The sequence below is a fragment of the Capricornis sumatraensis genome, chromosome 2 (assembly GCF_032405125.1).
Source record: "Capricornis sumatraensis isolate serow.1 chromosome 2, serow.2, whole genome shotgun sequence".
In the NCBI taxonomy this organism is placed as follows: domain Eukaryota; kingdom Metazoa; phylum Chordata; class Mammalia; order Artiodactyla; family Bovidae; genus Capricornis; species Capricornis sumatraensis.
The window spans coordinates 145466135-145754492 of record NC_091070.1 but is presented as its reverse complement, the minus strand read 5'-3'; the positions used below and the strand labels follow the sequence as shown (position 1 = coordinate 145754492).

The 288358-nt window shown below is 38.0% G+C and overlaps 1 protein-coding gene, 1 non-coding gene and 1 pseudogene across 3 annotated transcripts; 2 read left to right on the top strand and 1 right to left on the bottom strand.

The window, feature by feature from the left end:
• Positions 1-25714: 25714 nt before the first annotated feature.
• Positions 25715-25787, top strand: TRNAC-GCA (transfer RNA cysteine (anticodon GCA)). Its single transcript has one exon. It is a non-coding gene; the product is annotated as a tRNA-Cys (tRNA).
• Positions 25788-64038: 38251 nt separating this feature from the next.
• On the top strand, positions 64039-191357 carry SNX7 (sorting nexin 7). Of its 2 annotated transcripts, XM_068965293.1 has the most exons (9): positions 64039-64218; positions 104766-104948; positions 111880-111990; positions 112335-112499; positions 114696-114894; positions 119410-119609; positions 122799-122885; positions 170028-170180; positions 190988-191357. In XM_068965293.1, exons 1-9 carry the CDS (start codon positions 64039-64041, stop codon positions 191063-191065), a joined length of 1356 nt encoding a protein of 451 aa, XP_068821394.1. In that variant the 3' UTR covers positions 191066-191357. The 2 variants fall into 2 exon arrangements, with proteins under 2 accessions (XP_068821394.1, XP_068821395.1); XM_068965294.1 differs by lacking the exon at positions 112335-112499.
• Positions 191358-228084: 36727 nt separating this feature from the next.
• On the bottom strand, positions 228085-228956 carry LOC138095894 (CBY1-interacting BAR domain-containing protein 1 pseudogene; annotated as a pseudogene).
• Positions 228957-288358: the final 59402 nt, after the last annotated feature.

Below are 288358 nucleotides of genomic sequence, written 5' to 3'. Positions count from 1 at the left end.
GAAAGTGAAGAGGAACTAAAGAGTCTCATGATGAAAGTGAAAGAGGAGAGTGAAAAAGCTGGCTTGAAACTCAACATTCAAAAAATGAAGATCATGGCATCGGGTCCCACCACTTCACAGCAAATAGATGGGAAACAATAGAAACAGTGAGAGACTATTTTCTTGGCCTCCAAAATCACTACAGATGGTGACTGCAGCCATGAAATTAAAAGATGCTTGTAACTTGAAAGAAAAGCTATGACAAACCTAGAGAGCATATTAAAAAGCAGAGATATTACTTTGCTGACAAAAGTCCGTATAGTTAAAGGTATGGTTTTTCCAGCAGTCATGTATAGATGTGACAGTTGAACCATAAACAAAGCTGAGTGCCAAAGAACTGATGCTTTTGAAATGTGGTGTTGGAGAAGACTCTTGAGATTCCTTGGACTGCAAGGAGATCCAAACAGTTCATCTTAAAGGAGATCAGTCCTGAATATTCATTGGAAGAACTGATGCTAAAGCTGAAACTCCAAAACTTTGGCCATCTGATGTGAAGAGCTGATTCATTAGAAAAGACCCTGATGCTAGGAAAGATTGAAGGTGGAAGAAGAAGGGGATGACAGAGGATCAGATGGTTGGATGGCATTACCAACTTGATGGACATGAGTTTGACCAAGTTCCGGGAGTTGGTTACGGACAGGGAAGCCTGATTGCAGCAGTCCATGGGGTCGCAAAGAGTCAAATACAACTGAGCAACTGAACTGAACTGAAATATAATCTAGCTTTATAACTGTTCTCTATGTGACATATTTACTTTAATACTGCTTTCATTTCCCAAAACTTTTCAAATATCTTCTATATTTTATTCTAAAATGTTTTAATAGTCTTATATTTCAGTTTAAAAATTTTCAACTAAGGAAAATTTGCTTTTGTATGATATGATGTAGAATTCTCTTTTAACATGGAATGCTAAAACTCTCCAAGTGCATGGTACTTCATTTTCTATAGAAGGCAATCAAATAAATCTGTGGGGAATTAGAATAGTATTTCCTTTGATCCTTGCATTTTTTGTATTTTAACGCCATCATTTACAATTTAAGTAAAAACATATTGGCAAGTGTCCACTCCTGATTCTCTAGGTACCATTGTCTTAATGTTTATCAACATAAGTAAATAAATGGATGATAATATTTATAATATAGAAACAGAAACATATCAATACCTAATGCAGAAAATTTTTTCAGTTTTACTGCCCAAAAGTCACCCAATAATCTCCATCCTCAAATTCATCATATAAACCAGACCACAAAAGTTTTTCCCATGTGCTTAAAAGAATCCCAACAAGGAAAACCAATGAGTAAATGCATTCATAAGTTATAATTGAAGATCATTAAGAACTTGGAAAGAAGTAGAGGAAGTAAAAGAGAGTAACTGAAATTGCTGACATGACCAGTGTTCTTTATAAAACCCATTTACTAAAAGCTTATGCTTACTATTTTACTTTTGGATGACAATATAAAAGAAAAGTTTGATATATAATAGATCAGAGTGGGTTCAGCTGTCAGTCAGTTACATTAAACTAATACTTGATTATAATATGAGAAAAATAATTGATCTTTTGCACTTACCATCACTTTTTTAATATGAAAAGATGAGCTGGAATATAATTTAGGTAATTTTTAAAAATCTTATTTTAAGAAGTACTTTATATGCAATACATCAGTGATTTTCATTGTGTCTGATATATATAAAAGATTAATGGAATTGTTCATGGAATATTCAAGGTTTGAGGGAACACAGCTTTATAATGAAAGTATAAACTCCATACTCTTAATGGATTATTTATTGTTTTGAGCTTGTCATAGCATTTATGTAAGTTACATGTTTAAGGAACTATGCAATTATTTCTAAATTTGCTCATCACTTGCTAATAATCTAGCTCAATATTTTCATCTCCATTTAATATGAGGAAATGTGAGGTTGGAGATTGAAATACTTCTCACACAAAATTAGAAGATGTGGTAGGTTTATTATTTTTAGATTTCATAAGCTAAGAACTTCTTTCACTGAATTATAATTTACTAAAGTATAATGTGCTCTTCCTACTGAAGTCTGAGTGTTTCTAATGTTGGCATAGCATAGTCTCAAAAAAAATGCATTTTAGGAAGAAATGTTAATAAGTGAAGACCAAATTATGCCTTTAAATTTTTATATGTGATTTCAATCCCTAGGTCAGGAAGATTCCCTGGAGGAGGACATGGCAACCCATGCCAGTATTCTTGCCTGGTAAATCCCATGGGCAGAGTCTGTGCATGTGTTTGCATATGTGTGTATTACATCAACTATCCATTCCCAAGGATTCTTCCTCTTATAGCTCCATCAATACCACTCTTCTAATAAGACTGCATGTCCCAGAACACAATGCAGAACAACCCTTCTAGTACTTCCAGCATTGTATCCTGGAAATCATACTCTCCAAATATATGGACAAATATAGTGGATACTAGTGCAGATGTTGATGTGGTAAAGGGGTAAAGGTTAGGGAAGGAAACATTTATGTATGAAGTATCATCTGATGTTTTGATCAAAATGACCTTTGCAACCAAATGTTAAATGCTGCCTCTAGAAGTCATTCAAAGTCGTTATATCTTCTTTTGGCCCCTAACACTTCTCTGGTTCAGAAGATAGAGCATACATACTACTAGCTTATTCTTACAAAAACAAAATCCACAATGAAATGCTGCTAGTAAAAAAAATTTCCCAGGAAGGTCTGTTTTCACTCTTTCTTTTCCAGCATACATGCAGGATTCCTGTGTGTGTATGCATGCATGTGTATGTCTGTATGTTTTCTGAAGCCCATTCCTCTGAAAAGTCAAGGAAAAGTGTTATAGGTCCCTTAGTCTGCTGCTTAAATAGTCCTTGTCCTACATATGTTAAAATTGGAAATTTAGCTAAGGCTGAATATCAGCCTAATTTCTGGGACTAGATCTAAGGTGAAGTGTGCCAGTGAACAAGTGGAATATAAGGAGTTACCTTGTCTGACAGCAAATTGAAGGACCTGCATGGATCTCTTCCTTTTGAAAATGAATAATGAGGAAACAACAGAAAAACAATAACAATATGGAGTCTTTGAAAAGCATTTTGATGCCAAGAGAAAGGAAAAATTGTTTAAAACCTCCCAAGTCTGAAAGTGACTAAAAACAGACGAAAATTTTTGAAATCTGTCTTATATCTTCTATAAGCTTGAATAGGCATCTTCACAAGGCCTAGAGGAGATATCCCACATTGAAGGTCAGGAATGGTGGCGGTAAGGAGATATCCCTTGTCCAAGGTAAGGAGCAGCCACTGTGCTTTGCTGAAGCAGCCGTGAAGAGATACCCCACGCCAAGGTAAGAGAAACCCAAGTAAGATGGTAAGTGTTGCAAGAGGGCATCAGAGGGAAGACACACTGAAACCATACTCACAGAAAACTAGTCAATCTTATCACACTAGGACCACAGCCTTGTCTAACTCAATGAAACCAAGCCATGTCTATGGGGCAACCCAAGACGGGCGGGTCATGGTGGAGAGGCCTGACAGAATGTGGTCCACTGGAGAAGGGAATGGCAAGCCACTTCAGTATTCTTGCCTTGAGAACCCCATGAACAGTATGAAAAGGCAAAATGATAGGATACCAAAAGAGGAACTCCCCAGGTTATTAGGTGCCCAATATGCTACTGTCGATCAGTGGAGAAATGACTCCAGAAAGAATGAAGGGATGGAGCCAAAGCAAAAACAATACCCAGCTGTGGATGTGACTGGTGATAGAAGCAAGATCCGATGCTGTAAAGAGCAATATTGCATAGGAACCTGGAATGTCAGGTCCATGAATCAAGGCAAATTGGAAGTGGTCAAACAAGAGATGGCAAGGGTGAACGTCAACATTCTAGGAATCAGCGAACTAAAATGGACTGGAATGGGTGACTTTAACTCAGATGACCATTATATCTACTACTGCGGGCAGGAATCCCTCAGAAGAAATGGAGTAGCCATCATGGTCCACAAAAGAGTTCAAAATGCAGTACTTGGATGCGGTCTCAAAAACGACAGAATGATCTCTGTTCGTCTCCAAGGCAAACCATTCAATATCACAGTTATCCAAGTCTATGCCCCAACCAGTAACACTGAAGACACTGAAGTTGAATGGTTTTATGAAGACCTACAAGATCTTTTAGAACTAACACCCAAAAAAGATGTCCTTTTCATTATAGGGGACTGGAATGCAAAAGTAGGAAGTCAAGAAACACCTGGAGTAACAGGCAGATTTGGCCTTGGAATGCGGAATAAAGCAGGGCAAAGACTAACAGAGTTTTGCCAAGAAAATGCACTGGTCATAGCAAACACTCGCTTCCAATGCCATTCTCCCATATCATCCTGCCCTCGCTCTCTCCCACAGAGTCCAAAGAACTGTTCTATACATGTGTGTCTCTTTTAGCTGTCTCACATACAGGGTTATTGTTGCCTTCTTTCTAAATTACATATATATGCATTAGTATACTGTATTGGTGTTTTTCTTTCTGGCTTACTTCACTCTGTATAATCGGCTCCAGTTTCATCCACCTCATTAGAACTGATTCAAATGTACTCTTTTTAATGGCTGAGTAATATTCCATTGTATATATGTACCGCAGCTTTCTTATCCATTCATCTGTGGATGGGCATCTAGGTTGCTTCCATGTCCTGGCTATTATAAACAGTGCTGCGATGAACATTGGGGTACACGTGTCTCTTTCAATTCTGGTTTCCTTGGTGTTTATGCCCAGCAGTGGGATTGCTGGGTCATATGGCAGTTCTATTTCCAGGGTTTTAAGGAACCTCCATACTGTTCTCCATAGTGGCTATATTAGTTTGCATTCCCACCAACAGTGTAAGAGGTTTCCCTTTTCTCCACACCCTCTCCAGCATTTATTGCTTGTAGACTTTTGGATAGCAGCCATTCTGACTGGTGTGAAATGGTACCTTATTGTGGTTTTGATTTGCATTTCTTTGATAATGAGTGACATTGATCATCTTTTCAAATGTTTGTTAGCCATCTGTACGTCTTCTTTGGAGAAATGTCTGTTTAGTTCTTTGGCCCATTTTTTTTATTGGGTCATTTATTTTTCTGGAATTGAGCTGCAGGAGTTGCTTGTATATGTTTGAGATTAATTCTTTGTCAATTGCTACGTTTGCTATTATTTTCTCCCATTCTGAAGGCTGTCTTTTCACCTTGCTTATAGTTTCCTTTGTTGTGCAGAAGCTTTTAATTAGGTCCCATTTATTTATTTTTGCTTTTATTTCCAATATTCTGTGAAGTAGGTCATAGAGGATCCTGATGTGGTTTTTGTCAGAGAGTGTTTTGCCTGTTTTCTTCTAAGAGTTTTATAGTTTCTGGTCTTACATTTAGATCTTTAATCCATTTTGAGTTTATTTTTGTGTATAGTGTTAGAAAGTGATCTAGTTTCATTCTTTTACAAGTGGTTGACCAGTTTTCACAGCACCACTTGTTAAAGAGATTGTCTTTTCTCCATTGTATATTCCTGCCTCCTTTGTCAAAGATAATGTGTCCATAAGTGCGTGGATTTATTTCTGGGCTTTCTATTTTTTCCATTGATCTATATTTCGGTCTTTGTGCCAGTACTGTACTGTCTTGATGACTGTGGCTTTGTAGTAGAGCCTGAAGTCAGGCAGGTTGATTCCTCCAGCTCCATTCTTCTTTCTCAAGATTGCTTTGGCTATTTAGGTTTTTTGTATTTCCATACAAATTGTGAGATTATTTGTTCTGGTTCTGTGAAAAATACCGTTGGTAGCTTGATAGGGATTGCACTGAATCATAGATTGCTTTGGGTAGTATACTCATTTTCACTATATTGATTCTTCCGATCCATGAACACGGTATATTTCTCCATCTATTAGTGTCCTCTTTGATTTCTTTCACCAGTGTTTCATAGTTTTCTATATATACGTCTGTTATTTCTTTAGGTAGATATATTCCTAAGTATTTTATCCTTTTTGTTGCAATGGTGAATGGAATAGTTTCCTTAATTTCTCTTTCTCATTTCTCATTGTTAGTGTATAGGAATGCAAGGGATTTCTGTGTGTTGATTTTATATCCTGCAACTTTACTATATTCATTGATTAGCTCTAGTAATTTTCTAGTGGAGTCTTTAGGGTTTTCTATGTAGAGGATCATGTCATCTGCAAACAGCGAGAGTTTTACTTCTTCTTTTCCAATCTGGATTCCTTTTATTTCTTTTTCTGCTCTGATTGCTGTACCCAAAACTTCCAAAACTATGTTGAATAGTAGTGGTGAAAGTGGGGACCCTTGTCTTGTTCCTGACTTTAGGGAAATGCTTTCAATTTTTCACCATTGAGGATAATGTTTGCTGTGGGTTTGTCATATATAGCTTTTATTATGTTGAGGTATGTTCCTTCTACTCCTGCTTTCTGGAGGGTTTTTATCATAAATGGATGTTGAATTTTGTCAAAAGCTTTCTCTGCATCTATTGAGATAATCATATGGTTTTTATTTTTCAATTTGTTAATGTGGTATATTACATTCATTGATTTGTGGATATTGAAGAACCCTTGCATCCCTGGGATAAAGCTCGCTTGGTTATGATGTATGATCTGTTTAAATTGTTGGATTCTGTTTGCTAGAATTTTGTTAAGGATTTTTGCATCTATAGTCATCAGTGATATTGGCCTGTAGATTTCTTTTTTGTGGCATCTTTGTCAGGTTTTGGTATTAGAGTGATGGTGGCCTCATAGACTGAGTTTAGAAGTTTATCTTCCCTTGATATTTTCTGGAAGAATTTGAGTAGTATAGGCGTTAGCTCCTCTCTAAATTTTTGGTAGAATTCAGCTGTGAAGCCGTCTGGACCTGGGCTTTTGTTTGTTGGAAGATTTCTGATTACAGTTTCAATTTCTGTGCTTGTGATAGGTCTGTTAAGATTTTCTATTTCTTCCTGGTTCAGTTTTGGAAAGTTGTACTTTTCTAAGAATTTGTCCATTTCTTCCAATTTGTCCATTTTATTGGAATATAATTGCTGATAATAGTCTCTTATGATCCTTTGTATTTCTGTGTTATCTGTTGTGATCTCTCCATTTTCATTTCTAATTTTGTTGATTTGATTTTTCTCTCTTTGTTTCTTGATGAGACTGGCTAATGGTTTATCAATTTTATTTAACATCTCAGAGAAACAGCTTTTGGCTTTGTTGATTTTTGCTATGGTCTCTTTTGTTTCTTTTGCATTTATTTCTTCCCTAATTTTTAAGATTTCTTTCCTTCTACTAACCCTGGGGTTCTTCATTTCTTCCTTTTCTAGTTGCTTTAGGTGGAGTTAGGTTATTTATTTAACTTTTTTCTTGTTTCTTGAGGTAAGCCTGTATTGCTATGAACCTTCCCCTTAGCACTGCTTTTACAGTGTCCCACAGGTTTTGGGTTGTTGTGTTTTCATTTTCATTTATTTCTATGCATATTTTAAAATCTTTTTTAATTTCTTCTGTGATTTGTTGGTTATTCAGCAGCATATTGTTCAGCCTCCATATGTTGGAATTTTTAATAGTTTTTCTCCTGTAATTGACATCTAATCTTACTGCATTGTGGTCAGAAAAGATGCTTGGAATGATTTCATTTTCTTTGAATTTACCAAGGCTAGATTTCTGGCCTAGGATGTGATCTATCCTGGAGAAGGTTCCATGTGAACTTGAGGAAAAGGTGAAATTCATTGTTTTGGGGTGAAATGTCCTATAGATATCAATTAGGTCTAACTGGTCTACTGTATCATTTAAAGTTTGTGTTTCCTTGTTACTTTTCTGTTTAGTTTATCTATCTATATTATCTATTTATCTATAGGTGTGTGGGGGGTATTAGAGTCTCTCACTATTATTGTGTTATTGTTAATTTCCCCTTTCATACTTGTTAGCATTTGTCTTATATATTGCAGTGCTCCTATGTTGGGTGTATATATATTTATAATTGTTATATCTTCTTCTTGGATTGATCCCTTGATCATTATGTAGTGTCCATCTTTGTCTCTTTTCACAACCTTTGTTTTAAAGTCTATTTATCTGATATGAGTATTGCTACTCCTGCTTTCTTTTGGTCTCTATTTGTGTGGAGTGTCTTTTTCCAGCCTTTCACTTTCAGTCTGTATGTGTCCCTTGTTTTGAGATGGGTCTCTTGTAGACAACATATATAGGGGTCTTGTTTTTGTATCCATTCAGCCAGTCTTTGTCTTTTGCTTGGGGCATTCAACCTATTTACATTTAGGTAATTATTGATAAGTATGATCCCATTGCCATTTACTTTATTGTTTGGGGTTCGAGTTTATACACCCTTTCTGTGTTTCCTGTCTAGAGAAGATCCTTTAGCATTTGTTGGAGAGCTGGTATTGTGGTGCTGAATTCTCTCAGCTTTTGCTTGTCTGTAAAGCTTTTGATTTCTCCTTCATATTTGAATGAGATCCTTGCTAGGTATAGTAATCTGGCTGTAGGTTATTTTCTTTCATTACTGTAAGTATGTCCTGCCATTCCCTTCTGGCCTGAATGTTTCTATTGAAAGATCAGCTCTTCTCCTTATGGGAATCCCCTTTACCTGCACCTTCTTAAAGGAAACAAAAGCTGAAGACCAAATTTTTTCACACAAAAAAAACTGCTGTGCCAGACTTCCTTGTGAGTTAGAACTCCATCAAATAGGAAGGGAAAATGCTCTCTTTTGTTATTGTTCAACCCAGGTTAGCACAGTAAATGTAAGGACCAACAATCCAGTTGGATATCAATGCAAAAAATTCTAAATAAAGTAGTAGCAAACAGAATTAAACGTATATATTTTCCAGAATAAGTTCTTGCTAAGAATAGATGATTTAATATAAAGTGATCTATTATTATGATTTACTGTTTGATATATGCAAGGGGAAGAGAAATGATTATCTTCATAAAACTAAAAGGTATTAGATAAAATTCAAAACAATCATTTAAAAGATGCCCATTAGGGCTTCCCTGATAGTAGTAAAGAAGCTGCCTGCCAATGCAGGAAGCATGGGTTCAATCCCTGGTCTGGGAAGATCCCACATGCCATGGAGCAACAAAGCCCATGTGCCACAACTATTGAGCCTCTGCTCTAGAGCCCGGGAACTGCAACCATTAAGCCCACATTCCCTAACTACTGAATCCTGCATGCCTTGAGTTGCTCTGCAACAATAGAAGCCACCATAGAGAGAAGCCTGCACATTGCAAAGAAGAGAAGTCCCTACTCCCCACAACTAGAGAACAGCCTGCAAAGCAATGAAGATCCAACTCAGCCAAAAATAAATAAATAAAATTATATAAAAATATTCTTATTAAAATAGAAACAGAGAAATTCCTCCTTATTATGGTGAATAAATATACACAACTATTTGTATGCATAATGTAAATCATTAACATGAATGTATATTATTGTCTACATGCATTAATCCAAAAGCTAATCTCAGATTGAATGCTTCAGCAATAGAAGCATTCATATTAAAACCAGAAAGAAGCAAAATGCTTATTATTGCTGCTATCATTAATTAGTCTGGCAGATCTAGCCAAGATAACTAGCAAGAGAAAGAAACATAAGGCATAAACATTTAAAAGGAGAATGCAATATTTTCATTAAAGCAGATAACTGTTATTTTGCCCTAAAATTTTGAGAATAATTTGTTCAGTTACTAGATACAGAGAGAGGACTCAGTAAGTATGCTGGATTTATATGCTTCCCTGGTGGCTCAGAGGTTAAAGCATCTGCCTGGAATGTGGGAGACCTGGGTTCGATCCCTGAGTTGGGAAGATTATATCTATATGTAAGCAATAGTCTGTTATGAAATACAATGGAAATAAAAGTCAAATTTTAAAAATACCTTATATATGAGAAACTAACCTTAATGAGAAAAGTAGTACATTTATATAACAAAAAGGAATTTAATGTTACTAAAGGATATCAAAAAGATTTGTATAAATGCCAAGATTTATTATATTCCTGGGTAAGATAACAATGTAAATATGGCAATTTTTAAAATTTGAAAGCTATGCAAGCTAATTCTAAAGTTTATATGGAAAAAATAATTTAGTGAGAATAGACTTAATTTTGAAATATCAATATTTTGAAATAACATTGATTTAATAAATATTAAACCCCCCAAAATTCTAAATTAAATATGGGAATATTTTCCCCCAGTGATCTTAGAAATAAATGTTTTAAATACACAAAAGAGCCTTGGTAGCTCAGACAGTAAAGAATCTGCCAGCACTGCAGGAGAAGTGGGTTCTATCCATGAGTCAGGAAGATCCCCTGGAGAAGGAAATGGCACCCCACTCCAGTATTCTTGCCTGGAGAATTCCATGGACAGAGGAGCCTGGAGGGCTACAGTCCATGGGGTCACAAAGAGTCAGACATGACTGAGCTGCTAAAATTTTAAATACATAAAGCTCAAAAACCATGAGAGAAAGATTAATAAATTTGTCTGAAAATTAAAATATCCACATAAAAACATAAAGTCAAAGAACAATTTCAAAAAAAAATCAACATATCTGACAAATTAACTTTCATGTTTGTAGAGGCATTTCAAATCTATAAGGAAAACATCAGCAATTTAAAAAATGGTAGAGGACAGTTCTCAGAAAATGAAAAATTTTGTTTTTAAATATTTTTAAAAGTTCCTTTATCTTGATTATAGAGATATCTAAATAAAAATTAAGATATCACCTATTATTTTAAGAAATGAAAAAACCTTTGGAAGCTCACCTTATCAGAGTGGGTATGGAATAAAAGGCATCTTTGGACACAATCAATGGGAGCATACATTACATAAACCATGTAGAGACTGATTTTGCAATATCTATTAAAATTACAAAAGCACACAATCTTTTACCAGGTAGTCCCACTAAGTAATACCTGCAAGTATACTTTATGTTCTTGGGCTCCAAAATCACCATGGACTGGAATGATGCTGAGGCTAAAGCTCCAATACTTTGGCCACTTGTTGGGAAGAACTGACTCATTGGAAAAGACCCTGATACCAATTCATAGGTTGAAGCCTTAATCACCAGTGTGATGGTATTTGGAAGTGGAGTCTTTGGGAGGTATTTAAATTTGGGTGATGTCATGGAATTGGAGGTAAAGCCTCCAAGATGGGACTGGTGCCCTTATAAAAGGATACAGAGACCTGAATTCTGTAGCTGTCTCTGCCAAGTAAGAAAACCAGAAAGAGCACCATCATCAAAACCTGACCATGCTGGCACCTTTAAACTTCTCAGCCTCCAGAACAGTGAGAAATACATATTTGTTGTTTAAAACACTCAATAAATGGCATTTGGCTTATAACAATCTGAGCTAAGAAATCATTCATGATTTAGCTATTAAAAACAATACTTCAAAAATAAACATAAATATATCATTAGAAAATATTACCAATATTGTTGTTTAGTCGCTCAGTTGGTTTCAACTCTTTGCAACCCCATAGACTGCAGCACACCGGATTTCCCTGTTCTTCACCATTTTCTGAGCTTGCTAAAACTCATGGCCATTGAGTTCATGAAGTCACGCAACCATCTTGACCTCTGTCATCCCCTTCTCCTGCCTTCAATCTTTCCCAGCATTAAGGTCTTTTCCAATGAGTCAGCTCTTTGCATCAGGTGGCCAAAGTATTGGAGTCACCTCCAGTGAATATTCAGGACTGATTTCCTTTAGGACTGACTGGTTTGAGCTCCTTGGACTTCAAGGAGCTCCCAAAAGACTTCTCCAACACCACAGTTCAAAAGCATCAAGTCTTCGGTGCTCAGCCTTCTTTATGGTCCAACTCTTGCATCCATACATGACTCCTGGAAAAACGATAGCTTTGACTATATGGACCTTTGTCAGCCAAGAAATGTCTCTGCTTTTTAATATACTGTTAGGTTGGTCATAGCTTTTCATCCAAGGAGCAGCATCTTTTAATTTCATGGCTGCAGTCACCATCTGCAGTGATTTTGGAGCCCAAGAAAATAAAGTCTCTCACTGTTTCCATTGTTTCCCCATCTATTTGCCATGAAGTGATGGAACTGGGTGCCATGATTTTAGCATTTTGAATGCTGAGTTTTATGCCAACTTTTCCACTCTCTTCTTTCACTTTCATCAAGAGACACTTTAGTTCCTCTTTGCTTTCTGCCATAAGGTTGGTGTGATCTGTGTATCTGAGGTTATTGATACTTCTGGCAATCTTTATTCCAGCTGGTGCTTCATCAAGCCCAGCATTTCACATGATGTACTCTTCTGCTCCAGGAGATGGTAAAGGACAGGGAAGCCTGGCATGCTGCATGCAGTCCATGGGATTGCAAAGAGTTGGACACCACCGAATGATTGAACAACACTTTGAATATAAGTTAAATATATTTAACTTATATTATATATATAATATATATTTATAATATATTTACTAACATATATACTTATAATATATTTAATATTATAACAGAGTGACAATATACAGCCTTGACATACTCCTTTCCCAGTTTAAACCAGTTCGTTGTTCTATGTCCAGTTCTAACTGTTGCTTCTTTACCTGCATACAAGTTTCACAGGAAGCAGATGAGGGGATCTGGTATTCCCATCTCTTTAAGAATTGTGTACAGTTTGCTGTGATCCACACAGTCAAAGGCTTTAGCATAGTCAGTGAAACAGAAATAGATGTTTTTCTGGAATTCTCTTGCCTTTTCTACGATCCAATGGATGTTGACTATTTGATATCTGGTTCCTCTGTCTTTTCTAAATTCAGCTTGAACATCTGGAAGTTCTTGATTCATGTGCTGTTTAAGCCTAGCTTGCTCAGGAATTTGAGCATTACTTTACTATCATGTGAAATGAGTGCAATTGTGTGGTAGTTTGAATATTCTTTGGCATTGCCCTTCATTGGGATTGGAATGAAAACTGACCTTTTCCAGTCCATGGCCACTGCTGACTTTTTCAAATTTGCTGGCATATTGAGCGCAACACTTTCTCAGCATCATCTTTTAGGATTTGAGATAGCTCAGCTGGAATTCCATCACCTCCAGTAGCTTTATTCTTAGTGATGCTTCCTAAGGCCCACTTGACTTCACACTCCAAAATATCTGGCTCTAGGTGAATGATCACACCATTTTGGGGTTTGTCACAATTCTTGAATCTATCAGTGATGACTCTGATTTTCAATTTCTAAAATTCTTAGCCCTTATCTCTTTCTTTCCTCTATTTGGAGACTTTAAATACAAATATCTTAGGTTTTAAAAAATATTATTTCCCCTGTCTTTTAGACTCTTTTATGAATTTACAACCTTGTTTGTCCTCTCCATGTTTCAGCCCAGATATTTTCTATTAACCTTTCACTCAGTTTACTAATGTTATCTTCACATGTCTTTAATATACTGTTAAATCAATCTATTGATTTCTATTTGAATTATTTTATTTATGCATTCTAGATTATCCATTTTGTTCTTTTTATGGATTTTAGTTCTACTATAAGTATCTACTTTATCATTTTTTAAAAATATATTAATCAGAGTTATTTTCAGTGCTAGTCTAATAACTTCAAAGTATTTGTTACCTGTCGTTCTGTTCATCCTGCCTATTTTCTCTTGCTTTCAGTTATTTAATACTGTGTCCTACCATAGAGGAATTTTGTTTTGTTTTTAATGCCAGCATGTACACACACATTGAAGCTTACATGAGTTTCTTTGAAGTTACATGACATCTTCTTTTTTCAGATTTACATTTGTTTCTGGCTGTCAGCCTGCTATGGATCACCTTAATCTTGTATGGACTGAGCTGTTGAAAAACTGAATTTCAGTCTTTTGTGAGACATGATCAATTTCCTTTTTTTATTATTCCTAGGATGTAACATTTCAGGAATCCCAACTATAACTTCTAAAGGTTTCATCCTTGGCAGAACCTGAACTGAATTTTGTCCTCCTCACACCATGAGTGTTGACATTCTGCTAGGCTTCTCAGCATTTTATTTGCTGCTTTCTGCTTGACTTCTTACTCTTAGCTATCATTTACAAACAATAAACACTTCAAGGGAAATAGTGACACCAAATGTTAGACTAAGCTCAATGCATAATTTTTTTCCCTTAGGGATCCTGGTCTCTCAGTTTCTGAACATCTTGGTTATTCTCTAATGCTTATGAATAGTTTTAAATTTTTATCTATAAAGCTTTTTCATTCACTGTGAGAATATTGATTTGACACAAGTAGAATCTTGATAGCCAAAAGTAGAATTTTGAATTAGGTCCTTCTAAGGAATGATGCTAAAGCTGAAACTCCAGTACTTTGGCCACCTCATGCGAAGAATTGACTCGTTGGAAAAGACTCTGATGATGGGAGGGATTGGGGGCAGGAGGAGAAGCGGATGACAGAGGATGAGATGGCTGGATGGCATCACTGACTCGATGGACGTGAGTCTGAGTGAACTCCGGGAGTTGTTGATGGACAGGGAGGCCTGGCGTGCTGCGATTCATGGGGTCACAAAGAGTCAGACACGACTAAGCGACTGAACTGAACTGAAGGTGTTAAAATTTGGGTAACTTTTTATTTTTCCTGTAATCACACACAAAAAAACCCAATAAATTCCACTTATTTCATGGAAATAAGTATGTCCCTAGAGAAATACATTTGCAGGTGACTAAAAAGGAATAGTTGGATGGACAGAGGTAAAACCGAGAGAATGTGTGATAATGGAAGTCAAGAGATTATTCAAGACTGTAGAAAATACTAATGCTTTGGCCAATACGGTGAAGTTAAAATAAAGGTTAAGATAAGAAAAAGGGAAATGGGTAAGGATAGATATGTTTATTCCAGATATTGATATTAAGCATTAAATCACAATATTACAAGTGAGGTATAGGTGTCAGATATATCAGCTGAATAAAATAAAAAAGCTCATAAACACAAAAGCTACATAACTATGAATGTCATTATTTTGTCATAAATGTGGTCTTTGGAGTCAGTGAAGAAAGAAAGATTGATTGAATAAATAGCATTGAAATCTTCAAGTACTCTTAGTGGGGATAATAGTTAGATTCTAATTCACACATCATATCAAAACAAATTTTAGACAGATCAAAGACAGAAATCATATAATATATCATATAATGTAGAGATAAAGAGACTTCAATTATTTTCTTATTTAATAAAGAAAATATTAATAAATATATATTTATGAAGATGGCATTTTAATTTTTAAAAGACTCTAGGGAAAATAATTTAAAAATAAGTTATTTATAATATACATATTAAAACTAGAAATCAGGAAAACATTAGAATTACTAACTCTAGAAAACAAGTATACTGAGAAGACTTAAATAGATAAATCTAATTACAAAGAGAAAGAGAAATGAAACATAGCATGAAAAATCTAGTAAGTTAACAATAGTTGTTTTAATTTAAAAGAATATATATATATATACATATATATCTAAACTAATATATCTCAATGGAATAGATGTTTTTGCAGAAATGTTTAAAGTGCCATAATTGACACTACTAGTTAAACAATTTATATAAAAGAATTTGGGGGAAATCTTGTATATTTATAAATATCACTGCTCAAAAAGTTCTGTGCCACATAGGTTTGTGGATGTGGGCTTTCAATATTTTAAAGAATAGTTATTTCTAATCCTAGCATAATTTATTTCAGGCCAATAAAAATGAAAATGAGCTGCCCAATTAATTTTATGTGTCTAGTATCATTCTAAACTGAAATCAACAAAGGATGAAGAAAAGAATTATGTAGACAATTTTATTTAAATAAAGATTCAGACATTTTAAATACATTGTTTTTTAAAACAAATTCACCAATTTATTTTAAAAATAATTTTCTATAATCAATAACTTTTATTTAATTGGAGGGAAATTGCTTTACGATGTTATGTTGGTTTTTGCTGTACAATAACTATTGGATATGCATCCATGCTCAGTCGTTTCAGTCGTTTCTGACTTTTTACAGCCCTGTGGGCTGTAACCCCCCAGGCTTCTCTGTCCATGGAATTCTCCAGGCAAGAATTCTGGAGTAGGTTACCATTTTCTACTCCAGAGGATCTTCCTAACCATGGCATCAAATCCACGTCTCTTACAACTCCTGAATTGGCAGGTGGGATTTTTACCACTAGCACCACCTGGGAAGCCATAAGTCATAATTATTTATATATATACACATTGCTTTTTGCTTAAGTAGGTATTCAATATCATTCAAAAGCCATTTCTTATTTTGAAAATGGTTTTAAGAAGTACTAAATGTGTTCTTAAAAATGAGGAAAATCGTTCACCAGTGGTAAAATCTTTTTTGAATAATTTTAATTGTTTCTGCCATTTATTGGGTATTTATTTATATTAAACATTTTAAGAATACTAGAAGGTGAGTTATTGTCCAGATTTTAAAGAAGCTTTTACTTTATACAGATAGTAAGTGGGATAGGAAGACTCTTAACCATTATAGTGAATAGTAAGGGCATTCCCATCCATTGTGGGCATAACAATGATTTGCTTCATAAACAATAAAATTTCATGCCAGAGAACACCAAAAACAAAAATGAAAGGTCAATGCATTCTTGGAAAGATATTTGCAACTCATCTGGTAGAAAATGGGTTAATTCATTAATATAAAGTCAGGAAGTTTTTTTTTTTAATTTAATATATTTTTTAAAAGGGTCATCAACTTACATCTTTACTTCTTTATTATAACCATTTTTCCCTTGATAATGATTATAGCTTTCTGTCCTTTCTTAAGTTTATTGCCTTTTCTGGAAAGGGAGACAGAATAAGCATTAGAGAAATTCTTCATAAAAATTACTCTGTATTTAACTTCCATGAAAATGCATTATCTTTGATAATTCAATCTGCTTTGACTTACAACTACTTTAAAAATATTCATGGAATTCATAGTAAGATACTATCATATTTGCATTTTTTGACTCTTCAAAACAAGCAATTAAATTTTCTCACTTTCATATATTGATTTCATTCTTAGCCTGAATATATCCTAATTATGTATTTCAGGAGATTCTGACTTTAGTCATTGAGGAAATTTAATTCCCTTTGATCAGCTAACCAGGTTAAACAGTTTCATCAGGAGACAAAATTTTAATTAATAGGAAATGCTTTGGAACTAAAAGTAAAAGTTGCTAAAACAAACTGAATCCAAAATGTTATCCAGTTTTACTCATTTGTGATAAAAATACTAGCTGACTACTTATGAGGTAGGAAGCATTAACTACTTCTTATTTTTCCCAGTCTTTGCTTCACTTATTTTAAATATGACAAATAGTTGGCCAGAGAATTAAAATATACTTAATTTTTAAAGGAGACATTCTTAAAATTATTTTCATTCTTATTTTCATGGAAGTTACGTATGAAATAACAAAATACAAGCAGGTCTTTATCAGGGTTTCATAGGCTGTATAACTCCTCTGTTCTCTCAGCTCTTTAGATGCAGGCACCTGTGGTTGGCTGTCAATCCAGTAGCATCATTCCCTGGCTCCACCTACAACCTCAAACAAACTTGGAGCCGATATTAAAAGAACATTTCTTACATTCTTGTATAGTTTGCTATCATATTTATCCTTCCTATCCTGGACACTTGAATTTAATGTCAAATCACCATCCAAAAATATTTGGTGTCTGGAAATTGGTCATAGGCATCTCTTATACATTTTATTTATGAGAAGAACATCTGTCATATGAGACTGTGAAGTTTATGTTTGGGGTTCCACCACTACATCATTAGCTGTCTGCCTCCCTAGGTGTTTAATAGTAAACTATAATCCCATAGTCTCTCACAGTGTATCTATATATTACACTGTGTTCTTCATGATACCTCATTTGTTCCATTGTTCATCAAGTATTAATTTATTTATTTTTAATTAATTTATTTTTAATTGAAGGATAATTGCTTTACAGAATTTTGTTGTTTTCTATCAAATCTCAGTATGAATCAGCCATAGGTATACATGTATTCTCTCCCTTTTGATCCTTCTTCCCATCTCCCTTCCCATTCCACCCCTCTAGGTTGATACAGAGGCCCTATATGAATTTCCTGAAATATACAGCAAATTCCCATAGGGTATCTATTTTGCATAAGGTAATGTAACTTTCCATGTTACTTTCCCACACATCTCACCCTCTCCTCTCCTCTCCTCTCTCCATGTCCATAAGTCTATTCTCTATGTCTGTTTCTCCATTGCTGCCCTGAAAATAAATTCTTCAGTACCATTTTTCTTGATTCCGTATATATACATTAGAATATGCTATTTATCTTTCTCTTTCTGACTTGCTTCACTCTCTATAATAGGCTCTAGAACTGATTCAACTGACTCAACACCTCATTAGAACTGACTCAAGTGCATTTCTTTTTGTGGCTGAATAATATTCCATTGTGTATATGTACCAAATCTTCTTTATCCATTCGTCTGTCCATGGACATCTGGGTTACTTCCATGTTCTAGCTATGGTAAATAGTGCTGCAGTGAACAATGGGATACATGTGTCTCTTTCAGTTTTGGTTTCCTCAGGGTATAGGCCTAAGAGTGGGATTGCTGGATTATATGGTGCTTTTATTCCTAGTTTTTAAAGGAATCTCCATATCGTCTTCCATTGTGGCTGTGTAAATTTACATTCCCACCAACAGTGCAAGAGGGTTCCCTTTTCTCCACACCCTCTGCAGCATTTATTGTTTGTAGGCTTTTTGATGATGGCCATTCTGATCTGTTTGAGGTGATATCTCAATGTAGTTTTGACTGCATTTCTCTAATAATGAGCGATGATGAGCACCTTTTCATGTGTTTGTTAGCCATCTGAATGTCTTCTTTGGATAAATGTCTATTTAGGTCTTTTTTCCACTTTTTGATTGGGTTGTTTGTTTTTCTGGTATTGAGTTGTATGAGCTGCTTGTATATTTTGGAAATTAATCTTTTGTCAGTTGTTTCATTTGCTATTATTTTCTTCCATTCTGAGGATTGTCTTTTCACCTTGCTTATAGTTTACTTTGCTGTGCAAAAGCTTCTAAGTTTAATCAGGTCCCACTTGTTTACTTTTGTTGTTATTTGCATTACTCTAGGAGGTGGGTCATAGAGGATCTTGCTTTGATTTATGTCATTGAGTGTTCTGCCTATGTTTTCCACCAAGAGTTTTATACTTTCTGGTCTTACATTTAGGTCTTTAATCCATTTTGTGTTTGTCTTTGTGTGTGGTGTTAGGAAGCGTTCTAATTTCATTCTTTTACATGTAGCTGTCCAGTTTTCCCAGCACCATTTATTGAAGAGGCTGTCTTTGCCCCATTGTATATTCTTGCCTCATTTGTCAAAAATAGGGCTGCTGCTGCTGCTAAGTCGCTTCAGTCGTGTCCAACTCTGTGCAACCCCAGAGACGACAGCCCACCAGGCTCCCCTGTCCCTGTGATTCTCCAGGCAAGAACACTGGAGTGGGTTGCCATTTCCTTCTCCAATCAAAAATAGGGCACCCATGGGTAAATAGGTTTATTTATGGGCTTTCTATCTTGTTCCCTTGGTCTATATTTCTGGTTTTGTGCCAATACAATACTGTCTTGATGACTATATCTTTGTAGTATAATCTGAAGTCAGGAAGGCTGATTCCTCCAGCTCCATTCTTCTTTCTCAAGACTGCTTTGGCTCTTCAGGGTCTTTTGTGTTTCCATATGAACTGTAAAAGTTTTTTTCCAGTTCTGTGAAAAATGCCATTGTTAATTTGATAGGGATTGTTTTGAATCAGTAGATTGCATTTGGTAGTATAGTCATTTTCACAATATTGATTCTTCCTACCCAGGAACATGGAATATCTCTTTATCTGGTTATGTCATCTTTGATTTCTTTCATCAGTGTCTTTTAATTTTCTGTGTACTGTTCTTTTGTCTCCTTAGGTAAGTTTATTCCTAGATATTTTATTCTTTTTGTTGCAGTGGTGAATGGGATTGATTCCTTAATTTCTCCTTCTGATTTTTGATTGTTATTATATAGAAATGCAAGTGATTCCTGTGTATTGATTTTGTACCCTGAAACTTTGCTAAATTCATTGACTAGCTCTAGTAATTTTCTGTTACTATCTTTAGGATTATCTATGTACAGTATCATGTCATCTACAAACAGTGAGAGTTTTACTTCTTGTTTTCTGATCTAGATTCCTTTTGTTTCTTTTTATTCTCTGATTGCTATAGCTAGACTTCCAAAACTATGTTGAATAATAGTGGTAAGAGTGGACACCCTTGTCTTATTCCTGATAATGGGGGAAATGCTTTCAGTTTTTCACCACTGAGGATAATATTTGCTGTAGGCTTATCATATGTGGCCTTTATTATATGGAGGTAGGTTCCTTCTATGCCCATTTTTTAAAAGAGTTTTAATCATAAATGGGTGCTGATTTTGTCAAAGGCTTTTTCTGCATCTATTGAGATTATCATATGGTTTTTATCTTTCAATTTGTTAATATGGTGTATCACATTGATTTATTTCCCTATATTGAAAAATCCTTGCATCCCTGGAATAAACCCAACTTGATAAAGGTATGTGAGCTTTTTGATGTGTTGCTGAATTCTGTTTGCTAAAATTGTGTTGAGAATTTTTGCATCTATGTTCATCAGTGATATTGGCCTGTAGCTTTCTTTTTCTGTGTTGTCTTTGTCTGGTTTTGGTGATGGTGGCCTCTTGGAATGAGTTTGGATGTGTTCTCTCTTCTGAAATTTTTTAAAAGAGTTTTGCAAGCATAGGTATTAGCTCTTCTCTAGATGTTTGATAGAATTCTCCTGTGAAGCCATCTGGTCCAAGACTTTTGTTTTAGGGTAGATTTTTTTTTTAAATCACAGTTTCAATTTCAGTGTTTGTAATTGGGTTGTCCATAATTTCTATTTCTTCCTGATTCAGTGTTGGAAGATTGAACTTTCTAAGAATCTGTCCATTTCTTCCAGGTTATCCATTTTTTTACATACAGTTTTTCATAATAGTCTCTTTGTATTTCTGCTTTGTCTGTTGTAACCTCTCCTTTTTCATTTCTAATTTTGTTGATTTGATCCTTCTCTCTTTTTTCTAGATGAGTCTGGCTAAGGGTTTGTCAATTTCATTTCTCTTCTCAAAGAACCAGCTTATAGTTTTATTTATCTTTACTACTGTTTCTTTCATTTCTATTTCATTGATTTCTGCTCGGATCTTTATGATTTCTTTCCTTCTACTAATTTGGGTTTTCTTTTGTTTTTCTTTTCCAGTTGTTTTAGGTGTAAAGTTAGCTTGTCTATTCAATGTCTTTCTTGTTTCTTACTTAGGACTGTGTTGTTGTAAACCTCCCTCTTAGAACTGCTTTTGCTGCATCCCATTGGTTTTGAGTCATGTTTTCATTGTCATTTGTTTCTAGAAATTCTTTTAGTTCCCTTTTAATTTCTTCAGTAACCTGTTGGTTATTAGAAATGTATTGCTTAATCTCCAAGTGTTTCTGTTTTTTACAGTTTTTTTTTTCTTGTAATTGATATCTAGTCCCATAGCATTGTGGTTGGAGAATATGCTTGATACAATTTCAATTATCTTAAATTTACTGAGGTTTGATTTGTGACCTAAGATATGGTCTATCCTGGAGAACGTTCCATGTGTCCAAAGAAGAAGGTGTATTCTTTTACATTTGGATCAGTTCAGTTCAGTCACTCAGTCATGTCTGACTCATTGCGACACCATGACCCTCAGAACGCCAGACCTCCCTGTCCATCACCAACTCCTGGAGTCCACACAAACCCATGTCCATTGAGTCGGTGATGCCATCCAGCCATCTCATCCTCTGTCATTCCCTTCTCCTCCTGCCCTTAATCTTTCCCAGCATCAGGGTCTTCTCAAATGAGTCAGTTCTTTGCATCAGGTGGCCAAAGTACTGGAGTTTCAGTTTCAACAACAGTCCTTCCAATGAACACCGAGGATGGATCTCCTTTAGGATAGACTGGTTGGATCTCCTCGCAGTCCAAGGGACTCTCAAGAGTCTTCTCCAAGACCACAATTCAAAAGCATCAATTCTTCGGCGCTCAGCTTTCTTTATAGTCCAACTCTCACATCCATACATGACTACTGGAAAAACCATAGCCTTGACTAGATGGACCTTTGTTGGCAAAGCAATGTCTCTGCTTTTTAATATACTATCTAGGTTGGTCATAATTTTTTTTTACAAGCAGTAAGCGTCTTTAAATTTCATGGCTGCAATCTCCATCTGCAGTGATTTTGGAGCCCAGAAAAATAAAGTCAGCCAATGTTTACAATGTTTTCCCATCCATTTGCCATGAAGTGATGGGAATGGATGCCATGATCTTAAGTATTCTGAATGTTGAGCTTTAAGCCAAAATTTTCACTCTCCTCTTTCACCTTCATCAAGAGGCTCTTTACTTCTTCTTCACTTTCTGCATTAAGGGTGGTGTCATCTGCATATCTGAGGTTATTGATATTTCTCCCAGCAATCTTGATTCCAGCTTGTGCTTCTTCCAGCCCAGGGTTTCTCATGATGTACTTTGCATATAAGTTAAATAAGCAGGGTGACATTATACAACCTTGATGTACTCCTTTTCCTATTTGGAACCAGTCTGTTGTTCCATGTCCAGTTCTAACTGTTGCCTCCTGATCTGTATATAGGTTTCTCAAGAGGCAGGTCAGGTGGTCTGGTAGTCCCATCTCTTTCAGAATTCTCCACAGTTTATTGTAATCCACACAGTCAAAGGCTTTCGCATAGTCAATAAAGCAGAAATAGACGTTTTTCTGGAACTCTCTCGCTTTTTCCATGATCCAGCGGATGTTGGCAATTTGATCCCTGGTTCCTCTGCTTTTTCTGAAACCAGCTTGAACATCAGGAATTTCACGGTTCGCATATTGCTGAAGCCTGGCTTGGAGAATTTTAAGCATTACTTTGCTAGCGTGTGAGATGAGTGCAATTGTGCAGTAGTTTGAGTATTCTTTGGCATTGCCTTTCTTTGGGATTGGAATGAAAACTGACCTTTTCCAGTCCTGTGGCCACTGCTGAGTTTTCCAAATTTGCTGGCATATTGAGTGCAGCACTTTCACAGCATCATCTTTCAGGACTTGAATGAGTTCAACTGGAATTCCATCACCTGCACTAGCTTTGTTCATAGTGATGCTTCCTAAAGCCCACTTGAGTTCACATTCCAGGATGTCTGGCTCTAGGTGAGTGATCACACCATCGTGATTATCTGAGTTGTGAAGATCTTTTTTGTACAGTTCTTCTGTGTATTCTTGCTACCTCTTCTTAATATCTTCTGCTTCTGTTAAGTCCATACCATTTCTGTCCTTTATCGAGCCCATCTTTGCATGAAATGTTCCCTTGGTATCTCTAATTTTCTTGAAGAGATCAGTAGTCTTTCCCATTTTGTTGTTTTCCTCTATTTCTTTGCATTGATCACTGAAGAAGTCTTTCTTATCTCTCCTTGCTATTCTTGGAACTCTGCATTCACATGTGTATATCTTTCCTTTCTCCTTTGCTTTTCACTTCCTTTCTTTCCACAGCTATTTGTAAGACCTCCTCAGACAGCCATTTTGCTTTTTTGCATTTCCTTTTCTTGTGGATGGCCTCGATTCCTGTTTCCTGCACAATGTCATGAACCTCCGTCCATAGTTCAGCAGGCACTCTGTCTATCAGATCTAGTCTCTTAAATCTATTTCTCACTTCCACTATACAATCATAAGGGATTTGATTTAGGTCATACCTGAATGGTCTAGTGGTTTTCTCTACTTTCTTCATTTTCAGTCTCTATTTGGCAATAAGGAGTTCATGATCTGAGCCACAGTCAGCTCCCAGTCTTGTTTTTGCTGACTGTATAGAGCTTCTCCATCTTTGGCTGCAAAGAATATAATCAATCTGATTTTGGTGTCAACCATCTGGTTATGTCCACGTGTAGAGTCTTCTCTTGTGTTGTTGGAAGAAGGTGTTTGCTGTGACCAGTGCGTTCTCTTGGCAGAACTCTATCAGCCTTTGCCCTGCTTCATTCTGTACTCGAAGGCCAAATTTGCCTGTTACTCCAGGTGTTTCTTGACTTCCTACTTTTGCATTCCAGTCCCCTATAATGAAAAGGACAAGTCATTTGGGTGTTAGTTCTAGAAGGTCTTATAGGTCTTCATAGAACTGTTCAACTTCAGCTTCTTCAGCGTTACTGATGGGGCATAGACTTGGATAACTGTGATATTGAATGGTTTGCCTTGGAAATGAACAAAAGATCATTCTGTAAGTTTTGAGATTGCATCCAAGTACTGCATTTCAGGCTCTTTTGTTGGCTATGATGGCTACTCCATTTCTTCTAAGGGATTCCTGCCCACAGTAGTAGATATAATGGTCATCTGAGTTAAATTCAGCCATTCCAGTCCATCTTAGTTCACTGATTCCTAGAATGTCGACATTCACTCTTGCCATCTCCTGTTTGACCACTTCGAATTTGCCTTCATTCATGGACCTAACATTCCAGGTTTCTATGCAATATTGATCTTTACAGCTTCGAACCGTGCTTCCATTACCAGTCCCATTCACAATTGGGTGTTGTTTTTGCTTTGGCTCCATACCTTCATTTTTTTCTGGAGTCATTTCTCTACTGATCTCCAGTAGCATATTGGGCACCTACTGACCTGGGGAGTTCATCTTTCAGTGTCCTATCTTTTTTCCTTTTCATACTGTTCATGGGGTTCTCAAGGCAAGAATACTGAAGTAGTTTGCCATTCCCTCCTCCAGTGGACCACATTCTGTCAGACCTCTCCACCATGACCCAGCCTTCTGGGTGGCCATACACGGCATGGCTTAGTTTCATTTTGTTAGACAAGGCTGTGGTCCATGTGATCAGACGGGCTAGTTGTCTGTGATTGTAGTTTCAGTCTGTCTGCCCTCTGATTATCTCTCTCAGCGCCTACCATCTTACTTGGGTTTCTCTTACCTTGGACACGGGGTATCTCTTCACGGCTGCTCCAAAAAAGCACAGCTGCTGCTCCTTACCTCAGGTACAGGGTAGCTCCTCTCAGCCACCGCCCCTGCCCTTGGGCGTGGGTAGGTCCTCTCAGCCTTGCTTGTGCATTTTGATGAAATGTCCTAAAGATATCAATGAGATCCATCTCATCTAACGTATCATTTAAGATTTGTGTTTCCTTATTACTTTTCTGTTTTGATGATTTGTCCATTTATGTGAATGGGGTGTTAAAGTCTCCTACTATTATTGTGTTACTATCAGTTTCTCCTTTTAAATCTGTTAGTGTTTGTCTTATGTATTGAGGTGCTCCTATGTTGAATGCATAGATATTTACAATTGTTATGTCTTCCTCTTGGATTGAGCCCTTGATCATTATGTAGTGTCCTTTTTTATCTCTTGTAATATTCTTTATTTTAAGGTCTATTTTGTCTTATATGAGGATTGCTACTCCAGCTTTCTTTTGCTTCCCATTTGCATGGAATATATTTGTCCATCCTCTCACTTTCAGTCTATATGTGTCTTGAGGTCTGAAGTGGGTTTCTTATAGACAGCATATATATGGGTCTTGTTTCTGAATCCATTCAGCCAGTCTGTGCCTTTTGGTTGCAGCATTTAATCTGTTTACATTTAAATAATTATTGGTATATATGTTTCTATTGCCATTCTCTTAATTGTTAGGGGTTTGATTTTGTAGATCTGTTTTCTTCTCTTGTATTTCTTGACTATATAAGTCCATTTAACATTTGTTGTGGGCTTCCCTGGTGGCTCAGAGGTTAAAGTGTCTGCCTGCAATGCAGGAGACCCAGGTTCGATCCCTGGATCAGGGAAGATCCTCTGAAGAAGGAAATGGCAACCCGCTCCAGTATTCTTGTCCAGAATCCCATGGACAGAGGAGCCTGGTAGGCTACAGTCCACGGGGTCGCAATAAAGCTGGTTTGGTGTTACTGAATTCTCTTAAGTTTTGCTTGTCTGAAAAGCTTTTTGTTTCTCCATCAATTTGAATGAGATCCTTGTCAGATAGAGTAATCTTGGTTCTAGCTTTTCCCCTTTCAGTACTTTAAATATATCCTGCCATTCCCTTCTGGCCTGCAGAGTTCCTGCTGAAAGATCAGCTGTTAAACATATGGAATTTCCATTGTATGTTACTTGTTGCTTTTCTCTTGCAGCTTTTAATATTCATTGTGTTTAGTCTTTGTTAGTTTGATTAGTATGTGTTTTGGCATATTTCTCCTTGGGTTTATCCTGTATGGGACAGTTTGAGCCTTTTGGACTTGATTTCTTTTTCCATGTTGGGGAAATTTTCAGCTATAATTTCTTCAAAAATTTCCTCATACCCTTTCTTTCTTTCTTCTTCTGGGACCCCTATAATTCGAATGTTGGTGCGTTTGATATTGTTCCAGAGGTCTCTGAGAATATCCTCAGTTCTTTTCATTACTTTTCCTTTATTCTGCTCTTCAGAAGTTATTTCCACCATTTTATCTTCCCACTCACTGATTCGTTCTTCTACTTCAAATATTCTGCTATTGATTCCTCCTAGAGTATTTTTAATTTCAGTAATTGTTTGTCTCTATATGCTTATTGTTTTATTCTTCTATGTCTTTGTTAATTTATTCTTGCATTTTCTCCATTCTGTTTTCAGTGTTTTTGATCATCTTTACTATCATTATTCTAAATTGTTTTTCAGGGAGTTTGCCTATATCCTCTTCATTTATTTGGACTTCTGTGGTTCTAGTTTGTTCTTTCATTTGTGTAGTATTTCTCTGTCTTTTCATTATTTTTTTTAACTTATTGTGTTTGAGGTCTCCTTTTCCCAGGCTTCAAGGTTGAATTCTTTCCTCCTTTTGGTTTCTGCCCTCCTAAGGTTGGTCCAGTGGTTTGTGTAAGCTTTGTATAGGATGAGATTTGTGATGAGTTGTTTGTTCTTTTTTTTTTCCATTTGTTATTCCTCTGATGGGCAAGGTTGAGTGAGGTGGTAATCCTGTCTGCTGATGATTGGGTTTGCATTTTTGTTTTGTTTGTTGTTTAGATGAGGCATCTTATACTGGTGGTCAGGTGATGCTAGGTCTCATATTCAAGTGGTTTCTTTTGTGTGAGTTGTCACTATCTGATATTTCCTAGGGTTAGTTCTCTGGTAGTCTATGGTCTTGGAGTCAGTGCTCCCACTCCGAAGGCTCGGGGCTTGATCTCTGGTCAAGAATGAAGATTCCAGAAGTGGTTTGTTATGGCATTAAGTGAGATTAACACAAATATCCAAAAATGAGAAACCAAAGATGAACCCCATACAAATGGCAGTTACAAAATCTGGCAAATAATAATTGAAATAGTGAAATATATACATATACATACACACCCATAAGCAAAATCAAAACAGTCCAACAAAAATAAAATACAATAGAATGACGTGGCAAGAAAGGAAACCAAAAATTATATCTATCAGTTAAGAACAAAACTAACTAAAGCACAAACTGGAAAACAAAACTAAAGCAAGGTACCATGTGGGGAATAAAGCAATGAAAACAAAACTAACAAATATGTTAAGAGGAAAGGAAAGAAAGAATAGATATGCAAAGTTAAATAGAGGTAGATAAACAAGATTTTTATACATTAAAGATTAACTGCAAGGGGAAAAGAACAGAAGGAAAAGCAAGCAAAGGAATAAATATAGACAAAATAGTAATACGTTTTTTAAAAATTAAAAATTAAGATTAAAAAAAGAAAAAAAATACAGGAAGAAGAAAGAAAAAGGAAAAAAGGAAATCTCATAGAAACTGCAAAAGCCCAACATAGAGGCAGGGGTTTATAACAGCAATAAAAAGTGTGATTGGAAAAAAAAAAACCCTCAAAAGCTTAATTAGATTTCATAGTGCCAATAAAATCAACAACTACAGCAGCGGGGGTTGTAAGGGAGGAAAGAAAAGAAAAACAAAATAGAGACAAATCCAAAAGAATCTACAGAACAAGTCAAAACAAAAGAATAATAAATGTTTTTCTTGAGTCACTGCTGTCAGAGTCCTTTCCCTCGCTGGGGGTCACATTCCACCTCACCTCCGTAGGATGCCCTCCAACACTGTGCTGGTCTCTGGACCTACTGTGGGGGCAGCTCAGATTCTATTCTGGTCTTACTCCTGTGTGTTCTTGCCTCCATTATCTACAGCTATCAGAACTAGTGCATTTTCTTTTGTGGGAGCTCTCAATGTCCTTTTATATAGTCCATAGACACAGAGTCTGGCTAGTTGATCATGTGGATTTTATCTGCAGCTTATACAGCTAGTGGGAAGGTTTTGGGTCTTATTCCTTAGCCACACTGCTCCTGGGTTTCAATTGTGGTTTTATTTCCACCTCTGCATGTGGGTCATCCACTGGGGTTTGCTCCTGAGGCTGCCCTGGTGGACATGGGTTTGCCCCTGTGAGGGCCAGGTGTGGAGGTGGTGCAGCTGCTTGCATTGCAGGGGTTCTGGCAGCACCAGGTACTCAGGGGAGCTGGTGGTTAAGGCAGAAGGAAATATAGTGGTCTAGGAGAGTATGACAACCAGTATTGGCCAATATGTTCCAGTATTCTTGCCTGGAGAAACCCCTGACAGAGAAGCCTGGCAGGCCACAGTTCACAGGGTTACAAAGAGTTGGACATGACCAAAGCAACCCTGCATGTTTAGATGCAAGCCTTTTTTTTTGCCTGTGGCAGCTCTGCTCCAGTGAGGGCTGAGTGTGAAGGTGGCACAGCTGCTTGGATTTCAGGGACCCTGGTGGTGCCAAGTGTTCAGGGACACAGACTGCCTCAGCCACAGGAGTTATGGCCCTATAAGAGTCTTTTTTCAAGCTTCTTGTAGCTGGCAATCAGAAGACCTCTTTGGCCAGTCTTTTTCCATAATTCCGCCCATTCAGGCACTTAGAGAGCTCCCTTGCCTGGGGTCCTACTCTGTAGTTTAGTGCAACCGGCATTTGATGGGCCAGCCTCTCTGTTGTTCAGGTGCCAATGCTGGCATTTGGGGAGAGAGAGGCTATGGTGATGGCTCCACCTCCTACACATGACTCAGCAGTATCGCCTTGCTTCCATAGCTGCCTGGCTTTCCTCCACAGGCATTTCCCACCACAATCTTCTTCTTTGTATCCACTTGATTCATCTCTCTGCAGTCAACAGTTGCCCTCACCCTGGGATTGCTCACAATCCCTAGACTCAAGCTCCCAACCACTGTGTCTTCTAGAGGACCTGCGTCCCTGTCCAGGGTATACATGCTGTGGCAAGGACTGTCTGATGCTTATTCCATTTGGCTGCCACAGATCTGCTGTTTCACTCTCAGCCTTAAATGTTTCTCCTCTGACTCAGACAATTGCCCCAATGTGGGGGTTGGACCCATGCTTCAGTTCCCCCCACCTGCTGAGAGGAGGTCCAGTCCTTCTAACACTCCTGTTTTCCCCCTAGTTCCTTCGTCCTACCGAGTTTTGGATGGTTCTATGTGTTCTGTTCTACTGGTCAGGTACTCCTGTCCACTCTCAGTTGGTGTTGCGCATGCACTTCTGTGTCTGAAGGTGTATTCCTGATGTCTAAGTGGAGAGAGATGTACTCCACGTCCACCCACTACTCCCCATGTTGTCTGTCCAAGTATTTATTGAGTGTTTAAACATGTATCTGACATCACACAAATGATTGGAGTTATATGTAGAAATAAGGCACAATCCCCTGTCTATATCTCTAGTCTTCTCATTCCTTAGGTTACAGTTTATGGTCTAATAAAACTAATTGCCCAGGCCATCACCTCTGCACTTGTCCTCATCTGTCAAGATTAAACTCAACTTCCATTCGAGCGTCCTTTTCTCATGTCTTTTTTAAAAATTATTCTTTCCTGCCAGAGACTTGACAAATTGTTCCTCTTCTGGGCCTATCAGTAGCCAGGTAATCATTGTGTTCGTATTTCGTTGCACTGAAATCATCAGGTTACAGACCCAGTTTATAAGAACAAAATTGCATCATAGTCACCTTTATAACATCAACATCTGACTGGTTAGAAATAACAGTCACTCTATGAGTGTTCATTGTACTCATATCAACTGTACTTAACTGAGTCTCGTGGATGAGTGACATCTCCAAATATAATAGAAACATAATCTGTCACAGTAGCAAATATAAACAAGGTATTGCAAAACCAGAATGTAAAGAAGGAAAAGGTAACTAATTCTGTGTGCACATTGTTTAGCTGTTATCTCTTAGCTACAGATTCACTCTTTCATACCTTCTCTCTAACTCAGCCTGGAACTGTATTTCATCTGAAGAAGAAGACAAGAGGAGAGGCAGGAGGAGACAAGGGACTTCCTCCTTTGTGTGTTTCTTGCTGAGCTTGGCAGTGTTTCTTAGCAATGGAGTGTTGCCACAGCAGCAGGAATTGGTTTCAGCTTCTAGCTATTGTCAAAACTCCCACACCATATTCATCTTGGTCCTTCATAAGAGCCATTAGCAGCCAGATGGGTTCCATCCATAGGACTCAAGCTCATTTCCATAGATCCATACATCTATGCTTTTGTTCTGAATACTCCTACTTTGTCTCTGTTTTCCCAGTTTTTGTGGGGGAGCTTCTTTCTGAAGATACTATTTCTTGATAACCCATATTCTGCGGTTTTCATGTGTTGGCCTTATAATACCTACATAACTATTTCTTTCTATTACATTCCCTTTATGATACTGCTTGGTTGGGGTTTTGGTTTGTTTTACTCCACTGGACCCCAAGACTAATAAATTTTGTTAGATGCTTTCTTCTTACAGAAAATATAGTACTAGAGCTGATTTATAAAGAATATGTCAGAAAGCTAGAGAAAACTTTAGAGACCTCAAAAAGCAAAAAATGAGCTAAATCAGTCTACTTCAATCAAGTTACTAATGTCTTAGGGTGATCTAAGTCAAGCTGGAGCTTCGTAAAAATTCATTTGAATGGGGAATTCCTCAGCTTAAAAAAAAATAAAGTTAGAAATATTGCCCTAATCCAAAGATGTAAATCTGACTGGAAACAATTATATTCAATCCTATTGATACATATATGAACCTATGTGGTTCGTGTATATGACCCACTTTGATCTTTTCAGTAAAATAAACTGTGTAGCTATTTTAGATAGGTTTTCTAAAGTCACACAGTTTGTAAGAGACAGATTCCAATGTATTATAAAATCCAGTATATTGTTCACTCTACCATGTGGCCTTTAATTGAAGACAAAAGCTGTTTGGAGGCAGAGAGTTTTTTAGTCCTGTCATGTTCCCATGGAGTCCTCTAAACATAGGCATGGCATTCTTTCCATAGTAATAACTAGTATTCATTTGGTACTTACTATTTGCAAGGCATTTTCCTAAGTGTTTCTCATAGGTTATTTCATTCAATTCTTCCAACTGTTATTATTTCCACTTTAGAGATGAGAAAACTAGAGCTTGAAGATGTTAAGTAATTAGCACATAGTTGGGAAGGGACAAAGTCAGAATTTTATAGCAGGCATGCTGAATCCAGAACCCACATACTTAATCACAACACTCTAATATCCCCTGCTGCTGCTGCTTGGTCACTTCAGTTGTGTCCAACTCTGTATGACCCTATGGACTGTAGCCTGTCAGGCTCCCCTATCCATGGGAAGAGTTGCTGGAGTGAGTTGACATGCCCTTTTCTGGAGAATCTTCCCGACCCAGGGATCGAACTCAGGTCTCCTGCATTGCAGGCAGATTCTTTGCTGCTGAGCCACCAGGGAAGCCTCTAATGTCCCCTATAAGGAGGTATTGTTAAGCATTATTGTGGTGAAGGGTGTTTTCATCCTAAGGGTCCGAATGAATAAAAACGTTTATATGTTATGGGTTAAAAAGAATTGGTATAGTCATTTCCATGTCACTGTTTAAGTTGGAAACAAATTGGTTATAATAGAACATTTTTAAAGTTGGAAGAAACAATTGAATTCTTACACTAAACTGAAATTGCTTTATTTTTCTAAAGTTTTACTGAAACAAACTAACACTGGAAAATTGGAATTACCTATATATTAATTACTTAACTGAATGCATAAATGTTCATAATTATTCGAATGATTATTTTGTTTTGTGAATTTAAAACATGATACCATGTGAAAAAGTTAATTCTGTTGAAAAGATTGCTATTATTTTTCAAAAGATTTTGACTTTATTATATACTCATATACTAGAGTTTGTACCACCTTCAGATTCTATTTTTCTTTTTCCATTTGTAGATACTAATGAAAGGCAAATGCCACTTCACTTTCTCTCACATGATCTGTCCATAATATTTCAATTCCTAAAGCACTAACATCAATTACTTTTTAAAAGCTACTCAATAGTCAACTGAACTGACAAATAATATCAAAATAAAATATGAGTCACTGCTTTTGTAGTCTAAATTGATTTTTAACACTAATAAAGAAAACCTTTATAGAAAATTGCTTTTTGAAATACAAATGAATGCCCAGTAATTGCATCAAATAACAATGTAAGTCATGAAAATGTTTTTGATAGCAGTTTTTTTTGTAGTCACAAGTGGAAATTGTCATATTTGGAGTATGTTGATGTGAAAAACTTTAACAATTAGTCTTACAGAGCATGAGGATAAAAGGCACTCATTTTATCTGCCTGGTATATTGACTTTTATTTATTTTTAAAATAATTGTATTTATTTATTTTTGGCTGTACTGGGTCTTTGTTGCTATCCAGGGCTTTTTTCTAGTTGTGATGAGTAGGAGCAACTCGGAAGTTGTGGTGCTTGGGCTTTTCATTGTGGTGGCTTCTCTTGTTAAGGGGCACGGGTTCTAGGGTGCCCTGGCTTCAGGAGTTGCAGTTCCCAGCCACTAGAGCACAGGCTTGGTTGCTCTGCGGCATATGGGATCTTCCCAGACCAAGGATCAAACCCATGTCTCCTGCAATCGTAGGCAGATTCTTTCCCATTGAGCCACCAGGGAAGCCTAGTATGTTGGCTTTTAGATCAAACCATATTCAGTGCTATCAGCTACCTTTTCTTCTCCTAAGCTCAGTGGCAGTGAAGCTGCTCAGCCTAATAGAATTAGCCCCATAAACCAGCAGGTTTTGGAAATTGACATCACTGTTCCTGGGCAAGAGTCTAAAGCTCAAGCAGCTAAATCTGGCAGTTTCTTCCCAAACTCCTACAGAACAGCTGGGGTTTTTTGCCGAGGGTTCTTAGATGTTTCATTTTGCCATCTTTATCAGGAATATAGGATTTCCCTGGTGGCTCAGGCAGTAAAGAGTCTGCCTGCAATGTAGGAGACCCGAGTTTGATTACTGGGTTGGAAAGATCCCCTGGAGATGGGAATGACAACCTACTCCAGTATTCTTGCCTGGAGAATCCCATGGACAGAGGAGCCTACTGAGTTTAAAATCCATGGGGTTGCACAGAGTCAGACACAACTGAGTGACTACCAACTTTCCCCTTTTCACCAGGATTATAGGAGAAGCTCTTCCTCAGCCTCCAGTTCTCTGAATTCATGTTCTTCATGCTAAACCTTGCTTCTTTTCTTAGTCTTCTGTGGGGACAGAATTTCTAGAATGACATCCCCAGTTCTGTATCTGACACACTTACAAGCTGTATTCAGCAACTGACACATGTAACAATGTCTTCTTATACAGCTTTTTTCATTGGTAGCTATTTAGTTAAGTTTTTAGGTCATAGTGTCTGCTAGTTGTGTATATTTTTGCCTTTTTGGTTTTCTTTGGCATTCTCTTGTAAACATTGATCATTTATATTTTGCCAGGAGCTATCTATTTTCTGCAGTTTTTCAAATGTGCGGCCATAAAGTTCATGCAATATTCTTTTATAATTATCTTAACCTCCTGTGTTAAGATATAACCTCCTGGTTATTCCTGTCATTCTTAATCTTGTGTATCTGGTTTTCTCTCTTTTTTACCATTCCAGTGAGGAGAGTATCTGTTTTCCTTAGTCTTTCACAAAAGTAGCCTTTGTATTTACTTTGACTTTATCCTATTGTTTTGCTTTTAACAATTTTAGATTTTATTATATACTTTCTTAATATTATTTTTTATTGTGTACTCAACTTTTAAAAAATATTTAATTGGAGGATAAATTGCTTTACAATGTTGTGTTCGTTTCTGCCAAAGAACATGAATCAACTGTAATATACATGCATTCCCTCCTTGAGCTTCCTCCCACCCTACCTCCCTCCCACCCATGTCGTCCAACTGTCTTAACGAGTGTATTCAATTATTTTGTTCTGTTCTCTAGTTTTCCTCTCTTCTTTACTTATAAAGGTAAACAAAGCCAAACATTTCCTCATGAATACCGACTTCCCTGGGTCTGCAGATTTTGGTGTAATGTCTTCTTTCATTGCTGTCTTAGTCAGTTTGAGACAATATAGCAAACATACCATAGACTGTTGCTTAGTTGCTAAGTTGTGTCCAAGTCTTTTGTGACCCCAGGGACTGCAGCATGCCAGGATCCTCTGTCCACCCAGGCAAGAATACTGACTGGTGTGGGTTGCCATTTCCTTCTCCAGGGGATCTTCCTGACCCAGGCATTGAACCCACATCTCTGCATTGCAGGTGGATTCTTTACCAACGAGCCACCAGGGAAGCCCATACCATAGACTGTGTGGCTTAAACAACAAACATTTATCCTCATAGTTCTGATGCTGGGAGGCTCTTCATTTCTCTTCTTAAGACAAAAATCCCATTTATGAAGATTTCCCTTCCATGACCTAATCACGTCCCAATGGCCCATCTATTACCATCAAATTGGGGTTTAGAATTTCAACGCACAAATTTTGGGAGTACACAAACATTCAATCCATAGCAATAGCTCTCTAGATAGTTTGCTGTTTTCTTTTAAGTCTCATTTATCAAAATATTGTAGAGTGTTCTATGTTGTAAGCAATTACGGTTTTTGTATACTTCTTTTATATCTAGTTTTATTCATTCCATCAAAAATGTTTACTGTGTAGCTATTATATGACCAGAAAGAATTGTGATGCCAGAAATTCATCAGTGAACAGATTCACTATGCAATCCCACTACTGTTTATCCTATAATCATTTTGAAATCTCTCACGCTTTGTTTCTAGGTCTGTTCCAAAATTTGAAGAACAATATATGATATTTACATACTAGGGCCATAGAAATGTGATTCACCTCAAAGAAAGCTCGTATGCTGAAACCATCAAAATTCCAATATAAAAAGACACTCCAGACCAAAAGGATTTTCTTTACTCATACATTGTTCATTTTCAAATACTTTACTATATTTTACTTTTCTGCGTATCTGTACCATAAGTACCTTATACAGTTTTACATTTTTTTCTTGTGTTTCTTCTTATTGGGAGAAAAAATATATGCCTTACTGTTCATAACATCTGTACCTAAAGTTTTACTTATGCTCTATGTTTCTTGCTATCTACTTCACTGTTCTTCCAGGTCACCTTAAAACAAATTTTTTTTAATCCAGTGATTTTCTAATCTAATTATGGCAGGTACTTCATGAAAGTGCCATCTCTGGGACCCTTTTTACTGGATTCTTGGGTTAGTTTCATCATTCATTTCAGTGAGTATTTTCCTTTTCTTGTCTTTCTGCCTTCTTTTGTTCAGACTAATCCCCAAATAGTTAATTGATTCTTGCATTTCAGGGAAGACATAATTTGCCTACTTTTTTAATTAATAGTTTGGGTATAGAATTCATGATTAAAAATAATTTTAATTAAAAATTTGGGAGATCTGCTTTTTTGCCTTCTAGAATTTAATTTTGCTGATGAGATATCAGATGTCAGTGTAAATCACATTCTTGTATAGCTGGCACTTTTTCTTCCTCTCTGCTACCTGTTAACACTATTTCTTCATCCTTGGTGCTCTGAAATTTCATGATAGCATGTCTGTCTCTGGATCTTTCTTTTTTTATTATGTTCACTATGAACATCTTAACATGAAGATCCATGATTCTTTTCTACCCTGCAAACTTTGCTTCCATTTTTCCTGAAAATTTATTCCTCTCTATTTTCCCTCTCTCTCATTTTGGAATTTACAAGACTTAGAACCACCTGCATTTATCTATGTCTGATTACTTTCTCTAAATGTCTTTGTTATTTTCTCTATGTTAAGAAATAATGACTTAACATAGGCATTTTTAACATACTTTCAAAGTAAGCATTTTTAAAATTATTCAATTACATGTTTACTTTCTGAGAGCTTTTTATTTTTCTCTGATTAATCTATTTTGAAGATTTTTTGATAAAATACCTTCTCAAATATTTTCAAGTCAGTTAGAGTAGTCTTGTTTTTATTTTATATTTTTCTTATTTTTCTCTGGGTTATCTGGATATTTTTCATAAGTAATTTGCTTTGCTAGTATGTCTTCTCTTTTAAGCTATTATATTACTTCATTCTTTAAGCCATTATATTACTTCAGTGTACAGTTTTAAATGAAGGACTTGTTTTTTCTTTTTCATTTTTTGATGCATAATTGACATAGGACTTCCAAGGCGGCTCAGTGATAAAGAACCCACCTGCCAATGCAGAGGATGCATGTTTGATCCCTGGGTGGGGAAGATCCTGAAGAGAAGAAAATGGCAACCCACTCCAGCATTCTTGCCTGGGAAATCCCATGGACAGAGGAGCCAGGTGGGTTACAGCCCATGGGGTTACAAGAGAGTCGGACACAGTTAGTAACTAAACAACAACAACAAAATAATTGGCATACAGCATTCTATTAGTTTCAAGGGTACAATATTATAACTCACCATTTGTATATTTGGCAAAACTCAGCTGACTTTTCTGGATAGCTGATATGGGCTACGTTTGCAGGCTTGCTCTTTCCTCTCAGGTCCCTCTGTTGAGGGGTCCCTAAAGACACATTCAGTTCAGCTCAGTTCAGTCACTCAGTCGTGTCTGACTCTTGGTGACCTCATGAATCACACAGCACGCCAGGCCTCCCTGTCCATCACCAACTGCTGGAGTCCACTCACACCCATGTCCATTGGGTCAGTGATGCCATACATCCATCTCCTCCTCTGTCATCCCCTTCTCCTCCTGCCTTCAATCTTTCCCAGCATCAGGGTCTTTTCAAATGAGTCAGCTCTTCACATCAGGTGGCCAAAGTGTTGGCATTTCAGCTTCAACATCAGTCCTTCCAATGAACACCCAGGACTGATCTCCTTGAGGATGGACTGGTTGGATCTCCTTGGAGTCCAAGGGACTTTCAAGAGTCTTCGCCAACACCACAGTTCAAAAGCATCAATTCTTTGGTGCTCAGCTTTCTTTATAGTCCAACTCTTACATCTGTACATGACTACTGGAAAAACCATAGCCTTGACTAGACAGACCTTTGTTGACAAAGTAATACATTCAGGTTTGGTAATTCAATAGAGTTAATCACAGAATTTAGCATGTGGCCATATTCACAGTTACAGCTCAATACAGTAAAAAGATACAGAGCAAAATCAGAAAAGGGAAAAGGCACATGGGGAGATGTCTAGAAGAAATCAGACACAAACTTGTAAGAGGAGAGTCACATGACAGTTAATTTTTCCAAAAATGATTTGAGACAACATTTTCAAAATCTCTCAGGGAAGCTCAATAGAGACTTAGCACCCTAAATTTTTATTGGAATATGGTCACATAGCATACTCTGCTAACTGTTCCACAATTCCAGACTCTCAGGGGAAAAGACAGACAGCATAAACTGCATTGTTCATGAAGTCTAGGCACAGTGAACCACCCTTATCAGGTACCTATTGACTGAAAACACTCTGAGAGCCAATTTCCCAGATGCCAGTAAAGGGCCACCCTTGCTATCAGGCTTTTCTAATAATGACAGTCCCAGGCCTTCTAAGTTAATTCTTTACCACACATTCTCTCTTGTGAATATGATGTCTGCTTCAGAACTCTGTAAGCTGGGCTGTTAACATTCACATTATGACAAGTAGGTAGGGAATTGGCCTGAGGTCAGGGAAAGTGGATACACATGCTAGAAAGAGGGGCAGGTTGCAATACACTAAAGCATTGGCATTCATCTTAGTACTGACATTTATCCTCAGCAGTTCTTTATATCTTTGGAGAAGAGCCCTATATCAGACCCATAGCTCCCAAGAGGTCTCTGCACTTTCAAATCCCTCTAAGAGCTTGGTTTTGTTTTTGTTCTGCCTAGATGCTAGAGCCCCACTTCTTCACTTAGAAATGTCCCTCACGTTTAGTTGTTATTGTTTAGTCACTAAATCATGTCCAACTCTTTTGCCATCCCATGGACTGTAGCCCACCAGACTCCTCTGTCAATGGGATTTTCCAGGTAAGAACACTGGATGGGTTGCCATTTCCTTCTCCAGGGGATCTTCCTTACCCAGGAATTGAACCTGCATCTCCTGTATTGCAGGCAAATTCTTTACCACTGAGCCACCAGGGAAGGCCCCTTGTGTTTAAGAACTAGCTATTAATAATACCTCCACTAGAACTTTCTCCATTTCCACTAGTCAGAATTATTTCTTACTTAAAGGATTCAACAAAAATGTTCTGAATGCCAGGTAGTACACTAGGAGACGAGACTTATTTGAAAAGTCTCAAAGCATCAAAGTTGCTTCACCCACAGAAGTTATAAGTGCTGTAATTTTATTACTAACGTGTTTGCATCATGCTACAGATCCAAATGTTTTCCTCAATAATAGTGTTTCCTTTGACTTTCTGTTATTTATCTATTTTTGTGTCTACTGTAGCAAAGAATGCACTCACACAATAGATAACAAATGTAAAACATTTTTGACAAAGGCAAATACAGGTCAATACAGTTCAATAAGTGTATTGGGATACTTAGAATATTTCAATCTGCTATGTATATATTTGGCTGTGTGTATTAACTTTGAAACTGAAAAAAAAAAGATAACACATTGAAGGAATGTGAATAGAGCGGATGGCAGTGTGTTCACATCTGGGTGTATATTACATTAACTCTGAAACTTAAGAGAAGATGAGAATTCTGCCCAGCACTCAGAAAAAAACCTTTTTCTAGCTCCAACATCAAAACAGCCAAAGTCTACTTTCATTTTCTGGGATGAAATGTTTCTAATGTTTTATCTTTGAATGAAAGACATCTTTGTAAGTGACAATCCAAACCAAATTGGTTTTGTACAAGGTTGCAATTATGGTTTCTTTGTTGTTTCCACTATCATTCTGATAATAATTTCTAGGTGAAATCAGAATTGAAAAACCTGAGAACCTGGAATTGCTCATAAACATTTCCTTGGTGGATATATTGAGCAGAAAAGTTAAAGAAAATCAAGTTTCTTTCAGGAAGCGGAAATGTGGAAGTCCTTGTTGACTTTATTTTAATATTGGGTTGTCTGATTTTACATTTATTTTGTTTTGGACTTCATTTTAGACTTTGAGACTTCTATTTTATTTTAGTGTTAGTTTAAAAGACATTCAAATTTGCCTTAAAGCTACTTCACATATTTTATTAACTTATCCAAAGCAATCAGCTTATTTTTGCTTTTATAGAAGCAAATATGCATATATAGGATAGACTTTTTCCTTTTATGAAACTAAAATATTTGTTATTCTACTGACTCTAATATTGAATATTGCATAATTTTAACATAGAGATTCGTTATCCTCACAGTGTATATCCATGTTTGAAAAATGGTAAACTTTGAAAAATTATTACCATTTAATTCACCAGTTGCTCTTTCTTTTTTTTGTTGGTTCTCCTTCATCTCCCCAAACTAAACATTGGAGTACCACAGATTCAATTTTCAGATATCTTTTATTTTACACATTTGGCAAGCTCATTAAATCTTAGAGGTTTAAATGCCATCCTTATACTTGTGACTCACATTTTTTAATCTCCTGCCTAGACTTTCCTTGAAATTTTAGCCACAATATCTAACTGCCTACTCAACATTCCCACTGTGATATCTAATAATTCTCTCAAATTTAACATGTCAAAATTTGAACTCCTGATTTCTACCCTTCCTCAAACATACTTATTACATATTTTCTCATCTCAGTAAATAGCAACCCCATTCCTCCAACTATAGTGAGTGAAGTCACTCAGTCGTGTCTGACTTTTTGTGACCCCATGGACTGTAGCCTACCAGGCTCCTCTGTCCATGGGATTTTCCAGGCAGTAGTCCTGGAGTGGATTGCCATTTCTTTCTCCAGCAGATCTTCCCAACCCAGGGATCGAATCCGGGTCTCCTGCAATATAGACAGACACTTTACCATCTGAGCCACCAGGGATGTCTAGCCCCAAAACTTTTACAGCCAGCTTTTTCTTGGGCATGAATCCATGGCCCAGTCAATTGTATTCTAGGAAGAAGGACCACATGACCCAGGTCCTAAGATCTAACTGGATGGGAAATCCAGTTGGTTAAATCTTCAGGATTTACTCAGCAACCCACCACGTCTTCACTGTTCTCAGCAACCATCATCTTTTGCCTGTGTGTGTGTGTGTGTGTGTGTGCACACGCGCATGCACACTCAGCCTTGTTTGACTCTTTGTGACCACATGGACTGTAGCACACTGGGCTCCTCTGTCTATGGAATTCTCCAGGCAAGAATACTGACACAGGTTTCCATTTCCTATTCCAGGGAATCTTCCTTACCCAGGGATCGAACCAGGGTCTCCTGTGTCTCCTACATTGGCAGGTGGACTCTTTACCACTGCAAAAGTCTCCTTTCTGGTGTTTCAGCTTCCACCTTCACCCTCCTACAGTCTTCTCTTCACACAGTAGTCACAGTGATTCTTCAAAATGTAACAGATTCTTTTGCTCAAATCAGTCTCTTGATATTTTTCCATCCTCCCCAGATTAAAAACCAAAAGCCTAGGTGATCTGATTCCTGGCCACTTCTCTAATCTTATATTTATCAATCTTCCCCTTACTTACCTCCATGACATTGCCTAGAACTAAGCTGCCACAGGTCTCCATATAACTGTTCCTTCCACCTGGAATGCTATTCTCCAAGTGTGTCATTCCTCCTGTCTTTAAGGTCTCTGCTCAAATATTACTTTATCAGAAAGGCCTTCCCTGATTATCCTATAAAAGAATAAATTCCTCAACATTAATTCCCTCATCAAGTTTCACTTTTCTTCTTGTACATACAAGCACTTAATATACTTTGTATTTATTCTTTTTTAATTATTTGATTCCATCTACTGGAATGGAAGCTGCAAAAAGGTAGAGCGTTTATGTCTCTGTTTTGTCTGCTGCAGTAATCCCAGCACTAAAACTTCAGTCTGTCAAGTTGTAGATGCTCAACAAGTAATTGTTAAAATTGCAATAATTTAAAAGTAAGTAAGATTGATTTTATTTTTAATATATGTTAATATAATGAATGCTATCAGCTGCTTCCCAGTGTGGCTCAGACAATAAAGAATCTGCCTATGATGCAGGAGACCCAGATTTGATCCCTGTGTTGGCAAGCTCCCCTAGAGAAGGGAATGATAATCCAACACCAGTATTCTTGCCTGGAGATTTCTATGGATAGAGGAGCCTAGTGAGCTACAGTCCATGGGGTCACAAAAAGTCATATGTGACTTCACACTCATAAACATCAATGATGAAAACTTTAAAACATATATAAAATAGTTATAGTATTAACAAGAAAACTATTCTTAGGCTTCAGTTCAGTTCAGTTCAGTCACTCAGTCATGTCCGATTCTTTGAGACACCATGAATCGCAGCACGTCAGGCCTCCCTGTCCATCACCAACTCCCAGAGTTCACTCAGACTCGCGTCCATCGAGTCAGTGATGCCATCCAGCCATCTCATCCTCTGTCATCCCCTTCTCCTCCTGCCCCCAATCCCTCCCAGCATCAGAGTCTTTTCCAATGAGTCAACTCTTCGCATGAGGTGGCCAAAGTACTGGAGTTTCAGCTTGAGCATCATTTCCTCGAAAGAAATCCCAGGGCTGATCTCCTTCAGAATGGACTGGTTGGATCTCCTTGCAGTCCAAGGGACTCTCAAGAGTCTTTTCCAACACCACAGTTCAAAAGCATCAATTCTTCGGTCCTCAGCTTTCTTCACAGTCCAACTCTCACGTCCATACATGACCACTGGGAAAACCATAGCCTTGACTAGATGGACCTTTGTTGGCAAAGTAATGTCTCTGCTTTTCAATATGCTATCTAGGTTGGTCATAACTTTCCTTCCAAGGAGTAAGCGTCTTTTAATTTCATGGCTGCAGTCACCATCTGCAGTGATTTGGGAGCCCCCAAAATAAATTCTGACACTGTTTCCACTGTTTCCCCATCTATTTCCCATGAAGTGATGGGACCAGATGCCATGATATTCATTTTCTGAATGTTGAGCTTTACGCCAACTTTTTCACTCTCCTCTTTCACTTTCATCAAGAGGCTTTTTAGTTCCTCTTCACTTTCTGCCATAAGGGTGATGTCATCTGCATATCTGAGGTTATTGAGATTTCTCCCAGCAATCTTGATTCCAGCTTGTGCTTCTTCCAGCCCAGCATTTCTCATGATGTACTCTGCATAGAAGTTAAATAAGCAAGGTGACAATATACAGCCTTGATGCACTCCTTTTCCTATTTGGAACCAGTTTGTTCCATGTCCAGTTCTAACTGTTGCTTCCTGACCTGCATATAGGTTTCTCAAGAGGCAGGTCAGGTGGTCGGGTATTCCCATCTCTCTCAGAATTTTCCACAGTTTATTGTGATCCACACTGTCAAAGACTTTGGCATAGTCAATAAAGCAGAAATAGACGTTTTACTGGAACTCTCTTCTTTTTCGATGATCCAGCAGATGTTGGCAATTTGATCTCTGGTTCCTCTTTTCTAAAACCAGCTTGAACATCAGGGAGTTCACGGTTCACGTATTGCTGAAGCCTGGCTTGGAGAATTTTAAGCATTACTTTGCTAGCGTGTGAGATGAGTGCAATTGTGTGGTAGTTTCAGCATTCTTTGTCATTGCCTTTCTTTGGGATTAGAATGAAAACTGACCTTTTCCAGTCCTACTAAATATTTCATGAATCATAAATGTCTCCTAAGCCTAGAATTCTCTTCTGAAGGAAACAACCACAAGCCACTCTTTCCAAATAAATGTGCCAAGCCTTGGGTCATGGGATTTTCTCTCCCGGGCCACAACTAATAGGGTTGGAGATTCTGCTGAAGGTAAACAGTGAATAAAGGAGAAACAGGGTTGACATTAAGAAGGTTATCAGGAAACTATGTCTTGATACTCAGAAACTGGCAAATCATCCCAAACAAATCTTTTTTGGAAATTCTGAAATTGATATTCACTTTGAGTGAACAGTAGGTAACAAACATGCACACTTCACAGAGTCTAGAAGAAGATAATGGTCAGAGGTATTGAGCTAATAAAGCTCCTGTCATCTCCAGGATGATTGAGGACACCTGATACAACTCTTCCTGAGGCTGACTGTATTCTGACCTGGAAGTATTGGGACCTACATACTGAGATGGTCTTCTTTGTTTATTAATCTCTCCAAGTGCATTTATAACAGTAATATTTTCAAATTAAACATGTTAACAAGCATCACAAACTGTTTAGTGACCAAATTTACTGAGGATAATTCTAGGCTTTTCTAGAATTTTCTTTACCATCAAATGAGAATTATAAAATATATTTCTTTACCATCAAATAAGAAGTATAGCACATTAGTTAAAAGCAGGGATTTTTGATGCATTCTGCCCTGGAATGAATCCTGACTCTGCTGCTTACTAGCTGGGTAATCTTGGGGAGTTAATCAATCATATAGTCCTCAAGTTACTCATCTGTAAAATGGAGATAATAGTATTACTTACCTCATAGGGCTGTTGCTAGAATTAAATAAGTTAATATGTGTGAAGTTTTTAGAGATGTGTCTGTCACAGAGTTGTATGCCATACGTACTAGATACTGTGATATATTACCTCATGCAATGCTTATAATTCCATGATGTCCATTCTGTTTGTGTAGGAGAAAATGAAACCTGGAGATGGTGAGCAATATGTCTCTGTTTGAGCTAGAATTTCAACCCAAGTGTTCTCTGACACCTATGTGGCTAAACACTCCATACTCCCAAGAATGCATTTGACTATGAATTTCTTTCCCTCAAGACCTTGCAAGAAACTCATACTCTGTGGAATACAGTGGACAGTGCTAACTTAAGGTAAATAGCCTTTGGGAATATAGAGTTTGGGGGTCTTCCTCAGAAACATTTTAATATGGTTAGAGTTAACAATTTGGCATATTTTTTACTCACTGTGTTTCACAGCCATCAGAACTACTATACTTTTCAGTTAAGAGAACTAATAAATCCCCCTTTTTATTCATCAATATTTGTTGGGTTCTTTCTTATCTTCAACTGAAAACACACTAAGTGCTACCCTAGAGATATTTTGAAATGTTGTCTTTCCTTGCTACCACCTTGAACAAAGCCTAAAACAGTATTTCTACATTTTAAATTTGCCTTCTTATCAAGGGAAAAAAATCAGTTTTTTAATAACTTCCCAAATTTTAATTTAATAAAATTTCAATATTAGAATATTAGAATTCTGCTCAGAATTGTTAATCATCAGTAATTAAATTAAGTAATTCTAGGAATTCTCATAAGTGCACATGAAAACAGATTAATCACAGGCAAAAATTGAATATGCTTTGGTTATTCAACTCCAGATTTGGAATTCAATACTTGAATAGAAATTACTTTTGATTCAATAAATAATATAATTATAGTAAGGAAATTCTTTTAAATAAATAACTATACTCAAATCATTTGTTCTTTAGCTAACTTCTCATTTTTTTATTCCCTCAACACAGACAAGCAAAAATTATATTGATTCCTGAGAGACAGCCCATCCTTGAGAGATTATGGCAGCTCTTCCTTTTGTTTTGTCCTGTCATCCCACCAGATTCCCCCTGGGGCCCAATATACACATAATCTGTTTCTCAATCCGCACTCTGCAGGAAGAATGTTTTCAAAGAAGTAAACAAGGCCCAGAACCATGTCCTTGAGAACTAACACTAAACTATTTCATGGCCAACTTGAGATGAAGACTGTGACAGAGAATGAGAAACAAAGAGAAAGAGGAATGAGAGGACCAGGCAAGTCAGGTGTTGATCCAGTTATGCTTTCCATTAGAAGGTGAAAACCTAACAAGCAGTGGTGAGTTTGACTAACTCTCTTGAGTAAAAGTCCTGATTTACAGAAAGCTTCAGGCATGATTCTATCAGGATTCTCATTCTGTTTCTTGGAGATTCTCTCATGGTAGTGTTTCCACAGGATTGTTTCACTTCTATGGTAAATGAAGCTCAGCAGAACACAGACTGTGTCCTTCTCCATTTACTTCTGAGGGAGAGAGACCACTTATAGGGATCACTCTTCAGTGTGACCATGTGGATGTCACTATGGGCATAGGTCTCAAATCCATAGCCAGTATTGAATAAATTACTGTGGCAAGAGCAAGGAGACTAATACATACCCACTCCTAAAACTGGGTAGGTTTAGTCCTACCTAAACTTCACCTATGCTATATGATGAGAGAGGGATGGAGTGGATACCATACAACCAAAATGTCTTTTGCAGTTGCTATGGGTATCAGGGTAGGTAACTGTATCAAGAATGAAGGAGTTATCAACTATATTTACTTTTATGGAGTTGGATGGGCAGAAATCTTACTGGAGAGGACAGAGGTGTGAAGTGTGGTACAGAAAAAGGATGGTGTGTACAGGTGATTATACTAACATGGCTTGGATGGGAGCACAGCAATGCAACTGTAGTTGTAATAGGGTATGGGATCAATGGATGGTTTTTTTTAGACTAGCAAGCTTTACGCACGTTTTACACTTTGGGGAATGATCTAGTTATGAGAGAAAAAGAAAATAAAAAACCACCTGATAAAGCTGAAAGAAAAGACCATAACTGATTGTTATGGTCCAAATTCATATGCTGAACTCAACCCCAGAACCTCAGAATAAAACCATACTTGGGGTTAAGGTCTTTAGAGAGGTCATTAAGTTATAATGAGAAAATTAGGATGGGCCCTAATCTAATATGACTGATATCCTTATAAGAAAAAATTATGATACAGGTACAGAGGAAAGACCATGTAAAGACAAAGAGAGATGAGGACCATCTATAAGAGAAAGAGAGAGGTCTCAAACCTTGCTCATATCCTATCTAAGATGTCTTGCCTCTAGAACTGTGAGAAAATAAGTTTCTATTGTTTAAGCCACCTAATCTGTGGTATTTATTATGGCAGCCCTCACAAGCTAATCCAATGTTAAATTAAAGCCAGTGAGACAGTGAGAAGGCTGGGAGACAGAAGCATATGAGGAGGAACTTGCTCTCTATAAGAGGAAGGCTGCTTCTTCACAACATATGGCATCATGCACCTGCCAGTGGAGGATGGTTAAATTTCCATCAGATAGGTTCCATTTTTTTAATAAAATATGATACCAGTTAGGTTTTTGTTGTTGTTGTTTCTGTTAAGGGTAGGCTGTCAGCACTAGAGGTTTCAAAAGAAAAGGGAAAACATGAAATAATTGCTTCGATGAGTGAGAAATCAAGAAGGGTCATTACCTGACAATTTAACTGAATACTTGTTTTTGGAAAATAACCACGCCTCACTTTAGTTCTTACGTAATATATGCTTTTTAAAAATTTTAATTTAAAAATAGAAAAAAGGGAAAAGCCCAAATCCGTAACAAGTAGCCACAATTTATTAAGCGTTGGTATTTATATAACTATAATGTCAGGATTTAAAATGATACTTTTTTTAAAGAAAACTTTTAAAAGTTAAAAAATTCTAATCTTTTGGTAATGAGGAAAACATATTCCTTTAAGAATGGAATTGTTCATTTCACAATTCATGGTCAATTGCAATCATGTTAAACGTCCTCCTTGTCAGCAATGCTACATATTGGTCGAAGAGATGGGTCAGCTGTATTAAAAAAATATCTGAGTGAGAGAAACAAATATTAGTTATGACTATCCAAGTACTTTCTAGGGAATATAGAGTCTCAGCTATTAATCTTTGAGTATGTTAAATTTCAATGGTGAACTAACCTTGTTGAGACAATGTATCAAGTTATAGTTAAAGACTTCAAACTTTTCAGTTGCCTGGGAAACACCACCTTATTACAAACTGAATATATTAGAGTGTCTTTCTTAGCCTAATGCTATTAAACAAATTATTTCTAACTTCCTTTAATCCAATTTTGACTTCAAAACTCACTTTCTCATATCGGTATTGGTCTGCCAACATGGACAGACTCCACTGCTATGAGAGACAGATCTTATAGTAAATCAATACGGTTGCGTCTTATTGTAATTTGGGATCTTCTGCTGCTTCACTTCAAGGAGAGAATGTGCTGACCATGGTAAAATGTGTATTTTAGGACAGTGTCCAAATATATTTAAGGATAGAATCAATTGACTCTTTTGGTACACTGGATGATGGGATGGGAGGAAAGAAAGGGCACTGCATCTGGGTTTCTGATTTGTGTAGTGTGATGGTCATGCCATTTCCTGTGATAAGGAAACCAGAAAAAAACATAGTGGAGAAGATAACAAATTAAATTTCAAAGTTAACATAAAGCATGGGAAAATATTTTAGTAAGATGCAATCTTTATTTATGGGCAATATTCAGAAGGTAAAGAAAATTCCTTTATTACCTCTTATTAAGAGCAGAACAATCATCTAAGAAAATTTTGTCATTTTCACAGAGAGAAAACCAAATTCTAGTTTTATATCAACATAATAACATAGTAAAATTTCTTTTTAAAATCTTATAAATAAGCCCATAATCTTAGCCAGGTTTTTACCACAGAAATAAAATTCCTTTCCCATAAGCTTTCTAACTTTCCATATTCATTCAGACTTTATCCGGCCCTCTCTTATTCCTCATTCTGAAGCAACTAATAATTTTACTTTAGTGTAAAATTACCCTTTTTTTTAAAACAGAAAGACAGCCTACATATTTTGCATAATTAATTTAGCATAAAACTAGGGTTTTAAGTTACCCAAAGACCTTAGAAACTACCTTCAAGTTGACACACTACATGTAGAAACTAATTACTGTTGAAATAAAGTTTTTTCCAGAATAAGTTCAGTTTCATTAATTTCTGAGAAAATCAGAAACATGAAAACGTGTTAAAAAGGAAGAATGAGGAACAGGGATGATTGCTTAGATAAGCCAGTTTGAAGGTTGTCAAGTTCTCCCAAGAGGCAACTAAAGTTCGAAACAGCCTTTGGGGAAATTTGGCTCTTTCTTAAGATATTAGACTGAATCACCACTGGAGTAGAAAGCATGTAGTCTCATGGTGTCAACAGAGATTAAGAAGAAAAAAATGGGCCTTATAGAATGATAGTTATACATGGTATTAACAGAGGAACAGAGTTTGAGGGAACCCTCACCCCCAGCACACACACACACGCACACACACACACACACACACACACACACACACACACACACACAATCTTCTTGGTTCTGAGAGCTGAGGAAATTCCCACATTCCAATCCCAGTTTAGAGGATCCAAAGGAAAATAAAAGAAGCTCCCAAAAAGGGGCAAAGAAAAATCTGTTTGACAAAAAGATTAAAATAACTCTTTAATACCATGCTACAACAAACAAATTTCCTGAGCACTGGATTGGAATAGGAGTTGTGATTCTTCACCAGGGATCCTGATATCTCTAACTAGAAAAGGACACAGAGGGGCTGAGAAGCCACTAGGAATACCAGGATGAAGACAAGGGGGTCCAAAGAGCAGTCAACAATAGATCCGAAGCATGGCACCATTAACTGCCAAATGATATACAACTCTTTAGTAAAGAGAGATTTTATTTAAAAGGATGATTACAAGGTAGTGGAAATGACTACTGCAATACAGGGAACGGGAATTTTGTAATAGGGAAAATTCTTTGACTTGAGATCTGTTAAGTATCTCTAAATTCAACTTTAGATATGCTACCTTTGAGGATTCTGAAAGAGAAGGCATGAGAGGAAGTCATCAAGAGGACATGACTTCCTGTTGACCCTAGAACTGGACCCGGACAATCAGAGACTCTTTACTCCTCTCCTGTACTTGGAATGTACAGTCTGCCCACCATTCTCACTGTGGGAACTGTTTTTAAGGATGTAGCCTTGAGAAAACAATGTGTTGTTGAGACAATCTGGACAGTACATGGGACTGAACCCAGTGAAGACCTCTATATACACTTTTAAGATTGTGTTGGTACAGAGATCTACTCATTTTGCAGCTGCCCAAGACAAACCTCCTTACTTATTAAACCTGCCATTACCAATCTGGAGTGACTGCCTCTTTCTTGGGTCTCTCCTTCCTCTCTGTATTTAGGGCCCATTTAGGTTTCACCCAGGAAATTTTCAAGGTTTTAAAACAGAAAGGTGTCCTACAAACAACTTAGATTTATTCATCTGAAGCTTAGAAGAAAGAAATCTGCAACCATAAGGTTTAATAATTATTGATATATGAAAGAAATTGAAGCACTTTGACTGAATAATGTGACCTAGGAAGAGTGTATAAACAGAGTAAAGATAAAATTCTGAATAGTACTAACACATAACAATGAGCTGAGAAAGTGCCTCAAAGAGAATAGAAAGGATCACCAGAAAGTGAAGGGAAAATCAGGAGCACAGTCCACAAAATCCAGGCAAATAGGCCCTTTCATGAAGGAAACAGAGATGGAAACTTGTGGGATCAGTTCACTCACTTGGTCATGTCTGACTCTTTGCGACCCCATGGATTGCAGCATGCCAGGCTTCCCTGTCCATCACCAACACCTGGAGCTTCCTCAGACTCCTGTCCATCGAACCGGTGATGCCATCCAACCATCTCATCCCCTGTCGTTCCCTTCTCCTCTTGCCTTCAATCTTTCCCAGCATCAGGGTCTTTTCCAATGAGTCATTTCTTCGCATCAGGTGGGCAAAGTATTGGAGTCTCAGCTTCAGCATCAATCCTTCCAATGAATATTCAGGACTGATTTTCTTTAGGATGGACTGGTTGGATCTCCTGGCAGTTCAAGAGACTCTCAAGAGTCTTCTCCAACACCACAGTTCAAAAGCATCAATTTTTTGGTGGGATAAGAAGGTTGAATAAGACTGCAATGCAGATCATGGATACTCATGAATAAACCAAATATTTTTCTAAAGCAAAGAAAACAAACAAAATACTGCAATGGACTGGAATGCAACAAAAGGGGAGAATGACTGTAGCCATGATCAACCAGCCATGATCCTAGTTACCAACCATGATCCCATCTACCAGCCATGATCACACCATCTACCTGGTGAATATTTAATAAATTAATGAATGAGCTGCCCCCATCCTTATTCCCTGTCACCCTGCACCCTAGTGTAGGTCCCCTACACTACCTGCAAAATGTGATTCATGATGGATCAGACAGTGTCTACCAGGAATTTTAAACTTGAGTGAACTAGAAGCTTCATCTTTCTGGTTGAATTGCTTTTTATGGATGATTATTTCTTGCCACTCAGTAATACAAGTTATCTTGAGATCAGTTTGTTATAACACTATGTTTGCTATAATATAGCCTATACCAAGGGAGCCCTCAAATACTTAGCCTTACCCAATGAGTAAGGTCCACTCCATCCTTTCTCTGGATATCACATTTCCCCTGTTTTTCTAAAACTAACATATTTGCAGTGTTCTCTGAAGAAATTTTCAACAATCATTGGCTTAAGGAATCATATGGTGGGTATGGAGAACACTCCTAGTGTTCATTCACTATCTTGCCAACCAACCCAGATGTTTCCAGATTAACAGCTAAAATTCTCAGACTACTCTGCAGCTAGGGATGACCTTGTGACACTGATCTAGCTAACGATGTGTAAGTTGATGGCTGCTTGTTGGGGCTTCCAAAAATACTATGTCTTTCCCTGATTAAAATAGAAAAGATAGACTGATGACATTCACAGTTTATTCTTTGTCTTTATTACTTCTTTCTCGCTGGAATGTAGACTCAATGCACAGAAGTAAAGTTGCCATTATGAAACAATGAAAACAGAAGCTACGTGATAAGACTGCCAAGCAGACAGAAGAATCTTCTTATCTAGACAACTAAAATTTGGAATGCCTCCATGGACTTCTTATAATCTAAAAACATTAATAATAATAGTAACTCCTTATTTGTTAAGGTTACTCTAGACACTATACAACCACTATAGACAATAAACACCCCAAATACAATTTAACAGACAAAATATTCAAGATACTCTCATGGAAGTGGTATCTGTTGTCATGACATGAACTTGACTAACATGACTTTCTAGCTTTTTCTCTCATTATCTCTATATCCCCAAATTTCTGGAGAATGCTACTCTTTATTTCCATGCCTTTGCAAATTCAATCTCCTCTTCCTAGAACTCACTCCTCAGCTCTGCATCACAGTTACCTCACCTAGGAAATCTCTGCTTTCTACAGAACTTTCTACTTAGATACTACTTTGTCCAGGAAGCCTTCCCAGAACTAACATATCTAGGATGGGCGCCTCCTTTACACGTTCCCTGGGTACCTTCTACCTACCCTCTACCATCCTGATCACACTATATTGTCATCACTTGCTTACTTTTCTGCCACCCTGTCTAGATGGTAAACTCTTCAAGGGAAGTCCTCCTGTCAGTTTTGTTTACCTTTGTATCCCCCAAACCAAGTATATTATATGGCTTATAGTATATACTAAACACTGTTCATGGAGTGAATGAATGGAAATATATAAACATATTAATATATACATACATACATACTCACATACAAACAACAAATGGTGCCTTGGGAAGTTTCCGTCTTTAAAGAACTATTGTGTCTTAAATTTCAAATATACTGAAAGATATGTGAAATAGTAAAGGAGACATTTTGTAATTATAGCTGGGTCTACACTTCAGATTTTATCACTCATAACCCTGTGACTTGGGGGAATTTACCTATTTATTTTGAGCATCTATATATTAATTAGTATAATGATTTAAAACTATCTTGTGGGTTATTTGTGAGTACACAAAGGGATGATATATGCAATGCCTACCACAGTAGACTCTCAAGAATGTTAGTCCTCTTCCTTTCCTAACATGCAGCCTCTCCATCAGTTATCTGGTCACACATTCATTTAAAGGATTCAACTTTATACTGAATTCAACATGCTCCTCTATATGTGAGCCCTTGTCATTCCTTCACTTAACCAATCACAAAATTAATACAATTGTTAAAGTACATAGAAAAGAAGAAGGTAAAAGGGATTAAACAAAACTAATTTTGTTTAACATTATTCACAAATGTAATAAAGTTAAAGAATATATACATAAGAAGAAAGTATTATGGTTTCAAGCCAAAATTTGTGAGTCTAGGTTTTATACATGACAAATGGCTACCAACTAACTATTCTGATGGAAATATTCTGTATCATGATTTTGGTTGGGATTATACAGCCGTATATAACTACAAAAACTCATCTATTTGTATATTTAAATTTGGTGAAATTTATTGACTGTTAATTATACCTCAGTAAGGCTTTCCATGTGGCACTAGTGGTAAAGAATTCACCTGCTAATGCAGGAGACATAGAAGATGTGGGTTTGATCCCTGGGTCAGGAAGATCCTCTGGAAAAGGAAATGGCAACCACTCCAGTGTTCTTGTCCATGGAGAAGTCCATGGACAGAGGAGCCTCGTGGGCTACAGTCCATGGGTCACAAAGAGTTGTACAAAAGTGTCCTGCATAGCAGGTGGATTCTTTATCACTGAGCCACCAAGGAAGCCCAAGATTCCTAATAAAAGGAAGAAGAACTGCATGCAGGCAGAGGTGAGTGGGTCTGTGTTTGGCAACTGGAAGCTTTTGTTTCTTTTTTTATTTGTAAACTAAGAGATAAAGTCATCTGTTGAAAGTGAGGAAGGAGTTTATGCAAGCTGGGTTCAGAATCTTCTCTGAACTTTTAAGCGACATCTGACTTTTGAAATAACCATTGCAGTAAGAAGGAAAACAGAATAAAGAAACAGTAGAATAACTGAGCGTTGGTGAGAACACAGTTGAGATGGGTAATTATGAAGTCACTAAAACATGTTCAATATTTCTCTTTCAATAGTACTCAGTACTCAGGTGTGAATACTGAGAAAATAACCAGTTGTAATTGTCACATTGAGGGTATTAATGTCTGTGCATGCTAAGTCACTTCAGTCATGTCTGACTCTTTGCGACCCTCTGGACTGTAGCCTGCCAGGCTCCTCTGTCCATGGAATTCTCCAGGCAAGAATACTGGAGTGGGTTGCCATGCCCTCCTCCAGGGGATCCTCCCAACCCAAGGATGAAACCCTTCTCTCCTGTGTCTCCTGCTTTGTTTGTGCTGTGCTGTGCTTAGTCGCTCAGTTGTGTCCGACTCTTTGTGACTCCCGGGACTGTAGCCCCCCAGGATCCTCTGTCCATGGGGATTCTCTAGGCAAGAATACTGGAGTGGGGTTGCCGTGTCTTGCTCCAGAGGATCTTCCCAAACCAGGGATGGAACCCAGGTCTCCCGCATTGCAAGCAGATTCTTTACCATCTGAGCCACCAGAGAAGCAGCAGGGGGGTTCTTTGTCACTAGCGTCACCTGGTGAAGGTGTAAGTTGTTAAGTCGCTCAGTCGTGTCTGACTCTGTGACGCCATGGACTGCAGCGCTCCAGGTTGTATTAGAGGCACATACAAAAGAAGAAAAAGGGGACAAGAGGACAGATTGCTAGAATAACAGAAATAAAGGATCAGGAAATCTAAGCTGAATGATGATATATGAGAGAGAAGTAAAGAGATGACTATCCTGATGGTTCAGTGAGACATAATAATGGTCATGAGATAGTAGAAAGAATAAGCTAGAATAATAGAAGATTGTATTCGGGAAGCACAATGTTTAAAGCACAGTGTTTTCGGTAGCAGAGAAGCTTTTTAAAAAATTAAATATTTTAGGGGAAAGGAGAAAGGGAAAAATTGGGAGTTTGGGATTAAGAGATACACGTTTCTATACATAAAATAAGTAACCAACAAGGATTTATTGTATAGCACAGGGAACTACATTAAATATCTTGTAATAACCTATAATGGAAAAAAAGAATCTGTAAAAGGTTTTATATATACATATAGATATATCTATATATACATCTAAATTACTTTGTTGTATACCTGACACTAACATAGCATTGTAAATCAACTATACTTCAATCATGTTACTTGTTTTGAAAAAATTAATTCTTTATAAAGCATGAAAACATGAAGTCATTCTGCTTTAAATTTTGGAGAAAAGCCTAAATTCTTACATGCATTTAAATAAAGGTTAAATCACCTTTGGCCACTCACATCCTCTCCTCCTCTCCAGAAAGGTGAATCATGATCTTGGTTTCATGTTTATTTCACATACATACATAAGTACCCATACAACATATATTGACTTGTGTATATCTATATAGATTTACTACTAAAAAGCATGAGAGTTCCAGAAAAATATCTACTTCTGCTTTATTGACTATGCCAAAGCCTTTGACTGTGTAGATCACACTAAACTGTGGAAAATTCTTCAAGAGATGGGAATACCAGAACACCTGACCTGCCTCTTGAGAAATCTATATGCAGGTCAGGAAGCAACAGATAGAACTGGACATGGAACAGCAGACTGGTTCTAAATAGGAAAAGGAGTACGTCAAGACTGTATATTGTCACCCTGCTTATTTAACTTACATGCACAGTACATCATGAGAAACTCTGGGCTGGATGAAGCACAAGCTGGAATCAAGATTGCCGGGAGAAACAGCAATAAGCTCAGATATGCAGATGATACCACCCTTGTGGCAGAAAGTGAAGAACTAAAGAGCCTCTTGACGAAAGTGAAAGAGGAGAGTGAAAATGTTGGCTTAAAGTTCAACATTCAGAAAACTAAGATCATGGCATCCAGTCCCACCACTTCATGGCAAATAGATGGGTAAACAGTGGAAACAGTGAGAGACTTTATTTTGGGGGGCTCCCAAATCACTGCAGATGGTGACTGCAGCCATGAAATTAGAAGATGCTTGCTCCTTGGAAGGAAAGTTATGACCAACATAGACAGAATATTAAATAACAGAGACATCACTTCGTCAGCAAAGGTCCATCTAGTCAAGGCTATGGTTTTTCCAGCAGTCATGTATGGATGTGAGAGTTGGACTGTAAAGAAAGCTGAGCACATAAGAATTGATGCTTTTGAACTGTGGTGTTGGAGAAGACTCCTGAGAGTCCCTTGGACTGCAAGGAGATCCAACCAGTCCATCCTAAAGGAAATCAGTCCTGAATATTCATCGGAAGGACTGATGCTGAAGGTGAAACTCCAGTACTCTGGCCACCTGATGTGAAGAGCTGACTCAGTTGAAAATACTCTGATGCTGGGAAAGATTGAGGGCAGGAGGAGAAGGGGATGACAGAGGATGAGATGGTTGGATGGCATGACCAACTCAATGGACATGAGTTTGGGTAGGCTTCGGGGGTTGGTGATGGACAGGGAGGCCTGGTGTGCTGTGGTTCATGGGGTTGCAAAGAGTAGGACACGACAGAGTGACTAAACTGTTGTTTGTACTGCTACTTGCTGTTTTCATTTGATGTTTTATTTAACTGTCATATCTGACTTTGTTGATAAATGAAGCTGCTGTTCATTCCTTTAACTACTGTAGATCATTTAATTACATGAATATATCATAATTTATTGAATCATTTCCTTATTGGATGTGCATCAGTCAGGGTTCAGTACAGGAGACAAATAGCTATATGTATATTAAGCATGTACAAATAACATACAGGGAATCGGGGCTTACAAAACTATTAGAAAAGCGAAAAAGAGAAAGTTCTCATCAGGTATTTCAGAAATGTTTTCCAAAACAATATGAAATTGACCAACTAAGGTAGACACTGCCTTGAGACCACTTCTGAAGCTGTACCAAAATCAGTTTGCCAACACGGTTTCTACTGCTTCCACCCCAGCTTTCTCAACACCCAGGAAGCCAGGGAATGGATCCTGAAATAATACTGCTGTAGGGACAGTCAGTCAAACAACAACAGCAAAGCCCAAAACCTGTACATTTTCACTGCCTCACTTCCTTTTAGAAATTACCAAGTAAAAGCAGAAAGATGGTGTCCACCTCACTTCCAAACCCCATGTGAACACATCTAAGTAATGAACCCAATTTGCACTCAAAGCTCTAGCTGCAGTAGTGTCTAGTTAGCTTTCTGATTTCAAAGAATAGGAGGTAAACAAAATGTGAGTGAGCTGATCCATAATATACAACACAGAAGAAGGTTACTCAGATTACTTCCAATTCTTTTCAATTATAAAAATTATATAATGAGCATACCTGTATGTGTCTCTGTGTTTTTATCTAAAGAAAAGACTTAACTGGAATTTCTGGGTCAAAATGTATCGCATTAATCATCTCAGCCTGCTATAGCAAAATACCACAGACTGGATGACTTAAATATCAGATTTGTATTTTCTCGTGGTTCTAAGGCCAGAAGTCCAAGATAAAGGTGCTGTCAGGGCAAGCTTCTTATTAGATCTCTGTGCCCAGATTACAGAGAGCCATCTTTTCATTGTACTCAAACAAGGTCTTTCCTCTGTGCACAGGAGGACACAGACAATCATTTGGGGTCTCTTTACTATAAGGACTTTTATTATAAGGACATCAGTCTTATAGGATTAGGGCCCTACCCTTGTGACCTCATTTAACCTATATTAGTTCTTGATAGGCTCTATTTCCAAATATTGTCATACTGGGGATTTGGGCTTCAATGTATGGATTTTTGGAGAAAGGCAATTCAGCTCATATTATATACGTAAAATTTTTATTTGCCAATTATTTCTAGGTTTCTTTTTTCTAATTACTATCAAATTGAGCCAAAACTCTCTAAACAACAAAGTTTGAAAAATTAAAAAAACCTTCAAGATCTTAGATAATTACATAGATTAAAAATGAACTTTATCTATTTTTTAAATTATTATGTTGTCTTTTTAAATACTTAAAGTCCATTCATATATATATATATATACATTTTTCTGACAAAATAATTGAGTTGAAATGGTCAGAAAATCTTCAGTGTTATAGAAGATAGAGAACTTAGAAATAATCATGAAGAACACATTCGCTCAGGATGACTATAGGATTTTGAATATAAGGAAAAACTGTAGACCTAAAGCCAAAATCATTATGTCTTTAGGGAAGAGATAGAGAGCTAAGTGGACGGCATCACCAAGAATGGGAGGAGTACGCTCTATTCCCATGCCCTATGCCTCAACGGCTTTTGATATGCAGGTTCACCCAGCCAACAAATACTCTCTAGATTCATATGAAAGACTATGTGCCGAGGTTTCTGCCTTCAGAGAGTATGTGGTTAGAGCATTCACCAGTATTGTCACTATTAAATCATTTTTTTGATACAACCATTCAAAAGAGAAATATTCTTATCTGAGACTTCTACACATAAAATTCTTCTTATCTTTAAAAAAAAAATAGTTCTACCACATAAGATCAAACATTTATATAACATATTTAAAGCAATATTCAGTCTCATGATAATAACTGCAATTTTTTTTCAAAAAGATAAGGTCAAGGTTAAAATTGTTGTTTAACACTTATAAATATTCAATACTGTTGCTTCTGTTCTCAAAGAATATTAATAATTCACTGCAATTTTTTCTCTTTTTCCTAGAGCTATTAAATGTGAGAGTTTTCGTGTATTTATTTATTTATCCCTGTTTTATGCATTTATTTGACATCATCATTTTTCACAGCCCAGGTATATTAAAGAGTTAATTTTTCAAACACTCTTTAATTTTCAGAAACTGTATCTAATGTAGATCATTTAAAAATATTTCCCCAAGCCAAAGTGTTGATACTAAGTTCTGATGCTAAGGAAATTTCTTGACAAGTTCTTTTTGAAACAAAAATGCAATTTTAAGAAAAATAAATGAAAGATTTCCCTGGGATCATGCCACATTACAAAAATTGTATCTTTCAAACTCAGCATCATAATGAAAGGAAGTAAAAACTGCTGTAGCTCTGAGCAATTTTCTAGATGGTTTTTATTTACAAAAAGTGAGCATTAGCAACAACTTCCAGAACGGCTACATGAGGAGCTCCATAGACCTGATTCTCAGAAGAACAACGATCGAGCCTGTGCGTTGATTCCATCTCTGCCACCACAATCACTTAGTTCATGGGCCCATTAAACAAGGGATGTGACAGCTAGCAGGAAAGGATGACTGACATCCCCAGAGTTGATCATTTTGTTCACCTGATCACTAAGAACCTCCTCTGCAGTACTGGTCCTCTGGCGGACATTTCACATTCACTAATACCTCCACAGTCTGTGCCCATTCTAAAGTCCATCCATGTACTTATTCTTCCCTAAGCTTACTTTCCATCAGTTTTCCAATATTGGTCCTTCCAAATCCCTGACCAGTCCAACCAAACCATTTGCAACTACCCATAAATTAATACATACCTGTCTGCAAACCAGGCTCAGGGGTTTTCTTCTTTCTAAGAAGAAATTCGGAATGCCATCTTTGCAGGTTATTTTTCTTTTTTTCCTCTGGAATCATTCTTGCATTGTTCGGTGTCCAGTAAGGAAATAACACCATAGAGTCATTTGAACAGGGAAAATTTAACATAAAGCTTTATAAACAGGGGATTGGAGTAAGGAGGAATTGGCTACTGAGAGTTAAAAAGAATTCTAAAGAATCTAGGAATAGCAGATATAAGACGTGGTCTCTACACCTATGGCTGAAATAAGTACCTAAGAAAAAGCCTTGTTGCTGTGGTTGAGATGCAGATGTCATCAGAAAGAATACCATCTTGGTTTCCTGAATGGTAAGTCAGTGAATTCATTCATTAGTGGAACCTGTTGGAAGTCCAGCCTCTGGGAGGTGCTGAGCCTCAGAACTTGTTAGGCACCAGGAAAAACTACTAGACACTGTCAGCCAGGGGCTTGTAGGTCCCGGTCTCCTGGAGGTAAATGCACTTCCATGTACAGCACGGACTGGGTCAGTTCCGGGCTGGCTGTGCAGAACAAAGGTTAGGGAATGGCTGACCTCCAGTGCACCTGATGCGCATCCATGGCTGGGACTACGGAGGGGATATGGGGTGTAGCAATCTGGGCTGAGACTGCCACAGTATCTGGATTTCTAGACTCTGCCTCTGCAGCTGCATGCATCTGAGCAAACACAGTGAAACTGTGTCCTGCAGGAACTTCACATTCTAGAAACTATGCAGGGGCTGAACAAAGGAGGAAAAAAGCTTTCTGCAGGACACTAGCTAAGAGAGCGCACCCAAAACAGGAAAGGAAAACACTTTCTCCTCTAGTGTCCTTCCAAGCCCTCTACTGACAAAGCTTAACATTATGCTAGGGTGCAAAGTAGAGATATTTGTAAGGCCCAACACCATTATTATGGGGGCTTCCCAGGTGGCGTTAGTGGTAAAGAAAGTAAAAGTGAAAGTCGCTCAGTTGTTTCCAACTTTTTGTGACCCCATGGACTACACTGTCCATGGAATTCTCTGGGCCAGAATAGTGGAGTAGGTAGCCTTTCCCTTCTCCAGAAGATCTTCCCAACCCAGGGATTGAACCCAGGTCTCCTCCATTGCAGGAGGATTCTTTACCAACTGAGCTTTCAAGAAGCCACCCACCAATGCAGGAGACATAAGAGACACAAGTTCAATCCCAGGTTCTGGAAGATCTCCTGGAGGAGGGCATGGCAACTCACTCCAGCATTCTTGCTTGGAGAATCCTATGGACTGAAGAGTCTGGTGGGCTATAGTCCCTGGGGTCACAAGGAGTCGGACGTAACTGAAGCAACTCAGCACGCACACACCATTATTACAAAGCAGGCAACAAGAGTCAGTTTGAAGTGAACAGGCAAAGAAATCAACCATCAGTTCATGGTAATTGTTTTTCATTCTTGGATTTTTAGTTTTTTTTGGTAGCATCCTGTAGTTATTTTTATTCTTTTTATTTATTCTATTTATTTATTTTTGGTGTATTGTTTAAAGTTCTTTGGGGCTCTAATCCTTTAATTATTTTAATGGGTGTATGTGCTCAGTGCTCAGTCCCATCTAACTTTTTGTGACTCCATAGACTGTAACCCTCCAGGCTCCTCTGTCCATGGAACTTTCTGGACAAGACTACTGGAGCAGGTTGCTATTTCCTACTCCAGAGGATCTTTCTGACCCAGGGATCGAACCCATATCTTTTGTATCTCCTACACTGGCAAGTGGATTCTTCACCATTGTGCCACCTGGGAAGCTCTAATCCTGTTTTGTATGGTAACCCTGGTCATGGTAGATCACTTCCTTCCATGTATTTCATTTGGATTATGGTCTAATCTGCAGTATTGCTTTTCTGAAGTGGCTCTGCCAGAAGTGAACTGAAAAGAGATTTTGCATTTGATTGTGCCAGAGATCCCAGGGATATATTACTCAACCAGCCTTTCTTGTAGTTTTTGAACTGTGGCTTCCTGAACCATAGTCAGGATTTTGAGGGGAGAGGTCTCTCCCACTGTGAGCCTAGGTTGATCCAGAAGAGTTTTGTTATTGAGAGAATACTTCACAAATTTCCATTTCCATTATTCTCTCATGACAATTCAGACTCATACTTTTAGATTCTTTAGGCCAGTCCTACCACTCCACCCTTGGGAGCTGGCAGAGTATCATTCAAATGTTTAGTCTCATTCTCTACTTCAGCTTTCTTTGTTTCTCCATGCTAGAAGTCAATTACTTCCTTGAAAGCTCATCCGTGCATTTAAAAAGGTTCTTGTTATAGTTTGTCAGGATATTTAGCGGAAGGATTGTAGAGTTATATATTTTGCTACAATCCAAGTACCAACAGTCCCCTAATATCCTTATAAGTCCTCTCCTTTATTTTTTAAGGCAACATGCATAACACTTTCTTTCAGCGAGTCTTATTTACCAGTTGTTATTTACCTTGGGTAAGTTATTAAACCTCAACTTGCCATGGCAGCTACTACTCCTGGTCCTCCTGATGCCCCAAGATCTAGCAGAACGCATTATTTGTCCTTTGTGGAAAAGATACACTGGGTTTGCTTCTCCTGCTTTTCTCCCAACACAGTCATCCATGAACTTACTGACTGGTTTATTTCCCATCAGATTTTGCATATCACATTTTTTCCTGATCAATTAAATCACCTCCAGCAAAACAAGCAATGATCATGGGGTGACCTGTCTTATCATGGGTCTCATTATCAGAAACAGCTGACTTTATGAATGGTTGAATGGCATATTAACAGGCAATTATGGTCTCAGGAGAGCCTACCTGGAAAATATGAGAAAGAGGGAACTTTCTGACAAGATGTATGTTCTCAGAACCAAAAATTAATATATATTAACCAGAATAAGAGTCCCAAAACCAAGGGACAAAACTGGGTAGGACATCTCTTAATACTATATCTGTATTTAAGGTTTTGTATTATAGTGATTGAGAGAATTTAGTACCCAACTAAGAACTCTTCCATTAAAGGACTTAGTGATGACCCTATTTAATGGGAAATTGGGACTGCTATGTGGCAATTTAGCATTTTTCATACCATTGAATACATAAGCATGGCATGTTGGTAATTAAACTCTGAAATGTAGTTCATCAAGTACAAAATATCAACAGTTACAGCAGAACCACAGGAGAAAAAGATATGTTAGAAGCATGTGTGTGTGTGTGTGTGTGTGTGTGTGTGTGTGTGTGCGCGCACGCGCGCGCTCAGTGGTGTCCAACTCTTTGTGACTCCATGGACTTTAAACCACCCGACTCCTCTTTCCTTGGGATTTTCCAGCAAGAATACTGGAGTGAGTTGGCATTTCCTTCTCCAGGACCTCTTCCCTACCCAGGGATCAAACCTTGTGTTTCCTGCATTGGCAGGTGGATTCTTTACCACTGCGCCACCTGGGAAGCCCTTTAGACTTAGAGCTACCCCAGATGTGAGCAGGTTTGGATTTTCCTCCTTTGGGGAGCCGGGGACTATATTCCCAGGAGTTTGAAGCATAGCTGAAGTATAGTTAGAAGAAATTGGGGGAAAAATAAAGTATGTGAGGAATTGTGATTTTACTGTTGGGTGGCCAAAGGAATGAGTTACAGTAGGGATTTTTTTTCTGTTCTTCTTTCTTTTCTTCTTCTTTTTTTTTTTTTTTTGGCTGACCAGTATCAATCTGGACTTAATATGCTTAGCAACCTAATTAGTCTTTTAAATGTCTAATTTGTCTTTTAACCCCCTTTCGGGGTTTTGAAAGTAGAATAATTAACAGAGAAACAGGACTTTCTGTTAAACAGAAACTTTGGGCACTTTTGTGGTGTAACAGCAAAGGAAGTTCGCAGAGACAGCTGTGGTACTGATGTGGGATCAGCACCTGGAGCTCAGTGATATCACTGTCAGTGGCAGTATGCGGAGGGGGTGTGATATCTGATGCTCAGTACTGGTGGTGGCAATGTCTGCTCTATTAGTTCCATGGTATGAGTTTGGCTGTGATACAAGCTTGGTTTGTGTGTCCATTTTCTGAGCTTGTTTCTATGCTTTCTGGCAATTCTCAGAGTCTCAGTATCCTTAAGAATTTCCTGGTTCAGACTGCAATTTGAAAAACTTGAATCTTTCTCACTAGCCAGTGTGAACTTAGAGAGGAAAAGGTCTTTTAATAACTTGTATCCTTTGTATTCTCTTAGCAGAGAGCCATTTTGAATGAGTACATCTGCTACTGTGATTTATTAATAAATAATGTGATCTCTAATCTTAAAATGATATAATTTAATAAAGAATGTAAGACATTTACATGAAATAAATGCAATCTATTACATGAAATAAAAGTAAATGCTAAATTGGGAACAGACTGTGTCAATCAGAAAATCTTCCTCAAAGACATGGGATTACAGTTAACTCCTGAAGGATGGGCAGGAGATGGCATTTTGGGTACAGGAACCATAAAGCATAGGAAGGAGCTTGGATATTCAACCAGCAGGGAGACATGCTTGATTGAATTAGTGTGTTTGTGAACTGAAACCAATATGACTGGTTAAGAGGCACATATTACTAAGGGCTTGTCTTCTAATCAGAAAGAAATTCTCTTACACATCTAAATTTTTTTCTGAAGTGAAACATGTTAAACATTAGGCTGAACATTTTGCCGCAGACATTTTAGAAACCAAGTTTGAATTAGCCTCTGCTCTATGTGCAAACTTCTTAGCTATTCTTTCCTGGCTGATGGGAGAAAAGATTTGGGCGGAGGTAAGTAATAAAACCTGAAAATAGTTCCAAATATATCGATTTACTTTCAATTTTCCTTTATTTTTGGAATTTCTTTTTAAAATTACTTTTAATATTAATACTAAGTAGCGAACAACTAAACAGTTACAGCTTTGCATCGGCAGTGTAAAGACTGAAGACTATTTCTCAATGGCAACGTCCAGTCATGCTTGCTGTCCTTGACCCTTAGTAACATTCTTGCTCACTGATTTCAGAAAGACTTCCAGGAGTAAAGATACATTTGAAAGTGGCTGAAAATAGTTTTAAAATCCAACTTCCCTGGCTTGATAGTGAAATGACCACACTGTCTGGTCACTGGGTCAAAAATCAATTACAAAACAGAAGAGTTTTTGCATTAGCCTTAGTAAAAGACGGACTCGAAAACCACAACCGGGGGAAAAAAAGCAACCATTAAACTACAGGAAATACACTATTGGTTTTTTCCTCTTGGCGAGATGGGTCGACTGCTTTCCAGCCCCGCTGTGGATCCTCTGAAGTTCACGGTTCGCTCTGTCGCTTCTGCCCAGACCCCCGTCCCCATAGAAGCCTTCGCAGGGTAGCCCTGCAGCCAGGTCCCACTCCCTACCTTCAGGGGACCGCGTGCCAGGCCCCACCCTAGCCAGAGCCCCAGAGTCCCACTCCATCGCCTCCGGCAGGCCCCAAGCCAGGTGGGGGACGAGCCCAGGCCGGGCGTTAGCTCCCAGTTCCGCGTCTGCGCAGCGGACGTGGGGCTGGAGCGGGGCCGGCCGGGGAGGCGCAGGATGCGCGGGAGCCAATGGGCAAGCTCGGGGAAGCCGGGCTGGCGGCGACGGCCGGACCGGCGCGCACTCGCGGGATGGAGGGCGAGTACCGGGCGTCTCAGGCGCGCTCCTGGGGCCTCCCGGCTGGGGGCGCCGGCGGGGAGAGCCCGGGGGGTGACGCCCCCCTCCCCGGCAGCATCAGCTCCTCCGCCCTGCTGCAGGCCGAGGTGCTGGATCTGGACGAGGACGAGGACGACCTGGAGGTGTTCAGTAAGGTGAGGGCTGCGCGGCGGCGCGTCCCGGGAAAGTTCCAAGTCAACTCCCGGAGTTGGCCCCGCCGTGCGGCGGCCGCCCTAGCGCGCTCCCCCGGCCCCGCCGGAGGCTCGGAGCCGAGGGTGGATGGGTCTTCCCAGGCCGCCTGATCCTGCCTGGCTGCTCGCCGCCCCCGGGGCTGACTCCCAGCACGTCCCGAATTGCAGCAGTTCACTCTTCTGCACTTTGACCTTGCGTTCGGCAGGGCCATGGCTTCGTGGAGTCTGCAAAGTTGTGCCATTTCCCACTTTTCTCCTCTTTCCTTCTCTGACGCGGATATTTCCAGGGGCAGTGCTGGAACCCGGGAGGCGGTAGCCCGAAAGTGCCCCCGCCCCTGGCAGCTTCTTTTAGGGCGCAGCCAGCCTTGAACCCTGGGAGCGAAATCACCCGAGTCTAGGGAAATTATTCTCGATTTAGTGTCGTTGCTGGTTTTGGATTGGAGACTTGGGTGACGCCGGAGGTAAGTCTTAAGTCTAGTGGGAAGAGGCGTTGGGAAATCCCTCTTCAGGAGAAAACAATTCGTGTGTCCAACTAGGAAGCTCCTGCGCTGCGGAGCTCAGGATTTTTTAAATATTAGCTCCTGCCACCCAACTCACCACCGGCGCTTTCATTTTTAAACCTAACCCAGGGAAACCTAGAGACCAAAGGGTCCTCTAAACTTTCAGGATAGTTGGAGAGAAATTGACTCGGTCACTGGCAGACTTGTGGTGCCTGTAGGCTGATGGCTGTAATTTTGTTTTGGAAAAGAAAAATACCATTCTTGGGAGGCCATGCAATGCCACTGCAGCTTCTCTCAGTTGCTGCTGGCAGAAGAGTTGAGATGGGAACATTGTATTTCATTACTAAGAAGCCTGTGCAGTAGGTAAGTGTTACCTTGAGGTGTTAAGGACAGCAACAGACTTCACCACTGCTTTATTCTGGGAGAGAAGTTATAAAGTGGACAAGCATACTCAGACCCCACAGAAGAATATGCAAAACTCCCCACCCCCCATTTTTCCCTTTAGGATTAAGTGAAGTGGTAGGCACAGGTGTATTGGGGAAGTTCAGACAGAGTATCTGGTTTATAGGCTTGATGAAATCACGTGACCTTTCAGTGTGTTTAAATTGTAAAACAGTGGAATTATTTTTTGTTTACGTGTAAAAAGTTTACACTGACTTTTTTGTTGTTGTTCCACACATACTTTATGTTCAGATCAAGGACAGTTGATCAGTTCTTATTGCCTTCTAAGATACCATTGTTGTTTAGTCACTAAGTCATATCTGACTCTTTGGGACCTGGTGGATTGTAGCCCACCAGGCTTCTCTGTCCATGGGGTTTCCCAGGCAAGAAAACTGGAGTGGGTTGCCATTTCCCTCTCCAGTCCTGACTCAGGGATCGAACCTGTGTCTCTTGCTTTGGCAGGAAGATTGTTTACCACTGGAACCGCCACACTATGAGCGTTAGCCTTTGGGGCTCTGCACTGGGAAGCTTGGGGTGGGGAGGATGTGTACAGGGAGTATGTAGAGAGTGGCAAGTGCGTATCAGGATCATCTGGGGTGGTTTAAATGTCACGTGCTTTCTCTTTCCCCAGATTCTAAGTGTCCTGGCCTCCGCCAAGAATCACTGTTTTAATGAGCCTCTTGTGGTCTGAGGCTGATCTTAGATGAAGCTAATGAAATTTGAGTTTGGGCTGTTTGTTTGCCTAGGTCTCTGGAAAATGTAAGATACTGGGAGTAGCACAGGTTCTAGGTGGGAAAGGAATGATAGGTTGTAGCCAGAAGCATTTCTTTCATTTTTAAAAAAATATAAATTTATTTATTTTAATTGGAGGCTAATTACTTTACAGTATTGTATTGGTTTTACCATACATTGACATGAATCTGCCACAGGTATGCATGTGTTCCCCATCCTGAACCCCCCTCCCACCTCCCTTTCCATCCTATCCCTCTGGGTCGTCCCAGTGCACCAGCCCCGAGCATCCTATATGTGAAAGGAATCACCAGTCCAGTTTTGATGCATGATACAGGATGCTGGGGGCCAGAAGCATTCCTAAGTAAGCATTTCTGGTGAATTGCTTAAAGCCATCTCAGAAGAAAGGAATCTAGAACTCTGAGACTCCAATCAGCTGTTGAGCTTTCTTTTCTCATTCCAAATAAAACAGTTGTTTTTCCACCTAATTTTGTTTTGTAATTGTGTATTCTGTTTTAAAAGAATTTAAGTTTCAGCAACATACTTAACCACTGCTTTATTAAGCAGTGCATTTAGTAAGGTGCAATATTGTATCTTTACTGTATCTCTTCTATAGAAGCCAGCCTTGACTTTTATACGCTCCAATACAACACTAGCAAGCAGGATGGATCCAAGCATATGAATCCTGCTTGATTATATTTTAGTAAGTTGGATTTTGCAGCCATTAACTGCAGTTCGACAAGCAGATTTAAGAAACTCATCTTCATTTGGCCTGCTCTCTCTGCTGCTGCTAAGTTGCTTCAGTCGTGTCCAGCTCTGTGCGACCCCATAGACGGCAGCCCACCAGGCTCCCCCATCCCTGGGATTTTCTAGGCAAGAATATTGGAGTGGGTTGCCATTTCCTTCTCCAATGCATGAAAGTGAAAAGTGAAAGTGAAGTCGTTCAGTCCTGTCCGTTTCTTAGCGACCCCATGGACTGCAGCCTACCAGGCTCCTCTGTCCATGGGATTTTCCAGGCAAGAGTACTGGAGTGGGGTGCCATTGCCTTCTCCTACTTCTCCCTTTTTAGCCTGCGTCTCTGTAGAACCCTACCACTGTCCAGCAAACCTTAAGCTGGTATCAACTATTGCTTTTGAAGTGTACTAACTTTACCCTTGAGAACTTTGAGACTGACAGTTTTCATATTCAGTTTATATTTACAATTGTATCTCTTATTTCCTTAGATTATTTATGAGTATATATACCATACCCCTGTCCAGGTGCTTTTTCTTTTAATCTTTCTAGAATGGAAGTAGAGTTGATATACAATAGTATAGTACTTTCTGCTGTATGATGTAATGATTTGACATTTGTATGCATTATGAATTGATTACCATGATAAATCTAGTAACCATCATAAATTTACTGCAGTATTATCGACTATATTCTCTACATGTACGTTACATACCTGTGACTTTAGTTGCTTTATAACTGAAAGTTTGCACTTTTTAATCCCTTTAACCTATTCCTTCTTCCCTCTTCCAAACTACTAGTTTGTATCTGTGGATCTTGTTTCTGTTTTTATTTGTTCATTTGTTCTGTTTTTTATATTCTACATATGAATGAAATGATAAAACATTTGTCTGAGTTATTTCACTTCATAATACTCTCTAGGTCCATCCATGTTGTTGCAGGTGGCAACATTTTATTCTTTTTTATGGCTGAGTAATATTCAGTTGTGTGCATATATACACAGTATCTTCTTTGTCTGTTCATCTACTGATGGACACTTAGATTGCTTCCATAACCTGGCTGTTGCAAATGATGCTACTGTGAAAATGAAAAAAGAGTAGTGAAAGTGTTAGTTGCTCAGTTGTGTGCCACTCTTTGCAAACCCATGGACTGTAACCTGCCAAGCTCCCCTGTCCATGGAATTTTCTGGGTAAGAACATGGGAGTGGATAGCCATTCCCTGCTCCAAAGGATCTTCCTGACCCAGGAATCAAACTTGGGTCACCTGCCCTGCAGGAGATTCTGACACTGCACTGACAGATTCTTTACTGTCTGAGCCACTAGGGAAGCAAGTGAGCACTGGGGTGCATGCATGCATGCTAAGTTGCTTTAGTTGTGTCCAACACTTTGTGACCCTGTGGACCATAGCCCACCAGGCTCCTCTGTCCTTGGGATTCTCCAGGCAAGAATACTGAAGTGGTTTGCCATTCCCTTCTCCAGGGGATTTTCCTAACCCAGGGATCGAACCCACACCTCTTATGTCTCCTACATTGGCAGGCATAATTTTTATCACTAGCACAACCTTGGAAGCCCAAAAATACATAGAGGTGTGTATATCTTTTCAAATTAGTGTTTTCATTTCTTCAGACAAATACTCAGAAGTGGGATTGCTAGATACTATGATCATTCTTAATTTTTTGAAAAACCTTCATACTGTTTTCCATAGTGACTGCATCAATTTACATTCCCACCAATAGTGCATGAGGGTTTCCTTTTCTCCAAATTTTTATCAACACTTGTTTTTTGTTGTTCATTTTCTAAAAACCATTCAGACAGGTATGAGGTGATATCTGCCATATTATGATTTGGATTTGCATTGCCCTAGTGATTAGTGACATTGAACATTCTTTTCCTTTGTCTTCTGACCATCTTTATGTCTTCCTTAGAAAACTGTCTATTCAGGTCTTCTACTCATTTTTAAATTGGGTTGTTTCTTTTGTTTTGCTTATTTTCTTTTTTGTGATTATTCATTTTATTTATTTTATTTTTAAAATTTTTATTTTTACTTTATTTTACTTTACAATACTGTATTGGTTTTTGCCATACATTTATATGAATCCGCCACGGGTATACAAGAGTTCCCAATCCTGAACCCCCCTCCCACCTCCCATCTCATATCATCTCTCTGGATCATCCCCGTGCACCAGCCCCAAGCATCCTGTATCCTGTATTGAACATAGACTGGCGATTCCTTTCTTACATGATAGTATACATGTTTCAATGCCATTCTCCCAAATCATCCCACCCTCTCCTTCTCCCTCAGAGTCCAAAAGTCCATTCTATACATCTGTGTCTCTTTTGTTGTCTCACATACAGGTTATCATTACCATCTTTCTAAATTCCATATATATGTGTTAGTATACTATATTGGTGTTTTTCTTTCTGGCTTACTTCACTCTGTATAATCGGCTCCAGTTTCATCCACCTCCTTAGAACTGATTCAAATGTATTCTTTTTAATGGCTGTTCATTTTATATTGACTTGAAGGAGTTCCTTATATATTTTGGATATAACACCCTTATCAGATATATCACTTGCAGATAACTTCTTCCATTCAGTAGGTTGCCTTTTCATTTGTTGATGGCTTTCTTTGCTATGCAAAAGCTTCTTAGCTTGATATAGTTCCATTTGTTTTAATTTTGCTTTTGGTACTCTTGCCTGAAGAGATAAATTCTTAGATATTGCTAAGACCAAGGTTAAAGAGCAGCTGCCTTTGTTTTCTTTTAGGAGTTTATGGTTTCAGATGTTACATCTAAGTCTTTAATCCATTTTGAGTTTACTTCTTTTTTTTTAGTATAAGAAAATGGTTCAGTTTCAGTCTTCTGCATGTCGCTGTCCAGGTTTCCCATCACCATCTATTGAACACACTGTCTTTTCCCTACTATATATTCTTGTACCACTTTTCATAAATTAATTGGCTATACAAGCATGGGTTTATTTCTGGGCTTTCTGTCTGGTTTCATTGATCTGTGTATCTGTTTCTGTGCCAGTACCATACTGTTTGTTTACTATAGTTTTTTAGCATAGTTTGAAGCCAGGGAACATGATACTGCTCACATTGTTCTTTTTTTTTTATGTTTTTCATTTTATTTTATTTTCAGATTTTATTTTATTTATTTACTTTACAACATTGTATTGGTTTTGCCATACGTCGGAATGAATCTGCCACAGGTGTACACATGTTCCCAATCCTGAACCCCCCTCCCTCTTCCCTCCCCTGTTCTTCTTTCTTAAGATCACATTGATTATTCAAGGTCTTCTGTGGTTCCACACAAATTTTCGGATTATTTGTTCTACTTCTGTGAAAAATGCCATTCATATTTTGGTAGGGCTTGTATTGAATCTGTAGATTGCTTTGGGTAATATGGACATTTTAACAATATTAATTCTTTCATTCCATGAACATGGTATATCTTTCCATTTATTTGTATTTTCTTCAATTTCTTTTATAAGTATCTTATAGTTTTTAAAGTATAGATCTTTTACCTTATTAGTTTAAATTTATTCCTTGGTATTTTTTCTTTGAAGTTATTTTAAGTGGAATTATATTCTTATTTCTCTGACAGTTGATATTAGTGTATAAAAACACAACAAATTTCTGTATGTTGATTTTTGTATCCTGCAGCTTTAATGAATTCATGTATTCTGATAGTTTTTTTGGTGGAGTATTTTTTTTTTTTCTATTTTTATAGTGTCATGTCATCTGCAAACAGTGATAGGTTTTACTTCTTCCTTTTCAATTTGTAATTCTTTTTACCTCCCTTTGTCTGATGGCTGTGGCTAAGACTCTCTATACTGTGTTGAATAAAAGTGATGAGAGTTCAGTTCAGTCGTTCAGTCCTGTACGACTCTTTGCGACCCCATGAACTGCAGCACGCCAGACCTCCCTGTCCATGACCAACTCCCAGAGTCCACTCAAACCAATGTGCATTGAGTCGGTGATGCCATCCAGCCATCTCATCCTCTGTCGTCCCTTCTTCTCCTGTCCTCAATTTCCCCAGCATCAAGGTCTTTTCCAGTGAGTCAGCTCTTCACATCAGGTGGGCAAAGTATTGGAGTTTCAGCTTCAACATCAGTCCTTCCAATGAACACCCAGGACTGATCTCCTTTAGGATGGACTGGTTGGATCTCCTTGCAGTCCAAGAGACAGTCAAGAGTCTTCTCCAACACCACAGTTCAAAAGCATCAGTTTTTCATTGCTTCGCTTTCTTTATAGTCCAACCCTCACATCCTCACATGACTGCTAGAAAAACCATACCCTTGACTAGACAGACCTTTGTTGGCAAAGTAATGTCTCTGCTTTTTCATATACTGTTTAGATTGGTCATAACTCTCCTTGCAAGGATTAAACATCTTTTAATGTTATGGCTGCAATCATCATCTGCAGTGATTTTGGAGCCCAGAAAAATGTCAGCCACTGTTTCCACTATTTCCCCATCTATTTCCTGTGAAGTGATGGGACCAGATGCCATGATCTTTGTTTTCTGAATGTTGAGCTTTAAGCCAATTTTCACTCTCATTTTTCACTTTCATCAAGAGGCTGTTTAGTTCTTCTTCACTTTCTGCCATAAGGGTGGTGTCATCTGCATATCTGAGGTTATTGCTATTTCTCCCAGCAATCTTGATTCCAGCTAGTGTTTCTTCCAGCCCAGGGTTTCTCATGATGTACTTTGCATATAATTTTTTAATAAGCAGGGTGACAATATACAGCCTTGACATACTCCTTTTCCTATTTGAAACCAGTCTGTTCCATGTCCAGTTCTAACTGTTGCTTCCTGACCTGCATACAGGTTTCTCAAGAGGCAGGTCAGGTGGTCTGGTATTCCCATCTCTTTCAGAATTTTCCACAGTTTATTGTGATCCACACAGTCAAAGGCTTTGGCATAGTCAATAAAGCAGAAATAGATGTTTTTCTGGAAATCTATTGCTTTTTCGATGATCTAGCAGATGTTGGCAAATTGATCTCTGGTTCCTCTGCCTTTTTCTAATACCAGCTTGAACATCTGGAAGTTCACGGTTGATGTATTGCTGAATCCTGGCTTCGAGAATTACCTTACTAGCATGTGAGATGAATGCAATTGCGTGGTAGTTGAGCATTCTTTGGCAGTGCCTTTCTTTGGGATTGGAATGAAAAACTGACCTTTTCCAGTCCTGTGGCCACTGCTGAGATTTCCAAATTTGTTGGCATAATGAGTGCAGCACTTTCATAGCATCATCTTTCAGGATTTAAAATAGCTTAACTGGAATTCCATCATATCCACTAGCTTTGTTCCTAGTGATGCTTTCCAAGGCCCACCTGACTTCACATTCCAGGATGTCTGGTTCTAGGTGAGTGATCACACCATCATGATTATCTGGGTCGTGAAGATCTTTTTTGTACAGTTCTGTGTATTCTTGCTACCTCTTCTTAATATCTTCTGCTTCTGGTAGGTCCATAGCATTTCTGTCGTTTATCGAGCCCATCTTTGCATGAAATGTTCCCTTGGTATGTCTAATTCTTGAAGAGATCTTGTCTTTCCCATTCTATTGTTTTCCTCTATTTCGTTGCATTGATTGCTGAGGAAGGTTTTCTTATTTCTCCTTGCTATTCTTTGGAACTCTGCATTCATATGGGTGTATCTTCCCATTTTTCCGTTCCTTTTCACTTCCCTTCTTTTCACAGCTATTTGTAAGGCCTTCTCAGGCAGCCATTTTGCTTTTTTGCATTTCTTTTTCTTGGGGATGGTCTTGATTCCTGTCTCCTGGACAATGTCGTGAACCTCCGTCCATAGTTCATCAGGCACTCTGTCTATCAGATCTATTCCTTAAATCTATTTCTCACTTCCACTGTATGGTCATAAGGGATTTGATTTAGGTTAAACCTGAATGAGTAATAGAGTTTTGCCAAGAAAATGCACTGGTCGTAGCAAACACCCTCTTCCAACAACACAAGAGAACACTCTACACATGGACATCACCAGATGGTCAACACCGAAATCAGATTGATTATATTCTTTGCAGCCAAAGGTGGAGAAGCTCTATACAGTCAACAAAAACAAGACCAGGAGCTGACTGTGGCTCAGTTCATGAACTCCTTATTGCCAAATTCAGTCTTAAGTTGAAGAAAGTAGGGAAAACCACTAGACCATTCAGGTATGACCTAAATCAAATCCCTTATGATTATACAGTCGAAGTGAGAAATAGATTTAAGGGACTAGATCTGATAGATAGAGTGCCTGATGAACTATGGACTGAAGTTCATGACATTGTACAGGAGACAGTGATCAAGACCATCCCCATGGAAAAGAAATGCAGAAAAGCAAAATGGCTGTCTGGGGAGGCCTTACAAATAGCTGTGAAAAGAAGAGAAGTGAAAAATAAACGAGAAAAGGAAAGATATAAGCATCTGATTGCAGAGTTCCAAAGAATAGCAGGAAGAGATAAGAAAGCCTTCTTCAGCAATCAATGCAAAGAAATAGAGGAAAACAATAGAATGGGAAAGACTAGAGATCTCTTCAAGAAAATTAGAGATACCAAGGGAACATTTCATGCAAAGATGGGCTCGATAAAGGACAGAAATGCTATGGACCTAACAGAAGGAGAGGATATTAAGAAGAGGTAGCAAGAATACACAGAAGAACTGTACAAAAAAGATCTTCAAGACCAAGATAATCACGATGGTGTGATCGCTCACCTAGAGCCAGACATCCTGGAATGTGAAGTGAAGTGGGCCTTAGGAAGGATCACTATGAACAAAGCTAGTGGAGGTGATGGAATTCCAGTAGACCTATTTCAAATCCTGAAAGATGATGCTGTGAAAGTGCTGCACTCAATATGCCAGCAAATTGGGAAATCTCAGCAGTGGCCACAGGACTGGAAAAGGTCAGTTTTCATTCCAATTCCAAAGAAAGGCACTGCCAAAGAATGCTCAAACTACCGCATAATTGCACTCATCTCACCTGCTAGTAGAGGAATGCTCAAAATTCTCCAAGCCAGGCTTCAGCAGTATGTGAACCATGAACTTCCAGATGTTTAAGCTGGTATTAGGAAAGGCAGAGGAACCAGGGATCAAATTGCCAACATCCGCTGGATCATCAAAAAAGCAAGAATATCCAGAAAAACATCCATTTCTGCTTTATTGACTATGCCAAAGCCTTTGACTGTGTGGATCACAATAAACTGGAAAATTCTGAAAGAGATGGGAATACCAGACCACCTGACCTGCCTCTTGAGAAATCTGTATGCAGGTCAGGAAGCAACAGTTAGAACTGGACATGGAAGAACAGACTGGTTCCAAATAGGAAAAGGAGTATGTCAAGGCTGTATATTGTCACCCTGCTTATTTAACTTATATGCAAAGTACATCATGAGAAACGGTGGGCTGGAGGAAGCACAAGCTGGAATCAAGATTGCCGGGAAAAATAGCATAAAGCTCAGATATGCAGATGACACCACCCTTATGGCAGAAAGTGAAGGGGAACTAAAAAGCCTCTTGATGAAGGTGAAAGTGGACAGTGAAAAAGTTGGCTTAAAGCTCAACATTCAGAAGACGAAGATCATGGCATCTGGTCCCATTACTTCATGGGAAATAGAAGGGGAAACAGTGAAAACAGTGCCAGACTTTATATTTTGGGGCTCCGAAATCACTGCAGATGGTGACTGCAGCCACGAAATTAAAAGACACTTACTCCTGGGAAGAAAATTTATGACCAACTAGATAGCATATTGAAAAGCAGAGACATTACTTTGCCAAGAAAGGTCTGTCCAGTCAAGGGTATGGTTTTTCCAGTGGTCATGTATGGATGTGAGAGTTGGACTGTGAAGAAAGCTGAGCAACGAAGAATTGATACTTTTGAACTGTGGTGTTGGAGAAGACTCCTCAGAGTCCCTTGGACTGCAAGGAGATCCAAGCAGTCCATCCTGAAGGCGATCAGCCCTGGGATTTCTTTGGAAGGAATGATGCTAAAGCTGAAACTCCAGTACTTTGGCCACTTCATGCAAAGAGTTGACTCATTGGAAAAGACTCTGATGCTGGGAGGGATTGGGGGCAGGAGGAGAAGGGGATGACAGAGGATGAGATGGCTGGATGGCATCACTGACTCGATGAACGTGAGTTGAGTGAACTCTGGGAGTTGGTGATGGACAGGGAGGCCTGGCCTGCTGCTATTCATGGGATCGCAAAGAGTTAGACACGACTGAGCGGCTGAACTGAACTTGAATTGATACCTGAATGGTTTAGTGGTTTTCTCCACTCTCTCAATTTTAGTCTGAATTTGGCAATAAGGAGTTCATGATCTGAGCCACAGTCAGCTCCATGTCTTGTTTTTGCTGACTGTATAGAGCTTCTCCATCTTTGGCTGCAAAGATTATAATAAATCTGATTTCTGTGTCGACCATCTGGTGATGTCCATGTGTCGAGTCTTGTCTTGTGTTATTGTGGACAACCTCATTTTGTTCTTGATCATAGAGGAAAAGCTTTCAGTTTTTCACCACTGTATGTTAGCTGTGGGTTTGTCATATATGGCCTTTGTTATGTTGAGGTATGTCCCTTTATTCCCACTTTGTTGAGAATTTTTATTATAAATAGATGTTGAATTTTGTCAAATGCTTTTTCTTATCTATTTAGATGATCATATAGTTTTCATTCTTCATTTTGTTAATGTGGTTTGTGTGTGTGCTCAGTTGCTTCAGTCATGTCTGACTCTTTGTGTTCCCATGAACTGTAGCCCACCAGGCAATGGGTTGCCATGCCCTTCTCCAAGGGAACTTCCCAACCCAGGGATTGAACCCTTGTCTCTTGGGTCTTCTACATTACAGGCAGAGTGTTTACTGCTGAGTCATTGAGGAAGTCTTTAATGTGGTTTATTGGGATACATTTGCAGATCAGAAGCTTTTTAAAGAGCTTACTTCTTTGACTTATAATCATTTATTTTTTTCTCATAGTCCATTACAAGTAAGTACCTGTTAAATACCTGTTAAATATTTTTGTGTAAGATGCTATGCTAAGGATTCTTTGGAACAAAGAAATGCAAGATTCATATCTTGTTATCACAGTCTTGGAGTTCAGCTGGAAGATGTGACAGAAACTCTAAATGACAGTATACATCAAGAGAGATAAGAAAGTAAAACAAAGTATTGTTCTGAGTTTTCAGATAATCCAGTTAGGAGAAAATGATATCAGCTCTCAATAGAACACAGAGAATGCAGAGGCTATTGACTTAAAAGGACAAAAATCGATGTGGAAGATAGGAAAACATAAATGATAATTTGTAAAAAAAGGATAAGAAAAGGATAAAAAGTGTAGCAATAATTTTAGAACTGGGCCAAAATAAGATGAGACTTGCAAAAAATTTACCTAGAGAATAGGGAGAAACTTGCATATATAAAATAAAAAGTTTTTTGGGGAAAAAGATTATATTAAAATAAGTTACCTTTATTTTTATTAAATACTGTAATGTGTAGAAGAAATAATAGTTGAAACAGAGCATAGGTGAATATGTCACAGTGAAACACTGAGATATTTATGTGTTACTCAGTAAATAATACTCAGTAAATAATAGCCAATAAAGTGAAGGTCTATATTATTTAGGATAATCAGGGAATTTACACATGTAATTATTGTCATCACCACTAGTCAACCTCGAGAAGTCATGGTGTGTAGGCTTAGTGCTCAGAAGCTGGAGCTTCTGAGGTAAAAATTCTTTTTAAAAATAATGGGGCAGAAAAAAGGTTCTGCAAGGTATGTGCAGGTTTCCTCAGTCGTGCCCCACTCTTTGCAACCACATGAACTGTAGCCTGTCAGGCTCCTCTGTCCATGGGATTTTCCAGGCAGGAATACTGGAGTGGGTTTCCATTTCCTTCTCCATCTGGAAGGTACAGACAAACAAAATTAATTTCAAGCTCCGACAAAGCTTTAAAAGCAACAGAACTATTTAGTATATTTAGTATAAACACTTTGAAAAGAAGGAGGTGATCATTTTTAATGAGAATGGTAGATAACTAAGATTATTTTTATAGTAAATTAGAAATATAACAATGTATGTATTGTATATGTATATATTATATGTACAATGTATAAATTATATATAGTATATATATTAATATATGTATATATAATATACGCATATGTGTATAATATACATAATATATGTATACCTAATACATAATACATACACAATATATGTATACCTAATATATGTATATGTATAATGTATGTATATCATGTATATTAATATATGTATATATAATATACATTGTATAATATATATACATAATATATGTATACCTAATATATAATACATACACAATATATGTATACCTAATACATAATATATACATATGTTGAAATACACAATACATACATAATACACATATATAATACATACATAATATATGTATGTGTACCTAATACATATACATACATAATACATGTATACCTGATACATATATATGTATATGTAAATATACATATGCAAATACATGTATATGTAAACATACATATGTAAATACATGTATATGTAAACATACATATGTAAATATATGTAAAATATATTATATATTATATATATTAATATGTATTATTTTAGATAATATAGAAAATATGTACATGTAAATATACATATATAAATATATGTAAAATATATATTTTATATATAATATAATATATAATATATTAATAATGCATATTATTATATAATATCTATAAATATGTATAAATATATACATATTTATGTATTAGGTATACATATATATGTATAGTATATATAATATATACATGTATTATAATATTTACAATATGTATAATATAATATGTACATATTATATGTACATGTATATAGTATATATATAGTATATATGTATATATTATATATATAAAACACTATATATTATGTTATGTATATAACAATGTATATGTTATATATATAACAATGAATATACTATTTCCAAAGCTTGAAAGAAACACTCATATTTTTGTGGAAAAGGTTATTTTTGAAAGAATAATTAGCTCTATTGTTGAGACTTCCAGCTCTGATATGTTGTGTGTTTGTATGTGTATGTGTGTGTGTCTGTATAATCTTTATCAATGGAGGGGCAATTATACTATTTAACAATTCTATCAAATACTTAGAAGATATTGGAAATCTGGTTACTAATTTTTCACATTTGTTCTCGAAAGCATTTTTATTTAGCTCCTATTGTTTGCCTCTATTAGTCATGATCATGATAATCAAAATTCTAATTCTCTCCATTGATTTAAATGAAGAGAGTTTAATGCAAGGACTATTTATAGCATTTTGGGCAAGTTTCAGGAACAAAGGAAGGATACTGAGGTATTTAGAGACTTGCAGTAATAAAAAGCGATTAGAACCCCTTAGTTCTAAAGGGAAGAGAAATGGTAATAGTGTTGCTGGAACTCAAGGATACTTGGAGCTGTGGAGAAGGGGCCACTTCCACATGAGCTGTGTTGACACAGAGATGAAGCTAGAAACATGCCACTGCCTGAGGTGTGGTCCCAAAGCAGGGAGGAAATGTAACAGTGTATATATTTATTTGAACAAGCTATTGAAGAAATCACTCACATTTTGGTTGGAAAGGTTATTTTGGAAAGAATTAGCTTTCCAAAAGCTATAGTTGTTGAGAAATCCAGCTTTGATATGTGTGTGTGTGTGTAAAATCACTTTAGCCTTAGCTAAAGTCCCAGGCAACATCCAGCATTAAATGACTAGCTTATGAGTAAAGATGTCTAGCATGATGTCAGTCCTTAGCACTGAGGCATGGTGTCTTCTCAGCCGAGCCCCGCATATAATGCAGGTGAAACATCCCATTTCTGCTGTATCTTGTCAGAATTCTTGACCTAATAAACCACTAAGCAAATAAAATATAAAAACAAAATATCTTGTGTTGATTTGTTATTCAGCAGTAGAAACTATAACAAAAGCTAGTAGTCTGTAAAACATAATCGGCCTTTCAGATCTTTTGATAAATACAGGATTACAGCAGGCAAGTTATGTGCTCCCCTTTCTCTGACCCTCATCTTGATCCTGCCTCCATGAGTCTTAGCATTTTGATGGTTAAAGAGGAACCGATAAAGGAAAATAGGGCTGATCCAGGACTATTTCTGTTCCTCCCTCTAGACACTCCACTGTCTACCAGCTCAGCCTTCTTATGTTAAGTACTTTTATATTCCTCCCAGAGGAGGAAGAGTAGGTGAATGAAGTAGAAAGGTGAAAAATCCTCACGTTCTCCTTATGAGTGAGCATATATGGTCAGCAATAGAATTAAAACAAATGAGGAACTTGGAGGGCAAATTTGGATAGATTGTGTATAGAACCATTTTATGTACAAGCATCCCTAGTGGTTTGCAGTGACTGAATGAAAATATATCCAAATGACACAGTTTCTGAACAAATAATATATTTCAAGGTCATATGGTGTATTAATTGTATTGTAATTCGAACTGTCTATGCAGCTGAAGTTCCATTCTACCTTCTGTATTTTAAAAGGGAGTTGATAGTCTGTGTCAGAAAACAGCAAAGGGATATTATGTCTTCTGTGGATACCAGTGACCTGACTGTTTGGAATACTGTTTTGTGAGACAGTCTTAGATCGAGTCTGGGCTTGGCAGAGTGAGGGTTTGGATCCAACAGCACTGTCTTTCACTGGCACAAGGAGTAGGGAGGGCTGCTGCAGTAGTAACAGTCTCACTGTACATTTGCCATCGTGAAGGAGAATAAACTAAGGCATTTCACTGATGATATGTTCTGGCAACCATGGCCTCTGAAGCAAGGCTGGGAAGAACAAAATGTAGTTTAGCTTGGAAAAAGACTTGGGCTGATTTTTTTTAAACAAACTTTATGAAGAGTTCTTCCAGTGGATTAAATGTGTATAGTTTAGAAGGGCAGAACCAAAACCTAGGTCAAAGTATATGGAGATCAGTTTTAGGTCAGTTGATGGAATAGTTTTCTAATTGAAGGTTCCAGAATAAAAGTTATACTCAGCTACTTTGGCCACGTCATGCGAAGAGTTGACTCATTGGAAAAGACTCTGATGCTGGGAGGGATTGGGGGCAGGAGGAGACGGGGACGACAGAGGATGAGATGGCTGGATGGCATCACTGACTCGATGGACGTGAGTCTAAGTGAACTCCGGGAGGTGGTGATGGACAGGGAGGCCTGGCGTGCTGCGATTCATGGGATTGCAAAGAGTTGGACACGACTGAGCGACTGAACTGAACTGAGGCCGTAAATCCTGTCACTGTAATTGTTCTAGGACAAACTGAATGATTAAGTGTCTCAGAGGAGAAGAGCATGTGACGGTTGCACAGTCGCTTCCACTATTAAGAGGCTGTTACAAATGGAATTTTAACTTGCCAGACTTGACTATGAGAGCAACAGGACACCTCACATAGGTGTTCCTACTCATCCCTTCAGCTAACCACTGCAGCTTAATTTCCAAACTAAATTATGTTTTACAATTCCCTAATTCTAATATTTCTCTTCCTACACCTGTTATCTTTCTCATTGAGTTCTCTATTAATGGTGTGGCAGTTTCTTAGCTATCTAGGATGAAATATCTGCGCTATGTCTTAACCTTCTGTTTATGCCTTTCACTCACTCTCTCTGTTCTTTACATATCTGAGAAGTCCCATTTGGTTTTATCTTGGTATCTGGAATTAGTGCCATTGCTCCAACCCTAAGTAAAATTGTGGTTACCTTTGAGAACCATTAATATAGCCTCAGAAGGTCTTCATTCTTCTGATGTTTTGCCTGTAGGCTGACCTACATCCTCACAGAGAGCTAATGTTTCCAGAGCACACAGCTCAGACCATACTGAATATATTGCCACATTGTGACATCCAGGCTCTTGGTGATTAGACTACACCCTGGCTTTGCTTGCCTCCTCCCTCACCCACCTACCTTTCTGTCTCTCGCCTTCAGTTCAGTTCAGTTCAGTCGCTCAGTCATGCCCGACTCTTTGTGACCCATGAACTGCAGCATACCAGGCCTCCCTGTCTCTCACCAACTCCTGGAGTTCACTGAGACTCACGTCCATCGAGTTGGTGATGCCATCCAGCCATCTCATCCTCTGTCGTCCCCTTCTCCTCCTGCCCTCAATCCCTCCCAGCATCAGACCCTTTTCCAATGAGTCAACTCTTCGCATGAGGTGGCCAAAGTACTGGAGTTTCAGCTTTAGCATCATTCCTTCCAAAGAACACCCAGGACTGATCTCCTTTAGAATAGACTGGTTGACTCTCCTTGCAGTCCAAGGGACTCTCAAGAGTCTTCTCCAACACCACAATGCAAAAGCATCAATTCTTCGGCACTCAGCTTTCTTCACAGTTCAACTCACACATCCATACATGACCAATGGAAAAACCATAGCCTTGACTAGATGGACCTTTGTTGGCGATCTGCTTTTGAATATGCCATCTAGGTTGGTCATAACTTTCCTTCCAAGGAGTAAGTGTCTTTTAATTTCATGGCTGCAGTCACCATCTGCTTCACTTTAGCACTCAAAATATGTTCCATGAGTCTGTTGGAACACCTGGGAGCTTGTTAGAATTGCAGTCTCAGAACCCACTCCAGACCAAATGAATCAGAATCAGTATTTTAACAGGATTCCTCAGTGATTTATTTGCACCTTACAATTTACTGTTGGGTCTCAACAAACCAAAATCCTTTCTGTTATTTATGGCCCATTGTAAAGTGACCTCTTTACTAAGGACATTTTTGTTCTCTAGCTAGAATTAATTTCTTCCTATTCTGGGCTTCCTGTAATAGTGTTTTGAATCTCATTAATACCTAATATGTTTTGCCTTATAAAGAGGTATTTTTATTTCTTCTCTCTAAAATCCTGATTGCCTGTCTAGCTCCAATAAATTGAACTCCTTGAAGGTAGAGAGTAGGAACTCTAAATATTAATGGAATAAATACATTAATGAATTATATGGCCTGTGCATTTTTTTCATGCATATGGACACAGTTATCACAGTAATTTGCCACTGATCTGTTTTCAGTAAATTTGGTTTGTATTGTATTGGTCTTTCCAGTCAGGTTACTAGACCAAATAGAATTTAAAATAAATTTGTCTTGATAAATGTTGAGTAAATGTTATTGATGGATGACACAGGGCTGTGCTGAGCATCAGTCCTAACAAAATCTCCTATTTAGATTTCATTAGGAGAGATAAACACAAAGAATTAAAAAACCCAAAGAAATCATTTAGAAACCTTTTATTTGGAAAAGTAAATCCTGTTAAGCCTATAACACCTGTCTCAATCAGGGGGCTTAGTTGCAAGCAATGGAAATCAACTCTGGCAGGAAGAATGAAATAGCTCACGGAGTAGATTTGAAGGCTGGAAATGCAGATACAGAAAAGGACAAGCTCTAGCAGTATCTATGTTGTTGAGTTGCTAAGTCATGTCCAACTCTTTTGCACCTCCATGGACTGTAGCCTGCCAGGCTTCTCTGTCCATGGAATTACCCAGGCAAGAGTTAACATGGATTACCATCTTTTTCTCCAGGGGATCTTCCCGACTCAGGGATTGGACCTGCATCCTCTGCACTGCAGATAAATTCTTTATCGTTGAGCAACCAGGGAAACAGCAGAATCTACACCCAGTTTTCTATTTGGAAATAAGATTGGAAGTTGTGTAGCTAAAAGAAAATAAAATCCACGAGAACCTTTAGGGAGAAGAACTATATAGTTCTTTTGTGCAGATAACAATATTTTGTTTATTGGTCAGTAACACTGGGGAAAATTATTACAAGTATTTCAGGAAAATAATATTAGAAGACCAAATTTGAATTTAATATACTTTATTCCATCGAGTTTTGAAGATGGTGTTTTATTTTTGCAGTTTGGGGGTTCGGATAGGATGTTCTAGTGTAACCCTGATAGCCTGCTAGTTTTTACAAGTGGCTAGTGTGATCAAAGGAGAAGGCAATGGCACCCCACTCCTGTACTCTTGCCTGGAAAATCCCATGGACGGAGGAGCCTGGTAGGCTGTAGTCCATGGGGTCGCTAAGAGTCGGACACGACTAAGCGACTTCACTTTCACTTTTCACTTTCATGCATTGGAGAAGGAAATGGCAACCCACTCCAGTGTTCTTTCCTGGAGAATCCCAGGGACAGGAGAGCCTGGTGGGCTATGGTCTATGGGGTTGCACAGAGTTGGACACGACTGAAGTGATAGCAGCAGCAGTGTGATCAAAATGAAACAACAGATTCAACAGTTATGTAGTTGTAGTATTCAAAATTTATTTTTTAATGCATTTTAAAATTGTATCACACACTTTTCAAAGAGGATATTAGACTAAAAGGTAAACATTTACAGTTACTTTAAGAAGATGCTTTATAGTTGTCTCAATGAACAAATAAAAATTTATAGGCGTGAACAGTTTTGTCTGTTTTAAACAGAATATTTGATTAACTCTGACACTACATATATCTAGTCACCCTGGATAACACAGTGTCACTTGTAGTATTAATAAAAAAGGATGTCAGACAACCAAAATTATTAGCAAATACTGATATAAAAATCAGTAAAACACACCTATGATAAAATAGAACAGAAGGTTAAAGTGGCAGTTTTTAAAACTGATACTGAAATGATTTTTTTTTTTGACCTTGAGAAATTCTTTGGTATGACATACCCTTTGAAAATTATTTTTAACTAACTTAATTGAGATATAATTATATACCACAAAATCCATCCATTTTGGGTAGATGATTTTTTTTAAAGTAAATTTACTGAGTTGTTCAACCATCACTGTCAACTAGTTTTAGAACATTTTCATCTTCTACCCAAAATCTGTCATTCCATTTTCAGTTAGTACCCATTTTTACTCCCAGCCATAGACAACTACTAATCTCCTATTTTCTGTTTCTATAAATTTGCCTTTTTAGGACGTTTCACATAAAAGGAATCGTACATTTTTTTGCATGTCTGGTTTTTTTAATTTAGCATAATATTTTATTTTTTTAATCATTTAAATATTTTTGTTATAAGAAATAAAAACTTTATTCTAAAATGAGAATCAGAGCTTGTTCATTTAAAATGAAACATTAGGAATAGAAGTCCTGCTTAGAATTAAAATGAAAACATTATTATGTGTGACCAAAAACAAAAGGTAAACTCTTGGTATATGGGTTTTCAAAATTGGGGGAAAAAAGTCCCTCATTCATTCTTTTGTATTAATTCTGAGAAGGTTAAGTATGTGCATCTGTGTGCATACATACATAATACATATGTACATGAATACATCTGTATTTAACCCGAATGAAGGTTGAATGGTATTTTTGGGCAAGCGGGCTTCCCTGGTGGCTCAGAGGTTAAAGCATCAGCCTGCAAGGTGGGAGACCCAGGTTCAATCCCTGGGTCGGGAAGATCCCCTGGAGAAGGAAATGGCAACCTACTCCAGTATTCTTGCCTGGAGAATCCCATGGATGGAGGAGCCTGGTAGGTTACAGTCCATGGGGTTGTAAAGAGTCGACATGACTGAGTGGCTTCACTATCACTATCCACTAGATAATGCTGTAATACAAATAGCCTCAAGTTCTTAGTGGCTTATCTGCAGTAAGGACTTCTTTCTTCCTCGTGTATATGTCAACTGTGACTGACTGTGAGTCTGGTCCAGGCTTTGGGTCTACTTCATCTGGGGATAAAGACTGAAGAAGTGATGCTAATTAGGTCAAGTCATTCCCGTGGCAGAGTGATAAGAATACGAGCACTGGTGGAAGCAGGCAGTGGCTTCCAGATCTCTGTCCACATACATGACACCATCCACAGCAAGGCACTAGTCAGATTCACTGGGATGGGGAACAATTTTGCTTTCATAAGGAGGCACTGAAAGTTACCTGGCAATTGACCAGGAGATATATCCCTTTCACAGAAAGACAAGAGATCATTGGGAACAATCAGGCCATCTTCCACAAAGGTTTTGTGGCAAATCCTATGTAAATGGCGTGTCGAACCTTTCTGAATAAGGAAAGCTAATTTTTTTCTATAGCGTATTAAATACAAGCAAGACAATTTTCCACTAGATAGGAAATTACTCAAGCATAATTGAGATAAATGGAAAGACATTAGTCATGATTAATAACCTGCAATTGGTTAATGCTCATGAATAATCTGAGGAAGATCATACAGATCCTTAACAACCTCTAGCTGTGCAACTGGCGCCTGAGTTTGGATTTCAGGTGCAGCACTCATTTATCGTGCAGTTCTCCACTCCTTTTTTTTCAAGACCTATCAGATGAAAATGTGAATGCTTCCAATTCTGCCACAGTAAATGTCAGTATAAGTTTTGTTGGTTATACCTTCATCAAAGCCTCTGTTCTACCTGTTTGCCTCCTTTCTAGTCCCTCAGCATCCTAAGGGCTTTCCTGCCATAGGCATTATTGGTTTCCTGGACTGGAATCCACTTTCCTCAGTGTCTTTCATGGCTGGCTCCTTCTCATTTCACTTCCTTAAAGGCACCTTCCCTGATAGCTCTCTCAGAAGTATTCTTCTCGCTCCTTGCCTTAAATGCTCCAGCAAATCACTCTGCTTTCTCTGGAATTTACTCTCTTTCTTTGTATCTGGACTTATCTTATTTTTCTGTAGTTTTATTTGTTTATTATCTGTTACCCTCCCTGCTAATTACAGTGTAAGCTTCATGGGAGAAGGCATCATGGCAGCCAGTCTTGACTACTATAGAATCCCCAGCTCAGTGCTTAACACCTTGTTGACATTCAATGAACCTTTGTTAAATGAAATAAAACTGCTATGCTAGGTGCTTTTTGTGTGTGCATATGGGTGGTGGCAGCCGAATCTTGGCTCTTCCAATTAAGAAATAAGTGATTTGGAGATAATTATTATTATCCCTATACTACAAACTGGGCTTGCCAGGTGGCACTAGTGGTAAAGAACCTGCCAGCCGATACAGGAGACCTTGGAGTCTCAGGTTCAATTCCTGGGTAGGGAAGATCTCCTGGAGGAGGGCATGGCAACCCACTCCAGTATTCTTGCCTGGAGAATCCCATGGACAGAGGAGCCTGGAGAGCTACAGTCCATGGGGTTGCACAGAGTCATATATGACTGAAGCAACTGAGCACACAAAATCCATTTTAGCCAACTATTGCACTTCTTGGGAACCATTTTTTACTATATCCCTGAGTTGGGTGTGCAGTGTTATCTCCATGGGACCTATTTTCAATCTCTTTGGGAGTTCTGATTAGTATAATTGCTTCTTCTTGGCTTGCTCTGCTTCCAGTTAGTCATCACAGGAATCTACAATAGTAGAACAATAGTAGATTAGAAGTAGCAGTAGTTGGCTGATACTATGTTTCATATATGTATCCATTACCACAGACTTACTTTCAAACACATTTAGTAGATATTATCAGTTGTGGATTTAACATTCATGGCTTTAAACGTCTTTTCCATGGAATGATGTAACATATCTCTAAGCGAAGTCGCTCAGTCGTGTCCGACTCTTTGTGACCCCATGGACTGTAGCCCACCAGGCTCCTCCATCCATGGAATGTTTTAGGCAAGAGTACTGGAGTGGGTTGCCATTTCCTTCTCCAGGGGATCTTCCAGACCCGGCGATTGAACCTGGGTCTCCTGCATTGCAGGTGGACGCTTTACTGTCTGAGCCACCAGGGAAGCAATAAATATAAATGCATCTATGATTTGAAGGACACAGTGGAAGATTCTCAATGGTCTTTCAGTCTTCATGTTTTACTTATTTTTTTCTTTTTTTTTTTATTTGTCCTTGTTTCGTATGTAGTAATCATTACTGAGGTGATCAAAAATATTATTTTGTGAGTGTATTTGTATACATATCCAAGTGTTAAGAAAAAAATCCCTAAAAGTTATGCAGATGCTAAAAATCTGAAACTTCTTTTGACTTCTACCTACCTACAAAGGGCTTCCCAGATGGTGCTAGTGGTAAAGAACCTGTGTGCAAATGCAGGAGACCTAGGAGATGTGGATTCAATCCCTGGGTTGTATGGCTGTTTTCAAGAAAAAAATCTTACTAAAATTTTTTAGTGTGTCCGCTATGCAATAGGCTTCACAGGTGGCGCAGTGGTAAAAAAATCTGCCTACCAATGCAGGAGACGCAAAAGACACGGATATGATCCCTGGGTCGGGAAGACCCCTTGGAGTAGACAATGGCAACCCAGTCCAGTATTCTTGCCTGGACAATTCCATGGATAGAGAAGCCTGGCAGTCTACAGTCCATAGGGTCTCAAAGAGTCAAACATGACTGAAGCACCTTAGCATATATGTACTAAAAATGAAGAGGATTTAATTTTTAGCTTTAAGTTTGATGAGAAAATTATGAAAAGAAAATTAGTGGAATGTTTTCAATAATCAAGAATATATCCTATCCTACTTGAACTGCTTTTTATAAAACTTTAAAAATTATTTTTAATATAGAATATTTTCATGTATACAAAAGAATATGTAGATATCCATATGTATCCATATTACATCCATCACTATAGGTAATAAAACTATTTATATAATATCTATAACTATATAATACATACAGGGGCAAACAGCCTGTGTGGCCAAATCCGGTCTGCATTTTGTTCGCAAGTAAAGGTTATTGGCATGTAACCACACCCATTGATTTTGACTACTTTCACACTGTAGTGCCCAAGGTAAGTAATTATAACAGAGACCAGATGGCCTGTAATGGCCTGTAAGACCCAAATTTGCTATCTGGCCCTTTATGGAAAATATTTGCAGACTCTTAGTAATAGAATAATAATATTGCATCCACCACTAGCTTAGGAAATAAAGCATAACCTCAAATTTTGGTACAAATATGCCTCAGAGATATTGCAGGTTCAGTTTCAGACCGTCACAATAAAGCCAGTATTGCAATGAAATGAGTCACCCAGTTTTCGTTTTTTCAGTGCATATGACAGTTATGTTTATGCTGCAGTCAGTTAAGTGTGAAAAAAGTATACATACCTTAATTTAAAAATACTTTATTGCTAAAAATTATGTTAACCATAATCTAAGTTTTCAATGAACCATAATCCTTTTACTGCTTAAGGGGCCTGCCTCAGTTTTGGTGGCTGCTTACTGATCAGAGTAGTGGTTGCTGAAAGTTGGGGTGACTATGGCAATTTCTTAAAATAAGACAACAGAATGAGGTGTGCCACATCAATTGACTCTTCCTTTCACAAATGATTTCTCTGTAGCATGCAATCCTGTTTGGTAGCATTTTACCCACAGAAGAACTTCTTTCAATGCTGGAGTCAGTCCTTTCAAACCCTGCCTCTGGTTTATCACTGAGTGTATCGATTTATGTAATAATAGTCTAAATCCTTTGTTGTCATTTCAACAATCTTCACAGCATTTTCACCAGGAGTGGATTCCATCTCAGGAAACCACTTCTTTGCCTATCCATAAGAAACAACTTCTCATCCACTCATGTTTTACCATGGCATTGTAGCAATTCAGTTACATCTTCAGGCTCCATTTCTAATTCCAGTTTTCCATCTGTATATACCACATTTTCAGTTATTTCCTCCACTGAAGTCTTGAACCTCTCAAAGTCATCCATGAGGGTTGGAATTAACTTTTTACAAATTCTGTGAATGTTTATGTTTTCACCTCTTCTCATGAATCAGAGATGCTCCTGGTGGCATCTAGAATGGTGAAATTGTTGCAGAAGGTGTTCACTCTCCTTTGCCCAGATCCATCAGAGAAATCACTGTCTATGGCAGCTATAGCCTTGTGAAATGTAGGCTTCAGTACTGAATGTACTTCAGTACATGTGCTTCAGTAATGTACTTCAGTAGTAAGTCTGAAAAGTGTTAGAAGTCTTTAATCTATGACCTGAAGAATGGATGTTGTATTGGTAAGAATGAAAACATTAATCTCATTAAACATCTCCATCAGAGCTCTTGGGTGTCCAGGTGCATTGTCAATGAGCAATAATATTTTGAAAAGAACTTTTTTTCTGAGCAGTAGGTCTCAACAGTGGGCTTACAATATTCGGTAAACTATGTTGTAAACAGATTGGCTCTCAATTAGGCTTTGTGGTTCCATTTATAGAGCATGTGCATACTCAGTTGCTTCAGTCGTGACTCTTTGTGACCCCATGGACTGTATGTAGCCCACCAGGCTCCTCTGCCCATGGGATTCTCCAGGCAAGAATATTGGAGTGGGTTGCCATGCCCTCCTCCAGGGGCTCTTCCTGACCCAGGAATTGAACCCTTGTCTCCTGTGTCTCTTGCATTGCAGGCAGATTCTTTACCACTGAGCTACTGGGAAAAACTCTTTTATAGAGCATAGGCAGAATCAATTTAGCATCATTCTTAAGGGCCCTAAGCTATGCAGAATAGTAAACGAGCAATGACCCCCAACTTAAAGTTAACACCAGCATTAGCCGCTAAGAAGCACTTTAAAGCCAGACATTGACTTCCCTGCTCTAGCTATGAAAGTCTTAGATGGCATCTTCTTCCAATATAAGGCTGTTTCATCTTCACTGAAAATCCGTTGTTTGGTGTTGCCAGCGTCATTAATGAACTTAGCTAGGTCTTCTGGATATTTTGCTGCAGCTTCTACATGAGCAAGTTGCTGCTTTACCCTGTATTTTTATGTTACAGAGATGGCTTCTTTTCTTAAAGCTCATCAACCAGCCTCTGCTAACTTCATACTTTTCTTCTTCAGCTTCCTCACCTCTTTCAGCCTTCATGGAATTAAAGAGAATTAAGGACTTGCTCTGGATTAGTTTTTGGCTGAAGAGAATGTTGTGGTTGGATCTTCTATGCAGATCGCTAATACTTTCTCCATATCAGTAATAAGGCTGTTTTGCATTCTTATCATCTGTGTGTTCTCTAGAATAGCACTTTAAATTTCCCTCAAGAACTTTTTCTTTGCATTCACAACTTGGCTAACTGGCACAGGAGACCTAGCTTTCAGCCCATCTTGATTTTCAGCATGCTTTCCTCACTAAGAGATTGATTATTTCTGGTTTTTTGTTTAAATTGAGTCTTGAGACTCTTCCTTTCACTTGAAAAGGACCGAGTTGTGTCTGACTCTTTGTGACCCCATGAACTGTAGCCTTCCAGACTTCTCTATCCATGGGATTTCCCAGACAAGAATACTGGACTGGATTGCTATTTCCTTCTCCAGGGGATTTTCCTGACCCTGGGATCGAATGTGGGATTGAACCCACATTTCCTGCTTTGTAGGCAGATTCTTTACTGCTGAGCCATTAGGGAAACCCGTGGTAGGATTATTACTTGACCTGTTTCAGTACTGTATCTCAGGGAATAGGGAGCCTCAAGGTGAGGGAGAGAAATGGGGGCACAACCAGTGGGGGGAGCAGTTAGAACGGAAACTTTTATCAAGTTCATATCTTATATGGATGTGGTTTGTGGCATCCGAAAACAATTACAATAAGAGATCACTGATCACAGATTACCACAACATATTGTAATAATGAAAAAATTTGAAGTAGCATTGCAGGAATTACCCAAATGTAACACAGAGACATGAAGTGAGCAAATGCTGTTGGGAAAAATGGTACCTATGGACTTGTTCAGTGCAGACTTGCCAAAACCCTTCAATTTGTGAAAAACATGGTATCTGTGAAGTACAGTAAAGTGAAGCAAGATAAAATGAGGTATACCTGCATTCTCTGTGTGGTCCTCCCAAGATTCTCTCTCTTGCTTAACAGAAAATAATAATTTGGGTTTTGGTTTTTTCATTCATTTGTTTTCTGTAAGAGTGATGGTCCTAAGTGCAAAATGGTTTGGCGTATGATATTTAGACTTCACAGTGCAAAAGTGTTACACATTCAGTAAAAACCATACTGTGAATTTTGATCTATTCTTGGGTAGTAGGAGATAAGCTTTCCTGGAGCTGGGTAGCAGCAGTGAGCCACAGCTTCCAGCCAGCCACACCATCACGAGGGGAAACAACCATACACTTACAAACATTCTGTGCCTATACAGCCATTCTGTTTTTCTCTTTCAGGCAACATGCAGTAAAGTACATGAGATACTCAATACTGTAAGATTCAGTTCAGTTCAGTCACTCAGTCTCGTCTGACTCTTCGAGACCCCTTGAACTACAGCACACCAGGCTTCCCTGTCCATCACCAACTCCCAGAGCTTACTCAAACTCATGTCCATTGAGTCGGTGATGCCATCCAACCATCTCATCCTCTTGTCCTCCCCTTCTCTTCCTGGCTTCAATCTTTCCCAGCATATGGGTCTTTTCCAGTGATTCAGTTCTTTACATCAGGTGGCCAAAGTATTGGTGTTTCAGCTTCAGCATCAGTCCTTCCAATGACTATTCAGGACTGATTTCCTTTAGGATGGACTGGTTGGATCTCCTTGCAGTCCAAGGGACTCTCAAGAGTCTTCTCCAATACCACAGTTCAGAAGCATCAATTATTTGGCACTCAGCTTTCTTTATAGTCCAACTCTCACATCCATACATAACTGCTGGAAAAACCATAGCTTTGACTAGACAGATCTTTGTTGGCAAAGTAATATCTCTGCTTTTTAATATGCTGTCTAGGTTGGTCATAGCTTTTCTTCCAAGGAGCAAGCATCTTTTAATTTCATGGCTGCAGTCACCATCTGCAGTGATTTTGGAGCCCCCAAAAGTAAAGTCTCTCACTGTTTCCATTATTTCGCCATATATTTGCTGTGAAGTGATGGGACCAGATGCCATGATCTTAGTTTTCTGAATGTTGAGTTTTAAGCCAACTTTTTCACTCTCCTCTTTCACTTTCATCAAGATTGGCTTTATATTAGATGATTTTGCCCAACTGTAGACTAATCTAAGTGTTCCGATGATATTTAAGATAGGCTAGGATAAGCTGTTATGTTCAGGAGGCTAGGTGTATTAAATACTTCTTGAATTACAGTATTTTCAATTTACAGTGGGTTTATAGGGATGTAACCCCACTGTAAGTTGAGGAAGATCTGTGTATGTATTTGAAGCAATATCTGTTAGATTTTTCTGAATTTTGACCTTGTATGTTTTAGGACTTTAAAAAATGATGTTGCCCTGTGTGAATTCTTCTCTGATTTGCTTTTCCCCCTAATATTTAGCTTAGAATTTAGCTTATATTTATCAATGGCCTTATATGAGGTTGTAGTTGATTTCCTATTTTCTTTAAAAGATTTCTTTTATTTATTTGGCTGGATTGGGTCTCAGTTGTGGCAACGGGATCTTTGTTGCATCATATAGGTTCTTTCATTGTGGAGCAAGGATTCTCTAGTTGTGGTGCATGGGATCTTAATTTGCTAACCAAGGATTGAACCCATGTACCCTGAATTGCAAGGCAGATTCTTAACCCCTGGACTACCAGGGAAGTCCCTGTGGTTGGTTTTCATTGCTGTGTAGTATATGTAACCTTGTGTGCGTGTACCACAATTTATCTATCTATTCTGGGCTGCCCTGAATGTTTTTGTAGTGCCTTAGGTTGTATCTACTACATGACAATGTTTTAGCCATAGAAATTGTTGTATTCTTGTTTTAGATTTCTATTTAATTTCAAGGGAAACTGAAAGAGTGAATTCAGTGATAGTGCCCAGTACACGCGACTTACTGGCTGTTGTTGTTCAGTCTCCCAGAGCTGTCTGACTCTTTGCAACCCCATGGACTGTAGCTTGCCAGGCCTCCCTGTCCTTCACCATCTCCCTGAGTTTGCCCAAGTTCATGTTCATTGCTTCAGTGACGCCATCCAGCCATCTTATCCTCTGATGCCCTGTTTTCCTTCTGCCCTCGGTCTTTCCCAGTGTCAGGGACTTTTCCAGAGTCCTCTGTCTGCATCAGTTCAGTTCAGTTCAGTCGCTCAGTCGTGTCTGACTCTTTGCGACTCCATGATTTGCAGCACACCAGGCCTCCCTGTCCATCACCAACTCACAGAGTTCACCCACACTCATGTCCATTGAGTCGGTGATGCCATCCAGCCATCTCATCCTCTGTTGTCCCCTTCTCCTCCTGCCCTCAATCTTTCCCAGAATCAGGGTCTTTTCCAATGAGTCAGCTCTTCGCATAACGTGGCCAGAGTACTGGAGTTTCAGCTTTAGCATCAGTCCTTCCAAACAATACCCAGGGCTGATCTCCTTCAGAATGGACTGGTTGGATCTCCTTGCAGTCCAAGGGACTCTGAGGAGTCTTCTCCAACACCACACTTAAAAAGCATCAATTCTTTGGTGCTCAGCTTTCTTCACAGTCCAACCCTCACATCCATACATGACTGCTAGAAAAACCATAGCCTTGACTAGACGGATCTTTGTTGGCAAAGTAATGTCTCTGCTTTTGAATATACTATCTAGGTTGGTCATAACTTTTCTTCCAAGGAGTGAGTGTCTTTTAATTTCATGGCTGCAATCACCATCTGCAGTGATTTTGGAGCCCAAAAAAATAAAGTCTGACACTGTTTCCACTGTTTCCCCATGTATTTCCCATGAAGTAATGGGACCGGATGCCATGATCTTTGTTTTCTGAATGTTGAGCTTTAAGCCAACTTTTTCACTGTCCACTTTCACTTTCATCAAGAGGCTTTTTAGTTCCTCTTCACTTTCTGCCATAAGGGTGGTGTCATCTGCATATCTGAGGTTATTGCCATTTCTCCCGGCAATCTTGATTCCAGCTTGTGCTTCTTCTAGCCCAGTGTTTCTCATGATGTACTCTACATATAAGTTAAATAAGTAGGGTGACAATATACAGCCTTGACATGCTCCTTTTCCTATTTGAAACCAGTCTGTTGTTCCATGTCCAGTTCTAACTGTTGCTACCTGACCTTTATATAGGTTTCTCAAGAGGCAGGTCAGGTGGTCTGGTATTCCCATCTCTCTCAGAATTTTCCACAGTTTATTGTGATCCACACAGTCAAAGGCTTTGGCATAGTCAATAAAGCAGAAATTCAGATAACCAAAATACTGGAGCTTCAGCTTCAGCATCAGCATCGGTCCTTCCAGTGAATATTCAGGGTTGATCTCCCTTAAGATCAGCCTAATGGAAATTAGGTGGTGGTCAAATGCTGTCTCCTCTACTTATTAAAATAGCAGTTACAGTTTGAACAAGTGATTTAACCTGGTTCCTCATTTGAAAACAAGAGGTAAAATAGCAGCTACTGAGTAGTATTGTTACCTAGTTTAAAAAAGGGGAGGAAATAGAACATATTCTACAGGGTCATGGTAATGTTTGCATAATTCACATAAAGCCTTTAAGCAGACAGTGTCTATATACATCACATTTATTTGTCTGTTTTTCTCCTCTTAATCATCTGGAATCCAAGGTGAGATATGACCTCTCTGAGGTTACAAAGGAGAAAACTGAATCTCAGAAAAGTAACATGACTTGACCAGGTTCACACAGCTAGTATATGTCTAAACTTGAATAAAGAATCTGCCTACAATACAGGAGACCGAGGTTTGAGTCCTGGGTCGGGAAGATCCCTTGAAGAAGAAATGGCAGCCCACGCCAGTTTTCTTGCTTGAAGAATCCTGTGGGCAGAGGAGCCTGGTGGGCTACTGTCCATGCGGTCACAAAGAGTTGGACATAGCTGAGCAACTAACACCTTGACGGCCTAACCTTTATTTATTTATTTATTATTTTTTTTTTTTACCACTTTTCCTTTTGTCCAGAGGGGAAAATTTTATCAAATAAAATTATTTGTGACATTTCTATGGTTAGTCTCTAACTATAAATGCAAAAACCCTGAAAAAGCCCAAGTATATTCAAGGCAACACTGTTAGAAAATAGAAAAAAAAATGGATAAATAAATTATGATATATGCATACAAGGGTATATATACTGCATCACACTGGAAATTATGTCAAACAAGATTATTGAGTGTTGTATGCCCCTTTATAGAACCCAACACAGGCTGGCTTTTCCCCCAATCACATTTTCAACAGTGTTCCACAGAAGGCCTTTCTAATTTTTATTATTATTATAAGCAGGCAGATTGGAAGGAGTTGTAAACCAAAACACAGCTGGTAAGTCTAAATTTAGGCCCATCAGGATGAGTGTCCCTCATAGCAACATGGTTTCTCAAACTCCTTCCATGTTAAGTTGCATTTTACCAGATGTCTCTTGGTGTACGTGTTTCTTGTACATCAGCAATTTTATTTGCATGGCCTTTTCATGCCAGTATTCTGATTTATCACACTTCTCACATTGATTTTTCCCCTCTCGGCTTGTAAAAAGAAAATAGCTGTTTGTGCACAGATGGTGGATGCAATTTAGTATTATCGGAGTAATTCATGTTATATTTATGAGATGTTCTGGAGTTGAATCTTAGGGAGGGATATTAAGGAAGGACACCTCTCAGAGAGGTCATATCTCACTTTTCAACCTGTTTCTTATGGAGTTTATCTCCTGAGTACCCAAATATTGGCAAGCCGTTGTTTGTTTTAAATTTCAGGTGTGTATTTTATTTATTTCAATAATAGAACTTTGGAACCATCAAACAGTATTAAAGGAGGGAGGCAGAAACATTTCTCAGAAATTATTGAGGTTGTTTGTTAACTGGTTTAAAAAAATGAATGGATCGAAGATGGAATGTTTTAATTATAATTCCTTCCTTCCCTTTCTACCCTTAGTTTCCTCTTTACACATTTATTGTGTGTCATTCTGTATACAGAAGTGCTCTTCATTTGCTAGGGCTGTCGTGGTGAAGTACCACAGACTAAGTGTCTGAAGCAAATAAATTAATTTTCTCACAGTTCTGGAAGCTAGAAGTCTGAAAACAAGGTGTCAGCCGGGTGGGTTCCTTCTGAATGTGTGAGGGAAGGATCTCTTCCCTGCCTCTCAACTTGGCTTGTAGATGGCTGTCTTCTCCCTGTGTCTCATAACATGCATGTCTTTGTCCAAATTCCCCCCTTTTTGTAAATATCCCGGTCATAGTGCATCAGGACCCACTTCAATGACCTCATTTTAACTCGATTTCCTCTGTGAAGCTCCTATCCCCAAATAAGGTCACATTTTGAGGTGGCAGGGTTCAGAGTTCAACATATGAATTTTAGGAGGACATGGTTCAACCCACAGCAGATAAAACAAAAGTAACGACAAGGAAAACTTACCCTTATTTCATAAGTGAGTTTGTCAATAAATTGTAGCATGCTGCTGCTGCTGCTAAGTCGTGTCAGTCATGTCTGACTCTGTGCAACCCCATACACGGCAGCCCACCAGGCTCCCCCATCTCTGGGATTCTCCAGGCAAGAACCCTGGAGTGGGTTGCCGTTTCCTTCTCCAATGCATGAAAATGAAAAGTGAAAGGGAAGACGCTCAGTCGTGTCTGACCCCGTGGACTGCGGCCCACCAGGCTCCTCCATCCATGGGATTTTCCAGGCTAGCACAGTGCTAATGTCCATTTATTTTAGGAAAGTCATTTACATGGATTTTCATATAGTGAATGTGCTAATTTTGAATAAGGGTAAAAGACAGTGCCATCTTGGTTATTTCCATGTCTTAGCTATTGTAAACAGTGCTGCCACGAATATTGGGGTGCATGTGTCTCTTTGAATTATGGTTTTCTCAGGGCATATGCCCATTAGTGAGATTTTGGGGTCATATGGTAATTCCATTTCAGTTTTTTAAGGAATCTCCATACTGTTCTCCATAGCAGCTGTATCAATTTACGTTCCCACCAACGGTGCAAGAGGGTTCCCTTTTCTCCATATCCATTTGTAGATTTTTTTAATGATGACCATTCTGACTGATGTGAGGTGATACCTCATTGTGGTTTTTATTTTGCATTTCTCTAGTTATGAATGATGTTGAGCATCTTTTCACGTGTTTGTTGGCCGTGTGTATGTCTTCTTCAGAGAATTGTCTGTTTAGGTCTTCCACCCATTTTTTGAGCTCTGTGACAACCTAGACAGGTAGGTGGTGGGAGGGCAATTCAGGAGGGAGGGCACATAAGTATACCTGGGGCTGATTTCATGTTGATGTATGGCAGAGACCAACATGATACTGTAAAGCAGTTATCCTCCAAAGGGCACGGGGAACCTATCAAAAAAGAGAGAGAAAATAAGACAATGACTTCCTGCAACAATGTGACTTACTTCTCTATTATGCATATTCAGATTTTAGCCTGAAACCATCCCTAGGTGATTTGGTGCATGCCTCAGTGTGTGTGTGTGTGTGTTCACTATGCTAGCTATAAGTATTCAGGGTTATTTAAGAAGTTTAAGCATGCAAATAATTTCCCCTCTGCTTTAATCTCTTGAAGGGGAAAAAAAATGAAAAGATGTATTTTCACTGTCTGAAATATCATAAGATAATGGACATATAACCAAATACAAAGAATGAACAAATGTATAAATGAAGTTGAGGGCAAGGGAAGGAAGAGAGAGAACTAGCAGGAGAGAGAGGCCTCCATTGTCTTGGAGGTGAGACCTTTGTTTGGAAAGAACAAATTTTAACGATCCATTTCTCCTGAAAAGGATCAACCACAAAAGGTTAAATGGAGTTTTTTTTTTTGGTTAATTTCTTCTTTGGATTGTCTCAAACACTTATTTTCTTCACTTATTCATGTCCAAATGTAAATCTTTTAAATATCATCAGTGTATTTTCTTTTCCTTTTTCTTTGAAGTGAATATAAAACTCTTTGAATAGTCAGTTTTATTGAGGTTTTAAGAATGTTTCTGAGTGATTCATAGTAATTTAAATCTTTCTGCTGAAATCTTGGAGGTTGCTAAATTTCAGCCTGTAATTTTCTTCCTTTGCTAGATATTGAAGCATATTTTTATGACACCACACTACACTCATTGGAATTGTGAGCCTTTGTAAATTCATGCAGATCTTTCCCACTCTACAAAAGGATGCATTTTAAGCAGAAGAAATAGAATGCTAAATTATGTAGTAGGTAAAAGAAGTGGGTTGTGGTAAGTCAAGAGGGTGACTACAAAGAATGCCAGAGCACATGGTTGTGTGCACTGTCAGTGAAATTTAAAGCACATTTGCCCATCAAATTAAAATTTGTCAGCTTAGAAAACTATTATTTATATGAAATGAATATTGAGAGAGATTTTTATACTTGCTGGCTGCATGTTTATTTGGAACCTCTAAATTCTGTTGTAATAACTGCTTAGTATTCCATTGTGTTAGCATCCCATAATTTTAACAATCCCATTTTCTTGTGATTCTGGGCATATTTTTAAATTTCCTTTTTAACTATATAACTTTGATGAGTTCAGAACAAAAAAACAATCAAATGTGTAATCCAAGGTCTTCTGCCAAAATGGCCCTAGATACTCTTTTAACTTATTACAGTGGTTCTTGCTGTTTATGAACACATTAGATACAGTGTTGACTATAAACAATTAAAAATCTTCCTGTAAAATAATACACATTTATTTTAGAATATTTGTAAACACAGAAACTCAGACAGGAAAATATTAAGCTCAAGAGGAATCCTGACACTTGAAATAACTTCTATTAACTTTTTGGTATAACTTCCAAGTTCATGAGCACATGCATATTATGAGTCGCTCTTTGTTACTTTTTCTCTCATACCCTCTGGACCCCCTCTGTCATAAACACACAAGCACACATGCATGCATAAGAATCTAGTTAAAGACAAATTTTATAAGCTGCTGTTTTCTCTTAATAACACACTGTGAACCTTTTCCCAAGTTTCTGTATATTCTTCTAATACATTAATCACTTTACTGTATTCTATTATATGGATAGACTTTATTGTATTCTGTCCTAGGGATATACTGTAATTTATCTCACTGAACTTTTGTTGCAAGAAATTTATTATCTCTGTGTTTTTTGTGTGTCTGATCAACCCAACTGTGATTTGTTTTCTCTTCTTTGGTCTAAATCATGCCTAAGATGCATATGTTTTCAAGCATTTATATCTTATATTATAAATACCATTCTTCTCTTAAAGGAACCAGAGCTCTTTGGATAAATGTCTGATTCCATGACTAGGGGCGGGGAAAATAAGTATTAAGTAAATCTGAAATATCTTGATATGCCTGAAAATGAAGTGCTTAAGGAGTAATGAAGACATCAAAAACACACAGATGCCAGTTTTAAGGGACTCCTACTAGGCAAGTTTTGGACACTTAGAACATCAAAATGAATTATATTAATGAATTATAACCCATTGAGTAAAATAGGTCTCTGAGTCTATACTCATAATTAATTGGGTAAATAAATACTCTTTATCCTCCTTAGTAGGAAATCTACTGATGATATCAAAATTGAAAAATTAGGAAAAGAGTATATGTGTTATTTTGAAATAAAGCTTGTAACAAGGAACAAATATAGTTAAGAGTTCTGAATTTACTTCTAAGGAGTGTGAACTGATAATACTAATACCGGAACATGGGATGCTGCATTTTTATTTTTAATTTGTTTCATTTTATTTTAAGCCTTGTTGAATAACTTGACTTTTGAAAACTATGAATATATTTTTAAATTTTGAAATAATTTCAGACTTGAAGTCTTGCAAGAATGCCACAAAGAATCTAGGTCTGCCGGATTTGCTTTCTGCCTCTCTGTAAATTGAGTAAATTGGAAACATATTTTATTTCTCATAATTAAATCCCTGTGTATTTTTGAAAACAAGGATACTCTCCTACATAATTACAGTGTAAGTATCTTAATCAGGAAATTAACATTGACATAACACTATTAACATCTTCTAATCCGCAGACCCTTTCAAAATTTTCCAGTTGTACCAAAGATATCTCTTAGAGAGAAAAAAAACAAAGGTTCTCAAAGGTTCTTCTCCTTTGGTACAGAATCCAGTCTAAGATCATGTGTTGCGTGCTGGTTGTCTCTTAGATGGTCGTCAGCAGTCTGGAACGGTTCGTCTTTTTTTTCCATCATGGTATTAGCATGTCTCCTCCTCTCAGACATACTAATGTTTTTCTTCCTATTATCTTAATCTAACTATAGCACCATTTTTAGTTAAATTTGGGATTAAGAACAATTTATTTTTATTCACAGTCAAGGGATGTGATGACCTGTGATTACATTTTCATTCTTGTACTTTTTGTTTTCCTTAGAGTTCACCATTCATTCATTTATTCATTTTTTAAGGCCCTCCCTTTCTCCCTGTCTTGCTTTCTCTTCCTTTCACTTTTTTTTTGCATCAATCTTAATGCATTTACAAAGTCTAACGTGGCACGCTTACTTTCATTATGCTTAGATGCATCAGATATTGTCAGTCTCCTTCTTTCCTTCTTTTCCTCTTTCTCTTTCCCTGCTTACTTTGCTCTTTCTCTTTCCTTCCTCCCTCTCTTATTATTTCCTCTTTATAACCTTGCCTCCCTGAAGTCTTTCAGCTCCTCTCTGTATAGGTTGTTCTCTAAGTCTGCTGCAGAGCTGTCAACCTGGAACATTCTTCCACTGTCATCCAAGGAATTTCCTTTAATTCTCTTCTCTGTTGAATCTCCTGCTTTTAGATCCTATTTCTTCTTTTTTGGTATATGCCCTTATTTTGGAAGTGAAGTCCTCCAAAGAATGGATGCATGGGAAGTCAGATTTTGAAATCTTTCATACCTGAAATGGCTTTATTTTTCCTGTATACTTGAATGACTGTTTGTCTGGCTATAAATAGTTCTAGGTAGAAAATATTTTCCTCTAAAAATTTTGAAGATACTAACTTATTATCATTTTGAGAAATCTGAAGGCATTCTGATTCCTGATGTTCCTGTTGTATTTTGCCTGTTTATATTCTCTCTGGAATTTAGGCTTTCCTAAATTTTTTCCTAAGCTTTTAGGAATTAAAAAACCTCTACGATTATGAAATGTCTTGGTAATGGAAGCTTGTGGGAGTATTCCCCACCCCGCCACTGGTCTTGTTCATTTTGAGGAGGTGTGATAGACCCTGTCAATCTGGAAATATTTCAGTTTGGATTTACCTTCTTCATTTTCTGGAATTATTTTCACTCAGGATCTGTCAACCAGGATCCTTTAATTTTTAAAAGTATCTTCTTTTCTTTCTCATGTTCTTTTGGTCTGGCTTAGTTCCTTAGTTCTCTCCTTGGAACTTTCAGTTGAGTTTTTATCCTTTCATCATATTTCAGCTTTCATGAGCCTCTTTTTTTTTTTTTTTTTCCTTTGGTTTCTCTGCTGTTCTCTGAATTCTTAAAAAATATAACACCTGTTTTCATTTATGAATTTGATATCATTCTTGTCTCTCATGCTTTCCTTTCTTGGTAAGCATTCTATTCTCTATTCTGTCTGCCTCTCATATTCTCTTTGTTGGTGAATCTTTCACCTCAGAGCCTTCCCACATGTTGAGATGTTTGGTGGTTCCTGCACCAGGTAATGAAAAGCCACGTAGACAGTCAGTGTTTGGCCAGGAAGGGGCTTCCCTGTAGGGTTAGTGTGAAGAGGCTTGACTGATTCCCCAGGGCACTGCAGCTGTCAGATTTTTCTTGGAATGGTCAGCTAAGAGAGGAAGTCTCCAACTATTATGTGTAGTTTTCCATCTTGCTGCCACTTTCTTGGGGCCAAATGACAGGAAAGGACAGGATATCTTTCCATCTAGTATGTAGGACTTTCCCTTGATATCTGTATTTTCACAGGGCCTGTCTCTCCCTCCACCCTACCTTGTGTCCTTGAATTCAGAGGCACTCCAGTAAATTTCAAGTTTTCTGCAAAACTGGGAAAGAAAAGTCACCTGATTGCATGGGGTATGTCAGGGAATCTGAGGTACCAACTGTCTTTTGTTTTATGAGCTTTTCAACCAGTCCCCTCATTAAACTCTACCAGTATTCTGTGTCTACAGGTTTCTGGAAATTTTGCTTCTTGAGTCTCTCTGTGATCCTCCATCTCAGTGTGCCTTCTTCTTCCCAGTTAACCATCCTGTCCTAGGCTTACGTTAGCTTTTTTTTTTACTGGTAGCTTTTCTGTTACTACTCAACCATCAGACTTCCAGTTTCCAAAAGATAGTTTACTTCCTGCTTCAGTTCAGTTCAGTTCAGTTCAGTTGCTCAGCCATATCTGACTCTTTGCGACCCCATGAACCGCAGCACGCCAGGCCTCCCTGTCCATCACTAACTCCCAGAGTCCACCCAAAACCATGTCCATGGAGTTGGTGATGCCGTCCAACCATCTCATCCTCTGTCATCCCCTTCTCCTCCTGCCCTCAAATCTTTCCCAGAATCAGGGTCTTTTCCAATGAGTCAGCTCTTTGTATGAGGTGGCCGAAGTATTGGAGTTTCACCTTCAGCATCATTCCTTCCAATGAACACCAAGGACTGCTCTCTTTTAGAATGGACTGGTTGGATCTCCTTGCAGTCCAAGGGATTCTCAAGAGTCTTCTCCAACACCACAGTTCAAAACCATCAAGTCTTCGGCACTCAGCTTTCTTTATAGTCCAACTCTCACATCCATACATGACCACAGGGAAAACCATAGCCTTGACCAGCTAGACCTTTGTTGGCAAAGAAATGTCTCTGCTTTTTAATAAGCTGTATAGGTTTGTCATAACTTTCCTTCCAGGAGTACTCGTCTTTTAATTTCATGCCTGCAATCGCTATCTGCAGTGATTTTGGAGCCCCCAAAAATAAAGTCAGCCACTGTTTCCACTGTTTCTCCATCCATTTGCCATGAAGTGATGGGACCAGATGCCATGATCTTAGTTTTCTGAATGTTGAACTTTGAGCCAAATTTTTCATTCTTCTCTTTCACTTTCATCAAGAGGGTCTTTAGTTCTTCTTCACTTTCTGCCATAAGGGTGGTATCATCTGCATATCTGAGGTTATTGCTATTTCTCCTGGCAATCTTGATTCCAGCCTGTGCTTCATCCAGCCGAGTGTTTCTCATGATGTACTCTACATATAAGTTAAATAAGCAGGGCGACAATATACAGCCTTGACATGCTCCTTTTCCTATTTGGAACCAGTCTGTTGTTCCATGTCCAGTTGAACTGTTGCTTCCTGACCTGCATACAGATTTCTCAAGAGGCAGATCAGGTGCTCTGGTATTCCCATCTCTTTGCTGCTACTGCTAAGTTGCTTCAGTTGTGTCTGACTCTGTGTGACCCCATAGACAGCAGCCTACCAGGCTCCACCCGTCCCTGGGATTCTCCAGGCGAGAACACTGGAGTGGGTTGCCATTTCCTTCTCCAGTGCATGAAAATGAAAAGTGAAAGTGAAGTTGCTCAATTGTGTCTGACTCTTTGCGACCCCATGGACTGTAGCCTACCAGGCTGTTCCATCCATGGGATTTTCCAGGCAAGAGTACTGGAGTGGAATGCAATCGCCATCTCTTTAAGAGATCACTATTGTGATCCACATAGTCAAAGGCTTTGGCATAGTCAGTAAAGTAGAAGTAGATGTTTTTCTGAAACTCTCTTGCTTTTTCCATGATCCAGCAGATGTTGGCAATTTGATCTCTGGCTCCTCTGCCTTTTCTAAAACCAGCTTGAACATCTGGAAGTTCATGGTTCATGTATTGCTGAAGCCTGGCTTGGAGAATTTTGAGCATTACTTTGCTAGCGTGTGAGATGAGTGCAATTGTGCAGTAGTTTGAGTATTCTTTGGCATTGCCTTTCTTTGGGATTGGAATGAAAACTGACCTTTTCCAGTCCTGTGGCCACTGCTGAGTTTTCCAAATTTGCTGGCATGTTGAGTGCAGCACTTTCACAGCATCACCTTTCAGGATTTGAAAGAGCTCCACTGGAATTCCATTACCTCCACTAGCTTTGTTCGTAGTGATACTTCCTAAGGCCCCTCTTGACTTCACATTCCAGGATGTCTGACTCTAAGTTAGTGATCACACCATCGTGATTATCTGGGTCATTAAGATCTTTTTTGTACAGTTCTTCTGTGTATTCTTGCCACCTCTCCTTAATATCTTCTGGTTCTGTTAGGTCCCTAGTATTTCTGTCCTTTATTGAGCCCATCTTTGCATAAAATGTTCCCTTGGTATCTCTAATTTTCTTGAAGAGATCTAGTCTTTCCCATTCTATTGTTTTCCTCTATTTCTTTGCATTGATCGCTGAGGAAGGCTTTCTTATCTCTCCTTGCTATTCTTTGGGTATATCTTTCCCTTTCTCTGCTTTTTGCTTACTTTCTTTTCACAGCTATTTGTTAGTACTCCTCAGACAACCGTTTTGCTTTTTTGCATTTCTTTTTCTTGTGGATGGCTTGATTTCCTGTCTCCTGTACAATGTCACAAACTTCCTTCCATAGTTCATCAGGCACTCTGTCTATCAGATCTAGTCCCTTAAATCTATTTCTCACTTCTACTGTATAGTCATAAGGGATTTGATTTAGGTCATACCTGAATGGTCTAGTAGTTTTCCCCACTTTCTTCAATTTAAGTCTGAATTTGGCAATAAGGAGTTCAAGATCTGAGCCACAGTCAATTCCCGGTCTTGTTTTTTCCTGACTGTATAGAGTTTCTTCATCTTTGGCTGCAAAGAATATAATCAATCTGATTTCGGTGTCAACCATCTGGTGATGTTCATGTGTAGAGTCTTTTCTTGTGTTGTTGAAAGAGGGTGTTTGGTATGACCAGTGCGTTCTCTTCGCAGAACCCTGTTAGCTTTTGCCCTGTTTCATTCTGTACTCCAAGGCCAAATTTGCCTGTTACTCCAGGTATCTCTTGACTTCTTACTTTTGCATTCCAGTCCCCTATAATGAAAAGGACATCTGTCTTGGGTGTTAGTTCTAGAAGGTCTTGTAGGTCTGCATAGAACTGTTCAACTTCAGCTTCTTCAGCGTTACTGGTTGGGACATAGACTTGGATTTCCGGATAATGAATGGTTTGCCTTGGATACGAACAGAGATCATTCTGTCATTTTTGAGATTGCATCCAAGTACTGTATTTCGGACTCTTTTGTTGACTATGATGGCTACTTCATGCTTAGCCTATTGTTTTTTTACTTTGACGGTTTGTACCTTTTTATGATTTTTGTCTTGTTTTTGTTTGTTTCTTTACTGTCATTTTTAATGTGGGATTTTGTGAAGAAACACAAATAAACATATATTTCCACAGACTTTATTTAAGCAAGTGTCCAGGTATCCTTTTTGTTCTGGACATATTTGATTAGTATTTCTGGTAGCTAAGAAAAAGAGAATTTTAACTCTTTTCCACCTAAACTTTAATTTTTGAATATTTTATTCATAGGATGCCTCATTGATGGACATGAATTCCTTCAGCCCTCTGATGCCGACATCCCCTTTATCAATGATAAACCAAGTCAAGTTTGAAGATGAGCCAGATTTGAAAGATCTTTTTATTACAGTTGATGAACCTGAAAGCCATGTTACTACAATAGAAACTTTTATTACTTATAGGATTATTACTAAGGTAAGTATTTAATGAGCATTTTCTTGACTACAGTTGCTTCTTTGAACTTTTTGAACTACTTTTTGTTCACTTTGACACTCAAGTTAGAGAATTTTAGCAGAATTAAGTGCTGGTCTTTCAGCCATTTTGAATAAGACATTGCATCTTATCTATTCTTCACTTGTCCTATATGAATTTGGATTAACTTGAGTACCAGTCACTTGTATGTTAGCAGTTGTGCTTTTTATAATAGGAATACTTTTATGTTTTAGTTTAAAGATTATAAAGAAACATATCTGGGAAAGAAGTTTGGCTAATAAAGAAAACAACTGGTTGAAAACATAATACAGTATTCTGTATTCACATTTTTTCTGAAGATTACAAAAATTTTTTTCATTTGTTTTCCAAATAAGAGCACATGATAGGATTTCCCTGGTGGTGCAATGGTTAAGAAACCACCTTCCAGTGCAGAGGGACATGGGTTCAATCCGGGGAACTAGGATCCCGCATGCCGTGGGGCACCTGGCCAATGCACTGCAACTGGAGAGCCTGTGCACCACAGCAAAGACCCAGCAAAGCCGAAAAGAAAAGAAAAAAAAAGCAAATGGTTACGCTATCTCTTTATCTCATATATGAGATGCTTTTAGTTGTTTAGTGATGCAAAAGCAGAACAGATCTGGAACCCAAGCCTCCTTAATCCTCAGACAAGGCTCTGTAAAATGACAGCTTACACTAACAAAACAGCCAAATAGTATAATCCTTTTTATGATGATAATCTTTGTGTAACAGCAGCCTTTAAGAATTCTGTTTATAAGTTATAACATTTTGTTTGTGAATTCTCACTCTCTGACTCTGGAAGTGCATCCCTTTTGTAGCTGAAAATCTTTTGGACTCTCCACATACAAGCACTTCCTTCAGTACGGCCTGCTAATTATGTTCCACTAAGATGTGTGTATCTCAGCTCCTCACTCAGATTCTTAAAATCCTGCCTGACTCCTCATTTCCTACAGAACAAGGTGCAGACTCCTTTGTATGACATTCAGAGACTCTCTCAGTCTGGAGCCAGTCTACTGTACACGACTTGCCTCTTACTGCCTACTTTTAATACCCCCGCTCTTCACTCGCATAGAACTGCCTCTTTTATCTGAATATTCTACGGTATTTCTTGCTCTCATAACTTTGCATACGCTGCTTCTTCTGTCTGGTATGCCCTTCCCACTCTCAGGCAGAAGAACTACTGTTTATTTTTCAAGATGCAATTCGAAACGATGCTTACCTCCTCTGCTCCCACAAGCTAAAAATCCTTTTTCTACTGTTTGCTCACACTGTTCTAACTGAACTCCTAAAGAAAATGAGATATGACAGTGCAGCAAAGAAATTAAAAGCCTATGCTTAATCCTTCTAAGCCTCAGGTTTTTTTTTTAATCTTTAAAACTGAACTGAAAATAGGACCTGGTTTTGTACAGTTGCTATAAGAATTAATTTAGGATGGGTAATCAATGTAAAACACTTAACAGGGTGCCTGACACATGATAAGTATTCAGTATTTGTTACCTACCTGTGTGTATGTCAGTAACTACGTGTGTTTTTTATTTATTCCCACTGAGTCTGTGAGCCTCTCAAGGTAGGTAATTGTATCTTAAATTATCCATAATTCTGAACACAATCCTTCGGATATAACTTCTAAGTCATTTAACCTTTTGGTGAGTGGGTGAGTGAAGAAATTTATAGTGTCAGAGTCCTGTCAAAAGGCTGCAGAGCAAAACAGCTTGAAGTAGAATCTTTGTTGCTCCCTTTCCTTGCTATTTAATTAACCTCTGTGTGCTTAGTTTCCTCATTTGTAAATAAGATAATAATACTAACCTAATAGGATCTTTGTGAATATTCCGTGTGTTAATACAGCACACTGCTAAGAACAGAGCCATGTTTCTCCTGTTACTGCTATTATAATCATAATCATCCATTTTCATTATCCTTTCTAGCAAAGATTTTGTGACTGAATTATTTTCCCCTCATTTATTTCTTTCATTAAGACACTTTATAAGCCATCCTATGGATTTCGTTCTGATCATAGACATACAATTCTTATGAGTTATCTGTATTGCATCATGCTTTAAATGTGCTGCTGTTATAGTAGAGGTAGTAGTGGTGATAGTGAAATATTGTAGTGTGTCAAACTAACTTTTGTTGTGGGACTACTTTGTGCCAGGCAATGTTCTAACCACTTGATAACATAATAATATTAACTCATTTGAAGCTTACAGCAATCCTAGATCTTGTGATTTACCCCCATTTTGTGGGTGAGGACACTGAAACTTAAAACTCGCCAAAGGTTACACAACATAGTCATTAGCTAAGCTAAGATTTAAATCTAGACAGTTTATTTTTATACTATTATAGAGAGCTTCCCTGGTGGCTCAGCAGTGAAGAATCCGACTGTAGTGCTGATGATGCAGGCTCAATCCCTGGGGCAGGAAGATCCCCTGGAGAAGGAAATGGCAACCCACTCTAGTATTCTTGCCTGGGAAATCCCATGGACAGAGGAGCCTGACAGGCTGCAGTCCACGGGGTCACAAAGAATCAGACATGACTTAATGACTAAACAACAATAACAAAACTATATAGATTTTCATTATACTTTTGTGCATCCGTATGTGATTGTGGCAGACTATCTTTCAGCTTAACTGTTATAAAGTATGTCCCTTTGTTATACATATGGTTACTTTTACTGCATCCAGTGGCCACAGTACTGGAAAACGTCAATTTTCATTCCAATCACAAAAAAAGGCAATGCCAAAGAATGCTCAAACTACTGCACAATTGCACTCGTCTCACACGCTAGCAAAGTAATGCTCAAAATTCTCCAAGCCAGGCTTCAACAATACATGAACTGTAAACTTCCAGATGTTCAAGCTGGTTTTAGAAAAGGCAGAGGAACCAGAGATCAAATTGCCAACATCTGCTGGATCATGGAAAAAGCAAGAGAGTTCCAGAAAAACATCTATTTATGCTTTCTTGACTATGCCAAAGCCTTTGACTGTGTGGATCACAGCAAACTGTGGAAAATTCTTCAAGAGATGGGAATACCAGAGCACCTGACCTGCCTCTTGAGAAATCTGTAAGCAGGTCAGGAAGCAACAGATAGAAATGGACAGGGAACAACAGACTGGTTCCAAATAGGAAAAGGAGTACATCAAGGCTGTATACTGTCACCCTGCTTATTTAACTTCTATGCAGAGTACATCATGAGAAACGGTGGGCTGGAGGAAGCACAGGTTGGAATCAAGATTGCCGGGAGAAATAGCAATAACCTTAGATATGCAGATGACACCACCCTTATGGCAGAAAGTGAAAAAGAACTAAAGAGCCTCTTGATGAAAGTGAAAGAGAAGACTGAGAAAGTTGGCTTAAAGCTCAACATTCAGAAAACGAAGATCATGGCATCTGGTCCCATCACTTCATGGCAAATAGATGCGGAAACAATGGAAACAGTGGCTGACTTTATATTCTTGGGCTCCAAAATCACTGCAGATGGTGACTGCAGCCATGAAATTAAAAGACACTTACTCCTTGGAATAAAAACTATCACCAACCTAGACAGCATATTAAAAAGCAGAGACATTACTTTGCCTACAAACGTTCGTCTAATAAAGGCTATGGTTTTTCCAGTAATAATGTATGGATGGGAGAGTTGGACTATAATGAAAGCTGAGCACTGAACATCTGATGCTTTTGAACTGTGGTGTTGTAGAAGACTCTTGAGAGTCCCTTGGACTGCAAGGAGATCCAACCAGTCCATCCTAAAGAAGATCAGTCCTTAGTGTTCATTGGAAGGACTGATGTTGAAGCTGAAACTCCAATATTTGGCCACTTCATGAGAAGAGCTGACTCATTTGAAGAGACTCTGATGCTGGAAAAGATTGAAGGTGGGAGGAGAAGGGGACGACAGAGGATGAGATGGTTGGATGGCAACACCGACTCAGTGGGCATGAGTTTGGGTAAACTCCGAGAGTTGGTGATGGACAGGGGGGCCTGGCATGCTGCAGTTCACAGGGTCACAAAGAGTTGGACACGATTGAATGACTGGACTGAACTGAACTGAACTGAGTATATAAACTGTACCAAATATACTAAAATATGTATTACAGATACAAAAATATAAACTTTTAGTAGATGTATATTATGTAGGAAACACAGTCTTGTCTTTGTTATTTACTTAGTATCACTTATTTACTGATGTATTTAATAAAGTTCTATTGAGTGCCAGTTATGTTTCAGGCACTGTGTTGTATGTTGAGACTATGCCAGCAATTGAGACAGACCCTCTGCCTTCGTGGAATTTTCAATACGAGGGGGCAGGGCATTGATGATGGATATTAAACAATTGTATGTCTTATTAGTTAATTATAGTTATAAATATTGTGACAGAAAAATACAGAATTTTATGAGCACGGTTGTTGTTTTTCACAGCAGGTACTCCGTCTAATTAGGAGATTCAGGGATGGCTACCCTGGGAAAGTTTTAGTTTTATAAACATTTATATTCATGGGCACTAAGATTATTAGGATAAATGCACATACTCTTGCCTACATGTGCACTGGCAGTCCCTACTTAGGAATACTGAATAGTGCCATGACTAAATAATTGTGCCAGGAAGCCCACGTTCCTGGCACCTGTTCCCCTTATGAGAGATTACCCTGATTCTCCAGGTTGAAATATCCGAAGTAACTGCTCTGAAGAAACACTTTCAGTTTCAGAGATCTAGAGGTGTGCCTTGACTTAGGACATGTGGGAGTAAGAACTCAAGAGGTTTAATAAAGCTTTGTCCTCTCACATCCTCATTATGAAGACAGACTCATAAATACCTGCCAGTATGTGTCAGTAGTTGGTGATAAAAGTATGTTCTTTTTTCTAAATTCATTTTCCTCAGAAAAATAGTTTTCTAAACCTTCAAATTTTAGAGTAACTATTTGCCCATGACTGAAGGTCAGTATTTGCTAAATAAATGCATTTTGAGGTATAGTCTTTTAGTCCTAAACTTCAAGTACCCAGGCTCTTATGGTCAGACATGAAAAATTAAACACCATTTACAGTTTACCTTCTATGGGAAAATGTATTCTAGACTAGAAAAGAGATAAAGCTTCCAAATAATAGGAAAATTTGATGACAGATTTCCAACTTAGAAAGGACTTGTGTTCTAAAGAGTTATTTTGGAGGACAAGCAATATGTAACTTACAGCCCTTGAGAAGTCCAGTGAAGTCTTAGAGTAGGAAGAACGAGTGCACCGTCCTTAAGGTTTGTACTTATCCTCTGCTTGCTTCTCTTTATTGTGGTATGTTAGAGAACTCTTACGTCACTGGCAGGGTGATGAGGACAGAAGCAACCAATTATTTGACTTGGTTTTATATCTTCCTGTTGCTGAAATTTATGCAAGTTTCTTTTGTGTCAACTTGAAGTTTTGGGAATTCTTAAGAACATGTAATGTTCAATCTTATTTTAACTTCACAGTGTTGGAGTGTTTTTATTGTTAATTATGGCAACTTATTTTTTCTTGGAAATTGGTAGTAAACCTGTACACATGTACCTGGTATGAAGAGGTATCAGTGAGTATTGTTTAACGAGTTACTTTATGTTTTGTGTGTATATGTATGTATGCATGTGTGTGTATTTCCATATATATGTACACATACCAACTTGTATATATATTGTTAAACTGTGTTTCCACTAGATTTAGTTGGCCTATTTTTACCACTTCCACAATTTGTACCATTTTGCATAATAGATTTTGTAGTTTTTTTTTAACATGTAGTTCCTTAGACTTCTGCATCTCATTTACCTCTACTTTTTCCCACTAAAAAGGGAGTGTTTTGCTAAGATATATTTTATGATATTCTAAACATTCACTTTATGAGAATAAACCTTGGCAAGTATAGATTTTGTGAACCTAATTTTATGACAATTAAGATTGCATCTTATTTTGACTTGAACTGCTTAATTTTACAATTGTGTTCATCTGTGTGGGTGATTGATATTTCTGGTGAGTGTGAAATAATGTAATGTGTTATTTATTCCATATTTACTCCTCCAGGAAAATCTCAAACAATATTTCTGTATAATTTTCTTAAAAACTACTTAAGTGACTTTTTTTTCTCATAAGAGGCAAGTGTGCATTGTCTAAGCTATTTTTGTGATTGGCTTGTAATTCAGGTAACAGAGGTGAGGTTGATATTGTGCCCATGTTCTTCTTGTCGTATGTGTTGGAATAGATTCTGGTTTGTTGAGAACAGATATTTTAATGTGTTTGCTTAACTTTTAGGAGTTTAGGCATATAGTTCAAAATTCCTTGAGAAATAACAGGAAGATTTGCTTTTCACATTAAATTGCCATTAATAACATTTTTAAATAGTGGTTAATGTTAGAATTTTCAAATACTAAAAGCAAATTTTAGCAAAGCAATTCCATTTGAGCAGATTCCAAGGAAACATTTTTTTTTTTTTTCTCAGTTATGTTCAGGTTATTTTTCCAAGTTGCAAAAATAGGACTTTCCTCAAATTCTGAATTTTGATCATCTTGAGAAACGAAATATATTTGAAACCTAAAGTCAGAACACACTTTCTTGTTAGCAAGAAAGTCATGCCAAAGATAATAGTAGTTAAAATCTTGTGGAAGACAGATGGTTGCTCTGAGACAGATTTTTCAGTTTGGATTTTAAATTTGAGCATGATGTTTGCTTTCTTTCTGGGAATACTGGAAAGTTTGCTTTGTTTCTTCTGCTGCATGAATTGATGACTGCAAAGGAAAAAAAAAATGTACAGGCTGACAAACACTGAATAATTAGAATTTGTTAGTTTTTCTTAGAGACCCATTTATTTCAGAATGTCTAAAATAACATTAGGCAAATGTCTTCTGTCTTATATTGCATGTGCTGTTATTTTTTCCTACTTTCTTCAGACATCTCGTGGGGAATTTGACTCCAGTGAATTTGAAGTTAGGAGACGTTATCAAGATTTCCTTTGGTTGAAAGAAAAACTTGAAGAAGCGCACCCAACTCTGGTTATTCCAGTACGTTTACATTTTTTTTTTTTTCTCACAGAATAGCTGCCATTTTGTCTTGTGAATCATTAGAATGTCTTAACACCCAATTTCAGACCTTTGATTCAATGCAATTCATTTATCTGGGAAACATTTGTTTTTAAACTTTTCAATCTATGTACAGATTTGTTTTTTAAAACTATTGTAATGTGTTAAGATTTTCTGGTATTTGGCTCTAACATTGTGAATTTTGAAAAATTAGTTTTATGAGAAATGATCACATGTTCAAACAGTCTTCCAGAAAGCAGAAGTGTGGAATTCCGTATAACCCCATGCCATGTAATGCTCAGATACCTTTTTATTTCTTGCCCTAGCCATTGCCAGAAAAGTTCATAGTGAAAGGAATGGTGGAACGCTTTAATGATGACTTCATTGAGACACGTAGGAAGGCACTGCACAGATTTTTGAACCGAGTTGCTGACCATCCAACTCTAACATTTAATGAAGACTTTAAAATTTTTCTTACTGCACAAGCTTGGGTAAAAAATTTTAATTTATACTCATATAATCCTTCAGTATTTGTACGTGTAGTAGGTTGTATGCTTCCTCTATTTACCTTTTAAAATCAGGTAGTAGTAACCTTGAAATAAGATGGAGTTTTAAACATTTAAGAAATATCCTTTGGATACAACTCTGTATCAGGTCTACACACGAACATTATGAAAATCATGTACCTTTCTCAGATATACATCCTCATATTTCTCTTGGTAGCTGATATATTATTTTAAACGCTTGGGTACTCCTTGCATATAGCTAATACTGAAAATATAAAAACATTTTTAAAGTGACACTGTTTTGAGTAGTAATGAGTCAGGGCTTTTCAAGTTAAGATAGAAATTTTTTTCATTGATAGATGGATGGATAAATGGATTGATAGATAATACAATTTTCTCACTTTTCCTTCAATTACCTAATTTTAGAGGATCTAATTTCTAATACAGATTCCTTTTCTATTCCTTTTATTTTTTTTTTCTTTTCTTTTATGAAGATATAATTCACCAAGAAAGATGATAAATAGGACAAACAGTCAATACCAAACACTTACTGACCAGTGCTGAGTTTTCTGTCTCTCAGTTGTTGCCAAAGTGATTGAAGCTAAAGAAGTCGTTCATTTCCACTTTGACAGTACTTGGTGTCTGGAAGCCCTGTGTGACTTATGTGAGAGGAATTTGTGGCCTGACTCCAGACCCTTAGAAGCTGTTAGAAACATTCTCTGCAGTCAGCAGTTGTAGTAACAGCTTGCTAGCTGTGACTTGTGCTCTCTGATAATATTTACTCTATCAAATGATGCCGTAGCCCTCCTGAATAGATGTACTGCCTGGTCAAGGGTGGCATTTGTTATTATATTCTTTGCACACAAAATCATACTGACTTGGAAATTAATAAGTTTATATTTTGTTTTGGGTAAGACCTTCAAGAAAGAAGATCTTAGAAAGATAATATATTATTTAATATTTGGGTAAATAATACATAATAATGTTTTTATCTATAGATCTGGTAGTCAGCATTGTTATTTATAGATTTTTGTACTGTGTGAATGTTTATGTTACTCTTTGACATTGTTACTCTTCAGTAACAATGCTGACTGCCAAATCCACAGATAAAAATATTATTATGTACTATTTATCCAAATATTAAATAACATATTATCTTTCTCCAGATCGTCTTTGATATCAAAGCTATGTTTCAGCAAGTGCTATACCCATTGTCAGAATCCTTTGTCCTTCTTGGTGTTCTTTTTGAGTAGGCCATACTTCTGAAGAGATATTTCTGTGCAGTGTATCCTTTTATAACATTTCCTCTTTGCAAATCTGTAGCTAAATCTCCTAAATTAACTGTGAACCATCTATTACATATTTTATTAAAAATCTTTCTCCAAAGACAGCCAGTCAGTGGAGACAGTATAACAGTTTATCCAATTAAGTTGGTTGCAGAGCTATGGTCAGGGAATTTATTTACCAACTATTCCAATGACTTTAAGAAAGCAGAGCCAGTTAGTGCTTAGCAGTGAAGCCCGTGGGGTCAGACTGCCAGGACTTTGATCCCTACCCACCAATTCATTGCTCTTGGACCTTGAGCAAGCTTCTTTAACCTTCCTTTGCTTCTGTTTTCTTCTGTACAATGAGGGTAATAATAGAAGCTGTTTCATAGTGTTATCGTGAGTGATGTGTATAAAAAATGCAAGTATAGTGCCAACAACATTAAGCTCTTAATAAATGCTAGCCATTATTGTAACTAAAGAATTAACACAATTTCCCAATTTTTCTTCCTAGTGTGTAGATTAGACTCTGAGAGATCTTTTTCTCAATCATTTTTCTAAATTCCTGTTAATAAAATACAGGTTTCATCTCATATCATTTTCGTATCTTCTCCAGTGTCTCTATAAGGGCAATTCCCTCTGTTACACCTTGTTCTTTGAAGGATCCATGCTCTGAGAAAACATGATTACATGTTTTACAGGAGCACTTTGGAAATGAATGTTATCAAGGAGACTGAGACTTAGAGAAAGGACTGTGTGCCCTAACTTATCTGCTTCAAATTAACATGAAATTTAAAAAATGTATATGGAACCTTTTTAACATCTTTATTCTGATTAGATTTCTTTTTTCATTGTTGGATCTTAGAATATCATTGTTTGCTTCATCACCGATGTTTTATTTTTTTTTTATTCCTAGGAATTCTCTTCTCACAAGAAGCAAGGGCCTGGATTACTCAGCAGGATGGGACAGTCAGTCAGAGCGGTTGCATTGTCAATGAGAGGAGTTAAAAGTCGCCCAGAGGAGTTCATGGAAATGAATAACTTCATTGAAATATTTAGCCAGAAAATAAATTTGATAGATAAAATATCTCAGAGAATCTACAAGGAAGAACGGGGTATGTAGAACTGCTAAACTGTGATCTCAAAGTTGTTGCATTTCTGATGAATCTTTTTCCATTTGCTGGTGTGGTAAGGCAGCATCAACTTAGCATTTCTTTTTGGTCATTCTTAGGATTTCTGTCTCTGCTTACAGTGCCCATCTGTTATTGCATGCTGTTTACTGTATCTAATTAGGGCCCTTAGCATATTCATCATAGTTGTTTTAAAATCATGCTCTAATTCCAACATCTCTGCCACATCTGGTTCTGATGCTGCTCTCTATTTAAACTGTGTTTTTTGCCTTTTAGTATGTCTTTTAATTTTCTTTTGCCCCTGGTAGCCAGACATGATGTACTCATAAAAGTAAATAGGCCTTTAGTAATGTGATGGCGAGGTGTGAGGAGGGGAAGCGTTCTGGAGACCTGTGGTTCGGTCTCAGTGCTTTCATGAGTCTGTGCCTTGGACCACTGTGAGCCTCACAGAAGTTCAGGGTTTTTCCTTCCCCCTCTTAGTTGAGACAGGATGACCAGAGGGGGCTCAAGTTGGGTATTTCCCTTCCTCCAGCTCAGTTGTGCTTAGTCGCTCAGTTGTGTCTGACTCTTTGTGACCCCATGGACTGTAGCCCCCCAGGATCCTCAGTCCATGGGGATTCTCCAGGCAAGAATACTGGAGTGGGTTGCCATGCCCTCCTCCAGGGGATCTTCCCAACCCAGGGATCGACCCCACGTCTCCCACATTGCAGGCAGGTTCTTTGCCCACTGAGCCACCAGGGAAGTTAGCCTCTGATAATACCCCAGCAGGTTATGCTCTGGGTAACCAGTTTCCCACAAGGGAAGGCCTTGTTAAGAAGAACCCTGGCTATTAGGTAGAGTACCTTGGCTATTACAGAACGGCTTATTTTCTCATCTCCTGCAGGAAGCAGAAGTAATTTTTGCCTGATATTTACTGTGCAGGCTTTTGGAGGTAAATCTCACAATATTGTGGGATTTCACCCATGGCTAGTTTCCCTGGAGTTTTTAACTCCTTGAATTGTCCACACTGAGACTCCAGCAGTTCATCATTGACAGTTTCAGTTTCCCAACCTGGGCACTGGCTGGGCATTCCTCTCTCTTTTTTGTTTTTAAAAATTTTTATTGGAGTATACCCAGGTATGCCAGTGATAAAGAACCTGCCTGCCAATGCAGGAGACGTATTAGATGCAGGTTCAATCCCTGGGTTGGGAAGATCCCCTGGAGGAGAAAATGGCAACCCATTCCAGTATTCTTGCCTGGAGAATCTGATGGACAGAGGAGCCTGGAAAGCTACGGTCCCTGGGGCTGTAGAGTCAGACATGACTGACACAACATAGCACACAGGGGCTTCCCAGGTAGCACTAGTGGTGAAGACCCCGCCTGCCAATGCAGGAAATGTAAGAGACCTGACCCAGGTTTGATCCCTGGGTTGGGACGATCCCCTGGAGGAGGAAACGGCACCCTACCCCACAATTCTTGCCTTCTTACCTGGAGAATCCCATGGACAGAGAAACCTGGCAGGCTACAACCCATAGGGTTGCATTGAGTCAGACATGACTGAGCACACACACACATTCTTATTTCCATTTATAAATAATAGGGATAAAGAGCTTAATATTTTGGGTGTAGTCAGTCTCAAATGTTCAACATGGGCCATAATTTTAATCAGAGAAGTGATGTTTCAGGAAATAGGGTTTCCACATTTGCTTGGGCGGGGGTGGGGGAGGAGGTGCAAGAACTCTATATTAGATCTGTCCAAGCAATGGCAGAGAGATTTAAAATAGATCTCTTTTCCTATTTTCAAGTTAGATTTTATTTCATGATTCTATGAATTCTATAAATTCTATGATGAGTTTTTGCCAACTTAGATGGCTAAGTCTGACAATAATTTGATTTATGCCTTCTTGGTCTTTATATTTACCATTTGTAATTTTTTAAAAAATCAAGAAGATAATTGTTTTAACTAGGTTTAGTGATTCCAATTCTATTAAGTGAATTCTTGATGGATAGCTAAGTGGTATGGCAATTCAAAGAGACCCCTGGAAACTCTTGACGTTTAAGAGTTCTACAGAATATCAAATAGCATCATTATGTGTTATATTTACTGGGGCAAGGGACTAGTTTTCAAATCTCTATCTGCTCTAATATTTGTGAAATCCTCAAAAGGAAAACTGGGTTTTTGTGGTGGACTTTATAAATTTGAGCTCTCAATTTCAAGGACTGGAGGCACACTGGCACAAACTTAAGGGATTTCTTGGTCTTTCGAATGTAAAGCCCATTTTTCAAGATTTCATTTAAAATGATGGGGTGGTTTTTTTTTGTTTGTTTTTGTTTTTTTGGAGTTCTGGGAGTCTAAGCTATATAACGCATTTCATATTTAAATCATGAAGAATTTGTTTATCATAATGAGTCATTTTTCTTTTGACTTGCTTTTATTCCTTTTTTTTTTCTGTGACTTTGTTTTGTGTTCCCTAATTAATTAGGCAAATTTGTATTGACCACATCATGTGCTAATGCTTTGTGTTAAAGATTGAAGGAGGGTTAAAATAGTATCTGTCCCTGAGTTCACAGTCTAGTTGGGGAAACAGATATATTAACAGACAAATTACAGTGCAGCTCAGTAAGTGTTTCCATACAGATGCAATTTGAGTGCTATATAAGCACAATTTAGAATTTCAAGGAAGCTCTTTATATTAAAATAAATACTTTACAGGGTAAATAACACACTTTGATATATGCAGAAATTAAGAAAAGAAATAAAGGAGAATGTTTTCTTTTCTAGAAATATTGGGGCCTCCCTGGTGGCTCAGACAGTAAAGAATCTACCTGCAATGCAGGAGACCTGGGTTTGGTCCAACGGGAAGATCCCCTGGAGCAGGGATAGTGTCACATGACCATTATCTGAAATAAAAGATAGGCCTAGATCAGGAGGATGCAATTTCGAAGGATCCTAGTGGTCGTCAAACATAGTATCTTCTTTAGGTGATAATAGTATTTGTATTGTTTTTAAATCTTTAAAGTCTTTTTTAGTTTACCTGATCATATAAACTTTTGAAAAATGTAATAGTTTAATAAAAAAGTTTAATTTAGAGCAATATGACATATTTCAACTAACCCCAATGACTAATAAGATGATTAAATATAGAGAACTTAATTATACTTATGTGGATATTAGACCAAAAATTCTCACTATTCATGCATCCTCTACCATAAAAAGCCATCTGTCATTAAACATTGATAGTGTGAAAGCAAATGTATAAAAATATTCAGATTTTAAAATGAAATCCAAATTTTTGGATAAATGGTTTATCAAGCATTGAATAGTCTTTTGTTCATTCTTTCATTGATATGAAAATATGGAATACATTATGTATTAGGCTTTGAGATTAAAAAAATAATGACTCTGCCCTATTGTAATGAGCGTATGGCCTTAGAGTATGTGAGTTATGCAAGCAGTTATAATAGAGTGAGATAATAGTATTAAATTATGATAGGCTTTAATAGAACTATAAAATTATGACAGTCATTGAGGACAAAGCATCTACGAATCCTCTGGAACAGAAACGGGAGAGATTTACTTGTGTTACGACTTCAAGTGTGAGAAGTAGTTTGTCAGATGATAGAAATGGTAGAGGGCAACTAAAAGACATGTGCAGTGTTTAAGTTAGGAGAAATCATGATATTCATGAATGAGCTGTTATTTTGGCTTGAATTAAAATATCTGTGAGGGAGATTTTTCAGGAGTTAGACCTGGAGAGGCAAGGTAGGGACTGAAGGACTTAAAGGACTTTCTAATTCAGCTAAGAGGCTTTAATGTTCATATACTGTGACAAAAATTGAGAGGGAGAATTGTTAGAAGTCTCTTGCAGGAGCACAGGTTAGAGATGCTGATGACGGTGCAAGTGAGGATAGGTAGATGGGTGGGGAGATGGATGGATGGGTGGGCAGATAAGTAGATACAGATTTAGAAAGACTGGAATTAGTGATTGACTGTCTCTTTGTAGGTGTCAGTTTAGGGTGCAGGATGACTCCACAGTTTTTGCTTAGATCTCTGGAAGCAATTACCAGTAACTAGGATATGTAAACAGAAGAGGAAAAGAAGACATGTTTTGTTTACATCATGTTGGCAATGAAATACTCAGGTAGAGTTTGTTTGGTAGGCAGAAGTCCATGATACAGTAGACACAGTGATCATCTAATTTATTGCCCAAGCCAGGATACTTTTGACAATGAAAAAGCATGTTATTATTGATTACACCTGGAAAGCTTTTATTCAAGGACTGTTCTGAGCAGACTGGGAGGACAGGTCAATTTAATGAAAGACGATATCTGCATTAATGTTCATCTACAAGAACATGTGCACAATGAGAAAAATAAGGTCTTTTCTTATTGTCTATAATATAGGGATTTTTAAACTTACAAACATATACATTTTAATGTATTTTAAGTATATAATTAAAGTTATGTTGAAATATATATTGAAAGAGCATATTATAAATTGAAGAACTTATTATTTTTTAGAATATTTAGATGAAATGAAAGAATACGGTCCAATTCATATTCTGTGGTCGGCATCGGAAGAAGATCTGGCTGATACTCTAAAAAGTGTTGCCAGCTGCATTGACAAATGCTGTAAGGCCACTGAAAAACGGATGTCCGGATTCTCAGAGGCCCTGCTACCTGTCGTACATGAGTATGTGCTTTATAGTGAAATGTTAATGGTAAGGACTCCTAACTATACTTCTACCTGAGTCCCTGACTTGCTTTATAAGCTTTATAAAGGCAGTTTCTGTTTCAGCTTGTTCACTATCTTCCTCTCATAGAAAGATGCTTTGCATGTAGCTGCTCATAAATATTTGTTTACTGCGTGAATGAATTGATGAGTAGAAGAATATGTTAATAAAAGACAGGCATATTCAACAGTAGTAACAGTAGTTTATAACATAGGTTTGATGCATCCTCAGTCAAGATTTACATAGAGAGTATGATTAGTTTTTCCAGTGTTTTAAAATTTTACTTTAAGAAATTTCAGCACTTTAGAAATTTCTTTTCATGGACAAGTTGCTTTCTAGGTACATTTGAAAGATGATATCCACATTCTTAATGTTCATGTACAGGAACATGCGCACAATGAGGAAAAATAAGGTCTTTTCTTATTGTCTGTAATATAGGGATTTATATGAATATACATTTTTGTTACATTTTGTTTTCATATTTGTATGAAAATCCCTATAATATAGGGATTTAGTATGTTTTGTTTTGTTTGTATTGTTATGTAGAAAGTACTTGAGTAGGATCTTGATGTTTGTTCTGTCTTCTGGATGCTTCTAAAAAGAAATCCTCCAAATTACCATGCTTTTCTTTCATGACTTGAAAAGGCTTTTATTCCTTTTATATCAGAGTTTTACGTGTAACCTCCTAAGTTCCAGTTTAAGTCTCCAGATATTTGGGATTTTGTGATGTTATCTGCAAAGCTAATGTTTTTCATCCTGTATTCTCTGCATAATACCTCACACAGTTGAACTGACACCCTCAGCTTTCTGGTGTTGTAGGTGACAGTGGTGGAAGAAGTCAGTTTGCATTGCCTGGTAGTCCATTTTTTCCTGCCATTTATGCTTGAATCTATGGTTTCTGTTTTCATGTACTCTTGATTTGGGAGGATTTAAAAATTTGTTTTGCTTCTGTCTCGGTAAGAAAAGCTCTCTCAACCTTTCAGCATAATATCTGCCTCTTTCATGTTTATTATGTTTAGATTTTCCTTCACAGAATCATTAAATATTTTGTTATTCTGCTGTAATTTGACTTTATCAGGGTCCTCCTACAAGCACATCCTCCCTGCTTCCCAAAGTCCTCTAGTGTTTTACTGTTGAGGCACCTCCTCTTTGCCTCCTTCACTTTCCCTTGGCTACATTCCATTGGTTTACTTCATTATTGATCTCCCTCTTGTGTGGCTATTCAAAGAGATCTGATTTTTATCATTAAAAATATAATATTATTTTCCCTTAATTATATGTGTTTTGCTCTTTATTATGTCAAGATGGAAATTATGCAGTTTAAATCATGTCATTAAAGGTGTGGAAAAATGATAATAGCAACCAGAATTGAATTATTTTATAAGTCCTCATTTGATTGTATTATTTTATAGGTTCCCAGGGTATAATCAGTAGCACTTACATTGCAGATCTGTTTCTGTTTTATATTGGAATGTTTTCTTCAGTGTGAGCTAAAATAATGAAAAGTATATGCTTTGACAGAACGATTATATTTTTGCTGTTTTTACTAGTTGTCTTCTGAAGCCACCTCTTACTTAAAATATTTCTATCTATATGAAGCACAATATTTCATATTGATGGAAACAGATCTTAATGGGACTAAATTATTTCATGTGCCATTTGGGTTAGAAAAAGGAAGGAGTTCCTGACATTAATGGCAATCAAACATTGAAGTAAATATAAAAGAATTTGTGACAATTAGTTGAATTTTCTATTCATTTCTTTGAACACAAGAGAGTTGTTAATCTCTTTTGAACATTTTAAGAGTGATTCTACCAGGCACAAAACTAGGGTGAGTTATTTTCAGGATGCTTTTTATCCTTGCGTGCTGTGCTTTGCTCAGTCACTTCAATCATGTCCAACTCTCTGCAACCCCTTGGGCTGTAGCCCACCAAACTCTGTCCAAGGGATTCTCCAGGCAAGAATACTGGAGTGGGTTGCCATGTCCTCCTCCAGGGGATCTTCCTGACCTAGGGATCAGACCCTCATCTCTACATCTCCTGCATTGGCAGGCAAATTCTTTACCACCAGCGCCACCTGGAAAGTCAGCTTTCTATCCTTAATGACTCAATTTTCACACAAATACTATAGAGCCAGCTTGTTTGGTTCCATTTAAGTGATTTGCTGTTTAGGTTCTTCTCTTCCTCTGAAAACACCCAGAAGACCTGTATCACGTTAAGGTTCTTCTCTTATACGTCCTACAACTCCACTCTTCCTGGTTGAACTGTTTGCTTACTCAGAGTTAGTTTTATTTTTGCCTTGAACTGTTTAGGCCACTCGTGTTTATTATTACAATTTCACTATTATAATTAATACTATGAAAACCAGTGGAAGATGTGTACAAATAGTCTTTGCACCTGCAAAGCCCAGGTAGACTGTCTAGAAGAAAAGTGAGTCACCAAGGGAAAGACATTGTAAAATGCTAGAAAACATCATAAAAGATGTAGATGAATTCTGTACTTAAATGCCTTCACAGGGGTGTTTTAACTGAAACATAAAATCATGATTATTCAAGTAAGTAAGGTGAAACTCCTATCAGTCAGAGTAGAGGCCATATTTCTTCCTTAAAAGCTTGGCTAATTGCTTAACACTTGCATATTTTAAGCTAAAATAAAATCTTAAGATGTGAATGCATACTTCCATTTTGATTCCCCACTGTAATTGACTTTGTTTAGCTATTAGCTTTTGGAGTCCAGTAAGAAGGCTGATTGTAGATACTTTCAGATGCGTGGTGCATATGCATTCACATCTGCAACTAGTTTACACCATAGCATGTATTTTCAATGCTTCTACTGATTTTATGTTATTGTTGTTAATTTGTTTTGTTCTTTGGTCTTTTTGAAGAACTGTACATGCCTAGAGTACAACACCAAAACATTTGTATTTTGTGTATAAAATACTTACATCAGTAAGAGGCACATTGGGAAAACTAATAGAAGATTTAAGAACAAGTTTCTTTTAAGTGCTTGCTATCTGTTTAGCTTTTAGAGATTAAAAACATTTTAAGGCATTATACCCCCAGATGGACTGATGGCCTGGGGAAGAGATGCAACTTGTATTCTCGAATGTATATTTTTGCTATACAAAGATTACTAAAACAAAGTACAGCCTATTTCCTTCCTGTGTTTTAATACAAAGGCTGTCATGAAAAGAAGAGACCAAATACAGGCAGAACTGGATTCCAAAGTTGAAGCTTTGACGTCCAAAAAGGCAGATACTGATCTGGTAAGTTTTTAATTTTCTTGTTATAATCATGTAGAATTCATTGTCTAAGATTTTTATTAGCTCCATTACACGCTTGTTTTAAGCATTCAGTAACTGATGCTAAAATTCCTTCCGAAAATTGATTATACATTGCATACCATGTGAGTCTGTAAACAAGATGCATTTCTGCCTTTCTGTCTTATATATTTTTCTTACAGTGAGTAAAGTATGAAGTTAATTTTGTAAAATTAGAATGTTTAAATAAGGTATGGATAAAAGAACTTAACATTGTTCCAGATGGTTAGTAAGTATTCAGTACATAAATCTATTTTTTACTAGTTTTATAAGAAAATTTTATAAGCTAAATTGGTATTCTTAATATTTTTGAATTATTATAAACATCTTTACAAAGGAAGTATATTTGTTTTCAATTCTTTCCATAAAATACTTTTCTATGGAAATTTTTAAACGTAGAAAAAGATCTAATAATATAATAAACTCATATATCTATCACTGGGTTTCATTAATTCCCAACATTTTGCCCAGTTTTTTTCTTTTGACCTCTTTCCTCGTTTTTTTTTTTTTTTTCTGAAATATTTTAAAGCAATTTTCAGACATTATATTTTCACCCGGAATAGGTTAGTATTATTGTCTTTGTGTATTTTCAAAGTAATAGTATCTGATCAGAATTGTTATTATCATTTTAAAGTTGAGGAAGAGGCTTGAAAGGTAGAGTAACTTGCCCAAATTTGTACATTTCTTGAAACAGTGGTAGCACTGGAGGTGGTGGGATCACTTGCCTGCCTCAGACCATGCTGCCTCTCAGAGAGCAAGTATAAATGTAGGAAAAATTACTCATTACCCTGTTAACTTTCATTGAATTCTCTATGGAAGAGATTTCCCTAATTTTATTTTTAATTTAAGAAGTTAGAGTACAGTTATGTCATCTGAATGGGTGAATCCTTGAAACCCCCCTTGTTAATCCATAGTACTATTACTGCCTATTCTAACTTGGCTTGGGGCTTAACCTCTCTCCTCCCTGCTCTAATTTTCTCTCTAGCTTTAATAATTTTCTGACACAACAGATGATAGTCTTACTGATTTTCCTTTTATCTTCTCTTTCTTTCTGTTTTCCCCTGTCCATAATCTAAATACTCTAAGGGTAGGAATTTTTTAATTGTTTCCTGAAGCATTCTCAGCCCAAAGATCAATGCCTGGTACATGGTGGACAATGAATAAATAATTGTGAATGAATAAGAATTGCAGTGATTGCTCTGATTCGTAAGACATATTGAAAGCTTGAGACAATGTCTCTACAAAATCAGACTTTGTGTTAAATGTTGAGCTTTGACTAAATAATGATTATGAATTATTCTCATCTTTCTTAACTATATTTATTTTTCAAACTTAAGTTTATTCTCCCGAATGGAACATGAGTGGGGAGTGGTGCGCTGTTATGGACAGAGTAGGAGAATGGAATCTGTGAAAGAGAGAAACAAAATGTAGAACAAATGAAACCAGCAAATCATTTCCTTTAACCTCAACAGAGGAGAAAAAAGAGAAAAACCAAGATTAGCCTTTTCAATACAATAAGTGATGTGCTCAGTTGCTCAGTCATGTCCGACCCTTTGCAACCCCATGGACTACAGCCCACAAGGCTCCTCTGTCCTTGAAGTTTTCCAGGCAAGAATACTGGAGTGGGTTGCCATTTCCTGTTCCAGGGGATCTTCCCAACCCAGGGACTGAACTCTCGTCTCTTGCATGTTCTGCATTGGTAAGGTGATTCTTTACCACTGCACCACTTGGGAAACTCTACAATAAGCAATATATATGTGTGTATATATGTGCATATATATTTTTTGACTTAAAGGATCAACTGGAAGGAACAAAAATGGGTGAGCACATGTAATACAAAATTATAATTGTGTCATTGGAACTGTAGAATTTTTTAACTTGTTAAATAGTTTTTAAAGATACATAAATTCATGAGATATTGAAGTTTGTGATTAGATAAAAATTTGCCCTTGAATAGATACTAGAAAAAAGTACAGTATTTTAAAGTTTCAGGAGAATAGTAAAATGGCTTAAAAACCAAGCATCTGTTCAGAATGGCTTATATTCGTATTTTAAATTGAAAGGAAGAGTAGTTGAGATTGTTCCAACCACAGAAATACAGGAAAAAATAGCTTAGGCCCAAATATGGCTAGGCTTTCCCAACTCAACTAAAAAACACATTTTTTCTTTTCATTTGACTTGCAAATATTTTGTCTTTTTGCTCTATAAAAATTTCCTTGATATCCAGTTATAACCTGATGAGCCATCTGTATTTTTGCTTTCATTGTGTATGTGTGAGAAAGAGACGTGTCCACTATAAAATATTTTTTACCTAGTTAGAGTCTATGCTGTGAGATTGGAGAAATTTGGAACTTTGACTATCTGCATCATTCTGTAAGATAATTTTTATTAATATTTGAAACAGAGATGTTTAACAAAGACATTACAAGTATTTTTTTGTTGCCTATCAAAAACAGATCCTAAAATGCACAGGCACTAATTTGATGATGTGTGAATGGTTCCACTTATATTTTCATGTCATTTATTTGTTTATAGACCTCACTTTGAAATACCTATGTTATGATGATATCTTTGGAAGCAACCTTCCAGGGTTACTCTCAAAATGAACCTGCTGTGATTGGTCACAGAACAACCAAAGGAAAGTTGCTTAGAAATATGCAGGATAGGGTCACCATGGAAACGTGCCCTTGTGAGGTCCTTCTAAGGAGCCCTCCTTTGCAGTCACCATGGCGACCCTGGCAGGGAACTGAATAGAGCAATCTATCCTGGTTGTTTACCATGGTAACTCAAGCAGGGCCACTTTGGAGACAACCCTGGGGCCATTTCTATGGAGACCTGCTGGGGATGCCTTCAGAGGCTCCATCAAAGTCACCTTTGGGTGGGATGCTATATGCAAACCCGACAAAGCAGCTCATAATGCAAAGGATAGTGAAATGAAGCTCTGCCAAGGAGGGCAAAGACTAGGGGAATTATAATTATTGGGTGGAAATAGAGCCCTGATGTAACTAACATTCCAGAGGTCATGTTAGACAGATGATCTTTATGTGGGCTATGTGCCATGTGAATGCAAGGCTCTTATCTTTTATCTTGCCTATAACTTTGTATGTGCTGTAAACTGGCAATTATGGCATTATTATTTGTTTTTCTCATCACGTAAATATGCCCACAAAAATTATATGCTTTCCTGCAAACCAAAATAATGTTTTAGAGTGAATTCCTTGATTTATTACCTGGGTAGTTGCAAAGTGGCTGCTGCTTAGAGTTGTGGTTTGTACTTCTTGTCTCACAACAATAAAATTAATGGTTTCAAAATGACCTTAACTTAATAAAGACTAGAATACTCATGTGAAGGTCAGTTCAGCTGTTCATTTAGTGTCTTGTCATTTAGACTTTGGGGTTAGATAGACCTAGACTCAAATCCTGTCTTATTTGCTTATTAAATCTTAAGACACGTTTCCTAACATTTTAAAGCCTCTTTTATCTTGTATAAAGGGGGAGATTATTAGTACTTTTCTAATAGCCTTGTTAAGGATTCAGCGATGAAATGTAAGTCAGTTATTTGGATGATATGAATAGAAAGCAGTCAGTGGTTGTTAGCTGTGGTTATTTTGATGGCTTTACAAAAGTTTAACACTTGAGTTGGGTCCTGTAAAATGAGTAAGGAATTGTTCCTTGAAGACTAATGAGTGGCTGTTATGAAAAGTAGTAAAAGCTGAAACAAGTGTGAGGAACCCTGGTTGATGTGTAGTGAGCAGAGTGCTGGAGAATGTGGTGAAGAAGAATCCTGTTGGAGGATGTGGCTCTAAAGGTGGGTTGCAGTCAGATCAGAAGGGAGCCTTATTTTTCAGGATGCAGCATATGGGCTTTATCCTTCGGACTGTGTGGTTCCAGCAAGTGCCTGAACTGAAGCGGTGGTTGCAGAGTTGCTGAAAAGAGAAATTTGAGAGAGATGTAGGTGGGAGATAGAATCTGAAGCATATAAAGAATGAGGGTGGCCCTTGTTTCAAGTTCTTAGTGACCCTTGACATTTCTAGCTCATAAGGAAGGCAGATTGTGGCTCAATAAACTGAACTGTAGCATATAAGGGAAGAAGAAAATTGGAGATGTGCAACTTTATGTCATGATGAGACAACATTTAAGGCAGAATATTCAGTGACACATTTTATCAAATGTTGTTGGGTACCTAACATATAAGAGACATTAATCCAAGCACTAGGGAGAAAATGGTCAAGAAAAACCCTAGTGAGTCCTAAATTCTAGAGACAGAGACAAAAGCAACAAATAAAATTTATAGTGTACTGTCACATATGATAAAGTATGGACAAGAGGCAGAGTTGGGGAGCAGTGTGATTTAAAGTTAGGGGTCAGGAAAGGTCTTACCAAGAAGCTGTTATGTAAAACCCCAGAAAGTTGAGGTCTTGAGCTCCGTGAATACCTGCAGAACATGTCAGGCAGTGGGGACAGTACATACCAAGTGGAGTTATGCCTGCATGTTTCTTGCAAAGCAAGGAGACCAGTGTTGCTGGAGTGGAATGAGAATGCAGAAGAGCTGTGGGAAATGAGGTTGGAGAGGTAAGCAGGGATCAGATAGTGTAAGATTATAAGATTTGGTCTCAACAAGTTAGAAAGATGACAGTGGAATGGAGGAGTGGCATGGGAAGACTTGTTCTAAAATGACTACCATGCTTGGGAAAGATGAAAGGTAATGCATATGTGGGGTGTGCATGGAATGGGAGGCCAGAGCTGGAGACTAGCTCTTCCAATCCCAGGCCACACCCTAGCTTGGATCCAGGCAGAAGTAGTGTGGAGTGGTCAGATTCTGAGGATATTTTGCAGATATAGCTGTTGCTATTTGGTGCACTATAAATTGTGAGTGAACAAGGATTATACCGTGGTTTTCAAACCAAGCAAGTGGGAGTTAAGTGTTGCCACTGAAATGGCAAAGACTTTGGGAAGAACATGGAGAGGGTGAGTAAATCAGATCGAGTGTATGAAGCTGGTGTGGCTGGAGATAACCCAAGTGAGGTGTTGAGCAGGGACATATGGAAATCTGTATAAAAATCCAGAGGTCAGGAAGGGACCCAGCTGGAAATTACTAGCAGATAAGTTGTAGTTAAAGCCATGACATTTGTTCAGATCACTAAAGGATGAGAAAAAGAGACCCCAAGACTTCATAGGACTGAGCCGTGATACATTCCAACAACAACAACAACAACAAAAAAATCAGAGATGAGATGGCTGGTTATGAGAAGGAAAGGGAATTTATATAGCTTTGGCTGGAGGTAGATAATTTGACCTATAAGATGAACTAAACAGATTTACTTGGGCTTCCCTTGTGGCTCAGCTGGTGAAGAATCCACCTGCAGTGTGGGAGACCTGGGTTTGATCCCTGGGTTGGGACAATCCCCTGGAGAAGGGAAAATCTACCCACTCCAGTATTCTGGCCTGGAGAATTCCATGGACTGTATAGTCCATGGGGTTGCAAAGAGTCAGACATGACTGAGCGACTTGCATGTTCACTTTCAAACAGATTTATTTAGGGTCATTCAACTTTTTTAGTCACTTCTCTGTTTATGAGGTATTTGTAAAACAATTTGATACAGAATAAAGTAAGTGTAGATAATAAGATATTTTATAGACATTGAGAGTTATATGCTCTGATAAAGAAGATATTAAAAAACAGATATTCAGTCAAAGTAAGGAAATCTCTGCCTGTGAAGATGAAGGTATAACAGTAACTAAGATTTTGAGGAAAACTCAAATATTTGCAGGTTCTTGTGGTTTTTGCAGTTTAGTTATAAGTTTTCAGAGTCAGAGCTTCTGTTTGAAAATGCTTATTCATTTCACTGTTTAACTGTAAGATAAATAAGGTTCATCTGTGCTGCTAAATAATGCTGCATATCCATTTTATTTTTATTTTTATTTTTGAATGGATGATTTATAGTTTGCCACTCAAAGCAGCATTCAAATATAAATGAATATGAATACATTTGACATTTAGCAATATGTGCATGGAATCTGAGAGTTGGATCTAGATATAATGCCATAGCCGTTTAGCAGTATATTTATGTGAGCAAAAATAAAAAATGCATTTTCATAAGATCATTACAGTTTGGATTTGCATATAGCCACATTCAGAAGATGCAAACAGACACCAAATTTATTTAATCTGGTCCTTGCTTCGTGTGAGTTGCTATTTTTGAACCAGTTTTTTACTCCCATCCTCAAATTGTGGTTATTAATCTTGAAATGTTCTTGATACTGTACTAAATGCTTTTTAAACTTTAAAGAAATAACATTGACATAGTTTTTTTTTTTTTTTTTTTGTAGTCAGGGCAGAGGTTGGCTCTGCCTTTTCTTGGATATTTGTTATCTCACTTCTCTCCCCTGATTTTTTAACAAATTTATTCCTTTCTATAGGCCTCATTTTCTAGTGTCTATTTTTCTCTCTCTGCTTCTTTTGTGTCTATTTGCTTCTACATGGGTTTCTCATGCACACAGATGATATGCATATGTACATATATACACACTCACACAGCAGTGAAAGACATGATGCTATCCAGTGAAAGAAGAAAGGACTTTCTTTTTGTATGTTTCCTTTTATCACTTTATCCTAGAAGATATCAGCAGACTTTTTCTCATATCTCGTGGTGAGTCCATGATCAAACTAGTACTTTGGAGTAGAAATGTGACCATCAGTACTGAATTAGACCAGCTCGAAGCTGCCCTCTGATGCAAATACCTAAAAAATAAAAACAAACAAACTGGGGCTTTTACATGTAGTAAGAGGGAGAATGGGGAATGGATTTGAAGTAAATAATAAATATGTGCCTCATATACACAGTGTAGCTGTACATTGGAGTTGTAGGCACACTACTGGTTGGGAATCCGGGTGAATGAGTGATGAAAGCCCTCAGTAGCCTCTCCTCCCAGAACAAGTACCAGGCAGTGCCTAGAATCCCTCTCCCTCTGAACCACCACTGGCAGGCCTCTCATTCAGGGCATCATTGGTTCAAATGGTTGGAAAAAAAAATCCATGTGCTGCTATTTATATAAACTTGTAGAGGGTAATAATAAGTATTTGATTAAAAAGCAAAGAATTATGTCAGTTCTATGAATAAGAGCCTGTTGAGCCTGAGATCTTTATTTGGAATTTTATCAGGTTACTTTTCTCCTCTGTTATTTATCTCATGGCATTGCAAGTAGAGCAGTATCTGAAGTGTTTAATAAAAGATCTTAAACCCAGTTGTAGAATTGCATGTGATTTTAGCCATAGCATTGTGTGCCTTTATAGTTTAGGACAAGTTACTTACATTCTCCTTGCTTTAGTTTCCTCAACTATAAAAGTTGTGGGTAACACCTTCCTTGGAGTGCTGTTAAGTCAGCCTGTGAATACTGTGAGTTCAGTACCTAGCTAGGTAGATATTTTGTATTTGAAATATATATTGATGTCTCATTCAAAGTTTGGAAAGTGGTAACTGTAATCCTGCATGTTAGATCATTACACTGCTTAAAAAAAAATGATGTAGTAATTATCTTGAGTTAAATAGTGACTGCTCCTGTTGCCCCACCTGATCACTAGGCAATTGAATATATAATTTAATATGTATATGAATATATACTGACCCTTAAAAAGTTTTTTTACTTCAAACAGTTGTTTTACTTCAAACAGTTGTTTTACTAAACTGCATTTGGCATTGTACCATTGATTTGTAATAAAGGACATTTTAAAAAAGAGAACCATTAATTTCTTTATTATAAGCATCATCATCACTGACTACTTACTAATTAAGTTTTTCTTTACGAGGATCCCTGAGAAACAATTCATTTATTTATCAGCACCAGCAATAGGATTTAATTTCTCTGGAGCCATTAACTTGTTTTCAGTGTGTGCACATCTTGGGTTTTATACCTATTCCTAGAATACTCTTTATCCCACTCTTTACATTAGTTTCTAGAATTTTGAGAACCCCAATTCTGATCCACTTCTATCTAGCCAATGTGTTTTGTGTTTCTAACTCACCCCTGGCTTTACCTTGTTTTCCCCCTACTTTTGTTTTCCCTTTGTGCTTTTGTCTTTATCTACTTCAGTTCAGTTCAGTTCAGTCGCTCAGTCGTGTCCAACTCTGTGACCCCATGAACTGCAGCATGCCAGGCCTCCCTGTCCATCACCAACTCCCGGAGTCCACCCAAAACCATGTCCGTGGAGTTGGTGATGCCATCCAACCATCTCATCCTCTGTCATTCCCTTCTTCTTCCACCTTTAATCTTTCTCAGCATCAGGGTATTTTCAGATGAGTCAGCTCTTCACATCAGGTGGCCAAAATATTGGAGTTTTAGCTTCAACATCAGTCCTTCCAAGGAACACTCAGGACTGATCTCCTTTAGGATGGACTGGTTGGATCTCCTTGCAGTCCAAGGGACTCTCAAGAGTCTTCTCCAACACCACAGTTCAAAACCATCAGATGTTCAGTGCTCAGCTTTCTTTATAGTCCAACTCTCCCATCCATACATTATTACTGGAAAAAGCATAGCCTTGATTAGAAGAACCTGTGTTGGCGAAGTAATGTCTCTGCTTTTTAATATGCTGTCTAGGTTGGTCATAGTTTTTATTCCAAGGAGTAAGTGTCTTTTAATTTCATGGCTGCAGTCACCATCTGCAGTAATTTTGGAGCCCAAGAATATAAAGTCTGACACTGCTTCCATTGTTTCCACATCTATTTGCCATGAAGTGATGGGGGATATATTGATCTTAGATTTCTGAATGTTGAGGTTTAAACCAACTTTCTCACTCTCCTCTTTCATTTTCATCAAGAGGCTCTTTAGTTCTTCTTCACTTTCTGCCATAAGGGTGGTGTCATCTGCAGTTCAGTTCAGTTCAGTCACTCAGTCGTGTCCGACTCTTTGAGACCCCATGAATTGCAATCCATACCATTTCTGTACTTTATTGTGCCCATATTTGCATGAAATGTTCCCTTATCTCTAGTTTTCTTGAAGAGATCTCTGGTCTTTCCCATTCTATTGTTTTCCTCTTATTTCTTTGCACTGATTACTGAGGAAGGCTTTCTTATCTCTCCTTGCTATTCTTTGGAACTCTGCTTTCAAATGGGTATATCTTTCCTTTTCTTCTTTGGTTTTTGCTTCTCTTCTTTACACAGCTATTTGCAAGGCCTCCTGATAGCCATTTTGCTTTTTTGCATTTCTTTTTCTTGGGGGTGTACAATGTCAGGAACCTCTGTCCATAGTTCTTCAGGCACTCTGTCTATCAAATCTAATCCCTTAAATCTATTTCTCACTTCTACTGTATAATCTTCTCACTTCTACTGTGTAATCCTAAGGGATTTGATTTAGGTCCATACCTGAATGGTCTAGTTGTTTTCCCTACTTTCTTCAATTTAAGACTGAATTTGGCAATAAAGAGTTCTGTGATCTGAGCCACAGTCAGCTCTTGGTCTTGTTTTTGCCAATTATATAGAGCTTCTCCATCTTTGGCTGCAAAGAATATAATCAGTCTGATTTTGGTGTTGACCATCTGGTGATGTCCATGTGTAGAGTCTTCTCTTGTATTGTTGGAAGAGGATGTTTGCTATGACCTGTGCATTCCCTTGGCAAAACTCTATTAGCCTTTGCCCTACTTCATTCCACATTCCCAGGCCAAATTTGCCTGTTACTCCAGGTGTTTCTTGACTTCCTCCTTTTGCATTCCAGTCCCCTATAAGGAGAAGGACATCTTTTTGGGGTGTTAGTTTTGAAAGATCTTGTAGGTCTTCATAGAACCGTTCAACTTCAGCTTCTTCAGCATTACTGGTCAGGGCATAGACTTGGATTTCCATGATAATTCAATGGTTTGCCTTGGAAACGAACAGAGATCATTCTGTCGTTTTTGAGATTGCATCCAAGTACTGCATTTCAGACTTTTGTTGACTAGGATGGCTATTCCATTTCTTCTAAGGGATTCTTGCCCACAGTATGAGATATAATGGTCATCTGAGTTAAATTCACCCATTCCAGTCCAGTTTAGTTCACTGATGCCTAAAATGTCAACATTCACTCTTGCCTTCTCCTGTTTGACTACTTCCAGTTTGCCTTCATTCATGGACCTAACATTCCAGGTTCCTATGCAATATTGCTCTTTATAGCATCGGACTTTGCTTCCATCACCAGTCACATCCCCAATTGGGTATTGATTTTGCTTTGACTCCATCTGTTTGTTTTTTCTGGAATTATTTCTCCACTGATCTCCAGTAGCATACTGGGCACTTACCAACCTGGGGAGTTCCTCTTTCAGTGTCCTATCCTTTTGTCTTTTCATAGCATTCACAGGGTTCTCAAGGCAAGAATACTGAAGTGGTTTGCCATTCCCTTCTCCAGTGGGCCACATTTTGTCAGAACTCTCCACCAAGACCCGTCTGTCTTGGGTGGCCCTACAGGACTTGTCTCATAGTTTCATTGAGTTAGACAAGGCTGTGGTTCATGTGATTAGATTGGTTAGTCTTCTGTGATTGTGGTTTTCAGTCTGTCTGCCCTCTGATGGAGAAGGATAAGAGGCTTATGGAAGCTTCCTGATGGAAGAGACTGCATGAGGAGGAAACTGGGTCTTGTTATGATCGGCAGGTCTGGGCTCAGTAAATCTTTAATCCAATTTTCTGTTGATGAGTGGAGCTGTGTTCCCTCCCTGCTATTTCAGTTCAGTTCAGTTCAGTCACTCAGTCGGGTCCGACTCTGCAACCACATGAATCCCAGCATGCCAGGACTCCCTGTCCATTACCAACTCCTGGAGTTTACCCAAACTCATGTCCATTGAATCGGTGAACTGTCCAGCCATCATCCACTGTCATCCCCTTCTCATCTAGAGCCCAATCCCTCCCAGCATCAGGGTCTTTTCCAATGAGTCAACTCTTCGTATGAGGCGGCCAAAATATTGGAGTTTCAGCTTCAACATCAGTCCTTCCAGTGAACACCGAGGACTGATCTCGTTTAGGATGGACTGGTTGGATCTCCTTGCAGTCCAAGGGACTCTCAAGAGTCTTCTCCAACACCACAGTACAAAAGCATCCATTCTTTAGTGATCAGCTTTCTTGACAGTCCAACTCTCACATCCATACATGACCACTGGAAAAAAAATAGCCTTGACTAGACAGATTTTTGTTGGCAAAGTAATGTCTCTGCTGTTTAATATGTTGTCTAGGTTGGTCATAACTTTCCTACCAAGGAGTAAGCATCTTTTAATTTCATGGCTGCAGTCCCCATCTGCAGTGATTTTGGAGCCCAAAAAAATCATCAAGAGGCTTTTAGTTTCTCTTCACTTTCTACCATAAGGGTGGTGTCATCTGCATATCTGCAGTATTTAATATTTCTCCCGGCAATCTTGATTCCAGCTTATGCTTCCTCCAGCCCAGCATTTCTCATGATGTACTCTGCATATAAGTTAAATAAGCAGGGTGACAACATACAGCCTTGACGTACTCCTTTTCCTGTTTGGAACCAGTCTGTTGTTCCATGTCCAGGTCTAACTGTTGCTTCCTGACCTGCATACAGATTTCTCAAGGGGCAGGTTAGGTGGCTGGGTATTCCCATCTGTTTCAAAATTTTCCACAGTTTATTGTGATCCACATAGTCAAAGGCTTTAGCATAGTCAATAAAGCAGAAATAGATGTTTTTCTGGAACTCTCTTCCTTTTTCCATGATCCAGTGGATGTTGGCCATTTGAATTCTGGTTCCTCTGCCTTTTCTAAAACCAGCTTGAACATCTGAAGTTCACGGTTCATGTATTGTTGAAGCCTGGCATGGAGAATTTTAGCATTACTTTAATAGCATGTGAGATAAGTGCAATTGTACGGTAGTTTGAGCATTCTTTGGCATTGCCTTTGTTTGGGATTGGAATGAAAACTGACCTTTTCCAGTCCTGTGGCCACTGCTGAGATTTCCAAATGTGCTGGCATATTGAGTGCAGCACTTTCACAGCATCATCTTTCAGGATTTGAAAGAGCTCAACTGGAATTCCATCATCTCCACTAGCTTTGTTTGTAGTGATGCTTCCTAAGGCCCACTTGACTTCGCATTCCAGCATGTATGGCTCTAGGTGAGTGATCACACCATTGTGATTATCTTTCTTGCCACCTCTTCTTAATATCTTCTGCTTCTGTTAGGTCCAGACCATTTCTGTCCTTTATCGAGCCCATCTTTGCATGAAATGTTCCCTTGGTATCTCTAATTTCCTTGAAGAGATCTTTAGTCTTTCCCATTGTTTTGTTTTCCTCTATTTCTTTGTATTATTCTGGAGGAAGGCTTTCTTATCTCTCCTTGCTATTCTTTGGAACTCTGCATTCAAATGCTTATATCTTTCCTTTTCTCCTTTGTTTTTCTCTTCTCTTCTCTTCACAGCTATTTGTAAGGCCTCCTCAGACAGCCATTTTGCTTTTTTGCATTTCTTTTCCATGGGGATGGTCTTGATCCCTGTCTCCTGTACAATGTCACGAACCTCAGTCCATAGTTCCCAGGCACTCTATCTATCAGATCTAGTCCCTAAATCTATTTCTCACTTCCACTGTATAATCATAAGGGATTTGACTTAGGTCATACCTGAATGGTCTAGTGGTTTTCCCTACTTTCTTCAATTTAAGACTGAATTTGGCAATAAGGAGTTCATGTTCTGAGCCACAGTCAGCTCCTGGTCTTGTTTTTGCTGACTGTATGGAACTTCTCCATCTTTGGCTGCAAGAATATAATCAGTTTGATTTCAGTGTTGACCATCTGGTGATGTCCATGTGTAGAGTCTCCTCTTGTGTTGTTGGAAGAGAGTGTTTGCTATGACCAGTGCATTCTCTTGACAAAACTCTATTAGCCTTTGCCCTGCTTCATTTCATACTCCAAGGCTAAATTTGCCTGTTACTCCAGGTGTTTCTTGACTTCCTACTTTTGCATTCCGGTCCCCTCTAATGAAAAGGACATCTTTTTTGGGTGTTAGTTCTAAAATGTCTTGTAGGTCTTCGTAGAACCGTTCAGCTTCAGCTTCTTCGGCATTAGTGATTGGGGCATAGGCTTGGATTACCATGATACTGAATGGTTTGCCTTGGAAACAAACAGAGATCAGTCTGTCATTTTTGAGACTGTATCCAAGTACTGCATTTCAGACTCTTTTGTTGACCATGATGGCTACTCCATTTCTTCTAAGGGATTCCTGTCCACAGTATGAGATATAATGGTCATCTGAATTAAATTCACCCATTCCAGTCCATTTTAGTTCGCTGATTCCTAGAATGTCGATGTTCCCTCTTGCCATCTCCTGTTTGACCACTCCCAATTTGCCTTGATCCATGGACCTGACATTCCAGGTTCCTATGCAATATTGCTCTTTACAGCATCGGACCTTGCTTCTATCACCAGTCACATCCACAGCTGGGTATTGTTTTTGCTTTGACTCCATCCCTTCATTCTTTCTGGAGTTATTTCTCCACTGATCTCCAGTAGTATATTGGGCACTTACCAACCTGGGGAGTTCCTCTTTCAGTATCCTATCATTTTTACTTTTCATACTGTTCATGGGGTTCTCTTCTTGCTATTTAACTGGGGCCAAACATGTTGGAGGTAATGAAGATAATGCTGACCTCCTTCAAAAGATCCCGTGCATGTACTGCTACACCACCAACTCACGCCTACACTGGAGACTCCTGGATACTTACAGGCAAGTCTGGGTCAGTCTCCTGTAGGATCATTGGTCCTTTCTCCTGGATCCAGGTGCACAAGGTTCTGTGTGTACCCTCAAGAGTCTATTTCCCCATCCTGTGTAAGTTCTGGCAGCTCTATGGTGGGATTAATGGCGGCTTCCTTCAAGAGGGCTTATGCCATACTCATGTCTGCTACACCCAGAGCCCCTGTCCCTGTGGCTGTCCACTGCTGACCCGTACCTCCACAGGAGATACTCAGACACAGTTCTGTCTCAGTCTCTGTGGGGTCCCTGGGTCCTGGTGAGCACAAGGTTTGTTTGAGCCCTCAGTGTCTCTGATAGGAATCGAGTTTCACTCTGAATGCAAAATCGCCCCTACTCTCATCTTACTGGGGTTTCTTTGACCTTGGATGTGGGGTATCTCCTCATAGCCAGTCCAGCAAAGCATATCCACTACTCCTGAAATTCAGTGTTTGGTGTCTCCTCATGGCTTCTGCTCCTGACCTTGGACATGGGGTATCTCCTTTCTGCCACTCCAGCAGCTCCAGCTCTGCTCAACTGCAGCTCGCTGCTCCTTTAAACTAGTTGTAGGATCTAGTTTTGGAGGCCATCTTAAATCTCAAATGGGTCAGAAATGATAAATTTAATGACTGAAGTAAAATGCTCCAGATAATTTCAAAGATCACACTTTTTCAAACATATTTTTGACCTCCCACCTCCAAAATGTATTCTTATTTTTTAAAGAATCTTCCATCCCCAGCATATCTGATGTAAACACAAACTTGAACATCAAACTCTTTGTGTTAACTGTATTAACCCAGAAAATTAGTCAGGAGATGTCTGATGGTGAAGTGAAAATATTGTACTACTTCCAAAATTTTTAGCCATAAAATTTGCTTAGGGAAGTTATTGCATCATTAAGGTTTCCTGAGTTGAAAATGAAACATATAAACTTACGGTGTTGACGAATAAGGCTTGTGTCCCTTTGTGGTGGGTGAGGGTGGATGGAGTTGGTGGAGGAGAAGATGAAATACTGTACCGTAAGAGAGGCAGTGGGACATTATGGTGAATGACTTTCTAAGGGAGGGTTGTCAGCTCTGTGTCTTTCTGTAGGAATGTTTGTTGCTTTTTTTTTTCCTCCCCACTGTCTTGACTGCAACAGAAAAATAACAGATGGATAAGTGAAAGGAATAGTTTAAAATTCCAGTCCTTTCTTCTCAGGATTTAAGAAATTCTACTTATAGTGTCCTTGCGGGTTTGTGGTTTGGTTTGTGGAGTTAGTTCTGCCTACCATAGATATAATAGTTTAAACAGCTGTCCCATATAGAAACTCAAAATAGATTCCATTTCCTTTTAATTTAGACTTTTTGTTAATAAGAAATGTGTCCTAAGGGTCTATCTTACATATCTCTTTCACTCCCAGCCCTGCCTGGGCACTCAATAAATATTTGATTATGCTTAGAGCAGGAACACACTGGGAGTCTGAAGCCTGGAGAGGGCTTTGATTTGCTTTTACTTAACTTGTGACTTAAATCAGACGTTTAGTATTCTTTACCCATGAACATGCAGAAATAATGCTTACTTTGAAGAAACTTTTTTTGAAGATGAATTAATGTTTATAAATCTAGAGCTTGTGTCAGTAGAAATTTTGGTAAGTTAGAAGAAGAAAGTATAAAAGAGTAATATACTATAAAATATGTAATGGTATCATAAAACATTATTTAAAGTATGAATAATTTCTAAATATTACTTCTAAAAATTAAAAAAAAGCCTATTTCTACAAAGAACTGGAAATTCTCTTCTAGTACAGTGCCACATGACTAAATTAACTGCATTTTGATTTATTATATTTCTCGGTTTTGGAGAGTAAACTTTTTTTTTCCTACTAAATCTTAGTCAATAGGGAGGCAAACTTAGTGGGGAATGCCCCAGTCAAATTTCCATTCAATTTTCAAAGAGGTTCTAGACTCTCTTTCTTGCTTTCCTTTCTGAAGCATATTTAGCATTTGTTTAGTCCCTATTATATGACAGGCACTGTGCCAATAGTTTACATTTACTATACCTTGGAAGAGGAAATGACAACTAACTCCAGTATTCTTGCCTAGAGAATCTCATGGACAGAGGAGCCTGGTCCATAGGGTTGCAAAGAATCAGACACACTGAAGCAAATTAGCATGCACACATGCATACAATGAATAATACTCTAAGGTAGGCATACTTGAGTCTCATTTTTGTAGATGAGAAAACTGAGTTCTAGATTATCAATCAGCCAAGAGTTGTGAATTCCCTCCTTTGACTTTTGTGACCATTTATGCTGAAGATTGCAGGCCAGTTACAGTAACTTGTTTGATACTTCCTTATGATTAAATTGTCAATATTTGACAGGAATATTATTCAAGTGATGCTGTGATCTATGTGTTCAGTAGCACATATTTATTTGTCCCATTAACAAATAAAGGCAATGTCAAATAATGTTCAAACTACCACACAATTACACTTATCTCACACGCTAGCAAAGTAATGCTCAAAATTCTCCAAGCCAGGCTTCAGCAATACTTGAACTGTGAACTTCCAGATGTTCAAGCTGGTTTTAGAATAGGCAGAGGAACCAGAGATCAAATTGTCAACATCCACTGGATCATTGAAAAAGCAAGAGAGTTCCAGAAAAACATCTATTTCTGCTTTATTGACTATGCCAAAGCCTTTGACTGTGTGGATCACAGCAAACTGTGGAAAATTCTGAAAGAGATGGGAACACCAAACCACTTGACCTGCCTCTTGAGAAATCTGTAAGCAGGTCAGGAAGCAACAGATAGAACTGGACATGGAACAATAGGCTGTTTCCAAATCAGGAAAGGACTCCATCAAGGCTGTATGTTGTCACCCTGCTTATTTAACTTATATGCAGAGTACATCATGAGAAATGCTGGGCTGGAGGAAGCACAAGCTGGAATCAAGATTGCCGGCAGAAATATCAATATCCTTAGATATGCAGGTGACACCACCCTTATGGCAGAAAGTGAAGAACTAAAGAGCCTCTTGATGAAAGTGAAAGAGAAGAGTGAAAAAGTTGGCTTAAAACTCAACATGCAGAAAATATAGATCATGGCATCTGGTCCCATCACTTTATGGCAAATAGATGGGAGAAGAGTGGAATCAGTGGCAGACTTTATTTTGGGGGGCTCCAAAATCACTGAAAGATTGGGATTGCAGCCATGAAATTAAAAGATGCTTACTCCTTGAAAGGAAAGTTATGACCAACCTAGACAGCATATTAAAAAGCAGAGATATTACTTTGCCAACAAAGGTTCTTCTAGTCAAGGCTATGGTTTTTCCAATAGTCATGTATGGATTTGAGAGTTGGACTGTGAAGAAAGCTAAGTGCCAAAGAATTGATGCTTTTGAACTATGGTTTTGGAGAAGACTCTTGAGAGTCCCTTGGACTGCAAGGAGATCCAACCAGTCCATCCTAAAGGAGATGTTGTTCATTAGTGTTCATTGGTGGAGAAGGCAATGGCACCCCACTCCAGTACTCTTGCCTGGAAAATCCCATGGATGGAGGAGTCTGGTAGGCTGCAGTCCATGGGGTTGCTGAGAGTTGGACAGGACTCAGTGACTTCACTTTCACTTGTCGCTTTCATGCGTTGGAGAAGGAAATGGCAACCCACTCCAGTGTTCTTGCCTGGAGAATCCCAGGGACGGCGAAGCCTGGTGGGCTGCCATCTATGTGGTCACACAGAGTCGGACACGACTGAAGTGACTTAGCAGCAGCAGCCGCCGCAGTGTTCATTGGTAGGACTGATATTGAAGATAAAACTCCAATATTTTGGCCACCTGATGTGAAGAGCTGACTCATTTGAAAAGACCCTGATGCTGGGAAAGATTGAGGGCAGGAGGAGAGGGGGACAACAGAGGATGAGTTGGTTGGATGGCATCACCGACACAATGGACATGAGTTTGGGTAAACTCCGGGAATTGGCAATGGACAGGCAGACCTTCCATGGGGTCGCAGAGTAGGATACAACTGAGTGACTGAACTGAACTAAACTGAACTGAACAATAAACTCTTTGGTTCCACTTGGTTAAGATGATGTTTGCCTAGCTTCTCCATTGTGAAATCACTCTTTTCCCTTTATAAGTAGTAAATATTTTGGGGGGTGCACCTTTGAGGCTGTATAATTGTCTCATTCCTTACCTTATTTTAAACTTTAAATTGATATTTTGTGTGAGTGTATGTGTGTGTGGTTCTCTGTTTCACTCAGTGGATTTTAGTCCATTATTATGCCTATGTATTTATTTATTTATTATGCCTATGATATATTAATTGCCTGTTTGACTAGTAGGACCAGTTTGGCAAATGGCACCATCTTCAAACATTTTTATTACCTTTTGACACAGTCCCATCATTCTTTGCTTCTTTCTGGTACAGCAAGACATTCTAGGCTCTTCTTGCACTTTTCTTACCTGAGCCCTGGAATTAGCCATTTCTCTAACAAGCCCTGGTTAGTATTTGTGGAAAAAAATTGTGTTTAGGAGAACATAGTATTAATATCTTGGCATTAGATATGTTCATTGCTTTTTAGATATCATTATTCTGAGATCTGAGTGGACATAGATACAAAACATTTCTGTATAATCACATGTTTTTGTATCTATATTGAACTGTCTATTTATATATATTAAAAACAACAATTTCATACCAACACCTCCAACTTAAACCTGATATCATGAGAGTTCATTCTAGTTTTCTTTCTTTCCATATTTGTAGTTCCTTTTCTGACTATGAGAAACAGACTCTCATTATCCTTTACATATCAACTTGTTTGATTAATTTTCTGTTTGTAAACAATCTTGCATAACTCATGTCATCTTCTTTCCTAAGTGGAGGTACTCCTCACCTCACCCTACTGGACCACAACCACGGGGGAGATGGGCATCCTCTTTTCTGCTCTAGGATCTTGTTACATGCTGGCCTCGGCTCCCCCATGCTGCCCACATGGAGTATGCACTTTCTCCCCCTGACTGGGTTGTTACTTCCCATTCTGGACCACTCTTTGCAGGGACGACCTTATCATCTTGCTGACACCTTCACATCCTGCTCTGGGCCACCTTGCCTTTGCCGCCTTTCCTCCACCAGCATGGACACCATCCTTGCTCTGCATTACCAAATAAGCTTTAAGACTGAATTGTTCGGGAAGTGAAAGGGGAACGGAAGAACTGACAGTTGCCTTCAAGTGCTCACATTGTTTCTGCATGGGAAGCAAAAAGACTATTGAGTCCAGTGCGATAGGAATGAGATGAGGATGGCATAAACCAAGGTGGTAGTAGGGAGGTTTTGATCAGAAAAGTTAAGTGATATAAAGTTAGTTAAATAATACAACCAGAACTATAACCTGGCACTGTACTCCCTGGTCTCTTATAAACAATTTTTCCCCCACTAATAGATGAGTTTTAAGTCTATTAGGGTATAACACTATGAAGGCAGTTAATAATTATAGTCTGTGAAGATCAAAACAAAAAAGGAATTTTAAGAATCTAGTGATTATTTTTTTCATTTTTTTCTGCTTTATTTTTATTTATTTTTAAATTTTTATTTTTACTTTATTTTACAGTACTGTATTGGTTTTGCCATACCTTGACATGAATCTACCACGGGTGTACATGCGTTCCCAAACATGAACCCCCCTCCCACCTCCCTCCCTATAACATCTCTCTAGGTCATCCCCGTGCACCAGCCCCAAGCATGCTGTATCCTGCATCAGACATAGACTGGTGATTCATTTCTTACATGATAGTATACATGTTTCAATGCCATTCTCCCAAATCATCCCACCCTTTCCCTCTCCCTCTGAGTCCAAAAGTCCGCTCTACACATCTGTATCTCTTTTGCTGTCTTGCATACAGGGTCATCATTGCCATCTTTCTAAATTCCATATATATGTGTTAGTATACTGTATTGGTGTTTTTCTTTCTGGCTTACTTCACTCTGTATAATCGGCTATAGTTTCATCCATCTCATTAGAACTGATTCAAATGTATTCTTTTTAATCGCTGAGTAATACTCCATTGTGTATATGTACCACAGCTTTCTTATCCATTCATCTGCTGATGGACATCTAGGTTGTTTCCATGTCTTGGCAATTATAGACAGTGCTACGCTGAACATTGGGGTACATGTGTCTCTTCAGTTCTGGTTTCCTCGGTGTGTATGCCCAGCAGTGGGATTGCTGGGTCATAAGGCAGTTCTATTTGCAATTTTTTAAGGAATCTCCACACTGTTCTCCATAGTGGCTGTACTAGTTTGCATTCCCACCAACAGTGTAGGAGGGTTCCCTCTTCTCCACACCCTCTCCAGCATTTATTGCTTGCAGACTTTTGGATTGTAGACATTATGACTGGTGTGAAGTGGTACCTCATTGTGGTTTTGATTTGCATTTCTCTAATAATGAATGGTGTTGAGCATCTTTTCATGTGTTTGTTAGCCATCCATATGTCTTCTTTGGAGAAATGTCTATTTAGTTCTTTGGCCTATTTTTTGATTGGGTCGTTTATTTTTCTGGAATTGAGCTGCATAAGCTGCTTGTATATTTTTGAGATTAGTTGTTTGTCAGTTGCTTCATTTGCTATTATTTTCTCCCATTCAGAAGACTGTCTTTTCACCTTGCTTATATTTTCCTTTGTTGTACAGAAGCTTTTAATTTTAATTAGATCCCATTTGTTTATTTGTGCTTTTATTTCCAGAATTCTGGGGGGTAGATCATAGAGGATCCTGCTGTGATTTATGTTGGAGAGTGTTTTGCCTGTGTTCTCCTCTAGGAGTTTTATGGTTTCTGGTCTTACATTTAGATCTTTAATCCATTTTCAGTTTATTTTTGTGTGTGGTGTTAGAAAGTGATCTAGTTTCTTTCTTTTACAAGTGGTTGACCAGTTTTCCCAGCACCACTTGTTAAAGAGATTGTCTTTACTCCATTGTATATTTTTGCCTCCTTTATCAAAGATAAGGTGTCCATAGGTGCATGAATTTATCTCTGGGCTTTCTAGTTTGTTCCATTGATCTAGATTTCTGTCTTTGTGCCAGTACCATACTGTCTTGATGACTCTGGCTTTGTAGTAGAGCCTGAAGTCAGGCAAGTTGATTCCTCCAGTTCCATTCTTCTTTCTCAAGATTGCTTTGGCTATTCGAGGTTTTTTGTATTTCCATACAAATCTTGAAATTATTTGTTCTAGTTCTGTGAAAAATATCGCTGGTAGCTTGATAGGGATTGTATTGAATTTGTAGATTGCTTTGGGTAGTATACTCATTTTCACTATATTGATTCTTCTGATCCATGAACATGGTATATTTCTCCATCTATTAGTGTCCTCTTTGATTTCTTTCATCAGTGTTTTATAGTTTTCTATATATAGGTCTCTAGTTTCTTTAGGTAGATATATTCCTAAGTATTTTATTCTTTTCGTTGCAATGGTGAATGGAATTGTTTCCTTAATTTCTTTTTCTACTTTCTCATTATTAGTGTATAGGAATGCAAGGGATTTCTGTGTTTTGATTTTATATCCTGCAACTTTACTATATTCATTGATTAGCTCTAGTAATTTTCTGGTGGAGTCTTTAGGGTTTTCTATGTAGAGGATCATGACATCTGCAAACAGCGAGAGTTTTACTTCTTCTTTTCCAATCTGGATTCCTTTTATTTCTTTTTCTGCTCTGATTGCTGTGGCCAAAACTTCCAGAACTATGCTGAATAGTAGTGGTGAAAGTGGGCACCCTTGTCTTGTTCCTGACTTTAGGGGAAATGCTTTCAATTTTTCACCATTGAGGATAATGTTTGCTGTGGGTTTGTCATATATAGCTTTTATTATGTTGAGGTATGTTCCTTCTATTCCTGCTTTCTGGAGAGTTTTATCATAAATGGATGTTGAATTTTGTCAAAGGCCTTCTCTGCATGTATTGATATAATCATATGGCTTTTATTTTTCAATTTGTTAATGTGGTGAATTACATTGATTGATTTGTGGATATTGAAGAATCCTTGCATCCCTGGGATAAAGCCCACTTGGTCATGGTGTATGATCTTTTTAATGTGTTGTTGGATTCTGATTGCTAGAATTTTGTTGAGGATTTTTTCATCTATGTTCATCAGTGATATTGGCCTGTAGTTTTCTTTTTTTGTGGCATCTTTGTCAGGTTTTGGTATTGGGGTGATGGTGGCCTCATAGAATGAGTTTGGAAGTTTACCTTCCTCTGCAATTTTCTGGAAGAGTTTGAGTAGGATAGGTGTTAGCTCTTCTCGAAATTTTTGGTAGAATTCAGCTGTGAAGCATCTTGACCTGAGCTTTTGTTTGCTGGAAGATTTCTGATTACAGTTTCAAGTTCCATGCTTGTAATTGGTCTGTTAAGATTTTCTATTTCGTCCTGGTTCAGTTTTGGAAAGTTGTACTTTTCTAAGAATTTGTCCATTTCTTCCACGTTGTCCATTTTATTGGCATATAATTGCTGATAGTAGTCTCTTATTATCCTTTGTATTTCTGTGTTGTCTTTTGTGGTCTCTCCATTTTCATTTCTAATTTTGTTGATTTGATTTTTCTCCCTTTGTTTCTTGATGAGTCTGGCTAATGGTTTGTCAGTTTTATTTATCTTCTCAAAGAACCAGCTTTTGGCTTTATGGATTTTTGCTATGGTCTCTTTTGTGTGTTTTTTTGCATTTATTTCTGCCCTAATTTTTAAGATTTCTTTCTTTCTATTAACTCTGGGGTTCTCCATTTCTTCCTTTTCTAGTTGCTTTAGGTGTAGAGTTAGGTTATTTATTTGACTTTTTTCTTGTTTCTTGAGGTATGCCTGTATTGCTATGAACTTTCCTCTTAGCACTGCTTTTATAGTGTCCCATGGGTTTTGGGTTGTTGTATTTTCATTTTCATTCATTTCTATGCATATTTTGATTTCTTTTTTGATTTCTCCTGTGATTTGTTGGTTATTCAGAAGCGTGTTGTTCAGCCTCCATATGTTGGACTTTTTAATAATTTTTCTCCTGTAATTGAGATCTAATCTTAATGCATTATGGTCAGAAAAGATGCTTGGAATGATTTCGATTTTTTTAAATTTATCAAGGCTAGATTTATGGCCCAGGATGTGATCTATCCTGGAGAAAGGTCCGTGAGCACTTGAGAAAAAGGTGAAATTCATTCTTTTGGGGTGAAATGCCCTATAGATATCAATTACGTCTAACTAGTCTAATGTATCATTTAAAGTTTGCATTTTTTTCGTTAATTTTCTGTTTAGTTGATCTGTCCATAGGTGTGAGTGGGGTATTAAAGTCTCCCACTATTATTGTGTTATTGTTAATTTCCCCTTTCATACTTAATAGCATTTGTCTTACATATTGTGGTGCTCCATATTGGGTGCATATATATTTATAATTGTTATATCTTCTTCTTGGATTGATCCTTTGATCATTATGTAGTGGCCTTCTTTATCTCTTTTCACAGCCTTTGTTTTAAAGTCTATTTTATCGGATATGAGTATTGCCACTCCTGCTTTCTTTTGGTCTCTATTTGCGTGGAATATCTTTTTCCAGCCCTTCACTTTCAGTCTGTATGTGTCCCTTGTTTTGAGGTGGGTCTCTTGTAAGCAGCATATAGAGGGGTCTTGTTTTTGTATCCATTCGGCCAGTCTTTGCCTTTTGGTTGGGGCATTCAACCCATTTACGTTTAAGGTAATTATTGATAAGTATGACCCCGTTACCATTTACTTTATTGTTTTGGGTTTGGGTTTATACACCCTTTTTGTGTTTCCTGTCTAGAGAATATCCTTTAGAATTTGTTGGAGAGCTGGTTTGGTGGTGCTGAATTCTCTCAACTTTTGCTTGTCTGTAAAGCTTTTGATTTCTCCTTCATATTTGAATGAGATCCTTGCTGGGTACAGTAATCTGGGCTGTAGGTTATTTTCTTTCATCACTTTAAGTATGTCTTGCCATTCCCTCCTGGCCTGAAGAGTTTCTATTGAAAGATCAGCTGTTATCCTTATGGGAATCCCCTTGTGTGTTATTTGTTGTTTTTCCCTTGCTGCTTTTAATATTTGTTCTTTGTGTTTGATCTTTTAATTTGATTAATATGTGTCTTGGGGTTTTTTGCCTTGGGTTTATCCTATTTGGAACTCTGTGTGTTTCTTGGACTTGGGTGATTATTTCCTTCCCCATTTTAGGGAAGTTTTCAACTATTATCTCCTCAAGGATTTTCTCATGGTCTTTCTTTTTGTCTTCTTCTTCTGGGACTCCTATAATTCGAATGTTGGAGCGTTTCATATTGTCCTGGAGGTCTCTGAGACTGTTCTCATTTCTTTTAATTCATTTTTCTTGTTTCCTCTCTGATTCATTTATTTCTACCATTCTATCTTCTATTTCACTAATCCTATCTTCCGCCTCGGTTATTCTACTATTTGTTGCCTCCAGAGTGTTTCTGATCTCACTTATTGCGTTATTCATTATGTATTGACTCTTTTTTATTTCTTCTAGGTCCTTGTTAAACCTTTCTTGCATCTTCTCAATCCTTGTCTCCAGGCTGTTTATCTGTGATTCCATTTTGATTTCAAGATTTTGGATCATTTTCACTATCAATATTTGGAATTCTTTCTCAGGTAGATTTCCTATCTCTTCCTCTTTTGTTTGGTTTGGTGGGCATTTCTCCTGTTCCTTTACCTACTGAGTATTCCTCTGTCTCTTCATCTTGGTTATATTGCTTCGTTTGGGATGGCCTTTCTATATTCTGGGAATTTGTGGAGTTCTCTTTATTATGGAGCTTCCTCACTGTGGGTGGGGTAGTATCAGTGTCTTGTCAAGGTTTCCTGGTTAGGGAGGTTTGTGTTGGAGTTCTGGTGGGTGGAGCTGGGTTTCTTCTCTCTGGAGTGCAGTGGAGTGACCAGTAATGGGTTATGAGACGTCAGAGGTTTTGGAGTAACTTTGAGCTGCCTGTATATTGAAGCTCAGGGCTGTGTTCCTGTGTTGCTGGAGAATTTGCGTGGTATATCTTGCTCTGGAACTTTTTGGCCCTTGGGTGGATCTTGGTTTTAGTGTAGGTATGGAGGCGTTTGATGAGCTCCTATTGCTTAATGTTCCCTGAATTCAGGAGTTCTCTGATGTTCTCACGCTTTGGACTTAAGCCTCCTGCTTCTGGTTTTCAGTTTTATTTTTACAGTAGCCTCTAGACTTCTCCATCTGTACAGCACCGATGATAAAACATCTAGGTTAGAGATGAAAAGTTTCTCCACATTAAGGGACACCCGGAGAGGTTCACTGAGTTACATGGAGAAGAGAAGAGGGAGGGGGTATTGAGAGGTGACTGGAATGAGATGCGGTGAGATCAAAAGTGGAGAGAGCAAGCTAGCCAGTAATCACTTCCTTATGTGCGCTCCATAGTCTGGACTGCTCAGAGGTATTTATGGAGTTATACAGGGAAGAGGAGAGGGAGGAAGTAGACAGAGGTGACCAGGAGGATAAAAGAGGGAAATGAAAAGGAGAGAGACAAATCCTGCCAGTAACCAGTTCCTTAGGTGTTCTCCACCGTCTGGAACACACACAGATTCACAGAGTTGGATAGAGAAGAGATGGGGGAGAAAGGAGACAGAGGCCACCTGGTGGAGAAAAAGGAGAGTCCAAAGGAGGAGAGAGTGGTCAAGCCAGTAATCTCGCTCTCAGGTAAAATTGGGTAGTGAAGTTTGGGTTTTTAAATGTACAAAATTGACAACAAAAACCAAAAAGAAAAGATTAAAAATCTAGAGTAGAGGTTGGATTTTCAAAAATACAATATTAAAGAAAAGAAGAAGAAGGAAAAAAGAAAAAAACAAACAAACAAGAAAACCAAAAAAAACAAAGCCACAGGAATTAATAAAAAACACCAACAACAACCATACAAAGACTATATATGGTGTTTGCTTTTAAAAGTTGTCTTTTTTTTTTGAAAAGTAATAGTAGATTATAGAAATAAAAGTTAGAGGAGAAATAGAAGACTTAACAATTTTTAAAAGTTAGAAAAAAAAAAAAGAAGAAAAAACAACCCCACAACAGTGTCAACAAAAAACAAAAATAAAGAAAAAAAAAGGAATGATTGTAAAAATAGTAAAGATATATCTGGCCCGTTCTCTGGTGTTGTGGGCAGTGTGGGGTCACTTCCAAGGCTGTTCTGTCTGTTTAACTTCTTCTGTTTTCTGGTCTCTTCAGTGTCTGATTTCCGTCCTGACACAGCGGGGCGGTGGTGGACACTTTTTTTTTTTTTTTAGGCTCACTTGTTCAGTCGCGCTGTGGGGAGGGAGGGATGCTGCAAACAAATAGCACTGTCGTGTGCACACAGTGTCTCAGCCCCGCTGGACCTCTCCCTGCTCGCAGCGCACAAACCACTCCGGCTCTACGATGCTCAGCCCGGAACCGTCTGAGGCCAGCCCTAGACTGCATGCACTTCCCCGGTCTAAGCCACTCAGGTTTGGTGCTCAGGTAGCCCTCAGAGGCGCAGATTCGGTTGGGACTGCGTTTTGTGCCCTTCCCAGGTCCGAGTAGCTCAGGAATTTGGTGAGCACAGTCGCTGCGACTTGTCGCCTTTCCTGTCTCTGCTGCTCAGTTTTCTGGGTGTACCGCTGGCGCCCCTTGTGAGGCAGATGGTGACTGTCCAGCACCCCCAGAAGTCTTACCAAAGAAGCCTGCTTGCAGTTTGGTAGGTAAAGTCTCTCCGGGGCTGCGATTGTCCCTTTCCAGCCCTTACGGCTCTGGCTGCCTGTCCCTGGCAGGGGATGGTCTGCAGCAGGCTATTTCCGTTCTATCCGTTGTTCTGTGCGTGGTCCTGGGGGTGTCTTATGTTCGAGCTTTTCGCGTGGTAGCTATCCCACAGTCTGGTTTGCTAGCCCAGGTTAGTTCGTTCTGGTTATGCGCGGGGCGTTCCTGCCCGATTCTTACAAAGCACTGCAGCCCGCGCCTCCCACACCTCTCTGCCCTGCCCCCACTTGCTAGTGATGGATGCAGGTGTCTATGCTGCTTTTCCACTGGGGGAGTTACTGTTGGGCTTATAATCTGTTGGTTTTAATTATTTTTTATTTATTTTTCCTTCCTGTTATGTTGCCCTCTGTGCTTCCAAGGCTCGCCACAGACTCGGCAGGGAGAGTGTTTCCTGGTGTTTGAAAACCTCTCTTCTTAAAATTCCCTTCCCAGGACGGAGCTCCCTCCCCACCTCCTTTGTCTCTTTTTTCATCTTTTATATTTTTTCCTACCTGTTCTTGAAGACAATGATCTGCTTTTCTGGGTGCCTGATGTCCTCTGCCAGCGTTCAGAAGTCGTTTTGTGGAGTTTGCTCAGCGTTGAAATGTTCTTTTGAGAATTTGTGAGGGAGAAAGTGGTCTTCCCGTCCTATTCCTCCGCCATCTTAGGACCGCCTCTCTAAGAATCTAGTGATTATTTTTTAATCCCTTCCAAAAATATATATATTTAGAATCACAATAAATCAGAAATTGCAACTTGGAAGCACATTTGGAACATGTAGAGCTGTGATTTCAGAAAGCTGAAATTCTTTTTTTCCTTCTTTCAAGGAATTATTATATAGAATTTTATTTTAACCAGGTCAGTATGTTAAACTGAAACTAATGGATGATGATGATGTTGATGATAAGAGCTAATATTCTTTAAGCACTTACCAGCTGCTAGGCAGGATTCTAAGTACTCTAAATGCCTGACTTAAGTCTCACACAGTACAATGAGGTAGATAGTATAACTTTCCTCATTTTACAAATGTGAGAACTGAGGTACAGAGAAAAGTTATTGGCTCAATATTGCATGTGTAGAGGTTGTTGAAGCAGGACTCCAGAAATTGTGCCAGTAACTTGAAAACTATATTCTAAGGTAACATGTGAAAAGATCCTTATCAACATGCTTCAGATGACTAATACGGATCATTTAGAGTTTTTATTCAATGTACAGTCTTGTTGCCATGCCTGCCACAGGACGTTATTGTTGATTTGAAATATTCTGTGATAGTGAGCTGGCAGTTTTAATGGTATGAATTTTAGAGTAAATTGACCTGCCTTGCTTATCTCTCAGTTAAAAAAAAAAAAAAAGAAGAGAATGTGAAATGAGTTAATGAGGCACAGTGTATGTCAGTGGTTCTCAGTAGCAGTGTGGCTGGGCAGGAGGGTAAGAGCTTTGGATCCTCAGGTGCAGTTTCAAAATAAACTGCAAACTTGCAGAGGTTCTGTCCTTCCTGGAGGCAGGTTCTGTTGCTACTGAAACCCTTTGATAGAGAAGCTTTTAATCTAAAATGAGTAAGAGAAAGGACAAAAAAATGCATTCAGAACAAATCTCTAATGCATTAAAAGACCTATCACAGCCCCTTCCACCAGAAAAATGCTGGACACATTCTTCATATTCCATTAATGAGGATACAACAGGGGCATGCATGTATGCCACATATGGTCATCACTATCACATGTAGAAATGCACATGTAAGGTTACCCTGGCATAAATTTCCCAAAGATGATCCCGCACCAGTAGACAAGATTTTCATCCAATGTCAATTTTTTAGTTATGATGTTTAGATTAACTTACTTATATACATTGGGAACAGTATCAGACCTTATTTTGGGGGCTCCAGAATCACTGCAGATGGTGACTGCAGCCCTGAAATTAAAAGACGCTTACTCCTTGGAAGGAAAGTTATGACCAACCTAGATAGCATATTCAAAAGCAGAGACATTACTTTGCCGACAAAGGTCCACCTTTTTTCCACTGGTCATGTATGGATGCAAGAGTTGGACTGTGAAGAAGGCTGAGTGCCGAATAATTGCTGCTTTTGAACTGGGGTGTTGGAGAAGACTCTTGAGAGTCCCTTGGACTGCAAGGAAATCCAACCAGTCCATTCTAAAGGAGATCAGCCCTGGGATTTCTTTAGAAGGGATAATGCTAAAGCTGAAACTCCAGTATTTTGGCCACCTGATGCAAAGAGTTGACCCATTGGAAAAGACTCTGATGCTGGGAGGGATTGGGGGCAGGAGGAGAAGGGGATGACAGAGATGAGATGGCTGGATGGCATCACTGACTCGATGGATGTGAGTCTGAGTGAATGCTGGGAGTTGGTGATGGACAGGGAGGCCTAGTGTGCTGCGATTCATGGGGTCGCAAAGAGCTGGACACGACTGAGCTTCTGAACTGAACTGACTGATACACATTTAAGATCACATACATATATGAATGTGTGATTCTTCAATATACACACTAAATGACTTATTAATGTAGAAATACCACCTTTTGCACTTCCACATGCATCTTCAGCACACCTTTGAGTCATCTAATATTCTTTTTTCATTGGAAGAAGTGATATAGTTATTCAGTTCAACAGCCAGAAAGAGGGAGCTCAGAGTCTCTGTGTCTGTGTCTCATTTTCAGTCCCTGCATGTGTCCCTCAAATATTATCTCCAACCACCAGTGCTCATTTATAGAACATTAGGAATGTCAACATTTCATTGTTCCCAGAGATGTATTTCGTGATCTCTAACATAAGCAATTAACATGTAGCTTAAAACCCACCAAAATGATTTATTTGAATATGTAATATATTGTGTGTGTGTGTGCGTGTGCTGTCATGTCCGTCTCTTTGCATCCCTATGGACTATAGCCTACCCTGCAACTCTGTCCATGGAATTTTCCAGGCAAGAATACTGGAGTAGGTTGCCATTTCCTGCTCCAGGGAATCTTCCTGACCCAGGGATCTAATCTGCGTCTCCTGCTTTGGCTGGCAGATTCTTTACCACTGAGCCACCTGGAAAGACCGTAATAAATTCACATGGTTCAATATTCATAAATTTGAAAACACACATTTAATGAAGTCTCCTTCCTGTCTTATATGCTATCTCCCCAACTCCCACTCCCACTTATGTGCATGCTGCCGTTCGTTACTTTTGTAGCCTTCCAAGTTACTTCATGGATGTGCAACAAATACAAATATACATTCTGAATTTACTTGTTAATGAATGTAATAATATGCTATAAAGATTGCTGTACTTTGCTTTAGATAATTTCAGTTATTAGTCTTTTATAGCTACACGATCTTCTGATATATGCATGTACCAGAATTTATTTAATCTGACTCCTACTAGTGAAAATTTATTTTTAACCTTTGCTACTATAAGCAGTGCTTCAGTGAATACCTTGTGCATGCATTATTTTGTGAATGCACCAGTGGATCTGTGGAATAAATACCTAAAAATGAAATTGCTGAACCAGAGACTATTCAGTTTTGATAGTTCATTATTAATTGTTCAGTCTTGAAAAAGTTAGCTAATTTCTTGTCAACTTTGTTTCTTATCTTTGATAGGGATTCAGATGGAAAAGAGATTAATGTCTGAAAAAACCTCAAAAATTCACTTGATTAAAAGTCTAATGTACACACTACATCAGCAAAGATAACATTTCAGTCACTAGACTTTTTGATCTATCACCTAAATATTTTTAGCACATCTCCCCATATGTGTATATTTTAAATTTATAAATTATATCTACTTACACAACTATACTTATATATTTTATCTTTATTATAAACTATGCATGTAAGTTAAAAACATTACATGAGTTAAATAGAAGGTGGTCAAAAGGTATAAACTTCAAGTTATCAAATAAGTGGTGGGAATGTAATGTATAGGGTGGTGACTATAATTAATAATACTCTTGTATATTTGAATTGCTAAGAGGGCAAATCTTAAAAGTTCAGTAGATCTCATCACAAGAAGTATGGTAAATATGTGTGGTGATGGATGTTAGCTAGACATCCGTATTATGGTAATCATTTCTCAATATGTACATATATCAGATAATTTTGTTGAACACTTTAATATAATGTTTTTTGTCAACTGGCTCCCCTGTTCATGGGATTTCCCATGCAAGAATACTGGAGTGGGTCCCCATCTCCTTCTTCAGGGGATCTTCCCGACTCAGGGATCAAACCTGCATCTCTTGTGTCTCCTTCAGGCAGATTCTTTACCACTGAGCCACCTGGAAGCCCCCAGTAAAAAAGAGTTAAATATAAATGGAAGTCCCTTCATGTAGCCTATGAGCTATCTAATATATATCCTGAAATTCATGGACCCCCTTATGGAATTTTGTAATATAGTAGAGTTGGATCACAAATTAGGGAACCTGGAAACTCTGGGAGAAAGTTACAAAAAAGTAACTTAAACTTCAATAAGCATTCCTTTTTCTTGTTAGTAAAATGGGGAAAATAATATTTATATTATGGATGTATAGTGAGAATTGAATGAGATAATATGTGAGATATTGTTTGGTTAAGTAGTGAATAAAATATTTAATGGCAGAAAATTGTATGACCTGTGAAAGTCTATTAAAGAAATGTGTAGATTTGGCTTCAAAATAATTTTTAGCTTTATTGAAACCTAATGATAGTATGGCGTATCATTTTTCTAGGCTTCAATTATGTTCTTCCAAAACAACTATAGGAAATTATACCTAAAGAATTAAAAGACTTGATTAAAAATTTTTTTCAGGAGCCATATCATTTCCTTTTTAAAGGTTTATATTAATAGGGCTCAGGGAAGCAGTAGGAAAAATTAATCCTCTTCTATCTTGTATGTTTTTACTGTTCTTCTGTTGTGCAGAAGAGATCACTATACTTCCTAAAATGGGGCTGCTTAATAATTGGCTTTCTGTTGCCTCCAGTGTCATGATTATTCCTTACTTGAAGGATGTTAATGGTGGTGGAGGTACTGACTTGAAAGGAGATGTGTCAACTGCGTTTGTGGGTGTTTTATGACTTAATTTGTCATTTTAAGAAAATGCATTGTGTTTTACTGAACAAGTTACATTTGGATAATAAAATTGGCAGTGAATTTCAGGAAGAGAGGTTTCTACTTTTAAAGAAAAGTGTGTATTATAAACTATATAAAAAGGGTACGCACGTGTAGTAATCACATGTATGCTTGAGCAGCGTTGTATAATCAAGCATCTAATTTTTCAGACACATCTTACCTCTCTCACAAGTCAGAAAATAATGTAATTTTATTGTTAAGAGCCCTCTTCTCCCTCCCCTGCAATTTAATTAATACTTGTTAAGAAGAGGTAGCTGTCAGATTAGAACTGAATTTTAGAATTTTCTATTGTCTTCTGATGGAGTAGCAATCTAAATCTTTTTATTTAGGTATATTATTTTCAAGGACTTTCAAAATGGTAATTCCTCAGCTTTTCTGATTATGAAGAGAAATTTTTAGCATTTGAATAAATAGATTGAATGGTTATTTTTTTTCCATAAAAGGCAATAATAGAGAAACTATTTAAAAAGAAAAAAGTGAAGATATTCTTAAGTAAGAATAGCTGTTATCCTCAAGTTGTATTGTTTTGCTCAGAAATTTTGATGATACATACCTTTAGGATAAGGTATAGGCAGCCTGTAAGTTTCTGTGGTATTTCACAGTGTCATAAAACAGTCCTTGGAAAGGAGTGGTGAAACAAGACTAGATTTGTTACTAATATTTCACCTTTCTGAAATCATTAATTTATTCTACAAATACTTATCTCATTTCTAAGTAGTAAGTACTAAGGATAGAATGGTCAAAAGATAGACACATGGCTCATGTTACAACTTATATTGTAACAGGAAAGTGCATAAACATACATAAAATGATTGTCGTAATGAATGTTAAGGAGAGGGACAGTGGACTGAGAGGGAGAGAGTAGTGAAAAAATACCTGCATTGTACATAAATGCTATTCTGATAAGAACTATCTGAGGAACTGGTACTTAATCTGAAATTAAAGGAGGTACTGAATTGAAGACTTAAGGTAGAATAATGTTTAGAAACCATACTTTCTTTTGTCTTCTTTGATATATCTCGATAAAAAAGTTTTACAATGTCTTTTCCAAAAAGGTCTTCTACACTTTTTCATAAGTTTAGTCCAGAGTATTTTATATTTTGTTTGTATTTGTCCTAAATCATTACTACACATTAAAAAATTTTTCTTTTCTATCTTTTGTTGTGCTAGAGTATAGAAATATAATTTACTTTTTCATATTTATCTTTTATCAGCAATCTTCTAAATTATTTTTATAATAATTTTTGATAACTTCTTTATATAATATTTGAAATTTTAATGTAGAAAATCTTATGGGTGTATATTAATAGTTTTGTCCTATTTATTCCATCTTTATACCTTGTATTTATTTTTTCATTCTTATTGATCTGGCTAAAAGATGCATTATAAAGTTATTAGTGATGAGACATCCTTGTATTATCCCTGTTGCTGTTTCTGTTGTTCAGTTGCTAAGTCATGTCCGACTCTTTGCAACCCCCATGGACTGTAGCATGCCAGGCCCTTTTGTCTTTCACTGTCTCCTGGAGCTGCACATTCATGTCCACTGAACAGTGATGCTATCTAACCATTTCATCCTCTTCTGCCCCTTTCTCCTTTTGGCTTCAATCTTTCCCAGTATCAGGGTCTTTTCCAGTGAGTCTGCTCTTCAGATCAGGGGGCCAAAATATTGAAGGTTCGGTTTCAGCATCAGTCCTTCTAATGAATATTCAGGGTTGATTTCCTTTAGAATTGACTGGTTTACTGATGGTAAAGTAAATTTTGGGGGGATTTTTTCCATTAGTAATGATGCTTGCTAAACTTTTAAAATTACATGTTTTTAATCAGGCTAAGGCAGTTTTTATTTACTCCTGTGTGATGACAAGTTGATTCATAAGTGGGTGTTGAAATTTATTGAATAGTTTCCTGTACCAGCTAATGTAGTATGATTTTCTCCATTATTCACTTAATTTGGTGATTTACACTAAGACATTTTCTCATTTTAACCATCCTTGGATCACTGAGATAAATTCAACTTGGCACTTGTTCGATTTGGCTAGCTCAACTTAAAATTTAAGACTTTTGTGTTTACATTTCTGAATAAGAATGATTGGTCATCATGTTGTATATTTCAAACTTATACATTTTCTGGGGTCAATTATACCCTGGTCATTTCTTCCATCCCCTAATAAAGCTGGGGGACAGGGGAAAGAATGATTTGTAATTACCATTGTTTGTATTAGAAATGTCAGGTTTTGTATCAAGGTCTTGCTATCCTCCTTAATTTCAAGGTGCTAGAGTAATTTGTGTGACATTGTGATTATTCATTAGGAAAAGAACTCTTCCCATATTGCATTAGGAGCAGACCCTTGTAAGTGTTCAGATGTTAGGAGCTCAGTTACAGTATTGGATAGAGACAATCACAGGGTGAGGCAAAGGGATGCTTACTTGCTATACTAGTAATAGCAGGGATAAGTGACGAAGGGTGAGTGATTAAATAGTAAGGTGGTTTTTTCTTAGAGAGGTAAGTGAAATTTTCCTAGATTGCTATTTAGCAGTGATAGATCAAAGTAGTTGAAAAAAGTTTGACTTTTCTTCTATCATCCTGGCCGCTGTTACTGAAGAAATAGACAGTGAGGAAACTTCTTTTTCAATCTGTAATTTTTATAAATGATACTTTGATAAAACTTGGTAATCTTGGCAATTAACTCACCTAGAATTATCATGCCAACGTGTATTAATTCCTTATTAAGCATGTAGTTCAGCAACCAAGCAGATTTACTTCTAACACATTGTAATGCAGTGTGTAGTTCAAACATTTTTATCAAAAATGTTTATTTTCTTTGGTACAGGGAAGTTGAAATGTATACCCCCGTAGTCTTAGAGACACATCTATGACCAGTGCAAGCTTAATGTTTCTTTAAGATCTCCTGTTTTAAAGTTTCATATAAATATCACTACTCCATAATATATTTATATTTATGTTAATTTAAATGTTTTTCTCTGATCTCCATAAAATATCTATATCAAGATTATGCCATGTTTATGTATGACATTGATGATCCTCTAGATTATCACTGAGTATTGATGTGGATATAGAAATCCCAATTTAAGAAACACCCATCAAGGCATTCTGTAACTTATCTCATCATGAAACTGTATCTGAATTGGGAGGATTTTCCAGTTTAAGGGAAGATTTACCTCTGTGACATCAGTATGCCAAAAATTCAGTGAGAAAAAAGAAATATTTCACATAGGGGCACTGTGCCTAGTAGGTACTCTTGACACATAGCAGATTTCAATGAATAGTTCTTGAATGAACTAATATATTTTCTAAAAATTAATCTCTGGTAAATAAGAAAAACTAAAAGCTTAAGAGAATGTTTGGAAGTATAGGAGGTCTTAAGTTGCTGGACAGGCTTTTTTAGTTATGAGGAAGTATACTTTTAAGGTCAGTTAGGCTAAGGTCCACCTGCATTTTTTGTCTAAGGATTTATCATTCCATAATCAGCAAGATACTAATATATCTTGTATTAGAGTGAAATAATGTACTGATGCGATGTGATAACCTAGTTCCTCAAAATGGAGGTGATTTCTGGTCTTTCTGGTCTTGCCCATCTGATTTGGAGGAGGGTCTGATGAAATGGCCTTACATAGACTATATAGCCTGACTACATTTTCCGTTTCAGTCACCAGCACTCCCAGACATCTTGGGGGTATTTGGGGAGCTTTCTGACCTATTGCCATCTCTTTGTTTCCCCAAAGTTGTTCTTTTTACATGCATGCCCTCATTAAGGATTCCCTAACTTAATAGAAGTAAACTGGCAGATGCAGTCAGGACATTTCTGAACCCTACAATAGTCCTTTTGTAATCACTTCAGAGTGCCACTATAACCCTAACATGTATTCAGTGCTTAAGTCCCAGGCACTTTGCTAACACATTATTCAAAACAGTCCTATGAAGTGGGTACTTTCTTTCTCCTCATTTTACTAATGAGGAAACTGCAACCTATCAAGGAACTCAATTTAAGATGACACAGTCAGGATTCCCATCCATGGACTTCAGAGCCCAACCTCTAGATCACTTAGAGTGTGTGTGATTATGAATTTATTACACTTCAGGAAAGAAAGGAGAGGAGGAGCCAAATACATCTTATCCATACTCTAAGGCAACTTAAAAAGATGAAATAAGGGTATTTGTTGGATATAAAGATAGATTTCCTCTTTTAGGGAAAGCTTTGAGTCTAGATGGTCTTGATTTCTTCAGATTTTATTTGGAAGGTACTTCCTTATTTTATGAAACAAAACAAAACACAAACTCATTGATAGATTCTCAGGCAGTTGGTCAGATGACACAGAGGGAACGCCCAATGCAGTGTGGATCTGAAACCCTTCCTAGATTGTAGCTCCCAGCTATAGTAACCTTCCCTCTCATATTCATCCCTGTGTTCTTGCTCATGTGCCTGGCACATAGTAAGAACTTAAAGATTTGTTAAATAAATGTTTACTTTTATACTTTATTTGTATTTTATTTATATTCTACTTGTATTTTATATTTTATTTTTTATATTCTATTTTGCATTTTGTACTCTATTTGTATATTGGTGGAGAAGAGAGGTTTAAGGAGTACAAATAAATAAAATTAAAATGGAAGGGGCTAGGAAACATTAAAAAAAAAGAAAAGAAAAACTTGGATTGAGTTTGCCAAACAATTCAGAAGAAGAAATACATAACTGAGAACTGGCCAAAGGATGTTAAAGCTTTTCAGATTCATTTGGTGCAGAGTTTGTTAACACTACTGAAAACTTGAACCAGCTAGACTAAGGGGAAGAAAACTACCTCTAAGAGTTATAGAGAAAGTTAAATGAGATGCTATATGTGACATGCAGCTCCAGACCTGACCGCAGGAGGAGCTCAGCATTGTTAAGTGAGCAGGCAGGTGTTGTGAATGTGCAATAAATACACAAACAAGATTCCTTTCCCTAACTCTACCCCCTCCATAGCTGCAAGCCACTTCTCGTAAATCCCTCCTTTTCTTGCTATCAGACCATTCTTGATAGTGTTAGAGACAAGGAAAACTAAGATAATCAAAAAGCTTTACAGCAAGAATATAAAGGAGATCAGGGTTGTTTGTCATCTCCTAAATAACAACAGTGATTTCAGTCATCTGACTGGCTAGGTGGTCACATGTATTTTGTGCCACCCCTCCAAAAGTTAATTGCTTTCATTCATAGTCCTTGTGGAATCTAAAGCCTTTCTAAGTGAAGTGAAAGTTGCTCAATGGTGTCCAGCTCTTTGCGACCCCATGGACTGTAGCCCGCCAGGTTTCTCTGTCCATGTGATTTTCCCAGCAAGCATATGGGAGTGGGTTGCCATTCTGTTCTCCAGGCAGTGTTCCAGAACCAAGGATCGAACCTGGGTCTTCTGCATTGTAGGCAGATTCTTTAACATCTGAGACACCAGGGAAGCCCAAAAATAATTCCTAAATACCTGCACTCCCCTACCAGGAAGTCCTAATAAGATCTCAGAGTCCATTTGTAGGGGGAAATGGTTCAATTGTAGGAGGAAAAAGTCCATTTTCATGGTTCAATTCAGTTCAGTCACTCAGTTGTGTCCGACACTTTGCAACCCCATGGACTGCAGCATGCCAGGCTTCCCTGTCCATCACCAACTCCCAGAGCTCATTCAAACTCATGTCCATTGAGTTGGTGATACCATCCAACCATCTCATCCTCTGTCATCCCCTTCCCCTCCTGCCTTCAATCTTTCCCAGCATATGGGTCTTTTCCAGTGAGTCGGTTCTTCACATCAGGTGGCCAAAGTATTGGAGTTTCGGCTTCAGCATCAGTCCTCCTGAAAGGTTGTTGTTGAATCATGACACTGGGATTCTTGGACGCCAGGATTCTTGGCCCCCGGAGAAGAAGAATTCAATCTGGGGCCAGAGACAAGGCTTGATTGCTCAGAGCTTTTGTGTAATAAACTTTTATTAAAGTATAAAGGAGATAGAGAAAGCTTCTGACATAGGCATCAGAAGGGGGCAGAAAGAGTGCCTCCCTGCTAGTCTTCAGCTGGATGTTATATAGTCACTAGCAGTCTGTTAATGAAAGAAAGGAATGTCTCAAAACTCAGAATGGCACTAGGCCCCTCACCCATAAGATGTATTTTGGGATAATCTTGGCACCAAATCAATATCACAGTAATCCAAGTCTATGCCCCAACCAGTAATGCTGAAGAAGCTGAAGTTGAATGGTTCTGTGAAGACCTACAAGACCTTTTAGAACTAACACCCAAAAAAGATGTCCTTTTCATTATAGGGGACTGAAATGCAAAAGTAGGAAGTCAAGAAACACCTGGAGTAAGAGGCAAATTTGGCCTTGGAATGCGGAATGAAGCAGGGCAAAGACTAATAGAATTTTGCCAAGAAAATGCACTGGTCATAGCAAACACCCTCTTCCAACAACACAAGAGAAGACTCTACACATGGACATCACCAGATGGTCAACACCGAGATCAGATTGATTATATTCTTTACAGCCAAAGATGGAAAAGCTCGATACAGTCAACAAAAACAAGACCAGGAGCTGACTGTGGCTCAGATCATGAACTCCTTATTACCAAATTCAGACTGAAATTGAAGAAAGCAGGGAAAACCGCTAGACCATTCGGGTATGACCTAAATCAAATCCCTTATGATTATACAGTGGAAGTGATAAATAGATTTAAGGGCCTAGATCTGATAGATAGAGTGCCTGATGAACTATGGAATAAGGTTCTTGACATTGTACAGGAGACAGGGATCAAGACCATCCCCATGGAAAAGAAATGCAAAAAAGCAAAATGGCTGTCTGAGGAGGCCTTACAAATAGCTGTGAGAAGAAGAGAGGTGAAAAACAAAGGAGAAAAGGAAAGATATAAGCATCTGAATGCCGAGTTCCAAAGAATAGCAGGAAGAGATAAGAAAGCCTTCTTCAGCAATCAATGCAAAGAAATAGAGGAAAACAACAGAATGGGAAAGACTAGAGATCTCTTCAAGAAAATTAGAGATACCAAGGGAACATTTCATGCAAAGATGGGCTCGATAAAGGACAGAAATGGTATGGACCTAACAGAAGTAGAAGATATTAAGAAGAGGTGGCAAGAATACACAAAAGAACTGTACAAAAAAGATCTTCATGACCCAGATAATCACGATGGTGTGATCACTAATCTAGAGCCAGACATCCTGGAATGTGAAGTCAAGTGGGCCTTAGGAAGCATCACTATAAACAAAGCTAGTGGAGGTGATGGAATTCCAGTTGAGCTATTTCAAATCCTGAAAGATGATGCTGTGAAGACAGAGTTTGGGGTAAATGCATAGTACATTAGCATAGCTTAAGATAAACATTTCCATAAGAAAAAGGCATTGATTATCTCTAGGTGTGAGAATAGTTAACTTCAGGTGAAACCAGGTGTCATGGCAACACAGAATTTTAAGAGGAACCTCCTTTTAAATTTGTATAGAGTAGGAAAAAATATGGCTAGTTTGTTTCTTCCTGCTGCTTAAGAGAGATAAAAATGTCTGGCACTTGCAAGCTATTTCCTCTGTTTGGAGACCCCTGGCCTTCCTGCCTGTTACCTTCTCACTTCCAGTGAATATTCAGGACTGATTTCCTTTAGGATTGACTGGTTGGATCTCCTTGCGTCGAAGGGACTCTCAAGAGTCTTCTCCAACACCACAGTTCAAAACTATCAATTCTTCAGCGCTCAGTCTTTGTAGTCCAACTCTTACATCCATACATGACCACTGGAAAAACCATAGCTTTGACTAGATGGACCTTTATTGGCAAAATGTTGGACCATGGTATAGCCAAGCAAATCCAGTGAAATGTTGTCTCTGTTGGTAAATATAAAAGTTCTTGCCTCTATTGGAAAAACTTTGAAAGAAATAGCATTAAAAGATCAACCTTAAATCTTAAGAGCAAAAGTCCTACTTAATCATCTTTAAGCACACTTTAATCTCTTAGAAGAAAAGCCTAATTATTTTCAGATGTTCAGTATAAGATCAAATATATACACTCTGGATACATGGGGGGTTACCAGGTGGCTGAGGTGGTAAAGAGTCCCCCAGCCAATGCAAGAGACACAGTCAGGAGATGTGGATTTATCCCTGGGTAAGGAAAATTTCCTGGAAGAGGAAATGGCAACCCATGCTAGTATTCTTGCCTGGGAAATCCCATGGACAGAGGAGCCTGGAGGGCTATAGTCCATGGGATCCTGAAGAGTAACAACTGAGTACATACTCACTGGATACATTCTAAATACCTCTCATATAGCTTATGAGCATATCAGTTCAGTTCAGTCGCTCAGTCGTGTCCAACTCTTTGTGAACCCATGGACTGCAGCACGCTAGGCCTCCCTGTCCATCACCAACTCCCGGAGTCCACCCAAACCCATGTCCATTGAGTCAGTGATGCCGTCCAACCATATCATCCTCTGTTGTCCCCTTCTCCTCCTGCCCTCAATCTTTCCCAGCATCAGGGTCTTTTCAAATGAGTCAACTCTTCACATCAGGTGGCCAAAGTATTGGAGTTTCAGGTTCAACATCAGACCTACCAATGAACACCCAGGACTGATCTTTAGGATGGACTGGTTGGATCTCCTTGCAGTCCAAGGGACTCTCAAGGGTCTCCTCTAACACCACAGTTCAAAAGCATCGATTCTTTGGCTCTCAGCTTTCTTTATGGTCCAACTCTCACATCCATACATGGCTACTGGAAAAACTATAGCTTTGACTATATGGACCTGTGTAGGCAAAGTAGTATCTCTTTTTTCCTCTTTTGCTCTTTTCCCACTCACACTCCAGGTACCAACCTTGACAAACCACTTGCAGTTTTTAAAAACTTCAAAGTAAACTTGCTTTTAGGATGGTACACACTATTTGCTTTGCATTGAATGTATATCACATTTTATCTAGTTGTTTTTATTTTTCCCTTTAGGCATGAGTTCTTGGGGCAGAGTCAGTTTTTCACCCTTCATCTTAGTTCTTAACACAGTAAGTAAGGATGGATGCTGAGTGAGTGCTGCTGGATGAGTGAAAGGGAGTGAGCCAAATCCTCATAATTTTTCTTGCTGTTTCCACAGTCCCTGTGCAGCTTAGTTGGTTTCTTTCTTCCTGTCCTCCTTCCTTTCCTACTAGCCAAAATCTTTCAGTGGCTTACCTTTTCCTACAGAATTCATTTTATGCTCATTATCAATTATACCCTCTAGTCATCAGTCTTCAGTTGGCCTGTCCAACTATATTTCCCATATTTTTTCTTATGCGTGTGGTAGCCACTCAGTCATGTCCACCTCTTTGCAATGCCATGGACTGTATAGCCCACCAGGCATCTCTGTCCATGGAATTCTCTCAGCAAGAATACTGGAATGGGTAGCCATTCCATTCTCCAGGGGAGCTTCCCGATCCAGGGATCAAACCTGGGTCTCACACATTGCAGGCAGCTTCTTTACCATCTGAGCCACCAGGGAAGCCCAAGTTTCTTCTTGACTACCTCCAAACCTATTTCTTATCTGTTCTTTTATCATGCTGTATACCATAACATCTCTGTGGTTTTATTCATGCCACACCCTCATCCATTCATCGCCTAGCGGTTTAACACTTGGAATGTCTCCTACCCCTGTTAGAATCAATCCTCCATTCTGTATCTTTCTATATTCTAGTTTAATTTTTTCCCTCCATTATTATATATATCACATTCTGCTTTGAATGATTGCCTTTGGTTTTTATTTTTGCATATCTATTTTCTGTTAGATTGGCTTCCCTGCTGGCTCACTGGTAGAGAATCCACCTGCCAATGCAGGAGATGTGGGTTTGATCCCTGGGTTGGGAAGATCCCCTTGAGAAGGAAATGGCAATCCACTCCAGTATTCTTGCCTGGGAAATCCTGTGGACAGAGGAGCCTGGTGGACTATAGTCCATGGGGTCACAAAAGAGTTGGGCAAAAAACAACAACAACATCCTATTAGATAACAACTCCTTGAACTAAGAGCTGAATTAGTTTAAAGCTGAAAGCCATAGGCAAGGCTCAGTTCAGTTCATTCACTCAGTCATATCCAACTCTTTGCAAACCCATGGACAGCAGCACGCCAGGCCTCCTTGTCCAATACCAACTCCCAGAGTTTACTCAAACTCATGTCCATTGAGTCAGTGATGCCATCCAACCATCTCATCCTCTGTTATCCCCTTCTCCTCCTGCCTTCAATCTTTGTCAGTATCTTTTCCAGTGAGTCAGTTCTTCACATCAGGTGGCCAAAGTATTGGAGTTTCAGCTTTAGCATCAGTCCTTCCAATGAATATTCAGGGCTGATTTCCTTTAGAATGGACTAGTTGGATCTCCTTGCAGTCCAAGGGACTCTCAGGAGTCTTCTCCAACACCATAGTTCAAAAGCATCAATTCTTCGGTGCTCAGCTTTCTTTATAGTCCACCTTCACATTCATGCATGACTATTGGAAAAACTATAGCTTTGACTAGATGGACATTTGTTGGTTAAAGTAATGTCTCTGCTTTTTAATATACTGTCTAGGTTGTTCATAGCTTGTCTTCCAAGGAGCAAGTGTCTTTTAATTTCATGGCTTCAGTCACTATCTGTAGTGATTTTGGAGCCCCCCCCCAAATAAAGTCTGTTACAGTTTCCCCATCTATTTGCCTTGAAGTGATGGGACCAGATGCCATGATCTTAATTTTCCGAATGTTGAATTTTAAGCCAACTTTTTCACTCTCCTGTTTCACTTTCATCAAGAGGCTCTTTAGTTTTTCTTTGCTTTCTGCCATGAGGGTGGTGTCATCTGCATATCTGAGGTTATTGATATTTCTTCTGGCAATCTTGATTCATCCAGCTTGTGCTTCATCTTGCCCAGCATTTCTCATGAGGTACTCTGCATATAAGTTAAATAAGCAGAGTGACAATATACAGTCTTGATATGCTCCTTTTCCGATTTAGAACCAGTCTCTTGTTCCATGTCCAGTTCTAACTATTGCTTCTTGACCTGCATGCAGATTTCCCAGGAGGCAGGTCAGGTGGTCTGGTATTCCCATCTCTTTAAGAATTTTTCACAGTTTGTTGTGATCCACATAGTCAAAGGCTTTGGCATACAGGCAAGGTAATTTGGGGCTATTCTGCTACACATAGCTACAGGCAAGGTAGCTTGGGGCTATTTAGTCACTCTGGAAAGAATATGTGTTTTGACTTGGTTTTAATCTCTATAAAGTTATGTGATCTCCTTTGTATATGTCTCCCAAAAGCTAGACAATATTACAAAATTTGCAGCATTATAATGCAGATTAAATGAAATAATGTATGTAAAGCATATAGCTTAATATGGTGGCCTGTGGCAGAAATACAATAAATGCTCATTATTATTGTTGCTGTTCCTAGTACTAAAGTATTGAAGAAGAATATTGTTTTGTTTTCCTGAGCTCTCAGTATTTATGGTTTTCATTTAATCGTGTGACTCCTTTTTAGCTGAATATTACTGAAGCTAGAGATTACCACATTAGCCTGTGGTTAAATCTAAATCATTATTTTCACTATGTTACATTCTTTTATTACTTATTCTGATATTTCAACATTTTCCTGGCAAAAAGGATTGTTTACTTCTTCAGTTTTTCCATCAACAGAGGGCCAATTTTCCAGTGTTTGTGAAATGAATGACTCAAACTTTAATCTTTTAAAACTCAGTCTTTATGTTGTTTTGCGGTAGAAACTATGAATTTAATTTCCTGCCTTTAGAGTTATTGAAACTTTGCCATGTGCTTAGAGGGGCTTCTTTGGTCTGCCAGGCACCTGACATGTTGTTCTCCCACTTTGGTGAAATTATATTGAGTGTTTATGTTCATAACCTTGACTGCGCCACCTGTATGGACATATTTTAGCAAAAACTTGCTAAAATTGCAGTCAACTAAGGGAAGGGAGATCTAATAATATATCTTTATAAATTGGTAAGAAAGATAGAGTCCAGATTATTTCTAATTTGAATTAAGTGTTTTGTACTTATTATCAGTTAGAGTTTCCTAAAAGTTAAAATTAAGGGAAGATGATTCAGTGTGAGGAAATACCTAATGTCACTTTCCTGGTTTTCAAACTAAAGTCATGATGGAGTCATCAATAAAAATGGTCTCTCTCTATATATATATAGCCAGCAAAAGTAAGAATTGGTAAATATATATTTAGAATGAATTTTATAGAATTGGATATATTATCATGTACATTGGTGAGAATAAATCAAGAAATTGCCGTGGAAATTAATACCTAGATCCTGGCAGAGGAATAGGATATTTCCAGAGACTAAAATACTGGAAGAGGAGAGGCAGTCAGCTCCCATTCCACCAGCTGATGATGGTGGTGCTGGTGATGGTTCTGATAGATAACATTTAGTAGGCAAATTGTCAGACACTGTGAACATTAGTTAATGTGTTCATTATCTCAGGCAATTTTAAATAAAAATTCCTATGGGATAGGTATCATTATTTTTATGTTCATTTTGTAGATGAAGAAGCTAAGCCTTCAAAAAGTGGTCTACCCAGTGTCACACAGCTTGTGAAAGACCAATATGGAGTCTGAGATCAGTTCAACCTATCATTAATCATATAATCTCAGTGCCATGCTGATAAGGCTACAAACCTTTCTGTGGATTGGAGTGAAGTCAGAGAACAGGACAGGACTTCTTTAAGAATGTAGTAGCTCTGGGCCAGAGCAGAAGCACCAACCAGCCTAGCCACCACTAACAAGGGCTAGCAAGATGGGGAGTTGCAGGTTGGTAAAGAGAAGATTATTATAAAGCCCTTATGGCAGTGACACCATTTTAAGCTCTATCAGGAGGGGAAGCAAGATGGAACATATGATTTAGATACTGTTTCCTGAAGCTATTTTCAGTAAAGAATTTTGCAGGTAATCCCACTCCAGTGCAGAGCAGTTTTAGACTGCAGAACCTAAGCGGAGGAGAAAAAGTGTAGTTACAGTTGGTATAGTTACCTCTTGATCCTAGATATAAAAAAGATACTTTTCCAGTCATTTCCATCTGGCTGTGAAAATGGGAAGATTTGAGCCAACAACCCAGGGAAATGAGGTTTTGTAACCAGTGCATGAGCTTTCTATGGATCCTGTTTGAATTTGGCCTGTCAGTAATTTCACCTTAGCTTATTCCCCAGCATCCAAAGTCCACTATTAGACTTCATGTTAATGTCCTGTTGGGCTTCCCAGGTGGCACAGTGGTGAAGAATACATCTGCCAATGCAGGAAATGTAAGAGACACGGGTTTGATTTCTGGGTTGGGAAGATCCCCTGGAGTAGGAAATGGCAACCTGCTCCAGTATTCTTACCTGGAAAATTCCATAGACAGAAGAGCCTAGTGGGCTACAGTCCATGAGGGTATAAAGAGTCAGACACGACTAAGCAACTGAGTGTACATACCCATACAACACCGTTTTAGACATCCTCTATGATTTAGCAAAATAATTACCCCATAGAGTCATCAGTTCAGTTCAGTTCAGTCGCTCAGTCATGTCTGACTCTTTGCGACCCCATGAATTGCAGCATGCCAGGCCTCCCCGTCCATCACCAACTCCCAGAGTTCACCCAAACTCATGTGCATTGAGTCGGTGATGCCATCCAGTCATCTCATCCTCTGCCATCCCCTTCTCCTCCTGCCCCCAATCCCTCCCAGCATCAGGGTCTTTTCCAGTGAGTCAACTCTTTGTGTGAGGTGGCCAAAGTATTGGAGTTTCAGCCTCAGCATCAGTTCTTCCAATGAACACCCAGGACTGGTCTCCTTTAGGATAGACTGGTTGGATCTCCTTGCAGTCCAAGAGATTCGCAAGAGTCTTCTCCAGCACCACAGTTTATAGGTACCCATAAAAGTAATAAATGGCCTCACTGAGATAGTTGACAAACAAAACAAGAAAGTTAAGGGGGAAAAAAAAGAAAAAACTACATATTCCCACCACACACAAACCATGAAAACCAACCCTACATGTGAAATAGATATCCCATGGGTAATAAAGAGTCGGACATGACTGAGCGATTAACACATTACATTTTGCAGATAATAAAAGATTTAGATAATACCAAACACCTAGTCTGAGGAAAATAAAAGCAAATATGGCTGCAATGAAATAAAGTCTGAGTGAAATTTCATAGCAAAATGAATAAAATTTTAAGCAAGCATTGAAAGTAAAATAACATTTTTTAAAAAAATTCTAAGACATACATTATTACCTTTTAACATGTCTGTAATGGTGACCTTCTTAATGACAGCCTCTTTTGAATACTTGGAGTTAAGGAAGAGTAGTAATGTATAATGCCCCTTTTGTTAATAAAACATGGGAGAAATGGTGTTATTTCTCCTTAACTGCCCCTGCCTTTGGTCACACTCAATAAAACCTAGGGCCTTTACCATGGACTGCATAGTAAGATCTGGTCACCCAACTGCTTCTCTGACTGCATCTCCTAGGATCTTCCCTCTTTTTTAACTCTGCCACCTGCTACAGTCATACTGGTCTCCTTGCTCTTCTTGGACCATCCAGACCTACTTCTATCTCTAGACCATTGCTGTTTTTTTCTCTGCCAGGAATGCTTTTCCTGCTAAGAGCTGCATGATTCACTCTAAGATCAACTTTAGATATGACACTTTATTTAGATTTTCCCTAGCCATCTTATCTAAAAATGCATTGTTCTTATACTCCTTATCTACCTTTCTACTTCATTTTTCTTTTTGGCACTTATTATCAAATAATAGATATTTCATTTGTCTTGCTTATGGTTTGTCTTTGCTAATAGAATATAAGTTCTGGTAAAAGCAGGAATTTTTGTCTGTTGTCTTCGTTATTGAATCTCCAGGCCCTTGAAGAATGCCTGATACATAGAAGACACTTAATAAATATATGTTTGCTGAATATAAGAATAAATAAAATATGGATAAATATATTAAAATTTGTATAAATATAATATGTTAAATTTAAAGCAGTACATTGGTGGGTTCCATGCTCAAATGTTGCTGGGTGATTTGGGGAGGAGGTTTGACTGTCATACACAGCTTGTCTAATGGAGTGTGGAATCAGTGTCACGTGTCTTGAGATATAAACCTGTCTCTGTTACCAGCTGAATGGAATGTAGCCAGTTAATCCCCTGGGCCTCCAGGCTGGATAATCTATATGGACCTTATAACATGTCAGTTAATTGAGCATTCTGCTCAAAACAGTTGAAAAGTAAGAAGCAGGAAAGAAAAGCTGAAGATGTGAAACCGTATCTTTTAATATAAATGTTATCACCACAAACAGTGGTAATGAGAGAGTTATTGCAAAAGAATTTTGAGATTACTTGTAGTTCATTTTCCTTTGATTTATAAATAGTGAGACTGAGGCCCAAGGTTTGAGAGATTTATCCAAAGTCAAGTGCTATTGGTCACAGACCTTTAGAACCCTACATGACATCCCTGACTATACTGGCAACTCTTCAAAAAAAAATACTCTTGTGCTTTTTAAAAATATGGAATATTCATCTTAGATTCAAAGAATTTGCTTAGTGGCAGGAATGCATAGATCAACTGATCTCTCTTTGTGATCTAACTCAGCTTACAGAAGAGATTGGAAAACTGGAAGATAAAGTGGAGTGCGCTAATAATGCCCTGAAAGCAGATTGGGAAAGATGGAAACAAAACATGCAAAATGATATCAAGTCAGCATTTACAAATATGGCTGAGGAAAACATCCTCTATTATGAACAGGTAATTAGTGATATGCAGTATTGCTTTCTTTTTCTTTTTAGAAAGTTATCCTCTCTCTTGCTTTCTGTTTGTCTTGTGTTGAAAGAGTCTGTTCAGGAACCAAGTGTCACATTCAAAGTCCTCTCTGGTGGCTCAGTGCCAGTGGAGCTGCCAGTCAACAGAGCATCACTAAACCCACCCACCAACACAAAGTGTTTACCTGTAAGAAGGTGATGAGCTTTGCTTCCTCCACAGCATGCCCATGTGCCTAATACGAGCTGAGCTTGACGTGAGAGAATTCTGCTATCTTCATGTAAAACTGGTGGCTCAGAGGTTAAACCGTCTGCCTGCAATCCGGGAGACATGGGTTCAATTCCTGGGTTGGGAACATCCCCTGGAGAAGGAAATGGCAACCCACTCCAGTATTCTTGCCTGGAGAACCCCATGGATGGAGGAGCCTGGTGGGCTACAGTCCACGGGGTCGCAAAGAGTTGGACATGACTGAGCGACTTCACTTTCACTTTTACTTTCATGTAAAACTCAGAATATTGGGGAAGAGAAAAAAGTAAGTGCCATTTTGCACATTTAGACTGATCTAAGGTAAGACTCAGGATGACAGGAAGCAATTTAAGTTTAAGAAGTAGCCATAAAAAAAACCCTCAAATGTAATATTTATTAATGAAGCAGACAAGAAATTACAAAACCACCATGAGTTGTAGTCATGACTTTTAGCAGTTATACTGAAGTTGTTTTGACCAGTGCCAAATTGAAATGGTTTCCTAATATATTACATAAAAAGCTACAAATATTTTATGTTACAATTGAGCTTATTTAAACACTGATTTTTTTTATTTTCTATTTTTCTATTCCCTAATTGTAAACAATACAAATAAACTGAACAGAATCTTATATATGAAAAAAAATTAAATGCTACCATTTTGTTTCGTTTGTCTTCCCTTCAGTTTCTTGTTTTGGCAGGATCTGACATCTTCAAAAATCATTTGATCAGGCTTCCTAATGATTCTCCTAGCTGATTAAAATTTCGTTTCCTCTCCTTTTCTTACCCGGGCTTCCCAGGTAGTTCGGTGCTTAAGAATCCTCCTGCCAATTCAGGAGACACGGGAAACACGGGTTCTATCCCTGGGTCAGGAAGATCCCCTGGAGAAGGAAAGGGCAACCCACTCCAGTATTCTTACTTGGAAAATTCCGTGGACAGATGAGCCTGACTAGTTACAGTCCTTGGGGTCACAAAGAGTTGGATATGACTTAGCCACTGAGCATGCACACTCCTTTTCTTGTATTGTTTGCAAAGTCAGGAAAGAAATAGAAGTTTGAATGAGCAGGAAATTAGTTCAGAGTTTATACTTAATGTCCCTTCCATCCCCACCTTTCCTCTGTAGCTATTCAAAAAGGTCAGAGAAGAGCATTAGCTCACTCTAGTTTAGTTCGGTTGGTTTTGTTTCTTTCTTTGTTTACCTTAGGAAAAATGCCTAATCAACATTTTGCTTTTCAAATGATTGTCTTTTTTGAACACAGTAGTATTTATTTTCAGTGAATTTTATGCTATTGCTTGCTTCATCTAGCTATTCTGAACATACTTTTCCTAGAAGGTATATATTAAAATACATCTTTAACCTTATCTCTGTCTGAATATATGACTATATGAAATTGACACATTAAAAAAATTATAGTTTGTACTCTGTAGTGCTTGCCGGGTTAAAGGTACTTTAAAATATTTTATATTTTGCAAGATTATCTAACTGATACTGATATTTTCATTCAGCAAGAAATACTTGAGCCCCTACTACCACCAGCCACTGTGCTGGGTCCTGGAGAGACCACAGTGTGCAAGACAAACACAATCTCTTTCTCATGTGGTTACAATTAAAATATTATAATAAAAAGTATAATAAGATCCAGGATAGGAAGACTTTGCAAGGGCATCTAACCTAATCTAGAAGGAAAGAGGACAATTCCTCAGAGGATATATTTAAGCTGAGTCCTGAATAATGAATGAGAGGTAGCAAGATTCAGATGTGAGAAAGAGAGTTCCAGGCAGAGAAGACATGCACAAAAGCAGAGAGGTGAGAGAGAACATGTTCAAATTACTGAGGTTCCTTTTGGGAGAATGGTGGAGTAGAGATAGTGTTGAATTGAAAAATGAGGCTTGTAGAGGAGGAAAATGTTTCCCTCAACCGTCATAGGATCCCTGGCTGGGTCTGAAAATGAAACTGACAAGGATAAATTCACAGGAGAAAAAGCATATAAGTTGAATGAATATAATTTTTTTGTGGCACAGGAGCCTTAATCAACAAATCAAGATCAGAAGAAACAGATCTGAGTATTTTTATGCTAGTTTTGATGAAGATTGGGTTGTCGTGTAGAGAGGGATAGGTTAAGGGGTATAACGTAAGCCCAGTAAACTGAGGGAGACTTAGCAGGGCCTGTTTGTTAGGAGTCTTCTCATGTCCTTGGCTTCGGAGGTAAAGATGCACCTTTCCTCTGGGGATGAGGATCCCACCTCTTACTTGAGGATTTTATGACTTGCCTCAGGAGATAAGGGTTGGAAGAAGGTCAGAGTGACCTTTCTGCTTCTATTTCTCAAACTCTTTCATCTTAATATGACAGTGTGTCATATTTTGTGTTAGTATGTCCTGAACCCTATTAGGCTGAAAGTGAAAGTGAAGTCGCTCAGTCGTGTCTGACTCTTTGCGACCCCACGGACTGTAGCCTACCAGGATCTTCCTTTGATGGAGTTTGCCAGGCAAGAATACTGGAGTGGGTTGCCATTTCCTTCTCCAGGAGATCTTCCCAACCCAGGGAATGAACCCGGGTCTCCCTCATTGAAGGCAGACACTGTACCATCTGAGCCACCAGGGAAGTCTGAAGAAGGCCTTAATAGGCTTTGTTTTTTATTTCTCATTCTAAGGGAAATGGTAAATGCCATTAAAGAGTTTTCAGCAGGGAAGAGACAATTTGGACTTGCCTTTTAGAATGATCACACAGGCTATATATGGGTCATAGTGGAACAAAACTAAACATATTGAGCCTGGTTAGAAAGTGGAGCAACAAAGACAGAGAGGTGAACTGACATAGAGGTTTCGTGGCAGCAGGCTACAGATTGGAGGACAGATTTAAGTGATTTTCTTTTTAGCAAGTGTTGTTGGAAAGATCGTTTTGTACCTCCCCTCCTTTTTTATTCTATAATAGCAACCTTAAGTAAATTAAAATATCTGAAAGGAACTCCCCATAAGTCTCAGATTTTGAAATGATTTAAAATATTTCTGTTGGATAAAGCAGATTTGTCACTATATGCTTTTTTTTTTAAACAACTTTAACTGTTTTAAATCCATAGAAATAACTTTACCTCTCCTTTATAATAGAACATGGCCACACTGACATTATAGGAGTGCTATGACAATTAATAATTGAAATAATTTTTAAGAAAGTTAGAATACACATTATACTATAAGTGATTGTGATTATAAAACATATTAGGTTATAAAAATCATGTGACAAACACTGAATACTATGTTGTCTTCTCAATGATAATGTCTGCAAAACTTAGTTCTAAGTTTGGATTTTTAATTTTCTTAAGAGAAAATGTTCATAGTAGTTCCATTGAACTTCAACTGAAATGTTTGGATTTTGACTATACCTCTCACATAAATGCACACTTTTTTTTATTCTCATAGATTGCACTCAGTTTATACAAAATACTATCTTCTTAGAAATAGTTAAATTAGCATCACTGTGCCATATTGCCATACTGCAAATTTTGTCCCTCACAGCAGTTTATATCTATGTTTTTAACTCTTTCCTCCAAGTGAATTGTATTTCTAAATCTTACTAAAATTATATCAAGTGCACGGCAGTTTAGATGGAGATGTTTGGAGGAATCATTGGTTTTCTTTATTATAACTTCATAAGGTCTCTACATCTCCAGTTATTTATTGAGTTTTTTCCTGAGTGAATAACTTTTAACTGATTTGGCACATGATTCCAGGCATAATCGGAAATTGAAGCCCTTATATAATCAAGGCTTCCTAATTAACACACAGACTGTATGGCCTGAAACAGCAACAGTCTGCTGTTATCTGTTGACTTCAGAATATGTCAGATATATAAGGAAGTAAAATGTTGCAGAATCTTTCCAGTTCCTTTTTAATTTAATCATATTATTATGGAAATACTTCTGTCTTCATCAACATTTGTAAAAATATAAATAATAAATCCCTAAAGGGGTTTGCTCCTAGTGTGATAGAAAAAATAGGGTATAAACATTTGTCTTTGGACTTTTATGAAGTGAAATGGTGACAACTTGTTTATAACTTAAAATTTAACTATTAAAATGACAGAGGAAAATCAGTTTGTAAATATGAGATATGTCTGTATCAAAGGCCCATTATTGTCTAACTAAAATATTGGACTTAGATGTGTGAATTAACTTAGAAACAGTTGACCTCAAATATAAAACAAGGATCTGAAATAAACTCTGAATAGGTAAAATGAAGCTATTCCCAATTGTGTTCTGTATGACCAGTAACTAAGAATAAACTTGAATCAGTTTTGAAAAAATAAGAAGAACAAAGCAATAAAATAAAAAGTCCCATTAACCATAGGTGAATAATTTCAAAGTGAATGATTTCAAAGTATATAAGTATCCAAATAACCAAAGAAAGTTATTTCTTACTAAAATGTGAAGGGATGCTAAAACTATAAACTATGACATGTTGGATAAAGTGCACAGACATTTTCTAACTATTCTTTAGTAGGTACAAAATAAGATTGCCTAGGTGGCTCAGTGGTAAAAATCTGCCGGCAGTGTAGGAAAGTGAAGTCACTCAGTCGTGTCCGACTCTTTGTGACCCCATGGACTGTAGCCTATCAGGCTCCTCCGTCCATGGGATTTTCCAGGTAAGAGTGCTGGAGTGGATTGCCATTTCCTTCTTCAGGGGATCTTCCCGACCCAGGAATCGAACTCGGGTCTCCCGCATTGCAGGCAGACGCGTTACCGTCTGAGCCACCAGGGAAGTACAGTGCAGGAAATGCAGGTTCAATTCCTGGGTTGGGAAGATCCCATGGCGAAGGAAATGGCAATCCATTCCAGTATTCTTGCCTGGGAATCCCATGGACAGAGAAGCCTGGCAGGCTACAGTCCATGGGGTTGCAAGAGTCAGACATAACTTAGTGAATAAACAAAAACACAAGGTACAAAATAGTATGTTTTTATTGTTGTTGATGATGCTGATGCTGATAATTATTATGATGGTGAAGAAATTTAAAAGGAAGGAATCCTTGGTAGATATCATAAACTGAAATAATATGCTCTTTAAAGTTTAATAATATAATCATGAAAAGATCATGTAATATTAATTATTGCCAAATAAAATCATTTGTAGTTAACTGAATGTAATACTTGAAGTAGTAAAATTTATTTCTTTACATAGTTTATTTTAGAGTTAATATATGGAAGTCTTTTTGGCCTCATTTTCTGGTTTTAGAATTAATACATGTACAAAAACAACAAAAGTTAAGTACACAAATGTATAAAGAAGAAATAAAGAATACCCATAACCTTATCTCCTACAGAGGGGTATATTGAAATACATTTATAGAAAAATAATTTGCTCTATGCTGATGAAAATATTTTAAAATTTCTGCATTTCCAAATATGTCAACATAAAAACATGATACTTATTTGTGTCATGATGACTACAGTGGACATGTGTTATTTTGAATTCTATATTTTTCACTTGTTTAAACATTTTTCTGTGTAACTTGATCTTTATATAGTACATAATGTTCATATATTTTTATTAGTGAAGATAACTACTAATAATTGAACATTTATGTAAATTTTTGTGCTCTCATAAACAATACTATTTAAAATAATTATGAACATTAGACTTAAGATCTTTCTTGATAAGATATTCAAGAAATAGCCAAGATAGAGGTGACTTCATTTCAAATGCTATCAGTCTTATTTAAGAATGTTAGTTGCCTCATGTAAAATCATTCTTTAGGATTCTATTAACATCAAAACCCTATGCTAAGCAGCATTTAAATTAAAACTTAAATCTTCCCCTTAGGGAAGAATAGTAAGTATATGTATTTTTCATTTGATTGATACAGCTTTACAATATATTACTTTTTTAATGAAAGAGTATTTGAATTCATTTAGTTGAATCATAATAAACTGACTTAGTAGAAGGTTCTATCATTATTGAATAATAAAAATATTTATATCTACATGGGTATCTAGGAAGCAGAAAAGCATCTAGTATAGGATGTTTTCTCTGAGATAAAAGAAGAAAAAAAATCATTTCAAGAGTTCACAGTCTAGCCAAATCAATAACACAACTAATGCTTCCCTAAAATCCAAGTCCAGCTATATACAGACCATTCAAACAGCAGAGAAAATTTTAAAAATACACATCATGGAAATTCTTTTACAAAGTAAGTAACAGATAAGCATTGAATCTCCTAGTTTTCAGGTATAGTTGTTTTTATTTAGAAATTTATTCCTTTTTATATTGGGGAATAGTAAAATAAACTGGAGCGAAAGAGTTTTTTGTTTTACATTCATTGATGTGCTACATATTTTGGAACATTTTAAAAATTTTTCATGAATATTTAAAACACCATGATCCAAGTAAAGGTATCTCCCAAACACTGTGACTTTAAGAGGTTAAAGTTGATAATGATATGTTGATATCATTGATAATGATAATAAAACTGCCAGCTAAGAAGATTCTGATGAGTGGAATTTATGTATCTGTCTGAGATTTCATTATTTTTTTCTAAATTGGGTCTCAGATAAATTATGGACTTGCTGTTCATCTACAGTAATTGAAAGGAGCAGTGAGGGAAAATAACTTTCCCAAGATCTAACTCCATCCGACAAAGAGGAGCTGTTATGTAACAAGACAGAAACTTGATGACAAAGTACTATTTTGAAAATCTGGGAGTCAAAGAAAAGGAAAGGAAGGAAACCCTGGCCATCTAGTCATATTCCCTAGAATTTAGTAAAGTGATTTGAAAAATTACAAAGAAGTTTAATTTCAGCATCAGTATTATGTCTTTCTTGTAGAGGGGATGGAAGTGATTGAGGGTTTACTTAACTATAGTTGTTTAGTATCATTTTGGTCACAAAGAATGACCTGTAGTTTCTTAGTTTTCCTTTTAAATGTTGGGAGAGAGGCATAATAGTTGCTCTATGTTCAGCAATTTAAATTATATTTTTATGTTGACAGTCTCTTAAGATGAAATGGAGTAAATAGATACTTTCTTTAAGGTTAATGTGTGTCTCAACTCCCTTTGAAAATCATAAAAACAAAAAGCTAGAATAATTCAGTGTTATCTAGGACAGGGATTTTGGAATCCATATCAGGGTACTTTTCTTTTTACAATCATGCCTCATAACGTTTACTTAAACTGATACCTTACCGAATCTCTAGAACTCAGGAAGACAGATCTCCTGATGGTGGTTAAACAACCCTTCAGAAAATAACAGTCTCTATTTGGAACTGTTAGAAGAATGTTTCAGAACTACATTATACACCCTAGTGAATTCAGTAGATTTCCATTAATGGGTAAGATAGATTTCCTGAAAAGTGAACGTGCTACCTGCTTGAGAGGCTAAGATGCTTGGATATTTACTCAACCTGACCATTTTTGTGCCAGTTAGAATTTCCAATTCATTACAGTCTTTTGTCCACGTTATTGACTTTTTTACTCACTGGAAGGTACTCATTAGAAACCTGATGTCAAGATTAACAAATTCGGGCTACAGTACACCACACATTTAGGGACCATCCAGTTTATTTAGGGACAGTCATCTTCATCAAAACATCAAGTTTTCATCTTCTTAATGCCATAATGCTCCATTGAATGCCTAGGAGCTTTTCCCTTTGTATTTTTAGTAAAGAGACCAACACTATTGATTATTTAATGATTAATCTTGTCCTTTTTACCATTTATTCTATCGAAATCTTTTTTTTTTTTTTTTTGGTAAGCAATCAATTCCTATTTGAAATAGAATCTTAAGGTACATAATAATAATGCTTAAAACAAGGGAAGCAGAGAGGAAATAACCTTGTGCATCCTAAGACTTTAAAACTTTTTATTCTTACTCTCAGATGAGAGGCTTCACCGCTGCTTATAGAAACAAAATCTTCAATAAACTCTTGCTTGGGCTGTTCATGGGATGCTGTTATTGTCTTCTGTTATTAGTTGATTGGTTGTGGGAGAGGCATCCATGGAGAATACCAACCACAGAGGCTGGGAAGCTGCCTTCTCAGCTTGATAGATTGTACCAGGAATCTTGGTTGAGTGAAGAGATGAAATTATAAACTGAGCTGAGGGAATGCTACATTAAAGACATTTTATAAATTTTTAAAATCAACTAGTACAAATGCTGGAGGAAGTCCCTGGGCATAGTTTTTGAGTCTCTAATTGTTTATTTGAGGACATATTTGATCGCACAATCATTTGCTCCCATTTATTTTACTTTTGCTGTCATTGGGTATGACAACTTCATAGCCAAGTGCCTTCCTCATAAGTTATGCTGTTTCATTTTATTGAAGAAGGTTGCAATGCATCTTAACACATTAAAGTTCCTAAGATACTCCTTAGAAAAGAACTATGTTCACCTTTGTTTAAGATCTCAGATTTATTTGTTCACAGAAGTCATTTATGGAATTCATGTCTGAAATATTTATGGAACTATTATCTAGAAAATACTTAAGAAACTGATAAAAATGTAAGACTTCTAATGTTCATTAAAGCCTTTATTGTAAAACCATCTGAAGATGTTTAGTAGCTATGCACTCTTGACAGAGTAAATTTCAGTTCCACTTGTCTTAAAAAAAAAAAAAGAATTGCTCAATGGTAGCCAACTACTTTTTTAAAGTTTCACCTCAATCATTTGATACAGCTTTTCAGTGATTCAAAGGAATTCTCTCTCATAGCAAATAAGGTAAATGTTATCCTCTATATTGATGACAAAGTCCTTTCATATTCCAAGTTGTAAATCTACTTCTAACTGGTTTCCCCCACCCCACACCCTAGCACCAAGGAATCTTTATATTCAAACCAAAAATACTTTGCAAAAAGATTATTTTCAGCATGTAGAATGATAGTATACTTTGTCAAGTTTAAGTCATTTAATTTACTAGGTCTTTGTCTTAATCACCACATTGAAATTTGCTTCTTTCAAAACTGAAGTTTTATAAGATTCATGAGGTCTTGTTATGTTGCTGCTGCTGCTGCTAAGTCGCTTCAGTCATGTCCGACACTGTGCGACCCCATAGACGGCAGCCCACCAGGCTCCGCCATCTCTGGGATTCTCCAGGCAAGAACACTGGAGTGGGTTGCCATTTAAAGACACTTTAAAAAAAAGTCCCTGCCACCCTTCCTGTTGTTGTTCAGTCACTCGGTAGTGTCCGACTCTTTGCAACCCCATGGACTGTAGCACACCAAGCTTCCCTGTCCATCACCAAATCCTGCTCAAACTCATGTCCATTGAGTTGGTGATGCCGTCCAACCATCTCATCCTCCATCGTCCTCTTCTCCTCCTGCCCTCAATCTTTCCTAGCACAAGGGTCTTTTCCAACGAGTTGGCTCTTTGTATCAGGTGGCCAAAGTATTGGAGCTTCATCTTCAGCATCAGTCCTTCCAATGAGTATTCAGGATTTATTTCCTTTAGGATTTATTGGTTTAACCATGCAATCCAAGGGACTTTGCAAAGTCTTCTTCAATACCACAGTTCAAAAGCATCGATTCTTTGGCACTCAGCCTTCTTTATGGTTCAACTCTCATATCTGTACATGACTACTGGAAAAACTACATAGTTCTGAGCAACTATATGCCAATGAAATTTTTTTTTTAAAGAAAGCATATCTAGAATTAACTTTTGGAAGTTGAATAATTTGAATTCACAGAAAAAGAATTATATCCTATGTATTATAATTCTCTATATTAAATTGCATTGCAAAGAAATTAGTTCTCTGCCACTGGGAATTTTAAAGCAGTTGTTGAATAACGTACATCAGCAAATCTGTTTAAACTAGAATTTCTCTATGCATTTTATAGGAAATTAGTTTTTATAATGTTAAAGGGTGTTTATCTTGATAGAAAAGGTAGATTCTGTAGTCAAATAAGTTTGAATTAAACAGGCATGTTTATTAAAGAAGTTCTTAGAACGTTTTATGTGCTTATATGGGCTTCCCAGGTAGCGCTAGTAGTAAAGAACCCAGTTGCCAGTACAGAAGACATAAGAGACAGGGGTTCAGCCCCTGTGTTGGGAAGATCCCCCGGAGGAAGGCACAGCAACCCCCTCCAGTATTCTTGCTTGGAGAATCCCATGGAAAGAGGCACCTGGAGGGCTTCAGTCCGTGGGGTCACAAAGGGTCAGACATGACTAAAGTGATTTAGCCCATGTTCTTATATGGTTTATGAATCTAAGACATAACTTTGACTAGGTTAGCATTTCTTCTTATAGCCTTAGCCTGTCATGGAACACAATTTAGGAAACCTTGGGTAATTATATTGATCTCTAAAGTTATGTTACTTAAAGTGTGGACTAATGCCTAATTCATAAATTATTTATTACAGATTTATAACATAAATTCAGAAATAGAATATAACCAGTTGAAATATTCTAGGGCAATTTGACATTGTCATGATGTCCAGGTGATTATTAGACTTCTTTTGTTGAATCAAGTATAGGCCAGTTGGGATATTGTCCAGCTTTTGTGATGATTTCTTGTGGCATGAAGTGCGAACTAGTCAGCTCAGTAGGATCACTAATGGTTCTTGGCCAACAAAAGATGTGTTCTTCACCACAGATAGTTTGAGAAGCACTGCTCTAAAGTTCCTTCTGTTTTCTAGAAGTTTGTTCATATCTTCAAATTAACATAGGTAGTGTTTTATATCATTTAAAAATTTATAATCTGGCTGATATTCAAGTATTATAATGTATATTAAGCATGATTAATTATAGAATTCAGTTTAAAGGCACCAAGGTCTGATTTTTATATACTTCTAAGGAAACCTTAAAAATGAAGTATTTATCATTATTAGAATTCAAAAGTATCATGTAACTGTATTGTTTTATTTATTAAGTGATTGCAGCTTTGAAATTAAAAGACGCTTACTCTTTGGAAGGAAAGTTATGACCAACCTAGATAGCATATTCAACAGCAGAGATATTACTTAGCCAACAAATGTCCGTCTAGTCAAGGCTATGGTTTTTCTAGTGGTCATGTATGGATGTGAGAGTTGGATTGTGAAGAAAGCTGAGTGCTGAAGAATCGATGCTTTTGAACTGTGGTGTTGGAGAAGACTCTTGAGAGTCCCTTGGACTGCAAGGAGATCCAACCAGTCCATTCTAAAGGAGATCAGTCCTGGGTGTTCTTTGGAAGGAATGATGCTAAAGCTGAAACTCCAGTACTTTGGCCACCTCATGCAAAGAGTTGACTCATTGGAAAAGACCCTGATGCTGGGAGGGACTGCGGGCAAGAGAAGGGGACGAAAGAAGATGAGATGGCTGGATGGCATCACGGACTCGATGGACGTGAGTTTGAGTGAACTCCAGGAGTTGGTGATGGACAGGGAAGCCTGGCGTGCTGCGATTCATGGGGTCGCAAAGAGTCGGACACGACTGAGCGACTGAACTGAACTGAAGGAAACCTTAAAAATGAAGTGTTTATCATTTTTAGAATTCAAAAGTATCATGTAACTATGTTGTTTTGTTTATTAAGTGATGAGTTCTATTCTAAATTGCATATTCCAAAGCTGTAGTTCATGTTTCCAAATAACTATGAACATTTTTTATTGTGTTCATGTAAGTTTTAAAGCTTTTGTTGTTTTATAGGTTTCTGCTTTCTTAAAAACTTATGTTAAAAACATTTTCATTAATCTCTTATATTCTGAGATATAGTTATTTTTCAATTATTTATACAAGCGAAGTTGAATTTAGGTGTAGAAGTGACAGTTATACCATAGCATCGACAGTCTGTCTTTTCCCAACCTTTGAACTAGATGAGTTTTTCTGTAGTTAAGTTAATCAAACATTTAAATAGGTGATTACATTTTATAATGTAATCATTTCTAAAATTATCTAGATTCTGAATCAAGAACTTACATCTCACTGTGCTTCATAAAGGACAGATTATATGCTATGGACCAATATAATAGTTCCTGTAAAGAAAAGGAAGAAATGACTTAAAACACACATGTACACACTGCATGTTGTAACATTTTGAAGAAAAAAGGTGGATTTCCTAATGAAGCAAATTAAACTTAGATATCAGGATGTCTGCTACTAAATGTAAGATAAGATCTTGGTCATATTTTCTCTATACCTAGCTTTCTAATCTGTCAAAAGGTAGAACCAATGGGCTTCCTCTGCCCCTGCCCCCTATCCACACACATCCCTCACAGGTTTTTAGAAGAATAAAATCAGAAAGTGTGTGAAATGCTTTAAAATAATGTGCTTTATCATAGCTGTGCCTTGATCCAGTAATCCAAAAGTAAATGTGCTTTTCTTTTAGTTTGTTTGAAGTGTCTGGTACTAAACTGGACAAACTTCATGTAATTGGCTTGTTACTAGTTAAAAAAAAGAGAATGATGATATCGTATATAAAAGTATGAATGGAAAATATGAAAATTTTGGCTCTTGTATTCTCTCTATATATTTTCAGTGTGTTAGATCTTTGGAGCTCCAACCTTTCCACATGTAAAAATGAGAGAAATGGAATTGGTTGTATCTAAGGACTTCCCTGGTGGCTCAGATGGTAAAGCATCTGTCTACAATGCAGGAGACCCGGGTTCAATCCCTGGGTTGGGAAGATTCCCTGGAGAAGGAAATGGCAATCCACTCCAGTACTCTTGTCTGGAAAATCGCATGGACAGAGGAACCTGGTAGGCTACAGTCCATGGGGTCGCAAAGAGTCGGACGCGACTGAGCGACTTCACTTTCACTTTCAAGGCTCTTTCTGTCTTTAGAAGATCTTGAGTTAGAGATCTACAAACTACAAAATAATTTTTAAAAGGACCACAAGATGGCGTTTGTAGCTAATGAGTTTTTTTGTGTTAACTGTTGCAATCATTTAACAGTATTAACATTTGCAGTATTTACAAATGCAAACTTATTACTTATATTCTTGAGGAATATGTAAAACTAATTTTAGAAAAAAATGCAAATCTTGTCATTTTGAAGTTACTGATATTTCTCAAATTATAAATTAGCAGTTTATTCTGAATTTAATTTAGACTTTTCAAAAAATGAAATTTATTGAATAATTTTGAGCCATTGAAAAATAATAGAAGTTGATTTCCTTTTATAACATCATCTCTCATTTTTTTCTAGATTGGTTATATTTCAGGAAAATGTTTAAATATGCAGCTCCTAATAGTTTTCATTACTATTTGGATCTTAGGTCTAGGTGATTAAAAAAGCAGTTACTAAAATGTTACACACCCCATTGCCCTCATTTTAGGTATGGCCTACAATTTTTACAGTGTAATTTATTTTGCAATGATAGTATGGAGATGTTTACATATTTGAGCTTCAGTGTTTCCTCACATGTAGGTGATGTCATCTATGCCCGAGATAGTTGAGATAGCATTAAATTATGTAAAGGATGTACAGTCATATTTCTGTTTTAATTTATTAAGAGAGATGCAGTTATTATGTCATTGGGGTTAGTAGGAAAACTGGAAGCACAGCTTTTGACTTAATGTGGAAATTTCTGGTTTAAAAAAAAGTACATGGTAAGGTTTGGCTTTTATCACATTTTATATTAGTAGATATCATTGTTATTGTTTTAGGCAAATTTATGGTTATTTTACTTCATTAGCAGAGATATATAGATAATATTTTATTAATTTGATTCTTGTGATAATTTACATGAGACTAGGTTTTCCACTAGCTGTTCCATGAACAGGGTCATAGCATTACCTATGGAGATATAAAACTTTATGTTGGCACTATCACCTGGTCACTAAGAACATGGGCTTTGGATAGGCCTAACTTGTGACTTTAAGTTCAGACACCTTTCATTATTTCAGTGAGCCTCAGTATCCTCTTCTGTAAAGTGCTGAAAATAATAGTATACACATCATAAATTTTATTTGGTATTAAAATATATATGTACATGTATGTACATATGTACATAATAAAATAAAGATGAAAGAAAAGTCTTAGAGGCAAAAAACTTATAAATATCAAATACTGAGGGGAAGGGTAAAATTGTATATTTGATGCCTTTCCACACTCTGTTAAGCCAAATAGAGCAAGGCATATTTATCAATTATATGCGATCTCATTTGCCAATTAAAAAAAAATTTATTTAAGTACAGTTGATTTACAGTGTTGTATTAGTTTCAGGTGTATAGAAATGTGATTTACTTGTACGTACATATTTTTTTTTTCCAGATTCTTTTTCCTTATAGGTTATTACAGAGTATTGAGTATAGCTCCCATACAGTAGGTCCTTGCTGGTTATCTATTAAATATATAATAATGTATATATGTTATTCCCAAATTCCTAATTTACCCTCCCTTCCCACTGCTTTCCCCTTTGGTAACCATAAGTTGGACTTCCATGTCTTTGGGTCTATTTCTGTTTTGTATATAAGTTTACTTGTTTTTTTTTTTAGATTCCACATGTAAGCAATATCATATGATACTTCTCTTTGTCTGACTTACTTCACTTTGTAATGATAATCTCTAGGTAATGTAATGTTCATGTAATGATAATCTCTAGGTCCATCCATGTTGCTACATATGGCATTATTTCATTCATTTTTGGCTGAGTAATATTCCATTGTATATATATACCACCTCTTATTCTTTCATCAATGGTCATTTAGGTTGCTCCCATGCCTTAGTTCTTCCAAGTAGCACAGCAATGAACATTGGAGTGCATGTATCTTTTTGAACTATGATTTTCTCTGGATCTATGCCCAGAAGTGAGATTGTAGGATCATATGGTACTTCTATTTTTAGATTTTTAAGGAACTTCCATCCTGTTCTCCATGGATGTTCTCCATACAGTGTAGGAGGGTTGCCATTTCTCCACACCCTTTCCAGCATTTGTTGCTTTAGATTTTTTTTGATGATGGCCATTCTGAGCTGTGTGAGGCGATGTGTGTGTGCTCAGTCACTCCTCACTGTAATTTTGATTTACATTTCTCTGATAATTAGCAATGTTGAGTATCTTTTCATGTGGCCATCTATATGTCTTCTTTGGAGAAATGACTATTTAGAACTTCTGCTCATTTTTCAATTTTTTCCTTTCTATTAGGCTGTATGAGCTGTTTATGTATTTTGGAGAGTAGTCCCTTGTTGGTCACGTCATTTGCAAATATTCTGTAAGTTGTCATTTCATTTTGTTTATGGTTTCCTCTGCTGTGCAAAAGCTTTTAGGTTAATAACTAGGTTGCATTTGTTTATTTTTGTGTTGGCCGTTTTAGGTTCTCAGATGAAAGTTGATGCATGCACGTGGTTTAAGCCTCCTCTTCTGTGAATGGGTAAATAGGCCCAGAAAAATGAAAACATTCGCTTGAATGTTTTCAGACTGTGGAACAGAACCTCTTTATATCCCACCATTTTGAGAAAATAGTGATTCTTAAATGTGGAAGCTTTCATTGGAAGCTATATTATACCAACAGAAACCCCATTTTTGTTATCATTCATTCTTTAGAAAATTTAATCACATCTACTTGTGGATCACTGTCACTTTTGAGAGCTAAAGAGACATTTACCTTTTCTTAGGGCAAAATGTCGTCACTGCTTTTACTGAGATAGCAAGAGATTTACTTTCAAGACTAGTTTTGTAATTAAAACTTACTTTCTATTTAAGAAGTCTTTAAGCATATGTCAGAACAAAAGGGCTTTTATTTACCTTTTGGATCTGTTTGCCCTAGTTCTGGCTCACTTTCCTAACTGTACAGTCTTTCCCAGTCGTGCCTTCAAAGAGAAGCTACAGTTTTTGGTCTTTGGCTACAAACTGGCGCCACCTAGGAACATGCCTAATAGCATGTTCAACATGTTTATGGGCTTTCTTTTACTGCAGTGAGAAGCATAGGGCAATAGAAAAGAGTACTGGACTCAACAGATCAGTTCTCTTACCTATAAGATGCAATTACTTCAGTTTGTCAGAGTATTGTTATATCAAATAAAATAATATGTACAAAAAATATGCACATTATTCAACTAAATATGGAATTGCTATTGATGCTCTATGACAGTATGATAATCAAACTAGAATGAGCTAAGTTGCTGCTGCTGCTGCTAAGTTGCTTCAGTCGTGTCTGACTCTGTGCGACCCTATAGACGGCAGCCCACTAGGCTCCGCCGTCCCTGGGATTCTCCAGGCAAGAACACTGGAGTGGGTTGCCATTTCCTTCTCCAGTGCATGAAAGTGAAAAGTAAAAGTGAAGTCGCTCAGTCGTGTCTGACTCCTAGTGACGCCATGGACTGCAGCCTACCAGGCTCCTCCGTCCATGAGATTTTCCAAGCAAGAGTACTGGAGTAGGTTGCCATTGATGAGCTAAGGGGTACAATTAAAGGTCAAGTCAACTGTGACACTAGGTATTTTTGATTGTTACTTTAATTTTAATAGATATTAGCTTGCTTTACTAATTATAATGATTTAAAAATGGGAATAAATCAGTTCCTTGATAGAAAACGGTGAGAAGCCAAATAACAGAAATACTTTAAAAAATATATATAATTTACAATTATGAGCAAGTCTCACACTGGGTTTTCAGATTTTTGTTGTTGTTTTGATGATTCTTTGTATCATTCAATTATCCCAATTACTTATGGTATAAAAAATCCATTTCTTGAGTTTTCACTTAGTTTTTCATACTCAAAAAATGATAAAGAGACTTAAAGAGCATTAGAGGCTATCTTTGATTATTTAAAAATAGACTTATGTACATTGACTGAATAAATATACAACATATCAATATTAACAGGTTAATATTAAACATTGGCAGGAGGGGGCAATTAGCATATTTAGTTAGTGAAAATATCTGCTGTCAAAATTCCAAAAGATGATTGGTAGCATCAGGAGTTAACACAGTTCAGGGCCATGTCTCCACTTTGTAGACCCAGAAAACTGATTGGTCAGCAGCCTGACTAGGGATCAGGTTTTTATGGCAAAACTGAACATTAACACATTTAGTGATCAATAGAAGCCAGGATGTCAGTTGATTAATATTCCGATTGAAAAGTGCACTGTTTCTGATGACCAGTGTATTTGCATCAGCAGTTCAGTACATTCCTTCCCTATGCTCTCGGCATGTATTGAACACTTACTTTCTGCCTGGCATGTTATTAACTCAGTCATCTTCAAAGAGAATACATACACCTGGAAATGCTTAAAAACTTCCAAAAGGTATGTAAAGAATCAGTTTCCACACTCAACCTGCATTGATACACTTTCCTAAAACTGGATCCACCTGCAATCATGCTTTTTTTTTTTTTTTTTTTTGCCCTCTTCTCCTCCAAAATGGTTCTTCTTACATTGTGTAAAAGAAAGTTATCTCACCTTGATGGCCCAGTGACTTCTTAAATGTACTCTTGCGGTCATTCAAGCTATTAATTATTTTCCATTTCCTAGTAAATGGCTGTCCCTCTTATCAGATTTGTCATGTCACAAACATATTTAACCACTGATCCTCAGCTTTCTCATCTGTAAAATAAGATTCATAGTCATCATGTGAAGTTTAAAGAAAGTGATATGTGATAGTCAAGTGTGAAAGTTGCTCAGTCGTGTCCGACTCTTGTCCATGGAATTCTCCAGGCCAGAATACTGGAGTGAGTAGCCTTTCCTTTCTCCAGGGGATCTTCCCAACCCAGGGACTGAATCTACGTCTCCTGAATGGCAGGTGGATTCTTTACTAGCTGAGCCACAAGGGAAGCCCAGTATGGGATAACAACCACAATGATGCCTCACCGAGTATTCATATAGATATTTAGCAGCATCATGATGCTTGTTTTCCTATGCTAGTGTTCTATAATCTATATTTCAAAATACATAAATTGTTTTTCTGCCTTTCATGTGGTGGATGATAAGGAAATGGTTAAGTAGCTAGTTTGTTTCTTTTACCACATTTCACTGTCCTGAGGATTTTCTTTAGAAATGAAAATATTAATTCACAGCAATAATCAGCATGGAGGGCTGATCTCCCTTAGACGTTTATTAAACTAGGATAGTTGAAGAATATGACAATGATAGAAGCTTCTTCACATTAGGGTTAATACCACTTTTGGTGCAGTTTGGATCTACCTGACAGGAATTCTAAATAGAGCAGACTGCTCGCATTTTCATTGAGTTTTGCCTTGAGTATGTTCAGAAGTTATTTAAATAATAGTTTGGCAGAGTTATCAAAAAGATATGATATCTCCTGAAAGCAGTAATTGCTTTGGGCTACCCTGCAGGGTTACCAGATAGTAGATTATGTATGAACTTGCAGAAGAGGCCAGAAATGAGCTTCACACAGGAAACAGGACTTTTTACAAAGGTGAACTATGATTCTACTGTCTATTAGCCCTTCAGTTCCATAGTTTTGTATACATTGTGGATAGATTTTTAAACATTATATGTATTTAGGTATTGCTTATTTCCTTTCTTATGTTCAGAATTTGGTGGAGATTTTTAAGTATCCATAGAGCTGGATTAAATTTTTTTCTTGGCATTCAAAAGAAATAAAATACTAATAACAGCTAATAGTTAATACATTTGTCCATATGATGTTAACTGTAAGTTTTTTGAAGATGTTCTTTCTCAAGTTGTGGAAGTCCCCATCTGTTTCTAGTTTGCTGAGAATTTTTTTTAAACTAAGAAATGGACATTTGTAATTTGACAGATGTCTTTCCATGTCAATTGAGATGATATTACATTGAATACAGTCAGTTACACTGATTGATCTGAACATTAATTGAATCTTACATTCTTGGGATAAATTCCATTTGGTCATGATGTATAATTCTTTCTATAGATTTCTGCATTTGATTTGCTAAAATTTTGTTTAAAATTTTTACACCTGTATTTATGAGGGGTAGTGATCTGTAGTTTTCTTCCCTTTTAATATCTCTGGTATGATGGAAACCTTTCCTTTCTCTTCAGTTCTCTGAAAGTTTGTGTAGAATTAATATGATTCTTCATTAAATTTTTGATACTATTTGCTAGGGAAGCCATTTATTCCTGGAGTATTCTTTATGCGAAGATATTTAACAAAAAATTCAGATTTATTTGGATTATTTATTTTTTCTAGATCTACTTTTTCTAGAGTGAGTTTTGGTAATTTTGGTAGTGTGTGTCTTTTCATTGGTTTTATTCAAGTTCTCAAATGTATAGGTATAAAGTTTTCAATAATATTTTCTTTTCCTTCAGTAGAATTTAGACTGATGTCACCTCTCTTAACCCTAACAGTTGGTAGTTTATATCATCTCTCTTCTTTTATGAACAGTCTGGCTAAATGTTTATCAATTTTGTTAATCTTCTCAAAGATCCAGTGATTCTTCTTTCATTGATTCACAACTGCTATCTTTTCTGGTTTTTTCCTTCTACTACTTGCTTTTGGTATAATTTGTCCTGTTTTAGTTTTTAAGATGGAAATTGAAGTCATTTAAGACCTTTTTCTTTTCTTACATAGGTGTTTAGTGCTATAAATTTCTCTCTATGTACTACTTTAGTGGCATCCCAAAATTTTTTTATATATTGTATTTTCATTTTCATTCAGTTTAAAATAAAATACTTTTTAGATTACCTTGTTATTTCTTCTTTAGACTTCAAATATTTGGGGATTTTTCAGATACCTTTCAACTGCCAATTCCTAAGTTAATTTCACTATGCTCAGAGAATAAACCTCATATGATTTACTCTTTTTAAGTGTATTGAGACTTATTGTATAACCTGGAATATGGTGAGTTTTGGTATATGTTTTATGTGCACATAGAAATATGTATTCTTTTTTGTTCTATAGTTCTCAATTATATCACCTTGATTCATTTCCTGGACACATTAATGGTGGCTCAGACGGTAAAGCATCTGCTTACAGTGCGGGAGACTCCCTGGGTCAGGAAGATCTCCTGGAGAAGGAAATGGCAACCCACTCCAGTGTTTTTGCCTGGAAAATCCCATGGACGATGGAACCTGGTAGGCTACAGTCCATTGGGTCGCAAAGAGTCGGACACGACTGAGCGACTTCACTTTCACTCACTACTTAGTCTTGGTAGACCATTATAATATAATAATTGCTGATTTTTAAATATTTACTTTGAGCCAGGCATTCTGCATAGAGATTTATACAGATTACGTAAATTTAATTTTCCACAATTGCTTTTGTGGTATTATCATTAACCTAATTTATAGCTGAAGAAACTATAACAGAGATTAATCACTTTGCACAAACATATGTGATATAGTAGGATTCAGATCTGATTAAACCATGCTTGTATCACTACTCCTCTGTCTAGATGCTTTATGCCTGCCTCATATCCAAATGGTCCATCTTTTCCTCTGTAATTTAGATCTGTTTTCTGCCCTGACAGTGGGGAAATAGTAGATTATTTCAGCAATCTAATCCATGCTAATTTTTTAACCTTTATCTTTTCATCTTATTTAGCAATAATTTCCCTCATTAAGAGTTAAAATATGTAAAAAATGACAGGGATCCTGGCAAGCCAATGGAGAAGAGGAATTGGACACATTGCTATCAGAACAGTTATATAAGGATTTACTAATTTTTCTATCAGTGAAAGTGAACTACTGTTGATCTCCTGATGGTGTGTTTCCATTATTTAGTGCCTTGCTACATGGGAATCCTTCCTTACGTCACAGACAGATCTCCACTTAGAAGAAGCCTCTGAAGATAAATTGTAATCTCATTGAAGACCTCTATGTGATCTTTGGAAGATAATGTCTGTTAACCAAAGTTATTCTTTCTCAGTGGGCTGGATCCTTTCAAAAGTGGATGAAAAGTATTTCACACTATCTGGAAAACCAACAACTTAAAGCTCAGGTGTTCCAGATCATTGATATAAATTTGGATATATATATATATATATGTACACACACATATACATACATATAAATATTTAGCTTAGTTTTAACTATGTTCTTAAATTTGTATGCCAATAATTATACATAAAGTTTTTTTCTTAAATATTTGTCTGTGGAACATGTCGTTTTAAATATATTGTAAAGACTCAGTTTTAATAAAAAGTTTAATATGAAATGACTGACTATTGTGCGTTCTTTTTCTATTAGTAGCTCAAGGCTCTGAATCGGATTCTAATATGAATCCAGTGTATATTAATAAATATACTGTGTTGCTGCTGATAAGTCACTTCAGTTGTGTCCGACTCCGTGTGACCCCATAGATGGCAGCCCACTAGGCTCCGCTGTCCCTGGGATTCTCCAGGCAAGAACACTGGCGTGGGTTGCCATTTCCTTCTCCAGTGCATGAAAGTGAAAAGTGAAAGTGGAGTCGCTCAGTCGTATCCGACCCCATGGACTGCAGCCCACCAGGCTCCTCCATCCATGGGATTTTCCAGGCAAGAGTACTGGAGTAGGGTGCCATTGGCTTCTCTGAAGTATGCTGTGTATTCACCTTTATTTGATCATAATTTTCTCTGAAATACTATTTACTTTGATGTTAGGAATTCAAAGTAAATATGCAAAACTGATGAAGTATTTTTTAGCAATTAAAGATAACTTTGAAAGTTAGTTTGCTAAAAGCTAAAAAATTGTTTAAAGGCTACCAAGTAAATATAAATTATTTTTGAGTTATTATTTAGAAATACTCATATAGTCATTTTCCTACTAGTAACTTTATGTTTGGGGGATTTTTTTTTTTTTTACATACTCTTTGCAACTCACATCTAGCTTTATTTTTTAATGTACACAGTGCTTATCAAATTTGTTTTCCCATTTTATTTGTTGTAAGTCACAAGTGCAGGTGACTTACGGTAACAGGGATAAAGACACAAGTTACAATAACAGGAATAGAGACACATGACACCTCAATTCTTTCTCCAGGCTCACAGTCTAGTAATATTTATCATACAAAGTGATTTTTCTATTCATTTTATAGATATGTAAAAATTGAATATATCATCTAACATTTGCTAATTTTTGGATATAGATATTTCTCAAGCCTTGGAATAAAGTTTGAGATATTTAGTCATGCATATTACCTTACATGGATGACTTGTACCATTTGGTGGTGGTGGTTGTTCAGTCACTCATGTCTGACTCTTTGCAACCCAGGGACTGCAGCTTGCCAGGTCTCTCTGTCCTTCTCTGTCCTTCTCTGTATCCCATAATTTGCTTATTATTTTTAATCACTTGGTTATTAGCATTTAAATAAGTGTCTCACACACACAAAGTCGACATTTAAATCATCTTAACTAAAGGAAGGAAGCTGAAGCTCCAGTATTTTGTTCATCTGATGTGAACAGCTGACTCATTGAAAAGTCCCTGATGTTGGAAAGATTGAGGTCAGAAGGAAAAGAGGGTGTCAGGGTGTCAGAGGATGAGAAGGCTGGATGGCATCACCAATGGCATGGACGTGAACTTGGGCAAGCTTTGGGAGATGGTGAGTGGTGAGGGACAGGGAGGCCTGATATACTGCAATCCATGGGGTTGCAAAGAGTTGGACACGACTGGGCAACTGGACAACAGCAAACTAAAACGAGATACACAGTCATATAGAAATATAAAACTAAACATTTTTTTAAAAATACTGACATGTACAATTTTTAAGCCATTTGTAGTGAAGAATCTGCCTTCATTGTTTCATGTTTGGCTGCTGACAGCTTTTAAGCTTCACCTGCTTTTTCCTCTCCTGCGCCATGTCTGGACAAGCTGCTAAGAAACCCAAAAGAATGTTCCCTCTTTCAGCACTCACAGGAAGTTCAAACCATTCAACCTCCTCCCTGTGTACAGGGACTCATCTAACTATCATAAAAACCTCAAGCTAGTGAGTGTCCTTTCCCAGGTCTCAGGACACTTTCAGAGAGGACTGCCCTGTTGGCCCCATTATGTGATAACTGTAATGGGGAAGCCTCATTATGTGATAACTCTTTTCATACCCTGTTTGTGTGTTTGTGCCACCACTGGTCTTGACATCCAAATCAAATTCGGGTTGAGAAGCCTTCCTATTTATCAGGATGACTCCAACCGTATTGTTTTGCAAACCATTTAGCCACCCCAAACTTCATTTCCCCATCCAGAGATAATAATCTGGTACTCAAATGGAGGTAATAATCTCCAACTAACAGCCTGTTAAATGACACAGAAAACTTAGAACACCTGCTAGAGGGAAGTAGGGGTTGGGGAATTAGGTGAAAGTGGTCAGAAGGTACACACTTCCCATTATAAATAAGGCCTGGTGATGTTATGCACAGCATGACAGTCATTAATACTGTAATGTGTATTTGAAGTTGACAGGAGAAGTAGATCTTAAAAATTCTCATCAAGGTTTTGGTTGCAAGTGTGAGGTAATGGATATTAACTAATCTTACTGTGTTAGTCATTTTACAGTGTATAAATAGATCGTTATGTTGTAATCTTAAACTTAATGTTATTTATCAATTATACCTCAATAAGCCTTTAGCTCTGCACATCTTGCCTCTCTTCTGTCCCTCATTCTATCCATGAGTGACATCCCACATACACACACATGCCCACAGAGGTTACATGTGGTAACTTGTGTATATCCTTCCACACGTTGCTCTATACTTATCCTGTACAGACTTCACACACATACACACACTCCCTCACAGGTAGTTTTTAGCTTTGTCTTATAAAAATGAAGTCATAGTATACATACTATTTTGCCTTTTGTTTCTCATTTAACAGTATCTTGTGGAAAGCTCTTATGCACTTTTTAAATGGCCACACAGTATGTCATGGTGTGACTCTGTAGTGATTCGTGAGCCATTTTGTTGATTAGAGTTACTTACTTTGCTTCTAATTTATCATCTCACCACAAAAAGAAACACTATACATTTGGTTACCACTTCATATCTATAGCCCCTCTCCCCATTTCTCCAGGCCTAAGGAACATCTAATCTGTCTTCTGTCTTTACAGATTTGCTTGTTCAAGATATTTCATGTTAATGGATCATATAATATGTGATTCTTTTTTTGTGACTGGCTTCTATCATTTAACATATTTTCAAGTTTCATTCATGTTGTAGCATTGATCAGTACTTTGTTCTTTTTTTATGGCCAAAAATATTCTATTGTATATGTGTGTGTTTGCAAGTGTGTTGTTGTTTACTCACTAAGTCATGTCCAACTCTACGGACTGAAACACGCCAGGCTTCCCTGTCCTTTACCATCTCCCAGAGTTTGTTCAAACTCATGTCCATTGAGCTGATGATGCCATCCAACCATCTCATCCTCTGTCACCCTTTTCTTCCCTTGTCCTCAGTTTTTCCCAGCATCGGGGTCTTTTCTAGTGAGTTGGCTCTTGACATCAGGTGGCCAAACTGTTTTAGATTCAGCTTCAGCATCAGTCCTTCCAATGGATATTCAGGGTTGATTTCCTTTAGGATTGACTGATTTAATCTCCTTGCTATCCAAGGAACTCTCAAAAGTTTTCTCCAGCACCACAGTTTGAAAGCATCAGTTTGGCACTCAGCCTTCTTAATAGTCCAACTCTCACATCCATCATGTCTACTAGAAAAACCATAGCTTTGAGTATACAGACCTTTATAGGCAAAATGATGACTCTGCTTTCTAATATACTGTCTAGGTTTGTCATAGGTTTTCTTCCAAGGAGCAAGCATCTTTTAATTTCATGGCTGCAGTCACTACAGTGATTTTGGAGCCCAAGAAGATAAAATTTGTCACTGTTTCCATTTTTTCCCCTTCTCTTTGCCATGAAGTGATGGGACTGAATGCCATGATCTTATTTTTTGAATGTTTTATTTTAAGCCAGCTTTTTTACTCTCGTCTTTCATTCCTGCACTAAGCTCTTTAGTTCTTTTTCACTTTCTGTCATTAGGGTAGTATCATCTGCATATCTGAGGTGATTGATATTTCTCCCAGCAATCTTGATTCCAGCTTATGAGTCTTTCATCCTGGCATTTCGCATGATATACTCTGCATATAAGTTAAATTAGCAGGGTGACAAGGACAGATACATATTTACACACACACATATATATATGTGTAGACAAATACTTTTTTTTAAATTCATTATATTTGTTTTTTCTTTCACTGATAGACATTTAGTTTGTTTTCAGCTTTGGCTATTATGAATACAGCTGCTATAAATATTGGTATGTAAGTGTTTGTGTGAACATAACATTTCATTTCTTTTGGGCCTGTACCTAACAGTGGAATTGCTGGTTCATACCACAACTATATTTGACCATTTAAGGAGCTACTAGAATGTTTTCCAAAATGGCTGTACCATTTTACATTCCTACCATTAGTGTATGAGAGTTCCAATTACTTTACATCCACATCAGCATTTATTTTTAAAATTTAATTTTATTATAGCCATCCCAGTGGATGGAATGGTATCTTGTTTTGACTTGCATTTCCTGTTGCATCTTTTATTGTGGGCCTGTTAGTGATTTATATATATTCTTTGGAAAAATATCTGTTCAGATCCTTTGCCCATTTTTAGTTATTGAGTTGTAAAAGTTATTTGTATAACTCTAGATGCAAATCTCTTATCAGATTATGATTTGCAAATATTTCTTTTTTACTTTCTTGATAATGCACTTTGAATCACAGAAATTTTAAATTTTGGTGAAGTTCAGTATATTTTTTTCTTTTTGTTGCTTATCCTTTTGGTGTCATAACTAAGAACTCATTGCCAACACAGCAGTCATGCAGATCTACCTCTAAGTTTTCTTGTAAAAAGAGCTTTAACTTTTAGATTTAGGCTTTTGATATCCACTTTGAGTCAGTCATTGCATATGATGTGTGATAAGGGCCCAATTCTATTCTTTTACATGAGGATATACAGTTGTCTTAGCACTATTTGCTGAAGAGACTGTGTCATAATTTTCACTACTGAGAAACATGTAGTTGGAGCTCCTTGTATTGTCATCCTGGAAGTGGAATTCCTAGTGTAGTTTTGAACTGGCCGGTGTGATGTGTACTGTGGTGGTTGTTGTTAGCATATGGAAATATGACTACTGGATACCTCATCATAAAAACAATTTTTAAAAACAGCAAAATGAGACATTTAACTTTTACTTAAAAAAATCTACCCTAAAGTCTATAGGTACTTTTCATTGCGCTCATGCCCTCTTTCAACAACTGCTTCTCGAAGAATACAATTCTTGTTGTTCAGTTATTTTTCCACCAAGCACATAGCCTTCAAAAAAAAAAAGGCAAGGGTTTCAAGTGGAACAGGCCAGTAGCCATTGTATGGAATTGGAGATAGACTTGGCATATTTTGAAAGTGGTTTAAGTCCATCTTGTATAATTGCTTCCAGCCAGGTAATACTATTTCTTTCTTTCTAAGGATTCCACCCCCTCCTTTCATTTACCTGGAGGGAAATTTAAAATCTTTTAACCTCAACTTGATATTTAAAGCAGAAACATTCATGGTGAATTTCTCTGTTCTTTTGACCTGAGGTCCTAGGAAGGAAAAAAGTTATTTCCTGTGTTGTACTTGGATGAAAGTCACCACCATAGAGTTTGACTCCTGTGAACTTTAGAGTCAGTGAGCTCAGGTTTAAGATATGATTTGAGAATGTTACTTGTTTGGTTCCTAGCTTGTACTTTCCCTTCTCTTTAAAAAATTGTTGGCAGTTGATTGACTAGAAAACATTATTTGCTTCTCTTTTAGAGAACTACAAGCACACAGAGACACACGCTTAAAATAAGAAATTATCACTGGACATGTGTATGATCCCCAGAATATACAAATAAAAGTATTTTTCCACTTTCTTCCACCTCATCCCAAGATTACTACCTTGACTAGTTTTATATTACTCTGGAAACTTGGATTTCTACTCATGCTGTCGACCATCTATTTTATAATCAATTTCTTTGTCTTTGCCTTAAACAGGTTTTTAAGTTCTTCTATTTTTTTCCAAAACTCACAGTTGATTCTGTGCTTTGATTAACCTATTATTGACTGTGTGTTGTTGTTGTTGTTGTTGTTTGCCTTTGGTCCAGTTTCTCCTTCAGTCTTTTTGTGATATTGTTTCAGAATTCTTATTTTAACTGATCAAAGAAAGAAACTACTTTAGAAAAAAATGGGAAATAATGGGCTTATATAACCCAGAAGGAAAAGGGCGTAACTGGTTCTGAATAGGTGTATTTCTCTTTCTGTCTTTATTTCCTACTTTGCTCGAATGGGTTAACCTCCCTTCCACCTAGTCCTGCCTTTGAAAGTGAAAAAGTGAAAGTGTTAGTCAGTCAGTTGTGTCTGACTCTTTGTGACTCCATAGACTATAGCCCACCAGGCTTCTCTGCCCATGGAATTCTCCAAGCAAGAATACTGGAGTGGGTAGCCATTTCCTTCTCCAGGGGATCTTCCTGACCCAGGGATCAAACCTGGGTCTCCTGCATGCAGGCGGATTCTTTACCATCTGAGCCACTGGGGAAGCCCAGCCATGCCTTTTCATGAGGCTTATTCTGTGGTTCTCAAATGGGGGCCAATTTAACAGAGTCTGGAGATATTTTTTGAAACCACATTATGGGAGCAGATACTGGCGTATAGTTGATAGAGATCAGGGATGCTGCTAAACATCTTAACCCAGCAAAGAACTATCTGACCCAAAATGCCATGATTGCCAGGCTGAGAATCCTGGGCTAGATTAGTGTTTCCTAGTAACTCCTGGCTCATGAGTTCCTAGCTTTGCTGCTGGGAAGGAAAGAGCTCTTCTTTTCCAGCTTCAATCAGAAAAGTGGCTTAGGCTATAGCCAACTCTCCCTCTTCCCCACATCCTGGTCTCAGGCCAGTCTGGAGCTGAAAGCCAGGGTGCCATTATCAATAAATCCTAGGTCAAGTTCTTGTTTTTATACAAAGAACAGCAGGCAAGGGGATTATTATGGTCAAGGGAAGATGCAGCTTTCATTCAGACCTCATGTTAGATGTGCACCCTCGAAAAGAAGAGGGATGCTTTATGCAAAAGAAAGAAGAGGTTGAGGGAACACAAATTATGTCCACACTATAATTTTTAAATGATCATACATTTTTATTCATTTAGAATTGTATAAGTTCTATACACTCATATAATTAACAGTATTCTGTACTTACACCTAAATTGCTCAACAAGAAAGGGCTAATGTAAAAATAGCTCTACAGGGAACATGGATTAGAAATTGCAAGTGTAAATAGACCATTAGTCCAGCACATGTAATTACATAGGAAGTCAATCATAATTTTATTGGCTAAAAAATAGCACAAGACTGGGAAGTTAAGATTTGTGAGAGTACTCATATATTGAAAATACAGTCTTTACATTAGATTTGATTGAGCCCAGTGGATAAAATATATTCCTATATTGAAGTACTACATTGAGATCCCATCAAAGCACACTGATGTGAAGGATATATTGAATGACAAAGCTATGATCCTTTCTTTTACAAATATATTCAACCAACTACATGATTATTGTAACATGAATAGTGTAATGAAGGGTTGCTGCACTGAATTTCATTAAAGATCAAGCTCAGCATTCTCACTGTTTCAAGGAGATTTGAAAATTAAGAATAATGAAATTAGTCTATTATGTGGAGATTTCCATGTCTCTTAAGCTAGGTTAGCAAATGAAATATGGCTTATAAACACCTTTAATTTAAATTGAAGTGACTGTGTTCATGATTGAACTTGTAACTAATCAGTCTGTTCTTTGATTCCTCTACCATGTTATACCCTGACCCCCTTTAGCAGTGAACCTCCTAATTCCGTCACCTGTCACAGAAAATGTTCATGTGAAAAGCAGCTATTTTTTCATAATGTCTCAAGTGAAACTTTTACATACATATAGTACCGAATAAGTATTCACAGATAAAACAGAATCAGACCCATTTGTTTCCTCCTTCACAAGTATTTTAGAGGGTATTTTAGATTCAATTTGCTGTTTTATTTTATGTGGCTTTGTTTTTAAATAGAATTAGTCCTTTTTTTCTTCTGAAAATGAACAAATCATGAATTTCTTACAGCTGCCGAATGACTCGAGCCACCTGGTAGGCTTGGTATGACTTCCAATTTTTCTGTCCACTGCTCTGATTTCACCAGATCTCTGAGGTATAAGCTCTTGACAAGTTGTTTTATTTCTGTCATGTCACGGATCTACTTAGCTTGAACATCCAGAATCTTGGCATTTGACAACCAGTTCTTAATAGTGTCTCAGTTAGCCTTTGTCATACAAGAAAAGAAAAGCTCCAGGGGGCATGATGACTCTTATTTGGTTGCCCTCTCCATCTCATCACTCCTTTCATAATCTCAGGGGCAGAAAAGAAAGTCTTTGGATTTCAGTGGACACCCGCTTCAGTATTCCACTCCCTTGCCTACTCTCCCTAGAGCCTCCAAACCTCAATTTTCTGACTCATTTCATCCTGGCAGCTTTATTTGGTCCATATTAAAATGAGAAAATGAAGGACAGTTACTATAATTTTTTATAGCCAAATTTTTTTTCTATAGCCAAATTTAACTCTCATGATGAGTTATTTTGAAATTGTGTCTTATTTAAAGTCATTTTTATTTTTATGTATTTATTTTTGGAAATTATTTTTTATTTGGTTGCAGTGGGTCTTCATTGCTGCGACAGCTTTCTCTAGGGCGGCTAGAGTAGGCCACTTTTTGTTGCAGTGATTGGGCTTCTCATTGCGGTCGCTTCTCTTGTTGTGGAGCACAGACTCTAGGCTCATGGCTTCAGCAGTTGTTGCCCACAGACTTTAGTTGACCTTGGCATGTGGAATCTTCCCAGACCAGGGATTGAACCCATGCCCCTTGCTTTACCTATTCTATAAAACGGCTAATAATAGTACTTTATTAATGTAGTACTGTATAAAATAATACATGTAAAGGGCTGTACATATTAAGGGCACAGGTTAAACATAAGAGGTAAAAACAGAATCTTAGAAGTTTTCCCAGAGAGACCCACCTTATAGCATAGGCATCTTTCCTAAATGGAAAAATCACTTTGATTGCTACCTAATCTGAAACAGAAACATGCAACTGATAGGTTCTGACCAACTCATAGGTAACATAATGATCAAGAAAACTTTCCTAATTTCTAGCTTTTTAAAAGCTAGATGTAGGATTATATCAATGTGTACTGTGAACAGCCTAACATCAGAGGGAAATAGAAATTGTCCAGAAACAGATTTTTTTCCTGGCAACTCAGTCCTGACATCTAGTTTATAAATGTAGAAATAATGTTCCTTCACATTTAATAATGGCTTTGAATAAACTCTTAGAGTTGTTAAATGTAGAATCAAGTTCTGAGCACACTGTAAAAAAAAAAAGGCATTTAACATTTAAAATTCTGAGCCTGTTAGTAAGTATTCTAGGCCCCAATTTCTCATCTGTAGAAAGGGGAAATTAATCTGCCAGATTTACATTGCTAGGAAGTATTAGAATAAATTATACACAGCTGACTTTGACTACTTAAAAAAATTCTATATCAGCTTTCCTTTGTTACTTATCTAAACACTGAGACTTTCAGTCCATCTGTGAATTCAGGGTATCCTGAGATAAAACAAGCTAATGATCATCATTACTAAGGTGTATTACATTAAGAAAGATTCATGTGTGTAACTATAGATAGATATAGATACACATTTACGCTTTTTTTTATACACATAGATGTGCGTGTATGTGTGCATATGGGTACGTGGTGTGTGAATGTGTATAGTAATTAGTGGAACAATGTGAATTAAAAATGAATGGAGCATGGGACTTCCTTGGTGGTCCACACATCTAAAGCAGGGGATATGGGTTCAATCTACGATTGAGAACTAAGATCCTGCTTGCCACATGGCATGGCCAAAAAAAAAAAAAAAATTATTGGAGCAGAAGTCAACAGCATGCATACTATTGGTTATCTTACTCCCATCTTTCTATGTGTTACAGTTTTTCCAGGTTTGAAAATGTATTTATGTTCATGTTCATAAGGTTCTTGAGCAATGATATCCTTTATAATAGGTCAGCTATTTGTGTGTTTGCCACCACTTTGGCTAGTGAAGTTCTTTAAAGCTGTACTTACATATGTTCAAAACAGAAAAATTGAACTTCCACTGTTCCTGTTTATATTTCTCTTAATATAAGTCATGGAGATTGAAGACATTGTTTATATTTTTTATTCTAAACATGACAGTTAGGATAATCTTTGGGTAAGATCAGAAGAACAATGCTCTCTCATTTTAAGGGACGTCTTTCCAGAACATGCAATTAAACAGCTAATCAGAGCTGGTTAAATGAGGCATTTGTTAATTATGCATAAACAATGTTCTCTTCCTACTTGAAGTATTATGATTACTGATTTTAAGGTTAAACTAATATTGCTTCTAAGTGGTTTATTTAAGCAATCTGAGATTCTAAAACCTTTTGAAAGACTTTGCATTCAAATATCCATCAACCATGCATCCACTCATAGTGTTGTTCACCAATTCCACAAAGATTGCACTGCTACTAGGGACCAGATACCATCATCTGTGCTGCTGTAAATTGTTGTTGTTCATTCACTAAGTCATGTCCAACTCTGTGACTTCATGAACTGCAACCCGCCAGGCTTCCCTGTCCTCCACTATCTCCCAGAGTTTGCTCACATTCATGTCCATTGAGTTGGTGATACTATCTAACCATCTCCTCCCGTGCCGCCCCCTTCTCCTTTTGCCTTCAATCTTTCCCAGCATCAGGGTCTTTTCTAATGAGTCTGCTCTTTGCATCAGGTGGCCAAAGTATTGTAAATGGTAATGGTAAATAAACATAACTTGCCTTCAGTAAGTTAAAGTCTAATGAGGAGAAAGACACCATGCATAAATAAAAATTAAATCTCAGTCTAATGAATGTATTAGGCTCTTGGGCTGCCGTAATAAAGTATCAAAAACTAGGTGACTTAAAACAACAGAAATTTATTGCCTTTCAGTTCTGGAGGTTGGAAGTCTGAGGTTCTGGGGGAAAATCCTTCCTTGCCTCTTCTAGCTGCTGCTGTTTGCTGGCAGTTGGGCTTCCTGGGATTGTGGGTGTGCCACTCCATTCACTGGGCAGTCTTCTCTGTGTCTTCATACTGCTTTCCCTCATTATTGTCTGTGACCAAATATCCTCTTTTCACAAGGACACTAGTCATAATATATTAGGGCCCACCCTAATGACCTCATTTTAACTTCATTACCTCTATAATGACCCCATTTTAAAATAAGGGCACAGTATGAGATACTGGGGATAGAACTTCAACATATGTTCTTTAGAGGGCGCCATTCAACACATAACAATGCACAATTACGAACAGTAACAAGTGCTATAATGTAGTCTGACCACTAACAGAGAGAATAATATGAAGCATCTATTTTAAGTTGAGTTAACAGGGAAGGACTACTGAGGAATCAGAAAATAAGAAATTAGCCAAATAGGGCTTTCCAGGTTGTGCCAGTGATAAAGAATCTGTCCGCCAATGCAGAAGACATGAGTTGGATCTTCCCTGGATTGGGAAGATCCTCTGGAATAGGAAATGTCAGCCCACCCCAGTATTCTTGCCTGGGAAATTGCATGGACAGAGGAGCCTTGCAGGCTCCATAGGGTCACAAAGAGTCGGGCATGACTTCGCGACTAAACAACAACAACAAATAGGCAAAGGCGAGTAGATGAGCTGAATGAAGTGCACGTGCCAAGGTCCTGAGGTGTGAAAAAACCTGATGCACAGAAAGAACTGAAACACAACCTGAGTGTCTTAGAGTGTAGTGAATGAGAGAAAAGGAGTTTCAAGACAAACTTTTAACTTTATCTGAATTTTTAACTTTTTTTTTTTTAGCAATTGTAAGTAATTACCAGAAAATACTGAGGTAAGATTGCATAACTTATAAGGAATATAATCAGTATAGTTTGATGCCTTCCTTGATAGAATGTGTAAAAGGTGAGAACACTAGAGGATATTTGCAAGCTAGGAACTGCAAAAGAACAGGGAGAAGGAAAAGGCTGGCTTATCAATGACAATATCAGTGGAATCATTAACGACTTGAAGAAACAGGTTGCAAATTTTCATAAGCAGTGGTGATATTCAAGATGATTTAAGGTAATCCAGTCATAGTTGTCTTTATAATATTTAATAACATTGATGACAATTGGTAAATAACCCCAGCCATATGCCTCCAGTCACTTTGCTGGCACCTCTCCTGGAGCATTTCCTAGACTGCCCCCTAATTTCAGAATTGAAAGTGTTAGCTTAAGAGATAGCTTGGGCCTGGAAGTTACCTGCATTCACTCTGTTGCTTGCTATTCTCCATTCTGATTGATCTACCCATAATGCACTGGGCACATCATAGCAAGAAATGTTTACATGTGATAAATATATAGAAATACATATTTATGTGCATATACAGCTAGAGGTACACAGTATATATACATAAATGTGTTTCTACACACCCATAATATGAAAATTAACTCGGAGGGTAAGCTTAAAATTTATTTATTTTTATATGCCTGTTGGAGCCATAACCTGAAATCTTAGCCATTCACTAAAGCTCAAGAGGTGACTCACTAGAAAGTTGTAGAGGCTAGAGATAGTTGTATCTGGGGAAATAAGCCCTGCAGCAGAAAATCCAGCAGTTGCTAAATTGGCCTTGATTCAGGCAGGTAATCCACATCCTAATTGGCCTCATTCCATAGAAAAAGATTAGAAGTCGGAGGCTTCAGACAGAGGCAGTGCCCAAAAGTGAGAAAAATAATTGTATGCCATTTATAGGAGAGCATCCCAGGGATGAGAAACAAGATCCGCTCCATATGGGAGGGACTTGCCGACGCTGGACTCAGGATAGGTCCTGATGTACGTAAAGGAGTGGTAGGCTTACACTGACAAAGAAAGTAGGACACACTGACTGTAATAAACAGGGAGATAATCAACTCTTACAGGTTTAAACAGAGAGGAAATATACCCTCACTTAACTAAGAGGTTCAAAAGAAGGGTAGAGCTTTAGCAGCAGCTTACTCAGATAACCCCTGCCTCTGCCACCTGCTCTCACCCCTTGCTGGTGAGCACTTTGCCTGCTGGCCTTTCCTCTGCCTGCTTTCCTCATCGGGTGAAAATTATGACTTTTGGATTCATATCCACATATGCAGTAGTCAGAGGACACTGGAAGCTGTCTTCCAGTGGTTGTCTATTTTTAAGAACAGGAAAACTTTCCCAGAATTCCCAGCAAACTTCTCCTTGTGTATCATTTTTCTAGTTGGGAAGGTATGCCCATCTTGAACCAATCCCTGTGTCTGTTTAGTAATGTAACAATTGGCCTTGGTTTGAGTTCCTGAATTCATCCCGAACAGGGAATGAGATTACTTTTAAATCCATTTAGTCCACTCCCAGCTTTATTACCAAAAGTTATTTTCAAATTATTTGAGAGTGGGCCATTTGATTAGGTCCTCTCTCAAATCTCTTTGAAAGTGAAGAATCAGAAAAGGATTTGGTGCCCTAGCATTAGGGTGTGTCAGATAGAAGTGCAGCACACCTGTGGACACCTTATCTTTGACAAAGGAGGCAAGAATATACAATGGAGAAAAGACAATCTCTTCAACAAGTGGTGCTGGGAAAACTGGTCACCAATTGTAAAAGAATGAAACTAGATCACTTTCTAACACCACACACAAAAATAAACTCAAAATGGATTAAAGATCTAAATGTAAGACCAGAAACTATAAAACTCCTAGAGGAAAGCATAGGCAAAACACTCTCCGACATAAATCACAGCAGTATCCTCTATGACCCACCTTCCAGAGTAATGGAAATAAAAGCAAAAATAAGAAAGAAACTGAAATCACTCAGTCATGTCTGACTCTTTGCGACCCTATGGACACCAGGCTTCTCTGTCCATGAGATTTTCTAGGCAAGAGTACTGGAGTGGATTGCCATTTCTTTCTCCAGAGAATCTTCCCAACCCAGGGATCGAACCCAGGTCTCCCGCATTGTAGACAGACGCTTTACCATCTGAGCCACCAATGGAACCTAATTAAACTTAAAACCTTTTGCACAATGAAGGAAACTATAAGCGAGGGAAAAAGACAGCCTTCAGAATCTGAGAAACTAATAGCAAATGAAACAACTGACAAAGAATTAATCTCAAAAATATACAAGCAGCTCCTGCAGCTCAATTCCAGAAAAATAAACTACCCAATCAAAAAATGGGCCAAAGAACTAAATGGACATTTCTCCAAGAAAGACATACAGATGGCTAACAAACACATGAAAAGATGCTAAACATCACTCATTATTAGAGAAATGCAAATCAAAACCACAGTGAGGTGTCATGCATGCTGGTCAGAATAGCTGCTATCCAAAAGTCTACAAACAGTAAATGCTGGATAGGGTGTGAAGAAAAGGGAACCCTCTTACACTGTTGGTGGGGATGCAAACTAATACAGTCACTCTGGAGAACAGTGTGGAGATTCCTTAAAAACCTGGAAATAGAACTGCCTTATGACCCAGCAATCCCACTGCTGGGCATACACACTGAGGAAACCAGAACTGAAAGAGACACATGTACCCCAATGTTTATCGCAGCACTGTTTATAATAGCCAGGACATGGAAGCAACCTAGACGTCCATCAGCAGATGAATGGATAAGAAAGCTGTGGTACATATACACAATGGAGTGTTACTCAGCCATTAAAAAGAATGCATTTGAAACAGTTCTAATGAGGTAGATGAAACTGGAGCCTATAATACAAAGTAAGTCAGAAAGAAAAACACCAATACAGTATATTAAAGCATATATATGGAATTTAGAAAGATGTTAACGATGACCCAATATGCAAGACAGCAAAAGAGACCCAGATGTAAAGAATAGACTTTTGTACTCTGTAGGAGAAGGTGAGGGTTGGATGATTTGAGAGAATAGCATTGAAACATGTATATTACCATATGTGAAATAGATCCCCAGTCCAGGTTTGATGCATGAGATAGGGAGCTCAGGGCTGGTGCACTGGGACAACCCTGAGGGATGGGATGGGGAAGGAGGTGGGAGAGGGGATCAGGATGGGGAACACATGTACATCCATGGCTGATTCATGTCAACGTATGGCAAAAACCACCACAATAGTGTAAAGTAACTCACCTCCAATTAAAATAATTAATTAAAAAAAAGATAGAGATGCAGACACCAAGACAATATTAGAAACATCAAAGATTTATGTAGGATATACCTATAAGAGATAAAGGGTTGAGGAACAGAGAAAGGCTTCAGAGTGCAATGTGGCTCTAAACCTAAGAGGGAGCAGGAAAGGAAACGAGGCTCAGGACTCAGTTCAGCCCTGAAAAAGTCGGGCCGGAAGGGAGCCCCAGAGCAAAGACAACTGTTGGGAGAGTCTTGTGTGGGCAGAAGTAGCCCAGCTCTAGTCCCTCTGCCAGGCTCAGTCACTGGCTGTGAGCAGCCCAGGGAAAGCGTCTGAGATGTCTGCTAACTAGGCTTCTCATAGCAGGTCAGCGTTTGGAAGGAGACCGATGTGACACCTGGCTGCTGTGTAAAGGACTGTCACTCAGTCCTTCTTCACTTGTCAGTTTCTGGGACATACAACAAGTAAGATTTTACCAAAACTTATTCAGTGACAATGATTAATTCTCTTACTCTTTCACTTAGAGGCACTTTGTTAAACAGAAAGGTTTTGGAAAATTTAACTATTGCTAATTTTAATAAAAGTTGGCCCTTACAGTACATTTTGATTAAGTGCATTAATCTTACATATGTTAACCATATCTTTGTCATAAGTTTGGAGTTAAGACTTAGCTCATTCAATTTATGTATGTCTGTCATATGATCTAACTGGCAAAACCAGCCCTCATGGTCAAATCAGTTAGACTTTCTGTAAGAAATCCTTTCAATTCACAGAAACATATGTTTGTATTTTTATGGTAATCATCTTCTTTCTGAATTCTAAAGTAGGTACATGAGAGATACATAATAGATGGAAGGATGGGTTCACAGATAGATAAATAGATCGGTCTTGCTACCAGTTTGTTATTTGGATAAAGTGAAACAGCTCAACTTTCAATATTTCTTATAATAAATTCTTTGCTTTGCTTTCCCTGGTGGCTCATGATAAAGAATCAGCCTGCAGTGTGGGAGGCCCAGGTTCAATCCCTGCATCAGAAAGATCCCCAGGAGAAGGGAATAGCTACCCACTCCAGTATTCTTGCTTGGAGAATCTCATGGGCAGAGGAATCTGGTGGATTACAGTCCATGGGGTTACAAAGTCAGACACTACTTTTCATGCGATATAGACATTGGAGCAATGCTTTCTTTCATGATCATCCAGAGATGGATAAGATGAGGTCATGAAGTAAAAACTACATAATTCCACCTCATCCAACTTTCTGAACATCTCTACATTGACAAGAATACAGCATTTTAGATTGCATGCATTGTTACACATATATAGAATGTTTGTTTAAAAACTAGTGGATTTGTACCCCTGGGAAATTAACCATAGTAAAATTCAGTTTTATAAGAGATATACATCTTCTTTATAAAGTGGGACAAGATCAACTGTAAAAGGGAGATGAGAAAAAAAAAAAAGTGGGTCTGACTTCTAGAAAAGTTTTAGAAGTCTAAAACTTCTCAAAGACTTTTAGAAGTCCCATGGACTTGTTTGGCAGTCTCCAAATATAGGTACACCAAAAACTACCGTCCAATTGCACTCAACTCACATGCTAGCGAGGTGACACTCAAAATCCTTCAAGCTAGGCTTCAACAAAATCATCACTACGAACAAAGCTAGTGGAGGTGATGGAATTCCAGTTGAGCTGTTTCAAATCCTGAAAGATGATGCTGTGAAAGTGCTGCACTCAATATGCCAGCACATTTGAAAATCTCAGCAGTGGCCACAGGACTGGAAAAGGTCAGTTTTCATTCCAATGCCAAAGAAAGGCAATGCCAAAGAATGTTCAAACTACCGCACAATTGCACTCATCTCACATGCTAGTAAAGTAATGTTCAAAATTCTCCAAGCCAGGCTTCAGCAATACATGAACTATGAACTCCCTGATGTTCAAGCTGGTTTTAAAAAGACAGAGGAACCAGAGATCAAATTACCAACATCCACTGGATCATCGAAAAAGCAAGAAAGTTCCAGAAGAAACATCTATTTCTGCTTTATTGACTATGCCAAAGCCTTTGACTGTGTGGATCACAATAAACTGTGGAAAATTCTGAAAGAGATGGGAATACCAGACCACCTAACCTGCCTTTTGAGAAATCTGTATGCAGGTCAGGAAGCAACAGTTAGAACTGGACATGGAACAACAGACTGGTTCCAAATAGGAAAAGGAGTACGTTAAGGCTGTATATTGTCACCCTGCTTCTTTAACTTATATGCAGAGTACATCATGAGAAACACTGGACTGGAAGAAACACAAGCTGGAATCAAAATTGCTGGGAAAAATAACAATAACCTCAGATATGCAGGTGACATCACCCTTATGGCAGAAAGTGAAGAGGAGCTAAAAAGCCTCTTGATGAAAGTGAAAGAGGAGAGCGAAAAAGTTGGCTTAAAGCTCAACATTCAGAAAACGAAGATCATGGCATCCAGTCCCATCACTTCATGGGAAATAGATGGGAAACAGAGGAAACAGTGTCAGACTTTATTTTGGGGGGCTCCAAAATCACTGCAGATGGTGACTGTAGCCATGAGATTAAAAGACTCTTACTCCTTGGAAGAAAAGTTATGACCAACCTAGATAGCATATTCAAAAGCAGAGACATTACTGTGCCGACTAAGGTCCGTCTAATCAAGGCTATGGTTTTTCCTGTGGTCATGTATGGGTGTGAGAGTTGGACTGTGAAGAAGGCTGAGCACCAAAGAATTGATGCTTTTGAACTGTGGTGTTGGAGAAGACTCTTGAGAGTCCCTTGGACTGCAAGGAGATCCAACCAGTCCATTCTGAAGGAGATCAACCCTGGGATTTCCTTGGAAAGAATGATGCTAAAGCTGAAACTCCAGTACTTTGGCCACCTCATGTGAAGATTTGACTCATTGGAAAAGACTCTGATTCTGGGAGAGATTGGGGGCAGGAGGAGAAGGGGATGACCGAGGATGAGATGGCTGGATGGCATCACAGACTCAATGGACGTGAGTCTAAGTGAACTCTGGGAGATGGTGATGAGCAGGGAGGCCTGGCATGCTGCGATTCATGGGGTCGCAAAGAGTCCGACACGACTGAGTGACTGAACTGAACTGAACTGAGGCTTCAACAGTACATTAACCGAGAACTTCCAGATGTCCAAGCTGGATTTAGAAAAGGCAGAGGAACCAGAGATCAAATTGCCAACATCCATTGGATCACAGAGAAAGCAAGGGAATTCCAGGACAATGTCTCCTTCTGCTTTATTGACTACTCTAAAGCCTTTGACTGTGGATCACAACAAATGGTGCAAAATTTTGAGAGATGGGAATACCAGACCTTCTTATCTGCCTCCTAAGAAACCTGTATGCAAGTCAAAAAGCAGCAGTTAGACCAGGGATAGAACAATGTACTGGTTCAATGTACTCTTATTTAATTTATATGCAAAGTGCATCATGCAAAATGCCAGGCCAGATGCATCACAAGCTACAATCAGGATTACTGGGAGAAATATCAACAACATCAGATACATATGCAGATGATACCACTTTAATGGCAGAAAGTAAAGAGGAACTAAAGAGCATCTTGATGATGTTGAAAGAGGAGAGTGAAAAAACTGGCTTAAACTCAATATAACGAAGATTATAGCATCTGTTCCCATCATTTCATGGCAAGAATGGGGCAAAAGTGGAGACAGAGACAAATTTTATTTTCTTGAGCTCCAAAATCACTGCAGAGGGTGACTGCAGCCACAAAAGTAAAAGGTGCTTGCTCTTTGGATGGAAAGCTATGACAAACCTAGACAGCATAATAAAAAGCAGAGACATCACTTTACCAACAAAGGTTCGTATTGTCAAAGCTATTGTTTTTCCAGTAGCTATGTATGGATGTGAGACGTGGACTGTAAAGAAGGCTGAGCGCTGAAGAATTGATGGTTTTGATTTGTGGTGCTGGAGAAGACCCTTGAGAGTCCCCTGGACAGCAAGAGATCAAACCAGTCAATCCTAAAGGAAATCAACCCTGAATAATCATTGGAAGCACTGATGCTGAAGCTCCAATACTTTGGCCACCTGATGCAAAAAGCCAGCTCATTGGAAAAGACCCTAATGCTGGTAAAGATTGAGGGCAGGAGGAGAAGGGGGCGACAGAGGATGAGATGGTTGGATGGCATCACCGACTCAATGGACTTGGGTTTTAGGAAACTCTGGGAGATAGTGAAGGACACGGAATCCTGACTTGCTATAGCCCATGAGGTTGCAAAGAATGAGACACAACTTAATGCCTGAATAACAACAAAAAATGCCCCTGTGATTTTGCTCGTTTTTCTTTCTACTAATGAATTATTTCCTCATGCCTTTCAAACTCATACTCAACCTTTAATACTGACCTCAATGTTACTCAATTTTTTATGAATTTTCCTATCATCACCAAGAATCAGAGTTCCTTCCACCCTCCTTTGACACATTATAGATAGGTTTGTTTATTTATTTAAATTTTTTCAACTTTATTAAGGTATGATTTACACATAAAATTAAAGCTATGTAAGTGCATTTGATGATTTGATATATGTGTTCATTTGAAAAGATTCCCTGGCTTATTTCACTTAGTATAATGCCCTGAAGATTAATCCTTGTTTTTGCAAGTGGCAGGATTTCCTTTATTTATTTATTTGTTTATTTATTTATTAAGGCTGAATAATGTTCTACTGTATATCTATTCATCCATCAGTGGACACTTAGGCTATTGTGAGTAATGCTACAATGAACATAGAGGTACACATTTAAATTTCCAGATAGTGATTTTGCTTCTTATGGATATAAACCCAGAAGTGAAAATGCTAGATCCTTTGGGAGTTCTTTTTTTTTTTTTTTTGTGAAGAACTTTATACTGTTTTCTATAGTGACTATACCAGTTTATGTTGCCACCAACAGTACAAACACTCCATTTTCTCCTTGCCAGCAGTAGTTATCTCTTGTCTTTTTGATTAGATATCCTGACAAGTGTGAAGTGATATTTTGTTTTGTTTTTGACTTGCATTTCCCTGACGATTAGTGATAATGAGCATCTTTTCATATACCTGTTGACCATCTATATGTCTTCTTTGGAAAAATTTCTATTCAGGTCCTTTCCCTATTTTTTAATCACATAGTTTGGATTTTGGCTATTGAGTTATATGGATTTCTTATATATTTTTGGATAGTAACACCTTGTCAGATATATGGCTTGCAAATATTTTATTTTATAGGTTGTCTTTTCATTTTGTGTCTTCTTTTGTTGTACAGAAGCTTTTTAGTTTGATGCAATCCTATTTGATTATTTTTGCTTTTGTTGTCTTCGCTCTTGATGTCAGATCCAAAAAGTCATTGCAAAGACCAATGGCAAGGAACCTATGTTTCATGTTTTCTTCTAGGAGTTTTACTGTCTGGGGCCTTATATTCAATTCTGTAATCTGTTCTGACTTGATTTATGTATATCATATAAGATAGGTAGTCATTGTTATTCTTTTGCACCTGGCTCTTCAGTTTTCCCAATACCATTTATTGGAGAGACTATCATTTCCCCATTGTACATTCTTGACTTCTTTGTAAAAAATTAATTAACCATATATGCATGCATTTAAAGGTTTATTTCTTGTCCTGTCCCACTGTTCCTGAAATCTGCTTGTCTATGTCATCCTGAGACTACAATCACAGTAATAATAATTATTCTTTAGTTCTCTGCCTCATATTTTCAACCTCAAACTGTACTGGTTTAAAGTGTTTAGAGAAAATAAGATGATTCTGTGCATAACAAACTGAAGTTACATTTGAATTGGAGACTGCAAGATTAACTAAGAATTTGTTGCCATAGCACAGATTAGAGATTACTCAGATCTTAACTAAAGTAGCAGTAGAATTTGAAAAGAGTTGCTAAAATGTTAGGAAAAAGAAGTCAGTTTTGTTTTGAAAGCAAAGGGAAGCAAAAGGAAAGCAAAGTTTCAGAATAAATTAAAAACAAAATAATGTTAATTGCTTCAGAGCCAACATATAGGAATGGACCTACTGAACTTGGCAACTAGGAAGTTAATGCTAACTATAATAAAAGGGGCTTCCCCGGTGGCTCAGACAGTAAAGAATCTGCTTGCAATGCAAGTGACCTGGGTTTGATCCCTGGGTTGGAAAGATCCCCTGGAGAAGGGAATGGCTACCCACTTCAGTGTTCTTGCCTGGAGAATTCCGTGGACAGAGGAGCCTGTAGCCCAGGTGGGCTACAGCCCATGGGGTCACAAAGAGTTAGACACAACTGACTGATTAACATACACACACATATAATAAACAGTTTTGCTTATAACTCAATGGATGTAATTTACTGCAACTCAGTGGCTGGTCAGATAACATACTTAGATTCAAGGAAAACTGGAGAATATAATATTTATTTGTATATGCAGTTTCCATAGAATAATATCAAAGTTCCATTACTAAGAAAAAGGGAAGGCTAGATATGAGGGAGATTGCTAGCAATACTGCAATGAATTCCATTTCCTATCACCAGGAATTTGGTGCAGTAGATCAGACTGAAAGACTAAGTGTTCTGAGATGTTTGCAGCCTTGATCCCAGACTTCATGCCTTGACCAGAGTCACTCTTGAAGGACATACAGTTTCTTTCCCCATTATTTGTTTCTTCTAAATTATCGTTGTAGTCAATTAATTTTGTCTTTTGAAATTATTATAAAATATGAACATTTTCTAGAGAAACATCACAGTAAGTTATCTTTTCCCTTTCCCTTCTTCCTCTTTTCCTCTGTATTATCATCCTTTCTTAAACTCATTTTTTTTTTTTTGAAGTTTCATGCTCTTACGTATTTCTGTCATATTGGAATGCATTCCACTCTAAGGAATTCAGATTCTGACACTTAAAGGAAGGGAAAATTGTGTGCAATAATCAAGATGTCTTTGGAGAGAAAACTTTTTTGTTTATCACAAAGCCCTAAAGGACTCAAGATGGCTTGATGGCATAATTTGTATCATCCAGTAAACTTGAAAGGACTAAAATGGAAAATGTAAGCCAAAGAACTATAATTACCCACTGCTAAACTTTAAGACTGAAAAATATATAATAGCTGCATTTTCTGTTTTTTGTTTTTTTTTTAGATCTTAGCATGTACAGTTTATTTTATTTTTTTATTATAGAAAGATATTTTTATTTATGAAGGTCTTATACTGATCCCTTTTCTCTAACAGGTGACATTAGTTGAATGTTCCATTAGTGATGTGTTGAAAACCATGAAGAATTCTATTTAGGAAGTTAATATTTTTCTCCTCTTGAAGGCAAGGCTGCAAATACTTGAAGATTTGGGGGTAATTCCTTTAAAAAAAATCCCCAAAGTCTGCTACAGGTAAACTTTATAATCTTTTTCAACTAAGAAGCATAATATATTATATAGTCAGGACATAGGGCCCTAAAAGCTGTAGAGAAAATTTAACTTAGTCTCTGAGTTTATGAAGAAACTGTGAACCAGGGTCTCAGTCAGGACCAGCTCTAAATTAGTACCCAATATAAGGTGCTATTTCACCCATAGCCAGGATTCAATTTCATCCATAACCAGGATTCACAGGTCCAAGAGTCAAGTGACAGAAATAGAGATGGCACCACTCCCTGTTACTCCTAGTGACCCACAAGCAAACTTTTTGCTTTCTGTTCTCACACCTTGATGCTCTACTGGCTTAGAAGGGTTAGTTCCAAAAGGAGGAATATTTCCATCAGGAGACACAACAATAATTCCATTGAACTGGAAGTTTAAACTGTTGCCTGACCACTTTGGGCTCCTCATGCCTTTGAATCAATAGACAAAGCAGAGGATTACTGTGCTTGCTGTCTGACTATGAAGAGGAAAGTGGACTTTAATAGAGGTAAGAAAGAGTACATCTGGAACATAGAAGATGCCTTAGGACATCTTGATAGTGAAAGGTTGTTGCTGAACCATGAAAGACACTGGGATTCTTGGCCTCCAGAGGAAAAGAATTCAATCCAGGGCCAGAGACAAGGCTTGATTGCTCAGAGCTTTTGTGTTATCAAGTTTTATTAAAGTATAAAAGAGATAGAGAAAGCTTCTGACATAGACATCAGAAGGCAGCAGAAAGAGTGCCCCCTGCTAGTGTTTAGCTGGATGTTATATAGCTATCAGCAGTCTGCTAATTAAAGAAAAGAAATGTCTCAAAACTCAGAGAATAGCACTAGGTGAGTCATCCTGGGCCATAAAAGGATTGACATGAATCTTGAAGAAAGGCAGATTTCCATACAAATATATAGTTTCATTAACATAGATTAGGAGAACAATGTATGAGTATGACATACTGGTTTGTCAAGTTGGTTCTGAGTCTTTAGGCAGAACTGGGCTCCAAAATAACTGCAGATAGTGATTGCAGCCATGAAATTAAAAGACACTTACTCCTTAGAAGGAAAGTTATGACCAACGTAGGTAGCATATTGAAAAGTAGAGACATTACTTTGCCAACAAAAGTCCGTCTAGTCAAGGCTATGGCTTTTCCAGTGGTCATGTATGGATGTGAGAGTTGGACTGTGAAGAAAGCTGAGCACTGAAGAATTGATGCTTTTGAACTGTGGTGTTGGAGAAAACTGTTGAGAGTCCCTTGGACTGCAAGGAGATCCAACCAGTCCATTCTAAAGGAGATCAGCCCTGGCTGTTCATTGGAAGGACTGATGCTAAAACTGAAACTCCAATACTTTGGCCACCTCATGCGAAGAGTGGACTCATTGGAAAAGACTCTGATACTGGGAGGGATTGGGGGCAGGAGAAGGGGACGACAGAGGATGAGATGGCTGCATGGCATCACCGACTCGATGGATGTGAGTTTGAGTGAACTCTGGGAGTCGGTGATGGACAGGGAGGCCTTGCATGCTGTGATTCATGGGCTTGCAAAGAGTCAGACATGACTGAGCAACTGAACTGAACTGAACTGAACTGAGGCAGAACTAACTTGAAGATAGAGTCCAGGGTAAATGCATAGTACATTAACATAGCTTAAGACAAATATTTCCTTAAGAAAAATGCATTGGTTAGCTCAAGGTTTGAGAAAAGTTAAGTGCAGGTGGAACCAGGTGTCAATATGGCAACATAGAATTTTAAGAGAAACCTCTTTTTAAATTTGTATAGAGAAGGGGAAAAAATATAACACTAGCTTGTTTCCTCCTGCCACTTAAGAGAGAGATAAAAAATGTTTAACACTTGCAGCCTATTTCCTCTGTTTCGAGACCCCTGGCCTTCCTGCCTGTTACCCTCTCAGTAGTACCACATCCTGTGACATGGCAATGGAAAACTATGACAGTCTGATTCAAGGAGGGATACCAATGGCCCAGACCCTTTAAGAATGAAGTTTTCAGTCACCTACCAGGTAGAAACTTCAACCAGTCAAGCTGCTTGCTGAAGGCAAAGAGAATACAGAATAGGTAATGGAAGAAGGTAGTTATAAATACCAGGTACAACCACAACCATGTAACCAGTTACCAAAATGAGGACCATCATTGTCATGAGCATTACTTCCTTATATTGTTATTAATGTTTGGGTATCTATTTAAAGCAAATATCTTTGTTTTCTTCCCTCTTTTCTCTTTTACCATCAGATGTATTGAATCTATATTACAGTATTTAAATATTGTTAGACTTACATTAAAATGTTTAAGTTATAAAATAGCAAGGAGAATAGTAAGCATTATCCAAGAGCTTTGCATATTCTGGGGAAAGGATGAACATGCAGTTCGTTATACACAGGATACTTGTATCATGACAGGCAAAAGTAAGATGTGGTTATTTGTCTTTATTGGGACTTAAGTATGGTTTAGGAAATACATGAGGGGCTCAAGATGGCCAAAAGTGGACTTGTGATGGCTTATTTTGAGTCAACCTGGTTGGATCACAGAAACACAAAAGATTGTAAGAGAATATTGTAAACAGCTGTATAACAAATTGGGGCTTCCCAGATGGTGCTAGTGGTAAAAAACCAGCTTGCCAATACAGGTAGACATAAGAAGATGAAGGTTCAATTCCTGGGTCGGGAAGATCCCCTGGAGAAGAGCATGGCAACCTACCCCAATATTCTTTCCTGGAGAATCCCATAGACAGAGGAGCCTAGTGGGCTACAGTTCATGGGGTCACAAAGAGGTTATACATATGATTGAGGTGTATAACAAATTTGACAGCTAGAAGAAATAGATGGATCTTGGAATCATAACAACTTTCTAAGACTGAAGAAATAGAAAATCTAAATCAATTACTTGTACACAGATTGAAACAGTAATAAAAATTTCCTCTAAACCAAAAGTGTAGTACTTTACCAGTGAATGCTACCAGACATTCAAAGATTTAATACCTATACTTCTCAAACTATTCTTAAAAATTGAAGAGGAGTGAACACTTCCTAACTCATTTTATGAAGCCAACATCACCATCATACCAAAACCAAAGACAACACACACACACACATGAACACATGTGCACACACATCAACACACATGCACACACATCACAGGTCAATGTCTCTGATGAACACAGATGCAAAAATCCTCAACAACATATTAACACACCAAATTCAACAATATGAGAAAAGGATCATATACCATGATCAAGTAGAATTTATTTTAAGGATGTAAAGATGGTTCAAACCAATCAACATGAGACACTGTATTAATAAAATAAAGCATAAAAAGCATATGGTAAAAAGCAATCTCAAAAGATGCAGAAAAATTTGACAAGATTCAATATACATTTGATAAAAACTCTCAATAAAGAGTATAGAAGGAACATATCTTAGTATGATAAAGGCCATGTATGAAAACACATGGCTAACATCACACACAATGGTGAAAATTTGAAAGTTATTCCTTTAAGATCAGGACCAAGACAAGGATGCCCACTCTTGCCACTCCTATTCAACATAGTACTGGCATTCCTAGTCAGAGCAGTTATGCAAGAAAAATAAATAAAATTCATCTATGTTGAAAAAGAAAATGTAAAACTATTCCTATTTGCAGATGACATGATTTAATGTATAGAAAGCCCTAAAGACTCCACCAAAAAGCTATTAGAAATAAAAATCAAGTACAGTAGAGTTGTAGGATACAATATTAATATACAAAATTTTGTAACATTTTTATATGCTAACAATGAGCTATCAGAGTGAAAAGACAACCCTCATAATGAGAGAAAAATAATAGCAAATGGAAACAACTGACAAATAATTAATTTCCAAAATATACAAGCAGTATATTTTGTATATCATACAAGTCAATATCAGAAAAACAACCCAATCAAAAAAGGGAAAAAGACCTAAACAGACATTTCTCCAAAGAAGACATACAGATGGCTAACAAACACACTAAAAAGTACTCAACATCACTTGTTATGAGAGAAATGCAAATCAAAACTATAATGAGATACCACCTCACACCAGTCAGAATGGCCATTATCAAAAATTCTACAAACAATAAATGCTGGAGAGGGTGTGGAGAAAAGGAACCCTCTTGCATTGCTGGTGGAAATGTCAATTGATGCAGCCACTATGGAAGACAGGTATGGAGAGTCCTTAAAAAGCTAGGGATAAAACCACCATATGACCCAGTAATCCGACTCCTAGGCATATACCCTAAGGAAACAGAAAACTGAAAAAGACACATGTACCCCAGTGTTCATTGCTGCATTATTTACAATAGCTAGAACATGGAAGCAACCTAGATGTCCATCGACAGATGAATGGATACAGAAACTGTGGCACATATATGCAATGCAATACTACTGAGCCATTGAAAGGAATGCATTTGAGTCAGTTCTGATGAGGTGGATGAACCTAAAACCTATTATACAAAAGAGTGAAGTGAGTCAGAAAGAGAAATATAAATATCACATATTGATGCATATATATATGGAATTTAGAAAGATGATACTGATGTATTTATTTTCAGTGCAGCAATGGAGAAACAGACATAGAAAACAGACCTAAGGACACACAGGGAGGGGAGGAGGGAGAGGATGAGATGTATGGAGAGAGTAACATGGAAATTAATAATACCATATGTAAAAGAGATAGCCAAAGGGAATATGCTGTATGACTCAGGGAACTCAAACAGGGGCTCTCTGACACTCTAGAAGGGTGGGATGGGGAGGGAGATGGAAGGGAGTTTTGGGAGGGAGGGGATATGAGTGTACCTATGACTAAATCTTGATGCATGACAGAAAAACACGAAATTCTGTAAAGCAACTATCCTTCCATTAAAAAACTAAAGTGGCAGAAAAACAGTGCCATTTACAAAAAGAATAAAATACCTAGAAATAAATTTAACCAAGGAAGTGAAAGACCTATACTCAGAAAATTAAGACATTGTTGAAAGAAATTGAAGAAGACACCAAAAAAAAAAAAAAAAAAGAAAGAAAGAAAGATACTTTGTGCTCATGAATTGGAATAATTAACATTGTCAAGTGTCTATGTTGCCTAAAGCAATCTACTGCTTCAATCCTTATCAAAGACCCAGGACATTTTTCACAAGTTCAGTTCAGTCACTCAGTTGTGTCCGACTCATTGCACCCCCATGAATCGCAGCATGCCTGGCCTCCTTGTCCATCACCAACTCCCAGAGTTCACTCAGACTAATGTCCATTGAGTCAGTGATGCCATCCAGCCATCTCATCCTCTGCCATGCCCTTCTCCTCCTGCCCCCATCTCTCCCAGAATCAGAGTCGTTTCTAATGAGTCAACTCTTCACATGAGGTGGCCAAAGTACTGGAGTTTCAGCTTTAGCATCATTCCTTCCAAAAAAATCCCAGGGCTGATTTCCTTCAGAATGGACTGGTTGGATCTCCTTGCAGTCCAAGGGACTCTCAAGAGCCTTCTCCAACACCACAGTTCAAAAGCATCAATTCTTCAGCACTCAGCCTTCTTCACAGTCCAACTCTCACATCCATACATGACCACAGGAAAAACCATAGCCTTGACTAGACGGACCTTAGTTGACAAAGTAATGTCTCTGCTTTTGAATATGCTATCTAGGTTGGTCTAAACTTTTCTTCCAAGGAGTAAGTGTCTTTTGATTTCATGGCTGCAGTCACCATCTGCAGTGATTTTGGAGCCCCCAAAAATAAAGTCTGACACTGTTTCCACTGTTTCCCCATCTATTTCCCATGAAGTGATGGGACCGGATGCCATGATCTTAGTTTTCTGAATGTTGAGCTTTAAGCCAACTTTTTCACTCTCCTCTTTCACTTTCATCAAGAGGCTTTTTAGTTCCCCTTCACTTTCTGCCATAGAGGTGGTACCATCTGCATATCTGAGGTTGTTGATATTTCTCTTGGCAATCTTGATTCCAGTTTGTGCTTCTTCCAGCCCAGCGTTTCTCATGATGTACTCTGCATATAAGTTAAATAAGCAGGGTGACAATACACAGCCTTGACGTACTCCTTTTCCTATTTGGAACCAGCCTGTTGTTCCATGTCCAGTTCTAACTGTTGCTTCCTGACCTGCATACAGATTTCTCAAGAGGCAGGTCAGGTGGTCTGGTATTCCCATCTCTTTCAGAATTTTCCACAGTTTACTGTGATCCACACAGTCAAAGGCTTTGACATAGTCAATAAAGCAGAAATAGATGTTTTTTCTGGAACTCTCTTGCTTTTTCCATGATCCAGCGGATGTTGGCAATTTGATCTCTGGTTCCTCTGCCTTTTCTAAAACCAGCTTGAACATCAGGAAGTTCACAGTTCATGTATTGCTGGAGCCTTGCTTGGAGAATTTTGAACATTACTTTACTAGCATGTGAGATGAGTGCAACTGTGCGGTAGTTTGAGCATTCTTTTGCATTGCCTTTGTTTGGGATTGGAATGAAAACTGACATTTTCCAGTCCTGTGGCCACTGCTGAGATTTCCAAATGTGCTGGCATATTGAGTGCAGCACTTTCACAGCATCATCTTTCAGGATTTGAAATAGCTCAACTGGAATTCCATCACCTCCCCTAGCTTTGTTCATAGTGGTGATTTCTAAGGCCTGCTTGACTTCACATTCCAGGATATCTGGCTCTAGATGAGTGATCACACCATTGTGATTATCTGGGTCATGATGCTCTTTTTTGTACAGTTCTTCTGTGTATACTTGCCACCTCTTCTTAATATCTTCTGCTTCTGTTGGGTCCGTACCGTTTCTGTCCTTTATCGAGCCCATCTTTGCATAAAATGTTCCCTTGGTATCTCTAATTTTCTTGAAGAGATCTCTAGTCTTTCCCATTCTGTTGTTTTCTTCTATTTCTTTGCATTGATCACTGAAGAAGGCTTTCTTATCTCTTCTTGTATTCTTTGGAACTCTGCATTCAGATGCTTATATCTTTCCTTTCCTCCTTTGTTTTTCGCCTCTCTTCACAGCTATTTGTAAGGCCTCCTCAGACAGCCATTTTGCTTTTTTGCATTTCTTTTCCATGCAGATGGTCTTGATCCCTGTCTCCTGTACAATGTCACGAACCTCATTCCATAGTTCATCAGGCACTCTATCTATCAGATCTAGGCCCTTAAATCTATTTCTCACTTTCACTGTATAATCTTAAGGGATTTGATTTAGGTCATACCTGAATGGTCTAGCGGTTTTCCCTGCTTTCTTCAATTTCAGTCTGAATTTGGTAATAAGGAGTTCATGATCTGAGCCACAGTCAGCTCCTGGTCTTGTTTTTGTTGACTGTATAGAGCTTCTCCATCTTTGGCCGCAAAGAATATAATCAGTCTGATTTCAGTGTTGACCATCTAGTGATGTCCATGTATAGAGTCTTCTCTTGTGTTTTTGGCAGAGGGTGTTTGCTATGACCAGTGCATTATCTTGGCAAAACTCTATTAGTCTTTGCCCTGCTTCATTCTGCATTCCAAGGCCAGATTTGCCTGTTACTCCAGGTGTTTCTTGACTTCCTACTTTTGCATTCCAGTCCCCTATAATGAAAAGCACATCTTTTGGGGGTGTTAGTTCTAAAAGGCCTTGTACGTCTTCATAGAACCATTCAACTTCAGCTTCTTCAGCGTTACTGTTTGGGGCATAAACTTGGATTACTGTGATATTTAATGGTTTGCCTTGGAAACAAACAGAGATCATTCTGTCGTTTTTGAGATTGCATCCAAGTACTGCATTTCAGACTCTTTTGTTGACCATGATGGCTCCTCCATTTCTTCTGAGGAGTTCCTGCCCACAGTAGTAGATATAATGGTCATCTGAGTTAAATTCACCCATTCCAGTCCATCTTAGTTCGCTGATTCCTAGAATGTTGACATTCACTCTTGCCATCTCTTGTTTGACCACTTCCAATTTGCCTTGATTCATGGACCTGACATTCCAGGTTCCTATGCAATATTGCTCTTTACAGCATCAGACCTTGCTTTTATCACCAGTCACATCCACAGCTGGGTATTGTTTTTGCTTTGGCTCCATCCCTTCATTCTTTCTGGAGTTATTTCTCCACTGATCTCCAGTAGCGTGTTGGGCACCTACTGACCTGGAGAGTTCCTCTTTCAGTATCCTATTATTTTCTTTTCATACTGTTCATGGGGTTCTCAAGGCAAGAATACTGAAGTGGTTTGCCATTCCCTTCTCCAGTGGACCACATTCTGTCAGACCTCTCCACCATGACCCGCCTGTTTTGGGTTGCCACGCAGGCATGGCTTAGTTTCATTGAGTCAGACAAAGCTGTGGTCCTAGTGTGATTAGATTGACTAGTTTTGTGTGAGTATGGTTTCAGGGTGTCTGCCCTCTGATGCCCTCTTGCAACACCTACCATTTTACTTGGGTTTCTCTTACCTGGGGCATGGGGTATCTCTTCACGGCTGCTCCAGCAAAGCGCAGCCGCTGTTCCCCCTACCTTGGGTGAAGGGTATCTCCTCACTGCTGCCCTTCCTGACCTTCAACATGGGATGCTCAGAACCTGTAGGGAACAAGGTATAAGGAAGGTTGAGAAGTGCTTGCAAACGAGACTCCCAACCAGTGCTGAACATTCTTGCAAAGGAGATGTTCTGCCCAGTGTAGGGAACTAGGTATAAAGAAGGTTGAGAAGTGCTTGCAAACGAGACTCTCAACCTGAGCTGAACATTCTGGCAAACGAGATGTTCAGCTAAGAATCCTGTTTGTTCCCGTGGGAAAAGAACATTTCTTGCACACAAGAATGTTTCTCTGATTCCTCAAAAGGAACAGACCCAGAGACAAAACGGATTCTAAGTTGATAAGGAAGTTCCCCAAAACAAAGTCTTAGCTGCAGTAAATAAGTCAAGGTAAAGGTTACCTCGTCCTGCGCCTGCGCACTGTATAGTCTCTGAATCATAGTGCTTGGCAACTTGCCCTGTAGGTTGTTGTGCAAGGGATATAAAATAAAGCAGCTGTAAGAAGCAAGTGTTAAAATACAAAGATTCAAACCACTCTGCAGTGTTGGTGTTTCATTCCATCGCCAGCAGAACCAAAAATTCTAAAACATATATGGAACCACAGAAGACCCTGAATAGCCAAAGCTCTCAAAGACAAAAAAGAGCAAAGCTGCAGATATAACACATCCTGACTTCAAACTATATCACAAAGTTATAGTAATCAAAATAACATGATACTGACAGAAAAACAAATATATATATATCAGTGGAACTAAATTGACAGTCTAGAAATAAACTTACCCTTATATGAACAATTAATTTATATTAAGAACATACAATGGAGAAAGGATAGTATCTTCAACATTATTAATTATTAGAAAAATGCAAATCAAAACCAAATGAGATAGTACTTCAAACCTATCAGAAAGACTATTTTCAAAAAGGTGAGAAACGACGAATGTTGGTGAGGAGGTGGAGAAAGGAATCCTCTTGCACTGTTGGTGGGAACCTGAGTTGGCCCGGCCAGCATGGAAGACAGAATGGAGATGCCTCCTTATATTAAGAATAGAAGTACCATATTATTCACCTATCCCATTTCTGGGATATTTATGAATATGTAAAATGAATATGAAAGAATATGTTTTCAAAGAATATGAAAACAGTAATCAAAAAAGATATTTGCACCCCCATGTTCATTGATGCAGTATTTATGATATCAAGATATGGAAACAACTTAAATGCCCATTATGGGATGAATGGATAAAGGTGGTGTTATATAGGTATATATATTTTACCATAAAAAAAGAGGAAATCATGCCATTTGTCACAACATGGATGGACCTTGAGGGTATTATATCATGTGAAATAAATGGAGAAAAACAATTGCTGTATGATTTCACTCATATGTAGAATATGAAAAATAATAAGTAAATAAAAACAAAAGAAATGAATAAACCAAATGAAAACAAATAAGTAGATACAGAGAACAGTGTAGTGGTTACCAGAAAGTAACCACTAGTAAATCGGTAAAGGAATTCAACTATATTATGACCAATGAAAACTAAATTTTGGGTGGTGAGCATGTATATATATAGGCTACCCTGGTGGCTCAGATGGTGAAGTGTCTGTCTGCAATGCAGGAGACCCAGGTTTGATCCAATCCCTGGGTTGGAAAGATCCCCTGGAGAAGGAAACGCAGTCCTCTCCAATACTCTTGCCTGGAAAATCCCATGGACAGAGGAGCCTGGTAGTCTACAGTCCAGGGGGTTGCAAAGAGTCGGACATAGCCAAGCGACTTCACTTTCACGTGTGAGTGTGTGTGTGTGTGTATACACATTAAAATGAAAACCTACATAATGTTGTAGGTCAATGTTACTTCAATTAAAAAATACAGTACAGTCATGGAAATATTAACAATCAGAGAAAGAAACTTTATTACAAATTTGGTAGAGTTAATTTATTCCTTTTAGCTTTCAGAAATATTTCATAAAAGTAGATGGCAGACTCTAATGTATAATCTTGTTGTGAGTGGGTGATAATACATTGAGATATCTGACACCCAGTTGTTAGAAGATCAGAAAAGCGCAAAGTCTAACTGAAAGGCTAATTGTGTTTTGTGTCACAGGTGGCATGGCAGCGAAGGGGAGGCACACTGTGGGGGAAGAACACACTTTCTGAAGGCTGAGAGCCATTCATTTCGCAGTATGTCCAAACAAATCTTACAGAGAAGAATAACTTTGTTCCACCTTCCTTACCTTCATTCAGGAATTTAATAATTCATTCATCAAAAGATCTTTTAAAATACATGAAAGGAAAATAATTTATTGATATACTAGTCCAACAATATTTCTCTGGTTTCAGTACAGGAAGCAAAGACACTGGACATGAATTGATTCAATGAGTATCAGACTCTTCTCTCTTACCACTCAACTTTTCTTGACTCAACTGCTAGGTTGCACTTTCAAGAGCTGTTATCAACTAGACATATGGCTCTCAGTCTTTTGAATCCAATTTGGTTGAAACAATCAAACAGAACGCTGTACAGAGGGTGAAGAGGTGGAGAAAGCCATCCACTAACTCCAGATGTTTACGGGTCACTGCCCTCGCCAGCATACAGGCTGCAGAGCTCCATCACTGCTATTTTTCAAGCCTATAATTCTTTTGGGTTATGGCCCCAATAAGTCTGATACAGAACTTTGATAACAATATAATATTGATTCTGAAATGATGTGTTTTAAATACTGTATACTTGACCCTTGGAAGCCTGGTTGCCTCAACAAATTTGTTGGCTATAAACTATTCTGTTTTTTTTTGTTTTTTTTTTTTCCATTGTGAATCTTGAGTAAAATCAAAGGCTATGAGATCACAGTCCTCTTTCAGGAAAAAATACCATTAAGGTTAGGTAACCCTGTTTGATTTTATTAGTGACAATGGATAATATTTTCAATAATGGATAAAAATGTTAACATGTCAATAAATTTACACACATAAAAGTCTTTACTTGATGAGACCAAAGCAATTATTATTATTACTTTTAAATAAGCAGAAAAGTGAAATCTGTATATTATCTCACATAGCAATCAGTATGATTCACACCAAAGTCTGTGCTCTTAGTGTTACTGTCTCAGTCATGTCTGACTTTTGCAATCCCATGGACTATAGCCCTCCAGACTCCTCTGTCCATGGAATTCTCTAGGCAACAGTACTGAAGTGGATAGCCATTCCTTTCTCCAGCAGATTTTCCCCACCCAGGGAAAGAACCCAGGTCTCGTGCATTGCAGGCAGATTCTTTATCATCTGAGCTACCAGAGAAGCCCCCTCCTCTAAAGTGCCTTCCCTATAGAGAACTCCAGGTCTTTGTTTTTGATAAGCACAAGTTACTCAGCATTTCCCTGAAGCACAGAGTCTACAGTGGTGAGGAGCCTTGGCATTCTCCAGCTAAATGCCTTGGAAAAGCATGAGGGTGTCAGGCAGTAGGAGAAAGAGGCACTGCTGCCAGCCATAGCCAGGATCTTTCCCCTTTAGAAACCCTGCTGAGTGGAACGTGAACGTGAAGTCGCTCAGTCATGTCCGACTCTTTGCGACCCCATGGACTGTAGCCTACCAGGCTCCTCTGTTCATGGGATTTTCCAGGCAATAGTATTGGAGTGGATTGCCATTTCCTTCTCCAAGGAATCTTCCTGACCCAGGGATCGAACCCGAGTCTCCCACATCATAGACAGACGCTTTACAGTCTGCGATCTCAGCCAAAAGGCCGAGAAGCAATAAGGGAGGAGGAAATTTCAAGTCAACCAGTTTGGCGATCCAACCAGTCCATCCTAAAGGAGATCAGTCCTGGGTGTTCATTGGAAGGACTGATGTTGAAGCTGAAACTCCAATACGTTGGCCACCTGATGGGAAAAGCTGACTCATTTGAAAAGACCCTGATGCTGGGAAAGATTGAGGGCAGGGGGAGAAGGGGACAACAGAGGATGAGATGGTTGGATGGCATCACCGACTCAATGGACATGGGTTTGGGTGGACTCCAGGAGTTGGTGATGGACAGGGAGGCCTGGCGTGCTGTGGTTCATGGGGTTTCAAAGAGTCGGAGACGACTGAGCGACTGAACTGAACTGAATTTGGTGATCTACCAGGTAGGACTAAGAACTAACTTACAATAGATGTGCTTGGATAGGCTTTTATCTTGTAGCTGTGTGAAGTTTCTTCACTTCCTAAAACATATGTACAGTTAGGGAATGTGTTTAGCTGAATGTTAAACTCAAATTATGTGAAACTATGAAACATGACATTTAGATTGTATTGGGTTGGAATATTTCCAATAATTGAAAATATTCATTGGGGTTTTTCTTTAAGATCTTATGGAAAAACCCAAATGAACATTTTGACCAACCCAGTAGTTTTGTCTTACTTTTAACCCAGCCCCCATCTTAGACCATGTTGCTTCCTTTCTAATACTCAGTTTAGCCTGTGTTTTTTTCTTAATGAAAAAAATGAAGTTAGGAGGGAAATGGGGATAGAGAAGGTACAATTAATTATCAATACCACTCTAAACTACAAGATTTCAGAGAAACTGTGCTCTTCTTCCAAGTTAGTCTTTTTCAAAGTCTCTTAATGTACAAAATGACAGTCTGAGCAAAAACCTTAATTCTGACTATTAAGAAGTTTGAAGCAGGCCTATTAGTACTATTGTGCTTACTGACCTTTCAATGACAAGGAGTGCCAAGATATACTTTGTAAATCCAGCATACATGTACTAACCTATTTATTGAATGCCATTCAATATTTCTACTCCAGCTTTGCCATGGTCCTTTGGTAAATATTAGACCACTTTCCTATTGGAGAAGGAAATGGCAACCCACTCCAGTATTCTTGCCTGGAGAATCTCAGGGACAGAAGAGCCTGATGGGCTGCCGTCTACGGGGTTACAAAGAGTCAGACACAACTTAAGCGGCTTAGCAGCAGCAGCAGCAGACCACTTTCCTACTGGTATTTCTTTTATTTAGTTAATATGAGTGTTCTATTCATGATACCAACAGGGGGTTGTTATTCTAAGTTCTAAATGTGATTTCCTCACTTGATACTGTGTTGCAAAAATGCATTTCATAGACTATTTGCAATCACAGATTATTTCTTCAAATACCAAAGACACTTTAGCTCTAAGGAGCTTAAATACTGTATCTTCAAAATCCTTTGATAAAAACATTAGAAGAAAAGAAGGGATTCACAAGTGTTTTTTCAGTGCTCTCCAAACCCCACAGCACTCTGCATGAGATTATTCCCAGATTGTCTATGACTCCAGATACAACCAGTTCAACTTTTGATTGACTTCGTGAGTCATTTCAGTGAAACAACCTGTCAGTTTCATATTATATAATGGTCTAACCAATTTAACTGAATTGCTAGGGAGTTTGAAGCAACCAAGCAATCAACCCAGGCAAAGCAGTTAAAGTGATTTTACCTGTAGGTACAGTCTGAGCGTTTGATATGAAGTTCTGTAAGTTGGTATGCTTTATCTACACAAAAATTATGTGTTCTTTATTATAAAATATCCCTATTGTTTCAGCCTGTATATTCTTCTAAAGTTAAGTTTACATAGAAACATCCTGAATTTTATTATTTATTTGTTTATATTTTCATTGGTAAGCATAAATTTCCTTTAATAATTTCTCCATTTCCAGTAAAATTTCATTTTTAAGGTTTAACATATCAAACCAGTGTAAACTTTTACAGTTTTAGTAGATCTGGCTTCCCAGTTATTTAAGACAGAAAATGGAAATGCAAAGTTTACTTAAGAAATTTAATTTTTTCTTCTCTAATGTCTGTCTTCCTCCTCTTCATCAATCATCTTGGCTTGCCTGTCATTTCTTAGTCGACAGGTAGATAACTGTCCTGTTCCAGATAAACACTTTGCTGACAGGGATTTCTGAAGAGATGCCTTTGATTTGCTCTTACGATATCTAAACAAGGTAAATCATCTGGTGGATACAGAGAATTTCGGAAAACCTCAAAGTCTTCATTAGTCTTTTGTTTATTTTGGTAGATAGCAGTGTAGACCTCTACAGCTTCACTGTGAAATAACACTTCAATAGTGATAGATTCTGAAAATATAGTCTTTATATCCTTTATTTTCTGCTTTTGAAAATTGTCAGTAGTTTCCTCCAGATGATGAGTTGTTCAGATAGTATCCACTGTAGCTCTTTGTAATTCAGTTTCTGCCTGTGAAATAACATGTCAATCAGATGGGTTTCTCTGATGTGTTCTTTCTAACTGAGTTAACTGTTTAGCTTCTTGATTCCTTGCTGTTAATATTGCTTTGAGTCATCTAATTTTATTTTTACAATGGTTCCGTAAGCTTTCAAAGGTTCAACTAATACTTTGACTTCAAATCTTTCAACTTCTGCCTGTCAATAATCCTGAAGTCTAGCAAACTCATCAGCAAAGTTTTTCAGAACCCTCTTTAAATTTGGGGTCTCTGTAGAGACATACACATTGATATCATTCACCAGGAGTTCTGCTTTGTATCACAGTCTGGCAGTTTTGTGCACGTAAGCAGCAGAGATTTGGCACAGTTCCACAAAATGCTTTTCCACATTTGTGACAGCATCTTGTAATTGTCTGGTTTGGATGTCCTAGTTTCCCAAGCTGAGTCTCAACATTTTGCATTGCGCACGACTGGAGACTCTGGGCTGTGGCCTAATGACAGGGGCTCCAAGGCACCCAGGCCCATCCTGAATTTTAAGAAAAAATAAATGTAAAATAAAGAATTTCTAAATTTATCTTTGTGGTTGGTTTAGTCACTAAGTTGTGTCCCACTTTTGTGATCCCATGGATGATAGCCCTCCAGGCTCTTCTGTCCGTGGGATTTTCCAGGCCAGAATGTTGGAGTGGGCTGCCATTTCCTACTCCAATAGTCTATTGAAAAGGACTCTAATTTGGCAGTAAAATCCAAAATTAATACACAGTACTTTAACAGATACCACTACTCAAGAATAGTATGAAAAAACAACAACAGTTCAGGTCAAAGCCATCTATATTTTTCTTTTCTTTTTGTATGAGTTATTTCACAGAGAAATAGTTGAGACTCCATGATTGTATGTGATCGTCTGAATGTTATGGTTGCTTATTCACTATTCAGAACACTGAGGCTTACAGGTTGTCAATCCAAGTAAGAATGAATACACTTAGGGATAGCCATTTCCAACTAAGATGTAATTTCTGGTAACAGAATTATCACTGAACCTGAAAAAAAAAAATGGACAGCATGTATGGAATAAGGGTTTTCATAGTATTACTATCAGGGAATGGAGGACAGTGATGCCCGAAAGGTGGGGAGAAATATGGTATGCTCTATGAATTTCCCTATATTTCTATGTTGAGAGGGCTTCCAGGCCATAGAATATGAAGACAGAGTCTGGCCAACATCCTGAGTTGAAGAGACAAAGCTGGGAGTTTGAGGAAAAATAGCTGCCTAGAGTTTACCTACCCAAAAGGCTGCAGAGGAGACAGCTGCACAGAAAGAGAACCCGGAGATCTGAGCCCATCTCTTTGTTTCTTTAGCAGAGTGGTGATGAGTGAACAGGGGTGAAGAAACTACCCAAGGCCATGGAAAAAAAATCACCCGAATGGGTTAAAGATGACAGTCCCTGGCAGGGATATAGGGCTGATTATAGCCTTTCTTCTCTCCAGACAGACTGAAAAACCTCCCAATTCATAGGGCATTACAGGGGGCTCACTGGTGTCTTCATCAATTATAGGATATTATTGATCTAAAACTCTTCTTCAGCCTCACCTAACAAATCTTAAAAGAAAGAACAAACAGTACCCAAGTAAATTAATTGTGACCCAGAACAAAGCTCAAGAATATTTATGACAATACAAAAATATTCAGCATTTAGCAAAGTGAAGCTTACAATGTTGGAATTCAATAAAAAATGATTGAACAAAATAATAGAAAAATATGACTCATAATGAGAGGGAAAAAAATCAGTTAAATGTCTGATGTTACAAATGTTATAATTAGCAAATAAAAACATTTAAATAGTTCTCAAAACCCTATTCTATATGTTCAAAAATTATAGAAGATATAAAAAAGAAAAATTTCATTTCTATAAATGTAAATTAAAATGTTTGATAAGAATAACACACTGGATGGGATTTGTGAAAAAGCAACATTCCAGATGTAAAAATTTGCAAGCATGAAGACTTGGGAATATGTCTATTTACAGAAATAACAGAAGCAGAAACAGAAATAAAGGAGAATTTTTAAAAAACGGATAGAAAATCAGTGAGATGTGAAACAACGGTATGTGGCTAATACACTTAATGGAGTGCTCACAGAAGACAGGGACTAAAGAAATATTTGAAGACATAAAGACAGAAAAATTCCAAATTCAGTGAAGTCTATGATTCCACAGATCAATAATATCAATGAATCCCAAGTACAAGAAACAAGAATAAAACTACAGTTTGTCTAATGATGCATTTGTTGAGAACTAATGGTAAAGAGACCAACCTAGACAGCATATTGAAAAGCAGAGACATTACTTTGCCAACAAAGGTCCATCTAGTCAAGGCTATGGTTTTTCCAGTAGTCATGTATGGATGCGAGAGTTGGACTGTGAAGAAAGCTGAGCACCGAATAATTGATGCTTTTGAACTGTGGTGTTGGAGAAGACTCTTGAGAGTCCCTTGGACTGCAAGGAGATCCAACCAGTCCATCCTAAAGGAAATCAGCCCTAGGATTTCTTTGGAGGGAATGATGCTAAAGCTGAAACTCCAGTACTTTGGCCACCTCATGAGAAGAGTTGACTCATTGGAAAAGACTCTGATGCTGGGAGGGATTGGGGGCAGGAGGAGAAGGGGACGGCAGAGGATGAGATGGCTAGATGGCATCACTGACTCGATGGACATGAGTCTGAGTGAACTCCGGGAGTTGGTGATGGACAGGGAGGCCTGGCGTGCTGCAGTTCATGGGGTCGCAAAGAGTCGGACACAACTGAGTGACTGAACTGAACTGAACTGAATGGTAAAGAGACCTTTTTAAAATCATACATATGATGAAGAATTTATATCCAGAATATATAAAAACCTCTGAAACTCAATAAAAAAGAGAACTAATTTTTTTAAAAGGGCAGAAGGTTTGAATAGACCAAAACAGTTATACTATTGAGGCAAATAAGCAAATGAAGCAACACACAGCACAATTCATCACTAAAGAAATGCAAATTAAAATTGCAATGAGGAACCACCACGTATCTGGGAGGATGGCTAAATTTATAAAGACTGAACATTCCAAGTGAATGTAGAGTAGCTCAAACCCTTATATAATGCTGAGTGCTCAGTTGTGTCCAGCTCCTTGCAACTCCATGGACTGTAGCCCACCAGACTCCTCTATCCTTGGGATTTTCCAGGCCAGAATACCGGAGTGGGTTGCCATATCCTGCTTCAAGGGATCTTCTGGACCAGCGATCAAACCTGTGTCTCTTGTGTCTCCTGCATTGGCAAGCGGATTCTTTACCACTAGTGCCACATGGGAAGTTCCCATATAATGCTGAAGAGGATATAAAATAGTACAATTACTTTGAGAGCTTGGCAGTTTCTTAAAAAATTACACCCACCTCTACCACGTGATCTAGATAGTACACTCCAAAGTATTCATTAAAGGGCAATAAGTCTTTCCACACAAAGACTTGTAGAGTTCTGTTCAAAAAAGCTTTATGTTTAATTGCCAAAATCTCTAAACAAATCAAACAAGTGAACAGATAAACTTGTATTTTATATGTTTGTCACATAATTTTACATACATATTATTTTATATAATAAATATTTATAAAAATAAATATAATTTTATCATGTGTATAACATTAATATAATTATTCTATGTAAAAATTTATATAATGGAATTCTGCTCAGCAATAAAAATGAACTGTTGGTGTATTCTACACCATGAATTAATCTCCAAATAATTATGCTGAGTGAATGAAGCAAGCAAAAATAGAGTATACTCAACATAATTCTATTTATATCAAATTCTAGGAAGTGCAAATGAATCCAGAGTGACAAATTAGTCTGTAATCTAAAGTGACAAATTACTTTGGGGACAGGGCATGTGGGTGGAGTGAGGAGAGGTTGGAGAGAGCATTTATAAAAACATAAGGAAATCTTTGGGAATGATGGACATGTTCATTACTTTGATCATATTAATGGTTTCATGGGTGTAAACATACATCAAAACTCATCAAACTGTACACTTAAAATATGTGGTGTTTGTTGTATGCTAATGTAACATCAATAAAGAAGTTAAAAAAATAAGTATACTTAGGAATACATAGCTTTTCTATCCCTCACTACTCCTGTTAACACTCTTAGAATGTGCTGTCTTGGATGGCAAACTGCTAGTGGTAACAGTGGCAAAATAAAAGATATGTGTTTTCCTTTGACATTTTTGTGTGGGTGCTCAGTCTTGTCTGACTCTTTGTGACCCCGTGGACTATAGCCTGCCAGACTCCTCTGCCCATGAAATTTTCCAGGCAAGAATACTGGAGTGAGTTGCCATTTCCTACTCCAGGGGATCTTCCTGACCCAAGGGTCAAACCCACGCCTCCTGCATCTACTGCATTAGCAGGCAGATACTTCACCACTGAGCCATCTGCAAACCCTGACATTACCATTGTCTTATTTGATATTACAGATGATTAAATATCTTTCTACATACACATTTTAGGGGCTTCTCGGGTGGCACTAGTGGTACCAATGTAGGAAATGTAAGAGACCCAGGTTCAATCCCTGGTTTGGGAAGATCCCCTGGAAAGGATATGGCCTGGAGAATCTCATGGACAGAGGAGCCTGGCAGGCCACAGTCCATAGGGTCACACAGAGTCAGACGTGACTGAAGCCAGTTATGTGTACACACGCATACACATTTTAATCATCTTGGAGACTTCTTCAACGGATTGTTTCTATTGGAGCTGCTATTTTGCCAATAACTAGTTATGTTACTGGCCTAACGTATCTGGCCTCTCCTGGTCTTGGACCTAGAAGCCAAAGGAAGAAAAGCGTCCTCTGTGATGACTCACCAATCAGATTTCATTATGCAGCTAACTCTTTAGCACTGGAATCATTTATTCCATGCTACTTGCCAGAGAAATTGTTCTTTGGGAAGTTTAAAACTTTTTGTGGAAACATTTTTGTCATTAAAAAAACAGTTCACATTTTTTATAGAAAATTTTACAAAATACCCCTTCCCCAAATTTTAAGTATACTATATAGTTATAACTGTTATTTTATGAAAAATCATATTTATATGTTACAAGAATGCTCTATAAAGCATCTGTAACTGGCTTTTTTCACTTGATATGAAATGACATTTTTTATACTAAAATTTTAATGGCTGTCATAAATTTAGTCATTTAGATATACCATGATTTTTCACCTATCTCCTCTGTTTAGACATTTATGTAGTTTTAAATGGTTTACTACTATAGATAACATTGCATCATTCACATTTTGCATAAAACTGTTTTTATGGGGAAATTTCCCTGAAATGGCATTCTCTTCTTAAGCACATCCATAATCTAAAAATTCCTCTTTCTGGTTCAAGAATTCATTATTATCTACTGAACATTTGCCATGCAAGGTACTATATAGTAGAAGATAAGGACCTGAATGCAGTCAAGTCCTACAGAAGCTAAAGGAAGAAGAGATGACCATAGGAGTTTCAAAGTTAATAAGTTTAAATTTGAATTTGAAATCTCTTAAACAGTATTTTAAAAATACCAAATATGGTATTGGAAGAAGAATGGTTGAGAGTGCTGTATATCTATTCTTCTGCAGGAATTCTATGCTCTCTGTTTGGGTGTTTCCCTAGGAGGCCCCATTAGCATCAGTGTAACTTGAATCACAGGTTCATATGCTAAATAAAAATTACTTCTTGGTATAGCTGGGGTTTTGTTTTTATTGTTGTTGTTGCTGCGATCCCATGGACTGTAGCCCACCAGGCTCCTCTGACCGTGGGGTTTCCCAGGCAAGAATACTGGAGTGGCTTGCCATTTCCTTCTCCAGGGGATCTTCCTGACCCAGGGATCGAACCCTCGTCTCCTGCATTGGCAGGCAGGCTCTTTACTTCTGCACCACTAAGGAAGCCTGACTTAATGTCTACCTTGCTGATTTTAATGTTGATAGAAATGATACCAAGATGACAGTTTTTGAGATCCTTAATGTTAGTATGCAAAAAAAATCCACATAAACTTCAAAAGTTAGAGAATTTCATAAAATTAAAATGATGTATTTTTGTTTTCTCAATGTGTATAGAAATTTACTTCCACAGAATTCAGATTTTATTATAAACGCATTTTATTGGAAAGTGTACTGTTGGAAATATTTGCAAAATCATTAGTGGTGTTGCGTAGGCAAGAATGAACCATATAGTAAAGGATAAAACAGAGAGAGAAAAAGAGCAGTCAGAGGCAAATTAAAATCCTGGCTGAATAAGCACAGTATTGGTAATAATGTTATATTGATATCAGTGAAAAGACAAATATTAAAATGTACGTTGAGGGTTATTTGGTTCACTATTGTGAAACTTTGAAAATGCTTAAAAATGGATCATTCGCTTTGAAATGCTCAGAATTTTGATAACAATGGACTTTGTGAATAATGTCTAATTATTTAGAGAAGGGAATAATGGAGCTGGGCTTCCCAGGTGGTACTAGTGGCAGAGAATCCACCTGCCAATTCAGGAGACATAAAAGATTAGGTTCAGTCTCTGGATTGGGAAGATCCCCTGGAGATGGGCAATGCAACCCACTCTAGTATTGCAGTCTTGCCTGGAAATCCTATGGACAGGGTTGCCTGGCGAGCTACAGTCCATAGGGTCTCAAAGAGTTGGACAGGAGTGAAGCGACTTAGCACACACACACATATGGAGCTAAGGAAAAATACTGGAACTTATTCTATTCTGGACAGTAGTAAAGGCCTGGGATTATCTGGACGGAGGGACATATGGCCATTTAGTCTTCAGCATTCAGAATTCAGCAGGAAACTACTAAAGGGTTGTTACTATCATTAGTCTTCTAAAAGCAGCTGTGAATAAGATAGAAAATGATTCATAAATACAGACACTGGTTCTGCCACTCCGTCCCCTACCAGCCCTAACAGACATTCTCAATCAGTTGTGAATTTTTCCCCATTAAACCTAACAGGAGCTCGGAATCCTTCTTGGTGTAATACCACACGTGTGTTCACTACCCACAGATGGGCTTTAAAGATATTTAATATGGCTTCCAAATCTGAGATATATTGATGTTTCAGTTTTCTCATTACCTTCTTATTTGATAGAACTCTTGTGAAGGATACATCAAATAGTTCATGTTAAAGTGCATTGTTAATAAAATGCTATAAACTGTTAATGCAGAGATGACAGCTAGGATCATTATTTGTTTATGGTTATAAAAATGTGGCTAATGCACAAACGAGCTAAATTCCTTTACCTACAGCCTAGAAGCCCTTCCTGTAGGCAGACTTTTTCATTAGAGTCACATTAACTCTATTGCACATGTGTTTTCCATTATATGGTGTGTTTCCCAAGGGCAGGGCAGAGTATGTGTCTTTCATCTTTGTATTTCTGGGACTTGGTATAACATTAAAAATATAGAATGTGCTCAATGCTTGTTGAGCTAAAATTAGAATATAAAGGTAGATAATTCAAACTCGCCATTCACTTTTACTACAATCTCAGATGAGGCCGGCAATTCAGAGCTTTACCTTCCATCTACATTAGGCATTTTCCAGCCACTGTGAGCTTGGATTTTATATAGTTTAGTCTGGATGTCTTTGTCCAATTCTGTTGTGATATTTATAAGCCAACACATATGATATTCTTCTAAATTATGTAATAATGTGCTTGCGTTTTGCTGGAGATGGTTCCCAAAAGATAAGTATTAATCCGACCACAAATATATTTACTTTCTGAGATTCAAGGACCTAAAATAGTGATAGAATCTTTGACTGTGTCTTTGTTCAGCCTTGCTACCAACCGGCAACTGATTTTGAGATTCTAAAAAAAAATATTTTCATATGTGTCCTCTTGAGCATCGTGCACTTTATTTCCTAAGAATTTAGGATTCAACTCACTCTACTCCGAAAGTGGTGCATTTTACTTTATAGAAATATTGAGACAGCAACGCCCTGGCAAATTTGTTTTGGAAGAAGAGATGACTATTTCACGCTCATGTTCATACTGCCTTGGGAGAAATTTGTAATCTGGATCCCACAGCTGTTGCTGGGTGAACCTGTGGGGTCGTTTTCCTCTGGCTAAGCCAGTAGGGGGTTCCCACCTCCTGTCTCTCCAGCAAGATGCTCTCTGAATTTTTTATTACTTGCTGTAACCTTAACAACCGTGTTTAGAAATGCATGATTTTTTTTAAAAATTCTCTTTATAAATTATGTATGCTGTATTGACTTAAAATCATGCTCATTCACAGGTTCTGCATTTGAGAGAAAACAAAGAGGATTTGGATAGGGCTAGATTCTTAATGTATTTTTCAAGAGAGGGAGCTAAAAGGGAAAGCTAATTTTTTGACTATCCTAAGAGATGGCTTTTGGACTGATGCCATAAAATCTTGTGTGTATTTGTGTGTATATGTGTGTACGAGCAAGTATTAGCATGAGATTGATCTCTTTTACCTGCCTCTCCCTCAGAGCACTGAGCTACTTCAACACGTAACTCTAAATACCAAGGCTGTGAGACCCTGTGTAAAGCTATCAGCTGAAGGAAAGCAGAGATGCCACATTTTAACAGAGAGAATTTTCCCAGAGTAGGCAGAGAGGGGCAGGTGGTTGGTGCCAAATTTTCTGCACCACTATGCACCTCAAAGCAAAACAGTGTTTTGCAGATAGTAAATTCTAGCAAATATCAGTCTTTTATAGTCTATATTCTTTGAGGAATGTTTTGGTCTGTTTAATAATTATACTTTTGGGAGAAATGAAAACGTATTAGCCATATGTTTTTTGCATAAGATAAATATACCAGCCTCTGAGAACACTTACTGTTTTTGTTTTCATAAAACCTGCTTTAGGAAGAAAAAAAAAAAAAAAGACATGTTTTTTAAGGTTTGCCCCTGATATTGATGTTCGTGTTTTTAGAGTTTCTCTCTTCAGTCTGAGAGGAGGCCTTGAGGTCTTTGGGCCTATTCTTATCTTTGACTCACTTGATCCCCAAAGTTGATTTTTCATTTTTAAAATGCATATGATATCATCCATCTGTGTGAATAATGGCATAAGAATGAACTCACTGTTAAGAATCACTTGTGATTTGGAAAGGTTGGTTTCTATAGCTTTTAAGTGCATAAAACTGAGTTGATGTGCATAATGAGTCATTTTTTTTTCATTCAACAGCAAGATGTTTCCTTCACTGAGCTTTGAATGGGTCTTATGAAGAATATTTTCAAGTGGTGCCTGCATTTTGACTTTACAAGGCCATCATTACTGACTTCACAAGAGCTTCTGTGGATATATGTTGCCCTATCACCAACTTTGCTGGCGATTTAAATTCAGCACTAAATTGGCTCCAAGAATGTTAACCAACGAATTTGGATAGCACAGTTTCTGACATCTTATCTAGGGGAAATCTCAGCTGTTCCCTTGCAGAAATAAGTTTGGAGCAGGGCTGCAATGCAACCTGAATTACAGGGCAGATGAACCAGCTACAAATGGACATTCTACTACCACATGTTCTGTTCCAGAGAAGGATGCAATCAGTTCAAGCTGTTTTTGACTGATGTTTCAGATCATGGTCTTGTAAACAGGTCTGAAAATAGCTGCTTTTTAAAGACTGAAAATTCCTGTAATTAGGGTATGCCTTAAAAATTAACCCTAAAAAAAAAATAAAGATTGGAGGATGGAGTAGCTTTCAGTTTTGAATTGCTAGCTGGATGGCTGCAGCACTGTTCTTAAAAGAGGAGGAAGCAGGTCATTAGAAGGGATGTGTCTAAAAGCTGTGTGTCAGAAAAGAAAGGAAAATGGAGTTTCCTTGGTGCTGGAGAACTGTGTAATTAACTGGGATAACAAGCACTGATATTTATTGTGGTGGGATGCAAGGAAGAAGCTAAAAAACAAAACTCCTGGTGTCTCTGCTCCACATCTGCCAAACTAATTTGGGGGTAATTTTATCATTTTAATCTGTGTGATGTTCTTCCCCAGTTGCTAAAGTACCCTGGTGTATACCAGATGTCAAACATTTAATGATGTCTCCGAGGCTCAGGATGGATTGGATTGCAGGTGTTTAATGCTTGCCAGGCCTTTAGATAAACCCAGAAATGGGTGTTTCCTGGTTAGCACTGATTGACAATACTTCGATCCTTTAGTTAATGTTAATGGCCATTCTGGCCACTAGGAGGAGCTAGAGGCTATTCCATCCGCTTTGCTTTGTATCACCTAAGACTGGTGCAGATGTAAAAGGCTTCCTTCAGGTACTTGGGATCTAAGGAGTTAGTACAATGAAAGATGGAATTAAAACTCCCACCCGATAGAGATATGGCTGGAAATACAGTAAAGTGACTAAGAGTACATAGTTCCCAGCGGCTAGGATTTAAGTCCTGGCAAAACATTAACAAAACTCTGAGTCTCGATTTCTTCAACTTTAGTGTAAGGATAATATTAGCATCTATCTCTTAGATTCATTGTGAGAAAAAATTAAAATTATCCAAATAAAGAATTTAGCTTAGTGTCTGGTACAACCTAAATGCTGTGCCATAAATGTTATTTAGCTTTGATATTATTATCTGATTGTGGAGCTTGGCTTCCAGCTAAGGTGAATGATGACTTAGGTTACCTATGCTATAGTTCCCTTTCTAGAAGTAGTTTACCTGGATACTTGAAACACTAAGTCTGGAGTCATACAGACTTGGACTCGAGTCCTGGTTTAGACATTCAATAAGTCTGTGACCTTGGGAAGTTTATTTAACTTTGTTAAACCTCTGTTTAATGATCTTTATTTTTTCCTGCTTTATTGAGATACAACTGACACATAAAACCAGGTAAATTTAAGGTACAACATGACAATTCGATACAAATATATTGTGACATGATTACTGTAATAGGTTTAGTTAACCCTTCCATCAATGTACATAATTATTTTTTTTCCTTTGTAGTGAGAACACCTAAGATTTACTCTCTTAGCAACATTCAAGTATATAATACAGAATTGTTAACTATAGTCACCATGCTGTACCTTAGGTCCCCAAAGCTTATTCATCTCATACCTGAAAGTTTGTACCTTATATACATGAATGTCTCTACCTTTTGACCAATATCTTCTCCATTTCCTCCACTTGCCAGCCTCTGTCAAGCACCATTCAACATCTCACTGGTCACAGGAGATTTTTTTTTTTTAACTGGACAAGTGGGTCTTCTCATTTCTACTGAACTTATATTCTTCCTACTTACAACTTTGATTCTGATGGTAAATTTATTTCAGTCAATTTGAGATGATAGATTTTGGCTTCAAAGGACATGGTCTTTGTTCTCTTAGTCTTAGATGGTTCATTATTTTAGGCAACTATTCCTGGATTTTTAATTTGGCTGCAATGGGTTTTAGTTGGGCTTCCCAGGTGGCTCAGTGGGTAAAGAATCTGCTTGCGATGCAGGAACAACAAGAGACACAGGTTTGATCCCTGGGGTGGGGAAGATCCCCTGGAGGAGGGCATGGCAATCCCTCCCAGTGTTCTTACCTGGAGAATTTAGCTCTCCAGGGTTTTAGTTGCCCTTGCCCCACCAGGGGTCTTCAGTCTTCATTGCAGTATGTGGATCTCCTTAGTTGTGGCTTGTGGGATCTAGTTCCCAGACCAGAGATCAAACCTGGGCCCCCTGCACTGGGAGCATGGAGTCCTAGCCACTGGACCACCAGGGAAGTCCAAAAATATTCCTGGATTTGAAAATCAGCTAGATGTGATGTTTTGAGAGTCTCTTTTAGCATGAGTTTCTTCATCCTTAAAATGGGAATAAAAATATATAAGTTTTGACATTGCATTTAAAATGTGCTTATGAAAATAAAGCCCAGTGCCTGGTACATGACAGGAAGTTAGTGAACAAGCCAGACTGCTGCGAGGGATGAGAGAGTGTTGGAGCAGAGGGAGCCGTACCATCCAACTGCAGCTTGGCTCCATGATCTAGAACTTACCTTGTCAGAGGATAGGGTCTGGACTTTCACTTATATAGAATCCTTTCCCTTCCTCCTTTCAGCATAGACCTTTTTCTTTCTTTGTCCATTCTTATTTCTCCCTTTCCATGCTACCAGAACCAACTCCAAATCAACCAGATATCAAGTATGCAAACATAACTTGGTGCCTCTTGTATTGTTCACTGATGCTTTTTTTTTTACTGTGATGGGGGAAGAGTTGACAGTGGCTAAATGCATTGCTCAGATTCTGGAGAAAGTCCAGCATGAGGATTCTGTCAGACTAGGAAGGTAACCTATGGACCCAAGGGCTGATGGTCAGGGTCAAGCAGAAAGATGTATAGTATGTGCTTACTCGCTCAGTCATGTCTGACTCTTTGCTGCCCCATGGAATGTAGCCCTCTATCCATGGGATTCTCCAGGCAATATACTGGAGTGGTTTGCCATTTCTTCCTCCAGGAGATCATCCTGACCCAGGGATCGAACCCAGGTCTCCTGCATTGCGGGTAGATTCTTTACCATCTGAGCCACTAGGGAAGCCATAGAAAGATGTATAAGGAACTCTAAAACAACTCTAGAACACATTCAAGATATAGTGTCATTTTATTCAGGTTTCTGCACCTGACTCCTTTTTGTAGTTGGCTTCTTTCATAGCTTGACTTCTGCCAAATCACACCTTGGAGCAAAAATTAAAACAAAACGAAACTTTCCTTGCCACCACTGATGGATGTCTCTTGAAAATTTTTTCAATGGGTGACAAGCACTCTGAGAACAACCAGTTGACAGATGCCTGAAGTCAACAGTTAGAGCTGAAAAGGAAAAATGCGTGTTATAGTGCTGCTTAGTGAGAATTTAAAAATTTCCTACTAAACTTTAAACCCTTTAACATACTTGCAGTGGTATTTTCTGAATTAGAAAAGCACGAGAGAAGCTAAAATGTGAGAAAGAACTACTGAGAAGGTGAAAATATTTTTGCTGACATAAAGGACAGGAAAGAACCCTACAACTTTCAGTGATATTTTGAACAGGACTTTGTAACATGTTCTTATAAGTTATTTCTATATTGGTGTGTGTAAATTATGAGGGAGGAAAAACTATAGAGGAAAAGATGATTACATATTATGTTAGAAGATTACATTACCTTGAGTGTATCTGATTACATTATCTTAAAGACAATTTAAAAAGTATAAGAAGGCACTTTTCTCTTTCTTCAATAAGTAATTATTAGACAGATATTTTTGAAATATTGGTTCAAATGTACATGAAATTATAAGCTGGTCTAACATCCATGGTCAAGGTATGGCACTGGCAGGGTGTTCAAAATATTCTTAGATATTAGCCTAGTTAGATAAATGGCCTTTGCTTTTACTTTTAAGTTTGATATGAAATAAATTATTTAACATGTCCACTAACACAGATGCTGATAGTCAATCCTGGGAAAAAGGGAAAGAGAAACTAAGTGGAAAAGTTAGCAACACTGTACTCCACCAAATTTGTTTTGCTTACATCACATTCAAAAAGTATTGATTCATCCTTTTTCAATATACCCTCTATTTGGTGAAAATCCTTGTGACTGTTTTTGAGGGATGTGATCACAGACAGGAATTTTATTTCATTTATTTGGTTTAAGGAGTCAAACAAATATGTTCTGAGGACCTATACTGCATGTTTCTATGGATTCATGAAATGAATGGAATGGAGGATTTATTTCTGTCAGGTGGTAAAGAATTGCTTCTTTGAGGAGGTGGCATTTGAGCTAAGAAGTTAAGGATAAAAAAAGACCAAATGTGAAAATCTAGAGCAGAGAAAATGGCTGGTACAAAGTCTTGAAGGCAGAAGTGGACCTGATATCTGGGTGCATTGGAAAAGAAGTTTCCCTTAAGAATTCTGAACCACAGACCTGGGTTCAGTGCATGGCTCCCCAAATACTAAGCAAAGACTTATTTTATGGTGGTCATGCTTGGCATTGCCCTAGGCACCCAACAGAGGTAAACATGAATTTTCTCTACACAGAAAGATCTCACAGTGAAGCTTCCCTAAACACGCAAGAAGTCAAGTCATCATAACTGGGAGACAGCAGAACCTATAGTCTACAAAATTAAAGGCTCAAAAAAGGCAAATGCTGCAAGGATCAAGACAGAATTATAAGTGAACATGTTAAACATGTTGAAAAAAATGAAAGAATAGGGTCTTTCTTTAACTAAAAGACATATATTGAACATATTTTATGTGCCAGGCAGTGTCCTGAGCGTTTGTCTTAAACCTCCTAACATCTTAGAGGAACCAGATATCAAATTGCCAACATCTGTTGGGTCATAGAAAAAGCAAGGGGATTCCAGAAAAACATCTCCTTCATTAACTATGCTAAAGCCTTTGACTGTGTGAAACAGAACAAACTGTGAAAAATTCTTCAAGAGATGGGAATAATACCAGACCAACTTACCTGCCTCCTGGGAAACCCGTATGCAGGTCAAGAAGCAACCGTTAGAATAGGACATGGAACAACAGACTGGATCCAGTTTGGGAAAGGAGTACGTCAAGGCTGTATGCTGTCACCCTGCTTATTTAACTTCTATGCAGAGAACATCATGTGAAATGCTGGGCTACATGAAGCACAAGCTGGAATCAAGATGGCCAGAAGAAATATCAATAATGTCAGATATGCAGACAACACCAACCTTAAGGCAGAAAGCAAAGAGAAACTAAAGAGCCTCTTGATGAAAGTGAAAGAGAAGAGTGAAATGCTGAGTTAAAACTCAATATTCAAAAACGAAGATCTTGGCATCCGGTCTCATCACTTCATGGCAAACAGATGGGGAAACAATGGAAACAGTGACAGATTTTTATTTTCTTGGGTTCGAAAACCACTGCAGATGGTGACTGCAGCCATGAAATTAAAAGATGCTTACTCCTTGAAAGAAAAGCCATGACAAACCTAGACAATGTATTAAAAAGTAGAGACATCATTTTGCTGACAAAGGTCCGTCTAGTCAAGGTTATGGTTTTTCCAGTAGTCATGTACAGATGTAAGAGTTGGACCATAAAGAAGGCTGAACACTGAAGAATTGATGCTTTTGAACTGTGATGTTGGAGAAGACTCTTGAGAGTCGCTTGGACTGCAAGGAGATCCAACCAGTCAATCCTAAAGGAGATCAGCCCTGAATATTCATTGGAAGGACTGATGCTGAAGCTGAAGTTCCACTACTTGGGACGCCTGATGGGAAGAGCCAGCTCATTGGAAAAAACCCTGATGCTGGGAAGGATTGATGGCAGGAGGAGAAGGGGGAGACAGATGAGATGAGTGGATGGCATCATTGACTCTATGGACATGAATTTGAGCAAACTCCAGGAGAGAGTGAAGGACAGAAAACCTGGCATGCTGCAATCCATGGGGCTGCAAAGAGTCGGACAAGACTGAGGGACCAAACAAGAACAACATCTGATATGGTCTCCATTCAAGTGATTCCTTATCCCAGTTTTTCATCTCTGGCTGTGGAACACCGTTGTATGTGCTGCTTCTCCTAGATACTCCTCTGAGTTCCATTCAAGGCCAGTTTGCTGGTTTTTCAAAATGGATGTCATCGACCTTTGGTTCTGTGTTGTAGAGCGTGTTGTGGGCTACTTCAAGAGCACACCTCTCTTCTATTCTGCTTGTGATCTAAAATGAAAGTGCTCTGTCCTTGAGCCTGACACCATGGGCAGATTTGAAAAAGAATGATTAATTCAATGGTAAATGTCATTGAAATGCACATAGAACTGGCAAATGAGAATTATAAAAGGATTTGAATTATTTGGACCATTGGAATGAAGGGTGAAGGGCTTTAACATACACACACACACAAAGATAAAAGAAAAAGGGAGAGAGAGAAAGAAAGACCATTGTTATACTGACATTTGAATTTGAATTTCATGGTTACGAAAATAACCATATAGATGATTTACACTCAATCTGTTCTAGAAATAACAGAAAATGTAGGCACGAACTGATGGTATTGATTATAATAAAAAAATGTTTTTAACATAATTGAGAGATGTTGATTCAGTATAAGAATCTTAAATCTTTATTAAGAAATACTATAGCCTCATCTTCTCTGGTGGTGGTGTGTGGTTTAGTCTCTAAGCCGTGTCCGATTCTTACAACCCCATGGACTGTAGCCTGCTAGGCTCCTCTGTCCATGGGATTCTCCAGGCAAGAATACTGGATTGGGTTGCTATTTCCTTCTCCAGGGGATCTTCCTGACCCAGGAATTGAGCCTGGGTCTCCTGCATTGCAGGTAGATTGTTTACCTACTGAGCTATGAGGGAAGCCCCTCATCTTCTGTAGAGACACTTAAAAAAGAAATTATGGGATTCTTATATTCTTTAAGCTTTGGCTAAGTGAAGCTTTATTTAACAAAAGAGAGAAATATATGAATGACCCATTAAATGAGGTTTAAGTTTTCTGGTTTTATGATATTATTTCATGTAGGCCCTTTCTTGGGTACTCTGGCAATGACCTGGATTAAACTAAACAGTATGTTTGTGTGTATCTGTGTGTTTGTATTTGTATATTGTCACATACTTTTTTTTTTTTTTAAGAAAGAGTATCATTTAAAGCATATGAACTTCCTTCTTTTTAATAGGACCAGCTAATCATATAGGAACAATCATATAGGAACAATAGTAAAAATCCACCATTTTTGTTTTAAGAACAGAGGTGACAGTGAGCATGAAACTGCCATAATAATAGAAATAATAAAAATGTTTAATAACATTTTCAGTCATGCTTTTATCTTTTACCAAGCATTATTTCCTCTGGGTCTCATAACTGTGTTTAGTGGATAGTTTTATCTCTAATTAGGTATTGTTTGATAGAAAAAGATCTGATGTACTCAAGCTAGATTAAGTAAAGGAAGATTTGTTACTAAGAGAAAGGAGTTCTAACAAAACCAAAAGATAGGTGGTTTGGGAGGGCTCCCACTGTATTGAATCATAGCAGGAAAGCCCTTGGTAACCCAAGCACTTCTCCACTGCTCTCTCGGTCTGCAAGTGTTTCCTAGTTTTCAGTGTCTGCCTGTCTGTCTTCCAACTTCCTTTTTTCTTGCAGAGAGGTCGTTATGTCTGCCACAGGTTTTCATCCTTAACCCTGGATCTCACATGTTTTTCCTACTTCTGGCAGATCCAGCTAATGACCAGAATCCCTGTATTCCAATTTGAAATTTCTGAGAGTAGGGAGCAGAGAAGCTGAAATGTCCTGTATGGACAAGGTGAAGCAAGAGGTGGGGCCACAGGTTATCTAGGGGTAACTCATCGTGGGTGGGGGCAGCTTAGAAGAGATAGAGTAGGCTAGATACCCAACCTCTAGTGTGTCAAAATGCATTCCCTTTACAGATGAGGAAACAAGGCTCTATATTCTTCACTACCCAAAGTCCAGCTGAGATCTCAAAGCCCTTAGCATGGTAATTCAAGGTGAAAACAACGATAATCATTAAAATACATTAGGCAAAGTCCATCAACGTGTTGATGACAACTTTGATATTTTCTGAAATATTAAAATGTTTCAAAGAGTTTTTATTTTTTGGTATGTATCTGCTTTCTTGTTCTCTAAACACATAAACCAACAAGGCCTTTACCACTCAGAAGAAAATTCCATGCCAAACAGAAAGCTGAAAAATGAAGGGGCTGACTTTAAAAAAATAATAATTTATTATAATTGGAGGCTAATTACTTTACAGTATTGTGGTGGTTCCCTTGTAGCTCAGTCAGTAAGGAATCTGCCTGCAATGCAGGAGACCTGGGTTCGATTCCTGGGTTGAGAAAATCCCCTGGAGAAGGAAATAGCAACCCTCTCCAGTATCCTTGCCTGGAGAATCCCCATGGACAGAAGAGCCTAGCAAACTATACAGTCCATGGGGTCACATTGTGGTGGTTTTTGCCATACATTGATTTGAATCAGCCACGGGTGCAACGTGTGTCCCCTCTTCCTGAACCCCGCCTCCAACCTCCCTCCCCATCCCACCCCGCTGGGTTGTCCCAGTGCACTGGCTTTGAGCGTCCTGTTTCATGCATTGAACTCAGACTGGTCATCTATTTCACATATGGTAATATACATGTTTCAATGCTCTTCTCTTAAATTTGCAGTTCCCTGATTATAGGCTTGGTCTCCTTTCGTGAGTTAGGAGTCACTCTTTCCTACTGCTGTGTGATAATCTGGGGCTTTTTGCTCTCTTATATGGTACCCAGAAACCGTATTTAATGAGAAAATATAGTGTGATTTGTAATCCATTCCAAGATATTCAAACACAGATTTGGTTTTTGTTTCATTTGAAAGATGTAGAATCATTATTGTTGGTTAAGTAATAGAAAACAGGTTCTTTCAAATAAACTGCAGTTTGACATATTGAATGGTGAATATATGTCTTACCTTTGTTTGATGACCCTAACATTTCTGGCAGGCCTCTGTCTCACTAACTCTTAAATTTTCAACAGTGAGGCTCTTAGGACTATGTGGACAAGGAGTATGAGATGCTGGCTTTCTTCTTACTTTCCTAATATGTTCATTAACATCATTAAGCAAACAGTTCTAGGCCACACTAAGAGTAGGGCTTATTATCTTCATTAAATCCCAGCTTCTACTTCAGTGTCTCCCACATAGTAGGTGCTTATTCTTTATTAAATACTACTGTTTCACCTTAAGATTTCACCTGAAAAGAGACATTCAGTTGGAAAGTTCCACCACTGGAAGGTGTTCAGATTAGGCATCATCAGCAGTTCAGACAGAAAACAGCTGTAAACCGATCCAGAGTGAGCAACAGTTCTGAGTGACCCAGAAATCAACCAGTCTTCAGGCTGCTGTTTCTCTAAGATATTCCGGAAACTGACGTGGTATTCCATATTAATGCAAAGCTGAAGTAATTTTAAGCACTGTTTATAGGCTGCAATATAGGATCTAGAACATAGAAAAAAAATTAGTTCCACTCTGTCTTTATGTTATTTTCCCTTGTCTCCATTTCCATTACTTCAAAAAATATTTAATAATATCAAATATCCTGCAGGCTGGAAAACAGAGACAAATAAGACAGAGTTCCTACCTTTAAGAACCTTTCAGTTTGCAGAAAACCAAGGGAATTAATAAACAGTAATTAGATAATATTGATACTTCAATTAAGGATATTGTACACGCATGCATGCTAAGTTGCTTCAGTCGTGTCTGACTCTCTGTTATTCTATGGACTGTAGAATGCTAAGCTCCTCTGTCGAAGAGATTTCTCCCACAAGAATACTAGAGAAGGTTGCCATTTCCTTCTCCAGGGGATCTTCCCAACCCAGGGATGGAACCCGAGTCTCAAGTCTTCCATATTGGCCAGCAGGTTCTTTACCACTCGCACCACCAATGAAACCCTAAGGGTATTATGGTTATACATAAAGGAGGAATTATTTTAATCTTGAGATTTTGAGAGTGGTGTTGTGATGTTTTCATAAAGTTTTAATGTGAATGGCAATTCTTCAGATATTTCTTAAAGAATATTTTTTTTCACTTTGGGAGATTAAAAAAAAATTCAGGTATTAACTTGTAAATGAGAACTTTCTACAAAATATTTTTATGATTATCTCCTTTTGGGGGAATAAATATTAAACAGACCACAAGGTAGCAGGGTTTTCCCAGGCACAGAGAGAGGAGACAACTGGTTGTGCTTGATGAATGTAGGGTGGCTGCTCTGGAGCATGGGGTGAGGGTATATGTGATGCTAGAGATGTGCTCCTCTTGGCTGATGTGCATATTTGTGGCTTTCTTCTGTCAAGTATTCTTACTGAATGTCTGATTCTGAGGTTTGCATTGGAAATTTTGGAATGATAGTTAATGACCATTTACTAAGGTATGCATGTATAAAATTCTGAAGAGCAGAAAGCCAAAAGGAAAGAATAGGATCACGAAATAAGAAAAGAAAATTTGCAGGGATTATGTTTATTAGATCTAGGTGCTATTTTCCAAATCCTAAAACTTTTCATGGGGTTTCAAACCATATGGGTTTAATTAATTTTTTTCCTAGCAGATGTTCAAAGACAGTTTTCACATGCCAAAGATTATGAGAAATGTCCAACCAAAAGGATACTGGAATGATAAATCTGACAGGTTTTGGTGGTGAATATAATAAATACAATTTACATACTTAGATGCTTATTTTTACTGCAAAAGCTTTTGGAGAAAATATTTAAACCATTATTGAAGGTCTCTGATATCATAAATGCCTGTTAGTTGGCTTGTATCTACCACTGCCTGTCATCTCAACTCAGCCTGTTCTATAAACAGTACATTTTCCAAACCATTTCCTGAAGTCTAAACACTGAATAATGTTTAAATGAAAAGATGGGAAAGAAAGACAGAAAGCCTTTGGATTGGCTTTCCCAGGTACTTTCCCCACACCTATTATTTTCCTTACCTTTGGAGGTCTAGTGACTCAGTAACATAATTACAATTCATTGATAATAAAGACTAACTCATACTAACCAAATTTAAATAAACTGATTGGCTATTTCACTAGTTGAGACTGAGGGATATTCATTTCCAACAATCAAATAACCTTCTTCCACACAAGTCAATCCCTCCCCAGACATAGAGTCTGGGGTATTAAATTGACAACCAGAATATTCCTTGTGCATGCTAAGTTGTTTCAGTTGTGTCTGACTCTTTGTGACCCCATGGACTATAGCCTGCCAGGCTCTCTGTTCATGAGCTTCTCCATGCTAGAGCACTGGCGTGGGTTGCTATGTCCTCCTCCAGGGGATCTTCCCTACCCAGGGGTCCACCCTGCATCTCTCACGTCTCCTGCATTGGCAGGTAGGTTCTTTACCACTAGTGCCACCTGGGAAGCCCCAGAATGCTCCTTGGCAGGCACCAAATTAGATAAATGAAAAGTAGAACATTTTGAAGATGGTTTTACTGATCATGATGATGATCACAAACCTTCCCTAGATAACAGATTTCCCCCTCTCTAATAAAAAAAAAAAATGTTTGTTAGACTTCATGTCTATTTTCTTTAGAAAGTAATGGAGAAATACTTGGATGTCACTTCAACAGTCTCCTTGGATTGAGACGATCACAAAGGTCTGTCCATATTCACTAGGAGGGGACATAAATCTCACCACTCAATGAGAGGAGTATCAAGATGACATCATAAGATGTCTTGTCTCATATGGGACAAGATATGCTGATGATGGTCATCTTTGCAAAATACAATCTGCCACAGCCTATTCTCTGTCTACAACAATTCACATTGCTTTTGCATCCCAGATGTGTCTACCTTTGCCTCAAGATTTCCAAAGTTTCATCTCATTACAGCACATGCTCAAAATTCAGGATTTCATCATTTGAATTAGATTTGGTCTCCTCATGAGAGTTTCCTCAAGTTTATCAAGTTTAGTACAGTTCCTCTCAATCTAGAGACATGTAAGTTAAAAGAGATAAATTGTCTGGCCTTTAGCTCGCTGATCCCAAAACACAAATTCTGGTACATGAATAAGATAACTGCTCAAAATGGGGAGTATATAAAAAACATACATTCATTGGCTCAGAGCAGTTCTGAAATCCAGTGGGACATATTTCACCAGTTCTCTGATTAGGGTTCAATCTCACTTTATAGGAATTCTTGGTAGGACTTGATTCTGTACCCTGAGTTCTTCCTCCCCTCACCTCCAGGAAGCCTGTGATTTCAGTTGAGAAGCCTTCCCAGCCTGCTTCCTGCCTGCAAAATTTTTTAAGTGCAAATGTTTCTTTTCATTTTATACTGTCTCTGCTTCTTTCAATCTATGATGACAAAGCTGCTGCTGCTAAGTCACTTCAGTCATGTCCGACTCTGTGGGACCCCAGAGACAGCAGCCCACTGGGCTCCCCTATCCCTGGGATTCTCCAGGCAAGAACACTGGAGTGGGTTGCCATTTCCTTCTCCAGTGCATGAAAGTGAAAAGTGAAAGTGAAATCACTCAGTCGTGTCCGACTCTTAGCGACCCCATGGGTTACAGCCCACCAGGCTCCTCTTGTCCATGGGATTTTCCAGGCAAGATTACTGGAGTGGGGTGCCATTGCCTTCTCCGTGTGACAAAGCAGTTCTTTTTAAAAATATGACTTTTCTATGACTCTTATTGGGGTTCACTCCCATTGACAAAGCCACAAGTACAAGTGTCTTTAAGACTGGCCACCTTTTCTATTTTGGCCTTCCTGAAAGGAAGCTAAATGACAAAATGCTTAATATTCTTATGAATCCCAATTTATGGTAGAATCTGCAAGGCATTCTCTAAGGTCTTTAAAGTGCCTTTGACTTGTCCAGAAGTTCTTGTAAGACACTCTATTTGAACTTTATAAAGTCAAGAAAAGAGCCTATAATCCCTTCCAGGATTTGATCTTTGATGTGACACTTAATTTGAGAATCATGTGCCATTTGGAGAGACTAGATATGAGAAATAGTTTTATTTTTGAGCCCAGCAAGTTTCGACTTTGATATTTAACAGTTTTTTCTTTAGCTCAACTTGTTCCTTTCATATTTTATCAAAACCTAGGAAAAGAAGCCAGGTGGCAAGTTTAATATTTTGCCTGGAAATCTTAACTATATCATTATTTCCGTGATAATACATTTTCTATTTTTTCACATTAGAGCAGGCAATAGTGTTGGCAAGTTTTCTGCCTCTACATAATAAGAAACCCATTTCTGTAATTTCCAGTAACATTTTTCTTATTTTTCTTTAATTTCTCACCCATAGCCTTTGGGCTTTGAGATCCTTTATATATCTGTAACATTCCCTTCATGTCCCTTCTAGCTTTCACAGTCTTCAGCTCCTTCCAGCTTCTACCCAGTACTGTATCCCTAAACCAAAATCTCATATTTAGGTTTTTGTTATGGCCTCACTAATTTTGGAATATCAAATTATGTGTCAGGTGTCTACTGTTTTATAGCGAATCACTGCAAATCATAGTGGCTTAAAACAATGACAATCATTTATTTTGTTCACAACTGTGCAACTTGGGCAGGGCTCAGTGGGGACAGCTTATTTTTGCTCCATCCATTGTCAGACAGGACAGCATGCTTGTGGTCTGGATGACCCGTTTTCAGGATGGTTCACTCACTGAAATCTGTTGACTGGAGTTCAACCAGGGCTTTTAGCCAGGGGCCTTGATTCCTATTCATGTGAGCCTCTCCATGGGTTTCTTGGACCTGCTCACATCATGGTGACTAAGTTCCAAGATTGAGCATTCCAAGAAAACAAGGTAGAAATGCATGGCATTTTTCTGGCCTAGCCTCCAAAGTCATATAGCACCACTTCAGCTGAAGTCTACTGGTTGAGACGTGTCAAGGTCATATTGCTTGAAAAGCATATGGAAAGGGAATTGTTACAACCAATTTTGGAGAAAAACAGCCCGGTCCAACTAGGATTTTTGGAAAAGTCTTCTGGTATATGGGCCATTGGTAAGCTATTTTTTGTCTAGTTTTCAATCTTCATAATTGATTTATTGATTTATATATGTTCTTTGTACATTGAGAATATTGGTGTCTATCATATCCATTGACAACATTTTTACTCCAGAACATTCTTTGTTATAATCCAATAGATTTTTAAATGGACCACACTGGTGTTGCCACCCCCAGCATCCATGCCAGAAGTGTGCTGTGGTCAAGGTGCACAGGCATACTCAAGTCCTCTGGCTCTCATTTGCTACACCTATGACAATAAACAATAGAAGAAAGCAAAAATTTATAAAGTAAAAATAAGAATATTATATTTGTCCTACAGTTGATGGGAACAATCCTATGCTAGTGAAGTATTTAAAGGAAAGAACTTCCTAGAATAAGAAATTAAAATATATCTCACATGCAAACACTGGACAGTACCTAGCACATAGTAGGTGCTCGTTTAATGCTTGCTTAATGACTAGTTTCCTTCCATCTGGGATAGGCTTAGTTTGTGCTCTACCAAAAGCAATCCCTGAGTATTTTATTTGGGAAGGGAGTTCAGTAACCAAAGAGAGGATGGTGCTATGATGAGTTTCTGAGTATAGACAAAAAGAGACTTAATCTATCTGGGACTCTTTAAAAGGCTATAAGGAACACACTTCAGAATAATCCCACCAGGAGGCAAAGGATACTGCAATGTCAGGCTACCAATGCTAGTGCCTGTGGGTTGAGTGTTAATTCTGGGAGCATTTGCCTGTGACAATTCCAGCCCTCTCTGAATGCAGGTGCTTGAGATAAAAAGCCATTGACCCGCACAGAAGTGCATGCCAAGGCACAGTTACCCTCCCTCTGCGGTAGGGCGATATTCAGGTGGGCCTCTGGCAGCATTTACTTTAGTGATATATTGGATAAAGGGAAAAAGAAAAGAAAACCTGTAAAGATGGACTAACAGAAATGAAACAAGAACGAACAGATTTCCACTTATGGAAGAAAAATTCATCCTCTTACAGCTCCTAAGAAGGATGGAAAACCAGTTACTTTGGAGGTCAAATAATATAAGTGAGAACTTTAAGTCAATTTCAAAGTTTATCTGAGATGAATGTGTTGAAGTGGTACATTTCTGAATCAAAAGTAACAGACTTTGAGTGAGAATTATTTGCTTATGAGGTAGCTCTTTAAGTATATTAGAAAAGAAAATGATGCTCTAATACCAAAAGAAAGATGAGAGTCTTGAAAAAAAGAGAAAGTGCACAATCTAACAGATATTTTCTCTCTCTCTCTCCCCTGTTTGCATTTCTTCTTTAGAATGTACAAGTCCAAGAGGAATACTGGTAAAAATAGCTGTGACCAAATATAGCCTTGGCCTTACTATAAAACCTTTGCTTTTACCTTTTATGTCGTCCTGGGACCTCCTAAGGTAATGACATGTGATTAACTGTTGCTTATCACTTAGGGTCTATTTGGCCCTTAGAAACTATCCTCTCTTTACATCAGCTGCAAGCTGCCACAGTCTGATTACTATTCAGTACTGATCTCCCAGTGAATGATAATAGAATTAACTTAACAAACATACAGAGTAAAAATGAAATGTCAACTTTTATTACATACTTTTCTCCCATCTGCCAGAGTGATTTAAATGCCAGTTTTAAAAAGTAAAGAGACAACCAGCCGGCCTTTCAGCGGGGGCTTTCATATGGCTCCTCATAGTGGATGGCGTTTGGTGTTCTGCATGCCGGCCCAGAGCGCTGGTGGTGGCACTGGGTAGCACATGGCAGTAATCCCTTGTCCATCTGTGTCCTTCCTCTGTCTGGGATAAGCTGTTATGGTTGAACAACTCTGCTTGGGCCTTCCTTTTCTGAAAGTTTCTTGAATTTTGAATCCTGGCTGTTGCATTGGCAGAAGTTCTGCTTTCCTCATTCAAGAGAGATGTTGCATTTTCTCTTGCTTTCCAGACTGCTGTTCTTGTTGGTTGTGAGCCAACGATTTGGATGACAGCATTTGGGGTTTGGGTGGTAATTCTCTGATGAAATATGGCAACTTGTAAGATAGATTTTGGAGGACATAGAGTATAATTTTTAATCTTTCTGGATAAATCAAAGTCTACTCTAGGATATTAGTAACCCACCCAGAATAAAGCAGATACTTTATTTCCTCCACATGGCTTATCTGTACTTCTTGTATTTTCCCTATACTTACTTATTTTCTAGAGCTTCCCTGGTGGCTCAGTGGTAAAGAATGTGCCTGCAATTCAGGAGCCACAGGAGACGCAGGTTCAATCCCTGGGTCAGGAAGATCCCCTGGAGGAGGGTATGGCAACCCATTCCAGTATTTTTGCCTGGATAATCCCATGGACAGAGGAGTTTAGCGGGCTACAGTCCATGGGGTTCCAAAGAGTCAGACATGACTGAAACAACTTAGCAGGCACACACTTATTTTCTATAGTCCCATTAAAATGCAAGTGCCAAGAAGGTGAGAGCTCTATTATTTCTTCTTTACAAATCCTTTCAGCCTACTTGGAGCATAATAGTTGTTCAATAAATACATTTTGAAGAGTAGAGTGTTCGGGGTGGTGCACTGGGACGACCCAGAGGGATGGTACGGGGCAGGGGAGGAGAGAGGGGGGTTCAGGATGGGGAACATGTGTATACCTGTGGTGGATTCATGTTGATGTATGGCAAAACCAATACAATATTATAAAGTGATTAACCTCCAATTAAAATAAATGTATAATGGACTTTTGGACTCAGAGGGAGAGGGAGAGGGTGGGATGATTTGGAAGAATGGCATTGTAACATGTATACTATCATGTAAGAATCGAATTGCCAGTCTATGTCCGACGCAGGATACAGCATGCTTGGGGCTGGTGCACGGTGATGACCCAGAGAGATGTTATGGGGAGGGAGGTGGGTGGGGGGTTCATGTTTGGGAATGCATGTACACCCGTGGTGGATTCATGTCAATGTATGGCAAAACCATTACAGTATTGTAAAATAAAATAAAGGAAAAAAAAAAAACTCAAAAAATAAATAAATAAATAAAAATAAAAAGAGGGGATGCACTTTGCTGTACAGCAGAAATTAACATACCACTGTAAATCAACTATAACCATATAAATTTTTTAACTATAAAAAATAAAATAAAATAAATTTATATTTAAAAAAAGAGAGTAGAGTGAATGTCATCTTGCTGCCTATTGAGTCCATCCATTTTTAAATATATTGAGTTAATAATCAATGAAATTGGCAAGAACTGAGGCTGCCTTCTCAAGAAAATATTGCCTGTAAAGATAGCTTCAAATGTGCCTCAGAACAGTTCTTCCCCTGTCACTGTAGCAGACAGTGAGTCAAAAGTAAATAAATCAGAAGCACTGAATTATCTCACTTCCTGCTTCTGTCAGGTAGTGCCCAAGTCAATCTGAGTTTGAGGCTGGAAGATATAGGTCACATTGCTTAAGGTCAAAAATAAAAAAAGAGAAAGGGATCCAGCGATGGCAGAAATGTAGAAGGAGAAAAGCTGTTGATTAGAAAATGCTGGGAGAAATATCAATAACCTCAGATAGGCAATAACCTCAGATGACACCACCCTTATGGTGAAAAGCAAAGAGGAACTAAAGAGCCTCTTGATGAAAGTGAAAGAGGAGAGTGAAAAAGCTGGCTTAAAACTCAACATTCAAAAAATGAAGATCATGGCATCTGGTCCCATCACTTCATGGCAAATAGATGGGGAAACAATGGAAACAGTGACAGATTTTTATTTTCTTGGGCTCGAAAATCACTGCAGATGGTGACTGCAGCCATGAAATTAAAAGATGCTTGCTCCTTGGAAGAAAAGCTTTGAACAATCTAGACAGCATATTAAAAAGCAGAGACATTACTTTGCTGTCAAAGGTGCATCTAGTCAAAGCTATGGTTTTTCCAGTAGTCATGTGTGGATGTGAGAGTTGGACTGTGAAGAAAGCTGAGTGCCAAAGACTTGATGCTTTGAAACTGTGGTGTTGGAGAAGACTCTTGAGAGTCCCTTGGACTGCAAGGAGATCCAATCAGTCAATCCTAAAGGAAATCATCCCTGAATATTCATTAGAAGGACTGATGCTGAAGCTGAAACTCTTATACTTTGGCCACCTGATGCGAAGAACTGACTCATTTGAAAAGACCTTGATGCTGGGAAAGATTGAAGACAGGAGGAGAAGGGGACAACAGGTGATTGGATAGCATCACTGACTCTGTATGAGTGTGAGCAAACTTCGGGAATTGGTGATGGACAGGGAAGCCTGGCATGCTACAGTCCATAGAGTCACAAAGGGTTGGACATGACTGAATGACTGAACTGAACTGAGAAAAGCCAAAGTCGGGAGCCACAAATAGTGGTGCCTGGAGGGACCATTGTATGGATGTTTGGGACCCTGGGGAGTTTTACCAGTTCATCAAAGGTTGTGATGAGACAAGAGTTAAACCTCTTGGTGTGGCAGCTTTCTAGAGAGGCAGCTGGTACATGTATTCTCACCGCCATCAGGGAGAAGTAGCACAGGTGTTCCCAGGCAGCCTTGCTAGGGGTCATTCCTCTTCTTAAAAACTATTGTTTCTCCCAGAATGATGCATCCCCCTGTTGGAGTCCTGGTCTAATAATCTGTGAAATACTCCAATCCCTCTCCAATGTTCCCAGTGTCCAAACACCAACAGTGTGTTTTATTCTTTAAATTATGAAAATATGATAGCACATTTACAGGAGACTTGGAAAATATGGAATAAAGTTACATATATTTCCACTGCATGTTCCAAATCTTTTTTTAAAGTAGATAATTAAGATTTTTTAGTTGGAGTTTCTATATCAAACTCAAAAATTAATGGAATGAATATACAAAGTAGATCATAGACCTGAAAAGCACTGTGAACCAATTCAACATAGTTAATATTTAACAATTTTCACAAGCGGTACTTATTTTTTAAAAGAACCAAATTCATCTTTGGTGGTTAGCTCTGGTGGCCATTTCAGATAAACCCTGAAATCTAAGTGTCTTACCACAGTGAAGGCTTGTTTCTTTCTCTTGTTGGTCAGGATGTCTTTCTGAACCTTGTAACTATGCTTTCTGAAACATGGGGCCTTGTGGATCACTTTGCCAAAGGAAGAGAAATCTGAAAGAGGCAAAGCAACTGAAGTGGCACACGTCACTCAACCCACTGACCCAGCTTAATCATGTGACCATAACTGAACTGCAAGGGATGCTGGGAAATTTAGGAGAGCGCAAGGATATTTGGTAAACTCTGTGTTATCTGCTACATGCTGCTCCCAGTGTTTTAAATTTTTTAACTAGCTGTATTTCCCACCGCGTTTGACTCTTCTTTTTTTTTTGTTGTTTCAGTTATTTCTTATAAGACAGAATTTGAAGTACCCTCATCACCTACAATCATATTCATCAGCTGTGCTACACTCCCTGTATGGTCATTTTTTTCTGATCATCATTGTGTCTAGACACCTTTCCCACACAAAGATGAAAAACTTGTACCCAGGTGAATAGAATATTAAAACAAAACTTGAGAAGTGTGCTGCTTATGTAAATACAGAGTTTATAGTCACACACAGAAGGTTTACTTAACCCAGACCTTTCCTGAATGAAGAAATGTCTAATTTGAGTTCCCAGTAATTAATTGGTGTCAACCAGGTAGGAGCAAGGGGTTCCAAGGTCGTATGAGTGGTAAAGAACTCACCTGCCAAAGCAGGAGATGTAAGAGACAAGGGTTTGGTCCCTGGGTGGGGAAGATCCCCTGGAGGAGGGCAATGACAACCCACTCCAGTATTCTTGGCTAGAGAAGCCCATGGACAGAGGACCCTGGCGGGCTATAGTCATGGGGTTGGAAAGAGCAGGACACAACTAAAGCAACTTAGCGCTCATGTACGCAGGTAGAAGGAGAGAACTGAAGGTGGGTGTGTCAGGACAGAGGGCACATGGGAAGTCAAAGACCCAAGTACAACAGCAAGCATGATGCATTCAACAGACTGCCAGGTGTCCCTTTCTACTGGAAGGTGGGATGTGAAGGGGGGAGGGCAGGGATGAGCTGAGACACAGGCATTACCCAGACATTCAGAGACCTGTGATGTATACTCATGGTTTTGACTTTATTGTAAAAAGAATGGGATTCACTGACATTTTTAAGCAGGGGGCACACAAGAATCAGAAGTATTTTAGAGAGATTGTTTTGGCTTCAGTGTAGAGGTATCAAATTCAAACTAGAATTGGATGAATTTAGAAGCAGAAAATTATATGAGTATTGTAATAATCCTAATGGAAATGTGTAACACTAAGGGTGAAGTCAGAGACACTGGAGATATTAGAAGATAGCTTTCAAAATATCTTCCACCTGCCCCATCTAGAACTCATCTCCATTGGGATTTCTAAGTCAAAGGAATCACAACCAACGAGGTGTTTTCAACCCCCTAATCTTGCAAATAACCAAACTTCAATTTGAGTTTAAATATGACACCTGGATAGGTGTATATTTATCTTTCCCTTAACTAAAATGTGGGCTTATTTTATACTTCATTTTATCTCTGTCTGGATTTCTAGGTATATAATGATTTAAAGCTGGTAAGGCATAATGTATAAATAAATAAAACAAACTTTGAATCATTATTATTGCAAATACATCTACCATCTCTCAGATGATCTATCCAGTAATTCCTCAATCTTATAACAGTGCTTTGGAATATATTTACAGTTGAATGTCTTTACTTACCAGCAAGAAGAAAAATAACAATAATATGGATTAACTGGATGAAGGGACCCCCCAACAGTGACTTTGTTTGGAGGAAGATTTTCATGTGATTATCTCTTTAAGCTACTAATCTGATAAAAATATTCAAAATAATAAATTATATTCAACTTTGGAAGACAGACTAAAAGTTACATATTTGGAAGTAAGTGAAGCACATTTATTATAGGAAATACCACTAATAGCACAGTGTCTTTTTTGACAGGAGTAGGGAATGAAAACAAAAGTTTATTCTGATCCCCAGAGCTAAAGGCAGAAGGTGCTAACATCTAAAAAGAAGATATTGTTGACTCCACCTTTACTACAAATATGGATCTTTCTTGGGCTTCCCACGTGGCTCATGGGTAAAGAATCTGCTTGCCAATGAAGGGTAGGAGGGTTTGATCCCTGAGTCAGGAAGATCCTCTGGAAAAATCCCACTTTCCACACACATCAATCTTTGGGGCTTCTCTGGTGGCTCAGATGATAAAGAATCTGCCTGCAATGCAGGAGACACAGGAGACCCAAGTTCAGTCCTTGGGTAGGGAAGATCCCCTGGAGGAGGAAATAGCAACCCACTCCAGCATTCTTGCCTGGGAAATCCCATGGACAGAGAAGCTCAGCGAGCTATAATCCATGGGGGTCGCAAAGAGCTGGACATGACCGAGCATGCACTCTATCACTATGAAACTATGAGCAAGAGCTCATAGTTGTAGTGTCAATGTTGACACATTCATAGGAGAATATTAGTTAAAATTGCAAAGTGCAGCTGTGGCATGCAAGCAAAACAGCCTCTTCAACACATACCTGCAGATGAGATCCATTCACCATCTGCTCGAAGTAGCGCCATGCCGTGGTTGCATAGTTAGAGTTGATCACTCTGGCACAGAAATGAATATCTCAGTGGGAGCTGAGCACCACCACAGAGTTGAAATTCTTGTTAAATTAAGATTACCCAACCCCACTGAGGAGGATAATCCATTTACATATTTACACTCCAAGCTCTTAATTTTCCAGACAGGCCTTAGCAAGAAATACTGAATTTGCTACAAGAAAACAAGGCAATTAAATACTTATTGTATTCCTTTCTTCTTTCTACCTAAATCATGTAATAAATAACAGAACAACATGGTCACTAATATTTCTAACAGGCTTCAATTTCCAAAGAGTTTCAATTTGAAAATGTAAGCTTTATGAATTAAGCTGCTATTTGTAAAGCAGAAATAGAAACATAGACATAGAGAACAAATGTATGGACCAAGGGGGACAGAGGGAAGTGGGAGGAATTGAGAGACTGAGATTGACACATATACACTGTTGACACTGTGTATAAATTTTATAACTAGTGAGAACATACTATATCACATGGGAACTCTACTTAATAGGATAGGGTGACCTCAACGGGAAGGAAGTTCAAAGGGAGGGGATAAAAGTATATGTATGCTGCTGCTGTTGCTAAGTCGCTTCAGTCGTGTCCAACTCTGCGACCCCATAGATGGCAGCCCATCAGGCTCCCTTGTCCCTGGGATTCTCCAGGCAAGAACACTGGAGTGGGTTGCCATTTCCTTCTCCAATGCGTGAAAGTGAAGTCGCTCAGTCGTGTCCGACTCTTCGTGATCGCATGGACTGCAGCCTACTAGGCTCCTCCATCCATGGGATTTTCCAGGCAAGAGAACTGGAGTGGGGGTGCCATTGCCTTCTCCACAAAACAACTATACTACACTAAAAATTATTTTTAAAAAAGGAAATTTAAGCTTCATGAGGGCAAGGATCTAGACAGTTTTGGTCTCTCTTAGAGTCTTGCCAAGTTCAGAGAAAGTGTTCAGTAAATAATCATAGAGTGAATACAGAAATTAATGGTTTATGTTAATTCCACTGTACTTTTTGTCTCCTAGAGACCTCCAGCACTCAATTGCTAGTTTTATGATAATTTTATTCTAGTTAAGACTAGGTTGGTAAGGCTAACATTATGTTTCAATCCGTAGAATATAACAAATTATTTTAATTTTGAATATTTGTAAAGTCGATTACAAAAGCCTACACATTTTTGTTTCAATAAATTTTTAATAAAACTAAACCCTTCAATAAGCCTCTTCATTTAATGTTTTAAGAAAGCATGTTCAAGGAAAATGTTACTGTTTTTTTGTTACTGATTCATACTTTGGCTATTCACAAAATAATCCAACATCATAATTCTAAACATATATTGATCATATTTCCATAGATTTTTATATGTTATAAAGAGAATTTAGGTAATCGGACCTCCTTTGACCTTCACAGGGCTTAGGCTTTCTTTGCAATATTTACTTTGGAGACATGAGAAAATAGGAATGTGGCATCTATAGTTTTCGGCCCTGATGGAAGAAAAATTCCAATTCCACACAGTGCAGCATGTTAAATTCTGCCCAAATCTCCATCATGCTGGCAGGTTGGCATCAGAGATTTGGTAGCAAATGGGCATTAACTTTGTATGTTTCTTTGCTTTAAGCATTAGAAAAGGAAATACAAAACTCTTAGCTATTAAAATAAATAGTAGTCTTCTTTGAAAAGTTACACAGACCTGAAAATGGTAATCTAGGAGATTATTCAAGAACATGCAGAAGGACAGAGAATATAATGTTAAGGGGAATATATGTTATATAAAAATATAGATGCAAATAGATAAGGATTGGAAGTTGTTGTACAAAAATTAAAATGGCTAGTGAAGGCTCAGGATTAGAGGTAACTATTTTTCCTTTTATAAAATTATACTCAAAACTGTTGCAACATTTTATTTTTCTTTTGACAAAGGTAAGTCAATACATTTAGTGCCCTTATAGGACAGAAAGATGATTCTGTGTTCCTAGTATAGGCCTTCAGTTTATACCACATTTGTCTTCTTATTAAAAAGCAAATATTTTCATTCATGTTATGACTATTAAATTCAGAAGTGCCTAATTTTTAATAATTCTAAAAAAATAAGCTCTGGGATATAAATGTTCAGACATGCTAAAGACTGAGAGAGAAACAATTATTAGCAAAAGGGAAAAGAAATAGTCACACTCATATCTATTAATCTAAGTAAATACTAAATGACAGTTTGAAACTATTGTAAAAACTCCTCCCTAAGTCATATTTTTCATTTTAAAACTTCACATTTTACAATGTTTACACTCATATTTTACTTATTAATTGGTTACACAGACAAAAATGATAATGTTTTGTGATTATTAAACTTAAACTCATATCATATGGTGCTCAATACATACATATTATCGGCAATCAAGAGAAAAATTAATAATGGACACATGATTTATTTTATAAGTGGAATAAAACTGTTTCTTAAAATTATATAGTTTCTAAAACAGCATGAAATATCCATAATGGGACATAAATAAAAGCTTTACATGTGAAGTGACCTTGTCATTTTTTTCTGCTTTCTTATCCAAATTGCAGGTTTTTACTTTTAGGGAATGGTATAGTCCTGCCGTCATACGGAACATGAGTTTTCCCTGAGCCTTCATTCTTAAGAAAATTTACAAATTACACTAGAGTTGATAAATTGTTCCCTCCACCCCAAATCACCAAAGGAACATCATACATTAAAAACTTTATGTCAGTTATCAAATGAGGCATAGTACAACCTAATGGTTACACAGGAATAGTGAGAAAGGACAACTGACTTTGATGTATGACAGCTTAACCTGGAGAAACTAGGTTCTGCACAGAAGAGCTCTTTTGTGAGAAACACACACACACAGAGCCGGTAAGAAGGAAATGTTGATATTATTAAATACACCAGGGTGCCAAATCTGCTCATGTATACTAAGCATCAAAATAAAATTCACATAAAAGACTTAGAAAGAAAAAGAATCCTGGTTCTAGAATGAGCAGTCAGTAATATGACAACTGTAAAAGACTTTGGAATTCAGAGATCAAAAAGGAGCTGTAGTCTTTGCAGCTCCATTAGGAATTAGACCCAAACTGCTTCCTTTTTTATGACAGTATTCAACTGTGCACTTTAGATCGACTCAACCGAAAGCCTAATGAGCTCTGTGGAGGCCGCACTACCTGCCAAGAAAATAATCCATCCTCCAAAAGCCCCGGCAACAGTATTCTTCAAGGCTCAGAAAAAGTGCTGAAATGTCACTCAAAAGACTTTCTACAATCCTCCCTGGCAATCCTGGAGAATCTAATGAGTGAAAAGCCAAAGTACACCAAAGAAGCATCATCTCCAAATTTAGAAGAAAAAAAAAAAAAGGCAAGTTCCATAAGTCAGAAAATTAACGACTGACTGTCAAAAATGACCTTCTTGGAGTATCCAACGATGCCTGTCACAGCTTCTCAAATTACCCAGCAGGAAGGCCCAGGAACTGAGGGGAAAACCACAGCATAGCAATTCACTGCCCTGCTGATGTGCAACCTGTCCCTAACATTTTTATTTCTGTTTCATTTTTGGAGATATATTTTAAGACTAAATCATCCTCAGTCCAGTGAGTGAACAAATCTGGAAACAAGTGTTACAAAGGAAAGACTTGTCTTTCTTCTTTTTTCCCCCACCTTCTTCTTTTTTACCTCTCACTGGCTTTTTTTTCCTCTCTCATGAAACATCAACATAAGTTTTATTTTTATTTAGAAATAAATAGAAAGCTCTCTGGGACATTTATAAATCATATTTCTGGAGCCTCTTCCTTTGCGTATGGTCTGCACAGGCATCGGATGAACCTAGTGTCACTTTCATTTCTCCTCCAGCCTCTGCTCAATTTCCCATATTTCAATTAAAGTCTGTTTTCTTTGCTTTGAAAAAGGAAAACAATTATTTTTGATCCTGAGGTAGGTACTTTCCAGTAGATTGTTAGAAAAAAATCACATGCAACCATGAATCAGGCACCCTATCTGCCCTCAAAGAGCTTGTGCTAGTAGTTATTATATAGACAAGTACAACTAAAGTTACAATACAGGATGCTAATTACAAATACAACAACAGAGACCTAAACAATGCCTAAAGTTTGTACCAAATTTAGTCTCATAGAACTGGGGAACTATTTTGGAGAAAATAATAATTAAACTGAGATCTGAAAAAAAGAGCAGGAGTTGAACATTGAATGTGCCACTCTCTGACTCTACAATAAAGAATTTTAGGAAATCAAAGCTTTAATTTCAACTGACAATTCACTTAAGCTCCTTGAGTATTGATTTTTCTCTTCTCTGAAACTAATTTTGTATCCTGATAGGATGATTGTGGGATAAGGATGTCTGAGACTAAAAAACTAAAGATAGGTACTCAGTGACAAGCTGTATATTTTATATACAAATATAAAATATATATTTTATGTATTTTATTATAAAAGCTTATATGATGTGGTAGGCAACTATTAAGATGGAAAATGGAAAGATTCCCACTTCCTGGTATTTATTCCTTCTTATCCTCAAGTATGGCCTGGATTAATTGACTCACTTCTAAAGACAGAATATGGCAGAAATGAAGGGATGTCATTTCCAAAATCAAAGTGATAAAAAGACTGGGACTCCTGTATTGTGGGCGTGGCCTTCTCTCACCCTCTCTCTGAATTCCTGACCTTGGGGAAAGCCAGCTGCCATGTGATGAGGTGGCTTTATGCAGAAGTCCATGTGATAAGGAGTGAAACTCTGACAGTTATCAGACACAAAGAAAGAAAGAAAGTGAACTCGCTCAGTTGTGTCCAACTCTTTTCGACCCCATGGACTGTAGCCTACCAGGCTCCGCCGTCCATGGGATTTTCCAGGCAAGAGTACTGGAGTGAGTTGCCATTTCCTTCTCCAGGGGATTTTCCAATCCAGGGATTGAACCCAGGTCTCCCGCATTGCAGGTAGATGCTTTACCATCTGAACCACCAGGGAAGACAATCAGACACAAGTGAGTGACAATAATCTGACACAAGTGAGTTTGGAAATGGGTGTCCCCCACATCCACACAGCTGAAACTTCAGAAGAGACCCAGCTCTGGCCAACAGCTACCTCATCAGAGATCTTAAGCCAGATTCAACCAGCTAAGCTGTGCCTGGGTTCCTGATATTCTTGTTAAACACTTTGGGATTTCCAGTGAAATGCTATAGAGGCCACAGACTAGAAGAAAAGAGCATGACCAGAACTAACGGAGTCATCATAGGATTAAAGGCCAAACTAAAATAGTTCCTCCCTAATGAAGTATAAAGTGAGCCTCCATTCAATCAAGGTAATCTGGCAATAATTTAACTGTATTTTCAGGCAAATCTCAGTACTATTTGTTTAACAAATAGCTGTTTAACAGAACTCACACTCTCCATAAGTATCATTTACAGTGTCCAATATAAAATTTTTAAACATGTAAACATGAAAAAAGCAGAAAAATATAACACATAATTTAGAAAAAGTCAGTCAATAAACATAAACCTGTAGATGTTGAAATTAGCAGATAGGGACTTTAAAATAGCTGTGGTAAATGTCTTCAGTTCAGTTCAGTTCAGTTCAGTCGCTCAGTCGTGTCCGACTCTTTGTGACCCCATGAATCGCAGCACACCAGGCCTCCCTGTCCATCACCAACTCCCGGAGTTCACTCAAACTCATGTCCATCGAGTCCGTGATGCCATCCAGCCATCTCATCCTCAGCTGTCCTCTTCTCCTCCTGCCCCCAATCCCTCCCAGCATCAGAATCTTTTCCAATGAGTCAACTCTTCGCGTAAGGTGGCCAAAGTACTGGAGCTTCAGCTTTAGCATCATTCCTTCCAAAGAAATCTACCAAAAAAGTATAAGTAGTGAATAAATGAAAATACCAGAACAGACAGACTATATTTAAAAAAGTAATTAAAAATCTCAGTATTGAAAAAATTCAATATCTAATTTTTTTTTAATCTACTGGCTAAAATTAACAATACAATGAGAGAAAACAGACAAAAGTGTCAGTAAACCTGTAGACAGATCAATACAAATCATTAAATTGAAGACAGGCAGAAAAAAATCTAGAAAAATGAAAGGAGCCTTAATGTACTGTGGATAGCATCAAGCTTCATCATGTACATGTAGTTTAAAAAAAATGGACAGAGAGGAGCAGGAAAAAAATAGTTAAGGCAAAAAATACTAGGTGACAGATGTCCAGATTTAATCAGTAAAAAAGCCCTACAAAGTCAAGAAGCTGAGATAAATACAAAAAGAAAGTTACATTTAGGCACTTCAAAGACAAATTGTTAAAAAGGAAATAAAGAGAAAAAAATTAAAAGTGACATGGAGAGGAAAATGCTGAATTTTTGTCAGAAACAATAGAAACTTAGGAGACCAGACAATATTCTTAACAAGATAATAGTGAAAAAAAGCAAATCTGTCAACTTAGAATTCTATATCCAGACACATATAGATTGAACGTGAGAGGATGAAAAAAGATACTTCATGCAAACGGCAATGACAAGAAAGTGGAAGTTGCAGTAATCAGAGAAGACAAAATAGACTTTAAAGTAAAAGCTGTACGCCATTTTTATCTTCATTATTATCTTTACTACTGCTATCACCACCCTCGGGATCAACTGTGAACAATATATGATTATTTCTGTTTGGCATATAGTTCACGATGGCTGAGTCATCAAGGAGTTCACCCAAAATCACTTGGGGGCTTCCCTGGTGGCTGAGTGATAAAGAATTAGCCTGCCAGTGCAGGAGACAGTTTTGATCCCTACTCCAGGAAGATTCCACATGCCTTGGAGCAGCTAAGCCCGTGTACCACAGCTACTGAGCCAGTGCACTGGAGCCCAGGAGCTACAACTGCTGAGTCTGCCAGCTGCAACTACTGAAGCCTGCATGCCCATGTGCTCCACAGTGAGAGAAGCCACTGCAGTAAAAAGCCCACACACCACAGCGAGAGAGTGGCCCCTGCTCACTATGAATACAATGAAAGCAGTATTTAAAGGAAAGTTCATAGCAATACAGGTCTTCATCAAAACACAGGAAAAATCAAAATTTGTCTACAAAAGGCACATATTCAAATATTCATGGCAATGTTACTCATAATATTAAAGAATCCAGAAACAACCCAAATATCAATTTATAGAAGAATGAATAAACAAACTATAGTATATTCATAATGTGTGATATAGCACACCAATAAAAAGGAATGAACTACTGGAACTCTTCAAGATTTGGGTAATGAATCTCAAAATATTATGTTGATTGAATAAAGTCAGACACAATAGACTCTACAAGCGTGTGTCAGAAAATCCAAAATGAGGTCTTAAACTGAGGCAAGTGGGACTATAATGCTGAAATATTCAAATGGTGTATTATAGATACATGGTCTTTAAACTGGGAGAGACATAATCTTCAAGTCCTTTCTTCCTTCTCCTCCTCCTCCTCTTCTCCTCATTCCTTTCCCCTCATCTTTCTCCTCTTTATTCTTCTTCTTTTATTAAAGAATGGAAAGAAAAAGACCTCAGTAGTTGCGGCACATGGGCTCAGTAGTTGTGGCATGTGGGCCCTGGAGTGTGCAGGCTTCATTAGTTGTGAAACATGGGCTCAGTATTTGAGGCTCACAGGCTCTAGAGCATGAGCTCAGTAATTGAGGTGCATGGGATTATTTGCTCCCTGGCATGTGAAATCTTTCAGGACTAGGGACTGAACTTGTGTCCACTACATTGGCAGGTAAATTTCTATCTGGTATGCCACCAGGGAAGTCCTCACTTTTTTCTATAATCTGCGTTCTCAATTTTTAAAAAAGTAAAAATGTGTTTATTTTTAGTATCAGGAAAATATTAACTATTTTGAAAAGCTTTGAAGTATTTATTAACATCATTTTTCCTGTGCAAAATCTTGATTGAAATATCATAAATACTAATGCTTATGAGTGTGAAAGAGTTAAGACCAGAAAATAAAAGAAAAAATATAAGGATTAAAAAATACAAGTGTGGATGAATATATTTAGAAGGTACATATATGATTAACTTGAATTTGCCAACGCGGAGACTAAAAACCATAACTATAAAAAGCCATCGTTAAAATATCTTCCAAGATGAAATGAGAGAATGAATGAGAAAATGTGTTCCAAAGTAAAAATCTAGATAAAAATCCAGTGTTATTTTCTAACTGAGAATCATGAATCATAGCAATTTATAAAAGATGTCTCCTAATTGGAGGAGGGGAGTGGATTGGCCTGACACTATCTGGCATTTTCCCCCAGAGAATAAGGTCATATTCTCATAAGATGGGAAAATCAGACCACCTGACCTGCCTTTTGAGAAGTCTGTATGCAGGTCAGGAAGCAACAGTTAGAACCGGACATGGAAAAACAGACTGGTTCCAAATCGGGAAAGGTGTACATCAAGGCTGTATATTGTCACCCGCTTACTTAACTTATATGCAGAATACATCATGAGAAACACTGGGCTGGATGAAGCACAGCCTGGAATCAATATTTCTGGGAGAAATATCAATAACCACAGACATGCAGATGACACCACCCTTATGGCAGAAAGTGAAGAAAAACTAAAGAGCCTCTTGATGAAAGTGAAAGAGGAGAGTGAAAAAGTTGGCTTAAAGCTCAACATTCCGAAAACTAAGATCATGGCATCTGGTCCCATGACTTCATGGCAAATAGATGCCAATAGATGGGGAAACAGTAGAAACACTGACAGATTTTATTTTGGGGGGCTCCAAAATCACTGCAGATGGTGATTGCAGCCATGAAATTAAAAGACACTTATTCCTTGGAAGAAAAGTTATGACCAACATAGACAGCATATTGAAAAGCAGAGACATTACTTTACCAACAAAGGTCTGTCTAGTCAAGGCTATGGTTTTTCCAGTAGTCAGGTATGGATGTGAGAGTTGGACTATAAAGAAAGCTGAGTGCCGAAGAACAGATGCTTTTGAACTGTGGTGTTGGAGAAGACTCTTGAGAGTCCCTTGGACTGCGAGGAGATCCAACCAGTCCATCCTAAAGGAAATCAGTCCTGAATATTCATTGGAAGGACTGATGCTGAAGCTGAAACTCCAATATTTGGCCACCTGCTGTGAAGAACTGACTCATTAAAAAAAGACCCTGATGCTGGGAATAATTGAAGGCAGGAGGGGAAGGGGACGACAGAGAATGAGATGATTGGATGGCGTCACCAACTCAATGGACATGAGTCTAAGTAAACTCTGGGAGTTGGTGATGGATAGGGAAGCCTGGTGTGATGCAGTCCATTGGGTCGCAAAGAGTCAGACACGACTGAGCAACTGAATTGAACTGAACTGAAGGGATCCATTCTGTTATCAACAAGCAGTATTCAAAAATTCTGACCTTTGCTAATCAAATTGAGCTCCATCTGGAAATCAATGAGGGCAAATTTTTCTCAACTTTCTAATTGGTTCTTTGTCATGCTCCTTATAAAGGAATTTGTTGTTTGTTGTTTAGTCACTAAGTTGTGTCTGACTCTTTTGCAGCCCCCAAAACTGTAGCCTGCCAAGCTTCTCTGTTCATGGAATTTTACAGGCAAGAGTACTGAAGTGGGTTGCCACTTCATTTTTCAGGGTATCTTCCTGGCCCAGGGATTGAACTTGAGTCTCCTTCATTGGCCGGTGAATTCTTTACCACTGAGCCAACAGGGAAGTCGCCTGTAAGGGAATACCATCTGGCAAAACAAATATTTGGTGTAATTGATATACAAGAGCAGTATATGTTTACTTGACTTGAGAAAAACACGTTATACTGAAAAACCCCTAGACATTTTTGACTAGTACATAGGTTTTAATAACACTATGTGTAACAACTTGAAAGTTTGTAACAGGGCTTTGTTCCCCTTTATAGCCTTTTTTTTTTTTTTCTTGTTGTTCATTTTGGTTGAATGTGGTACACTCTCTGAGCCAGCATGGACTTGACATACATGTGTTAAAAAGTTCTAAATAAAGTCTTGTCAACCAAACTTAGAGAAGGATAGAATGCTTTAATAGTCCACTGATATATTTATAGAATCATAAGTTTTCTAAACCAGAAGGGCCATAAAAGTCTATCTTCAAATCCAATCTTCTTACTTTTTTGCAGCAAAGAGAAGAGAATAATTTGTCCAAAATCACATAACCAGAGAACTAGGAACAGAATCTTGGTCTCTTGGTCACCCAGCTCAAATTCATTCAAGAAATTAAATAACAGTTGATCAAATAACTTGCCCTTTGGGGATGCTTACAGTTTCAATGGTGTTTTTAAATGTATTTCACATAACCCTTTCAGGTAAAGAGAATGTAATATTTGTGTTTTGCACAGAAACTGAGGCTCAGATTCTTTCTAAATAAGTTTACTGGAAGTTCCAGTGCATAGACTGAGGTTAATATTTAATTTGTCTACTGAGCAATTAACATGGCCTAGACACTGTGTCAGGCAGGTAGTTTCTCACCCTGCTACATATCAGAATCACCTGAGACGATAATTTTAACTCTCATCCATACTCTGGCTACATCCCTAAAAAGCCAGATTTACAATGGTAAACAGTATGTTTAAAGGGTCCCCCAATGATTCTATGTAGAACTAGATTGAGAACCACTATGCTGTAAGAAAAATGTATGTTTGTTCATTTGACAAATATTTATTGAATGTTTGTTATGCGTCAAGCACGGTCTTAATTGCTGAACATGCAACAGTGAATGCCACAGAACTATCTGTTCTCATTGTATTTTACATTCCAGTTGGAGAGACAAATAACAAATAGAATATTGAAAATGATGATAAATAAAATGGAAAACAAGCAAACAGAAAAACTGAAAGCAAAGGAGAGGAATTGTGGCTGTTCAGTCACTCAGTCATGTCCGACTCTTTGCGACCTCATGAGCTTCAGCATGCCAGGCTCCTCTGTCCTTCACTATCTCCTGGAGTTTGCTCAAATTCATGCTCACTGGATCAAAAGAGAAGGAGATAGATATTGCCAATTTAAATAGAATAGAACATAAGCAGACATGAAGGAGATGGGTTTGAGCTGAGCAGAGGAGGAAGGAGGTGTTACTTTTGAATCAAGCTTTCTGGAGAGAAAAAAAAGCAAACACAAACGCTTTAAGGCAAGAGTGTGCCTGATGTACTGTAGGAACAGGAAGGAGACTGTTACGGCTGATTTAGTGAGAGCGAAAGTGATAGAAGATGAGGTAGGAAGAGGGGACAGATCATGGAGGGCTTGTGAACCTTTTAAGGAATGTGGGTTTTATATAAGAAAGACAGAAATCCAATGGACTCGTTCAAGCAGCAGAGTGACAAGTCTGATTTTCATTCTAAAAGGATTATTGTGTGTAGAATAGATGTTAAGTTGGCCAAGACGTAAACTGAAGTTTCAACAGAAGGCTTTACAAAGATCCAGGTGACACATACTGTAATTTAAACCACAGTGATAACACTGTAGGTATTGAGAAATAATTGGATTCTGGATATATTTTGAAGTTAGGACAAACAGAATCAACAATTTGATGTGTGAAATTAGATAATGGTACTAACCCAGGATGACTGTGAGTTTTGGGTCTGATGGATTAGGATTTCAGAGCACCTAATAAAATTTCCAAACACTTGAAACCAAAAGTGATCAAACTGAAATAAGAACAGACAAATCCACAGTTATAGATGTAGACTTAATAATTGATGAACAAGTAGACTAAAAAGTTAGTAAGGAAATGAAGACTTGAGCAACATGCCCAATTATAGAACATTACGGTAATAACTTTAAGAGATCAACTCTTTTCTAATGCACATAGACTATTCTCCAAAATAGACAGTAAAATAAGTTTAAAGAAGTCTGAATGATTTAAATCTTTCACAGGATGTGTTTTCTGAATTTAATAGAATAAATTAAAATCAATAATGGTAAGGCATCTAGAAAAGCATCTAAAAATTTAGAAATTGAATAATTCATAAATAATTTATGGGATAACTGTCATAATATTACCCATCAGAAACATGTCCAGGAGAGAACAAGATGGTGGAGTAGCAGGTGGATGTGAAGTACATGTCTTTCCACAGATACATCAGGAATACACCTTCCGACACAAGTACGTGCAGATTACCAATTGAAAGTGGACAGGAGTACTTGACCACCAGAAAAGAATATATAGACCCATGTAAAACTCGAGATCAAGCCCTGAGCCTTTGGAGTGGGAGCACTGACTCTAAGAACCTAGACTACCAGAGAACTAACTCTAGGGAGTATCAAATAGTGAGAACTCAGACGAAGGAGACCACTTGAATACAAGACCTGGCATCAGCCAACCACCAGCAGCACCCTGTGCAGGACGCCTCATCTAAACAACAAACAAAACAAAAATACAAACCAAATCATCAGTAGAGAGGATTACCACCTCACTCAGCCTGGCCCATCAGAGGATAAACAAGCAAACAAAAACCCAGCACAAATCTCACCTTATATGAAGCTTACACAAACCACTGGACCAACCTTAGGTGGGCAGAAACCAAAAGGAAGAAAAAATTCAACCTTAAGCCCTGGGGAAAAGAGATTTCAAACACAATTAGTTAAAAGAAAATAATGAAATGGCAGAGAAATACTACACAAATGAAGGAACAGACTAGAAACACAGAAGTCCAAATAAATGAAGAGGAAATGGGAAAACTACCTGAAAAAGAATCCAGAATAATGACTGTAAAGATAATCAAAAACCTTCAAAACAAAATGGAGAAAATGCAAGAATCAATTAACAAAGACCTAGAAGAATTAAAGAATAAACATACAGAGACAGACAACACAATTACTAAAATTAAAGATACCCTAGAAGGAATCTATAGCAGAATATCTGAAGCAGAAGAATGAATCAGTGAGCTGCAAGATAAAGTGGTGGAAATAACTTCTGAAGAGTAAAGTAAAAAGAATGAAAAGAACTGAGGATAGTCTCAGATACCTCTGGGACAATAAAACGCACCAACATTCGAATTTTAAGGGTCCCAGAAGAAGAAGAGAAAAAGAAAGGGTATGAGAAAATTTTTGAAGAGATTATAGTTGAAAATCTCCCCAACATGGAAAAGGAAATAGCCAATCATGTCCAAGAGACACAGAGTCCCATATAGGATAAACCCAAGGAGAAATACACAAGACAGATACTAATGAAACTACCAAAGACTAAACACAAAGAAAGAATACTAAAAGCAGCAAGGGAGAAGCAAGAAGTAACATACAAGGGAAACTCCATACACTTAACAGCTGATATTCCAGAAGAAACTCTGCTGGCCAGAAGGAAATGGCAGGATATACATAAAGTACTGAAAGGGAAAAATCTACAACCAAGATTATGGTACCAGACAAAGATCTCATTCATTTTGATGGAAAAATAAAAAGATTTTCAGACAAGCGAAAGTTAAGAGAATTCAGTACCACCAAACCAGCTTTACAACAAATGTTAAATGGACTTATATAGTCAAGAAATACAAGAGAAGAAAAAAAATCTATAAAATCAACCCCAAACAATTAAGAAAATGGCAATAGGAATATATACATATATCAATAATTAGTTTAAATGTAAACAACTGAAAGAAAGACTGGCTGAATGGATATAAAAACAAGACCCATGTATAGGCTTTCTACAAGAAATCCACTTCAGACCTCAAGACACATATAGACTGAAAGCTAGAGGAGGGAAAAATATATTCCATGCAAATGGGAAGCGAAAAAAGCTGGAGTAGTGATCATCATATCAGCCAAAATAGGTCATAAAATAAAGAAGATTATAAGAGATAAGGAAGGACACTACATAATGATCAAGGGATCAATCCAAGAGGAAGACATAACAATTGTAAATATCTATGCATCCAACATAGGAGCACCTCAATACATAAGACAAATACTAACAGAGATAAAAGGAGAAACTGACAATAACACCATAATAGTAGGAGACTTTAACACCCTACTCACACTGATGGACAGATCATCAAAACAGAAAATTGATAAGGAAACACAAGTCTTAAATGATACATTAGAAGAGATGGATCTCATTGATATTACCAGGACATTCTATCCAAATGCAGAAGAATACACCTCTTCTCAAGAGCACAGGAACATTTTCCAGGATAGACCACATCTAGAGTCACAAATCAAACCTTAGTAAATTAAAAAAAATTGAAATCATATCAAGCATCTTCTCTGACCATAATGCTATGAAACTAGATATCAACTATAAGAAAAAACTGTAAGAAACACAAACACATGGAGGTTATACAACACGTTTCTAAACAACCAACTGGTTACTGAAAAAATCGAGAGGGAAATCAAAAAATTTTCTAGAAACCAATGACAATGAAAAGGACAACTCAAAACCTATGGGATGCATAAAAGCAGTTCTAAGAGCAAAGTTTATAGCAATACAATCCTACCTCAAGAAACAGGAGAAACATTGAACAGACAACCTAACTTTACCTAAGACAACTGGAAAAACAAGAACAACAACAACAAAATCCCCAAATTAGTAGAAGGAAAGAAATCATAAAGATCCAAGCAGAAATAAATGAAAAAGAAATGAAAGAAACAATAGTAAAGATTAATAAAACTAAAAGCTGGTTCTTCAAGAAAATTAAAAAAAAAAAAAAGACAAACCTTTAGCCAGGCTCATCAAGAAAAAAAGAGAGAAGAATCAAATCAACAAAGTTAGAAATTAAAAAGGAGAGGTTACAACAGACAATGCAGAAATACAAAGGATTATAAGAGACTATTATGAACAAATATATGGCAAAAAAAAAATGGACAACCTGGAAGAAATGGACAGATTCTTCAGTTCAGTTCAGTTGCTCTGTCATGTCTGACTCTTGGCGACCCCATGACTGCAGCACACCAGACCTCCCTGTCCATCACCAACTCCCAGAGTTCATCCAAATCCACGTCCATTCAGTCGGTGAAACCATCCAACCATCTCATCTTCTGCCATCCCGTTCTGCTCCTGTCCTCAATCTTTCCCAGCATCAGGGGGCTTTCCAATGAATCAGCTCTTTGCATCAGGTAGCCAAAGAATTGGAGTTTCAGCTTCAACATCAGTCCTACCGATGAATACCCAAAATAATCTCCTTTTGGATGGACTGGTTGGCCCTCCTTGCAGTCCAAGGGACTCTCAAGAATCTTCTCCAACACCACAGTTCAAAACCATCAGTTCTTTGGCGCTCAGCTTTCTTTATAGTCCAACACTCACATCCATACATGACCACTGGAAAAACCATAGCGTTGACTAGACAGACCTTTGTTGGCAAAGTAATGTCTCTGCTTTTGAAAATGCTGTCTAGGTTGGTCATAACTTTCCTTCCAGGGAGTAAGCATCTTTTAATTTCATGGCTGCAATCTCCATCTGCTGTGATTTTGGAGCCCAGAAAAAAGTCAGCCACCCTTTCCCTATCTATTTGCCATAAAGTGATGGGACTTGATGCCATGATCTTAGTTTTCTGAATGTTGAACTTTAAGCCAACTTTTTCACTCTGCTCTTTCACTTTCTTCAAGAGGCTCTTTAGTTCCTTTTGACTTTCTGCCATAATGGTGGTGTCATCTGAATATCTGAGGTGATTGATATTTCTCCCGGCAATCTTGATTCCAGCTTATGCTTCTTCCAGCCCAGCGTTTCTCATGATGTACTCCACATAGAAGTTAAATAAGTAGGGTGACAATATGCAGCCTTGACGTACTCCTGTTCTATTTGGAACCAGTCTGTTGATCCATGTCCAGTTCTAACTGTTCCTTCCTGACCTGCATACAGATTTCTCAAGAGGCAGGTCAGGTGGTCTGGTATTCCCAAATTCTTTCAGATTTTTCCCAAGTTTATTGTGATCCACACAGTCAAAGGCTTTGGCATAGTCAATAAAGCAGAAATAGATGTTTTTCTGGAACTCTCTTGCTTTTTCCATGATCCAATGGATGTTGGCAATTTGATCTCTGGTTTCTCTGCCTTTTCTAAAACCGACTTGTACATCTGGAAGTTCACGGTTCACGTATTGCTGAAGCCTGGCTTGGAGAATTTTAAGCATTACTTTACTATCGTGGGAGATGAGTGCAATTGTGCGGTAGTTTGAGCATTCTTTTGCATTGCCTTTCTTTAGGATTGGAATGAAAACTGACCTTTTCCAGTCCTGAAGCCACTAGTGTGTTTTCAAAATTTGCTGACATATTGAGTGCAGCACTTTCACAGCATCATCTTTCAGGATTTGAAAGAGCTCAACTGGAGTGCCATCACCTCCACTAGCTTTGTTTATAGTGATGTTTCCTAAGGCCCACTTGACTTCACATTCCAGGATGTCTGGCTCTAGATGAATGATCACACCATCATGATTTTCCGGGTTGTGAAGATCTTTTTGGTACAGTTCTTCTGTGTATTCTTGCCACCTCTTCTTAATACCTCTTGCTTCTGTTAGGTTCATACCATTTCTGTCCTTTATCGAGCTCATCTTTGCGTGAAATATTCCCTTGGTATCTCTAATTTTCTTGAAGAGATCTCTAGTCTTTCCCATTCTATTGTTTTCCTCTATTTCTTTGCATTGATTGCTGAGGAAGGCTTCCTTATCTCTCCTTGCTATTCTTTGGAACTCTGCATTCAAAAGGGTATATCTTTCCTTTTCTCCTTTGCTTTTCACTTCCCTTCTTTTCACAGCTATTTGTATGGCCTCCCCAGACAGCCATTTTGTTTTTTGCATTTCTTTTTCTTGTGGATTGTTTTGATTTCTGTCTCCTGTACAATGTCATGAACCTCCATCCATAGTTCATCAGGCACTCTTTCTATCAGATCTAGTCCCTTAAATCTATTTCTCACTTTCACTGTATAGTCATAAGGGATTTGATTTGGGACAGATTCTTAGAAAGGTTCAATCTTCCAAGACTGAACCAGGAAGAAATAGAAATTATGAACAACCTAATTACTAGCACTGAAATTGAAGCTGTGAACAAAAAACTCCCAAAAAACAAAAGCCCAGCTCCAGGAGACTTCACAGGAGAATCTATCAAAAATTATAGATGAGCTAATTCCTATCCTTCTAAAACTCTTTCAGAAAATTGCAGAGGAAGAAACACCTCCAAACTCATTCTATGAGTCCATCATCACCTTGATGCCAAAACCAGACAAAGACAACACACAAAAAGAAAACTACAGGCCAATATCACTGATGAACATAGATGCAAAAATCCTCAACAAAATTTTTAAAAACACAATTCACCAACACATCAAAAGGCTCATACACCATGATCAAGTTGGGTTTATCCCAAGAATGGAAAGATTCTTCTCTAGAAACAAATCAATAAATGTGATACACCATATTAACAAGTTGAAAGATAAAAACCATATGATAATCTCAAAAAATGCAGAAAAAGCCTTTGACAAAATTCAGCACCCATTTATGATTAAAACTCTTCAAAGAATGCTCATAGAAGGAACCCACTTCAATCTAATAAAGGCCATTTATGATAAGCCTACAGCAAATATTATTCTCAATGGTGAAAAACTGAAAGCATTCTCCCTAAGATCAGCAGCAAGACAAGGGTGTCCACTTTCACCACTATTATTCAACATATTTCTGGAAATTCTAGCTATACCAAACAGAGAAGAATAAAAAAAAAAATGAATCCAGATTGGAAAGAAGAAGTAAAGCTGTCACTGTTTGCAAATGACATGATATTGTACACAGAAAACCCTAAGATAGTATCAGAAAATTACTAGAGCTAATCAGCGAATTTAACAAAGTTGCAGGATACAAAATCAATGCATAGAAATCACTTGCATATCTATATACTAACAATCAAAAATCAGGAAGAGAAATTAAGGAATCAATCCCATTCACCATTGCAGCAAAAAGAATTTAATATCTAGGAATAAACTTATCTAAGGAGGTATCATCGAAAAAGCAAGAGGGTTCCAGAAAAACATCTATTTTCTGCTTTACTGACTATGCCAAAGCCTTTGACCGTGTGGATCACAATAAACTGTGGAAAATTCTGAAAGAGATGGGAGTACCAGACCACCTGACTGCCTCTTGAGAAACCTATATGCAGGTCAGGAAGCAACAGTTAGAACTGGACATGGAACAACAGACTGGTTCCAAATAGAAAAAGAGCGTCCAGGCTGCATATTGTCACCCTGCTTATTTAACTTGTATGCAGAGTACATTATGAGAAACGCTGGACTGGAAGAAGCATAAACTGGAATCAAGATTGCCAGAAGAAATATCAATAACCTCAGATATGCAGATATCACCCTTATGGCAGAAAGTGAAGAGGAACTAAAGAGCCTCTTGATGAAAGTGAAAGAGGAGAATGAAAAAGCTGGCATAAAGCTCAACATTCACAAAACGAAGATCATGGCATCTGGTCCCATCACTACATGGGAAATAGATGGGGAAACAGAGGAAATAGTGTCAGACTTTATTTTTGGGGGCTTCAAAATCACTGCAGATGGTGATTGCAGCCATGAAATTAAAAGACACTTACTCCTTGGAGGAAAAGTTATAACCAACCTAGATAGCATATTGAAAAGCAGAAATATTACTTTGCCAACAAAGGTCCATCTAGTCAAGGCTATGGTTTTTCCTTGGTCATGTATGGATGTGAGAGTTGGACTGTAAAGAAAGCTGAGCTCCAAAGAATTGATGCTTTTGAACTGTGGTGTTGGAGAAGACTCTTGAGAGTCCCTTGGACTGCAAGGAGATCCAACAAGTCCATCCTAAAGGAAATCAGCCCTGGGTGTTCTTTGGAAGGAATGATGCTAAAGCTGAAACTCCAGTACTTTGGCCACCTGATGCAAAGAGCTGACTCATTGGAAAAGACTCTGATAATGGGAGGGATTTGGGGCAGCTGGAGAAGGGGCCAACAGAGGATGAGATGGCTGGATGGCATCACAGACTCGACGGACATGAGTTTGAGTGAATTCCGGGAGTTGGTGATGGACAGGGAGGCCTGGCGTGCTGCGATTCATGGGATCCCAAAGAGTCGGACATGACTGAGTGACTGAACTGAACTGAACTGAAGGAGATAAAAGAAGTGTACACAGAAAATTATGACACTGATGAAAGAAATCAAAGACAACATTAACAGATGGAGAGAGATTCCATATTCCTGTGTAGGAGGAATCAATATTGTGGAAATTACTATATTACCGAGTGCAATCTACAGATTCAATGTGATCCCTATCAAAGTACCAATGACATTTTTCACAGAAGCAGAAGAAAAAAATTCACAAATCATATGGAAACACAAAAGACCCTGAACAGCCAAAGCAGTCTTGAGAAAGAATGGAGTGGGGAGGAATCAGCCTTCCTGACTTCAGATTGTACTACAAAGTCATCAAGACAGTATGGCACAAAACAGAAATATAGACCAATGGAACAAGATGGAAAGCCCAGAAATAAACCCATGCACCTATGGGTACCTTATTTTTGACAAAGGAAGCAAGAATATACAATGATGAGAAGACAGCTTCTTCAATAAATGGTGCTGGGAAAACTGGACAGCTATATGTAAAAGAATGAAATTAGAACACTTACTAACACCACACACAAAGACAAACACAGAATGGATTAAAGACCTAAATGTAAGAGCAAAAACTATAAAACTATATGTTTAGAGGAAACCATAGGCAGAACACTCAATGACATAAATCAAAACAAGATCCTCTAGGACCCACCTCCTAGAGTAATGGAAATAAAAACAGAAGTAAACAAGTGAGACCTGATTATGCTTAAAAGCTTTTGCACAGCAAAGGAAACTATAAGGAAAATAATAGCAAATGAACAGCTGACAAAGGATTAATTTCCAAAATATATAAGCTGCTAATACATCTCATTGCCGGAAAAACTAACAACCCAATCAAAAAGTGGGAAAAAGACCTAAACAGACATTTCTCCAAAGAAGACATACAGATGGCTAACAAACACATGAAAAGGTCCTCAACATCACTCATTATTGCTGCTGTTGCTGCTAAGTCGCTTCAGTCGTGTCCGACTCTGTGCGACCCCATAGATGGCCGCCCACCTGGATCCCCCATCCCTGGGATTCTCCAGGCAAGAACACTGGAGTGGGTTGCCAATTCCTTCTCCGAAGCATGAAAGTGAAATGTGACAGTGAAGTTGCTCAGTCGTGTCCAACTCTTAGCAACCTCATGGACTGCAGCCCACCAGGCTCCTCCATTCATGGGATTTTCCAGGTAAGAGTACTGGAGTGGGGTGCCATTGCCATCTCCATCACTCATTATTAGAGAAATGCAAGTCAAAACCACAATGAGATTTCACCTCACACAGGTCAGAATGGCCATCATCAAAAAGTCTACAAACAAATACTGGAAAGGGTGTGGAGAAAAGGGAATGCTTTTGTACTGTTGGTGGGAATGTAAATTGATACAGCCCCTATGGAAGATGGTATGGAGATTCCTTAAGAAGCTAGGAATAAAATTACCATATGACCCAGCAATCCCACTCCTACGCATGTACCCTGAGGAGACAAAAATTGAAAGAGACGCATGTGTCCCATTGTTCACTGCAGCACTATTTACAATAGCTAGGACATGGAAGCAACCTAGATGTCCATCGACAGATGAATGGATAAACAAGATTTGGTATATATACAGAAGGGAATATTACTTAGCCATAAAAAGGAATACATTTGAGTCAGTTCTGATGAGGTAGATGAACGTAAAACCTATTATACAAAAGAGTGAAATGAGTCAGAAAGAGAAAGATAAATATCATATTCTAATGCACGTATGCAGAACCTAGAAAAATGGTATTGAATAATTTGTTTACAGGGCAGCAATGGAGAAACAGACACAAGGGAATAGACTTATGGACATGGGGAGAGGGGAGGAGAAGGTGAGATGTACGGAAAGAGTAACATGGAAACTTACGTTACCATATTAAAATAGATAGCCAATGGCAATTTGCTGTGTGTCTCAGGAAACTCAAACAGGGGCTCTGTATCAACCTAGAGGGGTGGGATGGGGAGGAAGATGGGAGGGAGGTTCAAATGAAGGGATATATGTATACCTATGGCTGATTCATGTTGAGGTTTGACAGAACACATCAAAAGCTTTAAAGCAATTATCCTTCAATTTAAAAATAGAAAAAAGGAAAAAAATGTACAAAATTTCTTATCAACATATTAGTAAATTAAGTCCAACCATATTTATAAGAGGTAATAAATCACAAAAAAGTGAGATTGAGTTCCTTAATTTTAAGAACATAAGATTAGACTACATTAAAACACCAAACAGTATGTTTCATCATATTAACAGAACAAGAAACATAATCATTTCAGTAGATGCAGAAAAATAATTTTGAAAACATCACGTTTTCATTATATTTAAAGCATTCTCAGCAAGCTAGGACTAGAAGGGAATTTTCTTAATCTGATAAAGGCCATCTATGAAAACTCTACAACTAATATCATACTACTTAATTGAGAATTATAAAAAATTTTTCCCTTCAAAACTGAGAAAAAAAAAGTATACTGAGGGATCCTAGCCAACAAAAAGCCACAAAAAAGAAATGCAATACAAAATATTAGAAATGAATAAGTAATACAATTTTTGTTTTCAGGCAGTATGATTGTTTACATAGACAATCCTAAATAGCGTCATCCTAAAAGATGATGTTGTGAAAGTGCTGCAATCAATATGCCAGCAAATTGGGAAAATAGCACTGGCCACAGGACTGGAAAAGGTCAGTTTTCATCCTAATCTTGAAGAAAGGCAATTCCAAATAATGTTCAAACTACCACACAACTGCATTCATCTCACACACTAGCAAAGTAATGCTCAGAATTCTCCAAGCTAGGCTTCAACAGTATGTGAACTGAAAACATCCAGATGTTCAAGCTGAATTTAGAAAAGGCAGAAGAACCAGAGATCAAATTGCCAACATCCATTGGATCATAAGAAAAGCAAGAGAATTCCAGAAAGAAACATCTGCTTCATTGACTATGCTTAAGTTTTTGACTGTGCGGATCACAGCAAACTGTGGGAAATTCTTCAAGAGATGGGAATACCAGACCACCTTACCTGTCTCCTGAGAAATCTATATACTGGTCAAGAAGCAACAGTTAGAATCAGACATGGAACAATGGTCTGGTGCCACACTGGGAAAGAAGTGCATCAAGGCTGTATATTGAGTGACAAGCAAAATATTTTCATTCAAATTTCTAAAAGTTATATGAATATAAAGTCCAAGAAAAAAAAGCAAGACATAATGAAAAAAAATTTAATGTATCTCACCTACTGTCTTTATATATCTTTGTGCTAGTGCTAAGTCTCTTCAGTAGTGTCTAACTTTTTGCAACTCCCTGGACTGCAGCCTGCCAGGCTCCTTTGTCCATAAGATTCTCCTGGGAAGCATACTGGAGTGGGTTGCCATTTCCTTCTCCAGGGGATCTCCACAACCCAGGGATCGAACCCAGGTCTTTTATGTCTCCTGCGTTGGCAGACAGGTTGTTTACCACCAATGCCACCTGGGAAGCCCTTATATCTTCGTGAATTCACTGAAGTCACTCAGTTGTGTCCGACTCTTTGTGACCCCATGGACTGTAGCCTACCATGCTCCTCCGTCCATGGGATTTTCCAGGCAAGAGTACTGGAGTGGGTTGCCGTTTCCTTCTCCAAGGAAATATCTTTGTAAATTGCCCTAAATTTTTTCAGGAAAAGATGTTTTCCGGTTACAAGTGCTACATAACCAATTATACTGAACATTTCTATATTAAAACAATCATTTTTGTTTTAGTCATAATTTTGTAGGTCATGAATTTGAGGATTCATCAGGGCAGTTCTTGTGTGGGGTGTCTGATGTGGGTACATCCAGATGTGGGCTGTAATTGCAGTCATCTGAGGGACTACCTGTGCTTGATGTCCAATGTGGTTCACTAATAAGAAAATGACTTGCTGGCTGTTTGCTGGGACTTCACTGGAACTTCACAGTGAGAATCTATAATGGCCTCTCCAGCATGGTGGTCTAACAGTAATAGGACTTCTTAAATAGGTGCTCAAATCTCCAAGCATGACTGTACCAGTGAACACAACAGAAGCTGTGTCACATTTTCTGATTTAGCCTTGGATGTCATGCAGTCACTTCTGCATTCTATTAGTTACAAATGAGGCAGAAGCTTAGCCAGATTCAAGGAGAGAAGACATAAGAGCACAGTTCTTCTTAGGAGTTGTGTTAAAGAATTTCCATTCATTAAAAAAAAAAAAGAGCCACAGATAAAGAGAAAGTAAATGAATAAAAGAAATTTATTGTTTTGTTTTGACTTGAATTGTTGAGATCCATAGAGATCCAGCACATTCTAGGCTGAGTAGTCAATAATTTGAGAGGTATAGATTTCACTTAAAAGTTGAGATCAATGTTGTTGTACTCTTACAATCTCTCTTAATATTTTCACCTAATAAGTACAGTGTTCATAATTAATTCAGTAGCTGGAGACAGGTGGTTAGGATTTCAGAGGAATTAATATAAATGTGTCCTTTTGGTTCAACATTTTCTCAGGGATGGAAGAATAAACTACTTGTTAGTTCATCTACATTGGAGCGGAGTTAGGTGAAAATATAGAGCTATCATTCTGTGTCATGCTGTACTAAGTTGCTTCATTAATATCCGACTCTTTGCTACGCTATGCACTGTAGCCCACCAGGTTCATCTGTCCATGGGATTCTCCAGGCAAGAATACTGGAGTATCTTCTCTCCTTGAATCTGGGTAAGCTTGTGCCTCATTTGTAACTAATAGAATGCAGAAGTGACTGCTTGACATCCAAGGTTAAATCAGAAAATGTGACACAGCTTCTGTTGTATTCACTGGTACAGTCAAGCTTGGGGATTTGAACAGCCACAAAGTAAGTCCTATTATTGTTAGACCGCTAAGCTGGAGGAGCCATTCTAGGCTCTTTGGTTGACAGCCTAGTGAAGTTCCAGCAAATAGCCAGGTGGAACAGTGGTAAACAATCTGCCTGCCAAAGCAGGAGACACAAGAGATGTGGGTTCAATCTCTGGATCGAGGAGGGCATGACAACCCACTCCAGTATTCTTATCTGGGCAATCTCATGAACAGAGGAGCCTTGCAGGCCATGGGGTTGCAAAAACTAGGGCACTATAGCACGACGGAGCCCATGCACATGCAGTCAAGCAGAAGAGAAAAAAATTGAACTCTCTGAAACCTTTGCAAATTTGTTTTCTCTCTGCAAAATTCATTTCATCTGATAACAGAGCATGGGCTGAGTGCCAGCAGAAACAATGAAAGCTACAGATGTGTAGTTTTAATTCAGTTTACTTCAGCCTCTTGAAACATGTTGAACTAGGAAAGGAGAGGTGGGATCCATAAACTTAGTTTTTACCTTGAACTTCACCATTTATTTTGGAGTGAGGACTGGGAAAATGCTTATTTAAGACTATCTAGATTCCTTCATTCAAGCTGAATTTTGTAATAAAATAGCAATTTATTTGTTCAGTTCTCTTGGCTCTGACATAATAATGCATTGGGTAAATATTAAGCCATATTACTCTATGATGCAAGAAAAAATGTATATATCCTCAAATGGTTCTCAGAGTCATTTTTCAAACAGGTCTCCTAATTTAGTTGGAAACTAATGGCTTATCCCCAGGAAATATGTATGAAAACTGTTATTTTATGATTGTGTGCAATAGTAAATGATATGTTATATAAGCAATCAATCAACTCTGTAAAGCATCATCTGTTCTCTGTAATAAATAGTTTCCTCTCAACATTTGGTTAATTTTTCTTGCTCTGAACTAAAAAGTCTCATTTGAATCCAAACCACAGTGATAGAGCCACATACCTGTTTTTGAGGTTGTGTTTCAGGGACCATATACTTTTATAAAAGGGATGAAATTGGGTTATTTGTAGAGACTGTCATACAGTAAGTCAGAAAAAGAAAGCAAATACCCTATATTAACACATATATGTCTGTGGAATCTAGAAAAATGGATCAGTTCAGTTCAGTTCAGTTCAGTCGCTCAGTCGTGTCTGATTCTTTGTGACCCCATGAATCGCAGCACGCCAGGCCTCCCTGTCCATCACCAACTCCCGGAGTTCACTCAGACTCATGTCCATCGAGTCAGTGATGCCTTCCAGCCATCTCATCCTCTGTCGTCCCCTTCTCTTCCTGGCCCCAATCCCTCCTAGCATCAGAGTCTTTTCCAATGAGTCAACTCTTCGCATGAGGTGGCCAAAGTACTGGAGCTTCAGCTTTAGCATCATTCCTTCCAAAGAAATCCCAGGGCTGATCTCCTTCAGAATGGACTGGTTGGATCTCCTTGCAGTCCAAGGGACTCTCAAGAGTCTTCTCCAACACCACAGTTCAAAAGCATCAATTTTTTGGCGCTCAGCCTTCTTCACAGTCCAACTCTCACATCCATACATGACCACTGGAAAAATGGCTCAGATGAACCTATTTGCAGGGCTGGAATAGAGACACAGGTACAGAGAACAGACATCTGGATGTGGATGGCAGGGAAGAAGGGGATGGGATGAATTGTTACACTGCTACATGTAAAATAGGGCTTCCCTGGTGGCTCAGTGGTAGAGAACTTGCTTGGCAATGCAGGAGATGCAGGTTTGATCCTTGGATGGGGACTATACCTGGAGAAGGGCACAGGAACCCACTTCAGTATTCTTGCCTGGAGAATTCCAAAGACAGAGGAGCCTGGTGGGCTACAGTCCATAGAGTAACTAAGAGTCAGACATGACTGATGCAACATAGGCCACACATCTGTAAAATAGACAGCTAGTGGGAACCTCCTGTATAGCACAGGGACCTCAGCCTAGTGCTTTGTTATGACCTATATGGGTAGGACATGGGAGTGGGAGAGTGGTCCAAGAGAGAGGTGATATATGTATACAGATAGCTGATTCCCTTCATTGTATGGTAGCAACTAACAACTTTATAAAACAACTATATCCCAATTTTTTTTAAAAGGCCCTGCTTCAGTGATTGCTTTGCTACAAGCTTATACTTCTTTTCTTTCATTTCTGGACTATAAATATGGCATCTCTGGGAAGCCTCAGATGGCTGTACCAAACCTAGCCTGAAAGAGGTGGCCCTTCCCTCTTTATATCATTGAACTGGAAACCCTAGCACTAGAATAATGGAATACAGAGCCTCAGAATGCTGGAGCAAAACAAAGATTAGAGTAATTCAACTTGAAGCTTTTGTTTTACCTCTCCAGTCATGGAGCCCAAGAATGCATAACTGCTTTTTCCTAAAGTCACCTGTTGTATATCTTCAGATAAGCAGTGAATCCCTTCTCCATTGAACTCTTCTGTTACCATATAAAGATTAAAGCAATGAGATAAGTCAGCTCTATAAAGTGGGATGACCGTGAGCTATTAGACTCATTTTTTGGTATTACTTTTGGTTAGTAACCCCCAGGAATGAAATATGTTGAATATTTGGAACTCTTGGGATAAATGACTGGTTAAAGCGCTCCTCATTGTGATAATGACTTTTGTATGTTTTTTATCTCCTTTTACTCCTGGACAGAGGAATCATTCTCAGACCTTAAGTTTTCATCCTTGTCATGTATAATGTATCACATAGATGTTCCCTGTTGATAACAGGTCGTCTTCTTCCTGCCATGGGTATGGTTTGTTGTTGCTGTTGAGCCACTAAGTCATGTCCAACTCTATTGTGACCCCATGGACTGTAGCCCACCAGGCTCCTCTGTCCATCAGATTTCCCAGGAAAGATTACTAGAGTGAGTTGCCATTTCCTTCTCCAATGGACCTTCCTGACCCAGGGACTGAACCCATGTCTCCTGCATTGGCAAATGGATTCTCTACCACTGAGCCACCAGGAAAGCCCCTGGATATGGTAGACTTCCACTAAATGTCTGGGCCCATTTAGGTAGGCTCCAGCTGTATTGCCTGAATTGGATCTTCCTAAATACATAAGCCTTTAGTTGCATCACAAACAAAGAGCATTAAATAAATTGAATTATGTCTTTTGACCTAACAAATAGAAGAGCTAGCCATTTGATGTAACTTATAAACTATTATCTCCAATTAGCAACTCTCTCATTATAATTATTTTGATATGCTAATTCTCATGTATTACTAGCTACCTTTTTGTACTAAATTATAGGGCTCATATTTTTATTTGGTGAACTTTAATGGAATATTTGGACAGCTTAAGAATGTGATTTAATATGGCATATATTAAGGAGGACTACCATTAAATAAGAAAATGTTTTGTAAAGCAGAAGTAGGACACAGAAATTTCACATGCTTTTTGAGTAAAATTTGACCCCAAGCTTTAATATTTGCTGATAAAATTACAGACATCTTTGTTTTAACCATTACTCAAAAATATAATGATTTAGAGAATATAAGTGAGAAAGCACTTCAGCCACAGCAAGTGTATGCCATAATGTGATTTTATCACTTGTTAAGGATATTTGAAAAGAAACAACTTTATGCTGTTAAACCATGCAATTTAAAAAGTTTCCTCATGAAAGAAGAGTAAACTCTGTACTTCTGCTGTGACATCATTTTAGTAAGATAATGTAATGAATTATTTTCAAATTGAATCCAAGTCTAAGTCCTAGCATTTTATAGTTACTCCCTTTAAAACGGAAGAGCTGGCTCACAGATAAATTAATGCTGGTTGGTGCACATTTCCCTTTGGATAACCTTTTTTTTTTTGCCTTTTTGCCCTGAGACCAGCCATAAGCCATTTGCTTGGGTTTATTAGGTCTTAGAAATGCTTTAACAATGTGGAAGCTTTCTAACATATCTGCACACCATGCACTGCATCTCAATGAATGGCATTCTCAGCATTAGAATTTGGAATCTCTTACTGTGCAACAGCAAACTGTATAGTAATCCTGCTGACCTAGCTAGTTTGGGGAAAAGGTCTTCTGAAAAGCCAAGTGCTGCTAACTGAAAACTACCTTTGTTTTATTGAGCTTCTGTTAAGCAAGATAGGTCTTCCCTGAAGGCTCAGCAGGTAGAGTCCACCTGCAATGCAAGAGATACAGGAGACACGGGTTCAGTCCTTAGGAAGATCCCCTGGAGGAGGGCATAGGAAACCCACTCCAGTATTTTTGCCTGGAGAATGCCCATGGACTACGGAGCCGGGCAGGCTACAGTCCAAAGGTCACAAAGAGTCAGACCCGCCTGAGGAACTAAGCATGCATGCACATATTAAGTAATCTAATGAAAATCAGAAAACTCAATCATACTCCATAAAAATCAGACCCAACACATATAGGGATTCATATATATTGTTCAAGAATAGTCACACAGAGTAATTATATTCAGTCTTATTTACTGAACGAGCAGGAGGGAGCAGAAATAAAATTATGTCAAAACACTTCAACCTATAAGTGTAAATTCTTTCTTTAGAATACTGCTTTGGAATCCTATAATTTTAATTACATGCCTGAAATAGGTTTTACTGATATTCTTTTCACTTTTATTTCTCTTCTGCCTCTATCACCAAGTAGGATTTTCTTCTGTTGATTATACAACAAACAGTGGATTTGAAAGTAGCTTGGGGTTTCCCTGGTAGCTCAGCTGGTAAAAAATCTGCCTGCAATGCAGGAGACCCTGGTTCAATTCCTGGGTTGGGAAGATGCCCTGGAGAAGGGATAGGCTACCCACTCCAGTATTCTTGGGCTTCCCTTGTGGCTGAGCTGGTAAAGAATCCACCTGTAATGCGGGACACCTGGGTTGGATCCCTGGGTTGGGAAGATCCCCTGGAGAAGGGATCGGCTACCCACTCCAGTATTCTGGCCTGGAGAATTCCATGGATTGTATAGTCCATGGTGTCCCAAA

Excerpts from the sequence above, each read along its gene's own strand:
- SNX7 (XM_068965293.1), top strand. The coding sequence starts at position 64,039 with ATGGAGGGCGAGTACCGGGCGTCTCAGGCGCGCTCCTGGGGCCTCCCG. Across the intron at positions 104,949-111,879 it reads CTTATAGGATTATTACTAAG|ACATCTCGTGGGGAATTTGA; the intron begins GTAAGTATTTAA and ends TACTTTCTTCAG. Across the intron at positions 122,886-170,027 it reads AAAAGGCAGATACTGATCTG|CTTACAGAAGAGATTGGAAA; the intron begins GTAAGTTTTTAA and ends GATCTAACTCAG.